General features: G+C 40.3%; 2 protein-coding genes, 1 non-coding gene and 2 pseudogenes across 5 annotated transcripts; 3 read left to right on the forward strand and 2 right to left on the reverse strand.

Moving 5' to 3' along the window:
* The first annotated feature begins 4,854 nt into the window (after nt 1-4,854).
* LOC149747974 (cytochrome c oxidase subunit FA4 pseudogene) lies at nt 4,855-9,770 on the forward strand (annotated as a pseudogene).
* A 2,052-nt stretch (nt 9,771-11,822) lies between these two features.
* DENND5B (DENN domain containing 5B) lies at nt 11,823-223,838 on the reverse strand. 3 transcript variants are annotated; one of them, XM_089920466.1, is made up of 24 exons: nt 223,329-223,838; nt 124,292-124,357; nt 121,310-121,419; nt 113,085-113,751; nt 88,307-88,494; nt 81,791-82,327; nt 78,880-79,111; nt 76,395-76,481; nt 74,334-74,484; nt 64,268-64,361; nt 63,345-63,455; nt 59,674-59,805; nt 58,243-58,395; nt 57,287-57,365; nt 50,399-50,480; nt 34,880-35,008; nt 32,935-33,056; nt 30,101-30,246; nt 28,122-28,240; nt 27,095-27,282; nt 23,271-23,353; nt 22,931-23,057; nt 20,530-20,704; nt 11,823-18,965 (listed from the first exon to the last, which is right to left on the reverse strand). In XM_089920466.1, the coding sequence occupies exons 1-24, from the start codon at nt 223,453-223,455 to the stop codon at nt 18,782-18,784; spliced, it is 4,089 nt and encodes a 1,362-aa protein (XP_089776592.1). In that variant the 5' UTR covers nt 223,456-223,838; the 3' UTR covers nt 11,823-18,781. The 3 variants fall into 3 exon arrangements, with proteins under 3 accessions (XP_089776592.1, XP_089776591.1, XP_022433608.2); XM_089920465.1 differs by lacking the exon at nt 76,395-76,481 and having other exon boundaries at nt 11,824-18,965; nt 223,329-223,835; XM_022577900.3 differs by lacking the exons at nt 63,345-63,455; nt 76,395-76,481 and having other exon boundaries at nt 11,825-18,965; nt 223,329-223,833.
* On the reverse strand, nt 35,015-46,378 carry LOC111176888 (glucose-6-phosphate 1-dehydrogenase pseudogene; annotated as a pseudogene).
* Nucleotides 168,828-170,715, forward strand: LOC111176887 (RNA-binding protein 25-like). Its single transcript, XM_030761880.2, has 2 exons — nt 168,828-169,883; nt 170,089-170,715. The coding sequence occupies exons 1-2, from the start codon at nt 169,094-169,096 to the stop codon at nt 170,376-170,378; spliced, it is 1,080 nt and encodes a 359-aa protein (XP_030617740.2). The 5' UTR covers nt 168,828-169,093; the 3' UTR covers nt 170,379-170,715.
* Nucleotides 215,784-215,890, forward strand: LOC115802875 (U6 spliceosomal RNA). Its single transcript, XR_004023454.1, has one exon. It is a non-coding gene; the product is annotated as a U6 spliceosomal RNA (small nuclear RNA).
* Nucleotides 223,839-269,341: the final 45,503 nt, after the last annotated feature.

A 269,341-nucleotide genomic window follows, 5' to 3' on the forward strand; every position in this document is an offset into this window, starting at 1 on the left:
GTTTTTGACTAAACCTAGGTTTACCACACTATGGTAATTTTTCACATTGTTGAGAGAAAGTTGAATTGTTACAGTGAATTTTCTGTGGATATAGAAGCTTCTACAGTTGATTTAAATATCTAAAACTCTCAACACAGTGTGTCTTCTGATCACGCATGAAGTCAGGCACTGGCACACACTAGACCATGAAGTGGACTGACTTGAAAAGACTACTGACTTGCTATCTTACCCCCTGTGTCTACTCCGGGCAATAAAAAGAAAGTTGGATGCATTTAATTTTTGAAGTCATGTGTTTATTGATCTGGCAAGTGAGTCTATATACCTGCTGCTGATGGCAGAGTGTAGGCAGTGTGCGAGCCACTGTGTTTTGTGTGCTCTGAGTGATGTGGGCACTTCCCTTTCACCTGTGATGGGGCCAAAGCAGAGGCACAGAGGCCTGAATACAAACACGAAAAACACCTTACCACCTGGGAGTCTGCGGCAAGTTCAGGCACATCCTTTCCTCAGGCATTTGAGCAGCTGTTTCTACAGCATTGCCCCGAACGGCAGATGGAAGAGTCAGATTAAAAACCAGTGAAACAGTGGTCCCCTAACCTCTTAACCTTCTCCGACTCCATCTCCTGACAAAAAACCAAACAAAAAACCTAAAGAGACACTTTGTCGGCTAGACATCAACCATCTTCTTTAGCTTTATATATTTCCAAGGAAAAATTACAAGGATTGTTAAAGTCATTTTAAAACACACAAGAAGCAACTGTTGAACACTTACTACTACAATGCCATGCATTGTCATATTCGTGGTTTTTTTAAATTAATCTCAGAACGGGGTAAACAGCTTATTAGTCGACCACCCCCGCCAGAGGATGAGGCCTATAGGTGGCCGGTAACACGAGCAGGGTAAATATCATGAATGGCAGAACTCAGATTTGAAAGCAGATCTGCGCCTTCAAACCCATGTCCTTCCCATGATCACACTACCACACACCTAGAGCAGAATCTTCTTAGCCACAGACAGCAGCTAGCAGGAAGCCACTGCAGGAGGAAGGGCCCAGGGGAGAACTGCTGGGAGTGTCCAGTGGGGCAGGGGACAGAAGCACACGCCACGCGTGCAGTGTTATTTAGAAGCTTTCGTTCTTAAGTAGACAGAGGTGTGTTCATACCCAGGCATGTCTCTCAAACATTCATTCATCCACCTTGGGCTCAGTAGGGATGCTGGCAGATTGGCAGCACGGGTTCGTGGTACAGCCAGCACAGGGTAACAGGGGGGCCCCCCCGGGAAGACAATCTAGCCAAGGGCGGGAGCCCAAAGGACAGTGTGATACCTGCGCCGAGGCGGGTGCTGGGCTCCAGGAACCGTATTGAGAGCTCAGGGTTAGGTCTGAGATAGTGAGTGACCCGTGGGTTGGATCACCAGAAAATGAAAGCAGCAGGAGTACTTTGGGCTAGTGGGTTTTTTGTTTCGTTTTGTTTTGTTTCGCTTTTTGCAGGGACTCCCCACGACGTGCTGGAACAAACAGTGTGACAGTTGGGTTGGCTGGAGGAACTGGGCGGCTCTCCCCGCCCCCACCTGCCATTCAGAAACCCCAAGTGTAGCCTGAGGGTGTGTGTGAAGAAGCAAGAAATGACTCCACTCTCCCCGCGAGGAGAGGGCAGTGCACCCACAGCGGCCGGGTGTGTGCGCCCGGGGTCAGCGCGGGGGGTGGCGGGGGCGGCAGGCTTGGCTCTGGCTGCCTGAGCTTCTTGGAGCTGCAGCTCTGCTTGGGGGCGACTGCTGCCATACTGTAGGTATTCAAAGGTGTGGCCAGAGCAGGGCGGGATTCAGTCTTGAGAAGGTGAAAGGGACTTTTTCTTTCTTTCTTTTTTTTAAATAAATTTATTTATTTTTGGCTGCGTTGGGTCTTCATTACTGCGCGCGGACTTTCTCTAGTTGCGGTGAGCAGGGGCTACTCTTCGTTGTGGTGCGCTGGCTTCTCATTGCAGTGGCTTCTCTTGTTGCGGAGCACGGGCTCCAGACCCGCAGGCTCAGTAGTTGTGGCGCACAGGCTTAGTTGCTCTGCGGCATGTGGGATCTTCCTGGACCAGGGCTCGAACCCGGGTCCCCTGCGCTGGCAGGTGGATTCTTAACCACTGCGCCACCAGGGAAGTCCCTGGGTTTTTTCTTTCTTTTCCCCAAAGAGCCTGCAGTCTGGAGGCAGAGATCTGGACAAATCCCTAATTCTACTACTAAGGGCTAAGCACTGAGCATGACTGGTGGAAATCGGAAGTCAGGAGGACCCTGAAGTTGGTGTGGAGGAGGGGCAGGGCTCCAGAGGTGGTGCTGGTTATCTATTTCTGCGTAACAAATTAACAAAAAGGTGGAGCTGCTTAAACCAACAGACGGTGATTATCTCAGTTTCTTTGGGTCAGAAATCAAGGTGTGGCTTAGCTGGGCGCCTCCAGGCTGAAGGGCTTTTATGGGGTGGCAGATTTGCCACTAGCCGAGGCTGCGCTCCCATCTGAACGCTCAACTCTGGTGGAGGACCTGGTTCCGAGCTCGCTCCTGCGGTTGCTGACAGGAGTCAGTTCCTCACAGGCTGCTGGCTGGAGGCCTCCCCTCTGTTCCTGGTCACGTGGCACCATCCCCGGGCGTTCACAACAGGGGAGCTGGCTTCCTGCAGGGCAGGTGAGTGGGGGGAGGGCCCCCAGAAAGGAGCCACAGTCTTTGCGGAGCTGATGTCACTCCTGCCGTACTCTTTCTGTTCTCCAGAATCACATCAGGAAACACACTCAAGGGCATGATCCCAGGAGGCGGGGATCAGCGGGGCCATCTTAAAGGGGAGGGGGGGGAGGGAGTGTCTGGCGGGTTGGGCTGCGGCTGTAACTCTGTGGCTGTGCAGAGAGCGGCTCCCGTGGGTGGAGACGCGTGCTAGAGAGACCAGTAGGGCCCAGAGGGCGTAAGACCTTTTTAACCCAGATTTGTGAAGGTGGACTTTACCCTGGAGGGATGGAGAGCTTCAAGCTGGAGGCTAAAAGTTAAGATCTGACCTTAGAAAGATGATTGTGCTGTGGGGAGAACGGATTGGAGGGAGTAAGAGAGAAAGAGGAAGGCCATTGGGGGATTTTGAACTAAGGTAATGACTGAAGGAGTCTAGAGATACGAAGGAGTTGGACTGACGGTCGCCACCTTCTAGAACACAAGTTCAGCAGAGTCTCTGGTATCCCCAAACTTCTGGCTTGAATAACTTGGGAGAGCCTTTCTCTGAGATATGAAACACAGAGGACAAACATGGCTAGGAACTCAATATTTGAGAAATAGTGGGTCTGAGGTGCTTCGTGGGACATCCGAGAGTAGATGCTCTGCAGGCAGTTGAAATGAGGGCATCTGCAGAGATTCCCACAGAAATAGAGATGCAGATTAGAGAACAGTAAGCACCCAGGCGCCGATCGTGAGAGTGGATAGTAGGGCCACCAGAGCTTCCAGGACACCCTGAGCAGCAACAGTGCTTTGAAAGACAGTACAAGAAGAGAGGCCAATTGTCATGCACGAAAGAAAGCCCAAAATATGCTGCCAGGGAGGAAAACCAGGAGTCACGGGAACCAGAGAGAACACGGGGTAGTAAGAGTGTCAAGTAAGGACTGCAGAGCCCAGTGAGCTGAAGCCTGGAGCAGGTGGGGAGAGAGGTGAAAAGGAATGTTTTCCAGAAATGCAAAGTATTATTTAATATTTTAGAAGTTAAAGCTGCCATTTCCAAATTCCATTAAAAGACAAACAAAATAGATAAGCATTTAGACATCAGTTCCCCAAAGTTGCTCTTTGTAGCGGCAACTTGAAAAAAATCACCCAGGAGGCTTTTCAAAAATACCAGTTCCAGGGTATGTCCCAACCCTATAAAATTAGTCTCCCAAAAGGGAGGCAGGGGCAACTGAAATTTTTTAAAAAGCAGCTAAGTGATTTTTGAAGTGTGACAGGCTTTGAAATCACTTACTTAAACCTCTAAGAACTGCTGGTTCGTATTTGGCTTAAGCCCTTTCAGAAGAATTAAAGTGACAGAAAAACTCGGTTTGCTGAGCTGTGAGAGGCTGATTTTTAAATTTAAGGCTTTAATAGGAAACGTAAAGCAATCAAGAAAATAAACTCCCCCACAAAGTTAAAAAACAACAACTAAAAAACACATCTTGTATGTTTATTATCAAGAAAATGCTAATGACGGCAATTAGGACTATAAATTTAGTTGAGAGTAAATGAGAGCTAGGTTAGTAAATAAAGCTGTCTGTAAACATTTCTAAAATAGTTATCCTCCTTGGTGTGCTTTGTAAAAGAACCCAGGGGATACCTGAAGAGTTGGGGACCAGTTCCTGGCTCTGACTGAGTGGGAAGTCCTCATTGTTTCATAAACCAAGAAAAGCCCCCGAGCTCACCGTTGCCTCTTCTCTGGGAAAAGCCCGAAGCTCTCTTCTCAGCACTCCTGGAGCAGCCTGGGCTGCACCGCGGCCTCCACTTCCTTACTGCCTTCCTTTGCCCCTTGGCAGTTTACCTGGGAGCCCCAAAAGTCCTTTAAAAGTCCTTTCCGGGTCCTCGGGGACCCCTGGCCTTGTAAGCTCCACAACCAAACAGCAGTCTGTCACATACAAAGTCTCCAGAGTCCCCCTCGGGCCCCTCCAGGCTGGCAGCGGACCCCCAGGGACTTACCTCCCTTCCTCTGGAAATATGTTTCAAAGTTCACCGCTCGCCCCTCCCCTTTCTCCAGGACTTTAAGTTGAGATAGTTTTCCCATTTCTACTTTCTCTTGCTGTCCTTAATGAAAAACCTTATACTGGTTTTTCATTTGTTTTATACCATTAACTCCTCATCAGGAAATGAAAGTAACAAACAGAGGGAGGCTAGTAAATCACAGCTCTCCCTCCCTGGTTCACGGGAAGCCTCTCTATAAAGGCTCAGATGTTTACATCTTCAGGACAAATTGCTCCAAACAATAGGTGCCCTTAGGTTTCCCCTCACTGGGCAGAATGTGCCTAATTTCACTGGTCTCCTACCCCACACAGGATTTCTCTGGGCCCCTTAGAATGTTTCTTTAAAATTAGTTGAATCTCAAACTTATCAGTCCACAAAGAAATGCAAATAAAATATTATTTTTGTTCTATCAAGATGGCAAAAAAATGAAGTTTGATAATACCCAGTTTGAGCCAGCGTGCTGGGAAGCTGACTCATTCTTGCACCGCTGGAGGGGTTCAGAATCGAGAGCCTTAAATGTGGGCGTACCCTTCACAGTAATCCCACTTTTAGGAAAATATCCTAAGGAAATAATCAAGAGATGCAGTCAAGGATTTAGGAACAAAGAATATGCATGGCAAAGCCATAATTGAGAAAAACCGGAAAGGACTTACGTGCCTCCCGGGTGGGGCTATTTCCACAAATCCTCCTGCATCTCTATGGTGGATGGGGCGCATCCAGCCATGCGGTCGTCCAGGTGGCAAATGTTTATTCGGTACCTACTTTGCATTAGGCACTTGCCTGGGTAAACAAAACAGGAAAGTTCCTAGCCGCCCCCGCCGGAAGATGCACTCACTAAAATTCATAATCTCGTAAAACAAGTCTAAGATCGTTCACATTATGCTTTTTGAGGGGAAGCAGGTTACACACTCTATCACCCCCCACTCTCTCATCCCCTGCCATAAGCGGTTACCAAATCCGAATATTTTTTCCTTCAGTGGCTCTCCCTAGACGACCTCTTCATTCCTTTTCAAAAACAGATCCTAAGGCTCGGAGGTAACCTGATAATAGCGGAAAGAACACCCACATGGAAGTCTTCCGATTGGTTTCTAATTCCAGGAAGTTGCCGACTTTGGGCAAATCACATCACCTCTGGACTGTTTCTAATCAGAATAAAGAAAGAAAGGGCTGGACCCATCTTTCAGGTTCTCTGAGTCCAATAATTTCTGACTCTGTGACAGAAACATCCGTAGATGAGGGAGTCTTACACCGCGGCTAGAGGGAGGGGAAGGTGGTGAACCCCTTGAGGATCTGCGCATCTCTGTCTGGGGAGTTCCAGGACAGAGAAAAGGCAAGGGGCCATGTAGCTAGAAGGAGGGCAACAGTACAGAAGCTGACGGGCCTGTGGCTGGTGGGGAGGCCGGGCAGTGGCACAGGCTCAGCCCCAGGCCAGCTCCCTACACGCTGCCCTCCTTCCCCTGGGCCGACTCCAGGCCCACGGCGTTGGTAAGCAGGCAACGCCCTTCTTTCGAGTTGTTATTTCATAGTAATAAATAACAGCTAATAATTATTGGGTGCTTCCAGGTGCAAAACGGTGTGTAGTCGATTTAGTTACCTCACAACAAAAGTATGAGGTTCATGCTGCTGTTCCTGTTCTTAGCGCAAAACACAGGCTTAGGAAGGTTACAGAACTTAACAGGAAGTCGCTCGGCTAGTCGCCAGGTCCAGGGCTCTTCACCTGCATACAGGCCAGTCTTCCTCTTTTCCTGAAAAGGCAGTGGGACAGTTTCCCATTTTACCCCCTCTATCCTGCTGCAGAAGACAGGAACTCGGGTCATTATGGTGGTAAGGGTTTATTAATTACCAACTGGGAGACTGAAATAAATAAACGGGGTTGCCGAAGTTTACGGATGGTCTTAGAATCTACTGGGGCCTCCTGTTTCCATTTAGAGCCCCCTTCCTTCAGCCCTCGTCCTCCACAGTGCCCTTCCCTGTCAGGTCAGGGTGAAGGGTCAGCTCTGAAGGGGCAGTCAGGAAGGAACAATCGTCGTCCTTTCCTCAAAGGGAGAGAGAAATTTGCTACTCGGAGCTCAGATCTTGACACCCAGTTTGGACTTTGATCCTTGCAGCTAAGATCTGCTCTGAGAAATTTCCTGGGGCCTGTTGAGGTTTACTGCTACAAAGCAATAAGGAGTTTCGACATTAAGGTCTACTTAATTCAGGAATCTAAAAAGGCGGTTTAGTGTCAGGGTCCAATGAGCTCCTTGAAATTGTACAGGTGTGTATGTGCACAGGTGCGTTTTTCTGGGGAGAGTGTTCACAGCTCTCCTTGGATTCTCAGAAGGGCTTACAGCTGCCCATAGGTTAAGAATTCCAAGTGACAAGCGGGTGTTGCTAAGGTGGGGGGACAGTGGGCAAATCTGGTGGGAGTGGAAAAGGGAGAAGGGAAGGTGGGGGAGGGGTGTTCAGGTAAGACTTCACAAAGAGGCAGGATTCTGGGATTGGGGGCTGGGGGAGCTAACATTTCTTGTGCTCTTACTGTGTGCCAGGCATTGTTCTAGACTAAAATTTACAAGGATTAGTTCATTCTTATAACAACCTTATGAGGTAAATAAGATTATTGTTCTGGCTTTGTAGATTCATTCATTTAATAAATATTTACTGAGCAGTATGTATCAGGCACTGTTCCCAGAGCTGGGGCTACAGCAGTTAACAAAACAGTCAAAAATGCCTCCTTTGTGGAGCTTACATTCCTGTGGGGAGACAGATGAGGAAACCAGGTTCCCAGAGACTTAAGTGACAAAACAAGGGTCTTCAGATAGTTAAGCAGTAGAGATTTGAACCCAGGCAGTATGGCAACAGAAGCTGTTTTTTGTTTTTTTTTTAAAGGAATGTATAATAACCTTAAACAATTGAAAACTTAAGTTTTCTGTGCAACAAAAAATACCAAAAATTAAAAGGAAAGAGAAAATATTGATATCGTATAGAGCAAAGAATAGCTCAAAATGATTTTTTTTTTTTGGTTTCTGCTTTATAACAAAGTGAATCAGTTATACATATACGTATGTTCCCATATCCCCTCCCTCTTGCGTCTCCCTCCCTCCCACCCTCCCTATCCCACCCATCCAGGTGGTCACAAAGCACCGAGCTGATCTCCCTGTGCTATGCGGCTGGTTCCCACTATCAAAAATGTTTTTAAACTATAAATCAAAGCCAAAACAGACATTAAAAATGAATGGGCAAAGATTACTAAACTAACTCAGAAGAGGAAATATACATGATCAGTAATGTTAAATACTGGCTTCCTGAATTAACATGGAAACATTCTGTTTATTGCTTGCACAGTAAGGAAGAGCTTTCCCTTGACAGTCTTAGTAACCTGTCAGAGGGCAAAGGGCGGGGCCTGGATATTTACTAAGGTTTTGGAGACTGGTCTAAGGCAGACCTTTGCATGGGGAAAGGGGGCTTGGTTAGGTTTGGGTAGGACCATGATCTAATAGTTTGGGATTAACTGACACAGCCATGCAAGGGTTTTAAGGAAAGGAGTTTAAAGAATCACAACAGCATGCCAGGTAGAAACCTAGAAGCAAAAATGCAAGTTGGCTTTCTTTGAAGGAGTGTATAACTGTGACTGCAGTCGTGTGCCTGCAGTTCTTCATGCTAGGCACTTGTTGGGTTTATCTAGATTTACCTGACCTGCTTCCGATCTTTAGCATAGATGTCTTTAGTGCTTGTGGATAAACAGGTGATGGTACACCTGTTTAGAAGCCCATAGAATGAGGTAGAAGGGAATGATTGGTAAATCAAGTTATTGGGTTTTCCCTTTTTTTAAACCCCATTTTAATTACAGTGTGTGTATTCTCAACTTTTCAGTTAGATTTTTAAAAATCCTTGAGGTGTTATTGACATTCAACACATTTCACTTACTTAAACTATGCAATTTTAAGTTTTGACATGAGTATGTACTCGTGAAATTATCACCACAATTAAAATTATGAATATACCTGTTACTTCCGAAGCTTCCTTGGGCCTCTGTCAAACTCCCCTCAGCCCCCATTTCCAAGCAGCAACTGATCTGTCATCTGTCACTATAGATTATTTGCATTTTTGCTTTGATTTTATACAAATGGAACCCTATAGTATGCATTCATTTTTTGCCTGGCTGTCTTTACTCAGAATAATTGTTTTTAGATGCATTTATGTTGCTTCATATATTAATAGCTTACTCTTTTTTATTGCTGAATAGTATTCCATTGTATGGATATATTACAAATTATTATCCACTCATCTGTCTGTCGATGCCAATTGGGTTGATTCCAGTTTTTGGCTATTACAAATAAAACTGTGATTAACATTCATGTGTAAGTATTTGTGTAGACATATACATATGCTTTTATTTCCCTTCAGTATTTAATTACCTAAAGAATGGCTGGATCATGTGGTAGGTATATGTCAAAGTTATTATTATTTTTTGGCCACAGCTTGCAGGATCTTACTTCCCCAACCAGGGATTGAACCTGTACCCCCTGCAGTGGAAGTGCGGAATTAACCACTGGACCGCCAGAGAAGTCCCACAAAGAGTGTACATTTGGGCAGAGACTACTTAGTCTGGGGCCTGGCAGATTTGTTCTCGTCTCCTTTCAGGCCAAAGGCCTTTGCCACAAATATGTTCCACTAGATCCTTGGTTAGGCCAAGAAGCATACAAGCTTGATTTCTTTCTTTGTATTTATTGGAGCCGGAGGTACTGGAGCAGCACTGTATGTCTTGTATCTGGCATTGCTCAGTCATTTGGAACAGAAGGAATATCCCAGAACCCAGAAGAAATTGAATCCCAGTGATCAATATATGTTCTACTCAGTGAATGTGGATTACAGCAAACTGAAGAAAGAAGGTCCAGACTTCTAAATGAAATGTTTGACTATAAAGCTGCTTAGAATGAAGGTGTTCCAGAAGTTATCTGTAAAATTTTCTAATTAACCAGGAAATATTTCCCCTCTACATACATGAAATCACGTTGGTGTATTGTGTTGGCATTTACACTGATTAATAAATGTCTGAAACTTGAAAAAACAAAAGCATACATACATTCTTTTTTTTTTTTTTTTTTTTTTTTTTTTTTTTTTTTTTTTTTTGCGGTACGCGGGCCTCTCACTGTTGTGGCCTCTCCCGTTGCGGAGCACAGGCTCCGGACGCGCAGGCTCAGCGGCCATGGCTCACGGGCCCAGCCGCTCCGCGGCATGTGGGATATTCCTGGACCGGGACACGAACCCGTGTCCCCTGCATCGGCAGGCGGACTCTCAACCACTGTGCCACCAGAGAAGCCCCTTAATTTTTGTTAAGTCTAATTTATCAATTTTTAAAATATTTATTATTATTTTTTAATTTTTGGCTGCATTGGGTCTTATTTGCAGCACACGGGATCTTCATTGTGGCATGCTGGATCTTTCCTTGTGGCGCTTGGGCTTCTCTGTATTTGTGGTGCACAGACTTTTCTCTAGTTGTGGCCTATAGGTTTTCTCTCTCTAGTTGTGATGCGCGGGCTCCAGAGCGTGTGGGCTCTGTAGTTTGTGGCACGTGGGCTCTCTAGCTGAGGCACACGGGCTCAGTAGTTGTGGCGGGTGGGCTTAGTTGCCCTGCAGCATGTGGGATCTTAGTTCCCCGACCAGGGATTGAACCGGCGTCCCCTGCATTGAAAGGCAGATTCTTTACCACTGGACCGCCAGGGAAGTCTCGATCAATGTTTTTTAAGGACTGTATCTTTTTTCATATCTAAGAAATCTTTGCCTAACCCAAGGTCATTCACCATGTGTTTTCTTTCGAAGTTTTTAAATTTTAGGATTTTCATTTATATCTATGATCCATTTTGAGTTGATTTTTGTATATGGTGGGAGGTGTGGATCAAACTTCATTTCTTTTACATGTAGCTATTCAATTGTTCCAGGACCATTCACTGAAAAGACTATCCTCTTTGTCACTTAATAACCCTTGAACTTTGTTGAGCAATTGACCATATATGTTTGGGTCTATTACCATACTCTTTGTTCTGTTCAATTGACCTATTTGTCTGACTTTACCTCAATTTCCCCACACTGTATTTATTAATCACTGTAGCTTTAGTGTAAGTACTGAAATCAGGTAATATAAGTCCTCCGAGTTTGTTTATCTTTTTCCAAGTTATTTAGGCTCTTCTAGGGCTTTTGCATTTCTACATTAATTTTAGGATCAATTTGTTAAGTTCTACGAAAAAGGCTGCTGGGAGTTTGAATGGGATTGCATTGACTCTATAGATCAATTTGGGGAGAACTGACATCTTAATAATATTGAATCTTCTGACCTAGGACCACACTATATTTCTCCATGTATTTAGGACTTCTTTAGTTTCCCTCAGTAGTTTTCAGTGAGCAAGTCTTACACATTTTTTGTCAAACTTATCCCCAAGTATTTCAGATTTGCACTGCAATGCTATTGCATATAGAAATACACCTGATTTTTGTAGATTGACTCTATATCCTGCAACCTTGATAAGCTCACTTATTAGCATCAGTAACTTTTTAGTAAATTCCATAGGATTTTCTACATGGACCATCATGTCATCTGTGAATACAGTTTTACTTTCTTTTCAAACTTTACGCCTTTTTTTTCTTGTCTTATTGCACTGACTAGAAACTATAGTACAATGTTGAACAGAAGTATTAAGAGTGGATATCCATGCCTTGTTCTTGATCTTATGGGGGAAGCACTCAGCATTTCCCCATAAAGGATGATGTTAGCTGTAGGTTTTTTGCAGATGACTTTCAGTATTTTCTGATCCATGAACACAGTATATCTGAGGTGAGGAAGTCCACTGAGTTTTTGGGGTTTTTTTTCTAAACCATGAATGAACATTAGAATTTGTCAAAAATTTTTTGTGTATATAAATATATAAATTTATATATAAATTGTTTTTATTTTTTAATCTGTAACTGTGGTGAATTATATTCCTTGACTGAATGCTAAACCAACCTTGCTCTCCTTGATAGACCCCAATTAGTCATGACATATCATTTTTATCACTGGATTTGAATTACTAACACTTTGTTAAGAATTTTTACATCTACATTCATGAGAGTTCTTGGTCTGTATTTTTCTTTTCTTGTAATTTCTTTGTCTGATATAGGTATCAGGGTAATGCTGGCTCATGGGATGAGTTGGGAAGTATTACCTTGTTGTGGGCTGAATTGTGTCCTCTCAGAATTCATATGTTGAAGTCCTAACCCCCAGTACCTCAGAATGTGACTGTATTTGGAGGTAGGGTATTTAAAGAGCTAAGTTAAAAAGAAGTCATTAGGGTTGGCCCTCATCCAATATGACTGGTGTCCTTGTAAGAAGAAGAAATTAGGACCCAGACATGCACTGAGAGAAGACCATATAAAGACAGAGGTAAGACGACCATCTATAAGCCAAGGGAAAGGCCTCAGAAGAAACAAATCCAGCTGACACCTTCATCTCAGACTTCTAGCCTTCAGAATAGTGAGAAAATAGCTTTCTGTGGTTTAAGCCAACCAGTCTTTGTTACAGCAGCTCTAGCAAACTAACACATACCTCATCCATTTTCTGGAAGACTTTGGTTAGAATTTTCATTATTTCTTCCTTAAATTTTTGATAGAATTCACCAGTGGATGGCTTCCCTGGCACCCTCTCCAGTGGTTTCCCAGCAAGTTCTGGGCTATGCCACCTCTCCATGGATGTCTCCCTGGTGCCTGACAGCAGATTCCAAACAAGTGGCACTGGTGCAGCATCTCAGTAAACTTCTTTACCATCCAGTGGGCCATGGCTGTGTCCTCTTAATATTAAAAGTCTGACTCTCAGCCTAAGGGGGAGGGGGCTTTCTTAGGTTTGCCTTGCCTCAGCCCTACGGTTAGTGGCTGCTTCCTATATATGCTATTCTTGTATTCTTTAGAGTTCTTTTCATTGCTTAATAGCAAATAGTCCATAATTCCAACTTCTTATTACAGTAGTCTGTGATGGTTAATTTTATGTGTCAACTTGGCTGGGCCATGGAGCCCAGATATTTATCAAACATTATTCTGGATGTTTCTGTGAAGGTGTTTTTTGGATAAGACGAACATTTACATTGGTGGACTTTGAGTAAACCAGATTACCCTCCATAATGTATCCTATCAGTTGAAGGCCTTAATAGAGCAAGAAGGCATTCTGCCAGTCAAACCTCTTTGAACTCGAACTACAACTCTTTCCCTGGGTCTCCAGCCCACCAGCCTACCCTGCAGATTTTGGATTCACCAAGGCTCTACAATTGTGTGAGCCAATTCCTTAAAATAAATCTCTCTATATATACATATACATATACATACACACACACATCCTGTTGGTTCTGTTTCTCTGGAGAATTCTAACATAGTTCTATACATTAAACTACCCCTCTTCAAATTGCTGTGTGATTTCTGTTTCTTGATTTGGACCCCGACAAACACACCATTACTTTCCCCTGAACTCCGAATCCATATGTGCAACTGTCTATCAGCATCTTTACTTGGATGTCTATCAGGCATGCCAAACTTACTGCCAAAAGTAAGCTCTTGATGTTCCTCCTGTAAACTTGTTTCTCTTATGCTTTTTCCAATTTCTGCTAAAGACAACTCCATTTTCAGTGAGGCTTTCCCTAGCTAACCCATTTACAATTGCAGTCCATCTCTAAGCAGTCCCAACTATACTTTCGATTCTTCTTCTTTGCTTGTTGTTATTATCTAACTACTATATGTATTACCTATTTGTCATGTTTATTGTGTAACTCCTCCATTAGAATATAAATTCCATGATAGCAGGAATTTGATGTATGTGTATGTTTAAACTGCTCTATGTCCTTAACCTAAAGTAATGCTTAACATATAGTGGGTAATCAATGAATCTCTGCCTTTCATTTTTGCTATGGACTAAAAATCTAGTTATTTTTGAGTGTTTTGTTTAAATACTACCCTTTCCCAAGTTCATAAATACATTCTACATTTTCTTCAAAAATTTTTGTTTTGCCTTTTACATTTAGGTTGTTAAGCCAAGAATTAATTGATCTTTCTGTATGGTGTGAGGTAGAGTTCTTTTTTTTTTTAACCCCTTTTAGATAACCAGTTGCCCAGCAGGCTATATTTCTACTACATAATGGTTTTATGTAGTTTTTTCTCTCATAATGGTTTTATCCCTCTACTTTCTGGAGTCACTTGCCCTGTGAACTGCTCAGTATTAAGGTTCTATAAAAATGAAGCAAAACAAAGTATCAACCCCACAGTTTTATTTGTAAAGAATGAAGCATGAAAAGTCATATTTAAATGTACTCCAAAACCTGAAAAACCCACATCAGTTTCTCTGATACATATGTTAAAGTGCTTGATATCACAATACTCTTTAAATTTTAAAGTATGCTCAGATGAGAAAAAAAATCCAGTTCTGATGCATTTTGTTAACAATACAAAGAAAACAATATAATTTAAATGCAGAAATGCTCATTAAAAAAAAAGATACACAGGGTACATTTATACATGGTTCAAGTGTAACATAGAGAATTCTTTTTATAAGTTTAACACCCTCATTTGATTGACAACAGGAACTCTTACCATACCTCTCTACTTTTAATAAGATCTGTCTGGTGTTTGGAATAAAGGCTGGGCCACATGTAAATACATTTAGGTAACTGGGTCAAGCGTGATTCCCTCCCACATAACCCAAGGATACCCTGGATTCCTTCAAATGAGGAGACTGTTTTTGACGATTTTTTTTCACTCTGGTATTAACTGCTCAATGTGATAACTTTCTGGAGCCAATCTTTATTTTGTCCTTGAGAGGACAATCATGTCTAGTAAGATCTGATAGGATGAGGTTATCCTTGGATTACTCTGATCTCACTCCATCGGTACCCTCTTCAAAAAGCTTGGAAATCAGTTTGATTCAAGAGATTTATAAATGTATTTTAACAGGAATAAGAGACCTAGTAGCTTATTATTTGTTTCTGCCTCCTTTTACACTAAAAGGTAATGTAACAAATACTTATATAAGAAACATGGACTTCAAATGACACGGATGACTTGGAAATAGGATTGATTCACTTTACAAAAGTAGAGATGATCTCAAGACTCCATTCTCAATCAGTGAAGGTGTGTTAATACTGAAATGTAAATAGCTACGGTTCAGATTGTCCTTTCGAATGGTGAAAAAGATAGACTAGTTTCTGTAAACCTCACAGAGAAAATACTCACAGTTCTCAAAATGAAAAACTACTGAAAAAATAATAATTCTTAGCAGAAAGAAGCTATTTCATCATTAAGAGTTACACTTCCAATGCTGTCAAATAAATATTTCCCTGGGGAATCTGAGGTCCTTGTCTGTTGCCTCACGTTTCAAAATATCTCAGAGGTGTCAACATTTACTACACATGAACTGTTATGTATAGCCTCTATCCCTCTTTTACTTACATTTACATACTACAGTGCTTTATTGCCAAAAAAAGGAAATATGAGCAATTCAGTATTTCCCCTGTATCATTCATATAGTGTGACAGAAGTTCATTAAAATGATTTCTTAAAAAACCATGTTAAAGTAAATACCATAGTGTTATAAAAGGTACAAAATGTGTGAAATATTTAAAATAAATTTTAGAGGGAAATCATAAACTTTTGCAAGCTTTAGGTTCTTCTATCAAATTCTTGCCCCCAGTGGGAAAGAGGATGGATAAGATTGGGAGGCCTTCCTTTTGTTCTCAGCAGCCCATTTTTCTCCACTGAGAACCCTACTTTATACTACTCCACACTGAGCCTCAGTCATTTTTAAGGCGCTGGTAAGCCCCCAGACAGGGCACAGCTTCAGGGTCTCACACGTAATACCAATGTCGGTGTAATGCTACTATGTCACCAAGGTTGATATTAGGAGTTTCAGGACATTTGAAAAACACTTGGAAGATAAATGTTTCAAGAGATAATATTTTTGGCAAGTTAATTTTAAAACAATTTCTTCTTAACCTATTATTATGTGAAAATACTAATTATGATTCCAGGCATTACTTTTAATTTATTTTGAGAAAAAAAAGTCAATTACAAAATTGATTTTTATGTACTTTAACTTTGAAGTGTGATGACAAAGCAATATACTAGTTTAAAGTATTAACAGGAAAAAAAAATAAAGTGTTAACAGAGCAGAAAGTATACCTCTGAATGACCTTCAGAAGTTAGCTTAGAAGGCTATGTACATTTATTCTAAGGATTCTGCTACTGTCCCGCTCAAAATATTTTGATATTGGCTCAAAGATAGTTATAAGCCATGTAAGAACTAAGTCTTATTTCTTTAGAATTGTGTTTCTTATGTGACCCCAAACTTTGCTTAAGTATCCTTTTCATTCATCAACTTGTAACCTAAGGACTTTTTGTTGTTTCAAATTTTAAATTTCTTTTGAAAGGCCACCATTTCCCATCACTGGCAGTATTCAAAAGAATGGGCTGTAGGTCATTCAGGCAGCTCATAAGGAGGTCCCCCAGGTGTCTGGAGCACTGGCTTTATCACTGGCATACATATATGGACTCCCAAGGTGACCACTCTAAAGGGCCTAGCATTCTAGAGGATGTGTCAGTTCTGGTGTGATTCCTTCTTTTGAAATTGGTCATCTCACTACTATAGTCAGACAATAGAAAGTGGGATGAAACTTTAGGTATAACTCTTTTGGGAGGTATTAATTTTTAAAGTATTGGTATTATTCACAGGCCCAAAATCCAATTTTGCTCCTAGTTTTTTTTGGCTGCGCTGTGAGGCTTGTGAGATCTTAGTTCCCTGACCAGGGATCAAACCCGGGCCCTTGGCAGTGAGAGTCCTAACCACTGGACCGCCAGAGAATTCCTGCTCCTACTTTTTAAAATAGGTGTAATTCTCTATAACTTAAGGACAATTTGTTAAAATGAATATTAATCCCTGTGCTACCTGTATAGGTGGATGAATAAACAACCAAGGGTAGAAAGACTATTAATATGAATGCCTTGGAGGCCAGTCTCATGCAGCCTGGTGTAATAAAAAACATGAATTCTAGACCCTGTGTTGTCATAGGTGTGCGGGTAAGTATTTAATCTCTCTGACCCTTAAGTGTTCCCATCTGTAAAATGAGAAGGCTAGACTAGATGACTCAATTCTAGCCTGCTAACCTAAGCCATCTCTCTGTTTGCCCAGAATGTGTCAGAAGCATGGCCTTTGGAAAAGGTAACAATGACAAAATCCGGAATTGGATCACGCTATGGTTTCTCATCACTGAAACAGTAAGTGCCTAGTGTGAAACAGGTTCTGGATGTCTCCCATAACAGACTTTCCATGTCCCTGCAACAGCCACACCACTGTGGACAAACTTCAGCTGTAGGCAAACAAATTTCTGGTCTACCCAGGTCACCCAGAACCATCTTCTTAAACCCTTTCCATGGGTTTCTAAATGCTGCCTTCCACTCTCCCTACCCTCCTCAAGTACTCAGTCACGTATTAAAAGGGCGTGTGCCTTGGCTGAATATAGTGTTTGATAAAGGGAGTGAGGCACTTGTTTCATTAGTTTCTTCTTCCAGGAAAAAAAAGGTAAACAACGCTATTGGCTAAAGCCTGGACCCTCAGATTACACAAGGGTCCTGAGAGGCCATGGCTTTGCTTCTCAGCCACAACTGGGAACAAAATCTGGAGCTCTGCTGAGGCAATTTCCCTGCTAACAACATGCAAATGCCTAATTAGACTTAAAGGACTGACCGTAAGATGAAGACTTAAGGTAACGAGCTAATACCAAATTTATTTAACTTCCTTAAAAAATACCAAACTGGAAAGTTACAATGTTTGGTCTCCTAAAATTGTTGCCTCTTGTTTCGCTTCCATTTTGTCAGTACTGGCCTGTACCTTCTCTGGGCCAGTTGTTTTACATTTTCACCCCTGCTTACAAAAGAACATAAAGCTTGCCCTGAAACACCCAGAAAGGGTTCATTCTTTCTCTCTTCTTCTGTTATTTGCATTATCATGGTCAACAAATACTTTCACAAAAACATTCCAAGCCACACAGGGCCCTCCTCCTTCTTAAACATTCTTTCCATTTCCTGAGGGGGGATGTGCACCGGGAGAGGGGAGGGGGGTGATTGGAACCAAACAAAGACCATGTTTGTGTTTATCTTTAAGAGGTAAGGACCACTGCAGGGTTGAGATGGCCAAATTAAAAGTACAGAATCAAATTGCTGTTTGCAGTTCTTAAGACCATGAGGCCAACACTGAAATTCACATCTCCCCAAAGTACCTCAAATAACAAGAATAAAAATGCCAAGAATGAAGTTAGTCTAGGCTAATCTTTCCAAAGTGTAAAGAAGTTATAATCCCACAAGTTAACACACTTCTCAGGGCTTTGTGTGTTCTCTTTCCAGTTTAGCCAAGCTCCTGGAGTACAGTATTTAAAATATTTGAATCATATCTTGTGCTGACGGAAAAAATTTTTCCAAAAGACTGGAAAAGTGGCTCAATTCAAACGTATGAAACATGTGAAACTTAAAAGCTGTAAGTGAGGGCTACTATCCCCTACAGTAGGTAAAGCTGTTTACATTCACAATACAAAGGATCAGACACCAGGATGACTGGTTACGACATAACAATGCATTCTGAGTTCCTTTGTGATACCGGGAGGAAAAAAAAAGTCCCACTGGGTTGCACTGTATTTACATGTTTACTGGCTTCTTCCTGACTAGCACCACTCTTTCTCCTCCCCCCACCCCCCACCTCCCAATACTTTTAAACTACTTATTTTAAGTCACAGGAATATTCAATCTAAGAAAAGTTATCTTATTAGAGTAATATAATTTCTCAAAGAAGAGAGCATATTTACACACATCTAACACATGAAAATACTCTATTTTATACTAAATTCCAGGTTCAAATGAACTACAATACAGCACTTTACCTTGTCTGTAGTGTCAGCATTGTTCAAATTGGGGGATACGGTGTGTTGCCCCCTGCAGTGACTCACTACCTCATCAGACAAGTCCAAATCAGTCCCGTCATTGGGGAAGGTTCAGGAACAAGGGGTCTGGACTGAGAGTTTCTAGCTAGTTGGGTTACACATCCACTCCTTTGATGAGTGAGCCTTCTAAGACTATAGTGAAGTCCTGGATGGTCTGCAGAATGCGGATGAGGGAGTTGACGGTCATGCGATCTCGCAGGAGGGCACTCTCCTCATACATTCGGGTGATGGCAGGACACTCAGCTAACAGCGGAATCCACTGTGGGAGCAGGCGATCCCTACAGACCCAAAGAGAAACAAGTCCTGAGCACTGCTGCCCTCGCTGGAGAACAAGGCACACACTGGAGCTTTTGACGACGGGAAGGTATGGGTGTGGGACTGGATGGGGAAAAATCTAGCCAAGCTCTGAGGTCACCAAAGACAAAACCAAAGTCAACTAGCTGGATAATGACTGGTTAAAAAGATAAGGTAATGAGACAGTGTAAGCTAAACAGGAAACCCATCAGGTTCTAAAAGTGGGTCTGCACAAGTTGGCCATAAGGACTTAGATGTATTAAAGAAATTCTCTATTCTGATTCTACCATTTTAAAAAAAGGCAGAATGCCATTTTGTATTCTTTTTTTACAGGGATGTTAATCAGACATCTGTGGCAAGGCATGCCAAAGTATATTGACCTTTTGTGAAGAAAGTTTCCATTTAATTGTAGGGACTAGCGCTTTTTTTTTTTTAATTTACACAACATTACAAGGTAAGGAACAAAATCAAAGCAGAAAAACATGAAGTAGATTTTATAAACCAAAAGAGGGGTTGCGCTGGTCTAATAAATCAGAACAGTAAAGAGATAAAAGGAGATAAGGATCATACTCAAAAGGAACTTTAAAAAACACAGCTGAAATTGGGCAGCTTTTATCAAGAAGAAATACAGAACTTAGCTCAGTAAACCAGTTGTTTCAGGAGGACAGAATCTCAATCTTCAGTGTTTCCTGATTAAACCGACATGAGCTATCTGTCACTAAGTAGCTAAGACATCCTCACTGAGCACCTCTCGCTAAGCCTTCATGACAAGGCAGCTAGGCCATCCTGCACCTCTTGCTGGGGCTTCTAGGGGTTTAGAAGAAAACAAACATTGCACAGATAAAAAATCTTCTAAAGAGCTATGTGGTTCATTTCTTACAATTCTGAGAGCCGTTTTAAAATTAATGGAGTGTACAGCTCCTATGCGTCATTTAAAAAAAAGGAAGGGGTAGGAAATTGTCTTAAGGAGAAGACTTTCCATAGTAAGAATTACTTAGATAGTAAGAATTCCACAATGTATTAAAATTAAAGCAACATGGTAGCATATACACACTATACAAGCTCTATACAGGAAATATATATGTGTGAATGTGCTGGTGTGTCTAATTATCTACCAATCTACCTATTACTTATCCACCCACCTCTGGTGCAGTACTGTGTAACGGTTCAGAGCTTTGGGCTCTGGAGTGCGACTAGGTGTAAATCTTGGCTCTGCTTCTTTCTAGCTGTGTGATCTTGGGAAAGTTTGTTAACTTACCCGTGCCTCTTCTACTTTCTATTTTCTCATCTGTACAGTGGGGATATCGCTTGCTACTTCATGCAGTGGTGGTGGTAAAGTGACAGGAGGGTTAAATAAGATAATGTACGTGAAGTACTGAACATACTGCCCAACACATAGCAAGCATCCAATAAACAGGAGTCTCATAAAATTTGGTACAAAAGAAACCCACGGGAGAGCTTTGGAAGGGGCATGATCTGGTATAATCTTTTCTAAATTCTTGCTCAGCATGTGACAAAGACAGGGAAAGTCAAGAACTGGCTTAATACCGTGTTCCAAGGCAAACTAAAATCTGGAATTTGCCGTCCTTCCCAATGTTCCTGGGTGCAGTATTAATAGCATTTACATAGTGGCAGAAGGTTTTGCAGGATGATTTCTGAATGAGGACATCATCTTCATTGTCTAGAATCTGGTCAGTTGTTTCAAAATAGGCAACTGCTCTCTCTGGAGAAGGAAGTCAGAGTCATATCACAATACACATAATACTTCAAATAAAAAAAGATGAATCACTTGGTTTATTCTGGAAATACTAATGACACATTGCATTATAGCCAGTCTTAAAACCAAAACCATTACTTTATCCTGGTTTCACAATAAATTCTAGAGGCCCATGTTTCATGGTAGAACAATATGCTCCCAGGAGTTTATTTTCTAATCTAGACTGCATTCCAGACGGTTGGAAAGTTTACTCTCTTTAGAATACCTTCAAGAAATGGCAGTTGACAGCAAAGAAAAAAAACCCCATGAACTTGTCTGTTAAGACTGGAGCCTTCTAAGAGTAAGTAGCAAAGACATGGTAGCCATTGAGGTGGCGCCCTTTGCTCTAGTTATAGAATGGCTGGCTAACACTGTGCAACAAAATCCTTGAAATGGAACTGCTTCAGTAAATCTGAAGAAGAGGGACTTCCCTGGTGGTGCAGTGGTTAAGAATCCGCCTGCCAATGCAGGGGACACGGGTTCAAGCCCTGGTCCGGGAAGATCCCACATGCCATGGAGCAACTAAGCCCGGGCACCGCAACTACTGGGCCTGCGCTCTAGAACCCGTGAGCCACAACTACTGAGCCCGCGTGCTACAACTACTGAAGCCCGTGCACCTAGAGCCCGTGCTCCACAACAAAGAGAAGCCACGGCAATGAGAAGCCCGCGAACCGCAACGAAGAGTGGCCCCCGTGTGCCACAACTAGAGAAAGTCTGTGTGCAGCAACAAAGACCCAACACAGCCAAAAATAAATAAATTTATTAAAAAAAAAAATCTGAGGAAGAGTTATGTATATACATATCAGAAGCAGGAGCAGTAAGAGTCTATGCATTCCAAAAGAAAAAAAAACAGGGCTTCCCTGGTGGCCCAGTGGCTGAGAGTCTGCCTGCCGATGCAGGGGACGCGGGTTCGTGCCTCGGTCTGGGAGGATCCCGCATGCCGCGGAGCGGCTGGGCTGTGAGCCGTGGCCGTTGAGCCTGCTCGTCCGGAGCCTGTACTCCACAACAGGAGAGGCCACAACAGTAAGAGGCCCACATACCGCAAAAAAAAAAAAAAAGAAAAGAAAAAAACCCAACCCACTCTAGGGGGCCTAGCTCTGTCAACTTTCCTTTCTTTGTCTAAAAGTTATTGGATAAAATCAACTACTTCATCCAGGCCTTATTTACAAACATGAAATGATTAATTTCCCTGTGAAAGAAACTGGGAATTGTAGAAGAAGCTGCATAGCAAAATAAAGAATACAAAGTTTAGCGAGCTAGAGCAGTACATTCCAGTAGAACTTTCCATGATGATGAAAATATTCTACATCTGCAAGGTCCAATTCTACAGCCACTAGTAGGGCTGGTGTGACTGAGGGAGTGAATTTTAAACTTAATTTAAATTAAGCCAATTTAAATAGCCACATGTGACTACTGGTTACCATACTGGACAGCACAGAACTAGAGTGATCCTTTTAAAACATAGATTATATCATGTCACTCCTTAGCTCCAGGCCTTCCAAGGACTTCCCATACCATTCAGTATAAAGAACAAAGTGCTTCCAGAGGCCTAGAAGGCCCTTCACAACCGGCTCTGGCAGTAAACACCCTCTCCTCCAAATCCCAGCCCCTCTCCCTCACTCCGCTCCGGTCCCACCGACATGCCTGCTGCTCCATGCAAGGCCAAGCACAGCCCCACCCTGCTCTGCTGGGGTGCTTCTTTCAGCCTCCAGTGCCCTCTTCCCCGTATTCACAAGGCTCACTTCCCTGAAGTCTTTGCTTAATGTTACCTTGTCAACAAAGTCTATAAGCACCCCCATTAAAAGAGTGCCCCCACTCCATTTCCTTTCACCTTGCTCTATTTTTTTCCGGATCAACGATGACCTTCCAATATATCAGATGAATTGCATATCTGTTATGTTTTTGTGTATTGTTTGCCCCTACCAGATTATAAATTTGTCAACCATAGGAATTTCTGTGTTTTGTTTACTTTTATCTTTATGTATATCTTGAGCATCTAGAATACTGTTTAGAATATTGTGGACATTTATATATATTTGTTGACTGAATGAAAAGCACAGATACTGCTTATTTGATATTTACTTTTAAAAACATACACCCTTATCACTAACTTATTCACTCCAATCCCTGAGTTTGAGTTTTCTAAGAAACATTTTGATGACCTTATAACAACACACACCAGCTTTAATTTACCTATGAAGTCCCAGATGAAGACGTTCTTGTGAAAGATGCGAGCAGATTTGAAGCCATGGTGGAAAACTTGCTCAAGTGCTGCAACTAAGCCACTCTCTCCACACAGCAACACAGTGAGGCTTCCTCTCTGTGGAGCGCAACACACAGTGCCGGACAATAAGCTCTTGCTCGATGTTTAGGAAAAACACTAGAGGAACAAGTGCTGAGAGTAGCAATGAAGCATTTTTTGCAGCTATTAGAAAGCTTACAAATTAAAATTAAAGTACCTTTTATTGCCTTATGTATCATGTATAAAGCAGCTTTAAAATCCTACCATATTAAGTTTTATAGCCCATCATACCTCTTTTTCAGGTTTGTGAAAATGTTTCACAATATTGTTCACAGCTTCTCCAATTCCTTCTTGGATCTGTCCAGCATTGGGTTCTAAAAAATAATCAATAATGGCTGAATTCTCATGCAAGGGAAATAAACCAAAGTACTACAGGACATCAACTGTGCCTGCCTGTGGTGGAAACACTTCACCAGAGCAGGCTGGCTTGTCAGGGTTCCGTGAAACTTGCCTTGGCCAGTTTGGCCAAGGGAGAGGCATATTGGCACAATGGAGTAGAAACCAAGAGACCCCCAAGATTCAAATCCCAGCCTTACCACTTGCAATCCATAACCTTGGTCAAATTATCTAACTTCCTCTGAGTTTGGGCTTCTTCAATCTATAACAGGGAAAACACACACCTCTAGGGTCACAGGGAAAAGTGAATGAGATATTATGTGTAAGTCATCTGGCATGGTGCCTGTCACAAAGTGCTACTAGTCCTCAGATCTAAGGAGAGAGGTGGGAAAGACCCACAGCGTCATTCCTCAGGTACCTCTTATCCCACCTACCTCCGAGTCCTTAGTAGGCACAGACTAAGGCTTCTGGAGCTCTGAATGTCTAATTTGGATCGTGTGCTTTGCTGTTGTCTTAAAAGTAAAGGGTATATGTTTAAAGATGCCAGGTACATGGGGACACCCTGCCTCGAAGCCCAGAACTGTTTCTTTCTGGCCACTTAGTCCATCTGGGCACTGCTTCATTCTCTCAGCCAGTACTTGCTTACCTAGGCCCCCTTCCTGAGGGAGAGCTTGGTGGGTTTCTTGAATGGAATCTAAAGCACCTTTGCCTCCCAAACCCCAAGAATGACTAAAAAAAAAAAAAAAAGGAGAAAAAGACGGAAAAGAAAGAAAGGTGGTAAACAGGTTTCATCCATGGATAGAAGTAAGTAACAAGAGAAAAATTAAATAATTGGTCTTTTCTTGTAGTGATTAACTCTTAAATCAAACTCACATATCACACTATAAATGACATGCTATACAGTCTAGAATTTAAGAATCTTTAAATTCATACTGCTGGAGGATTTCTTGCATAAGACATTTTCCAGGTAAGACTCAAGTAAGTTTTCTCTATACCAATGCAAAAAAGTTGTTAAAATGGAAACCTCTTATAATTGAAGGACTGATACTGTGTCATCTCCAGCTCCTAGTAATCTTTTTACTTGTACCTTTCTCTTTTAAACATGAAGATCTATGTTGAAAGCTTTTATTCATTTCGAATGAACCCTGTGCTGATCAGCATTACTTTGAAACCAATTTAAAATGTTTAGTTCTCTAAATATCACCTTGCACACACTGTGAAAAAAACACCACGGTACCCATCTCTGAGTTTCACATTATTTAAAATTTTCTGCTTAATGAGAAAGAAAATATGACTGGAAGCGGGGGATAAGGCCTCTCAAGACATTAATACCCCATAAAATTGGACTGATTCACAAGTTGTAATAATTTGGAAGGACTGAACTGAAATCCACTTTTTAATTTTAAATCAGCATAGCTGAGGTATTACATACAATAAATTCACCAATTTTAAGTGTGTAATTTGATGAGTTTTGACAGATGTATAGACATATAACCATCACCACAAACATAATATAGAAAATTTCCATCAACCCAAAAAGTTCCCCCATTCCCCTTTTCAGTCAATCCCCTTCCCCAGCTCATAACCCCTGTCAACTGCTGATCTGTTTTTCATCGTTATTATATTGGCTTTTCCAGAATTTAATACAAATGGAATCATATAGTGTCTGGTCCTTTGTGTCTGGTTTCTCTCACCTGGCATAATAGTTTTGATTCATCCGTGATGCTAGATATATCCACAGTATTGCTGAATAGTATCCCATTGACTAGATCTACCACTATTTGCTTCTCCACTCACCAGCTGGTGGACACTGGGGTTGCTTCCATTTTGGCTATTATGAATAAAGCTGCTAGCAGCATTTGAGTACAAGTCTTGGTGTAGATATATGTATTTATTTCTTTGGGGTATATATCTAGAGTGGGACTGCTGGGTCAAGTGTATGGTTAGTATGTGTATATCTTTAAAAGAAATTGCCAAATGGTTTTTCCTTTTGCATTCCCACTGGCAATATATGAGTATTCCACTGTTCTCTACCCTTATTTTAGCTATTCTAGTGTGTGTGTGTGTTAAGTTTACTTCTGAAGGCAGAGAAGAATTATGAATACAGGGAATCATTTGAGAAAGAATAATTTTACATTTTAGACTGTATCATTCTAATAGCTAATACATTACTACGTACTAAGAAATGGATATGGAATAATAATAGCTAAGGAAACTGCTCTGTTAGTTAACTAAGGACCTCTTAGGTACCTCTTATTCTACTCATGGTTACTGTCTATAAACTGAAATAAAACCACTTCACTGATAAACTTCTGTGATTTTTCACTAAATCATACTGCCTCTTTATTAGTTTTCTGTGGTTCTGGTACTAGGTTACCACAAATTTGGTAACGTAAAAAAGCAGAAATTTATTCTCCCACAATTCCAAAGGCAAAAGTCAGAAATCAGTATCACCAGGCAGAAGCCAAGGTGTGGACAGGGCTGCACTTCCTCTGGAGGCTCAGTGGAAGAAGCTGCTCCTTGCCTCTTCAAGCTCTGGTGGCTCTGGCATTCCTTGGCTTGTGGCCGCATCACTTCAATTTCTGCCTCCATCTTTCTATTGTCTTCTCCTCTGTGTGTGTCTAATTTCCTTTTGCCTCCCTCTTATAAGAACACATGTGATTGCATTTAGGGCCTACCTGGATAATCCAGGATAATCTCCCCATCTCAAGTTCCTTAACTTAATTATATTTGCCAAGACCCTTTTTCTAAATAAAGTAACATTTACAGATCCCAGGGATTAAAATCTGATACCCCTGGGAGACATTATTCAGCCTATTAAAGACCACATTAGTATATATTAGAAGTTTATTGTACTATTCAAAATGGCATATGAACATAGTATCCTATCCACAGAATTCACTTTTTTATAGTATTTTGTTTTATCACTTCTACAGGAAGTTGGGGGTGGGGTAGGGAGAGGAATTTTTAGAATTCCTCTTAGAAAAAGGGGCTTTGGATAACTAGATGTAGGAGTACTGTAACATGTAACTGTCCTTATTCCTCCTTTAAGTTTCAGGCAAGATATTATTTCTTCATACTTCCAAAGCTTAATTAAAACATAAGCAGGCAGTTTTTGTTGGATTTTAGCATCTAAATTCTTCAGGGGCTTTTAACTATTTGTTAATGTCCTGCTTTATTTTTCCTTTTTTCTCTCCCCATTCTTTTTTTTTTTTTTAATTATTTTATTTTATTGGCCACGTTGGGTCTTTGTTGCTGCGCGTGGGCTTTCTCTACTTGTGGTGAGTGGGGGCTACTCTTCGTTGCAGTGCGCAGGCTTCTCGTTGTGGTGGCTTCTCTTGTTGCAGAGCACGGGCTTCAGCAGTTGTGGTGCATGGGCTCCAGTAGTTGTGGCACGCGGGCTCAGTAGTTGTGGCTTGCAGGCTCTAGAGCGTAGGCTAGGTAGCTGTGGCGCACGGTCTTAGTTGCTCTGCGGCATGTGGGATCTTCCCTAGCCAGGGCTCAAACCCGTGTCCCCTGCATTGGCAGGTGGATTCTTAACCACTGCGCCCCCAGGGAAGCCCTCTCTCCCCACTCTGAAAGCCTTTCTCTCAAATTAATTTTCCTCAGCTTTTTTCTTTTCAATCTCCTTACCGTAATTCATTAATACAACAGTTTTCTATGAAATGGCTACATGATGCCTGCAACATGACACACTGGAAAATAAAAAAACTATTTACTGGTAGTTTTTCCTGTCAGTGAAGTGATGCTTAGTCTCCTGGCCATGGTGGGTGATTTCTGCTGGGGTGGAGTCCGACACTGCTTCACTAGATCCTCATCTGCTGCTGATGTCATCAATTCTCCAATGAGAATTCTCTCCAGGCTTCCATCATCAATGCCTTTCCCCAGCCACCGCCCGCATGGGAACCTGGTAGGACAGAAACAAACTTCAGGATCACCAATATCTTACTAGCTTTAATTAGAATTTTTAAATGGCACCATGGGTGAAGCCCATCATTTTAGTGCCTGTGGGTTACTTTTTTCATTATGAAAAATTTCAAACACATAAAAAAGTAGAAAAGATAAGAGACACCCATATTCTTATGACTTAAACATAACATTTTGCCATATGCTTCATTTTTATTTTTTGTTAAAAGTATTTTAAAGTAAATTACAAACAAAAGGACATTTTACTCCCAAGCACTTTAGTATGAGTCTCTGAAAACTAAAGATATTCTTTCTTATATAAAGAGAATAAATTGTTATCATCAAATTAAAATAATTCTTTAATATTTTCTCATACCTCGTCTGTATTAAAATTCTGGGGTTAGTTTCAACAACAATATCTTCAAACTAGATGCTAATGTGGGAGTTAAGTCACAGGAGAAAAGAGGAGAATGTTCTCAAAGAAGAGTGCTGGCTCTGCCCAGGAGCATCCGAAAGAGCCCTTTCCTCTTACTGACATTATTTTAAGCTTCTTTTTTGTTTCCTTTTTTTTATCAGACTTCCACCAATCATTTTCAACATTTGTGGACTAAGCATTAGCAGCAAACACAATCAGTTTCTTAAAAGTATTTTGGGGACAATTTTGTATTTGGAACAAAATAACACAATTTTGTTATGACATAAACAGAAACAAAACAACCCAAAAAACTAAACTAAAATTCAGAAGGCAGCGGGAAAGCTTTGGAATGAAAATAATTCTCAAACCTTTTCTTGTCTAAAGAGTCTTAAAAGAAGTGTGAGCTCCCAAGGACATTTACTTACCTGTATGTATGTCCTGTGATTTCGTTTCTGACCATGACACAATCCACTAGCCATTTGGCTAACAGTCCTGAGTTATCGTGACCAATCTGAACAGTAGTCAGCTTCCCCAGGTTCTGGCACTGCAGGGACAGGACCACAGGTTACTCAGTACCTGATCCCTTCCTGCTACCTCTCAGCTTTAGCAGTGGTGCCATGGTTCCATCCAATTTAACGACTGCGGAGGACCCACTCTGCACAATGTGTTCTGCTGTGCACTAGAGAAAAATATTCACACCTAGTAGATCCCTTCTAATGAGACAGGAGACATAGGAACATTAACTATATCGAATGAGAGGGACTGCGCAATGCCCTAGAGTAGAGATGTAAACAGGTACTTGAAGAACACTGGGGAAAGAACGATGATTTCTAATTGGAGAACCCAGAAACATTGCAGAGTCAGTGATTTGTGCCTATGAAGGATGAGAAGACTCTCAAGAAGTGGGAAAAGGATGCTGTTTAGATTTAGTTGCAGACAGGTCAGAGAAACAATTATAGATACAAAAAATCACCAACATGACTAGTTTTCTGCTTCTAATAAAATACTAAGGCAGAACTGACTTCAAACCTCACCTAGAAGTCTTTGAAGCTGTTGTTAAAAAGAAAAAAAAACCCCAAAAAAAAACATAGTTATCAGTGTCCTTCCTGACCCATCGTGGACAAGTACAAAAGAAAGCGATGATAATAGGAGTGGTGAAAATAAATGTCAACTAAATTCTGACTTTTAAATTCTGATAAAAGATCATAGACCCCAGACATAGACCCGAGATCTGGGGTCTACCCCAGACATAGACCCCAGATCATAGACATCAGAACTATGAGTTCTCAAAGCCCTTGACGTCTTTGAATCACAGCGATCTAGGTGAGGGAGGATGGCATCTTGAATTAGTTGTGGCAGCAGAGATGGAAAGAAGTAGGCAGATGTGAGAGTCTAGAAACAGCAATGATGGGACTTACAATGCAGTTTATGTTCCGTACTTGGTAGTCGAAGAAAAGCCAAGGATTTTAATCTTTTATATACAGATGGCTGTGACCCCACTAGATAGATAGTGTCAAAATTAGCTCTTGGGCAGTGTTATGACTCTGAGTGGAAGCTGCTATACCTAGACTCCAAGGAACATGAGAACAGGACATTTCAGTTAGCACCATTTCCCTCCTGAAGCAAGAACAGCTGTTTGTCTTCTTCCTGCATGTCAGGATCAACCAGCATGTGGGCTCAAAAGTATGGAAATACGTCACCAGGTAAGACCTGAAAACTGACTACCATAGTGAAAGGTATATTTTTGCAAAATCACTTTATAAATATCACCACGTGGTCTAAAAACCAAAAGCATGGATAGCAGTTCCCCTGTCCCTTTGTCTAGGTTCAGGCAGGGTGAATTTACAGTTTGGAAGAGAACCACTGTGAGGAAAGCATTACTTGAATGTTCTCTACTTGCCAGGGTTCCGTGCTAGGCACTGGGAATTATGGAATAGGACCTGGCAAAGCCCCAAAGTGCACCATTATGAGTGGAAAAATAGAGCTTAACAATTAAAATAACAATAAAAATACAAAAATTCACGTGTTCAAGACAACTTTAGGTATATAGTCCACAAAATGATCCTGCATGCTTAATTACTCCTTTATATTATTTGACTCAAGGAAAAATGAAAAAGTGAAACTGGCATCGTTGTGTAGAACTATGTATGACACTTTGTGCTAAGAAAGGTATTAGCTGGGCTTCCCTGGTGGCGCAGTGGTTGAGAGTCCGCCTGCCAATGCAGGGGACACGGGTTCGTGCCCCAGTCCGGGAAGATCCCACATGCCGCGGAGCAGCTGGGCCCGTGAGCCATGGCCGCTGAGCCTGCGCGTCCGGAGCCTGTGCTCTGTAACGGGAGAGGCCACAACAGTGAGAGGCCTGCATACCGCAAAAAAAAAAAAGAAAGGTATTAGCTGAACTTACTTCAAAGGTCATTTCGAGGAGATTTTTGGGAATCTGCATTACTCCCGTGTCTCCTAGTTCTCCTGATACACAGATCCAAGGGTTTGATGTGATGATCGCATTGCTCAGCTTTTTGATGGGAATGATCACTGACCTATACGGAATCACTGAAAGAAAAATGCTGAAATTAATACAGAATTACAATAAAATTCTCCTGATAACAAAACAAATATACATTAAGAACTCGGCTGGCTTTCACAGATAATTTGCTTTTTAATGATCTATCAAGATGTACTTAAACAAAAAGATAGATCATAACCTCCCCCAGTCTAGAAAGATGAGGTCTGGTTTATAAGCCAAAAGTCCCAATATTTGTGGTTTCCACACATATACATCACCATGTGTACATGACATGCTTATCATCACCACTACATTTATAAACAATGTCAGGCATTATTAGCACCAGAATCTCTGAGGACATAAACAGTGACTGTGCTATATAGTGTTTTCATTGTTTTAATGTTTTTTATTAATTTTGTCCCAGAATCGAGTATAAATGAGCACGGTTACTGGTATGGTTTCATATAAAAAAAGGTGGTAGGTGACTTCTTGGATAGCATCCTCTTGTTGCTGATTTTCTTGGCCAACCCTTAAAAGCACTGCACTTCAGAACTTTCCCATCCCAGTTTTACAGTCCAATATGCAAAGCCAAGAATAATAAACAACAGCACCTCCATTCTGGACATAATATGAAGTCTATAAACTACAACTTGGAAAGGTGACTCATGTACAAGAGGTGCCCCAGGGAAAGAATCAGGATATGGAAAGGGATCTGTAAGAAATCTTTCGCCTCTGAAGGCTCTTCAAAAGGCACACCACTAGATGTCACTGTCCTATCACCATCCTTTGCTCAAATGTGGAAACCACCCAGGCATTACACATACCTCCATTTCCTTTAAAAAATGGGGATGGCTCAAACACATTAGCATATTTTTATCCCTCAGAGCCATACTTTTTTTTTGTTTTTAAAGCAGCGTAGAATCAATATTTTGGTTGGTATTCTCAGGATTTCTGTTCATTCAGCCACAAGAGAGCTAATAGAAAGCCCTCCTTGAAAGAACTACACGTAGAATTAAAAACATTTACTGGACAAGAGGCTCAGATACAGCCTCACAATAGGAGCTCATGCTTCAATGTGCTCTTAGATGAGCAAAATGAATGGGATAAATGGTTCATTTCCCTAACTTTACATAGACGACTTTCTGTTGGGTGAATAACCTCCCTTTCTGTCCTTTTATTTTGGCTGAAGGAAAGGAAAATGTCAGAGGGAAGGCCATACTTTCATGGTTTAGTAATCATGAGACTCAAATGATTTTTGAAACCGAAAGCAGAAGAGGTTAGTGCAAGATGTTATTTTAGGCCCCAGAAGCTACTTTCATTTCTTTCACTGACAAGATTAGAAAAGCTACCGAAAAAGGCCTGTTTAAGGTCAGCAGTTCTGTGGCTGCAAAGGGCTCACAGATGCACAACAATGATTTCATAAAGTAGAAAAAGAGCAATATTATTAAACTCAGAATATTTATTTCCTGAAGTATTTCGATTCCTCTAACTGAAAGAGTTCCTCAGATGAAGAGAAATCTGCATATATGGGGAGGAACTTAGGATCCTAACTCTTCTCTTTCAAAACTGTACATAACACCTTAGTTTCTAGTAAACTAATAGTAGCTTAAAAGATAATACAGGTTGTCCCAATAACCATTCCAACTCCATTTTCCCCTTGTCTGCCTCTACCAGAGACTTCGAAGGCCAAAACCTACACAACTGTGCCCAGTGAAATATTGGTGATATTTATTGAGATTTCTTAGAAAACTACGTTTTTCTAGCACAGATTCTAACCCCTCTTCCTTGGCACTCCTTCCCTCTTTGGGCTGGAGGGTAGACTGAGAACAGCCATCGCTGGAGGCGATTAGCACGCACTGATAACTGTCAAAGAGCCTGGGTCCGTGATAGCACTGTGGACTGCCTACCCCAAGACTTATCACTGTGTAAGAAAATTAAAACAACCGATTTCTTTAAACCACTATTTTCCAAGTTTCTGATACTTGCAGCTGAATAAAACTGCTGATACAAGTAAAAATTCTCCAAAGTAGGGAAGGGGACGCACTGCAACAGAATAAATGCTGTAATTCAATTTATCAAAAACACATCTCCAATCATCATTTCCTCCCTCTATAGACCTACAACACCCAGCAAGATCCTGAAGTCTTTCTGAATCTTCAAAGTTTAATGATGTTCAGTTATATAAGTTTATTATCATATACTGATTCTTTGAATTTATGTGTTTCAGGTAAGATATTGGAATATTTGTTTAATAAAACATTTTTCTTTACATCCATCCCAGTTCCTACTGCAGACTGGGTTTCCTGGGAAGCAGACTCTGAGTCAGAAATTAGCATGCAGAATGTGAGGAAGAAAGCAGGATGGGCTGAGGCAGAAACTGAGCTCTGATGCTGTGAGTGCTCAGCTGGTCCCACAGTGAGTTCTGGGACAGCCCATGGATCAGGCAGGGATGCTGGCCAGCTCTGGTAGGAGGGATAGCTTCAGGTAAGGTAGTTTTCTTTGGTGAGACACTCCCCACAGGAGCTGACAGCTGAGGGTGGTCTTCCAGCAGCATCTCCGGCTGCTGGGGCACAACCTTCATTCATAAATGGAGATGGGGTAGGGCGGGGGTGGTGGTGGATGTCACAGTGTGTGACTCACTGTACTGTGATATGTCTCGTTTTAAAAACTATAAACCCTTATTCCATTAGTCATCTGAGCAACTCTTCACTTAACAGTCAATTCTCCAGACTTACTGATAGTGGTGAACACACTGGTGAAGCAGAAATAGTCCACAGCATTGAGGGAAAGAAGATGGTAAAGAAACTGCTCTCTTTCTTCTTCACAACGTAGAAAAGCATAACGTTTATAAAGCTTCCTAGGAAAGGGTAAGACAAGCACAAAATAATAGTATAGTATATTTTTCATTCTGTCTTCCACTAAAAATAAACATTTCCACTTAGACAAACTATGGGTAGAAACTTTAATCTAGAAAGAACAGACAATTCACAAAAATGAACACATATACAGTTAATAACAAATTTAAATCTATTTAGTAATTAAAGAAATAACCTGCCATGAATCCATTTTGTGTCTCAAAGTAATAAAGATTTAAAAGTGATGACCACTGCTGATGGGGGGTGGGGGGTGGCAGTGAATAATAAAAAGTGGAACTGAAAATTTCAGAAAAGCAATTTGTTGGTAATAATTATTTTGAACCAGTCATATTCTTTGACTCATTAATTTTACTTTAAGGGCTCAGTCCTAGGGATATAATATGAAATGTGGGCAAAGATTTACTCACAAATGTCCACTTGAATATTATTTGTAAAAGTAAAAATATATCATTGTATACCCATTAAAAATAAAGTTTAGGAAGAATTTTAACAAAAACAAAACTACTACTCCCAAAAATAATAAATAACTTTTTATTAAGCACTTACATTTAAGCATTTTCCAAGTATTTTAAAATTATTAATATGTTTAATTCTCGTGACCACGAGAGGTAAGTCTATTAGCATTCTCCTTTTATAGATGAGGAAAACAGAGATACAGTGAAGTTAAGTATCTTGTCTAAGGCTATTCAAATAGTGCATAGTAAAGGTAGTATTTGAACACAGGCATTCAGATTTCAGAGGCTAAATCCTTACGATATAGAAAATGTTATGGTATAATATTAAGCCAAAAAAAGATGATGCTGAATTGCAAATATAGTATAATCTTAACTAAGAGAACATGTACAGAAGTACAGAAGAAAACATGTGAAATACTTAGTAGTCACCTTTATGTAGTAAGATTTTAAATGATTATCATTTTCTTCTTGTACTTTGGCCACAAAGGGCAAGTGACTTATGGGTGGGGATAAGGTGTGGGGAGAGTAATCAGTTTTAAGAGAACAAGGTCAGGTTCACAGACTGTACTTCACATCACGCACTCTTTATCAAACCTATTCTTTGGACATTAAGACTCATCCTAAAAAAAAAAAAAAAAAAAAAGACTCATCCTAAAATGCTCCAGAGAGTAACTTAACCCAACAGTGATATGTACAAATGCAAAATCACAAAAAGAATTGGGTTTTGGTGGCATTCCAACACTGTCACGTTTGAGGTCTCTGTTGAATTCTTTGCATACCTTTGGTCTAGAGAGCTCAAAGTCCTCAACCTTCAAATTAGTTCTACTATACATATTAGCTGGATGGCGCATTTCATCCAAGGTTTCTTGATGGGGTAAAGGGAAACTATCAAAACAGTTAACAATTAACTAATATGCACTTGACTGGTTTCCTGGCTCTAAACTACTAAATGTAAGTATTAGCAAGACTCTCAGAGAAGCCCTTTCCTGTGGACCTTTTTATTTTTTTACCACTCCTGGTTTTGTTGTGACCTTTACAATATGATATATGGTTTACATAAATTCCACCCATCTTTTGGATGTTACTCTCAGCTGTGGGACTATTAGCTTTTGTTCTGAACAGAGTAGCACAATCTGCCCCTTGGCTCTGAAATCTGTACCCTCCCAGATATAATCAAATAGGAGGTCATGACACAGAGTTTCTGAAGCATGTGCCTGTTAGAAAGGAAGAGTTCATGTGCAGAGGAGTCAGCAACTCAGGCTGAAGAAACCAGCGTGTCAGCCTATGCAATGTATGTTGTAAGCACACAGGTCACAGAAACAGAAATGCCTCAAGAGGCCATCTCTTACTTTGTGAGCAGTTGGTTAGAGAGCAACTGCTTGAGATGCTGGGACAAGAGCTTCTTTTCTAGAGACAATCTTATCCATGCTCGAGCTCGTCCGACATCAGTCTTGATCTCACTCATGTTTTGAATATGCCTAAAGAATAGTAAAACAGCAAAGATGTAAATCCTAAGGCTAACCTTGAACTGGAAAAGAAATGAAGAGTTACAGCACCTTGCACAGAAAAGTTATTTTGTACTTAGAGGAAGCAACAGGCAACACACAATTTATGTTGATTAAACTTCAAGTGTTCCACCTGAATCACGAAATTAGTCCAACATCAGAATTACCATTACAACACGAGCACACAGGCAATATCCTAAGATACAGCATTTAACACTCATTCACACTTTCAGGTTTTATTTATTCTTGTTTCAGGCTCATAGATACCTATAAACGGGCACTTGCTTATTCCTGACACTCAGAAAAATAAAAGCAATAAAACAGGCTGAATATTCAAGTTCTTATTCAGAATAATTGTTCTACAGTTGAAGTATCTGCTACAACTTTAATCCACTGAATCGTTTTTCAAATTGCCCTGACAACATATGGAAAATATGAAATCGCATTTTCTATGGCATTAGAATACAAGCTGTACTATACTAATAAATTCAAAATTCTTAAAAATTTGAGAGACTTAGGAAATTGTGTGGCCACAAACAAACAGTGTGGTCAACCCCCAAATGAATGTTACATATATGTATATATTAGTATTCTGTGTAGAAATTGATGCCATACCTAGCAGGACTGAATTTATCTAATGATTCTCCTCCTAAGGAGAAAGAAGGATTGAGCAGAAAGGACAAGCCTAAGGGACAGGATAATTATAGAACCACTACAATGACTCACTGAAAAGTCTTTGTGATTGTGACCCACCAACCCTTCCTTTGATTTTTTTTTTTTTTAATGTACAGAATGACTCATCTCAGCTGTAATAAATATTGCAACAAACCCTTTTCTCTGATGATTCCAAGCATTCAGAGTAAGGAATATCCTCCCAGTAAAACACGCACATTCTCTTTTCCCCCCTAGTTTTATTGAGGTATAACTGATACACGGCACTGTATAAGTTTAAGGTGTACAACATAATGATTTGACTTATACAGATCATGAGGCCTATCACTTCCCTTCCCTGTGGCTCCTAACTCCAGGCCTCTGGAAGAAGCCAGGATAGATGAAGAGCCACTCTCCTTCCTTCCACTGGGGCTCAGTCTTGTGGACAGAAGCTGGCTCAGTGGTGGCTGGGGATGGTCACAGCACGACTCTCCAAGGCTTGGTGGTTGAGGAATGTAGCTGGGCCCAAGGCAGCAGTGGCACAGGGTGGCCTAGGCCCGGGGCTGGTAATGTGAGGCTGACGTTTATGGTCCCGAAGTCCTCCTGAAGTGGGGTCAGACAGTGGGAAGGACAGAGAGACAGGGCCAAGGTGGGTGGGAGTGGGGACCAGGTGCTCAGGGCTCAGAGCTTGTGGGAGTTCACCCCTTGTAGGTCCCCTTGTATGGGAAGCCCACTCTCTTCATCAGCTCATTTGCCTCTGTGGGGCCTCAGCTGCTGTAGATGTAGGGGATGGGCTGGGGCTACTCCCATTCGATCTGGCGCAGCAGTGGTGTGAAGATGCACCAGGCCTGCTGGAGCTCATCACTGCACATAAAGTGCGTCTGGCTCCCAAAGAAGATGTCCAGGATGAGGCGCTCATATGCATCTGGGAGCTTCACGTTCTTGTATCTGCTGCCATAGGTCAGGTTCAGCATCGACTCCTCATGGTTGAAGAACATGCTGGGCTTCTTGGTCATCATCTTGGTGTACATGGCCTCGTTGGGCTGCACGCGGATCGCCAGCTTGCTGTGCTTGCACTGCTGCTGGAAGATGTCACCGGCCACGTCTCGGAACTGCAGAGGCACCTCAGCTTTGTGCTCATTCAGGGCTTTGCTGTAGCGCAAGATGAAGGGCACCTGTCCCACCTCTCGTTCCCCACATAGAGGATGACAGCTGCAAAGGTGGCGGTGGTGGAGCCGCAGGGCACCATGGGGTCGTCCAGGTACGCTTTGGTGGCCTCACCTTCTCCGTTGGGGTTCCCCACGTACTGGCCCAGGACCACATTGCTCGCCTGCACCTCTGAGATACATTTCAACATCCTGACCTCTCATCACGGACGTCATCTGAGTCGGTGGAGACGGGCTTCTCCATGGTCACCAGACACACCATCTGCAGGATCTGACTTTCCATCACATCTCAGAGGATCCCAAAGTCATTGAAGTAGCCCCAGCAGCCCTCAGTGCCAAAGGACTCCTTGAAGGTGAGAATGACGTAGGACATGTTGTCACAGTTCCAGATGGGGCCGAAGATCCTGTTGGCAAACCTCAGAACCATGAGGTTCTGGGCCATCTCCTTGCCCATGTAGTGGTCGATGCGGCAGATTTGGTCCTCGTGAAACAGGGAGGAAATGTGGTTGGAACTCTGCAGGTTCCTCCCAAAGGGCTTCTCCATAATGATACAGTTCCAGCCTATCTGGCTCATGCAGGTCTTGTGGATGTTCTTGGTGACAGCCTCATAGGCTTTGCGGGGAAAGGCCAGGCAGAAGAGGCGGTTGGCTTACGTACCCTGGTGGAGGGTGTTCATGTGGCTGTTGAGGCGCTCATAGGAGGCTGCATCATCATAATGGCCAGTCACATAGGAGTTGCCGGCAAAGAACTCCTCCAGCTTGGGCTTCTCCTCTGGGGTAGCTTTGATGAATAGCTCGCTCCACTTGCGTGTATTGGCCACTGTGAGGTGGGAGAGGGCGTAGCCCATGATGAAGGTATCTTCTGGCAGAAGGCCACCCCAGAACAGCCACCAGATGGTGGCGTAGATCTTCCTCTTGGCCAGGTTGCTGGATGCGCCCATGATGATGAAGATATGTGTATCAAACTGGTGGAAGGAATCACTTTGGTACAGCTCTTCCCATAGTATCCCACACACCTGGGTCTGGTTCAGAGCCACCTGCTCTGCCATGATGCTCTCTGTGCTGGTTGCCGGGCTGCGGGTCACCTGTGGTCCCCAGCACTGCTGTTCCATGTCCTGGATGCCTCGTGAGTGCCCGTACATCTCCATACTGTTCACGCAGGTCCACATCCCCGACCCACCCTGCCCCCGCAATTTGGCTTTCTCGCCAGCCCTGGGCAGAAGGGCTCCACTTCTGCAGTGTGGTCATGCCCCTCGACCCCATTTGTAGGCAGGCCTTCTGCAGCCCCACCCCCTCACCTCCTCGCCCCCTGGCCATTGGTCACCTGCTCAGGTCAAACCAGCCCCATTAGGCAGCCTCGTTGTGGCTCCTCCCCCAGCAGGGGCAGGGTGGCTCGTCTGGCTGCTCGGGCTTCCCGTCTGGGGCAGCCTCCCTTGCGTCTGATCAAACACTCTCGATAAAATGTAAAGCATTATCACATCACACAAGTGAGGCTTAAAGAGATGGCTTAAAAACAAGTCAGAATGAGGAAATAAAAGAAAATTCTGTTGCCGTTTTGTTAACCAACCTCACCTCTAAGAATATTTTTCAGAAATTATGACAGACAATTTATCTTTAAAGGGCTAATACCATTACACACGGTCGTGAACGGAGAAAGCTGGTGTCAGGCAAGTTCCGCTTAGACCCTGGTTCTGGTGGTGGCGGCAGTGGTGGGATGACCCACACGGGCACCTCCAAAATGAGCCTAGGAAACAGCACTGGCTGTTCCTCAACTACTGACATTGCCCAAATGATGACACAGTTGACTAAAAGCAACAAGGGGGAAATGCTCAGGTATTTACCACTTAAAGTTCCACAGTATGTACAAGGTCCCCCCATGAGTGCAGTGCCAGGTTAGAGCTCACATGATCCAGGAATACCAAGTTGATCAAAGTGTATCCACCAGAAATGAATCTATATGAGGTTTGGTAAGTACGTATGTTGTATAATCTTTCCCTAAGTGTTCTTCCTACTCTAAAACAGTAAAGTCTACTGAAATTAGTTTCATGCTGGTCGTAAGTATCTGGAGACATGACAGGTGAAGAATGTCAAAATGGGAAATAAGTATTTGAAAAACAATGTTATGTTAAAGGAAAATGGGAAGGATTGGAATACATAAAGTGAAACCTCTTTTATTTAGGTGGCTATCAGCACTCCCATCATAAAAATGTTTGCACTAATTTTTGTTTATTTGTTTTTTTGTGTGTTCTTTTTGGCAGGAAGCATGGGAATCAGAAGATGAGGCCACCAGATTCTTCTCCTCAAGCCCCTTGTTCACTGGCACCAGGGAAATTACTCTGCCTAAAATATTGCCTCCTAATGTAATTCCTTTGTCCCAGAATATTCAAAAGCTCACGGGATATAGCCTGAACTGCTCAGGCCTGCATTCAAGGCCCATTACCCCTTGGCCTCAACATATTTTCCTATTAAAAAATTCTATTCCAAGCAGTTAACTTATAAGACTCTGTATTTTATTACCTGAAGTACTTATTCTCTTCTAGCTTCCTTATTTGATTCTATTCATGTTTGAAATCCCAGCTCCTAGAAAGTTTTCCTTGACCATGACAGCCTTCAATGACCTCTCTAATTTACGGAATTCTATAGTCTGATTTGCATTTATTGTGCATTACTACTTTTATCATTTTTTCTTGGTATACATTTTTCTCAGCTTGACAAAAGCTCCCTGAGAATGAGGAGCCCAATACTTCTTACTAGCCTTGAATCCTTCTTTGCTCCCTCTAGGGCCTAGTGTATATAAAATGCTAAAAAAATTCTGTTGCTTTGTAAATCTATATCTAATTTTATCCTTTAAAACAATTTTATGTGTTGTGTTATTCAACTTTAAATCTATTAAAATTTTTTCTGTGTAGTTATACCATTTGAATCTTTTTTTTTTCAGTACGCGGGCCTCTCACTGTTGTGGCCTCTCCCATTGCGGAGCACAGGCTCCGGACGCACAGGCTCAGCGGCCATGGCTCACGGGCCCAGCTGCTCCGCGGCATGTGGGATCCTCCTGGACCAGGGCACGAACCCACGTCCCCTGCATCGGCAGGTGGACTCTCAACCACTGCACCACCAGGGAAGCCCCCATTTGAATCTTTTTAATTGGAATAATTTATTATAGGTAATTACAATGATACTCAGCATAGTATTATACAAGTATTACTTCTAAAATAGATCCTGGGGACTTCCCTGGTGGCACAGTGGTTGGGAGTCCACCTGCCGATGCAGGGGACACGGGTTTGATCCCTGGTCTGGGAGGATCCCACATGCCGTGGAGCAGCTGGGCCCGTGTGCCACAACTACTGAGCCTGTACTCTACAGCCCACAAGCCACAACTACTGAGGCCACGTGCCACAACTACTGAGCCCATGCGCCTCAACTATTGAGGCGCACGTACTCTAGGGCCCGCATGCTGCAACTACTGAGCCCGCATGCTGCAACTACTGAAGCCCGTGTGCTTAGAGCCCATGCTCCGCAATAAGAGAAGCCACTGCAATGAGAAGTCCACGCACTGCAATGAAGAGTACACCCCACTCGGTGCAACTAGAGAAAGCCCGTGCACAGCAACGAAGACCCAATGCAGCCAAAAATAAAAATTAAAATAAAATAGATCCTGTTAATTCACAGAAAAGCAAACATGGTGTGGTTTAAATAGCTTATTTATTTGATTTGTTTCCAACCCTGGTACAAAGCTTTCTAGTTTTTATGTATTCTGCCTTATCTGATTGTCACAATAACTAGTGAGAGGGAGACCATCATTATTTCACTTCAAAAATGAGTAAACTGAGATTCATCAAGACTAAGTGACCCACCCAAGGTCACAGAAATAGTACATATTCTAGAGATGCCACCCATTTTTTACCAATCATTTCTTCCTGGTACTCACATTCTTGGAGTAGCTCTCCTTCTACAGACCCAGAAGAACCAGAAGCAACAACTTCAGGTACCACCATGACGATGCTCCTTATCCTTCAGCTAGAACTGAATGGATAAGCAGCATCTGCCTGATCTAAGCTGAGCCAATCAGATTTTCTCTCAGAAACTGGAAATTAGTACACTGAAAAACCAAGTTCGTTTTTGTTGAATGCTTAAATAAGGGATGTTAAGGCCAGGGCTTGGGAGAGCATGTTCACAGTAAAGCAGAAAAGGAGGGAAAGGGACAGAGGGGAGAAGAAGCAGCAGAAATGGAGGGAAAAGCAGGGACAATTTGCTTCTTCTGAGATGGAGAGTAACCTTGGACAAAACTGTTTCCAATCCAGCCACAGTTCTTGTGCTTGGATTCTGGAAAATACCCTCATGTATCTCCCATAAATCCTCCTTTCTGCTGAAGCTAGTTTGAACGGGCTTCTGTTCCCTAAAACTGAATGATTCCTGAGAGTGGCAGCAACTAAATTTGAATCCACATTTCCTGAGTCCAAAACTGGTGCTTATTTCACTGTATCACCAATGAAACACAATAATATTTATTAGAGAGATTAAGGAATTAGCCAATTTTAGTGTGAGCCCACATTCTGTATAGTCATAAAAATTCCTCAAATATTCCTTCTGAGGGTAACAAAATCAATCGTGACTATTTAACTTTAGTGTAGAATAAAGCCAGATGCTCACAGCTCATATGCAGACATTAGTTATAAAAAGATAAAGTGAGTAGCCAATTTACCCTCAAGTAATTTATTCCCATCGTAAACCAGATATTTCTAGGGTTTACTCAGATATCCTGTTCATTTGTTTACATATTCAGAATATCTATACTTGGATTATAGTACTCACAATCTCCTCAATCATGTAATGTTCTACTATGCCCCTCATTATTAATTGCATTTTGTCATTAAGAATAAAAGTTGGGGAACTTCTCTGGTGGCGCAGTGGTTAGCAATCCGCCTGCCAATTCTGGGGACACGGGTTCGAACCCTGGTCTGGGAAGATCCCACATGCCGCGGAACAACTAAGCCTGTGTGCCACAACTACTGAGCCTGCACTCTAGAGCCCGAGAGCCACAACTACTGAGCCCGTGTGCCTAGAACCTGTGCTCCGCAACAAGAGAAGCCACTGCAATGAGAAGCCCGCACACCGCAATGAAGAGTAGCCCCTGCTCACGGCAACTAGAGAAAGCCCGTGCTAGTTTGAATGGCTAGATGATATATGCACAGCTACTCTGGAAAGAAATTGGTAATAATGGTAACGGCATGGTAATACTCCTCTTTTATAAGTAGACAACGACTTGTACAATTATTAATATTTACTGTCCCAAGCCTTTCTCTTTGGAAGAAAAGAATCATTCTATAACTGACAGTATGGTGATACTTGGCATCTATGAAGGTCCTGGGGAGTTGTCAGAGATAACAGGGGATAGCCTGTAGACATGTCTGGACTCATGCCAGCTGCTAAGCAATCTGGTACCAAGACACTTGACAACTATGAGGACTCAAAGTCTCTACACTGCCAGTGGCTTTGCTTCAAGAGAGAAATGTGGGAAACAGGAGGTACTGTCAGGGAATGTGCCCCACAGAATGTGTGAACTCAGATATCTTTGCTACCTAATCTTTAAAAAACAAGTTTTTAAGTGCCCATAGTGAAAGAAACAGAAGTTTAGAAATATTACTTGGGTGTTTCTCTTTAAGGAAAAGCATCTACATCAACTATCACGCTAGCAACTAGGGATTACAATGAAGTACTTGCCAAGAACTTGGAAACAGAAATAAGCCCGTGCACTGAGAGTTAAAGTAAACGTATCAAGAATAAGAACAACAATACATATAAAGTTATCTTAAAGAGGCAGAATGAAGCAGAGAAAAGGGAGAGAGAACCACAGGCAGTGTTTCTGCAGGGCCTTTCTGAGATGACATCAGTCCCCTTAGTATGAGGATCAATGGCATGGAGCTGGGTGATCAGGCATCCATATCTCTGCTCCTGAGGACAGCAAGTAGACTTCTGATTTTGATCTAGCTTCCAGGCAGAGCCTATCTTTATCAATGAAAGAATATCCAGTCCTGGGGCTTCCCTGGTGGCGCAGTGGTTGAGAGTCCGCCTGCTGATGCAGGGGACACGGGTTCATGCCCCGGTCCGGGAAGATCCCACATGCTGTGGAGCGGCTGGGCCCGTGAGCCATGGCCTCTGAGCCTGCACGTCCGGAGCCTATGCTCCACAATGGGAGAGGCCACAACAGTGAGAGGCCCGCGTACCGCAAAAAAAAAAAAAAAAAGAATATCAAGTCCTCTGGTTAAGGAAATAATAAATTGGTTTAACTGGCTTCCTGTGACCATGCCCTTACCTGGTCATAGATGACTAGACAAGAGTGGACAGATGACCCAAGTTCAGCCTATTATTATTATTATTATTTTTTGTATGATCAAGCAATTCCATTTTTGGGTACACACCCAAAAGAACTAAAAGCAGGAACTCAAACACATATTTGTACACTCACATTCATAGCAGCACTATTCAAAACAGCCAAAAGGTGGAAACAACCCAAATGCCCATCGATGAATGAGTGGAATAACAAAATGTGGTATATACATACACCGGAATACTATTCAGCCTAAAAAAGTAAGGAAGTTCTGATACATGCTGTAACACGGATGAACCACAAAAATACTATGCTAAGTGAAACGAACTAGACACAAAAAGCATGATTCCACTTATATGAGGTACCTAGAATAGTCAAATTCACAGTGACAGGAAATAGAACAGTGGTTACCAGGGGCTTGAGGAGCTATTGTTTAATGGGTACAGAGTTTCAGTTTACAATGACAATAAGTTCTGGAGATGGACAGAGGTAACGGTTGTACTACTGCAAATGTACTTAATGCCACTGACTATACACATAAAAATGGTTAAAATGGTAAATTTTATGAGATATATATTTTACCCCATTTTTTTAAAAAGCCATAGAAAAATGTTAGTGGTAGAATCTAGGTTGTGGGTATATGGATGCATTCATTATAAAATCTTTTGACTTGGCTGTATATTTAAAATTTTTAATAATAAAATCTTAGGGAAAAACCCTAGGAAGTCAGCTTGTCTTTTCTCGGCAATGCCTTTCTACCATACTAGACACCTTTTGAAAGCAATCAACCAGTTAAGTTTTATTAAAAGTATCTATCATTTGGCTAAAACATCACTTTAGGGTACCCAGGGGTCTTTTTCAGGCAAAGTCTGAAAATTAAAAGCCAAAGTAACCCTTAAGCGAGAAGTCATAGGAAATCAACTTTTTGTTGAGTATCCTGAACAAATATAGACTATTCAAGGTTATACTAAATTATATTTAGGGTGATGTGCACCCATACACTACTGCCAACTTGTTTGTGCCTAGTCACACCTGGCATTTTTTCTGATGACAAGGCAAAGGCTGAGGACTTGAATCTAGTTAGAAAGAGACATGAACTGTGTCAGGAAACCTTAATTCTAGTTCCATTTCTGCTGTTAGTTGGCTATATATATGGTCTTAGACTTTATCTGCCTGCGCCTGAGTTTCCACATATATAAAAGGAAGAAGCTAAGCAATATGACTTCTCAAGTTTCTTCTATATTCTAAATTTTAAATTGATTAGTAAAAAGTACCTCAGCAATCACCACCTTTCTAAATCTTCAAAACTGTAACCAATGTAATTCAGTAACAGTTTGGCTATAAGGAGATATATATATATATATATATGTGTGTATATATATACACATGTATATACGTTAAACACACACACACACACATACACGTGAACACACACACACATTCTCTTACCCACACTCAAAGAGATTAAAATATGGCAAATCCTTCATCTAACAAATATTAATTGAGCACCAATTATGTGCCACTCTGTTAACACTAACTTGCAATTCAACAGTTTCCCATGTCAGATAGATTCTCTTCTCTCATGAAGTTCATAAGTAGCATTAGAAAAACAAACAAGCAAATAAGTGCTATTATGCAAAGAATTAAAATAAGGGAATTTGAGAGCCTGCATGCAGCAACTAAGGAGACTATGAGCTACAACTAAGGAGCCTGACTGCCACAACTAAGGAGCCCGGCTGCTGCAACTAAGACCCAGCGCAACCAAATAAATAAATAAATATTTTTTTAAAAAATAGGGGAATTTGAAAGAGAGTGACTGGATTGCTGCTGTAGACCAGGTGGTCAGGGATGGCTAGTGGGAGGAAGTGACATTTGAACCAAGAGGCAAATGACAAGAAGGGCCTTAGCTGTGGAGATTCTATGGGGGTAGGACTCAGGGAAAAGCTATCAGGTGAAGGGAACGGGTAAAGAAGGCCCCAGGGCAGGAAACAAGTTTGGCATGCTGGAGGAAATAAAGAAGAGAGAGTGATAGGAAATAATACTGCAGTCAGACAGGCGTCAGATCAAGTAGGGCCCTGCCAGTCAGGGTAAGTGATTTGCACTTTATTCTAGGATCACCATATTAGCAGTGAGGAGGATGAATTACAGTAGGGCAAGCACTGAAATATGCGGACCATGATGTAATCCAGGAGAGAAATTTTAGGGGCTTAGACTAGAGAGGTGACAGCTCACTGATCTAACATTCAAAGGAAGAGGTGAGCAGCAGTTGTACCAAGAATTATACCCCTGGATAATAAGCTATCTACTCCTGGGACTTCCCTGGTGGTCCAGTGGCTAAGACTCTGTGCTCCCAATGCAGGGGGCCCGGGTTCAATCCTTGGTCAGGGAACTAGATCCCACATGCCAGAACTAAGCCTTTGCATGCCACAACTAAAAATCCCATGTGCTGCAACTAAAGATCCCACATGACACAACGAAGATCACTGGTGCCTCAACTAAGACCTGACACAGCCAAAAAAATTTTAAAAACAACAGGGACTTCCCTGGTGGCGCAGTGGTTAAGAATCTGCCTGCCAACGCAGGGGACGTGGGTTTGAGCCCTGGTCCAGGAAGATCCCACATGCTGCGGAGCAACTAAGCCCGTGTGCCACAACTACTGAGCCTGCGCTCTAGACCCTGCAAGCCACAACTACTGAGCCCGCATGTCACAACTACTGAAGCCCACATGCCTAGAGCCTGTGCTCCACAACAAGAGAAGCCACCGCAACGAGAAGCTCGCGCATTGCAACGAAGAGGAGCCCCCGCTCGCCGCAACTAGAGAAAGCCCGTGCGCAGCAACGAAGACCCAACGCAGCCCAAAACAAATAAATTAATTAAAATAAATAAATTAAAAAAAAAAAAACAACCGCCAGAAAACAGTATTAAAAAAAAATAAGCTATCTACTCCATAGCTATAATAATAACAGCCCTTAGACATTTACTTTGTACCAGGCCTGGTTTAAAAAAAAAAATACGCAGGCTTCCCTGGTGGCGCAGTGGTTGAGAATCTGCCTGCCAATGCAGGGGACACGGGTTCGAGTCCTGGTTTGGGAAGATCCCACATGCCGCGGAGCAACTAGGCCCGTGAGCCACAACTACTGAGCCTGCGCGTCTGGAGCCTGTGCTCTGCAACAAGAGAGGCCACGACAGTAAGAGGCCCGCGCACCGTGATTAAGAGCGGCCCCCGCTCGCTGCAACTAGTGAAAGCCCTCGCACAGAAACGAAGACCCAACACACCCAAAAGTAAATAAATAAATAAATAAATTTACTAACAAACAAACCAAAAAAAAACGCAAACACACACACATTTTTTGGAAATAATTTGATTTACAAAAATGTTCTAAAAGTAGTACACCGTATGCTAACACATATATATGGAATCTAAGAAAAAAAACCAAAAGGTCATAAAGAACCTAGGGGTAAGACAGGAATAAAGACACAGACCTGCTGAGAGAACGGACTTGAGGATATGGGGAGGGGGAAGGGTAAGCTGTGACAAAGTGAGAGAGTGGCATGGACATATATACACTACCAAACGTAAAATAGATAGCTAGTGGGAAGCAGCTGCATAGCACAGGGAGATCAGCTCGGTGCTTTGTGACCACCTAGAGGGGTGGGATAGGGAGGGTGGGAGGGAGGGAGACGCAAGAGGGAAGAGATATGGGAACATATGTATATGTGTAACTGATTCACTTTGTTATAAAGCAGAAACTAACACACCACTGTAAAGCAATTATACTCCAATAAAGATGTTAAAAATAATAATAAAAAAAATTAAAATAAAAGTAGTACAGAGTTCCTGTATACACAGCTTCCCTTAATGTTGACATCTTACATAACCAAACTAAGACATTCACATTGGTACAACACTATTAATTGAACTACAGACTGATTTCACCAGTTTTTCCACTTATGTTCTTTTTCTGTTCTAGGATCTAATCCAGCAACCCTATTGCACTTGGTTGTCACCTCCTTAGTCTCCTCCAATCCATGATATTTCCTCAGCCTTTTCATGTCTTTATGACTTTGATACTTTTGAAAAGTACTAGTCAACTATTTGTAGAATGACCCCCAATTTGGATTTTTCTCATGTTTTCTCATAGTTATATTGAGTTTATGCATTTATGGTAGGAACACTGCAGAAGTGATGTTCTCTTCTTGGTGTATCATATCGGGGGTACATTACTAGTTTTGTCTTATTACTAGTGATGTTAACCTTGATCACTTGCTTAAAGAGATGTCTGCTGGGTTTCTCCACTGTGAACTTACTATTTTCTCCTCTGCAATTAATAAATTCCTGGGGGAGGATACTTTGAGACTATGCAGATATTCTGGTTTCACCTTAGACCCTTCAACCAGTAATTTTTTTACTTCATTCTTCTACGTTTATTAATTGGAATGCTTCTGTAAAAAAGAGCTGTCCCATTGCTTTCATCTATTTATTCAATTAGAATAGGCTCTTGGATATTTATTTTATGGGTTATGCTCTATTACTACTGTTATCTATTTTGTTGCTCAAATTGTTTCAGCTTTGGCCATTTGGAGCTCTTTCAGCCTGGCTCCTATGTCTTTTTTTTTTTTTTCTATTTTTTGGCCATGCCATGTGGCATGCGGGACCTTAGTTTCCAGACCAGGCATCGAACCCACTCCCCCTGCAATGGAAGCTCAGTGTCTTAACCACTAGACTGCCAGGGATGTCCCTCCTATGTCTTTATTACCTGATCCTATACTTTCTGAGCACTTCCTTACTTTCTGGCCTTACCAAAGATGCACTGAGTTCATCCTATATTTTCCCTTCTTTAGTCCTGGAATCAACCACTTCTCTAGAAAGCCATGGTTCCTTTCATTGGAGAATGGTATCTGGAAACCAATATGTGGGCACTAGTTGTGCTCATTGTTACTAGGGTATTACTACTTTGAGGCCCTCTCAGTGGAAAGAGCTTGGAATTATACCAGCTGATTGCCAACGGTAGGAAACTGGGAGAGATGTTGATGTGAAAGGAGTGATGGAACTGTTCTGTATCATGATTGTGTGTTTATGAAAACATATAGAACTATACACCAAAAGAGGATGAATTTTACTGTATATAAATTTAACCAAAACCCAAAACAAAAACCACTAGGATGTGGAGGGAACCTCAAACGGAATACAGGCTAACAAATAACCCTAACACTATTACAAATGAATACTACAACCACACTGAAGGGACTGGAGAAAAAAAGAACTAAACTAAGTTTTGGAAAATAGTATTTTGACTGGATACTGAAAGGCTAATGACAAAGAAAACTGGAGCTGTGCACAGCACTGAGCTTAGCTAGTAACCTTGCTCCTTACAGGGGCTGGGGTAGCAATTCCGAAAATACAGGTTGCACAAATAAGTGAATATGTTGCAGATAACGAGAGCCAGGTGTCTCATAGTTGGAGAAAAAAATTACGAATAAGGGAGAAGGCTAGAATGGTCCCTGTGGTACTGAACTGGAATCAGAGATATCATTATGAATTTATGGTCTTAAAAAAATTAACTGTGTGTATGTGTGTGTAAAAATACATATACACACTTATAAATAAATATAGAAACAGAAATAAATATAGATGTATGTGTATGCGTGAGTTCATAAACATAGATTTATTTCCAGGCCTATTTTGAGTGCTTTACACTTATTAACTCACTGAATATTTACACCAAAATTTTAAGAGAAACACTATTATTTTACAGGTGAGATAACTGGGAATATAAGGAACTACCCTTGGCTACGGAGCCTAGTGAGTGGCAGAGCTAAAATAGCAACCTTTATAGGCTGGTTCCATAGCCTGAGGTCTTAACCAGCACGCTAGACTGCCTCTTATAAAGTGAAGGGAGTTTACTGAAGCCGGACATCCCTCCCCACAAAAAACCAACAACATGAAGCAGATAAAAGTAAATAAGCAGGAAACTGGAAGGAGCGGGGCAGCCTTATGTGACGTCACCATCTCCTAATTAGGTTTCAGAAGTTTGGCCCTGAGGTCACCACTGCAAAGCTTTTGACAATCATCCCCTTAAAGTGATGGCTACTGTGAAATCACTGCAGAACAGATGTGGTTTTATGCTTCCATTAAGAGAGCTGGAGTGCATTTTCCCCTCAAAGTTACAACTATTCATCTCATGCTGACCATCAAAAGGAATCATAAGCTACATGAGGACAACTACATTTCATCTATCAAGGAATAAGGGCATTTAAGACACAAACATAGGAATTGATTCAGATAACAAAATCCAACATTTACTGAACTCTCAGGATGACCCGAGTACTTCTTGAAACTTTTTAGTGTAATGGACTAACTAGTTTAATTCTTATGAGCTAGATAACTGTTCTTATCTCTATTTGAGAGAAGGAAAAACTGAGGCAAAGAGAAGTTGCAAAAAGTGCCTAGGATCACACAGCTAGTGTGAAGCCAGGATGTGTCACCGCTGTACTATGATGCCACTCATAAAAGTTATGCTTTTCACTTGTAAGCCTCTGACAAATCAAATAAACATCGACAGTTAACATTAAAGCACACCACAAAAGAACAATTTCAAGCGTTATAAATGTTATAACGTTCACTTTAGACCCACATATTTTAAAAGCTGACTAAAATGTACCCAAAATGTTTAAAAGAAAAAAGCCTCTGCCTTCCTCATTCAATAAATCTATTTTAGGTATGTTGATGCCTTCTAATGATTTCTAAAGCCAGTAACTGCATATGATAATTCTCAGATTTGCATTTGCTTCAAAGAAAATCTACCTGTCAGCAATTTTTCTGCTAAGTAACCTGTCATTATTTGCAGATTTTTTGGTTTATATTTGGGGGCAGAAGGAATTCAAGGAGATTAAAAAAAAAAAAAGAACCAGAGAAATTGTAAAATAATTTACAATTTAAAATAGGGCGATTTTAAAATTTTTAATTTAAATTTACAATTTAAATTTACAATTTAAAATAGGGCTATTTAAAAACTCAAAAAAGTTGCATTTTGCCTTTGGATTTAATGTCAGGAAAACACATAATAGTATAAAAGTAAATATAAAATAAGATTATAAAAAAGGTTTTCTTCGGAATACATAAGCAAAAAATACCATAGCCACAGTTATTTGAGCAATTTAAATGAAAGCCATAAATATTTCAAAGTTATCACCATATGCTAGCACATATATCAAATACCTCATGTCTTGGATAAGAGAGACCCTGAGTGTTGGCAACATAACTCCTGAGTCAGATTTTCTTCTTTCTGGTCCAAGGGCAACTATGTAGAAAAATATCAGCAAAGTATTAGAAAAATAACAGTAAAGACTTAAAAAAACTACATGGTTCACATTCCATAAATAAATACTTTGAAATTATTTTGATGTGAACAAATTTTAAAGACAACAGAAAAGCTCAAATTTGTTTACCTGAATGTTCCTACTTTATTAATACAGTAAACTAGTTATTTTCTTTCTAGTTAATATGGGGCTGTATTTGAAAATTTTAAATGAATAATAAAAGCCCACTTAGCAAATAAGACAATGTGTGCACATTTTGGCCAGAAGGGCCAGTCACTTTCTAAAGTTATCATTCTAATAGGTCCAAATAATTACAGGAAAGTAATGTCTGTAAATTAACCTACTAAGTACGTGAACTATCTCTGGGCTTGTGAACTACAATCATACAAGTCCCCTTTTGAAAGAGGGTTTAAAAAGAAAAACCTAAGAGTTTGGATTCTTTAGTCTGATATAAGTTTCTACTTCAAAGTTCAGAATCCAAACTACAGTATGTTTATCATGCAAAGTGAGTAATCTTAATGGACAGTTAGAAGCATAATGTCTATGAGCCATTCTCCTATGAAGTCTGAAGAGCTAACATTTATAAAAGGAAAGATTATTCTCTTATATAGCAATGGCTAAACAATCAATTATTGGTTAATATGTTGTAGTTGGAGTGCTCAATCTCACTTTAAATGAGATGCTGTGGAGTTTTGTCCCCTTTCTTTATTTCCATTTTCCCACCTGTAAATGAAAAGTAAATTGCAACATCACACTTGGCAAATGCATTGATAAAATCAGAATTTAGAATGTGGGTTTTCGTTGTATATTAAACTTGCATTTTCTCTGTTTTTAGATCCATTCTACTTCAGGGGGCTAGAATACAATATCAGAACACATAAATATACATGAAGCTGGCACTGAAGGAAGATAGGGAACATTTTGGTGGATTAGGATCTGCAAGTTTTTGGCACTTGGTGAAAGAAGCTGGGCTGATACTTGGCAGGTATAAATGAGCACTGATGGGGTTGCCAAGACAAAGAGAATGCGGCCAGACCAACCCAAAGGCAGTCCTTTTGAGGGCCTTCCCTACCAAGCAGGTAACAAATAGGGCATTTGTCTTGGCAGTTTGGGGAGGGAGTTTTCAATGGGTCACTGAAAACACTGGTTCATCTCACCGAAGACACTGTTCCAGAGACTTGCAGGGAATGTGCTGGTTGTCTTCCTGTCTGAGACTATCATCACTTAAGTGTGCTAATTAATGAAAGCACATTCCTCTTTTGGGGGAGAAAGTGAAATACCTCAGAGAATGCCTCTACACTCCAGATGATTAGACAGCATGAAAGATGGCCACACACGTAATAAGAAATGGGTTGAGGGACTTTCCTGGTGGGGCAGTGGTTAAGAATCCGCCTGCCAATGCAGGGGACACGGGTACGATCCCTGGTCCGGAAAGATCTCACATGCTGCAGAGCAATTAAGCCTGTGCGCCACAACTAGTGAGCTTGCGCTCTAGGGCCCGTGAGCCACAATTGCTGAGCCCATGTGCCCACAACAACTGAAGCCCGCACACCTAGAGCCTGTGCTCCACAACAAGAGAAGCCACAGCAATGAGAAGCGCACACACAGCAATGAAGAGTAGAGAAAGCCCGCGCATAGCAACGATGACCCAACAGACCAAAAACAGATAAATAAATGAATTAATTTTAAAAAAATGAAATGGGTTGAGAAGAGAAAAAGAAAAGATCATGAGGCAGGAGAAAGGAGCTGAGACCATAATCTGACAACTTGGCCAGAAGAAGACGTGACAATACAAGGAATCATGCCTCAGGGAGCAGAGAACAGGTGAGAGACTTAATAAAAGAGGAGTCTGACATTTAAAGAAGCAGTAGCAACCACAATGAGAGCATTCACAGGCCTAACCATGTTCTGGGAATCCTGTTTTGGAATCCTGTATTCTAGCCACCCTTCACTGATCAATATTCCTTAAACATGTGATATACTTTTTCATGTCTCCATGCAATTCGTTAAAGTCTCTGGTTCATCCTTTAGTGATTCTGTATCTTTCTCCTTGTTTATAGCCTATGTATCACTTCAGATTGAGAGCAGTATAGCTTAATGGTTAAGAACATGGCTTTCTCAAGCCCTACAGAGAACTTAATAGCTCGCTGACCTTGGGTTGGTCGTTTAACCCCTCTATGGTCTGTTTCTTCATCTGCAAATTGGGGACAGTCACAACACCTACCATATTCAAATAGATGTAAAGCACTTATAATAGTGCCTGGCATAAAGTAAGTTCTCAAAAAAAAAAAAAAAAAAAAAAAAAAGGAAAGAAATTTAGCTTTAATTTTGCCTCTGTGTGAAATCTTTCCTGAATATTCTCTTTCCCCTAGGAACACTGTTGGATAAGTCATTCCCTCTCTCTCATGGGACTTGTAAAACTGAACCTCTATCACAAACTTACCACAATTTAACACTTCTGTTACTCCTATTAAATTATACGCCTCTTGAGGCTTGGTCATATCCTATTCTGAGAATATCCAGAGGGCCCCTCAAAATGCACAGCAAATACTCACTGAGGAAGATGAGATTATTTAGGGCCAGATGGCAGAACCTTAAATGACAAGTTAGAAATTTACAGAAATCCTAGGGAGGGGAAAGAAATTTTGAAAAGAAATGATATGCTTCTCAGTGCTTTTTAGTTAGTTAACTAGAGTGATAGTGTGATGGTATAAGGGCTATAAGGGAGATGAGCTAGAAGTTGTTCCAAAGGCCAGCCTGTGGATGAACTAAGACAGTGTCAGCCAATGAGAACGAAGAGGAGAAATATGCAGTGGACTTAAATGACTGGATTAAGGGTAAGCAGGACTCAAGAGTCACAAACAATATTAAGTATGAATATAAACTGTATTAATATATACTACCCCATAGTTAAAACTTTCCTTAAAATTTTTTAACCTTAATTTCGCAAATGAAGAAACTGAGGCTCAAAGAGGTTAAGAAACCTGCCCAATCATATCCATTAATTAAAAGGGGCAGAGTGTTCTGATGTCATGTCCAGTGGGCTGTTACATTAAGGATAACTTTCTGGCTTATAGTTTTACTGACAAGAGGGTGCTGATGTCATTAAGTGAAATGGAGAAAAGAAGGGAGAAAGCCTGACTGGGACAGGAGGGAGAGGTGCTAAGATAATGAGTTTGTTTCAGGATGTGTTGAGTTTGAGGTCCCAGTGGGCTACGGACGTCTAGGAACTAGGGATGGAGATAGAGATTTATGAAAAATCTGCTAATGGCATAGTTGGATGATAACATCGGATTAACTGTCAACAAAAAAATGCTGAAGTCCTAATGCCCAGTACCTCTACCATAAATGCCTGTTGTTTAAGCCACCCAGTTTATGGTCCTGTATAATGGTAGCCCCAGGAAATTAATACAGTATTTTATTAGTAACTTTGGAGGAAAGTTTAGAAGCCTGTGAACAAAAATGCAGATTAGGAATACAGGAGTAAGGCCATACTTTTTATCTAGAGATCTAAAATCTAAGAAGTTTCCAAGAAGTCTACTCTAGCCAGAAGAGAAATTTATGAACTATTTAAAAATGTGTATTTCTATTAGTGTGTGTGTGTGTATATATATATATATATATATATATTTTTTTTTTTTTTTTTTTTGCCACACTGCATGACTTGCAGGATCTCAGTTCCCCAACCAGGGATTGAACCTGGGCCACAGCAGGGAAAGCCCTGAATCCTAACCATTAGGCCACCAGGGAACTCTCTCTATTAGTATTTCTTAATTCACTATACTCAAATGCAATAGGCTACTTTCTCCTTCAATATAAACACTCATGGATTTAATACCTAGCCATAGGAATTCCTTTGTATTCTGCCTGAATCAATGTTACTGCATAGACAGCAAGTTTGTAGAGTGCAGATTGCATATATTATTTTTATAGAGCCATTTATAGTCTACAGGCAGGTAAGTAACTAAAGAAAACTTTGATGAAGATAAAGACGTTTAAAGAGTGACTCCAAATTCTTGGCTAGATCCAGAATAACTGTTTAAAATGGTATTTCCACTCCCTTCTGCACCCTACCCCACCCCCTATGTCTAAGCTGGTCAACATTCTTAAGGGTAGAAACTTTGGGGTGATATGTCAACAACAGTCCTCTTTCTAGAATCAATTGCATTCTGAGATCTTTTCTCTAAAATAGGACTTTTAACTACTAGGTACAGTGACTTGGTCAAAATTTGACTAGGTCAAAATTAAGACAGTTTTAAAAGACATGGAGGAAACTTAAATGTATATTACTAAGTGAAAGAAGCCAATCTGAAAAGGCCTCATACTATATGACTTCAACTATATGACATTCTGGATAAGGCAAGACTATGGAGACAGTTAAAAAGATCAGTGGTTGACAGGGGTTAGAGGAGAGGGAGGGATAAATAGGAGGAACACACCATTATTAGGACAGTGAAGGTACTCTATATGATACCACAATGGTAGGTCCATGTCATTAACATGTATTTGTCTAAACCCACAGTCTGCACAACACACCAAGACTGAATCCTAATGTAAATAAACTATGGGCTTAGGGTGACTATATGTCAATGTATGTTCATCAACTGTAAGCAACGTACTAGTCTGGTGGAGGATGATGATAATGAGGGAGGCTATGCATGTGTAGGGGCAGAGGCTACAGGGGAAATCTCTGAACCATCTCTTGAATATTGCCATGAATCTAAAACTGCTATAAAAATAAAATCTATTAAAAAAATTTCAAGACAGTCTACCCTGCTATGGTCCTCTTACCAAGACAGATCTTTTCCATTCTTCTGCAACCCTTAAAATGTCTGATTCCTGTTTAGTGCTGCTTCTGAAAGAATAGTAATGATCTATCACCTAATCTCATCCTGGCTCGATGCTAATAAGAGCTGTCTTCAAACCCACTGTGAATCTCTAAGGACTTGGAGGATCTTTCCTTAATATGAAGATGCAGACTGTTTACTGCCATTAATTAGGAAGCTAAGTAGTTGGCAAACAAAAAGTATTTTGGGGGGAAAAAACCAAATACCCAGATTTAAAATCATTAAAGTCAGTAACTGCTAATTTCTAAATAATTAGAACACACTGTTTCTCAACAATGAATGATTTTTCTTTTAAACTGATTTTTTCAAATACATTTCACACTGTCATCTTTTTAAGTCCTAACTTTGTGGGCTGAATTATCAGAAGTGTTAGAGCAATATTTATCAAACCCACCCCTTCAAACAGACAATAAATTTGATTTCAAAAGCTACACAGCTTACATTAATCCTACTTAGGATCAGTACAATATTTAGCTTATGTTCGTTCTTAGATCTCCAGCCCTTCATTGACACCTGGCAGTGCAGCACAGGGACTGCATGAGGCTTTGACACATTCCATATTTCTGAGCCTTGACTTCAGAGTTTTACTGGTGTCATTACTGACTGACTGAAAGGCCCTGCAAACAGCTGAGTCTCTGGTCTCTAGCTCAACCACCCACAATTTGACCATTCAAAGCCATGAACTTGCTGGTGTTGCCTGGTAGCTGCTCACTTTAACAGCTGGACATTCTCACATGCCTGTTCAGCACAAGAGTCAAATGCTTCCACCTCCCTGCTTAACTGAGCTTGGCTTTGCAACATTTCATCCTACAAATGGTTATTTCTTCCTAGGAATTTATTTATTCTAATTAGGGTAAACTACCTTGGTTATGGCCTTACATCTGAACAGCTAAATCTTCTATGAACGTGGGTAAACATCAGAGATCGTTTCAGGGAATATGCCAATGCACTTTTACTTTGTCAATAGAAAAATGGACAACGGAGATAGATGGACACTAAAGAACGCTTTTAAACTCAATCTAAATCTTTATAAATACAGTTACATCCCGGGACATCAGAACCTTGACATTCTGTTTAGAGGGGCTCCAGGGCAATGTAGTAACAAAGTCATATTCCTAGCTGTTTTATTGGATACATTGAAAAACTAGGTTTCCAACAATAAACACCACATTTAGGTAGTACTGCCCTCTAGGGGCAGTGAGGGGAATGGAAATAGGGTGGTTCAATCATATTTGCAATGCTTTATTTCTTATGCTGGTGGTTGGCTTATGAGTTTTTAAAAAAATAAAACTTTTTTTTTCACATTTTTCTATGTCTAAAGTAATCAATAATTTTACAAAATGTTCCCAAATAGCTGACTCAGTATAAAACATTTTACTTCTACTGGCTTTCCACTGTTACTTCTACTTTTTGTGAAATAGATGGTTATTTTACCATTATTAGCTAATGACTCATGATACTGTAACATGAGATGTCTTGTTAAAAACTGAAGAAGAAATCTGATTTCTGAATAGTTTTGAAACATATATACATGTTTTCTCCTCTGAAAGATTATTAACGATGTGAATAAACTTTTATTTAAGGAAAAAACCAGTACACACCGCACCCTAATACTGCTGAGAGTAAGGTATACTACTTGTATGATCTATGATTACAACTCATTAGACGTTTTCAAATGTTTCCTGATTGGATCAACACTACAGCCTTGGCATGGCTAATATTATTTTCCCTATCTTGTGGATGAGGAAGCTGAAGATCAGAAAGGTCAAGGGACTTTTCCCAGGTCTCATAGCTAGTACGTAATATTGCTCCTTCTACTTTACCCCAAGATGGGATGAGCGTCAGCTTGAGAGAGGTGGAGACAAAGCCATAGGTGCTGATTTTTCACATGGTTCACTGCTGCCAGTGCTGTAGAAACAATCAAGCCAATGAATTCTCACCTGGTGATTCTGCAAGGTGCTCTTGTTTCTCTTCTCTGTCCTGAAACTGAATTAAATGTGACCACAAAGCTGACTTCCCCTGAAAGTACAAGGCATATAAAGTTTTTCATTTTATAAGAAATGATTCATCAAAAAATAACTTATCAAAACTATTCACACTGAAATGCCTATTTTTTGAAGCTGGGAGGCCCAAGCTCATCCATTCCTAGCTGTGTGACATTCTGAGCACCCCACTCTATGTGTAGTGAGGGTCGTCCTTTGCCTCACTGACAAGACTGGCAACAGCCTGGGGAAGGGCAGCTAAGCAAAGGGCAGAAGTGCAGGCAAGGAAATTCCCAACTTCAGCTCAGTTGTTACTTAGTTGTATGTAACTAGGGCTGTCTACACTGGCCACACAAGCAAGCACAGAATTAAAGGCTCCAGCAGCACAGAATGTACTTCTGTATGCAAAATATGTTTGGATGTATGCAGTAGCAATGAGGGAAGAAAACTGGGGCAAGAAGAGAAAGAGAAGAGGGGACAAAGAGAGGAAGATGAACAGAAAAAAAAAAAAAAAACAGAAAGGGAAATGAGGGACAAAAGCAAATAAATCATCTATGTTTCTGCCTTGAATAACCAGATAACTTAAAATGGCAAAGAACTGTTAATTCTGGCGAATAGATTTTTTTCTTGGACAGCGATGAAAGCAGATACTTAATGGAATCTACAGGGGATACAGCCTCCACAGTGAATGTGTTGTTTTATCTTTTCCTGTTTACCAGAAAAGAGCCCCAAACTGCCTGCTAATCATGGGTTATATTTTCTTTTTCTGGAATTAAAATGCCTGTGGCGTATTTCTAGTCATCCTGTGACAAAGGGACATAACCTTGAATTTTTATAATATCTTTTTCTTTTTGTTACTTTTCTTAACAGAGCTCCTAACTTGCCCTGTCACCAGGGCCTCCTGAGACTGTTACCTGCTTGACCTGCAAGCCATGGCTCCATATCCTTTCCAGCAGGTCACAGAGGCTGGCGATCAGGGTGTTCTCCTCCAAGCCGGTTATGTTTGCTTCCCCATGGCCCAGTTCCACTGCTTCGTGTCCCATCTTTTCCACCAACATGCGTTTTGTCTGAAAACATCACATGTGGTCACAAGTGTTAACCCCAGCAGTGAGCCCAAAAGCCATCAAGTCAATTCCTGGATCAGGAGATCTGGGTTCCCCTTCATTATACTTCTAACTGCAGATTTTGAATCACCTTGGGAAAAGTGTCTTAATCTCTGTGGTCAACTAACAAGTAATATTATGTATACTTTTACTATTTTGTCAGAGAAATAGTCACTAAAGAGAGACTCTGATGCTATTTTAAAGTATCCTCACGTAAATGCTTATGTACAACAATTTTCAGATTACTTACTTGAATAACATTGGGGGATTACACCAGGCCTAGAAAATATACTATAGAATCTGAAACCCCAACCTGCCACAACTCACACCTCATCTTAGCATACTAAAGATATTCACACTTAGTTTTGATTGCATTTAGGCGAAAACCACAATACAAACAGGCAGCTCTAAATTTTTTCAGAGCTGTCTAATTTGTGAGTGAAGCAGACCTCTTTTTTTCCTTCCTCTTTTTCTCTTTCATCTCTTCTCTGCTATGAGTATGTACCAGAAAATGGAAAGGAAATGGAAGTCAGTTTCAAGTAAGTTAAGTTACAGCAGACTTAGCTGCCCTCATAAAATGTAAAGTGAGAGAGAATCTAGTTCCTCTAGGCAAGGACCTTGTCTGTGTGATTCAGCATTGTAAGCTGATGCTAAAATACTGCATTTACTGAATACAGAGAAGGTACTCAAGAAATGACTGTCAAATAAATGAATGAAGTTATTGGCTAAAATGATGTTCTGAGTTTTGTCAATTTGTATTGCTACCTCTGATAAACACAGATGTCTGAGAGGAGACTCATGTGTAATATACACAAACCTACAACACAGCTAAGGTCTTCTTTATGGATATACACACACACATATGAGCACAGATAAGGTTCTACACAGGTGCACACAGAGACACGTATAAACACATACAAAAAAATGTGTTGCCTTTCACATAAGATGACGACATCCCTGACACAACTTCTGACTGGCTTAATATCTGTCATGTTGGAGAGGAAGACAGCAATGGCTGAAAGGTGAGAAAAACCATGCAGGGCTCCCATGTCACTGATTCTGTGGGTAACAGAACCCATGGAGGTTCATGCCCTCAGTAAAGAGCACATGAGGTTTATGCCCCAGTAAAAGTGTCCTTCTAGGGAAGCTACAGGCTCAAGTGGGGGTTGGCTCAGCTCATCTTAGCTTCATACATGGATTGAACATGAATGTACACTGTCCTGCACAGTGAGTAATACATACCTTCATTCTACATTCTTTTAATAAGCCTTCTACAAATTTCCAGTTGGTTTGTGCAATCACTGCAGGAGAGAGGTCTGACAATTTGGGTTGCCTCAGGTTTTTTCCTAAACTTCGTGCCTCTTGCATGTATTTCTAAAAATTAAAGAGTATTTTTAATGCATAAACATCAGATATTCTTCTGACCTACTTAACCTTACAAACAAGTGCGGGAACAACAAGATGCAAAAAAAGGCCATAAGTGTATACGTGCAACAGCAGTTCAAGGTTTAGCACACTGAAAGGCAGAAGGTATTCCTACCCCCTCTACTGTTAGTCCCGTGAAAAGGAGAGTGACAGAAGCCACACCAAGTAAAAACTCATTCAAAATGAGATGGAGTTTCATCTAGTTCAGTCTTTTTATTGGGAATACCCAGGGGTGTGATTAGTCAGGATCATGGCTGGGATGGAAAAATTTGCATGTCTGAATAACAAATCCAAGGCTCTCCAGGAACCCAGTGATTCTCAGATCACTGGTTTCCTCCACCCATCTCCCCACAAAACGAGCCTTGACATGCTTCTAACCTCTTGGGCAGTGCTGTCCAACCCAACCCTTTGCTCTAATCAAGTCACAACAGTAAAATCAGGAGCTCTGGAAAATGGTTGCAACCAATTTTATGACCTCAGGCATATCTGCTTATTCATAAAATGGGCATAAAACAAGCCCACCTGCCTCACAGAAAGCTATGAGATCACTCTGAAAAGTATGTGCTCCAAATGCAGGAGGAGGCCTCTTGTTTCCAAGACATTTTGCTACATCCCTCCTTTGCCTTGTTCCACAGTCAAAAGAAAGCAGAAATATCATTTTAGGAGACATCGATGGCTCAGAGAGGACCACAGAAACTCAGACCACTGCTCTTGAGCTTTGATTAGTGAACTTCCAGGAAAAAAAAAAAAAAAAAATCACTACACGTAATTAGCGCAGGACAGCTGTTGTCTCTCTTCTTTCTGTGGTACCTGCAAAAGCTCATCAGATACCTTATGTTTGTCAGGACCACAGGGCAGAATCTCCAAAAAGTCTAAGTGTCTTCTTAGGTCCATATTTAGAGAATAATTGCTCTAAATTATACAGTAAAACCAGCAGTTTATTGGAGAGAGAGAGATTGCAAGCCAGCACATCCTCCCACAGATACATATGTGAAGTCTATCTTTTCTATCTTAAGGGGAAATTTGATATTATAAGAAAAAGATGTGTAAAATCCTTTGCATTCTTTAAATAAAAGAGAGTTTGCACATTTAATACATTCCCCCTTGGAAGAAAAATAACCTGCTAAATCTAGTACAATTCGTTAAAAATCTCATCAACCAGGGATTCAACGAATCCATTTACCTTCTACTTCTACCAGCCCTCCTGACGAAAGGCAGCATTAACAAAATAATCTCTTTTCCAGTGTAATTATTTTAAGAACAGATTAAAAACTGAAATGAACTCTGCAAGAATTTAGTTTCTATAGCAGCTGTGTATACTTCTTTCCACTTCAAATCTTTTTTAGAGGGTCAAAGAAAGAGGAAAAATTGACAATGAGAGTCAATTATCACCACTAGTGAAATCAACTGTAACAAGGTCTAGCAAAACATCCTGAAGGTTAATGTTCACATAAATAAAATCAGGAAATGAAAAGTTTCAGAAAAACAAACCTGAGATATAAGACAGGGATCATATATGAGATTATAATACCTGCATTTCCTATTATTTCAGGTTGTACTAATGTTAACTGGAATATTACAAATTAGAGATAAATAATTGGTAAAAACAAATGTTAACTGTTAAATGTTAAAAGAGTTCTGTTTTTCCCCCAGCCTCAATTCCTCCGTCTTTAGGACTTGTGCAAATGCAGAGAGACCCACTACAACACTCAATTCTCAAGAAGGCTTAAGTATTAAACTTGGCTTAGGAAGAAATACACTGGCTACAAGGAAAGAAGTGAGGTACATGGTCAGGCAAGAGGCTAGGAAGAAGCCACAGGCATTTTTCTTTTCTCTGAAAAATATGCATAATTAGATTTTTTAAAGTCAGTAATTGGATTAAAAATTAAGCACTGTTTAAAGTTAATGTTCTATTTTATAAATGACAGCAAGCTAGAATGGGGCTGTCCTTTAGTGGCCATATTCACCAATCACCCTGCACATACAGGGCAGATGTAGTATTAGCCAACAGTGAATTCCACAGGGCCACGTGCAAACTCTCCTTCTGAGCACCTTTGCTGAAGCCACAAAATAAGCAACATTCCACAGACATGCACAGAATGGATACAGGGGTGGCTCAAGGCCCTTCCTCACAGCAAGCAGTGAGGCTGCCCCTGTATACTACAAAAATAGAGCAGTGCCTTTACAGTAAACAAGTGATGATAAGAATGTAATTTTCTTTGGGGTCGCTGGAAGAAAAGGTGTATTTTAAGATAAAAAACTGAGAAGAAATCTTTCACAAGGACTGGTTTTATAATAAAGTCGATTTCCCTACAGAGGGAAGTCACCCCAGGTTTCTTCTGAGATTTTTACTATGCTCTTCGTCGTTTTTGCCTAAGCCAAAAGCAAATCAGTAGGAGCTACCTATGAAAATATATCCTATTATTCAGTAAACACTGAAATAACTGCTCTTTAGTACAGGCTTTCCCTGAATTTTCTAATAAACACACTGTGCCTCTAACCAGCATGGAGCTTGTGAAGAGCAGACCACTGTAAAGTTAAGTAAATTTATATTAATATGTCGTTACGGGAAAAAATACAACCAGGAGTCCTAAGTAACTCTGGCCCTCAGGTGAGTAGCTGTTCAGTGCAACTCAGTGTGCAGGGTTACTGGGAAGAGCACTGGCTTGGAGTAAGGAGGCCTGGCCTGTGGGCCTAGGCCTGACTTTGTGTGTCCATTTGACTTTAGGCAAGCCTCTCAGGCTTCAGTTAAATCATGTCAAGTTGGACGAAGTTACCTCAAATGTTCCTCTTAGCACTAAGATTCTATATTGATGATCTGATTTTCTGACCATATAAAATACAGACGAGGAATAAGGAAGGTAAATTAAAACACTGTGGAGGGGCTTCCCTGGTGGCTCAGTGGTTAAGAGTCCACCTGCCGATGCAGGGGACATGGGTTTGAGCCCCGGTCCGGGAAGATTCCACATGCCGCGGAGCGGCTGGGCCCGTGAGCCATGGCCGCTGAACCTGTGCTCCGCAATGGGAGAGGCCACAACAGTGAGAGGCCCGTGTACCGCAAAAACAACAACAACAACAACAAAAAAACACTGTGGAGATAAAACTCGGCAAAAGAAAAGCTGTTTGAAAATGAATCACTTCTGCACTTTTGCAAAATGCTTAAATAAAATTTGAATATTTAATGTACTTCCCCTTTGGAAGAAAAACAATTGTGTTAAATCTAGTCCCCCCTTTCCCCCTCAAAAACACCACTGACAGGGAATTCAAATAATCAGTTTTATCTGCCAATGGTATAGAATTACTCTTGTTAGCGCACACCACCATGAAAAGGTACCAATCACAAAAGGAAGTGGAGAGCTAACAGTTCACGTCACAAGGTGATGTGAGGCATTCTAGAGCTATGTGCACTCATACACGTGGATGATTCGAGGAACACCAAAGACAAGGTTCAGGAACATCTGCAAAGCACTTTCAGGCATAGAACATACCAGGCAGCACTCAGAGAAGGATTTTTTAGGAAGCCGTGCAGGAGGAGGTGGACCCTGATCCCACTCCCAGAATGCCATGGAGTTCTGACAGACCACAAGTTCCCCGGAAGGCTAAGAGGATGGAGAAGTGCCAATGACAGAAAAGCAAAAAAAGAAAAGGACAGGGAGAAAGAGACAGCAAAACAAGCATGCATATGATAAAGTCACAGCAGAAGGGAAGGGAGAGAAGAAATACAGCAGCACAAAAGAAAAGCAGTAGACAGGCTATGCGTCAGTTCTTAAGAAAATGTTTAAAATCATATATATATACATGAACACATACTTGGAATGCTGTTTTCTGCTTTATTTCTACCCATCTGAGTTTAGAAAATAGTTAACGGATCTTCTGACTGCATTTTCTTTTGATCACAAGAAAAAATAAAAACTTACTTATCATTATTCAAATGTGTAATTACCGTTTTGTTTTCAAGTAGTACAAATAAAGCATAAGGATCTCAATTTAAAATAATTTTAAAACACTCCTAAAAATGGTGTCAGCAAGCCAAGGACAAAGCACAGGCAAATGTATCTTTACTTACTAAGTTTAAATTATGCTTGAAACTTAGAAAGTCTATGCTTCTTATAGCTTTTTTTCCCTGTGGGAGACACACTGACCAAAAATGTATCCTAAGCTTAGCCTTTACTTGATGTGGTACACAGGGCGACTTGTTTTACAGTCTTATTTTAGATGTATTAAAATTACAAAAAATGGAAAAAAAGGTGCTTTCAGCTATGTCAGTATAAAAGGATTACTATTTTAAAACATAATTGAACCGATTCTTTTAGAAGAACACAAAAGAACCTACACAATGACACCTGCTGGGCTAAGTAAGCCTAGTTCACAGCTCTTGCATCAAGGCATCCCGGGAGGGCAGCCCACATACCTCCCTCAAGTCGTTGTCCAGCCCAACGTGCTCGGAATGTTGGCGAAGGCGGTCTTTCCGGCGCTGTGCAGTGGCACTCCGACTTACCCAGCGACTGAAAGAACAGAAGGGGTAGGTTAAAAGAAACAACCCAACAAAAAAAAATGTGATCACTTGTCTTTAAAATAGAAAGAATGTACTGTTCAAAACCAAAGACCAACAATACTTATTTTTCAATCAATTCTTTTTAAAAATATATAGCAGCTTTATTGAGATGTAATTTAGATACATACAATTCACCCATTTAAAGTATCCAATTCAATGGTTTTTAGTATATTCATAGAGATATGCAATCATCACCACAATCAATGCTTTGTTGAAACCAAGGTTAAAAAATGCACAGTAGCTGTAATGATCTTCTCTTTTCCACCTTATCTGCCCAACAGAACCCCAAACCTGGATAGGGACTACCCTCTCACTTCCTTTTAAAATATCCATGCAAATTAGCTATTGATCTCCCTCATGACTACCATGAATCGCTTTACCTGCCCTTTATCAACGTTCCCCCGCTCCCCATTCCCAAACCTCTCACTTTATCCTCAAGTGCCTCCACTCAACTGATGACCCAGCCTTGCCTCCCTCTTCCTACTCTCTACTTCAATGATGCACACACGCAAACCCCTCATCTTTCTTCTAATCCCAAAGTATAATGTATATTGGCCACAACTATTGCTTCCACCAGGATCCCTGACCAGTTCTCTCTTGCCTTCTCCACTCTGCTCCATTAGAAACCTCCTGTGCCATATCTCCAATTTTTCTCTCTCAACTGAGTATTGCCCTTCAGATTACAAGTATGCTGGTCTCTTTCGACATTCGATAGTTACATTTAAATCTGTTTCTTCACTCTTCTCATGTAAACATTCTTAAGAAAAGTTTAGATGTAAGGCCTCTACTTATTTATCTTTGGATATTTTGTTCATCTCAAATCAGCTTCTTCCCCTGAAAATGCTCTTGAAGCCATTTATAGCCCTCACTGCCAATCCAATGGCTATTCTTCAATTCTTAGCTTAAACTCTCTGCTGATCACCCTTGCTACCTTAAAACTCCAGTTGTCTTCAACTACTTCAGTGCTTCCAATGGGATAAGCTCTCTCACCTTTGAGCCTTTGAAGATGAAGTTTTCTCCCAACTTCTATTCATCTCTCAGACAGCTTTAGATGCTACACAGGAAGTCTTCTATGGTTCTTCCAAATCTAAATTAGCTACCCCTCTTATACTCTACAATTGTAGCATTTATCACAGTGTGTTATAATTACTTATCTCTATTTTCTATACAATCCTCTCTACTATAAACGCTTGAAGGGTTGGTATCATGTCTTTCAGCCATTTTATTTGCAGAGTCAACTACATCACCTGCCCCTTCTATAAATATACCCTAAATAAATGTAATCAGAGACACAGTCTAATATTTAGGTTTATAGACGTTCATCACAGCATATATGCAATAACCAATTCTGTGTTTCCATTATTCTAAGATTCACATTTTGGCTTTTAAATGTTCCTGAAACTAGGATGAATCTTCTATTTCATATACATGTTTAAAGTATAATTTTTCCAAAAAGCTTTTGAATTAATAGAAGATCTTACAACCAACAGTTACTTAGAATCAAGTAAATGTGCTCAAAGCAACCCAAATGTTCAACAGTAGGAGGTGCTATATAATGAAACATCATATAGTCATTTAAAAAAATTAAGTTACTAGGAATATCAATAATATGGGAGAGTACTCATGATACAATAATGAATGAAAAAGCAGGATACAACACTGTGTAAGCATTTTCTACTTCTGTAAAAAACAAAACAAAGTAAGTATGGACATGCACACATATCAGGATCCATGCAATGGAAGGGCATAAAACCAAATGTTAACATCTCATGGTGATGGCATTATAGGTGGTTTTATTTTTATTTACAATTAATTTTTTATTGAGGTATAGTTGATATACAATATTATACAAGTTTCAGGTATACAACAAAGTGATTCACAATTTTTATTTTTTTTTTAGTTAAAAAATTTTATTTAGTTAGTTTTATTTGCATCAGGTCTTAGTTGTGGCATGTGGGATCTTTCGTTGTGGCATGTGTGCTTCTCTCTAGTTGTGGCGCACGGGCTTAGTTGCCCTGCGGCACATGGGATCTTAGTTCCCTGACCAGGGATTGAACCAGTGTCCCCTGAATTGGAAGGCAGATTCTTAGCCACTGGACCACCAGGGAAGTCCCAAAGTGAGTCACAATTTTTAAAGGTCATATTCCATTTACAGTTATTATAAAATATTGGCTAAATTTCCTGTGTTGTACAGTATTATCCTTGTAGCACATTTATTTTGTGCATAGTAGTTTGTACTTCTTAATTCCCTCCTCCTATCTTGTCCCTCCCTGCTTTGCTCTCCCCACTGGTAACCACTAGTTTGTTCTCTGTATCTGTGAATCTGTTTTGTTATGTTCACTAATTTGTTTTATTTTTTAGATTCCACATATAAGTGATATCATTATTTGTCTTTCTCTGACTTATTTCACTTAGCATAATACCCTCCATGTCCATCCATGCTGTTGCAAATTGCAAATTTTCATTCTTTTTTTTTGCGGTATGCGGGCCTCTCACTGTTGTGGTCTCTCCCGCCACGGAGCACAGGCTCCAGACGCGCAGGCTCAGTGGCCATGGCTCACGGGCCCAGCCGCTCCGTGGCATGTGGGATCTTCCCAGACCGGGGCACGACCCCGTGTCCCCTGCATCGGCAGGCGGACTCTCAACCACTGCGCCACCAGGGAAGCCCTTTCATTCTTTTTTATGGCTGAGTAATATTCCATTGTGTGTATATGTGTGTGTGTGTGTGTACACACACACACACATCACATCTTCTGTATCCATTCATCTGTTGATGGACACTTAGGTTGCTTTCATATCTTGGCAATTATAAATAATGCTGCTATGAACATTTATTTATTTTTATAGTTGCGTGCCACAACTAGAGAGAAGCATGCACGCCACAACAAAAGATCCCGCGTGCCACAACTAAGACCCGATGCAAACAAAAATAAATAAATTGGGGTGCATGTATCTTTTTGAATTAGTGTTTTCTGTTTTTTCAGGTAAATACCCAGAAGTGGAAATGCTATAAAATATAGCAATAGAACTATAAAATAGTTCTATTTTTAGTTTTTTAAGAAACCTCCATACTGTTTTCCTTAGTGACCTCACTGATTACGTTCCCACCAATAGTGCACGAGGGTTCCATTTTCTTCACATCCTCACCAACATTTGTTATTTGTGGTCCTCTTGATAACAGCCATTTTGACAGGTGTGAACTGATACCTCTCTGGTTTTAATTTGCACTTCTTTGATGATTAATGATGTTGAGCATCTTTCCTGTGCCTGTTGGCCATCTGTGTATGTCTTCTTTGGAAAAATGTCTATTGAGGTCTTCTGCCCATTTTTTAATTGGGTTGTTTGTTTTTTTGATGTTGAGTTGCATGAGCTGTTTATTTATGTTGGATATTAATTCCTTATTGGTCATATCATTTGCAAATATTTTCTCCCATTCAGTAGGTTGTATTTTGGTTTTGTTGATGGTTTCCTTTGCTATGCAAAAGTTTTTAAGTTTAATTAGGTCTTATTTATTTATTTTTGCTTTTATTTCCTTTGCTTTAGGAGACAGATCTAAAAAATATTGCTACTATTTATGTCAAAGAGTGCTCTGCCTATGTTTTCTTCATATATCAAACTATTTAAAAAGATTTCTCAGGTCTTGACTTATCATCCCCATGACTGTATTCATTGTACTGCTCTAGAAATATTTACTCTTGAGTATATCCCTGACAGCACAGAGCTATACATGAGTTAAGAAATGAATTTATACTTTCGCCATTCAGCGAAAGTCATATTGCATTACTGACAATTCACAATTTAAAATTTTCTTATTAATGAAGTATCCAATTTACAAAAAGCTTAAAATGAGAATGCTGCTTCTTTTGTTGCTTTTTAAATAATTTATGCATGGCTTTGGTTTCAAACTGACGAATCATCTCGTTTCAGTCTGCTATTTAGAGGAACACTGAATAATTATTATAAAAATGGTAGCAAAGGAAGGTAACCCCTCTTAAAATAGTGTTTGTTTGTTTGTTTTTAAAGAATAGGTTTATAGCAGGAAAAGAAAGGTACAAATATCTAGTGACAGATCTTTGAAGTAGAATCCTTGGAAATGTCCCTAAAGCAAAAGATCAATAAAAGATTGTAAACAGGATACAAAGAGAATTGGGTGACTGAAAAGGAAGATCCAGAAAAAAAGCATATCAAGACACTGACAAAGATTCTCTGCTTGACCAAACTTTAGTCAGACTCCTAACCTTTCCTAAGCCCATCTGTGCACTTCTTTGTAAAATTCAGTTTTAGCAAGAACCTAGCGAAGTCAGTTTAGCAGAAACCATCACCCCTCTCATTATATGATCATTCTGGATATCTGATCAGGTTCTGAATTCTCCACCATCCCCCAGGTGATGTTTAATCACCTAGGCCTGCCTTCCACAAGAATCCTGTTAGGTCAGTTTAGTCAGAATCCCCCATACCCATGATGTTTCCTCTTAGTAATTTTCTATCCGCTGACCTCCACTCTGCTCCTTGGTGATAAATTCCCACTTGTCCATGCAGTATTCAGAGAAGCCTCTAATCTCCCTCTCCACTGCAAGACCCCATCGCGGTGGTCCCTACACCTTGAATAAAGGTGCCCCTCCGCCTTGAATAAAGTCTGTCTTACCATCTTCAACAAGTGTCATGAATATTTTTTTAACAGCTCTGAAGCAAAATATAAATACCAGCAGATGAACTTATATAATAAATAAAGAGGAAGAGTAAAATATAAGTAATACAATGTACAAAGACCTGGAGGCCTTGGAAACAGCCTTGTAACAAAAAACAGTCCATGTAAGATAGTAAAATTTGTTCAGGGATTTAAAAAATTAGGGTTACTGGGCAAGGTGGTTCAAATAAATAGTAAAAATATGAAATAGATTATAAACACCAGCTAATAAACTTATATAATGAATAAAGGAAGGAGCAGAATACACATGGATGAACATTTCTCCTGGCAGGCAAAGTGGAAAAGCACAGAAGATAAGGATAAATATTAATTTACAGGATATATCTAGCATCTCACTCTGTGAGACAAAACGCCCAGTTTAATTTTATTTTCAAAACAGGGAAATGAGCATCTACTTAAGAAAATTACTATGAAGTCCACATATTCCTGGTCTTGTTAAGTAATTAATTTATTCTTTGCATTATTAAACCTCATTTCTAAGCATAATTTTACCAAAGATGACCACATTTGCTGAAATGCTAAAGACTGCTCATTTGCTTTTGCTTTGTAAGTAGTGTATGAAATTCTTACAGTTGATCAACCATTTGTACAGGCACGGTTATAAATCCCTTTACCCTGTAATTAGTGCTGACATGTATTCTCTTTCAGACTACAATCTAGCTGAAAATGTAATGCTTGGGGCTCTGTGTGGAAATGGGGAGATTATATATAAGATTAAAAGCAATAAAATATGGCATTTGAAAATTGAAATCTTCCCTTCTAAGCACTCCTTACTTCCTTTCCCTTCCTTTATTTTTCGTCACAAACCTTATCGCTTTCTGACAGGTTACTTATTTTACATATTAAGTTTTTTTGTTTGCATCCTCATGTTGAAAGCAGGGATTTTTGTTATTTTGTTCACTGCTAAACTCCCAATGAACAGGACAGTGTCTCACATATAGTAGGGGATCCCATAAATATTTGCCAAATGAATGAATGAGCACTCTAATGCTATCAAAAGGAAATAAAAACCATTTAAATTAATAGTCTACTCATATCAAATTGATTCAAAAAATTAGGATAATTTATAAACATAAGAAAAAAATGAATAAACTGATGACTAGTCATTCACTTCTGAAAAATAGAACATTGTATCCAGTACAATCATCTGTAAAGTCTGAATCCCCATAATGGTCAACATCTCTTAGCACATTTTAAGTTCAGTGTTTATAAAAGCAGGGATAGCTCTTCAGAAGGTGAAACCCTGTAAATTAACTAAGGTAAGTAAGGTAAAATTTTCAGTCATTAGCTATTTACTTCCATCTTGTAAGCAGCATATTAAATTCTCTCTACAGCCTTCCTACCCAAGACTTTAGCATAAACGCTTGCGTTTCTACAGGAGGGGCCACCTTTCTAGTGAATCATCCTCCTTTACTGTCTTCATTAAAGTTCAAACAACCTATTTAAATAAGAGTTCAATCAAATAAAGCTTTTTAAAAATCCATAATTCTTTCACTTTACTGCATAGTGATCCTTTTCCAAATATGTAAAAGAATGCTGGTTGTGAAGATTTTCCAGATCTTTCCACAGTTTTTATGAATGAGACACCATAAACATGGTGCCAGGAATAAGGAGACCTGGGTTCTAATCCTAACCCTGCCATTAACCCAAAAGTGTGCTCTTACCAACATATAACGATGACACTACTTCGGGGTTAGGCTATTTGATCTCAATCTTTTCTTCATGAAGCAAGATGGCGCCTGAGAATGTATCTTGCTTCCCAAATTATTACCCTATCTTCTTTTGGGTTCACCCCTTTTTCTTTTTCTTTTCTTTTTTTTCCGGTATGCGGGCCTCTCACTGTTGTGGCCTCTCCCGTTGCGGAGCACAGGCTCCGGACGCGCAGGCTCAGCGGCCATGGCTCACGGGCCTTGCCGCTCCGCGGAATGTGGGATCCTGCCGGACCGGGGCACAAACCCGTGTCCCCTGCATCGGCAGGCGGACTCTCAACCACTGAGCCACCAGGGAAGCCCCGGGTCCACCCCTCTTAACAGAGCCCAGTGTGAGGTAGAAGCGAGGCATCTGAGGGCTCTTTCATTCTGAAAGACCATTAGGCTGGTATGACAGGCTGTTGCTAAACTCCCTTATGTTCAATATTTTAGGCTATTCAAAATTTCTTGGGGGCTACCAAAGCAAAACATCCAACTCCAGAAGTAACAAAAGGCACACGTCACCTTTATATTAGAGTAACAGAGCCAGGCAGTATACGTAGTACAATGGTTAAGTGCTTGGGCCCCTGAATCAGCAGACCTAGGTTTGAATCCTAGTTTCACCACTTCCTACTATGTGATCTTGAAGCAAGTTGTTGACTGTCTCTGAGCCTCAATCATAAAATGGGTAAAGCAATATAGGCTTTATATGTAGGGATATGCTTATAATAAGGATCAATGAGCTAATGTACTTAATGCAGTCAGAAGAGACGCTAGTGCAGACTGGCTTAATAATATTAGCTATTATCAGCAGCATCTCCACAACCAACACTCTCTTGGAATAGAGAAGGCTCCACTGGCAGGGAAGATAATGCTTTCTGAAAGCAGAAAAAATGGGTTACAAGGAAGGATAATTACTTTAAGTGAAGCAGTGATGAAAATTTCCAAATTTTTTGACTGAGATCTCAAAAGGGGCGGATACTTATAATGACACATACAAGCATACCTCATTTTATTGCACTTCAAAGATACTGCATTTTTTACAGATTGAAAGTTTGTGGCAACCCTGTGTTGTCAGATGATGGCTAGCGTTTTTTAGCAATAAAGTATTTTAAGATATGTATATGTAAAAAAAATAGACATAATGTTATTCTGCACTTAATAGACAACAGCATAGCGTAAACATAACTTTTATATGCACCGGGAAACCAAAAACTTCCTGCTTGATTGCGATATTCACTTTACTGTGGTGGTCTGGAATCAAAACCATAATATCTCTGAGGTATGCCAGTACTACACTCTGAAAGCAAAGGAAACAGCAATGTATATAGTACTGTAACTGTTTTCCTTAATTCATACATACACACCATCTTTTTTCCTTTGATGTGTTTGCTATCACTGTAGTTTTCTCACGTGTAGACCTAAATGAATCAGTAATTTTGACACATTTCAGAAACACATTTAAAGGAACACCTTTAGCTGGGAAAATGGTAAGGGTTTCATTCCTTCAGGTTATTAAAAATAGAACAGTAACTATACAAACACAAGATATACAAATATTACCACATATATATGCAGCCCAAGAAACTCCAAGTAGCACAATACTTAGTATAGTGTTTAATAAATTAAACCAAGCATTACCATCACATATGATAAAGATAATTTACTAAGTTTTCTTTTTTCCTGACAAATAAAATCATGACAATCATCACGGGAAATAAAGAGGTTAAGTACCAAAACTTCTCCAACATGTAGCTCAGCAGATCATATGTTAGACAGAAACATCATACTTTAAAGCCATCTTTCAAGAACTTGCATATTATTATTTAGATTGCGCCATTTAGGTTAAAAGGCATAATTCCACCTGTCTTATTCCCCTCACTGATTCTCTACTTGCTTTCTGACAATTCTGGTGGCTCAACGCCACTTCCATTTTATACACCCAATCTCTACCACAGTCTTCTATCTCATTTGTTGGCCACTGCCTGGCTCCTCCCTTTCCTTCTCTAAGCCTCTTTAATAAAATCACAGATGTTATAGAATGCTATTAAATGAGAAAAGGGGCAAGTGATTCCAAGTTGTCCAAGGATCCTAAGCTGGTTAGTGGTCAGGAATGAACTAAATTCCAGAACTGCTGATTTCCAATTCAAACACTTCTTTCCAACTTACCATATTCCCCATTAATACTCTCCTTTGAGTTCTTTTCTTGTAAAATCCTTCTTTATTACATTCTTGTGTTCAGCTAAAATCAAGAATTCCCCTAAATCCAAATAACTTCTCAATTCTAACCATATTCAGATATTTTCTGAGTGAAATCATCTACCATAAAAAATGATATGGCTTACCTTTATTTTTGGTTGTTTTGTAATTTCTGCACTTGATACTTAAAAGTACAAAATGGTGTCATGGGTTGAATTGTGTCTCCCTAAAAGATAAGCTGAAGTCTTTTTTTAAGAATTAATTAATTAATTTATTTATTTATTTTGGCTGCGTTGGGTCTTCATTCCTGCGCACGGGCTTTCTCTAGTTGCGGCGAGAGGGAGCTACTCTTCATTGCGGTGTGTGGGCTTCTCATTGTGGTGGTTTCTCTTGTTGCGGAGCACGGGCTCTAGGCACACGGGCTTCAGCAGCTGTGGCACGTGGGCTCAGTAGTTGTGGCTCATGAGCTCTAGAGCACAGGCTCCGTAGTTCTGGCGCATGGGCTTAGTTGCTCCGCGGCATGTGGGATCTTCCCGGACCAGGGCTTGAACCAGTGTCCACTGCATTGGCAGGCGGATTCTTAACCACTGAGCCACCAGGGAAGCCCCAAGATATGCTGAAGTCTTAATCCCAACACCTGTGGATATCACCTTATTTGGAAAGAGGATCTTTGCACATGTAATCAAGTTAAGATGAGGGCATTTAGGGTGGGCCCTAATCCAACATAACTGTTGTCCTTACAAGAGGAGAACAGACACAGAGGGATGGTAGCCTTGTGAAGAGGAGGCAGAGACTGAGTTATGCTCCTGTAAGCCAAACAATGCCTGGGACTACCAGAAGTGGGAAGGGGCAAGGAAGGGTCCTTTCCTACAGGCCTTGGAGGCAGCATGGCGCTGCCAATACCTTGATTTTGGACTTCTAGCTTCCAGAACTATGAAAGAATAAATTTCTCTCGTTTTAAGCGACCAAGTTTATAGTACTTTGTTACAGCAGTCCTAGGAAACTAATACAGACAGTGAAGGCATAACTTTTCTAATTCCATTAGACAGTATTAGCATTATATTTAAAACACAGTCATTTAAAATGAAACTATTCCTAAGTGCACATCACTTCAACAAGAGAAAAAGATCTAGTCTTTGGATTTTCTTACATGATGGAATTAAAAGTCAAATACTCACTGAGTGTCAATTCATATTTCAAGCAGATTAATTTGGTCTTTGAAAAAGTAATGACTGATAAAATGTTTAACAGTTAAGCATTCCCCATTAGAGCACTGCGCCCTTCATTCACTCCTTCAACCAACTACTCAAGTGAAGAACATGCTTACTTGTTATTAGCTGGTCCTGTTGCCAAGACATCAGACTGTAACTTTGGAAAGAAGCCTTGCTCATATTTGCCTTGACCAATTTTCATATCAAGTAGATGTGGGTGGATTGCAGTGTGATCCATTTTCATCAGTCGCTGCTCAATTGACTGCGCTATAAATTAAATTCATAACATATTAGAGACATCTCATTGGCTAAACCTTAAAAATAATGCTTCCTCCATTCATGCAGTGACAAGAAACTCAACCTTTCTGATAGTCTGAAATAGATTTTTACAAAAGCTCTTCAGAAATCAGTATAATGTTAAGTATAAAAAGGTTAGTTTTAAGTAAATACTAGATAATTCATTTTCATACTATTTTCTGCATTTGTCAAAAGCAGGGCAGCGGGGTTAAAAAATAAAATCTATAATTTAGTATTGAAACAGTTTCCCTTAAGTGGGAAATTCAATATTCTTAATGAAAATATGGTTCTAAGTACAACATTAAAGAAAATGATGGCAAATAAAATATTTTCCTTGAGCTGAAAGACAAAGGGAAGAAAAAAGCAAGCACTGTAGCCTTATGTTACTTTATTTCTTTGTGCAAAGATCCATTAAATATTCATGCTTCTCCATTTGTAAAAACAAGAAACTGTGTAAAGTTTATCACCTCACTTTTAGCAACACATTCTCATTAGTAGGAGTCATTTAGGAGTGTTTATTAGATCAAAAGGCATAATGCAGAGAAAAATAAAATAAGCAGGCATTTAGAAAATGTCCAGGGATAAGAAGTGCCTTTTGAAGAATAAAATAGGCCAGAGTTAAAAAATAGGAATTACTCAACATTTCTATTTTAAAACCACATAAAGTTGAGAGATGTTTCAAAGGCCCAGGAAACAGTGAACTATTTCTCTGGTAAAAAATCTGATCTTAAATGCCTTTATCAACTGAATTTTCAAGAAAAAATATAATACTTGTGAAGCAAGATTAGGTCTCCCATCCCTTGACTAGAGATTACTGCAAGGAGAACAAGCAGTAAGTGTGGTTGTGTGATAAACAGAATACACCATGGGAACCGCCAATCTTGGGATTTGAGAGAAGTAAACAGGTATTTTTACAAATATTTCATAGAATCAGTTTATTTTGCCCCACTCAATACCAGCAGATTGAGTATTGCTGGTTCTTCCCCATATATACTCTAGAAAAATTTCTGTTTTGGATGGGGAGGGGTCTGTCCATGACACATTTCACTCTTGTCAAATGGAGCTGCTTAAGACCATCTTATGTGAGATCAATGCCTCCCAGCCAGCTGTTTGCATTTGCAACATCAAGGAATGTGTGCAGAAGGCATTATTACCCTAAACTTCAAAATGTTAGATATCTTTTTTAAGCTTCCCTAATTTTTCTTTATAACTCATATGAATTTATCCACAACTTTTTGAATTTCATTTTATTTTTAATGTGTAACTTGTAACTTCTTGTGAAACATAGTCCATATGTTCTAGGCTGGGCAAAAGGATGTCATGTTTTAATGTGAAATGATATTTAATTTTCAATGATGCCCCCTGACTCTCCACAACCGTATCTATACTCTTAATGCTTCCTAATATTTATAAAACACAATTAACAGATGGTTAGAGAAATAATGCTTAGATTCATGGCATGGAATTCTCTGAAGTCCCTGACAATTTTATGTTCCATGAAATACTACAGAATTCCATCTCTGCCAAAAAGTGCTTCTGTTCTCACAAAAGGAAAAAAGGAAAAGTAGCTTTAGTTTTTCCACTGGATTTAAAATGACAGAAAAAAATCCATCTGATATTGAGTTATTCTCCTGTAGTTCGGAAGCTCTGTAAAAACAAAAATCATGATTCACAATGAATTACTCTAGGGTTTATAAGATTGCCATAGGGAGCAAAACACAATGCTACTTTTCAGTGATTGTATCATCAGTGAATACTGAACATTCAGAAATTATTAAATGCCTGCTTTGAGAGATCATGGGGCTGTTGTTAGACTTTCAAGGGTTTGTGCCAAAACTCATTTTCTGTGATCAGTAAGGAATAAGAAAACTCTGCGTTACTAGCAACTTGGTGTCTTTCTGCACAGAAATCATGAGGTTCTGGTGCCACAATATCAGCAGCAGATAGCCTCTGCCTAAAGAGTTCACCTGCAAATCAAAATTCTTTTTAGTTAGAGGCAAAACAGAAACAAAAGCAACACAACAAAGGATAGAAAAAAAAAACAAGATACACAATAAAATCCAATGTCAACCAAAAAATCCTAGTTTCTGTTGTGGGTGAGGGTGGGGAGGAGACAATTTTACCTGATAAAAGAAATAACTGCACCATCTGTGAGACATAGTTACAGCTGACTGCCTCCTTTTACTTTTTTTAAAAATAAATTTATTTATTCATTTTTATTTTTATCTTTGGCTGCGTTGGGTCTTCGTTGCTGCGCCCGGGCTTTCTCTAGTTGCAGCGAGTGGGGGCTACTCTTCATTATGGTGCACGGGCTTCTCATTGCAGTGGCTTCTCTTGTTGTGGAGCATGGGCTCTAGGCATGTGGGCTTCAGTAGTTGTGGCACGTGGGCTTCAGTAGTTGTGGCACACGGGCTCAGTAGTTGTGGCTCACGGCCTCTAGAGCGCAGGCTCAGTAGTTGTGGTGCACAGGCTTAGTTGCTCCGTGGCATGTGGGATCTTCCTGGACCAGGGTTCAAACCCGTGTCCCCTGCATTGGCAGGTGGATTCTTAACTACTGCGCCACAAGGGAAGCCCTCCTTTTACTTTTTAAGAAAGTCTTTGATAAATTAAGTTCCTGGGAGACTATTCCTAATTTAGCCTAATCTCTTTTTCATATATATTAAACCTGTAATGGTACATTTTTGTTGTTGTTGTTCTTAAAGCTCTTTTAATATAAAAGCAGTAAAGAAGTATTTTGGGTACATATTGTCTGTTTGTCAATGCTTTTTTAATAGCATCATAAAATAAAAGGACTTCATATATAAGCTACAATGGTACATTTTCAACAGTTTATATAATTTCTGCAATGACAGTAGGAGTATAAAACTCTGAGAGGCTGATAGAAAATCTATTTTAATTGAAAAGATTTTCTAGAAGCACACAAATATAGCAATCAGCACTTAACTTCATTTAAAAAATTCTGTCAGGAAGGGAAGAATAAAATTTGCTCAACAAGGCATTACACTATTTACATGGCTATTAAAGCACTGAAAGTCATACTATTCTCTGAATAGGCATAGACAATTTCATTCACTCTACTCCCTCAACTTCTAGAAACACAGAAACAACTGTCACTTCCTAAAGGGGCTCCAAGGATCTATCCTCATAAGTGGGATACAACAGAATGATGTTTCAGCGAGTCATCAGAAACCTCTAAGGCTACACAAGAGACATCATTTATATACTTCTTTCCTTAAAATATGCTACAACTACAGCATCACCACTCCTGTAACTTTGATCTATTTAAAATAAAGTGAGAAAGGCAAGCAACAGAGGCAGAGCAGAGAAAATTCACATTTGCTGCCCCTTTTTGCTCCAGAAAAAAAAAATTGCTCTCAAATAACTTCTACACGAAGGGGAAGAAATAAAAGGAAGGGGCACTCAAGTGATAGATATCACTTTATTTGGCAAAGAAAGAGTTAGGAACCAGGTATAAATGTATAAAGTTGTGTGGAGTGGTACATTTTACATGTTCATTTATTGAATGAACAGCTAATGTGGTAGTGAGACTCCAGGGGCTAGAATCAGTCAAACTCTGGTCCAAATCAGGGCTCTACCAACCACAAGCTATGCAATCACAGCAAGTTACTTAACCTCTCAGTTTTCTCAACTGTAAGATGACGACAGCAATAAAACAGACAATAAAATGTGTCTATACCCCCTCATTATTAAGATCAAATGTCAAAATGCATGTAAAACAGCTGGTATTATGTCCCTCACACAGTATGTACTCAGTAAACACTATTAATATGATTATTTATTTAACGGACTATATCACACTGTCAGACAAGATTGGCCAAGACTCATAATTCTCTGAGAGGAAAAACTAATGTTAGGGTTGGGAACCTCTAATTTGAATACAAGAATCTAGAGATTTAATTTCAGTAAATGAAGCTATCTTAATTAATGGCACCACTAAAGTAAATATACTGTTTTAGTTATGTAAATTAGGCAGCAACTCAAATTTACTATTTCAAATTAATACTTATCTTTCCTTGGGTGAAGACAGAATAGGTAAAAAGCAAAAAGGCAAAATAAGCAGCAAGACAAATTAACAGTTTCACAGCAACCTTATAGTTGTATTCCATTCAATTTGCTATTGTTTTTCATCTTCTGAGGGAAGAGGAATGTCAAGCAGGAACAGGACAGACATTAGCTCACAAAACAGAAGGAAACAAAACGATAGAAAGCATCTCTTGATACAGTACAAGGGTTAACCAAGAAGTCTAAAATTGAAAATTAATTCTGTAGTTTATAAGGCCAACGATGTGTAAAAAGATATGATCGTGGATTTTAAGTTAATTTTAAAAGGCATAACAAATGTACCTGCTTCTTTTAAAGTGCTGCATTTCTGATATATAGATGTCCTCAAGGTGGGTGCCCTTACATTATACAGTCTTATCTTCTCAATCCGAGAGTCAAAGACTCGAAGCAAAGGATCTTTCTCTTCCCACTGAGACATAATTTTATTATCAATAAAGGTGGCAAACATCTGTGTTTCAATGAAGCGTGAAAGAAATGGCAGGTAAGGTTCAGGCTGGTCAGACAGAAAGGAAGCCTGTAATGAGATAATTAGGCAATTATTAGTGCAAAGAGACCATCTCAATACTACATGATAAAACCAAAAATTATCTGTTGCTAAGATCATTCCTTTTCACAATCTTATAACACACAAAACTGATGCTTGAAATTTAAAAATCCTTAAAACTCCACTTTCTCTTCCTATCTTCTAAAGTCATAGAATTTAGGTCACTTAGTTCTTCAGCACTGATCCCACCTTTCAAAATTGATTTACGTTCTGGTCCTCATGACCATTATGCAGAAAAAAGGACATCATTAATGAAAGATGGTGGATCAGTTGCTACATGATCATCAATCATTCTCTTCACTTACCATTAAATTTGACCCCTTTCCCCAGTGAGCTGTAATTTCTTCTGCTCTCTATTCCTAGCCTGTGTCAAATACCTCCAAGTCATAAGGCATCGAGGTGATTAACTGATACAATAATAAGATATACATAAGCAATAATAACCTTAAAAAATCCAACAACGTGGAATTTGTGCTTATGGGTAAAATCTTTGGTTCAGGGGGATGTTTTCCTAGGCCCCCCCCAGTTAAAAACTGATGGATGAGTATTAGTTAAAGATCAAACTCCATCCAGACCTGTGCTGAAAGAATAGTTTGGGCCTTAACAACTAAAAAAAGCACTGCCTGAAAAACCATCCAAAGCAAGCCAAGCCTTTGGAAAACATGTACAACCAGCCACATGTTCCTGTTACCAGCCTTTCTGCTTGCATGGAATGGTTCAGTAAATTGTAATCAGTTTCTAATTCAAAGGGTTCATTTTTTTCCTTTGGCTCTTCAGGTCCATGTGTGTAGAGGAATTCCAGCCACAATTTGACACTAGCTAAAATTTGGAAGTGGATTACTATTTCAGCTGCGGGGTTACTTTTGCTTTTCATTCTTTTGATTAGGTGCAATGTGGCAAAAGCCAGAAGGGGAAAGGTGGAAGGATAAGTTCTGACCTAAGGTTACTCTCCTTAATACTCACTAGCTTCCTCCTAGCACATTTATTTAGGAAATAAATTCTGAAATTTAGGATAGCTTTGAAAAACTTCCTTACAGAAATCCACTTATTCAATTTAAGTGCCTCCATAGTTCAGATGTAGTTACACAAATCCAAATAACCAAAGAAAGGTTCACAGTCATCTCCAGAAATAGTTCACCTCTTCAAAAGATATTTTACAAATAAATATCAATTTTACTTTTCACAGAGCAAAACAGCCTTTTTTCCTAAATGGACCAAATGTCTGGCTTTTGATATTCAGATCCTTGTGGGCTACATCACTTAAGGCAGCAAAGACTTGGCTTGCAGGACTACTATGTGATAGTCCTGTAAATTTTCCTAGTGAAAATGAGATGATTACAAGCCTTCTGGAATCCAACATGAAACTTTCATTTCTCTAGGGGTTATATAAAAAGAATTCCATTTATAGTTTGAAGCTACATAAAGATTAAGAAGGAAGAAAGTACCAGTGCTCGATTTAGATAAGAATTTGAATTGCTCCAAGGATAAATCATGAGTATACACAGATTAGTTCCAAGCTGGCTAGGAAAAAATGTGGAAAAATGGTTAAGCTTAATGAGAATGGAAACTAAGAGCAAGAATACATTTGGAGAGGTGAAAGCTTCTTAATTTATTAAAGAAGTTTTCTCAAACATAAAGTGCATCAGAAATTAACTGTTAAATGTGGTTTATATAACTCATCTAAAAAAATCTGATGAAATCAGAAAATAATCTTTTATACCACCCACCTTTACAAAATTTTTTATTAATTCTTATTTGTCAGATGCTCCAAGATTGTAGATTAGCCTCTTAGAACATATTAGCCCCTTTGAGAGGTCTTTCATGATACAAAGGTACTATTTAGCAAAAAGCCATAATTCATTCTAATGGCAATATCATGCCTTGGCAATCACAGAGGCAAGGGACTGAACTATACCCTAGTGACCTGAAAGAGTTAATGCACACCCCTAAGTGCTTTTGTCTGGAAGAAAAAAAAAAATTGGTGGATATGTCCAGAAAAACCGGCAGAAGAATACTCTATAGTAAACCTTAGAAAGAAGCTTCAATTTCAGCAGGACAATCAAAAGTTAGTGTCGTTTTCTGTCTTCCCTTTCCAAAATCTTAGGAACAGAGGGTTAAAGTCATAAAAACTCATTTTTCTCATAAAACCTCCCTTTTTCTCTCTTTTGATCCTAAGATGAGATAAAAATTTACCTTCTGAAAGTAAACTGTTACCTTTACATGGGCAAGTCGTGACTTCATTGCAGGATGAAGACAAAATATAAGAATAAGGATTTATTAGAAAAGGAATAGGCCTCATTTAACTAGACTTGATCCTAAAATATGAGTAAATAAAATGCGTACAAGGTGAGACAGTATTAACAGATTTGAAAAACATGGAATTTAAGTTTCATTTCAAACATCTTTAAAGTATAGAAAAGTTAAAAATAAGGTTAAAGGCAATTAAATACATAATTCAATGAGCAGCTTAATGAGCTAGTTGATTTATACTTTCCAGTGAAATTATTTTATATAGTATAAAATACTGGTAAAAAAGAGTTCTTAAAGGGAAAGGAGAGGCAGAAAAATCTGTATTTTAAGAAAGTTAACAAAATCAGTAATGTATAGCCCACTAAAAACCATGAAAAGGGAAACTCTGCTTCTTTTTACTTTGTCAAAGTTCTGCATCTGTTCCCGGTTGGTCAGCCAAGATTCCATGTCCTGGGCAGTCTGAATCACAAACGCTTCATAATCTGCAAACATCTGTGTAAAGCGGTTAGCAAAGACCTCTCGGAGCTGTACGTTGAGCTGGTAGTCCCTTAGTTCTGCCTCTTCACACTGCAGTTTTAAATCTTTTTCTTTTTCACTCAAAGAGGCAGAGAGGTCCATTTTTTCCATGGTCACACCAGTCCGCTTGGCTAGAGCCTGGAGGCGGGCTATGGTTTCGTTACCCTTCAGTAACTCATACATGCTAATGTTATTAGCAGAGACGTTGCCATTCTTCTTGTCATTGACCAAGTCTTTCAGAACCAGATTCTTTAGCTTGGTGGCACTCTCACTACAACGTAGGCTGCCCTCAGGAGGGATCCCAAATTGAAGAAGAATTTCAGAGAGTTCCTGGATAAAATCTACTTTATTGGGGAACTGTGGAAATTCTTCAGGCAACTCAATAAAATGGTTGTCAATATCCACAAAACACAAATTAGCCTGAAAGAGGAAAAAGAAATACAAAGGTTTTTAAATTGGAGATTGGGATTGACATATACACACTATTATACATAAAAGATAACTAATAACAACCTGCTGTATAGCACAGGGAACTCTATTTGGTGCTCTGTAATGACCTATATGGAAATGGAGTCTAGAGGAGACTGGATATATGTATATGTATGGCTGATTCACTTTGCTGTACAGCAGAAACTAACACAACATTGTAAGTCGACTATACTTCAATTAAAAAATTAATTTAAAAAACTTTTACTTAATAAAATGATAAAGTATCAATTAAAAAATACAAAGGTTTTATAGTAATTTTATGTTCTAAAATATTCTTGCCAACTATTATAAACAAAATCAACTATTATAAAGAAAAGGTTGCACTGCCTTTTATGTTAACCTTCTCAGAGTTAAGAATATTTTATTCTTTAAAAATAAATCTCTGTTGCCAGCATTTTTCCCTATGTGAGGGAATATATAAGTATATATTTAATACATATGAATCATTTCCCCTGGGTCTCATCAGTTTATTATAATCTGGATATAACTCTGTAATGCATGGCATCGAACGGACTTTCCTTAGACAGGTAAAAGCACGCAGACTCATAGTACCTTACAAATTAGGCACTGGGGAAAATAAAATGCTTACTGAGCTTGAACTTTCTATGCCATTCCACTGCTCTAACACCGTTTATAATGTAGAATTAGCAATAACTGCTAAAATTTAGCAGCTGTAGTACCCCAAAATGGAATGAAACTGGCAAAGAGCAATCCAGTCCACAGAAAACCCACAAATTTTCACTTTATCTAAAATTAGCTTCAACCTCTTACATGGCAAAACCATTTCAGAAGCCACTGGACGAAGAGCAGGAGGCAGAGAGCAGTGGAGGCAAGTGCCTAGAGAAAGGTAAGTGACCAACCCTTGGGTAACTCAGACTTGACTTGAACATTTTTGAGTTGAGGAAAAGAGGAGACAGAAATAAGAGGAAATGTTTTTTGAGTTTGTTTACACTTTGGATTTTGAATTAAAAGACTTTTAAATATCTTTCAGATATAGAAAATTCAAGGGGCTAAGTACCTGCCTAAAATTTGCATTGTCCCTCAGGTACTTGATGACAGTATATACAAAAACAGTATTTTACCTTTACTGTCCATACCCTCTTGATCAGAACAAGGTTGTCAGAGTAAAGGAAAACTAAGCTCCTAAACTGGGGAGGAGGAGGGGGGCAAGGTAGTCCATCACATAAAACTGATCCTGACTGGATTAGTAGCTGGACACAAGGCATGGGGTGAAGTCAATAAACAGAATAGGAAGCCTCACCTCATGCTTCCCCATCTCCCCGCCCCTCAACAATGCCCCCAGGTCAGCAAGGAGAGAATTCATACTGTCTTCTGATCCTGAATGCCAAGGTAAGATGAAAAGAGGAGAGCAAACAATTAGGCTTCTGTTATTCTCTCCTTTTTTTTGAATGTCAAATTAAAAAAAAATAATTAATTAGTTTTTGGCTGCATTGGGTCTTCATTGCGGCGCCCAGGCTTTCTCTAGTTGCGGTGAGTGGGCGGGCTACTCTTCATTGCAGTGTGCGGGCTTCTCACTGTGGTGGCTTCTCTTGTTGTGGAGCACGGGCTCTAGGCGTGCGGGCTTCAGTAGTTGTGGCTTACGGGCTCTAGAGCACAGGCTCAGTAGTTGTGGTGCATGGGCTCTGTAGTTGTGGCATACGGGGGCTTAGTTGCCCTGCGGCATGTGGGATCTTCCTGGACTAGGGCTTGAACCTGTGTCCCCTGCAATGGCAGGCAGATTCCTAACCACTGCGCCACCAGGGAAGTCCCTGTTATTTCTGTTTGATCCTTGTTCTTCATATTAGATACTGATGAGCAAGAAGTATAGCAAAATTCCAAATTAAGATTGATAAAAACTCAAGATTTTCCACCATCCAAAAACGAATCAACAGTGATTCTTCAAGCCTAAAATAACCTTTGAATCCAACCCTTTAATTCTGCAGATGAAGAAACTGAGGCCCAAGAAGGTAGGTGACTTCCTGACACCTGTTCCAGGTACGCACCCTCAAACAGCCTGGTAGCTTAAGGGATTTTTTTCTTCTCCATTATGCCTCATCTCCAATGTCAACAGTTTTCTCTAAATAAAGTAAAAGCTGAAGTCACATCTTACTGAAGACAGTAGTGCTGTTACAGCTTTATTTAAATCCACATCTTTATATATGTTTCTACAGTCTCTAGAAAGTAGGATATACTGTAAGTCTTAAAGGGAGAAACTAGGTCACCATAATTCAAATGGATGATTCAATGTCTTTAAAAACAGAAGAAAAAATTCACTAACTTGCTAATCTAAATGTTAACCAGCAACCTCTCACCACTTACATTTTGTACTGTATCCTTCATTAATGCCTTCCTGCTATCCTTTTCTATACCTCTCCTTCCCCTGTGAAAAGAGAAAAATGATACATTTGGGGAAATTTTAAAGCTTGTTATGCTCATGTAATCACTGCTGAGCCAAAAATGTGTGGCAAGGTGGATGTTCCAGCACCACAGCTACGGGCCTGTCTTCATGTTCCCGCGAGTCTCTCTCACCCTCCTATGCTGACTTACAGGAGCCTGAATTGGGGCTTTGATTATTACAAAGTAGAAATAGGGAATGTAAACTTGTGTTATAAAAATTTATTGAAGAAAAACCAAAAAGCCCTTTTTCTAAAACAGATAAGAACTCCATACAATAGAGTATTCTAAGTCAGTTTCTCACTTTTAATACCATTAAATTAAAAAATAATTTAAGAACTCAAGAATAACAAATATACTCAACATCTCAATCTTATGATGTTTTAGAACTATTTCTTTTTAAAAAATACTTAATTATTTATTTGGCTGCACCGGGTCTTAGTTGCGGCCCGCGGAATCCTCGCTGCCTCGTGCGGGAACTTCGTTGTGACATGCAGGCGCTTTTAGTTGTGGCATGCATGTGGGATCTAGTTCCCCCACCAGGGATTGAACCCAGGCTCCCTGCATTGGGAGCACGGAGTCTTAACCACTGGACCAACAGGGAAGTCCCTAGAACTAAATATTTCTCTATTTTTACTGATTAACACTGCCCAGAAGCCTTCATATGTAATTACTTCCAATTAAAAACAACAAACATTCCCTCAAAAGTAGGCAACAAAGACTTGAAGCTTAATGATCTCTTCTGCCATGAAGGCTTCCCATGTTCCTATCCTAAAGGCATCTTGATTTCCTCTGTATATATTCTTAGTTCTTTCATTCCTCTTATTCGTTTGTTTTTAGCCTGTGTTATTGATATTTGTAAATGTCTTACTTTGGAAATCAGAAATCACCTCTTAAAGGTGACATTTTTCTCCAGATGTCTCCCAGTATATTGTACACTAGTAGTGTATGATACAACTGTTTGATGAATGAATGAATAAGGCTTAAGGACATTGTCATTTTGTGGAACCTTAAAAAATATAGGCAAGAGGAAGAAGTATCCAGGGATGTGAGTCCAGGACAGCCCTCTTCATGTTTGGTAAGAGTCCTGGTTTCTCAATAGCTGAAGTTAAGCTGGTATAAGGGTAAGCCAGAGGGGCACATTTAACATTTTCATAAAATTTTAGGGCAAGATATAACAAAAAGAAAGTAGCAAAGTAATGCTGCTTCAGTTTTTCCCTAGATTTTTTTGTCTACCGTTCACTGTAAAGATGAGCAAGAATGGTAGAAAATGAGGTACAGTCTATGCAACTAATCCCCAGTGCCACATCCTTCCACCATCACTCTCCCCCGCTCCCCCGACCAAAACAATATAACAAATCGCTACCTGTGCCTGTCATTTTGGAATCATGGGGCAAGTGAGTGGGTAGTTAATTATAAGTCTATGTAGTTACATTAGTTAGTTAACAACTAAAATCATGTCTTCTTAAAATAATCATTTTGTAAACTTATTTTCACAACTATTCTAAGAAGCCCTCTCACTATTTTTAGCTATTAGTATATTTTACAGTTTTCAAGGCAAGGGAGGGTATTACCAGTCACTTTTTTAAAAAGACTATTTTTATACCCACTTCCTCCTCCAAATTCTGCGGAGTACATTCTTTCATCTCATTGTAAAATGAAACCAGAGCAAAGTGATATGCTATTAGCCTTATAAAACAGTAATGCACTAATGAATACTTTCTATACAGAAGCAGTGTTATTTTCACAGCTGATTCAGGTTATTTCTTATTATTCTACTCTATGAATACATGAGTATGTATATTTATTAAATAGTGTTGGTTTAGTGAATGAAAAATTAGAAAATCACGGACATTACTGTAACAGCTTTCAGAATTTTTAAGTTTGTTCATTTTTAGAGTCAGAGTATACACACAGGCATAGAGACAGAAAGATTTCCTGACAAATACATCAAGGTGGCATTTAAAATTTCTCAACAATTATTACTCATGGGAAAATGGAAAGATAATATTTATGTGTCTAAAAATATACCATTTAATTAACATGCAAAGAGACCAAATACTCAACAAGCAGCTAAAACATGTCACTGTTTAAGTCTTTAAAACAAAATGCATGGGCTTCCCTGGTGGCGCAGTGGTTGAGTCTGCCTGCCGATGCAGGGGACGCGGGTTCGTGCCCCGGTCCGGGAGGATCCCACGTGCCGCGGAGCGGCTGGGCCCATGGGCCATGGCCGCTGAGCCTGCGCTCCGAGCAGGAGAGGCCACAGCAGTGAGAGGCCCGCGTACCGAAAAAAAAAAAAAAAAAGAAAACAAAATGCATTTGGCTAGTCTATTTCTTTTTCCTTAAAAATTTAAAGGACTTACTTCTTTGAACCAACAAGATACTTGGATTAATTTAATAAAAGAGAAAATGAGAGTTCAGGTATTAGAAAAAAGAGGTATAAGAGAGAGGGAGAAGCAGAGAACGTGCACAAGCTCAAAGAAGAGCAGAACAGTTTGCATGTGTATTTTATATGATCTGAATCAAGCTATTTTGCCCGGAACAAAAATGTTAATGTCAGTGGAGACACTCATTAGAATAAAGTAAGCAGTGGATGATTACAGGAATCATTACTGGGTATAACGTCCATGGCTTAGTGTGTTATTTTAAATTCATTTATTAAAATGGGTAATAACAAAAAAGAGTGAAGCACAGCATGAAAGATTTTATTAAGAAAGGTGCTAATTAAATAGCGAATAGTATAATGTAATTAACCATTTTATGTTTTCTAATAGGCCATGGCACTCTCATCAATATTTCAATTCAAAGTCTTTACATTTCAATTCTGAGTACCATGAACAACAGCTAAAAATTAGATTCAAAATGCTTTCAAGAATTCCTGTTTATTTTCTTCTGAAACAACATTTGAAAATATAGCACACAGAAAGCACAGTAATCTCAAGGTAGACTAAAAGCTAAGGGTTAGAATTTTTATCTCAACCAGAGAGCTAAGCTAACATTTAGAAAAAGCTGATAACTGGCCTTACGTCTGAAAACAGACTACTAAAGTATTTAATATTTCCATGATCCCTAGCTTGCTGAAAGATGTTACTTTTTGTTTGGTAGAGGTCAAGAATCAAATTCACCTCAATTAATACAATAATTTAAAGGATGTTAAAATTGGGCTGTACCACTTAAAAACAAAATTTATAACAGGAATAGGGAAAAAGAAATAAAATGTTATTAAAATAATAAAGCTCCTAGATAATACTACTACTGCTCCATCTTCACAAATTTGCAGCTGTGAAAATTTGCCACTGTCCTGTTTTGATCCATGTTTAATTAATGACTATGTCATATAATAACCATCAGGAATCAGGATCTGCATTCTATGGCTGAGCCTCTGCCCTAGACCTACTTGGAAGATGCAGAATAGCCAGAGACTCAGTTCAGACAAAGACAGTGCTATCTAACAAAAGTGGGCTTGACCTAAATCAACAAACAGCAAGTGCTTCATCGTTCACTGTAAGTTTTTACCTCTTGAGGAAGTTCTAGCTTAGAACGGTCAGTTCCTTCTTTTGACTGAAGGCCCATCAGATAAGGGACAGGAGCATCAAGAAAATGTAGCAGAGAAGCAGGGAGGATGGGCACATAAACATGCTGCCACTGAAATGGGAACAGAAGTGCGGTGATGCCTTCCGCCACAGTCATCAGGCGTTGATAATCTGTACAGAACAGCAACAACAAAAATGGAGGGGAAGATTACAAGTCAAAACATAATCACTGCATTAAGCTTGAAAATATGAATTTCCAGAAAAAATTCGTGTGCTAATAAATAAGTAAAATGTTTCTTCATGACCATGCAGAAAAGAGGTCAGCTCTATTCCACCATAATTAAAGAGTTAAATGGTTTCACTGAATGGTTTTAAGGGGGTATGAGTAGGTGGGAAACATCATTAAGCTTTTTGCTTCTGAAAACACTGGTATGTGTATTGACATTCCCTCAAAATGCACAGCAAATAAGAACTAATAAAATTGCTCTTGGCACTTCTCCCATTGAAAATGTGTAAGAATATTGCTACTGATCACTTTTTATATGCATGTATATCTGTGCAATCCTCAATTCAGAGGCTCTGTTTTTCTTGTATAAATGATCATGGCTATAGCCTATAGTTATCCTTATTATATTTATTTTAGCCTTCATTTTGTGGGTACAAGAAGTCAACAGATATATGCATTCATAGTCACACTTCCTACATTAACCTCCAACTCAAATCTAGGGACAAAGTGAAAGCTACCAGAAAATTAGAGGTTGGTTTTTTTGTTGTGCTTTGTTTACATGAACTAATTTATCAAAACTAAAAACTGTCCACAGTATTAAAGTGCCTTCTCACCCCACCCCCAGTTTTATTGAAATATAATTGACATATAACATTTGGTGTACAACATGATGATTTGATATAAACAGCAAAATAAATTACCACAATAAGTTTAGTTAACATTCATCAACTCACATAGCTACAAATAAAGTGCCCTCTAAAACCACTCGGCCATGGATGCTATACATACATATGTCTATATCCCTATTTAAACCTTCAGAGGTAGACGTGTTTCAGAATTCAGATGTTCTCTTTTTTAATTTAGAAAGGTAATATTGTGCATACCACACATACTTGAAATATCCAGGGCAGCACCCTATAATCAAATACATTAATGTTTCTGAAGCAAACTATATGAGTCCCAGTATACTCAAAGAACTTAAATAGGGTCACTTTGGTTCAGATCTGATTTTGCCGATAAATGAGTTTCTAAAAAAAGTTTGGTTTTCAGAATGGATACTGTGGAATTGTAATAATTCTCTCACAGAATTTATTGTGCACAAATACAGTAAAATCTGGGGGAGTAAGACTCTGGGGAAGTCTTTTTAAAAAGGTTAAGGGAAATGATCCAATGCTACTTGGTTCATGTCAAACTCAAAGAACACCCAACCACGCAAAAGCAGGATGTTTTCCATTAAAATTTTTTCTTGTGTTGTTGTATAATCTGTAACTGACTATCTTTAATAGTTTACAATGGGATTTTGGTCATGAATCATCAGCTATCCATAGCCTACATGTATTTAAAATTTTCCTTATTTGATTCATTATAAAATTTTAGGTGAAAACCTGTTTACAGGAATACTTCTAAAAAACAAATAGCAGGGCTTCCCTGGTGGCGCAGTGGTTGAGAGTCCGCCTGCCGATGCAGGGGACACAGGTTCGTGCCCTGGTTCGGGAGGATCCCACATGCCGCGGAGCGGCTGGACCCGTGAGCCATGGCCGCTGAGCCTGCGCGTCCGGAGCCTGTGCCCCGCAACGGGAGAGGCCACAACAGTGAGAGACCCGCGTACCGCAAAAAAAAAACCCCAAATACCAGGCAGCTTGAGGGAAGAGGGTGTTTGGTATTTTGTGGGTTGCACAGTGACCTTGCTTGGAGTGGATAGTCCCGTGAGACCGTTTATGCTCTACAGAGCAACATGGCTCAGCTATGAGCATCCAATCAGTCTACAGTGACAGGGAGGCTGAGCTGAGAGCTAGATCAGTTCCTGGGTGTCAGGGGCTTTTTAATTTCTTTCTCAATTAAAAGCCAGACACAGGTGAAAGGTTCAGGGTTTTAAACAGTCAGATCCTGTGCCAGTTATCTATTGATCTATTTACTGAGCTCCAAATCACTCCATAGGTGGTCTATGAAAATGGACTGGACCGTAAGCATGTTCTCTTTTATAGTGAACACACCGGAAAACTTTGCCAGAGAGGACAGCGGAGAGACACTGCAGGAGGAAGCGCTTCTCCTCCCTGGTTTTGGAGTGTAGTGGGCAAGGTGCAGTGTTTTGTGTGTTCTTGCTCCTTCTGCATGGCTGATCACTGGTGTGGATATGTGAGGACATCTGGTGTCCCACTTCCCCGGCCACACGCCCAGAGTGGGCAGCCTCAGTGACTGGGCCCTCCTAATGCGGATACGGCACACTCATATCTCACACAGCCACCTGGCACCCTGACAACTTCTGTGTGCCTGCTCACCAGCCACAGCTCACTTGGACCTGGGAGGTTTGTCTTGTCTTCTGCTTGCCTGGTGACTGAGGATCAGCTCTGGCCCAGGCAACCCACTGACCTCCACCATCCAATGAGCTGCCACCACACTTTCTTCAGTGAGATATGAACCTCAGCCTTGGGAAGTGGGTCCCCTTCCAAGTTTGTCCTTCCTAGGGTACCCTTTAGAGTTTTCTTCATGTCTTTATAGTTTCCTATTATAGTTTAACAATTCTTCTTATTACATTCCTCTATTTAAATTACTGTGTGGTTTAATCTGTCTCGTGATTGGACCTATCCTGAAAGGCAGAGGGTTTTAAGCCGTCATATCAAATCTCTAGCAGCTTGGCTACTTTATTTGCTGTTGATGGAAAATGTTCAATCTCAAAGGAAACACAGATTCTTTAAGGAATGGAAACCAGCATCTTGGGCTATTTTCTTGCTTTGATTATGGTAAACTTTCACTTGGGAAGTGAAAATAAATTATATGTTTTCCCCTCTTCTAGTACACATGAAAGACTGATACACATGGTTTATTTTTCCTTCACCACAATTCCACCAACTTGTGGGTGTTCTATGTCTATTCTTTTTTCCAGTTCTGCTTTCTCAAGATTGGTTTAAATGCCATACACATTTTAATAATGCAGTTATTTATCAGCAACAAGACAATTCTTTTTAACTGAATCAAGAAATAAAAGGTAGTTTTCTTCTTTAAGCATGTTTTTAAAAATTTAAATAATTTGGAAAATTATTTTTTCTTTGATACTCAAAGTGAGGAATGTGTAATAAGTTTCCACATTTAAGACATGCCTCAGCATGGCGTATGAGGCTCTTCATAACTTGGCCCTTTCCTGCCTCATTTCTTACCACCACATATACAGTCAAATTATCTGCTTAAAATTCATTTACTGAACATGAAATATTTTCACAGGTCCCTGTGCCTCTGTATACCCCTTCCCTCTGCCCAGAATGTCTCTTCCCCTTGCAGTACCTGGCTAAGTTCCACTTTTTCCTTAGGTAATGGTTCCTTTGGAAAGCATTCCCTGAATACTTCTTATCGTCACGAGAGTCCCTTCCACATGCTTCCACAGTACCCCACCTCTATTTCCATCACACTAATTATTCCTCTCACTAAAACTATTAAAATTCAATTATAATTATCTGTTCATATATCTCTCCACTCTTCCCTGCTAACCTTCACCTGCTGGAGAGCAATGACTATATTTTTAATCTCAGAATTTCTAGCACTTGGTACGGGACCTACTACATAGTGAGTGATCAATGAATGTGTACTAAGAAATTAATATGTTAACATCTAGGACATGTAAAATGAAATAAAACTATTGGACATTATGCTTGCCTATGTTATACAATAAAACATACTGCCAAAAATTTGCCTAGCAGTGGCACAGGCAAAGACTCTGAGATGGCCTGGCCTCCACTGTCTCATCCCCGGGTCTCGGCCCCTGTCCACCAGCATCACTGTGGAGAATAAGGTCAGCCCCGAGGGGACAGTCCAGCGGCCTGGGGCTGGAGCTGAGGTTGGGGGCACAGGACCCATGTTGCAGGCTGAGGAGATGGCTGAGTGACACAGAGCAGGTGCAGCGCTGGCTGGTGGTGCAATGCCCCATGAAAAGGCCATGGTTATCGGGGTTTACATACTGTGAAGCACTGCCAGTGGAGGTGTGAGGATGGTGGTGTACAGCACACCTCTGGTGAACATCCTGATGCAGCTGAAAGATTATACATTTACTAACCCAAGGCAGTGACTGGTTACTAACTGAGCCAGGCTGGCTTTGAGGGCTTGGACCCATGCATAATTCAGCTTATCTTCCTAGTTCACAAAGATATCACAAAAGGCAGAATACAAATTCAAATGAACATAAAAAAAATATCACCCTCGATGATGGCTGAAAAGTGAGCTACATTTTGCTTTAATCAGATTGACAAAGATTAAAAAGAAAATCACAGCAAAGGTGTGGAGAAAAGGGTATTCTCATACATTGCCTTATAAAGGCAGCATAAATTGCTAGAGCTTTGTACTTGGAAATATCTATCAAAAGCTTAAAAAATATACAGATCATCTGACCCAGCAATTCTAGTAATTTATCACATAAATATACAAAAACATATGTACATGGACGCTATGTATAAAGTGTCATTTATAACAATAAACTATTTATAATACCCTAAGTGACTAACAAAAGGGTTAGATTTATGGCCAGTTATATAATGAAATATACTGAAGCTATTAAAAGTATATCTATATTATCAACACAGAAAACCAAAGTGTGTTTGGCAGCAGCAGGAAGCAGCTAAGTACTAAAAACCTGCTGAAACTCCACTGCTGGGTATATGCCCAGAAGAACTGAAAGCAGAGTGCTGAAGATATATTTGTACATCTGTGTTTATAGTACCATTATTCGCAGTAGCCAAAAGATGGAAACTATCCAGGCATCCATCAATGGATGAATGGATAAACAAAATGTGGTATATACATACAATGGAAAGTTATTCAGCCTTAAAAAGGGAGGAAATCCTGACATATGCTACAACATGGATGAACCTTAAGGACATTATGTTAAGTGAAATAAGCCAGTCAAAGAAAGACAAATATTGTATAATTCCACTTACATGAGGTATCTAAAGTAGTCAATTCATACAAACAAATGAAGAATGGTGGTTGTCAGGAAGGGGCTAAGAGGAGTGCAAAATGCAGAGTTATTGTTTAATGGGTATAGAGTTTCAGCTTTGCAAGATGAAAAAAGCTCTGGAGATTGGTTGCACAACAATGTGAATATACTTAATGCTACTGAACTTTTCACTAAGCAATAGTTAAGATGATAAATTTATGGGTTTTTTTTCTTATCACAATTTTTAAAACTTGCTGAATATAATCTATATGGAAATAATCTGTGGGAAGTAGAATACCCCCAAAATGGATCTATGAGAATAAACAATTTGAATCTGACTTGAAAAGGATTTATTTGATATGAGATGACTTTTTAAAAAAGTATACATATGTTTCAAAGTCAAATAGGCTTGCAAAATAGGCAATGAACTATATATTAATTGAGAATTGTTTTCTAAATTAAAAGGTCTTGTTTAATTCATAATTTTAAATAAAATATCGCTTCCTATATATATATCTATACATTCATAAAAATATAATTTTCTAACACTCATGAGGATATGTGAAAAGTAGTATCTTATTGCTTCAATGAAGGTTAAAACAAAAATAAAGTATTTATGCACATACTATGTACTTAAATTATTTAACGTAGGTTAAATATAATTGGTAATTGTTGGTAAAAGACAAAAAAGATCTGGATTATTTTCCTATTTTACATTACTAATAGTTACATTAATATGCCTAGCAGTTGTTACATTCTGTAATAACTGTCACAATCAATCTGTTCATTTTAATTTTAGTTCAGTGATCTTTTTTAAACATTTCTATTTACGGCAATGTCGTAGACTAGGACTCCAAAACTAGTCTACAAATGGTAAATAAAGTAGCTATATAACACCCAATACATGACTATGAATTTGCCAAAAAAAATAAGGGAAGTTGGGGCTTCCCTGGTGGCGCAGCGGTTAAGAATCTGCCTGCCAATGCAGGGGACATGGGTTCGAGCCCTGGTCTGGGAAGATCCCACATGCCGTGTAGCAACTAAGCCTGTGCGCCACAACTACTGAGCCTGCGTTCTAGAGCCTGCGAGCCACAACTGCTGAATCCCGCATGCCTAGAGCCTGTGCTCCACAGTAAGAGAAGGCACCACAATGAGAAGCCCGTGCACCGCAACGAAGAGTAGCCCCCACTCGCCGCAACTACAGAAAGCCCGTGCGCAGCAATGAAGACCCAATGCAGTTAAAAATAAATAAATAAAATAAATAAATTTTAAAAAATAAAAATAAGGGAAGTCATTGGAGGCTGGGAACAAAATGTGAGCAAGAGTCCAGTGTGGTAAAACGCAAACGTCTGGCTATCTTTGGAGTGTTTACTGATCTAAGGTGGTCTAGAACTTCGGTTTTACTTCTGTGCATGTTGAGGGACAAAGTCCAAGAAGGGCTGGAATTAAGATGGTAGATCCTCTTGCAAAAAGCTAGACCTAAAAGGGCAAAAACCTGTAGAAAGGAAAAAACACAACCAAAATCTGTATTGCCAAGGAAAGTAGTCTGTCCTGGCCCTGGCCGAGGCCCAGGGAGGAAGGGGGAAAAAAGCCTCCCTGTGAATTCCTACCTACTGGCTAGTTTTCAAGGATGTTTGGGGGCTCTCATGTTATCTGTATGGCCCAAAGAAAGACTAAGAGTGAGAATTTTAACTTAAAGTAAACCTGTGTTGCCAGTGAATTCAGGTGCCTGGTGAAAGAAAATACAAACCCTTCCTGGAGGAATAAACCCTCAATCCTCAACTCATGAGATATTGAACTTACCTGAGAAGGAATATAAAATGTGTATGTTTAATATGTTTAAGGAAATTAAAGGAAGAATTAGGAGTAAGACTATTTATAGGACCACTGAAATTAAAATGTCAAAGGAAGGGTTAACTATGGATTAAACATGGATAAAAAGAGAATTTATAAGGTGGGAGATAAATCAACCAGAATACAGCACAGAGACGAAGAGACAGAAAAAGAGGTTGAGAGATATGGAAGACTGAGCAAGACAGAGTAACATGTTTAATTAAAGTTCAGGAGGAGAAAAAAGAAAAAAGACAGATGCAAGTAAAATTTAGAAAGATGGTTAAGAATTTTCCAACACGTGAAAAATATTAACCCTAGAATTCAGGAAACACAATGAATCACAAGCAGGACAAATAAAGAAACCCTCATTTAGATAATCACGGTCAAAATACAGGACACCAAAGACAAACAGAAAATCATATATATAGCCAGAATGAAAATAGATTTCTGGCCAAGGAATGACAATTAGAGTGATTGTGATAAATGACTTCTCAATGGCTACAATGGAAACCAAAAGACAGTAGAATATAATGTGCAAAGAGGGAGAGGAAAAACAAATTTTCAACACAGAATTCAATATCCAATGAAACCATTTTTCAAAAACAAGGACAAATTTAAAACACTGTCAGCTGAACGAAATCTAATAGAGAATGCCACCTCATTTAAGGAGCTTGTAAGGATACACTTTAGGAATAAGGAGACTAATCCCAGAAGAAATACCTAAGATACAAAATCGAATGTGAATCTTTTTAAAATGGCAATTATGAGTAATTTTAAGCAAAATCAAATACATAAAATATACCTAATTTGAGGAATTATCAAAATTTTGAACAACTATAACAAGTAAGCCATGATGGGGGTGATAGGAGTCAAAGCATTTTTAGAGTATCTGTATTTTAAAGATTCCGATTAACATAACACTGAGTGTTCATGTTAAAATCTCAAAGTTTGCCATTAATAAAGAGAAACAGAGCATATAACACCTACAATAATTAAATTAAAAAAAAACTGCAATGAGAAAAAACGTTTCAATTATTTCAAAAGAAGGCAAAAAAGAAAAAAAAAAGAGGGAGAAAGGCAAATGGTCAAAATAAATGAAAATTTAAAAATTCTTAGAACTGAATAATGAAAATACCAGATACTAAGACTTGTGGGATGCAACTAACGTAACACTCAAATACTTAAGATGCTAATACTGGGGGTGGGATGGGTCCAAAGGAAGTAAAAAACAAAACCAGAAATTAATAAAACAGAAAACAAAGATAATAAAGAGAGTACAAACAAAGGTAAAAGTTAGTTCTTTAAAAAGACTAACATAGTGGGGGACCTTCAAGATGGAGGAGGAGTAAGACGCGGAGATCACCTTCCTCTCCACAAATACATCAGAAATACACCTACATGTGGAACAACTCCTACAGAACACCTACTGAACGCTGGCGGAAGACCTCAGACCTCCCAAAAGGCAAGAAACTCCGCACATACCTGGGTAGGGCAAAAGAAAAAACAGAGACAAAAGAATAGGGACGGAACCTGCACCAGTGGGAGGGAGCTGTGAAGGAGGAAAGGTTTCCACACACTAGGAAGCCCCTTCGCGAGATGGGGGTGGGGTGGGCAGTTGGGGGGAAGCTTCGGAACCACAGAAGAGAGCACAGCAACAGGGTGCAGAGGGCAAAGCAGAGAGATTGCCGCACAGAGGATCGGTGCCGACCAGCACTCACCAGCCTGAGACACTTGTCTGCTCACCCACCAGGACAGGTGGGCGTTGGGGGCTGAGGCTCGGGCTTTGGAGGTCAGATCGCAGGGAGAGGACTGGGGTTGGCTGCATGAACACAGCCTGAAGGGGGCTAGTGCACCACAGCTAGCCAGGAGGGAATCCGGGAAAAAGTCTGGACCTGCTGAAGAGGCAAGAGACCATTGTTTCGGGGTGCACTAGGAAAGGGGATTCCTTCCCTGTGTGCCCATAGAAGGCAGAGAACTGCCTAAGCAAGCTCCAGAGAAGGGCGCAAGCTGCAGCTATCAGTTCAGACCCAAAGACGGGCATGAAATGCTAATGCTGCTGCCGCTGCCACCAAGAATCCTGTGTGCAAGGACAGGTCACTACCCACAACCCCTCCCAACCCCCGCCCTGGAGCCTGTGCAGCACACCACTGTCAGGGTCCCGAGATTTAGGGACAACTTGCCCAGGAGAATACACAGAGTGCCTCAGGCTGTTGCAATGTCATGCCAGCCTCTGCCACCACAGGCCACCCCGCATTCCAATTATGACTACCGTACCTCTCCCTCTCCCCGGCCTGCGATGGCAAGAGAGCCCTAGTCAGCTGCTGCTTTAACCCCCTCCAGTCTGGGAGGGAACAGACGCCTGAGGGCGACCTACATGCAGAGGTGGGGCCAAAACCAAAGCTGAAACCCAGGAGCCATGCAAATAAAGAAGAGAAAGGGAAATTTCTCCGTGCAGCCTCAGAAGCAGCGGATGAAATCCCCACAATCAACTTGAAGAACCCTGCATCTGTGGAATACCTGAATAGACAACAAATGTTCCCAAAATTGAGGCGGTAGATTCTGGGAGCAACTGTAGACTTGGGGTTTGCTGTCTGCGACTGATTTGTTTCTGATTTTTATGTTTATCTTAGTTTAATTTTTAGTGCTTGTTATCATTGGTGGATTTATTGGTTTGGTTGCTCTCTTCTTCTTTTATTTAAATTTTTTTTATTTTATTATTTTTTCTTCTTTTAATTTTTCTTTTTATTTTAAAAAAATTTTTTTTTTTTCTTTTCTTCCTTTTCTTCTGAGCCGTGTGCTGACAGGGTCTTGGTGCTCCGGCTGGGTGTCGGACATGAGCCTCCGAGGTGGGAGAGCCAAGTTCAGGACATTGGACCACCACAGACCTCGTGGCCCCACGTATTATCAATCGGCGAGAGCTCTCCCAGAGATCTCTGGCTCAACACTAAGACCCAGCTCAACCCAATGACCAGTGCTGGACGCCCCATGCCAAACAACTAGCAAGACAGGAACACAACCCCACCCATTAGCAGAGAGGCTGCCTAAAATAATACTAAGTTCACAGACACCCCAAAACATACCACTGGATGCAGCCCTGCCCATCAGAAAGATAAGATCCAGTCCCACCCACCAGAACACAGGCACCAGTCTCCTCCACCAGGAAGCCTACACAAGCCACTGAACCAACCTCACCCACTGGGGGCAGACAAGAAAAACAATGGGAACTAAGAACACACAGCCTGCAAAAAGGAGACCCCAAACACAGTAAGTTAAACAAAATGAGAAGACAGAGAAATATGCAGAGATGAAGGAGAAAGGTAAAAACCCACCAGACCAAACAAATGAAGAGGAAATAGGCAGTCTACCTGAAAAAGAATTCAGAGTAATGATAGTAAAGATGATCCAAAATCTTGGAAATAGAATGGAGAAAATACAAGAAACATTTAACAAGGACCTAGAAGAACTAAAGAGCAAACAAACAATGATGACAACACAATAAATGAAATTAAAAGTTCTCTAGAAGGAATCAATAGCAGAATAACTGAGGCAGAAGAACAGATAAGTGACCTGGAAGATAAAATAGTGGAAATAACTGTCACAGAGCAGAATAAAGAAAAAGGAATGAAAAGGCTTGAGGACAGTCTCAGAGACTTCTGGGACAACATTAAACGCACCAACATTCGAATTATAGGGGTCCTAGAAGAAGAAGAGAAAAAAAAAGGGTGTGACAAAATATTTGAAGAGACTATAGTTGAAAACTTGCCTAACATGGGAAGGAAATTGTAAGTCAAATCCAGGAAGTGCAGAGAGTCCCATACAGGATAAATCCAAGGAGAAACACGTCAAGACACATATTAATGAAACTATCAAAAATTAAATACAAAGAAAAAATATTAAAAGCAGCAAGGGAAAAGCAACAAATAACATACAAGGGAACCCTCATAAGATTAACAGCTGATCTTTCAGCAGAAACTCTGCAAGCCAGAAGGCAGTGGTAGGATACATTTAAAGTGATGAAAGGGAAAAACCTACAACCAAGATTACTCTACCCAGCAAGGATCTCATTCAGATTCAACGGAAAATTAAAACCTTTCCAGACAAGCAAGAGTTAAGAGAATTCAGCACCACCAAACCAGCTTTACAACAAATGCTAAAGGAACTTCTCTAGGCAGGAAACACAAGAGAAGGAAAAGACCTACAAAAACAAACCCAAAACAATTAAGAAAATGGTAATAGGAACATACATATCGACAATTACCTTAAATGTAAATGGATTAAATGCTCCAACCAAAAGACAAAGACTGGCTGAACGGATACAAAAACAAGACCCATATATATGCTGTCTACAAGAGGCCCACTTCAGACCTAGGGACACATACAGACTAAAAGTGAGCGGATGGAAAAAGATATTCCATGCAAATGGAAATCAAAAGAAAGCTGGAGTAGCAATTCTCATATCAGACAAAATAGACTTTATTTTTTATTTTCTTATTTTTAAAATTTATTTATAATTTATTTACTTTTGGCTTCATTGGGTCTTTGTTGCTGCTGCACATGGGCTTTCTTTAGTTGCCGCAAGTGGGGGCTACACATTGTTGAGGCAGACGAGCTTCTCTTTGAGGTGGCCTCTACTGTTGTGGAGCATGGGCTCTAGGCATGTGGGCTTCAGTAGTTGTGGCACACAGGCTCAGTAGTTGTGGCTCACAGGCTCTAGATCACTGGCTCAGTAGTTGTAGGCGCACTGGCTTAGTTGCTCTGCAGCATGTGGGATCTTCCCGGACCAGGGCTTGAACCCGTATTCCCTGCACTGGCAGGCGGATTCTTAACCACTGTGCTACCAGGGAAGTCCCAAACTAGACTTTAAAATAAAGACTACTACAAGACACAGAGAAGGACACCACTTAATGATCAAGGGATCAATCCAAGAAGAAGATATAACAATTGTAAATATTTATGCCCCCAACATAGGAGCACCTCAACACATAAGGCAAAGGCTAACAGCCATCAAAGGGGAAACCGACAGTAACACAATCATAGTAGGGGGCTTTAACACCCACTTTCACCAATGGACAGATCATCCAAAATGAAAATAAATGAGGAAACACAAGCTTTAAATGACACATTAAACAAGATGGACATACATGATATTTATAGGACACTCCATCCAAAAACAAAAGAATACACTTTCTTCTCAAGTGCTCATGGAACATTCTCCAGGATAGATCATATCTTGGGTCACAAATCAAGCCTCGGTAAATTTAAGAAAATTGAAATCATATTACGTATCTTCTGACCAAAATGCTATGAGACTAGATATCAATTACAGGAAAAAGACTAAAAAATACAAACACATGGAGGCTAAACAATACACTACTAAAAAACCAAGAGATCACTGAAGAAATCAAAGAGGAAATCAAAAAGTACCTAGAAACAAATGACAATGAAAACGTGACGACCCAAAACCTATGGGATGCAGCAAAAGCAGTTCTAAGAGGGAAGTTTATAGCAATACAATCCTATCTCAAGAAACTAGAAACATCTCAAATAAACAACCTAACCTTACACCTAAAGTAATCAGAGAAAGAAGAACAAAAAAACCCCAACGTTAGAAGAAGGAAAGAAATCATAAAGAACAGGTCCGAAATAAATGAAAAAGAAATGAAGGAAACAATAGCAAAGGTCACTTAAACCAAAAGCTGGCTCTTTGAGAAGATAAACAAAATTGATAAACTATTAGCCAGACTCATCAAGAAAAAAAGGGAGAAGACTTAAATCAACAGAATTAGAAATGAAAAAGGAGAAGTAACAACTGACACTGCAGAAATACAAAGGATCATGAGAGATTACTACAAGCAACTCTATGCCAATAAAATGGACAACCTGGAAGAAATGGACAAATTCTTAGAAAAGCACAACTTTCCTTCTTCCAGGAAGAAATAGAAAATATGAACAGACCCATCATAAGCAATGAAATTGAAACTGTGATTAAAAATTTTCCAACAAACAAAAACCCAGGACCAGATGGCTTCACAGGTGAATTCTATCAAACATTTAGAGAAGAGCTAACACCTATCCTTCTCAAACCCTTCCAAAATATAGCAGAGGGAGGAACACTCCCAAACTCATTCTATGAGGCCACCATCACCCTGATACCAAAATGACACAAAGATGTCACAAAAAAACTACATGACAATATCACTGATGAACACAGACGCAAAAATCCTCAACAAAATACTAGCAAACAGAATCCAACAGCACATTAAAAGGATCATGCACCATGATCAAGTGGGGTTTATCCCAGGAATGCAAGGATACTTCACATACGCAAATCAATCAATGTGATACCCCATATTAACAAATTGAAGGAGAAAAACCATATGATCATCTCAATAGATGCAGAAAAAGCTTTTGACAAAATTCAACACCAATTTATTATAAAAACTCTCCAGAAAGTAGGCATAGAGGGAACTTACCTCAACATAATAAAGGCCATATATGACAAACCCACAGCCATCATTGTTCTCAGTGGTGAAAAACTGAAACCATTTCCTCTAAGATAAGGAACAAGACAAGGTTGCCCACTCTCATCACTATTATTCAACAGAGTTTTGAAAGTTTTAGCCATGGCAATCAGAGAAGAAAAAGAAATAAAAGGAATCCAAATCAGAAAAGAAGAAGTAAAACTCTCACTGTTTGCAGATGACATGATACTATACATAGAGAATCCTAAAGATGCCACCAGAAAACTACTAGAGCTAATCAATGAATTTGGTAAAGTAGCAGGATACAAAATTAATGCACAGAAATCTCATGCATTCCTATACACTAATGATGAAAAATCTCTAAGAGAAATTAAGGAAACACTCACATTTACCACTGCAACAAAAAGAATAAAATACCTAGGAATAAACCTACCTAAGGAGACAAAAGACCTGTATGCAGAAAACTATAAGACACTGATGAAGAAATTAAAGACAACACAAACAGATGGAGTGATATACCATGTTCTTGGACTGGAAGAATCAACATTGTGAAAATGACTACACTACCCAAAGCAATCTACAGATTCAATGCAATCCCTATCAAACTACCAAAGACATTTTTCACAGAACTATAACAAAAAATTTCACAGTGTGTTTGGGAACACAAATGACCCCGAATAGCCAAAAAAATCTTGAGAAATAAAAATGCCGCTGGAGGAATCTGGCTCCCTGACTTCAGACTATACTACAAAGCTACAGTAATAAAGACAGTATGGTACTGCAACAAAAACAGAAATATAGATCAATGGAACAGGATAGAAAGCCCAGAGTTAAACCCACGCACCTATGGTCACCTTATCTCTGATAAAGGAGGCAAGAATATACAATGGAGAAAAGACAGCCTCTTCAATAAGTGGTGCTGGGAAAACTGAACAGCTACATGTAAAAGAATGAAATTAGAACAGTTTCTAACACCATATACAAAAATAAACTCAAAATGGATTAAAGACCTAAATGTAAGGCCAGACACTTAGAGGAAACTCTAAGAGGAAAACTCTTAGAGGAAAACATAAGCAGAACACTCTATGACATAAATCACAGCAAGATCCTTTTTGACCTACCTCCTAGAGAAATGGAAATAAAAATAAACAAATGGAACCTAATGAAACTTAAAAGTTTTTGTACAGCAAAGAAAACCATAAACAACACGAAAAGACAACCCTCAGAAAGGAGAAAAAATTTGCAAACGAAGCAACTGACAAAGGACTAATCTCCAAAATATACAAGTAGCTCATGCAGTTCAATATCAAAAAAACAAACAATCCAATCCAAAATTGGGCAGAAGACCTAAATAGACATTTCTCCAAAGAAGATATACAGACTGCCAACAAACACATGAAAGGATGCTCAACATCACTAATCATTAGAGAAATGCAAATCAAAACCACAGTGTATCACCTCACACCAGTCAGAATGGCCATCATCAAAAACTCTACAAACAGTAAATGCTGGAGAGCATGTGGAGAAAAGGGAACCCTCCTGCACTGTTGGTGGGAATGTAAATTGATACAGCCACTATGGAGAACAGTATGGAGGTTCCTTAACAAACTAAAAATAGAACTACCATATGACCTGGCAATACCACTACTGGGCATATACCCTGAGAAAACCATGATTCAAAAAGAGTCATATACCACATTGTTCACTGCAGCACTATTTACAACAGCCAGGACATGGAAGCAACTTAAGTGTCCATTCACAGATGAACAGAGAAAGAAGATGTGGCACATATATACAATGGAATATTACTCAGTCATAAAAAGAAACGAAATTGAGTTATTTGTAGTGAGGTGGATGGACCTAGAGTCTGTCATACAGAGTGAAGTGAATCAGAAAGAGAAAAACAAATACCGTATGCTAACACATATATACGGATCCCATATATATGGACCACCTAGAGGGGTAGGATAGGTAGGGTGGGAAGGAGACGCAAGAGGGAGGGGATATGGGGATAGATGTATATGTATAGCTGATTCGCTTTGTTATACGGCAGAAACTAACACAACATTGTAAAGCAGTTATACTCCAATAAAGATGTTTAAAAAAAAAAAAGAGTAACATAATTGACACACTTTATGGAAAAACAACCAAGGGAAAAAGAGAGAAGGCATAAATAAATAGTATTAGGGATGAAAAGGGGGACAAAACAGACACAGAAGATATTAAGAAGATAAATATTAAGACTTTATGTCAATAAACTGAAAGCTAAGAAAATTATTCCTAGAGAAAATAGAAATGAACAAAAATTGATTCAAGAAGAAACAGAGGCGCTTCTAGGTTGGTGAACACACTGAGGTGCCAGGAGGATGATGTGCCTGAGGGGCACGGAAGCTCTGTGTCCTTCCCCCCCATACCTTCTGCTATACATGTCTTCCATTTGGGTGTTCCAGCTTCCCCTCATGAATCTTAGCAGATGCTAATAAAAACATTATATTAATTTAAAAGAAAATGTGGAGAGGCAGAGGAAAGAGTCAAGGGACTTGTCCCAGCATGGTGGAAATTTTTAAACAATTATTAAGAAACTGAGTGAATAAAGCAAATGTTGATAGAAGTGGGAAAGAGGAAAAAGAAAGAAGGGTGTCAAGAAACTCATCCCAGAAGGATGGAAATCTGTGGATGGTTATTAAGAAATGGGACAAATGCAGGGGACACGGATTCAAGCCCTGGTCCGGGAAGATCTCACATGCCGTGGAGCAACTAAGCCTGTGCGCCACAACTAGTGAGCCTGAGCTCTAGAGCCCGTGAGCCACAACTACTGAGCCTGCGTGCCACAACTACTGAAGCCCATGTGCCTAGAGCCCGTGCTCCGCAACGAGAAGCCACTGCAATGAGAAGCCCGCGCACTGCAACAAAGAGTAGCCCACACTCACCGCAACTAGAGAAAGCCCGTGCAGTAACGAAGACCCAACGCGGTCAAAAATGAAGGAAGGAAGGGAGGGAGGGAGGGAGGGAGGGATGGGAGGGAAGGAGGAAGGAAGAAATATATAAATAAAATTTTAAAAATCTTAAAAATAAAAAGATTTAAAAAAAGGAAATGCGATGAATAAAATGGACATTGACATTGATGGGGTTGAAATAAAGGTCTTAATACAGTACTATCTGAGACTGGTGGATCAAAGGGACCCCTGCTGGACCCCCTACATTAAAGGGCTCTAAGCAAGTTGAGTTTGTTTACCCTAGTTTGGAGAAATGTAAGACACGGGGAAAGCAATGATTATAATGAGAAACCAGACCTGACATCACCTGGGGCAACAGTCAGGCAGATTAATTTTGGCTCAAACCCCCTGCTGGCTAAAACGGTCAGGAGTGGAGAAGTTTCTAGGAGTCCTTTACTGGGATGGGACCTCATGCACTGTGATACCAAAACCCTTTGGTGAAGTCTTAACGCAGGCTACAATTAGATTGAGAGAATATGAAAAAAGTTAAGGTTGACTGATTAAGGTGGAAGTTTGGGTGAAAACTGGAATGTTTAAACAGGCTTACCTGAATGGTTTATGGGAATGGATACTATGTCTAAATGGGGAACACCTCCCCCTAAAGTAAAACAGATGGCATGTCAATCGCTCTCCAATCCAAGCAATATTAATTAGACATCATGCTAAATGGGAATAAGACTGCCGGAGCCCACACAGTGTTATAGACAAGAAGCTGGAGCCTGGCAGACAAACTCTGTACAGGAGCCCTACATAGAGCACAGGCTGCGGCTTACGGCAAAAGCCTGTGAGCACCTCCCAGTGACAACTACTGGGATGACGAACTGGAGCATTTCCATTTGAGAGGCAATTACTAGCCTGCTATTGAACGTTAGTCTAAACTGCCCCTATGACTGAAAGACAAAATAATCTTGAAACCCAAAATACCCATGATGTCTTGGGTAATGTCAGAAAAACACTCTAATGAGGAAGGCAGTGCACAGAAGAGTTCCATAATTAAATGGAGATTGTTTATAGAGGATCTTGTTATGAGGAGAAGGTAAGGAGGAGATACAATGAGGAGCCTCTTTTCCCAGAGGACTGACTCTGGAACTGAGTGAGGAGGTGCCAGATTCTGTTGTCACTTGGACAGTATAAATACCTCTCAACTGACCAACAAAGAGCTGCTTGGTTTATGTATGACAGTTCCAAGGTGAATGGCCACCACTCTGATCAAAGAAGGTAAACACAGATGGGCTCAGTGGGCTGACTTACACGCTGTTTTCCTAGCAGTAATGGAAGAACTGAACAATGGTAAAGCCCATATGCTTGGGTTTTTACTGACTCATGGGCAACAGAAAACTGGACTATTAAAAGGATGCCTGTAAAAGGTGCAGCCATATGGAAATCCCTCTGGGAATTTATGGGCCACTTTAAAGTAGGACATGTTAACGCCCATCAGAAGAACCCACTTTCAGGTTTGGGAGGTGATGTAACCACCAAGTGGACCTTTTGGTACACTCCCTTCAAGTGGCCACCTGGGGGACTGCAGCAATGCAGAGATGGGCTGAATCTAGACATAATCCTCTTATACCCTCTGAGGCACAAATTGCCAACAAGAACTGTTTTGTCTGCCAACAGGAGAGACAGAGGATGCAGATGGCTGTGGGGAAGACTCCCCGGGGGGGGAAGGCCCTACTACACATAGCCAGCAAGCAGACTACACTGGATTAATGCCAGCAGCCCTGGTTGGGGGGGCTATAAATGGGTCCTACCAGGAATAGACACTTCAGACTGGGCTTTGCATATGAGGCAGTAGATGCTTAAAATACTATTAGAGGATTGGAACAGAAGATACTCTACCAATGTGGGCCGCCAAGTTACACATCTTCAGGCTATGGGACACAACACGCTTCACAGCACACAGTGTCCAACAGTGGGTGAAAAGATACCACATCAAATGGATATATGATGTTGCTTATCACCCTCACAGTAATGGTTTACTTGAGAATTAGAACAGGCAGTTGAAACATCTGCTGTCTAAAATGTGTGAGATAAAAGCATAAAGGGCTAACTCTCATGTGTTCACAAGTGTGTGCTCACATTCAACATAAGGGGGCCTAAGGGAGAGTCCCCACTAGATAGATACCTCTGTTCTTCTGGTGGATCTGGGGAAAAGGGGATAGAGATGGATGCTGGTATGACTACAATTCTTCCTAAGGGGTAAGGATGCTGGTATGACAATATACTTTTTATTTTCTTCCCCACATCATCTCAGCTTTGTTTTTCCTACCTGAGGCAGGACCAGGACTACAGCTACAAGTGCCAGAAGCAGGGATGAAACTCTATTTTTAAACCTTCATGTCAGAATTCCTAAGAGCCTGCTGGGGTGGGCTGTGCCTTCACCCCATCTGGCAAAATGGGGGTTAACAGTGAATGCAGCTGTAATGTCTGGAGGTAAAAACAGCCCACTAGTTCTGTACCTATGTAACCTTACCCTAATATGAATGGTAGTGAACTGAGGCAGAGGTACTTGCTAGACTACTACTCTTGCCTGCAATCTAAACCAGCGCTGTGGCCGAACCTAACGTCCCTTCCAAAGGTGGAAAAGTTTGGGTACAAATGGAAAGAAGGAGGAATAGTAGTTAAGGGTAAAGGAGTAAATAAATGAGTTATGGTAGGTAATAAGAGAAATCCAATATTACATTAACACCCTGAAAGAGGTTCGGGGCAAGAGATGACATTGTCTCTTAGCTCAATTATACCGGATGCCTTGAAAGGGGGAAGCCATATATTGCTGCAGTTGGAACCTGAGAAGATGTATTGTACTGGAACCCTGCAAACCTCAGTGGCCTTGCTCTGGGAGACATTTTCATGCAGTAGGATGATATACTGAACTAAGCAGTAATGCCAAAGGGACAGGTACTATGCCAGCATCTTAACAGTGAAGCATTAAAAGCATTCTTTTTAACATCAGGAAAAAGACAAGGATGCCTATTATTATCAATTCCATTCTATACTGTACTGAAAAGTCTAGTTAGTACTACAAGGCAAGCAAAAGAAATAAAGGTGACAAAGACTGGAAAAGAAGAAATAAAACCATCATTATTTGCACATTATCACCTACTTTACTATTATAAAACTACCTAAAGACATTAAAGAAAGCCCTTATAAATGGAGAGATACATCATTTTCATGGAGGGGAGACTCAACATTCTAAATACGTTAATTGTCTCAAAACTACATTCAATGAAATTTCAGTAAAAAGAAGGTGGTGAAGAGAACTGTCCTATAAGATACCAAAACTTACTTTAAAGCTATAGTAATTACAACAGCGTGATTTACTACAGGGACAGAAAAATTGGCAGAATAAACTGAATGCCCAGAAATACATAGAGGAACTTCACATACAGGAACTTATACATGACTGAAGTGGCACTGCAGATCAGAGGGAGGAAGAATGGTCTATCTAATAACTAGTATAGAATAACTAATTACAGATATTTCTAAAATATTAAATTTGATCTCTTCCTCGTAACATAAGTAAAAATCAATTTCTTAGAGATGCTAAATATAACTTAAAAACATTTAGGAAAAAAATGTAGACTATTTTTACAAACTCAGAATAGAGAAGGATTTCTTAAATAGAACAGAAAGTTAAGTCATAGGAAAGATTTGTAAATGAGAATTTATGATTAAGAGTATCTTAATTCATCAAAAGATCCCTAAAAGAAAATTAACAGCCACAAACTGGAAGGAGACATGTGCTTCTCATATAACTGACCAAGGATTAGCTTCTTGAATATATAATGAAAACTTATTAAGAAAAATGTCTTAATATTAAGTTTTTGTTTATCACAAAGTAAAACTAGTATTATAAAAATATTGGCCAAAGCTGTTAAAATTCTAATGCTTTTTGGATACAGGTCATGGGAACCCAGTTTCTGCCATCAAAATATCAAGTTTGATTTTATGATTTATCAACTCCATAACCAATAAGATATAATGTTTAGTTGAGCATGACTAGCAATTTGTGTTTACAAGGCTCCCAACTTCTTCAAGAAAACTTCAAGCAGCTTCTACTTTCTGACAAGGTTAATTCATGTACAACTTACAAAGGGAGGGGAAGGGAGAGGAGTACTGTGAAGGCTCCCAGGCAGGCAGTGCAGTGTGGGCTGTGGGTAACTGCTTATTTCCATTGTGAAGAGTCAAAGAAGGTAATAAGCAAGGATCCAAAAATGTTCCTGGGACCTTAATTATTGGTATCAAAAGTTAGACCCTGGTGTTTAAATTCCCCTTTTATTCCTCCACTATTCCTCTGAAAAGATGATCAGACTCAAATCTTCCCACTCTCTTGCTCCAAGTATTTCTAGGCTGCAGAAGAAAAGTACTCTTTTCTGATCTGGGGTTCTAGAAAAGAGCCTTTACCTCTTGGGTTCATTCCCTGCTTAAAATTTCTAGCCAGTTACCACTGCAAAGTGACTGTGATGTACACACTCTCTAAATAACAGACTGGATAGATTTTTTTTTAATTTATTTATTTTTATTTATTTATCTTTGGCTGCATTAGGTCTTCGTTGCTGTGTGTGGACTTTCTCTAGTTCTGGTGATCGAGGGCTACTCTTCATTGCGGTGTGCAGGCTTCTCACTGCGGTGGCCCTCTCTTGTTGCGGAGCACAGGATCTAGGCACGCGGGCTTCAGTAGTTGTGGCACACGGGCTTAGCTGCTCTGCGGCAAGTGGGATTTTCCCGGACCAGGGCTCGAACGCGTGTCCCCTGCATTGGCAGGTGGATTCTTAACCACTGCGTCACTGGAGAAGTCCCCAGACTGGATAGATTTAAATGGGCTGTGGGGGACTTCCCTGGTGGTCCAGTGGTAAAGAATCCGCCTTCCAATGCAGGGGGGACTCAGGTTCGATTCATGCTGCAGGGCAACTGAGCCCGCACACCACAACTACTGAGCCCGGGCGCCTCAACTAGAGAGCCGCGTGCTGCAAACTACAGAGCCCATGCACCACAACTACAGAGCCTACGCACCCTGAAGCCCACATGCCACAACTAGAGAGAGAAAAACCGCATGCCACAACTAGAAAGAAGCCCACGTGCCGCAACTAGAGAGGAGCCCATGTGCCGCAACGAAGATCTCACATGCTGCAACTAAGACCAACGCAGCCAACAAACAAATAAACAAACAGGGCCCAGGAATGTGTGCAGCAGCATTTTTTAAAAAATAAAGAAAAAAAAGGGCTGTGGATAAGAATTTCAAATCAGTCTAGAAGGACATTTTCATCACTGAAATCCATCTACTTTTATTCTTTTTGGGTTTTCATGGTAATTGTTCAAGACTTGCAATGTTTTTACATTTTATGGCATTAGTGAACAAGAAATGAAGTGTCAGGTGTTATTAAAACCCCTTAACACAGTCAGGAGAAATGAAGAATGGCACCAGAGTACAAATCAACATAACAACTCTTAATTCATTCCCTTCTTTCTCTAATGGGAGAGACACTTGCCATTGTTAAAATTTGCATTTACACAGATAATCTACAATTATTTAACATGGTACCTTTACAAAAGACCCTCAGAGGTGAGTTTATAATTTTAAAATAAATACTGAGACAGATAAGGAAAGGTTAAGTGCAGTGTCCAATACAGCTAACATATGGGTAAGTGTTCTGGATAAAGACCGATCCAAGCCCATTCTCAGCTCCACCACCTAATAGCTGTGTGATCTTGGGTAAGTTACTAAGCTTCCCTGAGCGTCAATTTCCTCCTTCATAAAAGCATGTGCAGTACTAACTCATTGTTGAAAGGATTAAATGCAGGGGGCAAAAAGACCAAAATGTACAAGGCACTTTAATAGTACAATTCCTAATATAGAGTGATTTCTGTGAATGATTAGAAAATTACTTTATGAGCCTTCTTTTTGTATGACACTTTAAAAATATATGTATGATGAGAGTTCTACAATCTCAAGATTCACTCTTGTGTTCAGCATAAAAGACCAAGTTACCAAAAAATACTCATTTGAGTACAAAAACATGCTCATAAATATTCAGTCTTCTTAATTTGAAACTGAAATTAATACGTAGATATTAATTAACTATAACTTTTCAACAGACTCCATAAACTAAATGCGACAAGCTAATCAAGCTGAGCAGAAAGATGAGAGCTCAAGACAGACCACAAGCACAGAGACATAAAGTGCTATTTAAAACAGGAAGTGTGATAACTAAGGGCTTTTTTCTTTAAGAAGCATGACATTCAGTATAAGAGAACATTTATTAAGTTCTCAACCCTGAAACAAATGCCTTGACTATTTAATTTAACAAAGTTATACTTTGAATGCAATAATATGTCAGATCCTCACAACTTAAGATGTGCATAATTTTATAGAGGATTATGTAGGACTAATAAAACTGATATTACAACAACATTGGCTATCATTTAGTCAGCACAGGTTTCTTACTTTCTCACAATATATCAGTGAGAGAAGAAGGAAAAAACCTGTTATCCCCATAAAGATGAACTGATTGACACTCGGGAAGATTATGTAACTTGTCCAAGGTTACAGATAGTAAGTGACAGAACAGAGATTTGAACCCATGATTGTTATCACTTCAAAAACCAATATTCTTTCTGCCCCAAATTGCTTCTCTAGGCAGAACATTAGGAAACGGAACTAAATGACTGGGAAGAACTCTTGAAAATCTAGGATTTAAATTCTTTTTACTAATAAGCTAATATACCTGAGGGTATTAAGCTTCAAGCCCCTGCCCCAACAAGCAACTCTCCAACCCCTATCCCCTTCAGGGCAAAAAACAAGACAGGAAGATGCAGAAAAGAAGAAAGAATTACTTAACATTAAATCTTTCAGATACAAAAGGGTGATCTGCGGTAATGACCAGCACTAAGAAAGTGAGAGCATGAGGACAGGAAAGAATTTAGATTAGTCATTAGAGAAGAACTTCCTGACAACAAAAATTGAGTCACTGGAACACATTATCAGAGAACATTATGTAGGATAAACTGAAGAAAATACAACCTCATGAAGGGCTGTCAACACACAAACAGTGTCAACATACACACAAGATGGGGAAGTACAAATATAGCCTACTTGGCTCAGCCTCATTTATAATTTAAAATAGAAAAGAAAAAAAGGAAACTGGTAAAATAAGCTTGAGAGCAACAGTCAGGAGACTGCACTACAATTCCGTCAGCCTAAGTACAAGTTAGCAAAATGCTAACCCAATATTTGTGCCACATTTTTCAAAAGACCCATCAAGGCACAGGTACCGTTTTATATTTTCCTTCAATTCACTATCCATTAAAACACAGCATCTCGGGCTTCCCTGGTGGCACAGTGGTTGAGAGTCCGCCTGCCGATGCAGGGGACACAGGTTCGTGCCCCGGTCCGGGAAGATCCCACATGCCACAGAGCGGCTAGGCCCGTGAGCCATGGCCGCTGAGCCTGCGCGTCCGGAGCCTGTGCTCTGCAACGGGAGAGGCCACAACAGTGAGAGGCCCGCGTACCGCAAAAAAACAAAAACAAACAAACAAAAAACCCCCACAGCATCTCTATTTCCTCTGCAAATTCATGTTCAGACTAGAACTAGTGCTCTAGTCTAGGCTCAAAGTTAGTCATCACAGATGCACTGGTAAAATAAAACCCAAATTCTGCTAGTTTTGTAAGTATGTTTTGGGAGAATTTTGAATGAAAAATATCACAAAGATAACTTCCTTTGGGATTAAAAACAAAACAAAAACCCCCCAAATAATTTTGGTGGAATTATTAGACCTAGGAGAATCGTGTCTGTTCCACACGCCTGTACCCCTTTCTCTCACTACAGGAAATCAACCCATCCAAAGTTGATCGCCTTAGGAAACCGCAGAGTCAACGATTTCATTTATCCCTTTCCAATGTCAGCTGAGTCTTGATGTGAACTTTTACCAACCTGTAAAAAAATGAGAAGTCTACATGTTCCCGGTAGTAAGAGGATTCTCTTACTTTCATTATAAAAAGAAATATGTTTCTTTTATGATGATTATGTTATTATCAGGGAAAAAAAGGGCTACTTCCATTAAAAAACAAATACACTCAAGTCAGCCAAGTTAATGCTTTTATATTCCTTCCCTTTTTTTCTCTACAGCCACTGCCATCCAAAAGAGAAGTAACCTCTCAGCCTCTGGTCCTACCTAAAACCCTCTCCTTTCCACGAGACAGAAGAGACTTCGGACCATTAATTATTTGGTTCTAATAATATACCCCAGTAGTTGAGAGCATAAGTACTTGCTTTTGGGAGACCTAAAAGCTAGGGCAGACCTACCTTGTGAGTAGAGAAGGATCTGCATCTCTAAAAGAACACAGGTAAACACCTGTACCAAGTTCTCCAGGCCCAGGAGCTCGAAGACCTCTCGGAGCGGGTAATCGGAGAGAGGAAGTTCACTGGGGCCTGGCCTCTGACAGATGACGGGTTCATAAACACCATAAAATTTCAGTGATCTCCCTGGAGGAGGAAGGGGTACCTCATAGAGAATATTATGGATGTAGCTCTCAAGCGGCAAGGGTGGTGGCTGCTGTGAGGTAACTGCCTTGTAAAGCTGAATAAGGAATTTCTTGCAGGCCTGCATGAAAGGCAGTGGTGTGATCAAACATATACTTTTTGAAACATACAGGGTGTCTCTGCTGATGTCATAAGAGTTGTATCGCTGGAGTTTCAAAAGGGAAGTTGTATCTCCCTCGTCAATACTGCTTGCCAGTGAGTCCATGCTGCAGGAGGATGAAGCGTACAAGCTGCTGTAATGCTCTGCGTTGTGCATCTGGTAGAGCGTCTGCATTGCTGTGCAGATTTGCTTACTTGTAACTTCTTCATAAAAAGTGAGAACAAAACCGTAGGTACGAGAACCATCTTCCCGGGTAATTATAAATGAGTGGAACTGAGGGTCTTTATTGTCAGTTTGTGTTCTGAAAGATAGCCCTTTAGGCATGCACAACTGTGGAGGAAGGAGAAGAAAAGCATCAGAAGGCAGTACACAAACAACTTCAAACCAGAAAAAAATGTTTGTGAAGCTCCATCTGAGCTTGTGACCTTCATTAAGTCATGTAACTTCTCTGAGCCTCGGTTTCTTTATCTACAACATTTGCTGCATCAGTGACTTGAAGACAAAATATGCAAGGGCACTTCACAAATATTTAGTATTTAAGGACTATTTTTAGAGTAATGTTGATAATGTTTCAGAGGAATACACAGACAGGTGAAGGCTCATTTGATAAATGGAAAAAAAGTTAAACATAGAATAATAAAAACAACAGTATCATTTTTGTATCATTTTGAACAATATTATCCTTAGGAAAATAAACTTTGAAAATTAAATGATTTTTTATTTACTGAAGCAGAAGGGCAGAAACAAGACATTTTAGATTATTTCCAGCAGAGATCATGTCCCAGGTCTTGGGAACTACCCAGGATTGAGTCAAACTTGGGAATAAAATTACATGAGGAATTAAAGATGCTATATTTAAGATACTTACAAAGCACAAGAAAATAAAATCAAGTCTTTAAAACATTTTAAACAAATTACAGAAAATGTGAAATACACTAAGGAAAACAGGACTTGTAATTCAACTATCCGAAAATAATGATCATTATTAACTTTTCTATTATTCCTTTCTACTTTTGTATTACAATATACTTTCTGCATAGAAATAATTTTACCATACATTATGACATTTTTTTTTCAGATTTAATAGTCGATCTGGTGTAAAATTTAGAAGTTCTCCAAATCCCCACATTACCAAAAAGATGTAATTCACTTAAGAGTTACATGTCCTTCATCCAAACTGTGAACAAACACTTATTAAGTGCCTTTCTGAGCTAGGCCCTGTGATGGTGATACAATGGTGAGAAAGACACAGTTCCTGCTCCTCTGAAGCTTCCAGTCCAGTAAGGAGGACAGATGATTAAAGAATTATTAAAAAAAAATTATAAAGTATTGGAAGTGCTACGATAGGGTAAATATAGGCTGCTAGGAAAAAACACAGCAGGAGGACAAAAATGAGAAAAGCCACCAGGGGAAAAAATGAAGGAAGCCCAAGCGGAGACCTGAGGATAAGTATAGGTGTGTATAGGTGTTAGTGAGATGAAGAGAAGGCAGAGAGGGCACATGCAAAAGCCCAGAAGACAGAATGTGAGGTTCTGGGGAACTGAAACCTGCTCTTTAGCTCACCTACTCTGCTGGGGGCCTTCAGACAATCCCAGTCCTTGGCCTGGAACCACCCTAACTCACATCCAGGAGAGCAAAGGGGCTACCCTGCCAAACCCTACTCAAACTGCAGATCTGTAAGCAAAACAATGATTTTGTTGTTTTAAATCAAGAGACTACAGCCCTGAGGTCAAATCCAATCTGCCACTTGTTTTTGAAAATAAAATTTTATTGGAACACAATCACACTCCTCCATTTAAGCACTGTCTACACAGCTGCTTTTGCACTACAACAGCAGAGCTGAATAACTGCAACAGAGACTGCATGGCCCACAACGCTCAACTATTTACTATCTGGCCCTTTGTGGAAAAACAAACCCTGCCAGCCTATGTTTTAAGCCACTTAAGTAACATTGGGATGGTTTGTTATAGAGCTATATATACCCAAAACACTCCCTTACTTCCTGTAAGTCTCCATATAAATACTACCTTAAAGAGGACTTCCTTTATCTTTCCATAAAAAATAGTGTTTTCATCCTATAAATGCCGTTAAAATGTCACTTCTCCTCTAAAAAGTCTTTGTTGAATGAAGCAGTTAAAATCTTGCACCATAGTATACATATGTACATTGTATAATGACACACAGTAGTTTCTCAAATTTTGTTTCATCTCTAGATTGAAAACTACTCAAGGACTCGTAATAGCCTTAACGATTCAAGAGTACCACACATGGAACAATACACTATTTGGGGCCGTAATAAATGGTGACTGATAAAAAAGCAAAAATTGTGAAGCTCAGCCTAAGTATCCCAGTGAAAATGTCTTTATATTTCATATCACTGAATATAAGAAGTAGAAAGAGCTATGGCAGCTTTACTTAATTATTATTATATATGTATGTTGACAAAAATTAAATTACTGTGTACATTTGGGCAAAATAAGATATAGATTTAGGTAAAACACATGAATACCTCGATCTGTTAGGGGGAAATTTTGCTTATTCCTAATCTTGGGAATAAAAGGCCATGGCAGAATATTTTCATAAAGAGGCCTTCATAATTAAAGCTGCTTTCACCATAACAAGTCAATGAGATCTTCTACTGATTATGAATGAAAACTCATCTGACACATTTACTATAGTCAATAAAGATTGTAGGAAGGATGACCTGAATCAGTCTTGCTCCAGGCTAAGCTCAAAACTGCAATAGCATAGTGCATGGCACACAGAAGTATTTGTTGACTGACTGAATGAATAAATGAATGAACAAGAAAACAATCAAAAACAACAGCTCGGGGTACAGGATCAGATTTAGTTCATCTCTTCATTCAATCTGTAGTTCTCTTTTTACATCAAATAGGCACACAGAAACACAGTGATCTCCAAAGTCAACATAAAGACTTCATTTAATTGACAGGGTTTCCTGACATCATAAACCACAAAATTCCAGCTCAAACTGTTTTTGATCAGCTGCCAAATATTCTCTTAAGGATTTGTAGTTTTCGTCAGCATGCATTCAAACATCTACAGGAAAAGCCTGCCAAAAGTTGTGCTCAAAATGAAGAATGACTTTCTATGTTACAGATAACAGATGTAAGAATTATTAAATTCTCTTCCTACATATCAACAAAACTAAGAATTATTTTTCTAATCTCAGAACCATAAATTGGAAAATGCTATTGCTTTTTCATTTTTAAAAGTGAGAATCATATGATTTGTCAAGTTTATTTTTCGTAATCCTAAACTGTAAGTCAAGATTTGCTCACCATGGCATTCAACAACGTCTTTTAGCCCCTGATATTGCTGTCTACCAACAATATCCCTCCCCACCCTACTCTCCCACAACAACTAAAAATTTAGAGTTGTCACTGCTGACCAGATTGTCGCTGGCAATCAGAAATTGGGCTCACAATGCTGTGTACCTCTCCTGGTTTGAGTGACCAAATGTCCTTATCATCTCTCTGGACTCTTTTAGGCAGTGTGGCTAGAATTTTAACAATTCTTTTTTCCATTTTCTATAGTTCTATTAATCCCACTCCTTCTCTCTTACTATACAAATAAAACTCTCAATGAGTCAGCTTGTCCTTCCTTTCTTGCTTCCTTCTTTCCCTCTTTCCTTTCTTCATTTAATAAACATTTATTTTATGTCATGTATTGCATTAGATCTTGATAACTCAAAACACAAATATGAAAATCATCCCTTACTTCTGGGAGCTTCTAGCCTAATAGGAAAGAAAGACATATAAACCAGCAGTTACAAAATAATGTAACCAATACTGCTACAGAGTGTGTTCAAAGTATTATGGGAATAGAGAAGACAGAGCACCTAACCATTCCTACTTAAGAGATGGTTTTGCAGTGGAGGTGACACCTGAACAAAGACAGGGAATGGAAGTACTGTAAGCAAGCATATAGACCTTCATTTATTCAATGATTAGAACCTCTACTATGTGCAAAGCTAGGGATATAGTAATGAATAAAAGAGAGTGTTCCTGTCCTAATGGTACTTACTTTATAGCAGGAGACAGGGAGTAGACAACCAGCTACATAATTAATTAATTGCAACTGTAACAGTGCTACAAAAAGGTACAAGGTGCCAAGAGAACCTAAGGGGACCTGGCTGAATGCTGGAAGGGTGATGGAAGGTGGTGGTTAGAGATGGCTTCTCTGAGGAAATCATGTTTAAAATGAAATCTGAAGGGTCAATACGAAGAATTCACTAGGGGAAGGAGAAGTGGAAGAGCCTTCCAAAGAGAGGTGAAAGCAGAAGCAGAAGCTGTAGTGTGAAGAACAGAAAGGACAGGGGCAGGAGGCCAGTTAGACAGCTATTGCAGGAATCCAGGTAAGAGAGCTTGCTGGTTTGGACTAAGGCGGGTATGTAGAAGCACAGAGAAGTAGATGATAACTGATTGCATATGGGAGAGGGTGAGAAAGTGGGAACTTTCATGCATGATGCTAGATTTTTGGCTTAGGCACCTAGGTAGATGGTTGTACCATTCACTGACCAAGATTGGTGGGAAGACTGTGAATTCAGTTTTGGGCATGCTGAGTTTGAGATGCCGGTGAAATATTCTAGCTGCGATGTTAAGAAAACAAGTGGGCTCCCCCAGTAATGGCTGGGTTAAAGCCCCCATTCCTTTGATTTTATTGTGAGACATGAACTTAAAGCTGGGTCAAAATGAGGGCTTACTTTCATTCCAATGTCAGATCTATTAATGTAACTAAGGGTTATCCATTTCAAATTCAAGTGCTTCCTGAGTCTGTCAAAAGTATATAGTGCTAAAAAAAAAAAAAAAAAAAAAAAAAAGTATATAGTGCTCTTTTTCCTTGCATTTTGCAAGACGAATCTCTAAATAGGTATTTTCCAGCCAACCCTTTACCCTTTACTCTTCCCTCATCATTCCACTCCACCCTTCTTTGTGATCAAATAGTAAATTGTAAACTTAGAGCATTACAGATTATAAAGAGCTATATAATAGTCATTACTCTTTAGTTACCTGAAATATCATATATCAGATGTTTCATTTAGGCCATATATACAAAAAAGAATCTTTATATTTCGCAAAACTTGCTTAAAAAAGTATTAACCATATTTTCTTCCCAACAATTCCTAGTTTCTCTACATTCTTAAGGATAAGCTCCATCTAATTAGAACATTACATAGACAGTCATGGATGCCAATATGCAGATTTCCTTAAAGAGATCTGAAATGGGGGCGGTGGGGTGTGGGGGGAAGACAGGGGAACTTCAGCTCCATTTGCAATGTTTTGTTTCATTTAAGAGGAAAGGTATGACTCTGAAGCAAATCTGTCAAACGTTGACATGTTAGTTCTGGGTGATGGGTATGTGACTTGTTTTGTTCTCTCTGTTTCATGATACTTCCATTTTTTTTCCCCACAAAAATCTGGGAATCCACAACCAAAAGAAAATAAAAGCAATTAATTCAGAAGCAATTTCAAATGTCACATAACTATTTTCTGTTATATATGCACTGCACTCTTATACATGGAATTTTTTTTTATTTAACAAGTTTCATTGCTTTGGAGTACTTAATTTGTATGAAATTAATGACCCTTATCCAAAGCTCCACTTTGTTAGCAGAATGAGTGATATTACAGAAGGCAATAATTTATTGGAGTGGGGTTTTGCTAAAGGCAAGAACAAAGCTTTATACCTTTAGGTAGGAATAAATTATAGCTTCATACAAATGTACTTACTAATAAATCAAAGAGGAAATTAAGGGAAGTAAATCTATGACCCAAATGCAGACTAGTTTAATGGGATGCTTTTCAGAGATTTTCAAGGAGTACCAGCAAATCCCTTTAGATTTGCAGCAATAAACAAAATGTTGTATGGTGCTTAAGCGTCGAAACACAAGCCTACGTGTCTATTCTTCAGAGGGAAATGTTTTCTGCTTACGTAAAATAACTCAGAGAGAAGAGGTAAAGAAAATATCAAAGACAGATCAAGGAAGCTGATAATTGCTTTAGAGATGAATGTTATGCAGATAGAGGTAAAGGCTAACACAGATATCTCACTGTTAATCCATCCAAATGATTAAAAGTAATAAAACACATCAAGTGTGGCATTTTGTTCCAAATGACTGTGGATTCATATTGTAGTAAGAAACTAGTTTTGGACACCATTCTGATTTCTCACAGAATAATTTATACTTTGAAATATATTACTAATTTAAGAAGATTAAGTGTTGTAATCTATTTACATTCTTATCCATTTTTCCACTGCTTCATGTAGGCACTCTTTTCTTTAATATCTTTCCATTAATTTGCTGGCATAAGCAGCTGATAAATTATTTTCTGTCATTGCTGTTTGCTCACTATTTTAATCAGAAGCTTGTCTGTGCTCCTCCAAGTCTCATAAATATAACTAACAGTTGTGTCCTCTTAATACCTATAGCACTGTCTTCACCAAAGATGAGGCTACGCCCCACAGTAACAACTTCCAGCAAAATGGCAACTCATTATTTTGGTACAGGGTAACAGTCAAGAGAAATAAGTACACTGTGCTCTGTAAAGAATCAAAGTCAAACTGCCAAGTGCCTTAGGCATCTGTCCTTAGAAAAAGTACCATGCTATTCCATCCTTGGAGTAAGTCCAGACTGGAATGGGTTTACTGTGATAAGAGAAATACTGAAAAGGATCCAATGTGACCCATATCATTTTGGGGCATGTCAAAACCAAGTTACATAGCTTTTCTTTGGGGGAGGCAGCATGCAGGTGGGAAAAAAGTGAGCTAGAGAGTAAAAATGATCTGGATTTAACCTCTGAGACTCCCTGTATAACTCTGGGCAAGTAAACGTAACCCCTGTAAAATATGAGTAAGAATCCTCACTGGGTACATGTAAGCATGTATGTGAAAGTAACATTCATGAGGTATCTAGCGGGCATCTACTACTAAATATTCATTTTCTTCCCTTACAATATCACATCATAATGGGGTCTTTTGGCTCCACCTTCAAAATACTCAAAAAGAACCACAACTATGTGTCTCACTCTACCTTCCTTTTTTTCTTTTCTGGCCGCGCCGCATGGCATGCGGGATCTTAGTTCCCCGACCAGGGATGGAACCCACGCCCCCTGCAGTGTAAGTGTGGAGTCTTAACCACTGGACCGCCAGGGAAGTCCCTGTCCACTTTTAATCACTTCTGTGCCTATCGTGCCTGATCTCTGATTTACTCACTTTGGGGGCCCCTGATTTTTATAATCACAGAGATCATGGAGGAACAAAATATCATGCAGGCCTCTAAGAAGGACCCTTCCTAAATGACCTGAAAATTATGACCTACTGTATTTTTAAGAACCTCTAAAGGGACTTACAATCACCACTGGTAACTCATTACATTAATTTAAATTCCTTATAAACAAATTCCTACTAATGTCTAAATGATGCATTGAAGTTCCTTTCCTACCTTACTTTGTGAATATGATAAATTAAAGACCCATCATACAACATTCCTTGAAATATGAAAACTGTAATCATGCTCCTTCCATCAGGCTCCACTTCAGGCCAAGAAAATGATATCACTGTTACCAAAGTGTCTATGTATTACGTAATACAAATTCACCACACAGCTTAATAGCCGGAAAAGAAAATGGGCTTTGAGGGTCTGTTATATACACTTATTAGCTATGGTGACCTTAGGCAAGTTACTTAACCTCTCTGAGCTTCATTTTCTACATCTGTAAAATGAGGATACTATATCTTAAAGAGTTTTTTATTTAAAGGGTTAAATTAAATGAAATAATGTAGACATTCAAAATATAGTCACTATTGTCATCTTAAAATAAAAAGAAGGCTGAAGAGGAAAAAAAAAAAAAAACCAAACACATACCATGTTTACTGCATCTTGATCGAAAGGGTTCCATTCTATATTCTGAGGATAGTGAGCCAGAACTTTGGATTTGAATGTTCTTCTCAAAGGACTCTGGTCAAAATTTTCACCTACAACAGATAATTAGTAATTAGTTAATATCTAGAATTTTTTCAAAAGCATGTCATATTTTTATTTTGTATATATACTGACTGATAATGTTGAAATCTGATTCAATTTCTACCTCTAATAGTCTCAGTTGTAAATTTTTCAATGGACAACTGAAAAGGAACTGTTAATAAGAGATCTGCATTTAAAAGTTCAGAATCTGAATTTTAAAATCCTGGCTACACAACTGATACTAAAAATCAAGACATGCTAAAATAATCCTTGCTGTAACCTAATTACTGTCCTCATTTCAACATGTGGTGACCAAAAAAAAAAAAAAATCTATTTGGAAACATTTAACTCACTAAAGAAACATCTCAAATTAAGCTAATTATACTTCTTAAGATCCTGAAATTTTGTACATGGATAGACTTAATGCTGCAGTGCCCAAAGGAGGCAACTTTGCTTGAGTTCCCACAAAAATCTCTAGTAAATTTGACTGCATCTCCATGCTTTTACAAGTAACATTATTAACAGAATCAGAAACATCATTACTGAGTTGTCTGGTTTAGCAGACAGAACACATTAAGCACACTAACCTCTGAAAAGAAACAAGCTATTCTAAGCCAATTTTATCACCTGTTAAAATTCTGGAAAGGTAAAAAGACTATCCTTTGATTATTATATATAAGAAAATTCAGTAATAATTGTTAGCTCAGTTCTTTATGTCCTTGACTAAATTAACACCCATGGGACCTGTTACCTCCAAATGCCTTACTTTCACAAAATATTTTAATATGGATGGATCTCAAATTCTCAGTGTCAGAAAGTTGAGATTAAGGAATTAGAAGACCTTGGGAGCAATACCATTCTGTCTCCTGTGTTCTTTCTGCTTGTTGAGTTCTAAGTAAGTACAAAACACAAGCTGATGTATCAAAAGATAAATGCCACCTACCAGTATCTGTACAAATAAAAATATCATAAAGCAATTCATGAGTCATATTTGGACACCTAGTTAGACTCAGTTTCCAACTCTGGTAAAAATATAAAAGACATATACTAAAACACCTTTCAGTGCAAAAGTTTTCAGATCACAGAAGGAGGGAAGAGCTACACTATAAAATCTTGTTGGAGACTGCAGTATAAAATACACAGGAGCGTTTTTGAATAAAGGCACATAATTTAAATAGATTTACTGCAACAACTAACCGTTTACTTCTAATTTAAGCCCTTGGCTAATGATCATTTTCCTTTGGATTCCTCTTACTTATTTAGGCAAGCACTTCATCTCTATGTCTTTCTACCTCATATTTCCATCTTCTAAGAGATAGAGAGCTTTCACTTCTAGAAGAGAAATTGTCAAATGCATCCCTAAGGAAAGTTTATCAATTTCTGCACCATGCCTCTAGGGTATGGGAAAGTCAATGGAAAATGTGAAACCATCCATGGGTCACTACTCTGAAGAAAGGAGTGAGGGCTCACGGTTGATTTCAGAAAGGGTAAATGGTACCTTTAAGCTGGTACTAGATTTTCATGCAAATGCTAAGAATTTTTAGATTATTTACTTCTTCATTAAAAAAAGAAAGGTTACTTTTCACTTCAAGTCAGAGAAAAAGAAAAACAAAAATTCTCTCCTGGTTCTAAGGTTTATGCTGCTGACTGTGCTAGTGACACAGCAACGGGATATCCTCAGATAATACCCAGCCATCAAGAAACCCTCTCCTTCGCCCACCCTCAAATACCAAAAATGCTTATTTTATCATTCACAAATGTAAATAAAATATGAAATACCGCAGGAGCAGAAGAAACAGCATATAATGCAGGATATAACTCCTTGCAACTTACCTTTTAATGAATTCCTGCCTCAGTTTGGTTAAAATAGTAACATTATCTTCATTCATATATCAAGTTACTAATGCGTCAGGAAATAAATCAGAAAAGTCATGATACTGCCATTTTCAATATAATTGTCCTGTTAAGGAAGGAACACCACACCCTCTTGAAGCACAATGAATCAACCAGAAGAGAAAGAAGGAAAACCACCTCCAAGAGAAAGAAGGAAAACCACCTCCAGGGAAGAAGAATTTCACAAAAACAAAAACCCACGAAACAGAAATACAAATCTAACAAAAGAAAAACAGAACCACCACCATCACTTCTTATGAGACTGCTTTAGAAGGGGGTAAGATCATTGCTATATACACAGCTGTCTTGGCAAATATTATTTTGAAGAAAATTTGGGGAAAATCTGAGTGATAATTCTGATAACACTGTTAAGGATTCAGAAGTGAGTAAATGCAGCTATTCCTACTAGTACCAGTCAAAGAAGAGAATCTTGGAGATGCCTTTTGGAGGTGTGAGACAGAGCAACAACCTAACCTTTGCACTTTGAACACATAAACCTCTAACAGAATTTATTGCTAGAACTTAGCAGGAAAAATGGATCAGTCTAAGAATTTGGATTCCCAGGAAATGGAAATTACATAAGTATGCTTTACTTAACTTAAAATCCACCTTTTAAACATTATCCTGAAATAAACAAGGATTATAAATTTGTGCAAATATTAATATCTCCCACGACAACTACAAGTGGACTTAATTTCAAGTAATATTGCCAAGTAAACTCCTAGTGACCTTAAGCTACAATGAAGACTTTTCTCCTAAGAAAATAGGACATATCTGCCAAGAGAGCTTAAACGCTAATGAATAAATAATTTCTTCAAGGCTTGAAGCAAATGAGGTCTTTACAAAAATTAAGATGCAAATGAAAGAACAGAAATACAAAATAATACCTTTTTTTTGCCTAAACAAAAGTGAATAAAGAAGCAATTTGATGGGCTTGGGATGAATTAAAATAATAATTTCTAACACCTCAACTTTTATTTTTATTTTTACCTGAAGTCGTATTTGCAGCACCTTGGCTCTTGCCATGACGATCTGCTTCTAGCCATTGGTACAAAACTACATAATGTAACAGAAACAAAAAAGCTTTATGAACAAAGAAACACAAACAAAAAAGCAAAAATGACTGTGAAGAATGGAAAATGAGAATTAAAAAATTAAACAAAAGCAATTAAACATGAGACATTAACATCAACGGAACACAGCTTAACACTAATAGTACGTAGCTTATAAGCTATTAGTAATAAGAAAGGAAAGAAAATAGGTAATTGTATTTTAATGTAATAAGCGAAATGCTATTGAAACATCTGTAACAGTTATTCATATGGGAAAAAGTACACACTTTTCTTAATGCTAATTTAAAGAGAAATATCAGGAGAAAGCTAATGTTTCTATAGTCAGATATAATAAAATATGATAGTAAGACTAAATGACCAACTATGGAAATTGCACCCCAATTTCTGCAAACCTATCAGAATGGCTGAAGTCCAAAAAACTGACTATACCAAATGCTGACAAGTATGCAAAGAGACAGAACTCTCGTAAATTGGTGGTGGTAATGCAAAAAGGTACAGCCACTTAGGAAAGACAGTTTGCAGTTTCTTACAAGGCTAAACATAGTCCTACTATATGATCCTATAACCCCAGCCTAATCAGTAGAGAAACATAATACAAATTTCAAGAGGAGCAACCTACAATATACCTGACAAATACTTGTCAAAACTGTCAAGGTCATCAAAAACAAGTAAGGTCTGAGAAACTGTCATAGCCGAGAGGAGCCTAAGGAGACAAGACAACTGAATGTAATATGGTATACTGGATGGGTTCCTCCAACAGAAAAAGGACATTAAGTAAACAAAAGGAAATCTGAATGGAGTACAGACTTTAGTTAACAATAATGTATCATATTGATCCATTAACTGCAACACAAGCATCATACTACCCTAGGATGTTAATGACAGGGAAAACTGTGCATGGAGGGAGGTGTGGTGGGGTGTATATGGGAATTCTCTTATTACCTTCTCCATTTTTCTGTAAATCTAAAACTGTTCTAAAAATCAAGTCTGTTTTTAAAAATTACATTCCAATATTTAATGTAAGGACAAAAACATATATTATATCCAATCTTATAAGTAGTCTACCTTTTGTAAAGGCTAACACAGATATCTTACTGTTAATCCATCCAAATGATTAAAAGTAATAAAACACATCAAGTGTGGCATTTTGTTCCAAATGACTGTGGATTCATATTGTAGTAAGAAACTAGTTTTGGACACCATTCTGATTTCTCACAGAATAATTTATACTTTGAAATATATTACTAATTTAAGAAGATTAAGTGTTGTAATCTATTTACATTCTTATCCATTTTTCCACTGCTTCATGTAGGCACTCTTTTCTTTAATATCTTTCCATTAATTTGCTGGCATAAGCAGCTGATAAATTATTTTCTGTCATTGCTGTTTGCTCACTATTTTAATCAGAAGCTTGTCTGTGCTCCTCCAAGTCTCATAAATATAACTAACAGTTGTGTCCTCTTAATACCTATAGCACTGTCTTCACCAAAGATGAGGCTACGCCCCACAGTAACAACTTCCAGCAAAAAGGCAACTCTCATTATTTTGGTACAGGGTAACAGTTAAGAGAAATAAGCTATGCAAACACAAGCTCAAGTTTGCTCGCTACAGAGATTCCATTAGTCAACTATCCTCTTATGTACCACTGACTAAGAAGTATCAACTCTTGGGGAAAATTTACTACAATGAGGACACAGGGTATTAAAAAATTCACACTAGAGCTCTGTAACTTAGAAGCTTTGAAGGGTGTGTAAACTTCTGTATGTCTTAGAGATGTCAGAGTCTTTCCTTTAAAGAGCCAAATAATGATGACTGTAGGGTCCGAATAGCCGGGGAACCTTCCTATCCACATCTCAAAGGGCTGAACGATCCCAAGAGAGTAGCACAGGCTAAGCTTCTACTTTGGGATGCTATTTATCTATCCACAGATATTGTGAGAGTTCTAGATCCCAAACAAGGTTTGCAGAAATTTTCTATGCTCTCCCTCCACAAAACAACAATAACAGGGCTGGGAAAGCTACCTATGGAACTCCTGAACTGAAGGAATAAAGGAACTGACTCATTATAAATGGCTAAGGGCACCCTGAAATCACGACGGAAGTTATTTGGATCTTTAGGGACAGCCAGAACTGTGAACTGACATCCATCTATCATCAGGGATAGATGACCCAAAATAGACCTCTGAACAGCCCCCCAAAATACACCCAGTGTGCAAAGCCCTTGGTTGAGGGTGCCCCAGTGGGCACACAAGTCAGTGCACTCCTCCAGGTTACTGCATACTCCTGGGAGGCAATATTGTTACAACTGGGACTAACACGAAAGAAGTGGAGAAGCAGACCTCATTCATTGAATATATACTACAAGCGTTTCCTCTTTCTGGGTCAGGGGAATAACAACTACTAATTAGAGTAGTAGCAGGGTAGGGTAGTATTAGATTACTTACTCCAAGTGACACAAATATCTCCCCATTTAGAAAAGCAAGCATAAATTTTACAAATGACGCTGAATATCCCTCTTACAGAAATGAGACACAAAGTAGGGAAACTAATCCATTCAATGGTCTGATAATTCTACATAGCTCTTATCTAAAGCCTATCCTGCCCTGTTTAAGGTGTAAACTCTTGGCTGTGTTCAGAGTATCACTGCCATTATATTTACCAATTACTTCATATAGCCTTTGTTTCTGGTTTTACTGGACAAAAAGAAAAAATATGAAAGCTATTCCAGATAATTTTACTCTGGCCAGTTATACAGAGAATGGTACATAAGCAAAAATAATTTTAACAGATTTGAGATTCAATTATTTTATTACTGCCTCCAGATTACAAAAATCCAATTAACTATGGCCTAAATAATTCAGAGAATTTCCAGTGAAATAAGTGCATCTGCTTCACGCAAAGCTATAATGTGAACCACCATTAGACCAAATTTGGATTTCAAAGTCTACTTTATAGCACATATATTTAAAAAGATAATGTATAACTATAAAAGAAATGTAACTAGGGAATTCCCTGGCGGTCCAGTGGCTTGTGCTCCGGGCTGTCACTGCCGAGGGCCTGGGTTCGATCCCTGGTCAGGGAACTGAGATCCCACAAGCCACATCACGTGGCCAAAAAAAAAAAAGAAATGTAACTAATATTTTTACTTAACATACTAGAATGTATATGGGCAGGTCTAGAAGGACTGAGATCTAAAACTTTCTTAACTCTCATAAAGTTTCTGAAATATGTCATATTACAAAGAATCTAATCCTCTTCTTGCTTTGTAGATGATGTTAGAATACCAAAAATACACCTCTTCTCCCTGTGGCTGGGAGCACGAGATCTGGCCTTTTGGTAGCTCCATGCTTCCTCTCAATTGGCACTGGGAGTCAGGGACCCTGTCCCCAGCTCCAAGTCACTGGTGAGGATCTCTATAGTCTGTGCATGAGGTTGCAAGTAGAGGGATATCTGTGAGCCTTGAAGCTATTTCTCAGGCTGAGACACCCTGTTACATATTTCTTCACTCATCTCCTCTCTTCCCACTCCTAGGGCCCCAGTGAGTTCCCTCCCTTGTTGTCCATTTCCACCACAGTCTATTTCTGAACAGGGTATTTCTCCACAAAACAAGGCCAAGTCTCCCAATACTTCCCTATGCTCCTGTCCCTGAGGGATATCACTGAAGCCTAGATGCTTTAAAGAAAGTTTGCTGATAGGAATAATGAAAACAGAAGGGAAGTTGAAACAGGTAATCTCTTCTGCCCTGTCCCTTTTTCACTGTGTTCCTTTTCTCTCTAAAGGTAAAGTTAAAACACACACACACACACACACACACACACACACACGGACAGAATAGTCACAGTCAGTAATTTTTCCTCAGTATTTTGATAAACGTGAGAGGAGGAAATGGAGATACTATGGAAGCTGCCTAAGAAGTCCATGCTGAGGCAAAGAAAAAGGGATGATATGGTGGTGAGGTAACTCTTCTCCTTCCCATGTCTAACCCTACAGGTCTCCAAATGTCTATCTCCAAAGACCCAGCCTGAACAGGAGTTGGGAGAGGGAATACTAGGCAGCAATGGGTCCTACAAGAGACTGACCAGGGAAAGAGAAATGGGGGTGGGTGAGGAGAGGTGGGCACCTTCACGGTGGTAACTAAAATAAAGGGGCACTCCTTTCACAGAAAGACATTTCCCGCACATGTGCTGTCTCTACACCACAGTAAGCTGTCCCCTTCAAAGCACATGCCCCAGGAGGCTGCATATTCACCATTCATTCTGATAATTCTCCAACTATTTAGACATCTCTGAGCAGGTGACGTATAAGCAGAGACCTGATGAAGTAGTAGCCGTCACATAGTTAACACACAGAGCTTACTATAGGCAGGTGTTATTCTAAGTGCTCTACATATATTAACCCATTTCATCAGCATAATTACACTATGAAGTAGGTCCCATTATTGTTCTCATTTTACAGATGTAGAAAATGAGGCACAAAAAGGTTAAATAACTTGCTCAGGTCAGATAACGAGGAAATTCAAACCTAAGCAGTCTGACTCCAGAGTCTGTGCTCTTAATTCTATGTACGAGGTCATCTCAGGAAAAGTATTTCAGGCAAGGGAAATAGCAAGTGGACAGTCCCTGCGGTACAAGTGAGCTTGTCCCAGCTGAGATGCAGCAAGACCAGGACACCGATGCATCTGAGTGAGGTGGTGGAAAATGAAGTCAGAGAGATAGCCAGGAGCCAGATAAAACAGGACCTTGTAGGCTGTGGTGTGGACTTTTGATTTTATACTAAGTACCATGGAAAGTAACTGGAGTGTCTTAAACAGAGAAGTGACTTTGTTTTAAAAAGATCACCCTGGCAGCTGAGAGAACAGACTGTAGTGGTCAAGGGTAGATGCAAAGAGATCAGCTAGGAGCTTCTGCAACAGTCCAGGCAAGAGATGATGGCAGTACGGATTAGAGAGAGAGTGCTAGGGTGGTGAGAAGTGATAAGATTCTAAATACATTCTGAAGGCATAAAGTATTATATATGATTTGCTGATGGATTAGATGTGAGAGAAACGAATAGTCAAGAAGGATATCGTGATACCATGGATTTTGGTCTAAGCACCTGGATGAATAGGGTAGCTATTTACTGAAACAAGGAACAATGGAGAAGACGGGGATTTTACTGTGGAGAGGAGGGCTGTCAGGGAGCTGGAATGAAGAATTCAGTTTTGGATATGTTAACTCTGAGATGCCTATTAGATATCCAAGAGAAGTTTTTGAATAAGCATTTAGATATACGAATTTTTTAATTTTTTTTAAATTTGTTTATTTATTTATCTTTGGCTGTGTTGGGTCCTCATTGCCGCGCATGGTCTTTCTTTAGTTGCGATGAGCGGGGGCTACTCTTTGTTGCAGTGTGCGGGCTTCTCATTGTGGTGGCTTCTCTTGTTGCAGAGCATGGGCTCTAGGCGCGCGGGCTTCCGTAGTTGTGGTGTGTGGGCTCAGTAGTTGTGGCTCACGGGCTCTAGAGCACAGGCTCAGTAGACGTGACACACGGGCTTAGCTGCTCCGCGGCATGTGAGATCTTCCCAGACCAGGGCTTGAACCCGTATCCCCTGCATTGGCAGGCGGATTCTTAACCACTGTGCCACCAGGGGAGCCCCTAGATATACGAATTTAAATTCAGGGGACAAGTTAGAAACATAAAAAGGATGGTATTTAACATCACAGGGCTGGGTAAGATCACTTAGGAAATGACTGTAGATGAAGAGAGGAAGCCTGGGGTCAGACCTAGGGGACTCAAGCAACACTGAGAGGCTGGGAAGAGGATGAGGAACTGGCAAAAAGGTAAATGAGAAAAAGCAGTCAGTAAGGTAAGAGAAAACCAGAAGCATCATGGAAGCCAAGTTAAAGAAAATGTTTTAACAAGGACGGTGCTGACAACAGGAAGTCACTGTGACCTTGACAAAGAGATTTCTGTGTGGTGTGGGGGAGAAAACCTGTCTGGCGTTGTTCCAAGGAAGACTGCAAAGAGAGGAAGTCGAAGCAGAGAGCATAGTCAACTCTTCTGAGGAGTTCTGCTGGAAAGATGATAAAGGGATAATATTGGAGGAGAATGTGGGGTTGAGGGAAGGGTTTCAGGTTTTGTTTTGTTAAAGACAGGAGGATGTTAACTCATTCAAGCAACATTTCCAGTGTGCCTACACTATGCCAGACACAGTGACTGATGCTCTAGGCCTGATCAGGAGAGTCCAATCCTCTGAGGATCTCTCACTCTCCTACCTTGCCTTCCTAATTCTACACAGAGAGCTGGCTTGCCCATTCCATACTACATTATGGCTGATACAGGGTGTACTCCCCAGGCAACCACACTTCCTATCCCCAGCATACAGCTTACCTACTTTATCCTTGTAAGCCTTTATGAAACAGAACAGGACCCTCTGAAGCCCTCCCAGGTACAAATCCTTTCCATGTCACCCATTTCTTGTTTGCAGGAAATAGGCTTCATTCAGCCTCCTTGACCTTCCCTGAGTCCCAAAGGGCAGATTCAAACAGTTGCTTATCAGGAAAGGGAGGGAATGCAGAAACAAAGGAGGAGCAGTCAAGAAAGGGTGGTGTAGCCACAGGGCAGGGTCCTGGTTCCATCACAAGGAATATACTTAACAAAATACCTTTGAGTTCTTCTGCAGGAACTAAGGCCCCCACCCAGATGGAGGATGGTAACTTCAGGCTGAGCACAAGAGTCCTGGAACACCATCCTGTTATCTTACCATCAACCAATCAGAAGAAAGTCTGCACACAGTGGAAGAGAACAAAGACTCTGACACCCTCCTCAAATAATTCTCCCTTTAAAAATTTCATGGTAGAGCAGTCTTCGGAGTTGGTTTTCAGACATGAGTCCGCTTTCTCCCCAGGTTGCTGGCCTCCTGAATAAAGCAACCTTTCCATTCCTACCAGCACTTGTCTCTCAAGTATTGGCTTTCAAGCATCAAGCAGCCAAACCTGAGTTTGATAACATTTATACAGGACACTGAATCCACGAGGGGCTGCGCTGTTGCCACTTTATCTTTTCTCCCTCTGGCACTCCTTGAGACAGTCCCAAACCATTCTCACTTGAATAAGCCATGCCAATTATCTTAGCACCAGTGAACAGCTATTACTGATCCTGGATTTATGACAGACAGCAGGTGCTCACCAACATCCATGTTCTCCTCTCCTTCCCAATATCCTTGCATCTGGGTGGGGGCCAAAAGACTATTTCTTACCAATGAAATGGGAGCAGAAGTGATGGGTGTCACCTCCAGCTTGAGACACACAACCTGTCTTTCTTCTGCTACTCATCAGCTAAATGCAAATGGAAATGGGGCCTTAAAGACGGGAAGGCCACACATGGAAGAAACCTGGCTCATTGAATGCCTCTGCAAAACAGACCCCTTCCCACGTTGGCCTACATTAGATTAAACAGTGAATGAGAAATAAGCTTCTATTGTTTTGAGCCACTGATAGTCTAGGGCTGTTATTACAACAGTTAGCTATTTTTATATTTCTGGATTAGCTTGAATTTTAATTTGTGTTAGTTTTGACCTTCTGACTATAATCAGAAGCAATTCCTGACTATACTGCACCTCCTCTTCCTTGGTAATGCTCTACATTGCCTGCTACTGTGCTCAAATGCATGATGAGTATAGTTCTTCAAATATAGGACAGAATTTGCCCATTTTCTATGGATGCTCTCTACCTTTCATAGAAGAAGCCATATACCCACCACTAAGCTACTAATCAAGACCACAGGTTTTAACTCACGATGGGCCTATTAGCCTTTCTAAATCTACAACCTCTAAATCCAGCTGGTGATCTTGCAGATGTAGGCTGCTGGTCACAAAGGGAATCAAGCAAAAGAAGCTGGAGGGATCTCTGAAAATTCATAGACACTACTGAAAAATGTTCGTCGATAAAGAAACCTGAATTCTGGTAATCCTAAAAGTTTATTTTGATTAAGATCTTAATAAAAGTACATCAACATCCATCCAGTAAGTTGTGAATTTCTAAGAGACTCATAATATATTTCCTTCTTGATTACATCAAATTTAAAGAACCATACTTTATTTAGTTAACATTAAATATAAATACACTTCAATTACTGAAGTTTATTCACTGGGAACCAAAGGAGTACACAATACAGATATTCTGTTTCAAACTCAGCTGGAGGTACCCCAATTTAATTCTGTCCCTAACCACCTGGAGTTAGTGCAGGCATTATCCATTAGAGGGCATGGCGCCCAATAAGACTGCCCTGTTTCAGAGATTCCGCAGGCCACCTGCACTTCTCACAGACTGGCAATACATTTGGAAGTTCCCACAAACCCCTCTAGTTTGACAATTTATAACTCACAGAGCTCAGAAAAATGCTATACTTATGATTGTAATTTTATTACAAGGGATACAAATCAGAAGGGCCAGACAAATGAAGATACACACAGGTTGAGGTCTGAGAAGGACTGCAGAACTTTCATGCTCTCTCCTTGTGGAATCAGGGTGTGTTACACACCACCTCACCCCCTCAACAATGTGTTCATCAACCAGGAAGCTCCACTGAGCTTTGGTGTCTAAAGTTTGGGGCTCGACTGGGAGCCTGAACCAAGATGGCGGAGTAGAAGGACGTGCTTTCCCTCCCTCTTGTGAGAACACCAGAATCACAACTAGCTGCTGGACAGTCATCGACAGGAAGACACTGGAACTCACCAAAAAAGATACCCCACATCCAAAGACAAAGGAGAAGCCACAATGAGATGGGAGGAGGGGAGCAATCACAGCAAAATCAAATCCCATAACTGCTGGGTGGGTGACTCACAGACTGGAGAAAAATTATACCACAGAAGTCCACCCACTGGAGTGAAGGTTCTGAGCCCCACATCAGGCTTCCCAACCTGGGGGTGTGGCAACGGAAGGAGGAATTCCTAGAGAATCAGACTTTGAAGGCTACTGAGATTTGATTGCAGGACTTTGACAGGACTGGGGGAAACAGAGACTCCACTCTTGGAGGGCGCACACTAAGTAGTGTGCGCACTGGGACCCAGGGGAAGGAGCAGTGACCCCGAGGGAGACTGAACCAGACCTACCTGCTAGTGTTGGAGGGTCTACTGCGGAGGCAGGGGGTGGCTGGGGCTCACCGTGGGGACGGAGACACTGGCAGAAGAAGTTCTGAGAAGTACTCCTTGGCATGAGCCACCCAGAGTCCGCCATTAGCCCCACCAAAGAGCCCAGGTAGGTTCCAGTGTTCGGTTGCCTCAGGCCAAACAACCAACACAGAGGGAACCCAGCCCCACCCATCAGCAGTCAAGCGGATTAAAGTTTTACAGCTCTGCCCACCAGAGCAATGCCAGCTCTATCCACCACCAGTCCCTCCCATCAGAAAACCTGCACAAGCCTCGTAGATAGCCTCATCCACCAGAGGAGAGACAGCACAAGCAAGAAGAACTACAATCCTGCAGCCTGTGGGAAAAAATCACATTCACAGAAAGATAGACAAGATGAAAAGGCAGAGGGCTATGTACCAGATGAAGAAACAGGATAAAACCCCAGAAAAACAACTAAATGAAGTGGAGATACACAACCTTCCAGAAAAAGAATTCAGAATAATGATAGTGAAGATGATCCAGGACCTCGGAAAAACAATGGAGGCAAAGATCGAGAAGATGCAAGAAATGTTTAACAAAGACCTAGAAGAATTAAAGAACAAACAGAGATGAACAATACAATAACAAATGAAAACTACACTAGAAGGAATCAATAGCAGAATAAGTGAGGCACAAGAACGGATAAGTGACCTGGAATACAGAATGGTGGAATTCACTGCTGTGGAACAGAATAAAAAAAAAGAATGAAAAGAAATGAAGACAGCCTACGAGACCTCTGGGACAACATTAAACGCAACAACATTTGCATTATAGGGGTCCCAGAAGGAGAAGAGAGAGAGAAAGGACCCAAGAAAATATCTGAAGAGATTATAGTCGAAAACTTCCTTAACATGGGAAAGGAAAGAGCCACCCACGTCCAGGAAGCACAGCGAGTCCCACACAGGATAAACCCAAGGAGAAACACACTGAGACATATAGTAATCAAATTGGCAAAAGTTAAGGACAAAGAAAAATTATTGAAAGCAGCAAGGGAAAAACGACAAATAACATACAAGGGAACTCCCATAAGGTTAACAGCTGATTTCTCAGCAGAAACTCCACAAGCCAGAAGGGAGTGGCATGATATACTCAAAGTGATGAAAGGGAAGAACCTACAACCAAGATTACTCTACCCAGCAAGGATCTCATTCAGATTTGATGGAGAAATCAAAAGCTTTCCAGACAAGCAAAAGCTAAGAGAATTCAGCACCACCAAACCAGCTCTACAATAAATGCTAAAGGAACTTCTGTAAGTGGGAAACACAAGAGAAGAAAAGGACCTACAAAAACAAACCCAAAACAATTCAGAAAATGGTCATAGGAACATATACACACCAACTGTAAGGCCAACTGGCCCGAGGCAGGGGAACACAATCAGATTCACAGGCTGCATCAGACCGAAATTCTCCGGACCACCCAGTTCCAGAAACCGCCCTGGAGACATTCCGGACCACCCAGTTCCAGGAACTGACCTGGGGACTTTGAACCCAGCCCAGCCTTCCCGCCTTTCGAGGGGCGGGACTAACGGTCCCCCAGGATACCCGAAAAGACCACCAAATAAGGAATACCCTGCGCCCTCCCAGATTCACCACACCCCTTTCCCTTCTCCCCCTATAAAATCTTGCCCAACCCTCACCCGGGTGCGACTTCTCTGGCCCCTTTCTCTTGGACCAGTGAACCTCGCCCGGGAGTGCTCCCTAATAAAGCTCACTTGAAGCTTTTCTCTGTTTCCTGGTGCCGTTTGTTAAGATCCGACCTTACACCAATAACTACCTTAAACGTGAATGGATTAAGTGCTCCAACCAAAAGACACAGGCTTGCTAAATGGATACAAAAACAAGACCCATATATATGCTGTCTACAAGAGACCCACTTCAGACCTAGGGACACATACAGACTGAAAGTGAGGGGCTGGAAAAAGATATTCCATGCAAATGGAAATCGAAAGCTGGAGTAGCAATACTCATATCAGATAAAATAGACTTTAAAATAAAGAATGTTACAAGAGACAAGGAAGGATACTACATGATGATCAAGGGATCAGTCCAAGAAGAAGATATAACAATTATAAATATATATGCACCCAACATAGGAGCACCTCAATACATAAGGCAAACAGCTGTAAAAGAGGAAATCGACAGTAACACAGTAACAGTGGGGGACTTTAACACCACACTTACTCCAATGGACAGATCATCCAAAATGAAAATAAATAAGGAAACAGAAGCTTTAAATGACACAATAGACCAGAGATTTAATTTATATTTATAGGACATTCCATCCCAAAACAGCAGATTACACTTTCTTCTCAAGTGTGCACGGAACATTCTCCAGGATACATCACATCTTGGGTCACAAATCAAGCCTCAGTAAATTTAAGAAAATTGAAATCTTATCAAGCATCTTTTCTGACCACAACGCTATGAGATTAGAAATGAATTACAGGGGAAAAAACGTAAAAAACACAAACACATGGAGGCTAAACAATACGTTACTAAATAACCAAGAGATCACTGAAGAAATCAAAGAGGAAATCAAAAAACACCCAGAGACAAATGACAATGAAAACACAACGATCCAAAACCTACGTGATGCAGCAAAAGCAGTTCTAAGAGGGAAGTTTATAGCTATACAAGCCTACCTCAAGAAACAAGAAAAATCTCAAATAAACAATCTAACCTTACACCTAAAGGAACTAGAGAAAGAAGAATAAACTAAACCCAAAGTTAGCAGAAGGAAAGAAATCATAAAGATCAGAGCAGAAATAAATGAAATAGCAACAAAGAAAACAATAGCAAAGATCAATAAAACTAAAAGCTGGTTCTTTGAGAAAATAAACAAAATTGATAAACCATTAGCCAGACTCATTAAGAAAGACGGAGAGGACTCAAATCAATAAAATTAGAAAGGAAAAAGAAGTTACAACAGACACCGCAGAAATACAAAGCATCCTAAGAGACCACTACCAGCAACTCTATGCCAATAAAATAGACAACCTGGAAGAAATGGACAAATACTTAGAAAGGTATAACCTTCCAAGACTGAACCAGGAAGAAATAGAAAATATGAACAGACCAATCACAAGTAATGAAATTGAAACTGTGATTAAAAATCTTCCAACAAACAAAAGTCCACGACCAAATGGCATCACAGGTGAATTCTATCAAACATTTAGAAAAGAGCTAACACCCATCCTTCTCAAACTCTTCCAAAATATTGCAGAGGAAGGAACACTCCCAAATTCATTCTATGAGGCCACCATCACCCTGATACCCAAACCAGACAAAGATACTACAAAAGAAGAAAATTACAGATCAATATCACTCATGAATATAGATGCAAAAATCCTCAACAAAATACTAGCAAACAGAATCCAACAACACATGAAAAGGATCATACACCGTGATCAAGTGGGATTTATCCCAGGGATGCAAGGATTCTTCAATATATGCAAATCAATAAATGTGATACACCATATTAACAAAATGAAGAATAAAAACCATATGATCATCTCAATAGATGCAGAAAAAGCTTCCAACAAAATTCAACACAAATTTATGATAAAAACTATCCAGAAAGTGGGCATAGAGGGAACCTATCTCAACATAATAAAGGCTGTATATGACAAACCCACAGCAAACATCATTCTCAATGGTGAAAACCTGAAAGCATTTCCTCTAAGATCAGGAAGAAGACAAGGATGTCCAGTCTCACCACTATTATTCAACATAGTTTTGGAAGTTTTAGCCTCGGCAATCAGAGAAGAAAAAGAAATAAAAGTAATACAAATTGGAAAAGAAGAAGTAAAACTGTCACTGTTTGCAGATGACATGATACTATACATAGAGAATCCTAAAGATGCCACCAGAAAACTACTAGAGCTAATCAATGAATTTGGTAAAGTTGCAGGATACAAAATTAATGCACAGAAATCTCATGCATTCCTATACACTAATGATGAAAAATCTCTAAGAGAAATTAAGGAAACACTCGCATTTACCACTGCAACAAAAAGAATAAAATACCTAGGAATAAACCTACCTAAGGAGACAAAAGACCTGTATGCAGAAAACTATAAGACACTGATGAAGAAATTAAAGACAATACAAACAGATGGAGCGACATACCATGTTCCTGGACTGGAAGAATCAACATTGTGAAAATGACTACACTACCCAAAGCAATCTACAGATTCAATGCAATCCCCATCAAACTACCAATGACATTTTTCACAGAACCAGAACAAAAAATTTCACAGTGTGTTTGGGAACACAAATGACCCCAAATAGCCAAAAAGTCTTGAGAAAGAAAAACGCAGCTGGAGGAATCTGGCTCCCTGACTTCAGACTATACTACAAAGCTACAGTAATCAAGACAGTATGGTACTGGCACAAAAACAGAAACATGGATCAATGGAACAAGACAGAAAGCCCAGACATAAACCCACGTACCTATGGTCAACTTATCTATGACAAAGGATATACAATGGAGAAAAGACAGTCTCTTCAATAAGTGGTGCTGGGAAAACTGGACAGCTACATGTAAAAGAATGAAATTAGAACACTCCCTAACACCATACACAAAAATAAACTCAAAATGGATTAGAGACCTAAATGTAAGACCGGACACTATAAAACTCTTAGAGGAAATCATAGGAAGAACACTCTTTGACATAAATCACAGCAAGATCTTTTTTGATCCACCTCCTAGAGTAATGGAAATAAAAGAAAAAGAAACAAATGAGACCTAATGAAACTTAAAAGCTTTTGCATAGCAAAGGAAACCATAAACAAGATGAAAAGACAACTCTCAAAATGGGAGAAAATATTTGCAAACGAATCAACAAAGGATTAATCTCCAAAATATATAAACAGCTCATGAAGCTCACTATCAAAAAAACAAACAACCCAATCCAAAAATGAGCAGAAGACCTAAACAGACATTTCTCCGAAGAAGACATACAGATGGCCAAGAAGCACATGAAAAGCTGCTCAACATCACTAATTATTAGACAAATGCAAATCAAAACTACAATGAGGTATCACCTCACACCAGTTAGAATGGGCTTCATCAGAAAATCTACAAACAACAAATGCTGGAGAGGGTGTGGAGAAAAGGGAACCCTCTTGCACTGTTGGTGGGAATGTAAACTGATACAGCCACTATGGAGAACAGTATGGAGGTTCCTTAAAAAACGAAAAACAGGGGCTTCCCTGGTGGCACAGTGGTTGAGAATCTGCCTGCTAATGCAGCAGACATGGGTTCGAGCCCTAGTCTGGGGGGATCCCACATGCTACGGAGCAACTAGGCCCGTGAGCCACAAGTACTCAGCCTGCATGTCTGGAGCCTGTGCTCCCCAATAAGAGAGGCCGCGATAGTGAGAGGCCTGCACACCGCGATGAAGAGAAGCCCCCGCTTGCCACAACTAGAGAAAGTCCTTGCACAGAAACGAAGACCCAACACTGCAAAAATAAATAAATTAATTTTAAAAAAAAAGAATAAAGTCTAAAAAAAAAAAGAAACGAAAAATAGAATTACCATATGACCCAGCAATCCCACTACTGGGCATATACCAGAGAAAACCACAATTCAAAAAGACACATGCACCCCAATGTTCATTGTGGCACTATTTACAAGAGCCAGGTCATGGAAGCAACCTAGATGCCCATCAACAGATGAATGGATAAAGAAGATATGGTATATATATACAATGGAATATTACTCAGCCACAATAAGGAACGAAATTGGGTCATTTGCTGAGACATGGATGAATCTAGAGACTGTCATACAGAGTGAAGTAAGTCAGAAAGAGAAAAACAAATACCGTATATTAACACATATATGTGGAACCTAGAAAAATGGTACAGATGAACCAGTTTTCAGGGCAGAAATTGAGACACAGATGTAGAGGACAAACGTATGGACACCAAGGGGGGAAAGCCATGGTGGGGTGGGGGTGGGGGTGTGATGAATTGCTCGATTGGGATTGACATGTATACACTGATGTGTATAAAATTGATGACAAATAAGAGCCTGCTGTATTAAAAAAAAAAGAAAAAAGAAAAAAACCTGAGCCTAGGGGATTAGGGGAGGGATGGAGTGGGAGGTTGGGGTTAGCAGATGTAAGCTATTATATATGGAATGGATAAACCACAAGGTCCTACTGTAGAGCACAGGGAACTGTATTCAGTAACCTATGATAAACCATAATGCTAAAGAATATTAAAAAAAGAATGTATATATATGTATAACTGAATCACTTTGTTGTACAGCAGAAATTAACACAACATGGTATATCAACTATACTTCAATAAAAAATTAATTAGTATTAAAAAAATAAAAATAAAGTTGGGGGCTCCATTACATATGCACGACTGATAAAATCATTAACCATGTTATTGAAACTCAATCTCCAATCTCCTCCCCTCTCCTAAGTTGGTTCAATGTCCTTCTGTGACCAACCTCTACCTGAAGCTATCTAGGAGTCCCATCATTAGTTGCCTCATTAGGATAATATTCCTATTACCAGGAAATCCCCAGGGTTCTAGAAGTTCTGTGCCAGGAACTCAGGACAAAGACCAGATAAATTCTTACTAGGCACTGTGCATCCTACCACCAAGCACAGAACACAACAGTACATTATTTACTTGCAAAAATAACCTTAACAATGAAGCCAGGATCTATAGTCCTCTGCTAATGATGAAAAAACAAACCATTCTGCTCCTAATCCATGCTTGTCATACTATCCCTTTTGTAATAAAATATGAAACAAGAAAAAAGCTTTAAGAAGCCATTGAAGTAGTATAACTGACATCATGAAACTCTCTAAGAGGAAAGGGTTTATTATTATAATTATTATAAATAATATAAAAGGGTTTATTTATTATTTGTTATAAATAATAATTATAGCCAAGAAAACAAGGTTCTAGGGACTTCCCTGGTGGCCCAGTGGTTAAGAATCCGCCTGCCAATGCAGGGGACACAGGTTCGATCCCTGGTCCAGGAAGATCCCACATGCCATGGAGCAACTAAGCCTGTGTGCCACAAATACTGAGCCTGTGCTCCAGAGCCTGTGAGCCACAACTACTGAGCCCATGTGCTGCAACTACTGAAGCCAGCACGCCTAGAGCCCATGCTCCGCAACAAGAGAAGCCACCGCAATGAGAAGCCCATGCACCGCAACGAAGAGTAGCCCCCACTCGCCGCAACTAGAGAAAGCCCACGCGCAGCAACAAAGACCCAACAGCCAAAAATCAATAAAAAAATAAAATTAAAAAGAAAACAAGGTTCCAGTTCTAGTTGAATATCCTGGAGTCTAGTAGCCTAGGGCAAATCACAATTTCTTTGAGCAAAAATTTCCTCATACATAATATACAGATTATTTTATTACTATAATAACACATTATTAGTATGCAGTATTATTAGATATCTATCTTCTGTGAGAATCATTTATCCAACGTATTTCTGGGAAAGCATGTTAATGTTATTCTTCATGTTGCATTTTATCATACAAAATAAAACAAATCTTCTCCTATTGCTAAAGAACTTATTCTCTGCTAAAGAGCCTCCAAGAGAGCCACCCTTTGCCTTTAGGAACAAAAGAAAGTCACCTACCGTTAAAATATTATAGCTGACAAGTAATACTACAGAGCTAGAGTTCTGGGATGTTCAAATGGAAGCTTTTCTGCTGCTTGACTCAAAGAAGCAGCTATTTGCACAGAGCTAACGTAGGCCTTTCCCTCCACTTACATTCGTTACTTTTTGCTGCCAATACTCTCACCAAAAAAAAAAAAAAAATTATAAGGTGTTCAGACACACGTGTAACCCAGTTTAGTTTGCACAGGAATATCAATTAACTTACACAGGAATACCACTTTATTCCCCCTACCCTCTTCAAAAAAAAAAATTCCTGCATAAGAATTCAACCATGTTCTCTGAAAAAAAGAAATTATTTCTTTTGTTTCATTAGTAAAACATTTGTTTTACTAATGCTACTGCCCCATGGTGTATGAAATTATTCTAACATGAGCAAAATCACGCAAAATAAATATTAGTAACAGGATTCATTGGGAAAGAGAATCTTCCTATAAGTAGCTAGAATGGTCCATTGATGTGACAGCCTCTGAGTCTCTGTGCATCAGTGTGCACTTTCACCAAAGGCCTTCCAGGTCCTCCTCTAATATGCTGAATGTGAGATAGAACACTCAGGCTTTAAAATGAACTAACGAGACTCTAGGTTTTAAAATGGTATTAAGGTTGAGCACAGACCCAGGACATCACGGTCCACATACATGGGGAAGGAGGGGGGCATGGGGGGAACATGACCTGTAAGATGACCAAGACCTTCCCATTTCTACAAGAGACTGTGATTCCTAAAGCTACTGTCTAGCATATTAAGAAAGAAGGTCACCTTTGGTGGGGGAAAAACCACTTTTTTAAGGTTTCAAAATTAACATGAAACAAAACCCACCAAGAAGGATAAAAATGGGAGGGGGAGTAGAATTTTCCTCTTCTCTATGGGAAAAACAAACTCCTCCTTCCCCTCTCCACCAGAAAAACACAGAAGAAAGCCCTCAAGGTGATCTTTAGCTCTGAGTTTCAATTCACAATTCCTACTTCTCATCAAGAATCTCCACTCATCTCAGCAGTACCAGCAGCCTCAACTTCAACACTTTCAAAGCTAACTCCTCTTCTCCCTCAAAGATTTTCCTCTGTTAATAGTGCCATAACCCATGTAGTTATCAAATATTACTATTTACTATTCATCTCTGAAGAGAGTTAATTTAACACTAAAAATAACTCTATCAAAAAGGTATCACGGGCTTCCCTGGTGGCGCAGTGGTTAAGAATCTGCCTGCCGATGCAGGGAACATGGGTTCAAGCCCTGATGCGGGAAGATCCCACATGCCGCAGAGCCTCTAAGCCCGTGCGCCTCAACGACTGAGCCTGCACCCTTTTTTTTTTTTTTGCAGTACGCGGGCCTCTCACTGTTGTGGCCTCTCGCGTTGTGGAGCACAGGCCCCGGACGCGCAGGCTCAGCAGCCATGGCTCACGGGCCCAGCCGCTCCGCGGCATGTGGGATCCTCCCGGACCGGGACACGAACCCGTTTCCCCTGCATCGGCAGGCGTACTCTCAATCACTGCGCCACCAGGGAAGCCCTGAGCCTGCACTCTAGAGCCCACAAGCCACAACTGCTGAGCCCACGTGTGACTACTGAAGCCCGTGCACCTAGAGCCCGTGCTCCGCAACAAGAGAAGCCACTGCAATAAGAAGCCTGCGCACTGCAAGGAATAGTCCCCACTCGCCGCAACTAGAGAAAGCCCGCGCACAGCAACGAAGACCCAACGCAGCCAAATATAAAATAAATAAAATAAAATTTTAAAAATAGTTTAAAAAAAAAAAAGAAGGTATCACATCCACTACTTGTATTCTAGCACTCAGAGCACTACCTGGTATGTAGCTGGGACATCTGACTCACTGGGAGCCATTCTAGATTTAGAGTCTAGATTTCTCCCCCTTCCCTCACCTGGACCCGGCTCCTTTCCTTCCATATTCAAATAGCCATTAAATTTATAATTTATGCCTCTTTAATATCCCTCCCAATCATCCTTTCCTTTCTATTTTCACTGCCACTTTGTTAATTCTGAATCTCAAACCAGCCTCAGAATACTTAGCTTCCTAAACTTACAGTCTCCCTGCCATACATTGTACATTGTACTCCCCTTCTAATCATCTCTCTCCTCTTGTTCTCTCTCTCTCTCTCTCTCTCACTTACTCACTCACTCACTCACTCACTCAACAAATATTTATGGAGCTCTATGAGCCAAGGCACTATTCTAGCTTTGGAGATGTAACAGCACAGCAGACTGTATTTTCCAAAGATGTCCACAACAATATCTCCTGTTCTACAAGCTCTTCTGAAACTCCATTAGAAGGTGGAGTCCATGTCCCCTGCCTTTAAAGCTAGAAGGGCCTTATGACTGCCTCAAACCTAAGAGTACCAGAGAAAGGAGGCTATGGCTTCTACGGCTAAGTCATAAAAAAATGCCATGCATTTCCACCTCGTTCTCTTGGGACACATGCCCTTAAAACACAGCCACATGCTGTGAGAAGGAGAGAAACTGAGGGCCCAGCCAACAGTGAGCAACAGCCCACCAGCACTGAAGTGAGCCAACTGCAAGTGTGTCCTCTGGCCCGAGTCAGGCCACTCAGCTGATGCAGCATGGAGCACAGACAAGCGGGCCTCATGGTGGGCTGCCCAAATTGCAGATCTGTGAGCAAAATTAATGACTGTCATTTTAAGCAGACAGTTTTCAGGTGGTTTGGTTTGTTATGCAACAATAAGTAACTGGAACAAACAGTGAACAAAAAGGCAAAAAAATCCTTGTCCTCGTGGAGTTTGTATTTTAGGAGGAGATAAACAAAAATAATAAATATAAGTTATACAGTATGTTGAAAGACAAAAAAGTGCAATGGAGAGTTAAAGAAAAATAAGAGAGCAGTACAGAGCACCGGTTGCAATATTAAATAGGGAGGTCGGGTGGTCTCATTAAGATGATGTCTGAGCAGAGACTTAAAGAAGTGAATAAACCTTATCTCTCAGGAAAATCAAAGTGAACTAAGACACCAATCTCATAAGTTCAGATCCCTGTCACCCACAGTCCAGATTCCTCAGATGGCACTTGAGGACCACCGTGATCTAGACCTAGTCTACATGTGCAGCTCCGGCTTCCAAACTCCCCACTCCCAATACACCTGCACTTGAGCTCAATGACTTGCAGTTCCCTTTAAGTACCATCATCTTGTGTCCGGAATGTCTTCCCTCATATTAGTTTTCTATTGCCTCCTTAATAAATTATGACAAACATGACAACTTAAAACAATACCCACACTTATTACCAGTTTCTGTGGATCAGAAGTCTGGGCATAGTGTGGCCCAAAGGGTTCCTTTGCTCTGGGTCTCACAATACTGGAGTCGTCCTGTTGTCAGGGCTGCATTCCTTTCTGAGCTCTGGGGAAGAATCATTTCCAGCTCACCCCAGTTGTTGGCAGAGTTCAGTTCCACTCGGTTATAGGGCTAAGGTCCCCATTCCCTTACTGCCTGTCAGCTGGGCTGCCCTTAGCACCTAAGGCCTCACTCTGGTCCTTGCATTTGGCTCCTGCTGGGCTCCTACAGGTCTTTTTTTTTTTTTTTTTTTGCGGTACGCGGGCCTCTCACTGTTGTGGCCTCTCCCGTTGCAGAGCGCAGGCTCCGGACTCGCAAGCTCAGCGGCCATGGCTCACGGGCCCAGCTGCTCCGCGGCATGTGGGATCTTCCCGGACCGGGGCACAAACCCGCGTCCCCTACATCGGCAGGCGGACTCTCAACCACTGTGCCACCAGGGAAGCCCCTACAGGTCTTTAAGCACACAAAAAAGTAAAGAGTTTCTTCCATAACACAGTATAAAACTACAAATTAGAACAGATCATTTTTATGGTCCAACATCTTTTAAATTCCATGAGCTTAATTTTTAAATGAATCACTACTGTACAAACATTGTACTTAATACCTATTAGTTGATGTGTTAAAATAAAAACTCACTGATATTAAGGTTCAGAACACAGCATTTCTCTTCTTTTCTTGGTTGGCACATAACTATAATGCCCTTTTTTTTTTTTTTTTAAGGAAATAGAACTGTTTAGTTTTTGGAACTCCATTCCTGTAACTACTCTGCATATTGCTATCCACTTAACATACTGTATTAAAACTGTCCAATTCTATCTCCTCCTTTCGACTTTAATCTCTTCAACACATTATTCATCCTTACTTCCTCAACACCTACTTAATACTATGCCTGGTACATATGTTCTTTAATGTTTGTTGCATAAATGGATAAATGAATGAAAATTGTTCTCACGTCTGAATCATATACTCTAGAATTTGTAAGACTTATTTAAAGAATTGGTAGCTGTGAAAATGAGTCATTTCAAAACTTTGACTATATAAACTGAAATGTAATTTAAGTAAAGGAATAAAATTAGCCCATTTTCTTTAGAACATTTTATTTCTTTTCCAATTTGTGCTGACTTGTACATTAAAAGTTGACACCTACCTTATTTCAAACATAAGAACATAAGGATATTATTACTGTATCATATGTCCATGGTGGTATCACATAACCAGAAGTTTATTATTCTTTGCTTTGAATCCAGGACTACATGGCTAACTTTTTTTTTTCAAAGTAAACTTTAGTTTTTGGAATGGTTTTAGATTTACAGAAAAATTGGGAAGATAGTATAGAGTTCCAATATACCCTCCAACTAGTTTCCCCTCATCTGTAAACATTACATTACCATTAATGAAGCAATATTGATACATTATTATTAATTAAAGTCTATACTTTATTCATTTCCACAGTTTTTATCTAAGGTCCTTTTTTTGTTCCAGAATCCCATACACACATTACATTTAGTCATGTCTCCCTAAGCTCTTCTTGGCTGTGACGATTTCTCAGACTTTCCTTGTTTTAGATGACACTGACAGTTTTGAAGAGTACTTGTCAGGTATTCTGTAGAAAGTCCCTCAAATGGGATTTGTCTGATGTTTTCCTAATAATTAGACTGAGGTTAAGGATTTTGGGAAAAAGATCATGGAGGTAAAGTGCCGTTTTCATCACATCATATCAGGAATATACATCAACAGGACTTATCACTGTTGATGATCACCTTGATCACCGGACTGAGACAATGTTTCTCCATTGTAAAATTCCTCTATTTTCTCCATTTTCCAACTATAATCTTTAGAAGGAAATCACTATAACCAGTCCACACGTAGAGTGGAGCGTTGTGCTCCATGTCCTTGAGGGAAGAGTAGCTACATAAATTATTTGGAATTCTAGTGCAAGGGAGATGTGTCTCTCCCCTCCTTAATTTATTTGATCATTTATTTACATCTGTATGAACTCATGGATATTTTATATTTTGGGTCATAATCCAATGTACTTTTATTTTGTTGTTCACACGGCCACTGGGAACTCTCTTTCATTTGTCTCTTGGGGCCCACTGACATACTCTCATCTATGTGTTGTGTTTTGGTTTTGGTTTTGGCACTTCCTTAATTTGTGGCACTATAAGATGCTCCAGGCTCATCTTGAATACGTCCTGCTCCATTTCCAGAGTTAGCCATTTCTTCAAGGATCCCTCAATCCTTTAACTGGAGAATGGTATTACAAACAAGATCTGGGTACTAGGTGTGCTCATTTCTACTGGGTTATCACTGCTTCTAGGCCCTTCAGAAGTTAACCTGTTTTTAACTACTACTTAAATAGGAGAAGGTTTACAATACTAGTTTATAAATACATTTTTAAACTTCTTTATAACAGTATCTTATGAGGTATTTGTTCTTTGTAATATTTTCAGCAGTTGCCTAATATTTTCATATTAGGATTGCACCTTTCCCCTCCACTCTACCAGCCTACCTTTACATAGTCGTCAATTCTCAGCCTGGAGGGGCAATGGGAGATACAGTTTTTAGCATCTTTGTTGAAATCTTTGGAGAAAAGGTGCCAAGAATGTTTTTATAAACTTATTAACTGCTGATTTTATACAAATGTACAAATAGTTTTGTACAAATGTAGCTGCAAAATAGGTCAAACTCTTAATGCAAATAACTTTATCCTACCCTTCCCTCATCTGAAAAGATTTTAGGAAACTCATCCATCCCAGACGGAGACAAGAACGAGTATATTCAAGACAAGATCTGAGCATACTCAAGAACTAAGTATATCCATATTTCTGTGGAATTTTCGTATTTCTCAGAATATTTTATTTTGGATGGTCTTAAATCTTTCAAATACTAAACAATTTACGTAGTATAATATAGGAGGGCATTTTAAAGAAAAATATATATTTCCTATTCTCTAGGAGTCTCTTTTCACTATGCCCTTTCAGCAACACGTAAGGTAAATTACTTTTACAGCTTATTCATTTTATCCCATTTTCTTGCCTATACTGTACCTTCATTATTAAATTTCTCATAAACTCTATGATTCAAGTTGTCCAAACCAAAGAGTTTTATAGGACTTAACCAAGCCTGCGTGCCACAACTACTGAAGCCCACGTGCCTAGAGCCCATGCTCCGCAACAAGAGAAGCCACCACAATGAGAATCCCGTGCACTGCAACTAAGAGTAGCCCCCAGCTCTCCACAACTAGAGAAAGCCTGCACGTGCAGCAACGAAGACCCAATGCAGCCAAAACAAACAAACAAAAAAAGCTTTACAGAGGCCTTCGAGTAGTTTCTACTCTAATATCTTATTTATTCCTTAAAAAGTTTTCCCATTACATTTCAAATATCTTTACAAAGAGATTTAATCAATTTGACAAATGCAATGTCACCTTATTTTATTTTTGGCTTAATTCATAACTGTCACAAAGCTCTGCGTAATTCTTTTCACAGTTAGTAACTTTATGCATTTGTTTTACATTGCCACTTTGTGAACGTAAAATGGATCATGTAACTTCGTTTATTCACAGAATTGTCATGTTTGGTCATTTAGATGTAAACTATAAATTTTTGAAACAAGTGGGAATTTGAATATTAACTAGATAATATTTTTAAAATGATATTATTTTAAAATTTTAGGTTTGATAATTGTACTAGAGTAATGTAAAAACAAAGAGGCTTTGTTACCTGAAAATTGGGTTTGCCTCTTGGTGGGTATCAAGCCAAAAGACATAATCAGGCCAAAGATTGAGGAAAGGAAGGATTTCTTACAGCAAGTAAGGAGAACACCAGGGATCTTTCCCAAAGTACTGTCTCCTGAACAGCAAAATTGGGGAAGTTTTAAGCTAAAGATACATGCATATTTGCGAAGGGGATTGGGCAGTTTACACGTCTACAGAGTCCAAGCTTTAGCTGACTGAAGTCAGGAGGGTCAGAAAAGTTCAACATCATCATCCTTTGGGTTCCAACTGATCTGGTGGTTGAGCACTTCAGGTTAACCTATACCACTGACACAGAACTGGGAGTCTTTACAACTGATCTTTGCAACAACAGCAAAGTTACTTCTTTTGCCTGATAACAGTTTGTTTCTGCATTTTTTTGTTCCCTTAAGATCATTTCTGGGACTTCCCTGGTGGTCCAGTGGGTAAGACTCCGTGCTCCCAATGCAGAGGGCCCAGGTTCGATCCCTGGTAGGGGAACTAGATCCTGCATGCATGCCACAACTAAGAGTTCGCATGCCGCAACTAAGAAGCCCACATGCTGCAACAAAGATCACGCACGCCACAACTAAGACCTGGTGCAGCCTAAATAAATAAAGTTTTCTTTTTTTAAAAAAGATCATTTCTGAGACCTGTTCAAGGACAAGCACTGGGCCAGACTTAGATCACAAAATGGTTTAGGCCAAAATTGGCTTCCCTTATATCAAGAAAGCAATGGCTGGTTCTCTTTCTCCGGGAACCACCTATCCTAACTGCTTACAGCCTTATTTTTCAGAAATAGCTGCTGAAATATTTCAAATAAAATCACATGATGTTTGGGATTTGCTTAAAACATAATACAGGGGCATGAAGAGGAAACAATGCTGACCATGAGTTGATAATTCTTGAATCTGTATAATGGGTATATGGGGGTTCATTGTACAACTCTATCTACCTACATATGTTCAAAATTCTCCATATGAAAAGTTTTTTAAAATCATTAATGCTAAAAGAAAATAGGTCATTCATGAAAAACTTAGTAAATGTAAGGGCAGAAAGTAAATATTTCAACGTCTCTCTGAAAGATAATGACTCACTCTCCTCCTTTTGTAAGACAACCACAATGTATTATGCCTAAAAAATAAACAGTAATTCCCTAATATCAAACATCTAGCCATTATTCAAATTTCCAATTATTTCATAAATGTAATAATTATTTTTAACAGTTTGTATCAGGACCCAAATAAAGTCCATACATTGTGATTTGTTGATATGCCCTTTAAGCCTCTCTCTCTTTTTTTTTTTTTTTGCGGTATGCATGCCTCTCACCACTGTGGCTTCTCCCGCTGCAGAGCACAGGCTCTGGACGCGCGGGCTCAGCGGCCATGGCTCACAGGCCCAGCCGCTCCGTGGCATGTGGGATCCTCCCAGACCAGGGCATGAACCCGCATCCCCTGCATCGGCAGGCAGACTCCCAACCACTGCACCACCAGGAAAGCCCCCTTTAAGTCTCTTTTAATCTTAGGGTTTCTACTCCACATCTTTTTTTTCCCCTTGGGGTTTCTTTGTTGATAGAGTTTCCCACAGTTTGAATTTTGTCGACTGCATTCCCATTCCACGGTTTAACCTGGTCCTGTCTTCTAACTGGTAATCTAGAGCTGCACTGTTCAATAAAGTAGCCACTAACATGTGGCTATTTAAATTTTAATTAATTAAAAATAAATAAAATTAAAAATTCACTTCCTTAGTTGCATAAGACACATTTCTAGATGCTATCACATTGGACAGACCAAGACTCACCCAAGTCAAGGCCAGGGATTGACTCTCTCCTCTCTTGAAAAAGGCTGAGGAAAACAGAATGGAAGTAAATAGAAATAAACATTCCTCTCACACACACAGAGTTTTCTGTAATAAAGAGGGTTCAATATTCTCATAATGTGGGGAATAAATCTTAGTTTTCTGCTTCTGGAGCATAAATATAGAATGACTAAGCTATATGTGACCTTGGGTAAACTACTGATTCTGTGTTTTCCAGAAAGAAAAATGGCAATGATGAGTAAAGTTATATCATAAAAAATGTAGGGCTTCCCTGGTGGCGCAGTGGTTGAGAGTCCGCCTGCCGATGCAGGGGACACAGGTTCATGCCCTGGTCCGGGAGGATCCCACATGCCACAGAGCGGCTGGGCCTGTGAGCCATGGCCGCTGAGCCTGCGCGTCCGGAGCCTGTGCTCTGCAGCAGGAGAGGCCACAGTGGTGAGAGGCCCGCGTACCGCAAAAAAAAAAAAAAAAAAAAAAAGTAAATATTATAAAGGTTATTTTCAAAATCCTCCTCCAAACGCTAGGAAAAGTGAGCACAACAGCAAGCATGCCTAAGAGCGTTCTTTTTTTTCTTGGTAATATTTATTTATTTATGGCCGCGTTGGGTCTTAGTTGCAGCAGATGGGCTCTTTCATTGCGGTGCACGGGCTTCTCTCTAGCTGTGGCATGCGTGTTTTCTCTTCTTTAGTTGCAGCACGCAGGCTCCAGGGCACATGGGCTCTGTAGTTGTGACGCACGGGTTCCAGAGCGTGTGGGCTCTGTAGTTTGCAGCACACAGGCTCTAGGTGAGGTGCATGAGCTCAGTAGTTGTGGCATGCGGGCTTAGTTGCCCCACAGCATGTGGGATCTTAGTTCCCCGACCAGGGATCAAACCCGCATCCCCTGCACTGGACAATGGATTCTTATCCACTAGACCACCATGGAAGTCCCCCTAAGAGCATTCTTTTTTTTTTTGCGGTACGCGGGCCTCTCACTGTTGTGGACTCTCCCATTGCGCAGCACAGGCTCCGGACGTGCAGGCTCAGTGGCCATGGCTCACGGACCCAGCCGCTCCGCGGCAGGTGGGATCCTCCCAGACCAGGGCACGAACCCGTGTCCCCTGCATCGGCAGGTGGACCCTCAACCACTGTGCCACCAGGGAAGCCCCCTAAGAGCATTCTTGACTTACAAAGTTAGCTCTCCATTTGCTTGTGTCAATTTTTCATTAAAAAAACAAAACAACAACAAAAAAAACCCAAACACCAAAACTCTTCAGGAACATGAATCTCTTATTAGGTACTGATTTGTAGTTGTAAGAAATGCCCTAGAGTTACAAATGTAAGACAACATAAGCAGTATTTCCAACAAATACTGTGAAAGACAGAAAGAAAAACAATTTGTGCGTGTGTGTGTGTGTGTGAATAGAAAGTAATCCTGAATAAAAGATGATCTACACATCAATATCACCAAAAGTCCATAGTTTACAATAGGGTTCACTCTTGGTGATGTACATTCTAGGGGTTTTGAGACGTGTAATGACATGCATCCACTGTTGTAGTATGGTACAGAATAGTTCACTGCACTAAAAATCCTCTGTGTTTTGTCTGTTCGTTCCTCTCTCCTCCCTAATCCCTGACAACCACTGATCTTTTTACTGTCTCTATAGCTTAGCCCTTTCCAGAAAGTCACATAGTTGAAATCTTTTCAGGTTGGCTTCTTTCACTTAATAATAAGCATTCAAGGTTCCTCCACATCTTTGCAAAGCTTAGTAGCTCATTTCAATTTAGCTCTGAATAATATTCCATTGTATGAACATACCACAGTTTATTTATCCATTTACCTACTTAAGGACATCTTAGTTGCTTCCAAATTTTAGCAATTAAGAATAAAACTGCTGGGGCTTCCCTGGTGGCGCAGTGGTTGAGAGTCCGCCTGCTGATGCAGGGGACACGGGTTCATGCCCCGGTCCGGGGGGATCCCACATGCCGCGGAGCGGCTGGGCCCGTGAGCCATGGCCGCTGAGCCTGCGCGTCCGGAGCCTGTGCTCCACAATGGGAGAGGCCACAACAGTGAGAGGCCCGCATACCACAAAAACAAAAACAAAACAAAACAAACAAACAAAAAAAGGAATAAAACTGCTGGACTTCCCTGGTGGCTCAGTGGTTGAGAATCCACCTGCCAATTCAGGGGACATGGGTTTGAGCCCTGGTCTGGGAGGATCCCACATGCTGCAGAACAACTAAGCCCGTGTGGCCAACTATTGAGCCTGTGCTCTAGAGCCCATGAGCCACAACCACTGAGCCCTTGTGCCACAACTACTAAAGCCCATGCGCCTTTGCTCTGCAACAAGAGAAGCCACCACAATGAGAAGCCCACACACCCCAACCAAGAGTAGACCCCGCTCGCTGCAACTAGACAAAGCCCACGTGGGGCAACAAAGACCCAACACAGACAAAAATTAATTAATTAATTAATTAAAAAAGAAGGTAAAGTTAATCTTTCTTTAAAAAAAGAATAAAACTGTTAGTAAAAGAATGAAATTAGAACACTCCCTAACACCATACACAAAAATAAACTCAAAATGGATTAAAGACCTAAATGTAAGGTCAGACACTATAAAACTCTTAGAGGAAAACATAGGCAGAACACTCTATGACATAAATCACAGCAAGATCCTTTTTGACCCACCTCCTAGAGAAATGGAAATAAAACCAAAAATAAACAAATGGGACCTAATGAAACTTGAAAGCTTTTGCACAGCAAAGGAAACCATAAACAAGACAAAAAGACAACCCTTAGAATGGGAGAAAATATTTGCAAATGAAGCAACTGACAAAGGATTAATCTCCAAAATACACAAGCAGCTCATGAAGCTCACTATCAAAAAAACAAACAACCCAATCCAGAAATGGACAGAAGACCTAAGTAGACATTTCTCCAAAGAAGATAAAAAGACTGCCAACAAACACATGAAAGGATGCTCAACATCACGAATCGTTAGAGAAATGCAAATCAAACTACAGTGAGGCAACACCTCACACCAGTCAGAATGGCCATCATCAAAAAATCTACAAACAATAAATGCTGGAGAAAAGGGAACCCTCTTGCACTGTTGGTGGGAATGTAAATTGATACAGCCACTACGGAGAACAGTATGGAGGTTCCTTAAAAAACTAAAAATAGAACTACCATACTACCCAGCAATCCCACTACTGGGTATATACCCTGAGAAAAACCATAATTCAAAAAGAGTCATGTACCACAATGTTCACTGCAGCACTATTTACAATAGCCAGGACATGGAAGCAACCTAAGTGTTCATTGACAGATGAATGGATAAAGAAGATGTGGCACATATATACAATGGAATATTACTCAGCCATAGAAAGAAACAAAATTGAGTTATTTGTAGTGAGGTGGATGGACCTAGAGTCTGTCATACAGAGTGAAGTCAGTCAGAAAGAGAAAAACAAATATTGTATGCTAACACATATATATGGAAGCTGAAGAAAAAAAAAAGGTTCTGAAGAACCTAGGGGCAGGACAGGAATAAAGACACAGACGTAGAGAATGGAGTTGAGGACATGGGGAAGGGGAAGGGGAAGTTGGGACGAAGTGAGAGAGTGGCAATGACATATGTACACTACCAAATGTAAAATACATAGCTAGTGGGAAGCAGCCACATAGCACAGAGAGATCAGCTCAGGGCTTTGTGTCCACCTAGAGGGGTAGGATAGGGAGGGTGGGAGGAAGGTGCAAGAGGGAGGGGATATGGAGATATATGTATACATACAGCTGATTCACTTTGCTATACACCAAACTAACTCACCATTGTAAAGCAACTATACTCCAATAAAGACATTAAAAAAGAAAAAAAAAGAATAAAACTGCTAGAAACATCCATGTGTAAGGGTTTTTGTGCAGATATAAGCCTTCAACTCCTTTGGATAAATAACAAGGAGTGTGACTAATGAATCATATGGTAAGGTATGTTTAGTTTTGTAAGAAACTGTCACAATGACTTCTAAAGTAGCTATACCATTTTGCATTCCCACTGGCAATGAAGGAGAATTGTCAAGTGTTTACTTTCAACATTTATTAATTTATTTAGATATATTTATGTTGTCACGCTTGTCAACAGTGGCTCTGTTATCATTACAGTTACTTTTTGAGTTATTTGACACATGGCTACATTGACTATAAAGGGTTATGTATAACTTCGTTACATATGTAACTAGACAAAATTATACACTGCCTACAGAAAAACAATACTCTCTCTACTTTAATAAATAAACCAATGAGCTCTAACAATGAACCTCACATATTATTTTGAACTCTGAGAGTAACTAGGGATATGGACATCTCAGGAATGACTTTTACATAAGTAGCAGTAAAAATGATCTAATCTGTAGATTAGATAATGAGCTTTCTTAGAAGTGTCAAGAATCAGAAATTCTTACACTCACAATAGGAAGAGTTCTTAGAGATCAAACAGGGAATCACTTCCAAAGCCCTGACTGGTAATTTCTCCAGCTCAAGTAGTACAACCATTCACCCAGTGGCTGAAGGTGTATAGCTGGAATTATCCTTGACTCCTCTTTCCCTCTTATTCCCCACATCTAATCTATTGCTTCATCCTACTGATTTAACCTTCTATTTTTCTTAAATCTATCCAACTCTCTCCAACCCCACTGCCACTTCTCTAGTCCAATCCAATGTCGCCTCTCACCCGAATTATTACAAACGTCATCACTGTCCTGCTGCCAGGCTTACCACCCATCTCCCCCACTCCATAACGCAGCCCAAGAAATCTTTCTAAATATAGATCCGAGGTTACTCCCCTTCAGAACCCTTCAATAGTGCTTCATTATCCTAACTTTAAATCTCAAATTGCCTAACACTGCTTCAAAATTTTTCATAATCTGACTGCTTATATCTTAACCCTTTCTGCAAGATTTTCCATATCCTTTGTATTCTATACTCCAGCCGTGAGGAAATTACTAGCTGCTCACCATATGTACCTCGCTCCCTCAAATTAGCCAACTTTCACACATGCTGTATGTCTGCCACAAATACTTCTTCCAGTATTGCCCCCATTCCCCATCCCACCTGTAAATTCTTGGCCGCCCTTCAGATCTAAGCTTATAGTCATTTCTTCTGGAAAAGACTGCAGCTCTATGAGGGTAAGAGCTGTTCTCTACTGAATCCCCAGAGCCTACACAGTGCCTAGTATAACATGAATTCAAGGACCATTCACTAAGTAAATGAATAATTATGAACACAGGCTAGTGGAAAGAACATGGGTTGTTACTGACATTATGTAAAGATTTTTATCTTGTTTGTACAAATTTTAGAATAATAGTTTTGTAGTAGTATGAAGGTCATTTAGTAAGAATTTAAGACTTGCAATTATAATTATACCGAAATTATAAATTAAAATTATCGTTACTATCATTGTAAAAGTATTTGTTTCTTTCACAATATTATGTAGAAATAGCTGAGAAATAACTAGGGAAGCTGCATTATGGATTTTGTGCTCCTGCATGACCATTCCAGATACTTATAATTTTGCAGATATACTTGTATAGTGGATAAATTTAATTGTCATAAATGTTTGTTAAATTGTACTTCTGTGAGAGAATATAATAAGTCAAATTCTTTTAGGATGAATTTTTTCCTTCAACTTTTTTATTATAGTAAGATACACATAACATAAAATTTACCATCTTAACCATTCTTAAGTATACAATTCCGTGGTATTAAATACATTTATAATATGCAACCATCACCACCACTCATCTCTATAATTCTTCTCATCTAGTAAATTGAAACTCTATGCCCATTAAACAATAACTCCTCATTCCCTCCGCCTCCTCAGGCCCTGGCAACCACCATTCTACTATCTCTATGATTTTGATTACTCTAAGCACCTCATATGAATAGAATCATAGAGTGTCTCTCATGCCTGGCTTATTTCACTTAGTATAATGTTCTCAAAGTGTATTCATGATGCAGCATACTGAAGAATTTCTTTCCTTTTGAAAGCTGAGTTATATTCCACTGTATAGTATAAGCCAAATTTTGCTTACCCATTTATCCACTGGTGGACACCAGGCTTGCTTCCTTGTTATAGCCATTGTGAATAATGCTGTTACGAATCTGATACATATATCTCTTTGAGACTCTGGCTTTCAATTCTTCTGGGTATATACCCACAGAGGTGGAATTACTGGATTATATGATGATTCTATTTTTAATTTTTTGAGGAACTACCATACTGTTTTCCATAGCAAGTGTACCATTCTACATTCTAACCAACAGTGCACAAGGGTCCAATTTCTCTACATGCTCACCAACATTTGCTGTTTTCTGGTTTTTTGATAGCAGCCATCCTCATGGGTGAGGGGTACTTTTAGGATAAGTTTTAAAAGTCTTTCCATTTTGCATGAATGAATGAACAAAAATCCAACAAACTCAAACTTCATTCAATTACATATAAATAATCAGTAGTTTGTCATTTAGAAAAACTATGTTACATGGACATACTTTTTTCAGTAAGATTAAACTTATTTTTTCACTAGGAACACAGTATTACTGGTAGTTAATAGACTGTTCACAATTCTATATCACCAACCAACAAATATATCCAGTTCTTTCTATGAGCTTAACCAAACTTATTAGGAATACAGAAAAATTATTAGTAATGGTTCTTCCCTCAGTGCTTATAGAAGAAATTCCTGGGAAGGCAATAATTCAAGCTGGTGAAGAGAGACAATTATATCACAAAAGAGAGGCTATACAGTATATTTTTACAGAATTTAAATATATGGTCTTTTTTTTTTGGTCACACCATGTGGCTTGTGGGATCTTACTTCCCCAGCCAGGGATCAAACCCATGCCCCCTGCAATGGAAGTGCGGAGTCCTAACCAATGGACCACCGAGGAATTCCCTAAATATATGTATTAAAGCCACTCTCTCAGAAAAATAATTCTTATGCTTACGATTATTTTTCACGGATATATATAGGTGTGAAAACTAGGTGTACAGGTTATACTTACTTCCTTTGTTCCTGAACTTGCTCCTTTCGATGACAGTGACTAAAATATATCATTTATTTATATTCATTTCCTCCAATGATGTACAACATATTTTCTGTGTTAGCATATCTCACTGCATCCTACTCAACCTAAAGGAGGTTAAGTCCAAACCATGGAGAAGCTTTGGCCTGTTATTTATTTTTTCCACTTCTTCATTAATTTGATCTTTCATGATGGGTGATTTTAATCACTTTTCAGTTCTTTGGTTGCAGAAAAATACATTATTTGTATGTTCCTTCAAGACCCTTGATAAAATGACTACCATTACCCACCTGCCTACTCAAGAGCTGGCTACTGACTTGTATGTTATTTAAGTTCTCTCATTTGTCTCTTGTACTGCCCAGCTTTAAGGCTATTTCTTTTCTTTTCTTTTTTTTTAAGTATTTATTTATTTATTTGGCTGAGCCGGGTCTCAGTTGTGGCATGTGGGATCTAGTTACCCAACCAGGGGTCAAACCAGGCCCCCTGCATTGGGATCGCAGAGTCCTAGCCACTGGACCACCAGGGAAGTTCCTCTTTTCCTTTTCGTAATTAAAAAATATTTCAAACGTAGAGAAAAGTAGAACAGAAATAATGAACACCTGTGTGGGTATATTCCACCTGAATTCAACAAATGTTAACACGTTGCGGTATCTGCTTCACAATTTTTTCAAACAGAAATAAAATGTTAGAGATGGAATAAAAGTCCCCTTTGTGCCCCTCCCTGGTCCCTTTAGGCCTGGAGCTTAGAACACCAGCCTGTCCTCACTCGGCCCATCCTCTTTCAGGATGCAGCTTAAATTATAAACTACCCTACTACAGCCCACAGTGATTCCTGTTTTCCCTAAACCCAACCCACTTTATTTCCAATACAGGCAGATCTTTATTTTTTCTGTGAGTTCCCTCCAGCCTGAACTTACAATGGCCTGTGAGTAGGTAACGCCCTGACTATGCTGCTCTGTGTCTTAATTTAGTACTCCTGTTGCTTCCTCGGTCTTGAGACATAAGGTAAATTATCTCAGTGGAGGTGAAGGGCTGTGAAATGTACAGTACAGTGCTGAGTGAGAAGTACACAGTTGGTAAAAGGAAGGATCTCTCTCTAACCACACGAGCTGCAGTTTAATAGTCTATTTCATTAACGGTTATATTCAGGGGTTGGTCTATAAGAGAATTCATTTCCCTTAGGAACAGTGTTATAAGGTGGTTAAGTCTCCCTATCTCCCCAGCCCTAAACTAGCAGGGGTAAAACACCTCACGACCCAGGCCAGGAAAGGTCAGAGCGCAGAGAAGATCACGAGCTCTCAAACCCACAGCGGATGAAGGACTAGGGGGGGTGAAGCATAGAGGCCGGGAGTCAGATGAGACACTGTGTCTTTCGTCTCATACCCTCCGTATTTACCGTTTCTCCCCCCTTTCCCATCCAATACTTCTGCTCCTCAGCTAATTACTCCCCCTCTTCCCCTCAACTCGGCCCTGAATGCTAGGGTGAGAAGCCTGGGTTCCCAAGAGAGGATCTGTGGGCAGGCTCTGCACAAAAGGAAGAAGAAGGGAGCCTGGTGCACCAAAGCCTGGGAAGTCAGAGACCTCTTGGGTTCGGGGTTCTTTCCTTACATAGTTCACCTTGCTTTCTCATCTAGTCTGCAAGTCCATCAACCAGAGACTGCTCTATAAACACATAAAATCTGATTCAAATATTTTAGAAAATAACTGCAAAAATGAGTAATTCATACCATACTAGACCTGAATAATCTTTAAAAGATTATACAGTCCACCTACGCCCCTGTCCCACCTGAAGCAAGCAAATCTTTCAAGCGACTTTTAATCAGCTTTTAGTACTGTATACTACCTTACCTTTTCAACCTAATTTAAAATCACCTGAATTCCATACTCACCGCATCCTACTCAACTAGCATGGATGGTTTGCAAGTTTTTTCTTTTTTTTATCCATTTTGCTTCATGCTGTGCTAATTTAACCTCATCTTGGTAAACAAGAAAATGGTCCGCATTTGACAGACTACTTGCAGCAACTGCAGCTGGCCTGTGTGCAAACCAATTTTGTTCATTCTTCATCCTGGCAGGGAGCTCTGCCCTAGAATTGTTTTGGGACTAATCAGCATTAAACCTGTGTCAGAAAGGTTGCTGAAAGCAGCCCTAGAGCAAGGCCGCAGTAACAAGGCTGAGCAGGAAAGGGATTAGGACAAATGCAGCAGCTGTGTAAAAATCTGTGAAGAGCTCTGCTTTTAACAGAAAAACCGGGGCTCAGCTTCTCTCCTGTGCCTTGGCACTTCTGTGGAAATGACTTGGAAAGAGGTTATGGAGAGACAAGAGATGCACCAAATCCACTCTCTTTCTTCCTTTCTGGGATGATAGGTGCTTGGTGATGAGCCAGAAAATCTTACTTCAGATGGCAGCATACAGGAAAGAAATAGTAAATGCATCCTCTGCTAGTCTCTGTAGCTGAAAACACTGCATGGCTGTTCTCTGGGTATCTAGTGAGTTAGATGGCATGGTTTTCTACAGGATGAACTGAGATACAAGAAACAGGAGACATGCCTAACAAGATCCAAGGTAGATATAAAACAACTCTAACTTGGCCTAAAAACTTTAAGAATAAATTCCTCAACATCGGGCTTCCCTGGTGGCACAGTGGTTGAGAGTCCGCCTGCCGATGTAGGGGACACGGGTTCGTGCCCCGGTCTGGGAAGATCCCACATGCTGCGGAGTGGCTGGGCCCGTGAGCCATGGCCGCTGAGCCTGCGTGTCCAGAGCCTGTGCTCCGCAACGGGAGAGGCCACAACAGTGAGAGGCCTGCGTACCGCAAAAAAAAAAAAAAATTCCTCAACATCAAATGATCAAATATTGGAGTATTATTTTTTCTACTAACCTGCTGGATTCAGTCTACACCTTTCAGTGTATCACATTCATTTTGTACCAGAATATGAATGAGAATCTAGTGTACTCAGTCAATCTTTCAATCCCTTAAGCTAGATAAACACTGCTTAATAACTTCACAAATACCCACCAAAGAAGGCCACTAAGCTTCCCATCTACCACCAGATCTGTGAGGCTGGTACAGAAGCCAAAAAAGAACAGACCATTTCTGTGTGATCACAGGAATTTTTGTGTATATGGTTGCTTTTTGTGTGTCTGCTCACATAATTCTCATTAAATAACTAGGAAATCAGTAACTGCAACAGATGTGCATGTAAAGATTGAGGGTTTTTTTATAACAGCTTTACTGAGATATGTTCATAACCCTAATATTCACCCTTTTAAAGTATACAACTGAGTGGTTTGGGGTATATTCATAGAGTTGTACAACCATCACCATTATCTAATTTTAGAACATTTCATCACTTCAAAAAAACTCTGTACCCATTAGTAGACAGAGTTTTTGATACAATAGCCATCCCTGTTAGCTATGAATGTTTGTTACCTATGAGGGAATTTCTTGGCCTTTGTCAATTGGAACATGGCAAAAAAAAAAACCTCCAGAGTGTTTAGACAACACTTAAAAAGTTTCAAAAAGTGTTTTTCAAATAAACTTTTTCTCTAGTCCAGTCTTACCCATGCACCAGTTTTGGAACATATCTTGCAGAAATAATTTATTTGCAGAAGAGTGAATAAACATTACCTAACAATGGATTTAAAAATGCACTGTGACCTCACTGCAAAAGCCAGTTTCCTGCAGATACTCTGTGTTGACACTCTTATTAATAAAATTAATTAATTAATAAAAATACGGTCTTACAGAGCTTTTCAACCTTGTTTCCCAAATATATGAAAACCATTTTGCATTTCTGCAGTTTCCACACCTATTATGAGTTAAAATGAAACACTTTCTAATCAAACAGCTAGCATAAGTTAGGCAAGTAACTGAACTGAAATAAATTTAGTCAGCAATGAAAAAAATAAAAATATAATGTGAGCCATACATATAATTTAAAATTTTCTAGTAACTACATTCTTAAAATAAGAAAAATAGGAAAAATTAATTGTAATGATATATTTTACTTAACCCAATGTATTCAAAATATTGCTTTAACTTGTAATCGATATACAAAAATGTCTTACTGAGATACCAAGGCTTTGAAATCTGGTGAGTATTTTACACCTACAGCACATCTCATTTTGCAACCGTCAAGCTTCAAGTGCTCAATAGCCATGTGTGGCTAAGTGGCTCCCACACTCAGCAGCACAGCCTTAGATTACTGAAGTTAGTTTCTCTTTCAATTCATCATAAAGGAGTGCCTTAGTTTAGGTACTCATCATCTCTGGCCCAGAATATACCAGTGGACTCCTAACTGGCCTCCTTGTCAATCTGGCCTCCATATTGCTGCCAAAATGATCTTCTTAATATGCTATTATGCTAGTCTGATCATTACAATCCTCTGCATAAAATCCTTCAGTGGCCCTTTAATGCTGAATAAAAATCCAAATTCCTTCTGCCTTTACAAATATTTTCACTCAGTTTAATACTTTCTCCCCTCAATCCCTGCTAGTTTAGCAAGCATCTGCTCCTAGTTCAGTGACACAACCTCACGGAAACGTTCCCCATTTCCTGCCAGGGAACATTAGGTGCACTCCTCTAAACCCCCTTTTTCAGCATCTATCACATTGTGCAGTGGAGTCAAATTTTACAAGGGTCTGGCTCTAATGTGATCATGTAAGGCTAAAATCAGAGTCAAATTACCTCTGGAAACTTCTTAGGATACCATGGCCTTATTGGGAATTGAAATTTGCTGTACTCTGCAGTCCTAAATGCACCTTCCTCTAGCAGTAAGGCAGATCTCCATTTCACAGATGAGGGAAATATCAAATAAGTTATGGCTGGTATTAAACTTTAATTAGTAAGGTTGCTAACATTATTCTTGATGTATCCCATAATCATCAGCACTACTTTTCCAACATTTTGTTAAAAAAAAAAAATCACTGGGCTTCTACTATCTAAGGAGGTTATTTTCTCTTCAATCTTCTTGCTTCTATTCTATCCCATTCTAATCATTAAGATGGATATTGGAATGATCGATTCTTCTGGGCAGAGTACTTCTTTGTATTTCTTTTTCCTCACAGATGTCTCCTCCTTCCCCCATCCCTTCACCCCCTTTTAGGTCAAGTGAGGTGGTAGCTGTCTTGAGACTATTGTTGGTGTGTGAGGGAGAGTACAGCAAAATTTTTAAAACATCTTTAAATCTCTAATGGCTTACTACATCTGTTCAGTCCTTACCTGACCCCAGTAAAACAATGACAAAAGTATCTAAATATCTTTCCACTTTTAGGAGAAGAGGGAGCAGGGCCTGCAAGTAGCCTGCAACTTCAAGTTTACTGCAGATAGCCTTGGCCCTCAGGACAACCTGTGGGTCAGTCATTCTGAGGCATAGAAAAGGATGGGAAGAGGCTAATGAATGCCCACAATCCCTGCTCCCCGGAAAAGAGCTGTTCTCAGATCTAGAATGGGTCTGTGAAACTCCCAAGCCTTGGGATAGAGGGGACCAAGGTGGTAGATTCCCTGAGACTGCTTACCATCTTCAGAAGAGAGAAGGTAAGATAAAATTGAACTAACCTTGCAGTTTTGGAGGACTTACGAGGCTGGCAGGAGGCAAGAAGGAGATTGCTTAGGCCATGCTGCTGCTGACCAGGCGCTGGCACTTCAGTGGGAAGGCAGTGGTCCCAGCATATCTCTTAAACCATTCCACCAAAGAAGTGTTCTTTTTTTTTTTTTTTTTTTTTTTTTGCGGTACGCGGGCCTCTCACTGCTGTGGCCTCTCCCGTTGCGGAGCGCAGGCTCAGCGGCCATGGCTCACGGGCCCAGCCGCTCCGCAGCATGTGGGATCCTCCCGGACCGGGGCACGAACCCGTGTCCCCTGCATCGGCAGATGGACCCCCAACCACTGCGCCACCAGGGAAGCCCAGAAGTGTTCTTTTTGAGTTAATGTTTGGACATCTTATTAGTCTTTTTTGCCATAATTTTATTGTTCTTCATTTCCCTGACATAAACCCTTCTTTAAAAAGTATATGAGGAGACGTAAACACTGTGAATGTACTAAATGTCACTAAATTGTACACTTTTAAATGGTCAATGGTTAACTTTATGTTATGGGAATTTTACCTCAATTTTTGAAAATGAAAATCAAGTATATGATAAGAAAAATACTGCAGGATTACCAAGGCCGTCCTACTTTCCTTCACTGTGTGTATATGACACACTTGGCCCTATAATGTTGCCCAGGATTAGATCTTGAATCCTAAGACTGCTGTGATGGGCTCAGAGAGAAGAGATTATAATGTCAGAATACTTAGTGCCCAGGATGTGATTAAGCTCATTTTGTTCATCAGCAAAGTGGCATCAGAACGTTCTTTCTAGCATATTAAAGAACATGAATCCTAATTAACATCTTTAATAGCTCAGTAAGCCTCCTTGTTATATACCACTGAGCCTTTTTTCATCATCTCCAATTTTGAATCATATCTTAGAAACGTTGGTAGCAGAATATATGCAGTAAGGGATAAACAAATGCATGAAATAAAAAAAAAGAATTGGAAAGATACTTAGAAATAAATATAGGAATAACTTACAAATTATATTTTTAATGAAATCACCTTTTATTAGGAAATTCTAAACATCTACTCCACTGTAATAAAATATCACAAAAAATGGCCACCAAAAATTCTTCCCTGCCCTGTATGTGTGCATGCTGCCTCTTCTATCAAAAGAAGGGTTCTATTTTCCTCCCCTTGAATCTGGGCTGGTTCTGTGACTTGCTTTAACCAGCAGAATGTGACAGAAGTGTCGCTGTGCCAGTTCCAGGCCTAGCACTTAAGAGTCCTGACAGCTCCTGTTTTTTCTCTCTTAGAATCAAACCACCACATAAAGAGACATGGGCTAAACTACTAAATAATAATGAGAGATGACATGGAGAAGCAGGAGAGGCCCACCTGGCCACTAGCCATTTCAGCCACCTAAGTCAAGTGAGAGAAGCCATCCTGGACATCTAGCCAAATTAGCAACCCAAGTAGGCACTGGGTGAAACAGAAGACCTGCCTAGCTGACCCAGAGAATTGTGAGAAACAGTAAATAACTGCTGATTTAAGCCACTATGGAATACAGCATACACTGTTACACAGCAATAGATAACCGAAAAATCCACATACCCCCTAACCAATTTTCTTCTACAACCCTAGATTTATAATTGGAATTGAATTTCTGCCGATAATAAATTGACCTATTACTTAGATGCCCAAAGAATCTTGAAACCTCTAGATTGAATATTTTACTAATTTTCAAAACCAAAACTCCTTATATCTGACAAAGGATTCATCACCAGAATATTTAAAGAATTCCTATAATCAATAATTTTTTTAAAAAAGACAACCCATTTTTTTAAAATGGACAAAAGATCTGAACAAGAGAATAAATTTAATATATACAAAAAGCCAATAAGCCAATGAAAAGGTACTCAACATCATTAGTTGTCAGGTAAAATACAAATTAAAACCACAATGAGACACCACCTCAAACCTACTAGAATGATCAAAATTTAAAAGACTTACCATACCAATACCAAGTATTGGTGAGGATCTTGACCACTTGGAACTCATACACTGTTGGTGGGACTATAAAATGGCAAAGCCACTTTAAAAACCTGTTGGTGAGTTTTATACCTAACCCATACACCTACAATTCTACTCCTAAGAAGCATATATCCACAAAATTATTTGCACAAGACTGTCAGCTTTACTCATAATAGCAAAAAAACTGGAAACAACTCAAATGTCCACCAACAAGCAGAAGGATATACAAATTGTAGTATATTCATTCAATGGAACACAACTCAGTAGTAAAAAGCAATAAACTGCTGATGTACACAACAACATGGATGAATCTCAGTGACACTTTGTTAAGCAAAAGTAGCCCAACAAAAGATTCCAGATGATGTTTAAGAACTAACCTATGGTTCTGTCAGCGGGAACCACCATCTTCCAGTAATTAGTAAAAAATGACCAACACAAAGGGAAATGAGAGGTACCTGCTACATGTTCTCTAGGCGTTTTAGAAAACATGGAGTTGTTCCTTTGGCCACATACATGTGAATCTGTAAGAAAAGTGATACTCTAGACATGGGGTACAGTTCAAAAAGGAATACCCCACAACTGTTAATATGGCAAAACTGGAATAAGTCCATCTAAAGAAAGCAGAGGAAGTACACAGCAAGTAAGTTTTTTGGAAGTTAGACAAAGAGGAACATTATTTTTATAGCTATCTATCTAAGTTTGGAATAAATAAATGGAGCATCGTTAATTAAGCCCTGTTGACATAAGAATAAATTAACAATATAATTTAATAACCTTGACATTTGGACCAAAGTACTTTTGGCTTATAAACTTTCTGTAAAACAAGAAATAATTCCTCAAATGGGTGATTGGTTTTTTTAAGAACTCAAGAGATTTTCCAGCCTTTTAATAAATATTTATTGAATAGCTTATATGAATAAGATACTCTGCAAAGTGCTATGAAAGCAGCAAAGATTAACAAAAAAAAATCCAGACTTCTGCAGTACTATTTCATAGTAATAGCTCATAGAACTTATTCATTATAATATGAAGATTCATTATATATCATATGGAGGGGTGTAATGACTATTGCACCCATCAGATTCAACAAACGTTATGGTACTATCAGCAATCTGATGCTAGATTAATTGGCACACCATCTGTAACACTAATAAATGAAGCAGACAATTGGGGCTATTCAAAATCTATCAAGATTTCTGGATCCATCAAGATTTCTGGATTACAAGCATACCATTAAAAAAATTTTTATTGTAATAAGATACAGTATTTGCTCTCCACCAAACTTAAAAATTAAACGGGGAGATAAAAAGTCATTTATTTCTCCTTAAGACCATGAGACCTATAATAGCGTATAAGACAATAACTGATAAAGAATATAAACGTTATGGAAGACTGAAACAAGAGATTACAGGGCTTAAATTAGGATGAATTTAGTTTGTACAGATAAACCAACTGCACATTTCATACAAAAATTTATTTTTTTACACCCCTCAAATAAGTCATTAAACTTCTTTTCCAGTGACCTCATGAAATAATACATTCTATTTTTTTAAAGCCTTAATAATTAGAAAATAGTTCAACATACAATCTGCTTTCCTATAATTTATACTCTCTAGTCCCAGTTCAGTTCTCTAGAGCTACTGAGGTCCACATTCTCTTCTGTATGACTAGGCCTCAAATTTTCAAATTTGGTCGATATATTCACTAATCTCCTCTTCTAAGGAAGCACACCCTATTCATTTTATCATTCCTCAAGAAATAAAAAAGAAACATCACCATCCTAGTCTCTATTCCCTGGATTCAGTAATTAAAAAAATTAAAAACCTGAGCACCTTTGGTCTTCCAGGCATTAATACTCTATATTGTATGTACTGGAGATATAGCAGTGAATAACAAACATAGTCTCAGTCTCACTGAATTAACTTTTTAGGGGATGTGCTCAAGTTAGTCAATATGTATCTTAAAATCTATCACCCTAGTTCAAGACAACATAAATACAGTGGAACTATTCCGAACATTACATACAACTAATGCAACCTAGGAATCATACTGAACTGGTCATATTATTGAGTTATATTGAGCTTGCAGTCAATTTTTTTTTTTTAATTAATGTATTTATTTGGCCATGCCGGGTCTTTAGTTGCAGCACAAGGGATCTTTGTTGTGGTGTGCAGGATCTTTAGTTGCGGCATGCGGAATCTTAGTTGTGGCATGTGGGATCTAGTTCCTTGACCAGGGATTGAAACCAGGCCCCCTGCATTGGGAGCATGGAGTCTTAACCGCTGGACCGCCAGGAAAGTTCCAGTCAATTCTTTTTTTTTTAAAGTGAATAAGTGATTACATGCCAAGAATATACTAGGAACTATGAATGTAACAACAAGAGAGTATACCTCTGCCCTCAAAGACTATGAAATCCCATAAGGAAGACAAACAAGTAGACGATTATAAGCAGTGAATTAAGTTATAAAAGAGGTCTATATAGAGTGCTAGGAGAAAGCAGTGGAAGAGTACTTAACTTGCAATATACAGAATCAGCTGTCCTAAACAAATTTCTCCTTAACCAATAGCTTGGATTGAACTAACACTGTTTCTCCTGTAAAACATAATGGCTGATGTCCACAGTAGGCCAAAAGTGCTCATAGCCAGTAGCACTTCCACATCTTGTACTTGAATTTGTTTGCCACAGCCATTCCCAACATGTTTATCCAGTTTCACATGATACTGAATTCATAATTTAATTATTAAGTAAATTATGAAATATGATTGTGAAAAGACTCATAATTTCTATGAAAATGAAGCTGAATACGTACATAGGCAAGCTGCTAAAAAAAATAATAAGGTGGCCTGTGAGAGTAGGTGTTTTGGCACTAGTCTCCTGGCTAGCGGCGTGCAGAAATCTCGAGCTGGTGGAACCCCCTCATAACCTGGAACCCGGAAGACCGCAAAGACAGTACAATTTCCTCAGTGGCGGACCGCTGTGGTAAGAATGTCTTTCCCCCCTCATTTGAATCGCCCTCCCATGGGAATCCCAGCACTCCCACCAGGGATCCCACCCCCACAGTTTCCTGGCTTTCTACCACCTGTATCTCCAGGGACTCCAATGATTCCTGTACCAATGAGCATTATGGCTCCTGCTCCAACTGTCTTAGTGTCCATGGTTGGAAAACATTTGGGAGCACGGAAGGATCATCCAGGCTTGAAGGCTAAAGAAAATGATGAAAACTGTGGTCCCACTACTACAGTTTTCGTTGGCAACATCTCTGAAAAAGCCTCAGACATGCTTATAAGACAGCTCCTTGCTAAATGTGGCTTGGTTTTGAGCTGGAAGAGAGTACAAGGTGCATCTGGAAAACTTCAAGCCTTTGGATTCTGTGCATATAAGGAGCCTGAAGCAACCCTCCATGCACTCAGGTTATTGCATGACCTGCAGATTGGAGAGAAGAAGCTACTTGTTAAAGTTGATACAAAGACAAAGGCACAACTGGATGAATGGAAAGCAAAGAAGAAAGCTTCTAATGGGAATGCCAGGCCAGAAACCGTCACTAATGATGACAAAGAAGCCTTAGATGAAGAAACAAAGAGAAGAGATCAGATGATCAAAGGGGCCATTGAAGTTTTAATACGGGAATACTCCAGCGAGCTCAATGCCCCCTCGCAAGAATCTGACTCTCACCCCAGGAAGAAGAAGGAAAAGAAGGAGGACATTTTTTGCAGATTTCCAGTGGCCCCACTGATCCCTTATCCACTCATCACTAAGCAGGATATAAATGCTATAGAAATGGAAGAAGACAAAAGAGACCTGATATTCTGAGAGATCAGCAAATTCAGAGACACAGAAGAAACTGGAAGAAGAGAAAGGCAAAAAGGAAAAAGAAAGGAAATTGAGAAAGAACAGAGAGAAAGAGAGAGGGAGCGTGAAGGGGAACGAGAAAGGTGAGAACGGGAACGAGAAAGGGAAAGAGAACGTGAACGAGAAAAGGAGAAGGAACGGGAGCGGGAACGAGAATGGGATAGGGATCGTGACCGGACAAAAGAGAGAGATCGAGATCGGGATCGAGAGAGAGATCGGGACTGTGATCGAGAAAGGAGTTCAGACTGGAATAAGCATCGCAGTCCATCAAGAGAAAAGAGCAGAGATCGTGAAAGGGAACGGGAGAGGTAAAGAGAGAGAGAGAGAGAGAGAGAGAGAGAACGGGAACAAGAAAGAGAACAAGAGCGAGAGAGACAGCGAGAAAGGGAACGGGAGCACGAGAGAGAAAAAGACAAGAAGCGGGACCGAGAAGAGGATGAAGAAGATGCATATGAACGAAGAAAACTTGAAAGAAAGCTCCGAGAGAAAGAGGCTGCTTATCAAGAGCGCCTTAAGAATTGGAAAATCAGAGAACGAAAGAAAACCCAGGAGTATGAGAAAGAGGCTGAAAGAGAAGAAGAAAGAAGAAGAGAAATGGCAAAAGAAGCTAAACGACTGAAAGAATTCTTAGAAGATTATGATGATGATAGAGATGATCCCAAATATTACACAGGAAGCGCTCTTCAGAAAAGGTTGCGTGATAGGGAAAAGGAAATGGAAGCAGATGAACGGGATAGGAAGAGAGAGAAGGAAGAGCTAGAGGAAATCAGGCAGCGCCTTTTGGCCGAAGGGCACCCGGATCCAGATGCAGAGCTCCAGAGGATGGAACAAGAGGCTGAGAGGCACAGACAACCACAAATAAAGCAAGAACCAGAATCAGAGGAAGAAGAAGAAGAAAAGCAAGAAAAAGAAGAAAAACGAGAGGAACCCATGGAAAAGGAAGAGCCAGAGCAAAAGTCCTGTCTCAAACCAACTCTGAGGCCCATCAGTTCTGCCCCATCTGTTTCCTCTGCCAGTGGCAATGCAACTCCCAACACTCCTGGAGATGAGTCTCCCTGTGGTATTATTATTCCTTATGAAAATTCACCAGATCAACAACAACCTGAGGAGCATAGGCCAAAAATAAGACTGAGTCTTAAACTGGGTGCTTCCAATAGTCCTGGTCAGCCTAATTCTGTGAAGAGAAAGAAACTACCTGTAGATAGTGTCTTTAACAAATTTGAGAATGAAGACAGTGATGATGTACCCCGAAAAAGGAAACTGGTTCCCTTGGATTATGGTGAAGACAATAAAAATGCTGCCAAAGGCACTGTGAACACTGAAAAAAAGTGCAAACACATTAAGAGTCTCATTGAAAAAATCCCTACAGCAATGGGCTTCCCTGGTGGCGCAGTGGTTGAGAGTCCGCCTGCCGATGTGGGGGACACGGGTTCGTGCCCCGGTCTGGGCAGATCCCACGTGCCGCGGAGCGGCTGGGCCCGTGAGCCATGGCCGCTGAGCCTGCGCGTCCGGAGCCTGTGCTCCGCAACGGGAGAGGCCACAACAGTGAGAGGCCCGCGTACCGGGGGGGAAAAAAAAAATCCCTACAGCCAAACCTGAGCTCTTTGCTTATCCCCTGGACTGGTCTATTGTGGATTCTATATTGATGGAACGACAAATTAGACCATGGATTAATAAAAAAATCATAGAATACATAGGTGGAGAAGAAGCTACATTAGTTGATTTTGTTTGTTCTAAGGTTATGGCTCATAGTTCACCTCAGAGCATTTTAGATGATGTTGCCATGGTACTTGATGAAGAAGCAGAAGTTTTTATAGTCAAGATGTGGAGATTACTGATATATGAAACAGAAGCCAAGAAAATTGGTCTTGTGAAGTAAAATTCTTTTTACATTTAGAGTTCCATTTCAGACTTCTTTCCCACCCTTCAAAGAACTTTAAATTTTTTTTTTGTCTTCACAGACATTTTTGAGATCTGTAATTTTTTTTTTAATGTAGAAAATGTGAATTTTTTTGTCCTCTAATTTGTTAATGCCATGTGTACTCCCTTGGTTGTAAAGACATCTGAATCCTACCATGGTTCTCTTTATACTCACCAGGTACAGATTACTGGTATGTTTTATAAGCCGCAGCTACTGTACACAGCCTATCTGATATAATTTTGTTCTGCTGATTTGTTCCTTGTAAATATTAAAATGACTCCCCCCAAAATAATAATAATAATAATAAGCTGTCTAATTAGATACAGAAATACTAAAGAGTGGAATGGAAAAATCATAAAAATCTAGAAGGATTTTGCACTCAGATTTCTTTGAAATGGCTTTAAATTCTCACTCTACTGTAAAGAAATGGAAACTAAAAATCATAGATGATTCATTATATGCGGGCTTTATAATAAGAGACATCATAGAAAATTATAGTCAGCAGATCCTTATTCAAAGGAAAAGTCTTGGTCCTAAAACAAACATTTATGAAATACACACAGTATGTTTTAAGAGAAAATGTTTAAAATGTTCATGTAACTTTTCTTTATAGTTCATCAGTCTTTTTGATTAATTGGTACAAACGACAGTGGAAAAAACTTCAAGTGTAACAGTCCCAAAAAGAGAAACAAGCATGCCAAGAGGGATTTCAGGATGCTGCTGTGTAAGGGATGACTAAAGATTAAACTTTAGGTCTGAAAAGGTGAAAGCTGAAAGGGGCTATGACCCAAGCCAACAAAATCAGCAACAGCACGAACAAAGTAGACCTGGATTTGTTTGCCGAGCCCAGAAATGCTGGATAAAGGCAGCCTCTAACAGGCAGTTTTTTATTGGTAAAAAAATCACCCCCACTAGAAAATAAGCTCCATGAAAAGCAAGGACCTTGCCTGTTTTTGATCACTGATCTACCCCTCTTACTAAGTGAAGAAACGCCTGGAATGAAGTAAGCCCTCAATAATTCTTTATTTAAGGTTGGATGAATCAATCAAATGCACTAACCACAACACACTGACATTTACAAAAGAAGGAATATCCTTCAAATTCGAGCAATGTTAAGCTTAAGAGAAGCAGAGGACAGTGTGACTTGACTCATCAAAAAATAAACTTAAGAGACCCAAGCATCCCTAAACTTTTCCAGTGTCCTTTCTCACTCCCTTCTTCTGGAGACCCTACTCTATAGTTTTACTGATTCTTCACCATTTCTCAGGCCTTTGACCCTGTTCTGTTAGGCTGAAGTGCTCCCTTCCCTTTTCCTTTCTTTATCTATTAAAATTCTATGCCTCAAAAGAAGATCTACAAATGGCTGATAAGCACATGAAAAGATGCTCAGCAACATTAGTCATTTGGGAAATGCAAATCAAAACCACAATGCAATGCCACTTCACATTCACTAGGATTAGGCTAAAATTAAAAAAAAAAACAAACCCTAGGGAATTCCCTTGAGGCCCAGTGGTTAGGACTCCACACTCCGCACTCTCACTTCTGAAGACCCCGGTCAGTCCCTAGTCAGGGAACTAAAATCCCACAAGCCGCGTGGGGCAGCCAAAAAAAACCAAAAAAACAAAAGACAGGAACACGTGTTGGCTAGGATGTGGAGAAATTGGAATCCTCATATACTGCTGGTAGGAATGTAAAACGGTACCTTAGAAAATATTCTGACAGTTCCTCAACCCAGCAATTCCACTCCCAATTTCAATACCCAAAACTATTGAAAATATGTCCCCCCAAAACCCTGTACGTGAATATTCACAGCAGCATTATTCGTAATAGTCAAAAAGTAGAAACACTCAGATACCCATCGACTGATGAATGGAAAAATAAAATATAATACTTCCAGTACAATGGAATATTTGGCAATACAAAGGAATGAAGTACTAATATGTACCATAACATGGATGAACTTTGAAAATATTATGCTGAGATAAGTCAGACACATACTGTATGATTTCATTTATATGGATTGTGCAGAATAGGCAAATCTATAGAGACAGAAAGTAGTTGCCAGGAGCTGAAAGGAAGGAAGAACAGGGAGTCAACACAGTTATGGGGTTTCTTTTTAGGATAATGAAAATGTTCTAAAGTTGATTTATGGTTTCATAACCCTGTGAATATACTAAAAGACACTGAATTGTTTGCTTTAAATGGGATGTTTGGTATGTGTAGGGTATGTGAATTACATCTCAATTAAACTGTGTTAAAAGCTCTATGAGTACTTTAAGGGCAAGTTCAAATATGATCCTCCCCCATTTCTTACCTTTCCTAGCAAAAATTAATAATTTCCTCTACACTGTCAAAACAGTTGTTATTATAGTTTGTTAGTTATATGTTACCTATATTAGAGCACAAGCTTCTGAACAGTAAAAAACTTTTTACTCTTCTTTGCATCCACTTTCCCAAGACCTAAGGCAGTGCATTACATAGAGCAGATACTCAATGTATCTTTAGGGTACTACAGAATTAATTACCCTCAAAGAGTAACATAGGCAAATAATGAGTGAAATTAAACATATTGAGTCAAATTTACCTGTTAAAAAGTCAAAAATGGTTAAGTGTTATTCTAGGATTCATCTCTTCAAGTGATAGCATGGATGGGGTGGGAAGTTCTGATGGCAGAAGAAAATGGACTAGATAGGTATACTCTGCACCTAAACCAGAAAATACTGTCAAATCCTACGATCTTCTTGTCTGAAGTTTACCAATGCCCCACGGCTACATATTCTGGTGCTCCTGAGTTTTACCATCTTTCTTTCCCTTGAAATAGCCACTTGCTCAAATAATGCACGAGTTGCAGTGTTTTACAATAATTTATACAAGGTAGTATTCCTGGGAAAGATTTACAGTCTTTTTGAATCAGTCTCTCCACAGATTAGAGCACACTAAAGAGACACCACCAAATGCAATGTGTGGTATCCTGGATTGGGCAGAGGAACAGAAAGAGAAGAGCAGTGGAAAAATTAGTGAAATCCAAATAGAGTCTGTAGTTTAGTTAGCAGTATTATGCCATGGTTAATTTCTTAGTTTTGATAAATGTACCATGATTATGTGGAATGTTAACATCTGGAGAGGTGGATGAAAGGTATACAGGAACTCTGTAGTGTCTTAGAAACTCTTCTGCAAATCTAAAGTTATTTCAGGGACTTCCCTGGTGGCGCAGTGGTTAAGAATCCACCTGCCAATGCAAGGGACACGGGTTCAAGCCCTGGTCCAGGAAGAACCCACGTGCCGCGGAGCACCTAAGCCCATGCGCCACAACTACTGAGCCTGTGCTCTAGAGCCTGTGAGCCACAACAACTGAGCCCATGTGCCACAACTACTGAAGCCCAGGCACCTAGAGCCTGTGTTCCACAACAAGAGAAGCCACCACAATGAGAAGCTGACGCACAGCAATGAAGACCCAACACAGCCAAAAATAAATAAATATATTAAATAAATAAAGTTATTTCAAAGTAAAGTGTTTTGCTTATTATTTTTTTTTAAAGAAGACTCTCTACTGTGGAGTAACGTAAAATTAGATATACTCATCTAAAGTTCGTTCACGTTTATTCAACAAATGTTGTGCACCTGCTATGAACATAAGATCATGGGATGAATATGTGAACAAAAAACAAAGATTTCTGCCTTGTGGTGCTTGTATTTCAAGTAGGAGAAGCAGACAATAAATAATAACTTTAATAAGTAAGTTATGTGGTGTGTGAGAAGGTAATAAATGCTATGGAAAAACACAACAGTAAAGCAGTGTTGGGAGATCAGAAGTGGGGGAGGGAAGGAAAGATGGATTTTTTAAAATAGTGGTGTGGAAAGGCCTCACTGAGAAGAGGACATCTGAGCAAGACATGAGGGGGAGCAGGCCAAAGGATACCTGGAGGAAGAGCATTCCAGGCAACGGGGCAGCTAGAGCAAAGGTTCCAAGACTGGGGCGCGCCCAGCTTGTTCAGGAAGCGGCACCACAATCAGTGAGAAGGCAGCACAGAGTGAGGGGTGAGTGGGAGGGGAGAAGGTGAGGAAGGTTTCAGGAACCAGACCACAGGAGCGCTTTGGCTTTTCCTCTGAACAGAATGGGGACCACTGGAGACTGCACAGAGTACTGTGCCCCAACTTAATGTTTTAAAAGAATCACTCTGGCAGTTGTCTTGAAAATACTCTTTACTCAACATCACCTATGTGGTATTCTTAGCCTGAACCTAACCATGAGAAAACAATAAGGTAATTCCAGAATATGGGACATTCTACAAAGCAACAGGCCTGAACTCTTTAAAACAGTCAGTGTCATGAAAAACAAAAAAAAGGGTGAGGGGAACTATTTTAAATTAAAAGAGCCATAACGACCAAGCAAAATGAACCTCGACTGAAATCCTTAAAAGGGGTGTATATTCGTTTTCTATGGCTGCTATAACAATATCACAAACTGTGTGACATAAAACAGAAATGTAATGCCTCACAGCTCTGAAGGCCAGATATCAGAAATCAGTATCACTGGCTGAAAGCAAGGTGTTGGCAGGGCTGTGCTTCTTCTGGAGGCTCTAGAGGAAAATCTGCTCCTGGCTTCTGGTGGCTGCTGGCATTCCTTGGTTTGTTGGCTGTATCACTGCAATATTTACCTCTGTCTTTACATCCCTTCCTCCTGTGTATGCGTGCGTGCGTGCGTGCGTGCGTGTGTGTGTGTGTGTGTGTGTGTGTGAAATCTCTCTCTGCCTCCCTCTTATAGGGACACATGTGAAAAGCATTTAGAGTCCACCAGGATAATCCAGGATAGGATAATCTCTCCATCTCAAAATCGTGAATTTAATCACATCTGCAAAAATACTTTTTCCAAGTAAGGTAACATTTAGGTTCCAGGAATTAGGATCTGATATTTTAGAGGGCTATTATTCAGCCTACTACAGAAGGGAAAGGTATAAAAGATGTTTCTTAGACATTAGATGATACTGAATTAACATTAATTTTCTTAGATGTGATAATAGGATTGCAGTTACAGGATAATATCCTTGTTCTTAGGGGTTATATATTGAAAGAATCAGAGATGAACTTTCATAAAACGTGTAACTTTCTTTCAAATTGTATAGCAAAAACAAATACACATATAGAGAGAGAGAACACTCACTAGATAACTTACAAATGCAGCAAAATGTTAACAACAGGTGAATCTAGCAGGAAGGGTTTATGGGTTTTTATTACACTATTCTTTCAACTCTTCTATAGATTTGATATTTTTCAAAATAAGAATCTGCAGGAAAAAAAATTTTAAGTATACACTAGAGGGGGCAAAGGAAGAAGCAGAAGACTGTAGAAGCTGTAATCTAGGCAAAAGATGATAGTAACTCTAACCAGGGTGGTAGCAGTGGAGTTGGTGAGATGTGGCTGGAGTCGATATATTTTGAAGGTTGAGGCAGTAATTACTGATAGACTAAACAGAGTGTGAAGTGTGAGAGAAAGAGAGGAATCAGGAATGACTCCAAGGCTTTGAGACTGACCTACCATCAACTGAGAAGGGGAAGAATACTTTTTATAGGAAATAACAGAATTCCAGTTTTGGACATACTACTTTTGAGATACTAATTCAAAATGGAAATGTTAAGAAGGCAGTTAGATAAAAGTCTGGATTTCAGGAGAAAACTCTAAGCTAGAGATATAAATTTAACATTTAATCAGTAGAGTGCTAATATAAGATTATACTGAAGTCATGATATTGGACTAGATCACCAAAGGAGACAGTTACAGCAACCTATAAAATCACAAAGCAGTACACATCAGGGCAGAAAAGAACCAAAGAAAATTGTATAACCTCAGTCATCCTAAGATTGGATGGAGCTATCAGCATTTCTTCAAGGAAACTGATCCACTGAAGGAAGCCCAGACTACTTAAATGTCTTGAAAGATTTTCTGGTTCCCCCAAATTTTACAATATATACTGCTATATAGCATTCCAAGTCCTACAAAAAGAATTAAAACATCCATCACTCAAGAGAATACCTTTTAAAAAAACGCCCAACACAAAATGATGACAATTTTTATTAAGAATCTCTTATATTACATTTTTAAAAGACAAAGTATATACAAATATATAAAGTATATAAAACAGGGATAGCTATATTTGCCTTATCAGTAGTCATTGCTTTGAATTCTGCACCCTCCAAAAAATCCATTTAGCACAACTACCCTTCCTCTATTTTCTTTAAAAATGTTTATTTATATATTTGGTTGCACCGGGTCTTAGATACAGCAGGCAGCTCCTTAGTTGTGGCACATGGGCTTCTTAGTTGTGGCATGCCAACTCTTAGTTGCAGCATGCATGTGGGATCTAGTTCCCTGACCAGGGATTGAACCTGGGCCCCTGCATTGAGAGCGCGGAGTCTTTTATCCACTGTGCCACCAGGGAAGTCCTGCCCCTCCTCTATTTTATTATTGCTTCCAAAGAGACAATCTAGAACTTTTGTGTTATGCAAACTAAACACTATAGCACTGTAGTTCAATTTTAATGAAATTTAATACAATGAGACATTAACTAAATGGAAACAGACGAGTAACATATCTAAGGAGGAGCAACAGTTTTGGTTTTTTTCCCCCTGGTAGAAGGAACCTTGTTTTTTAATTTAATTTAATTTAATTTAATTTTGTTTTTTAACTTAGGAGGTGCAACAGTTTAAAAACAATATGTGGATTTTTGTTTCAGGATATTCGTGAAAAATCTCACACTGTATACAACATTTTGAATGTACATACATTTTTCTAGAAAGAAGGTTCAAACATTTTATTACATTTTCAATGGGATCCATGATCTCAACATAGTTTAAACTTTCAGGCTTGAAAATTAACATTGCTAGAGATCTGAAAGTCGAAGCACAAACTGAGTGTGTCAAAATTAAAAATTTATTGGATTTTAAAAATAGAATACACACTTTCACATCTTTAAAAGCAAGTACACTGATGATAAGGGAAATCTGTCAATTTCAAGTCATGTTTAGACACCATGAAAATTTTCTTATGAAAACATGCTCCAAAGAAATTCCTTAACAGAACAAGTACACTTACTTCTGAAAACTTTAAACCTTAAAGGAACAGAAGCCTAAGACCTTACATTTAAATTCCTGTTCTCAATTACCAGTGAGATTATTAGCTAATTCCCCCTGCTTCTAATAATCAGCCAAGAGTTATCTCCCATTTTACTTCAGGCATCTAAAAAAGGCTTTTAAATTAGAGAAATAGGTAAAACCGAGGAAGGTCCTCAGTAAAATGGGTAAAACATGAAAGAGAAGAAGAGGCAGAAACAGCCTTAATCATTATTTTCAACTTGGTTCAGTTTATTCAGTATTCAAAGAAATTCACACTTTCTTGTTCAAAAGTGTGTAACTACTTTTTTTTTTTTTTTTTTTTTTGCGGTATGCAGGCCTCTCACTGTTGTGGCCTCTCCCGTTGCGGAGCACAGGCTCTGGACGCGCAGGCCCAGCGGCCATGGCTCACAGGCCCAGCCGCTCAGAGGCATGGGGGATCTTCCCGGACTGGGGCACGAACCCATGTCCCCTGCATCGGCAGGCGGACTCTCAACCACTGTGCCACCAGGGAAGCCCTAAAGTGTGTAACTACTTTTAACATTAAACATAAAAGCTGACTTAAAGTCTCCTCAATTCTTTACACAATACCTAACATTTATATTCTAACTAAGTGGTAAGAATTGTTCTTAGCACTTTATTTGTATTAGCTCACTTAATCCATGTATGTGTATACATATCTTTTATTTTGTTTTGTCCTTTGCTGAGGCTTGAACTCCCTGGGCTGACAAAAAATACCTGTATCACATCCTAATTATAACCAAAGGTTCACTTTGGGGTTTGATTCAGAAGTGTGACTTCCCCAAGAAGAGCCTTCCAAGTCCTGAATCCTGGCATCAGAGCTGTCACTGGTCTGGACTAAAGGTCTAGTGTGGCTCTGTTCAACCTGGGATTACATTCTTTCCAGGATGAATATAAGAATCTCTTTCAGTTCAAAACTCAAATATCGAATGGACCCCGCAACTGCCTTGATCTCTCCAACAGAAAATGACTTCCTATGCCCATTTCCCTCACCATAATAAACAATCTAGACCTAGCCTAAAAATAAATCAAAGCAGAAAGATACTTCTAAGCTACCCATTTGGGGACCATGAAGGTCTTCACTCTGACCTGAAAGAGAATTACTTTACTCAGGTTATATTTATAAAAGACTGAATAATAATGAAAAGTGCATATTTTACAATAGTCAGTGAAAGAACAGTATAAAAGGATATATAAGGTAGGAGAAAAACTATATAAAATCACATTAAAAACAAAAAGGAAATACAATGAAATATTAACAATCGCTGTGGCTGGGGTTTACACTTCTAAAATATTTTTTTTTCTAGTTTTTGTTATTAACTTAGCATTAATTTGTGCTTTTTAAATATTTATTCTCAAATTATAAACTATATATATGACCTATAAAATAACTAATCTAGATAGTTAGCTTTATATTAGAGTATATTTGTTTATCCCATATCAAAATGTTATTTCCTAAACAGGTTGTCATCCTATAACTATTTTCTGATCATTTTCCCGAAACCTTACCAAAACAAAGCTCTCTTATAATCTTTCTCCATTTTGTTTTCAACTCCTCCCTGAAAAATACGTATTTAGTGGGAATCAAGATTTTCTGCTCAGAGTGTAAAATCACTCTAGATTTAAAAGCAACATTGGGCTTCCATGGTGGTGCAGTGGTTAAGAATCCACCTGCCAATGCAAGGGACACGAGTGTGAGTCCTGGTCCAGGAAGATCCCACAGGCCATGGAGCAACTAAGCCTGCGAGCCACAACTACTGAGCCCACGTGCCACAACTACTGAAGCCTGTGCACCTAGAGCCTGTGCTCCGCAATGAGAAGCCACCGCAATGAGAAGCCCACGCACCGCAGTGAAGAGTAGCCCCCGCTAGCCACAACTAGAGAAAGCCCACGCACAGCAACGAAGACCCAATGCAGCCAAAAATAAGTTTATTTAAAAAAAATTTTTAAACCTTGTTTATACAAAATAAATAAATAAAAATAATAAAAGCAACATTATAACCCCACATCTAAAAGCCCCTGGAATAGCAGAAAACATTGTTGAATGTGTATTTCCTGTACACTAATTTAAGTATCTTTGTCCTATTAAAAAAAATGGCGATATCTGATTGATACATTCAACAACAGCAACCAAAATCTATGTTGAGTTCACAGTTTGCAAAGTGAATTTCCAAAAATATCACATTAACACATTCAAGTTTAGTTGGCAGAGACACATCTGCAATGTTTAACAGAAACAAACAGCCTAAGATTGGCACATGGAGAATGGCAGCTCTGAGTTTATCTCCTTCCAGCAAATGTGCTTCATTAGCCATTGTGCTTTTTTCCTTCAAAGACTCTCAGGTCACTGCCACATTGCTTCCTATTAGGCAAGTTAGTACTGAGAAATGGTGCCTAAAGCTAAATAGATATAGATATGTATATATATCATCAGTCTGTGATCCTGGCAAATTCACATTTAGTTTTGTTTGTGTTTTACTTTTCTTTGTTTAAAATACATTTTCAAACTTTCACCTAAGGACAGAGAATAAGGGAAAAGTATAATTAACCGCTATGTACCCATCATCCAGCTTCAACAATTACCAATATTTTGTTATTCTTGTTTTATCTATTCCCCCCCAACTTTTTTAAGGGAGGGAGTGGAATACTTTAAAACAAATCTTGGACATGATCAGAAGAAAGTCTCTTGCTATCAAACTTAAAAGTTGTAAATACACTTGTCTTCTTTCACTTAAACCTAATAGTATTAAAAATATTTAAAATGGAAACTTCCCTGGCAGTCCAGGGGTTAAGACTCCATGCTTCCACTGCAGGGAGTGCTGGTCTGATCCCTGGTCTGGGAATTAAGATCCCACATGTGGGATGTGGTCCCACAAGGTGTGGCCAAAAAATATATTTTTTGGTGTGGCCAAAAAAATATTTATTTAAAATGTTAAGATTTTAAACAATGTCTACTACAGCTTAAGTTAGAATCGGTCTTTTGGAGCTAGAAGAAAAAGATATCATCTATTTCCTTGCTATTCAAATTGTGATATTTGGGCCAGCAGCATTGCTACTACCCAGGAGCTTGTTCAAAATGCAGAACCTCAGGCCCAGCCCAGACCTCCTGAACCAGACTCTGCCCCCCAGTGACTGACATGCTCATTCAGCTCCGCGAAGCGCGGCTGAACCAACTCTGCTCAGTTGAGAAAACTGAGGCCGAGAGAGGTCAAGTGAGTCTCCCAACAGGAGTAAAACCCAGGATATCTGACTCTGAGACCAGGTTTTTTCCTTACATGACACGCTGTCTCTCAACAAACCTGCCTCCCATCACAAGACCTGAGGCTTTCACATCCTTCTGGAAACTAATTCAATAAACAGGTAAGTGAATTTCCCATAGGATAATTTTTTTAAATTCATGAGAGCCTGATATTTTCCCAAATAATATAGCTGGAGCAGAATCTGTAAATTAATCAAACCTTTTCCTTCTCTGGGTAAAAGGATGGACCTTTCCAGCAAGAGTGCCCTCAAGGGGACCAATTTAATTAATTTATGGCTAGGTATTTTTTCAATGGTGAGTACTATAGTTTCCTTACACAGAGAATATATTACTGCGTGCAAATGAAAACTTGGGCCTTTCAGCATAGGATCAATAAGCACAGTACTGAAAGCCAAACTCATTTTCTAATTATGGCTTCAGTAAGAAAGTTCAGAAATGAGTTAAAATGTACCATCTATTCACATCAGCAGTGATAACCAAGTCTCCTTGTTACACTAAAAAGGCATTGTCTTTTTTTCTTAATTGTAAGAAAAGAAATTATAATTTTTAAAGTTGTGAATAAAACCTAAGATTTTAAAAATTATTTTAAAAGGCAAATGTTACTTTAATTATGGTACCTATGTATTTTTTTAAATTTATTTTTATTTTGGCTGCATTGGGTCTATGTTGCTGCGTGCGGGCTTTCTCTAGTTTTGGCGAGCGGGGGCTATTCTTCATTGTGGTGCGCGGGCTTCTCATTGTGGTGGCTTCTCTTGTTGCAAAGCACAGGCTCTAGGCACATAGGCTTCAGTAGTTGTGTCATGTGGGCTCAGCAGTTGTGGCTCACGGGCTCTAGAGCACAGGCTCAGTAGTTGTGGCGCAAGGAGTTAGTTGCTCCACAGCATGTTGGATCTTCCCGGACCAGGGCCCAAACCCGTGTCCCCTGCATCTTTAGGTGGATTCTTAACCACTGTACCACGAGGGAAGTCCCTATGTGTTTTTTTAGAAAAGAAATTTTTGTCACATGGGTTTCTGGAAGAGGACACTCAATTTTCAAAAGAGAACTTTACAACACCTGGAAATTCCAGAGGCTTTTGCAGGACACTAGTAAGAAAGCTATTTTCTATAGAATAAAGAGATTCTGAAATTTTCACTGGAGTGTCTTTTCTTAACAAAATAAATAATGTAGGATTTTTTTTTAAATGTCAAAACCAGTAATTTTTCTTCAAGAATACTGGTAGAGGGCTTCCCTGGTGGCGCAGTGGTTGAGAGTCCTCCTGCCGATGCAGGGGACACGGGTTCGTGCCCCGGTCCGGGAAGGTCCCACATGCCGTGGAGCGGCTGGGCCCATGAGCCATGGCCACTGAGCCTGCATATCCGAAGACTGTGCTCCGCAACTGGAGAGGCCACAACAGTGAGAGGTCCGCGTACCGCAAAAAAAAAAAAAAAAAAAAAAAAAGAATACTGGTAGAGTAAACCGGTACAGCCCTTATGGAGGGCAGTTTGGCAATATGCATTAAAAAATAAAATATATATGCCACTGGATCCAGTAGCTTCCCCCTTAGGAATATGACCTAAAGAAATAATTTAAAATGTGTGCAAAGGTTTTCCTACTAGGAAGTTTTGTGCAATACTGTTTATAAATAAAAAATTCAAAACAACCCAAGAACTTATTGGAAGACAATATGTAAATAAATAAGTGCATCATAAAGTACATGATATTCTATTCTTAAAAGGATAATGCAGCTCTACAATGAAATCACCTCCAAAATATATTATTCAGTTTGAAAAGACTAAGATAATGTTTTATATAATGAAATCATATTATGATTATGAAAATATATTAAATAAAACATTTAAGTCATATATATTAAAGTTACTATTAAATAAACAAATAAATTACTTATTATATGTTGTATCTTCACCTATAGAGAGTAGAAGTATGATGTCCAATAAAATATATCAGTAGTTACCTCTCAACAGTTGGGCTGCTGTTCATTTTTACTTCCTTTATATTTCCCTGTAGTGCTTCAATTTTCTATAAAATCATGTATAATATATTTACAATCAGTTTAAAAATACAATTATATGCATTTTTTTAAGGCAAAAAGTAGAAGTACAAATTCAAGGCTTAGAGTGAATAAGGAAGCTTAACAATGGAGAAAAAATAATAAAAGCAAAAAGCCCTCCCCACCTGCCTACTACACTTCAGGTCTTTTGGAGAATAGGGAAGAGGAGAAATGAGTAAAAGAGCTGAAGGGTGGCAACAGTGAGCAACCTGTTACACCACAGAGAAGCTCACCACTTTAACCACAGCAGAAGCATAGCGCGGGAAGGTGCTCTTAGGTCTACCCCCGCCCCCCCCGAAACAAAACCAGCCACACAGACTAGTCTCAGCAGCTCACTATCATGATAATCTAGCTTTGGCCATACTCAGACACTGAGCCCATTCTAAAGTTACATGGAAGTATATCACAAAGTTTTACTGTTATTTTCAGTAATTCCTCATAGAGGGCAGTTCTAAATTTCTTCATATATGATGTATCAATATGGGTCAAAACTTCCCTGTCCCTCCTTTTTTTCTTTTTCCTGGGCTTGGAACAAAAAGCAATTGCAATGATATCACTTCACAAAGATTACTGCAGTGAGGGGACTTCCCTGGTGGGCCAGTGGTTAAGACTCTGTGCTCCCAATGCAGGGGGCCCAGGTTCCATCCCTGGTCAGGGAACTAGATCCCACATGCATGCCGCAATTAAGAGTCCACATGCCACAACTAAAAGATCCTGCATGCCACAACGAAGATCCCACATGCCACAACTGAGACCCAGTGCAGCCAAATAAATAATTGAATAAATATTACAAAAAAGATTACCGCAGTGAAACTGAAGGAACAGCAAAATAAGAAAACCAAACCTTTGATCTATGGAGACTTATAGATGTCCAAGGTCAAACAGAAACTATTCTCTAGAACTTCTAAATTTTAGATGCAAGATCCAAATAACTCCCTACCCTAGTCTTTTAGTTTGTACCCAAGTATCACAAGCTTTTATTTTCAAGGTTTATTCTGACTTTGCAAATAAAATTGGGCATTTTACTAAAACTTCTTTGAACTCATTACTCCATGAATAAAACAAGAAAAATACCCATACTGATGTAGAGAAACACATTTTGCACAGTACTCTAAATCAACTCCCCTTTGTTTCCCTCCTGTAAAGGACTGGCTTAATTACAGTAGTAAAGCCCAAAAAACCAATCAATCTAATCAATCTAAGAATTGACTATGCATCCATTTGGCAATTGAAGGTTTATTTTAGTATTTGAAACTCTGTGGTTGTTCAAACTAGAAACCTCATGAATTTAGTTTGATATTGATTTCTATTAACAAATGCAACTGACACAATTTCATCCCTCATTAGGAGTGATTTAAGACTCTTAAATGCCAACTTAATCAGCATTGTTGAAGCATTATCTGTGTGGAGAAAAAAAGTATACTTGTCCTTCCAAATATCAGTCATTCAATCACCAGATACACCTTCATTCAGTGGTAAATACGTTATTTAGAACAGAAGTTTTAATAACAGGTGAAAAATGAAAAGCAAACTTTCTACCATCCTAGTACTGACAGACAATCCTTATTACTTAGGGAAGGGAAAATAATCAGTCTCCAGCCTATTTTAGTTGAACCCTTCCATTAGTAGAGGAAATGAACTGATGGCACATCAAGCTACTCTCCATAAATTACTTTTCCTCAACAAATTCAGAGACAAGCTCAAGAACTGGGACACAGAATGGAAGAGAGAAGAAAGAAGGACATGGTCTCCTAAGCCACATTATAGTTCAGAATCAGCTCCATTCAACTAATTGAAACTATCAGTAAGAATTTTCCATCCGCTAGATCAGCTACTTTCTATCATTCATTATGATACACTGCTTAAGCACACCAAGTTGCCAAATCACAAATATTTTGGCATTATCTCAAGCAAGGAATAAAATCACAAGAAAAAAATTTAAACCCTACTATGTGCAACAGCTAGTCATTTTCAAAATTTATAATATTAATGTATCAATTATACCAGTGAAGATATTCTGCCTATATTTTGTTTCATTGTTCAGCTTAATGAAAGTGTGATGGAAAAGTAAGCATTTATTACTATCTGTTTAGCAATTATATACTTGAAGTTCAATCAAAGATTTTAGAACATCACTGAAACAGTTAAAGGAACACAATCAAAAGATGTTAATCCACCAGGAAAAGGGTGAGCTGTATGTTCACTCTGATCTTGAGCTTACTACCAAAGGAAAAATTTTAAGAATTTTCTAAGAGAAGGAAAAAGAGGGAAAAGAAAAGAGATACTCTGAGTGCAGCCACCATCCTTTACTATCCTATCCTTTAAAAAAAATACTCTCGGGACTTCCCTGGTGGCACAGTGGTTAAGAATCTGCCTCCCATGCAGGGGACACGGGTTCGAGCCCTGGTCCAGGAAGATCCCACATGCCGCAGAGCAACTAAGCCCGTGAGTCACAACTACTGAGCCTGCGCTCTAGAGCCCGCAAGCTGCAACTACTGAGCCTGAGTGCCACAACTACTGAAGCCCACACACCTAAAGCCCGTGCTCCACAACTACTGAAGCCTGCACGCCTAGTGCCTGTGCTCCAGAACAAGAGAAGCCACCGCAATGAGAAGCCCGCGCACCGCAACGAAGAGTAGCCCCCGCTCGCCGCAACTAGAGAAAGCCTGCGCACAGCAACGAGGACCCAATGCAGCCAAAAATAAATAAATAAATAAACATTTAAAATATATATATTAAAAAAATACTCAAAATTTTTCCCTAAAAATGTTTTAAATGTGCTTACTAGATACAGTATTAATGCTAGAGTGTCCATGAGCTCTCGTTGGCCCTTTTCCTCTTCTCTACCTACAGTTCTCTCCTTGGGTAATGTTATCCAGGCTCAAGGATTTAAATACATGCATAATTTATAATTCCAGCTCAGACTTTTCTAACTTGAAACTCATACACTTAACCACATACTTGACCAAGATATCTAATAAGCATTTCAAACTCAGCATGTCCAAAAATAAATTCCTGATCTGCACTGCCACCCCTCCAACCAATGCAACCCACAGTCTTCCCCATTTAAGCTGACATCAACTCCATTTTTCAAGTTGCTCAAGTCAAAACCTTTGGAACTGTTCTTGATTCCTATCCTTCTCTCACATCCCATGATTTGGTAATGAAATCCTATTGCTTCAATCTTCCAAATATATCTAGAAACTAACCATATCTCACCATGTGTTCTGAGCTGCCACCATCTCTTGCCTAGATTACTGCAGGCTTCCTCACAGATCTTCCTGCTTCTACCCTAATACCCCTACAGTTTCATCTTTATACAGCTGCCAGAATGACCCTTTTAAAACTAAGTCAAAGGTCTCTCCTCTATTCAAACCCTGCCATGGCTCCCCATCTCTCTTAAGAGTTAAAACCAAAGCCCTTTCAATGATACAAAGCCTTTCATGATCTGACCTCATGTGCGACCCTTCTGCCCTCCCCTCCTGTTATTCTTCCCACCGTTCATTCCTCCAGGCCCCTTAAGGTTCCCTGAAGTCACAAGACAACCACCAGAACCACACTGAGGGCCTTTGCTTTTCCTGTTCTCTTAGCCTGGAAGGCATTTATCCCAAACATTCACTCGGTTAACTCCCTTACTTCCTTCAAGTCTTTGTTCAAAGATCACTTCTCAGTGAGGCCTACCCTGTCCACTCTACTTAATATAGCAGAAGGAAGGAAAGAAGGGAAGCAGGGAGGAAGAAATTCACCCTCAGTGAACTCATCTCACCTTGCAAAGACTGTGGAAGAAAGTACTAGTACTAGAGGGAGTATATTCCCATGAGAAAATGGAACAGGAGATTAGCTGGAACCCTTCATCAAGACCCTAGTCATGTTTAGAGACTTGAAGAACTCTATGTGCAAAGGACAAAGAAAAGAAGAGTTCTGCTACCAAAAAGGATCTATACACAGAGGCCCTATCTGAGTCACAAATATATATCTGGTATACACTAATGTAAGAGGCTCATGGGGAAAACAAACAAACACAATTTAAAGCATAGCAAACCATTTCCTTACCTACACATGGCAAAAGAGAAACAGCAAGGAAATATATCTCAATGCCAGGTACATGCAAATAAATTAAATAATTTCTGCTCCGTATACCTGTAACAGTTTGTCTCTTACCTGAGATGCTCAGCTTTAGAAACAAAAAACAAAACAACAAACTCATCATCATTCTGAACTCTGACTAGCCAACATCTAACTTCCTGAATTCATAGTTTCAGTTTTCAAAAAGGACACCTAAAGCTCCAATCGGTTTAGCATAACATGAAGTGCCAAACAGAAAAACTTGTCATTTCACGGACAAGTGAAAAATCAACAATTTATTCAAACATGTATTGAGTACCTAATATTTGTCAGGCCTGTGATAGGAGCTGATATGGCCTTGAGTGTAGTGACTATAGTCAAAATGAGGAACAAATATCAAACACATGAGCATTTGCTTTTATTTTAAGCATATTTATCAATTATATTGATAATGAGTATACATTCTGGCACTGTACTAGATGCTCAGGGGTTATAAAGGTGAATAATAGATTATATTTATTGTTAATTGTACGCCAGACACTGCATATTATCTCATTTATTAATCCAACAATTTTATGAGTTAAACATCCTCGTTTTAGAGATGATAAACTAAAGCTTAGAAAATTTAAGAGGCAAAATTAGCAAGTCTCAGAGCTGGGGTTTAATCTCAGGCACTTTAAACTCCAGGACTCATGTACTTAACTGTTATGCTAAACTGCTTCCCTCAAGTAGCTTCAAGTCTGGAGAGCAGAAAGATAAGCTTAGAAATAATGTTAATACATGTGGCCAGCGCCATCTCATTAGTGCCCAAAAGTCTACCTGGTAAATAAAAATGGCAAATTAAGTACCTACAGTAAAGAATTTACACATTTTATACTACAGAATTACTCCCTAAAGGACAAATTTAATTTTTTAAAATTTATTAATTTTTATTTATTTTTGGCTGTGTTGGGTCTTCGATACTGCACGCGGGCTTTCTCTAGTTGCAGCGAGCGGGGGCTACTCTTCATTGAGGTGTGCGGGCTTCTCATTGCAGTGGCTTCTATTGTTGTGGAGCATGGGCTCTAGGTGTGTGGGCTTCAGCAGCTGTGACACGTGGGCTCAGTAGTTGTGGCTCACGGAGTTAGTTGCTCCATGGCATGTGGGATCTTCCCAGAGCAAGGCTTGAACCAGTGTCCCCGGCACTGGCAGGCGGATTCTTAACTGCTGCGCCACCAGGGAAACCCAACAAATTTAATTTTAAAGAAATAAATAGCTTACAGTTGTATATGATTTACATAATGACAGCAATTTTACAAGAGAAGTAAAATGAATGAAAATAATAGATAAAAGCAACTAAGTCCTTTCTACTCTAAAAAGGCCGATCTGCAATAACTTCAATTTAATTATTTCAGTGACAAGACCTCCAATTCTGTCCAACTCATCTCTTCCTAACACATGGGAACAAAATCAGGTGACTTTAATATAGCACAAAACTGAAAGCCACTTTAAGTATTCACCTAGAAACTTTTTTTTCACAGATTCTAAATACTTATGTAGAAAAGGTTTCCTTCTGCCTCTAAGTAAAACTTCTTTTTACACGTTAGCTACACAAAGCTTCCTAAGACAGATGGGCAGCCTGCAAGGCCTTCAAATCCTTTGTTTAAAAGGTGGCAAATGGGTCCTATTGACCAATAAAACCAGCCAGGTTTCTGAGAAGCACTGACCCCAATAAAGCCATTATGTTTCTTCATCTTGCAAGACCAGAGCAGACAAAGACGCCAAAGCTAAAAGAAGAGAAACCAGAGGAAGATCAGACAAACATTAAAATCTGTATCATACAAATTTGTGACACAAACAGCCCCTACTTTTTTTTTAACACTGCCTTCACAATGTTAACCTACAAAAATGAAAAGACTGACCCCACTCTGTTTTTAAAATCTTAATCTATCACTCAACTAGGTAAAATCTCAGCAGTTGGTATGAATAAAAACTGCTAACCTCTTTAAAAATATATACAAGGGTTTTCTTCCCATGTAAAACAGGGAGCTAAGAGAATAAAGTCATATTTGACCATTGAAGACATTCCTAAATAGTGGAAAAGTTTCTTCTTAAAAAAAGAAGTAGGAAAAAAAAAAGAAGTAGGTATGTATAGAAATCCCTGAAGAAGCTATCAAAATTCTGTTAGAATAAACAAATTCAGTAAAGTTGTAGGATATGAAATAAATAACAAAAACCTGTTGCAATTCTGTACACTAATAACAAACTATCAGAGAGAGAAATAAAGAAAACAATACCGTTTACAACTGCATCGAAAAGAATAAATATTTAGGAATAAATTTAACCAAGGAAGAGAAAGACTTGGGATATCAAAAACTTCAAGACATTAATGAAAAAAAAATTTATGACACAAATAAACGGAAAAATATTCCACGCTCATGGACTGGAAGAATCAAGGTTGTTAAAATGTGATTACTACCCAATGCAATCTACAAATTCAGTGCAATCTCTATCAAAACTCCAATGACATTTTTCAAAGAAACAACAAATAATCCCAAAATTTGTAAGGAACCACAAAAAAACCTGAGAGAGAAAGAAGAAGAGAAAGAAGAAGAAAGCTGGAAAGAATCTTGAGAAAGAAGAACAAAGCGGGAGGCATCACACTCCCTGATTTCAAACTATATTACAAAGCCATAGTAATTAAAATAGTATGTGACTGGCACAAAAACAGACACATAGATCAATGAAACAGAGTACAGCATGCAGAAACAAACCCACACATAAATGGTCAACTAATTTACAACAAAGGAGCCAAGAACATACAATGGGGAAAGGACAGTCTCTTCAACAAATCATGATGGGAAAACTGGACAGCCACATGCAAAAGAATGAAATTCAACCACTATCTTACACCATACACAAAAATTAACTCAAATGGATTAAAGACTTGAATGTTAGATCTGAAACCATAAAACGCCCAAAAGAAAATACAGGCAGTAAGCTCCTTGACATAGGTCTTGGCGATGATTTTTTGAATCTTACACCAAGAGAAAAAGCAACAAAAATAAATAAGTGGGACTATATCATACTAAAAACTTCTGCACAGGAAAGGAAACCACCAACTAAATGAAAAGGCAAGCTACTGAATGGGAGAAAGTATTTGCAAATCATGTATCTGGCAAGGGGTTAATAGCCAAAATATATAAAGAACTCTTACAGTAGCCAAAAAAAAACAAAACCCCAAACAATCCAATTTAAAAATGGGGAGAAGATCTGAATTGACATTTTCCCAAAGACACACAGATGGCCAGCAGGTACATGAAAAGATGCTCAACATCATTAATCATCAGGGAAACACAAACGAAAACCACAATGGGATATCACCTCACACCTGTCAGACAGGCTATCATCAAAAAGACAAGAAATAAGGATGTAGAGAAAAGGGGAATCCTTGTGCACTGTTGGTGGGAATGTAAACTGATGCAGCCACTGTGGAAAACAGTATGGAGGTTCCTCAAAAAATTAAAAATAGGACTATCGTATGATCCAGCAATTCCACTTATGAGTATATAGTTGAAAAAAATGAAAACACTAATTCAGAAAGATACATGGACTCCAATGTTCATAGCAGCATTGTTTACAATAGGCAAGATATGGAAGCAACCTAAGTGTCCATCAACAGATGAATGGATAAAGAAGATGTCACTCACACACACACACACACACACACTATGGAATATTACTCAGCCATAAGAAAGAATGAAATCCTGCCGTTTGCAACAACAATATAGATGGACCTAGAGAGTATTATGTTTAGTGAAATAAGTCAGAGAAAGACAATCTACGTTATCTCATGTGGAAATCTAAAAACTAAAACAAATATATATAGCAAAACAGAAAGAGACAGACACAGAGAACTAACTAGCAGTTACCAGTGGGGAGAGGGGAGGGGGAGGGACAAGTTAGGGGTATGGGATTAAGAGATACAAGCTACTATGTATAAAATAGATAAACAACAAAGATATAGTGTACAGCACAGGGAAATACAGCCATTACTTAAATGGAGTATAATCTATAAAAATATTGAATCACTATGTTGTATACCTGAAATTAATATTATAAATCAACTATAATTCAATAAAGAAAGCTAATCTTAAAATATAAAAGGATTCCTTGTGCTCTCTCTTGATCTACATTCTGAATGATTTCAAGAGATCTCTAAGAAATAAGAAACATGCAAATGTCTTTTACAAACAAATTTTTTTAAGTTTACTAATCATATGCTCTTTAAATCAAAAATAAAATTTCTTTTATGAAAATGAAGGGTACTCTTTAAAGATCAAAAGAGATTCATAATTCAGACATGCTTAGAGTATCATATGTACTTTTAAGCATAATGAACTGTAGTGGTTACTTTATTCAAATCTGACATTATTTAATTTGTTTCACAGTTTATTTTTCAAGATAATTTGAGTATACACAAACTTTTCCTTGAGTGTCTATTCTTTATTGATTACATCCACAACAACAAAGAAAGAAAACAAGGGCAACCCACTGCAACTCCAGATTGGCTACCAAAACTGAGAATATGTGAGACTCTAATGGAAACAAGGCAGGGACTGTTAGAGCCCATGAATATTTCAGAAGAATAATGAAAAAGGGTGCCAGATGGGTTCGCTTGCAGCTGGCTAACTACTAAATTTCTGACCAAAGCCAAATGCTTCCTTACATAATCTATCAAGCACTTTTCAGTTCCCTTCTACTACCACCCTTTTCATTCTTTTTTTTCATTTTCCTTTTCTTTTTTAAAGAGCAATACCACCATCACTTCTCTTTCAAAGTGGGACTGTTTTTTGTTTTTAATTTTTAAAGAAAAGAAAAGAACACCTGTGTGCCCTGTACTGCTGAGGCCAAAGCATGAGTCTAGCTAGGTGTTACTGCTGAAGCAAAAATGGACAAAGGAAGTGCTACAAAAGCCTAACCACTCTTTCGTAAACAAAGTAGTTTAAAATAAACACTAACTGCCAAGGGTTATCAAACATAAGTACAAATCAACTCTGCTTAGCTGACAGAGGGGAAAGCTCATCCTTCCCAGAGCACACTGGTCCCTGCCTACCTCTCCAGACTCATCTTCCAACACTGTACCCTATATTCCAGAGACAAAAGCAGCTGAGTTCACTCAAGTTCTTTTAACAATAAAAATTGAAATTACAAATAACATGTAAGCGCCTACTATGCGCCAGGCATAGTAGGATTTGATCAACAAATCCCAAGAGGAGCTAGAGTACTATTATCATTAGGTAAAGGGAATTTAAGTAACTTGCCCAAAGCAGTCTGCTTCAGAGCCTACACTCAAACTCTGCTGCTGCCTCTCTAAAACAGCAGATCGGTATTATTTCTTTCAAATACAGATTGCTTCAAATCCTACCCACTAGTACAGCTTTGACATACTCTATTTAAAATCACTGCTGAAGGTTTTAAGTCCTAAATCAGAGATTTAAAAGCTTTAATATTGCCAAAATCATTGTGGTAGCCAGCCCGCAAGATGGCTCAATGACCCCTGCCTCCTGACATCCACAACCCTGAGGAACTCCCTCTCACAGTGAAATAGGGTTGGACTGTGGGTCGAACAGCATAAAGCAGAAATGATGGTATGCCACTTCTGAGATAAGGTTATAAAAAACCCACAGATTCCATCATGGGCCCTCTCTCCATCTGTTTGTCTGTGTCTGTCTGTATGTCTCTCTCATCATTTGCTCTGAAGGAAGCCAGCAGCCACGTAATTAGGACAAAGAGGCAGCCTACAGAGTGGCCCAAGTAGTGAGAAACAGAGGCCTGCTAACAGCCACACAAATGAGTGTAGAAGCAGATTCTTCAGCCACAGCTGGGCAGGGCCCTGGGGTGACTGCAGTCCCTGCCAACAGCTTGACTGCAACCTTATAAGAGAGAGACTCTGAGCCAGAAGCACCCAGCTAAGCTGCTCCTGGATTCCTGACCCTCAGAAAGTATGCAAGATAATACACATTTCTGTTCAGCACTAAATTTTAGGATAATTTGTTCCTTAGCAATAGTTAACTAATACAAGCAAGAGGCCCTATTGACAGCTTACTTATAACAAGATGTTAACAGAAAGGGCCTTTTATTTTACAGCTCAGGGAATATAGACAATATTTCATAATAACTATAAGTGAAGCATAATCTTTAAAAATTGTGATTCACTATGTCGTACACCTGAAAGTTATACAATATTGTAACTCAACTATATCTCAATAAAAAAAGTAGAAAAAGACCAGCAAAAAAAAATCTAAATTTCTAAACTAGAATAACATTGATGCTTTTAATAATTAGTTACATCTTGGGAATTCCCTGGTGGTCCAGTGGTTAGGACTCTGCACTTCCACTGCAGGGGGCGTGGGTTCAATCCCTGGTCGGGAAACTAAGATCCCCCATGCCACGTGGCACAGCCCAAAAAACAAAAAAAATTAGTCACATCTTTAAAATCTATGTCAATTTAACTTTCAAAATGTTAAAAAGCACACACAAGATTTACTTCTTGACTTAATTATTGCATTTGGTTAATGAAACATTTCATATTGTTTATTCATTACATAAATTGTTTGTACCTGGGACCTGAAGATTAAATAGAAAACCAAAACTCATTTCATTAAAGTGTACATAAAAGAGTACTTATCTTTAGAGAAACATTCTAAAAGATTATGGTTGAAATGACAAAATCTGGCATTTGTTTCAAAATAATTCTGTAGTGGTAGGTAGGAGTTAGGAGGGAGGAGGGTGAAGATAAAATAATAGGGCAGTAAGCTGATAATTAGTTAATGGGCACAAGTGGATCCATTATATGTATGTTTCAAACTTTCCATACTAATGAGGGTTTTTTTTGTTGTTTTTGGGGGTTTTTTTCTAAGCAGACAAAACAAAACATACTCTACACTGGCTAATTTCCTACTTTTTTTTAAAAACAAATTTATTTATTTACTTTTGGCTGTGTTGGGTCTTGGTTGCTGCACACAGGCTTCCTCTAGTTGTGGCGAGTGGGTGCTACACTTGGTTGTGGTGCGCGGGCTTCTCATTGTGGTGGCTTCTCTTGTTGTGAGCATGGGCTCTGGGCATGCAGGCTTCAGTAGTTGTGGTACATGGGCTCGGTAGTTGTGGCACGCAGGCTCTAGAGCGCAGGCTCAGTGGTTGTGGCGCACGGGCTTAGTTGCTCTGCAGCATGTGGGATCCTCCTGGACCAGGGCTCGAAACCCTGTCCCCTTCATTGTCAGGTGGATTCTTAACCACTGCGCCCCCAGGGAAGTCGCTAATTTCCTACTTAACTACCATAATCCATCAAAACTTCCACTTAACATACCAAGACTCCATGAAATCCAGGTGATGTCACATGATTTATAGAAATGTATCTTACCAAAGAAAAAGGTTAATTAAACCAAAACATGTGTTCTGTACTTCTTTAGATAATAAAGTTTGTTTGTTTGTTTTGGCCATGTGGCATGGTTTATGGGATCTCAGTTCCCCAACCAGGGATTGAACCCAGGCCCTTGGCAGTGAAAGCACCGAGTCCTAGCCACTGGACAGCCAGGGAATTCCCGATAATAAAGTTTTTTAAAATTTTTTTGAATTTATTTTATTTATTTATTTATTTTGGCTGCATCGGGTCTTAGCTGCAGCACGTGGGCTCTTCACTGTGGCACACGGGCTTCTCGCTAGTTGTGGCACTGGGCTCCAGAGCACAAGGGCTCTTTGTTGCGGCACTCAGGCTCTCTAGTTGTGGCACACGGGCTCCCGAGTGCCTGGGCTCTGTAGTTATGGTTCGCAGGCTCCAGAGCATTCAGGCTCAGTAGTTGCGGTGCACAGGCTTAGTTGCCCTGCGGCATGTGGGATCTTAGTTCCCTGACTAGGGATCGAGCCCGCGCCCTAGGCAATGAAAGCGCAGAGTCTTCACCACTTCACCACTGGACTGCCGGGGAATCCCCTGTGGCAATTTCTTAAAATAAGACAACAGTGAAGTTTGCCACATCGATTGACTCTTCCTTTCATGAACGACTTCTCTGTACCATTCAATGCTGTTTGATAGCATTTTACCCATGGTGGGAATACTTTCAAAATTGGAGTCAATTCTCTCAAACGCTGCTGCTTTATCAACTAACTCAGTTTATGTAATATTCTAACTCTTTGCTGTCATTTCAACAATCTTCACAGCATCTTCACCAGGAGTAGGTTCCATCTCCAGAAAACACTTTCTTTGCTCATCCATAAGAAGGAACTCCTCATCCATTCAAGTTTAATCGTGAGATTGCAGAAATTCAGTCACATCTTCAATCTTCTGCATTTACAACTTGGCTGACTGGTGTAAAAGGCCTAGCTTTCTGCCTGTCTCGGTTTTCAACATGCCTTAATAACTAAGCTTAATCATTTCTAACTTTTGATTTAAAGCAAGAGACATGTGACTCTTCCTTTCACTTGAACACTTAAAGGCCACTGTAGGGTTATTAACTGACCTAATTTCAATATTGCTGTGTCTCAGGAAACAGGGAGGCCTGAGGAGAGGGAGACGGGGAACAGTAGATCTGTAGAGCAGTCAGAATACACACATAGGAGGCGGAGTCAAGATGGTGGCGTGGGAAGATGCGGAGTTAGTGTCTCCCCACAACTAGGGGGCCTGCCGGCTGGTGGTGACAAACTCTAACACTCAAGGAGACGGGAGGAACCCCAAAGTGAACTGGTAGGACGTAGGGGGACTGAGAGGGGAGAAGAAGTGGAGGCCAGACAGTATCGGAGCCCCTGAGGCCAGGGAGATCAGGAGAGGCAGGCAGGAGGGGCCCTACCAGACCGGAAGAGGAGAGGAAAGAAGAGGAGGGCATGTGCCCTGCCCACTCGAGCCCAAGAAGCCTGCTGGGCTCCCAGGTGTGGGCCCCTGCGCTCTGAGACCAGGGGTAGGGGGCACGCCTGGGCCCCTTCTGTTCCTTGACCCTAAACCCCACCCCCCACGGACCCCAGGGCCTTTTCCTGCCCTGTGGGTCCTAAGCACAGGCCCTGCCCACCGCCCAAACCTCGCCCTTGCTTAGGCCCCACCCTCCATAGCCAAGGCCTTTTCCCCATCTTTTTTTTGTTTCTTTCCTTTTCCCTCCTCCTCTTTTTTACTATTGTGTTACTAATGTACCTTCCAATTGTTGATCCATCTATATTTTTATTTTTATATTCTTTCTAACATATCTGTTACTTTCCTAGTCTAATTTTATTTTTTACTTTGTTATTGTGCGCTTTTTTTTTTTTCCGCCCCACACAGCTTGCAGGATTTTGGTTCACGAGCCAGGGGTTGGGCTAAAGCTCCTGCGGTGGGAGCTCCAAAGCACTGGACTAACAGAGAACCTCAGGGAATATTCAACAGAGTGAGGTCTCAGGGAGTTCCTCATATCAGCACCAAAACCCAGCTCTACCCAATAGCCTACAAACTCCAGTGCTGGAAGCCTCAGGCCAAACAACCAGTAAGACAGGAACAAAATCCCACTCATGAAAAAAAAAAAGGGATAGCAAAAATATGTGTCACAGATGAAGGAGCAAGGTAAAAACCTACAAGACCAAATAAATGAAGAGGAAACAGGCAATCTACCTGAAAAAGAATTCAGAGTAATGATAGTAAAGATGATCCAGAATCTCAGACATAGAATGGAGGCACGGATTGAGAAAATACAAGAAATGTTTAACAAAGATCTAGAAGAACAAAAGAACAAACAAACAGAGATGAACAACACAATAACTGAAATGAAAAATACACTAGAAGGCATCAATTTACAGAATAACTGAGGCAGAAGAACGAATAACTGAGCCAGAAAACAAAATGGTGGAAATAACTGCTGAGGAATAAAGAAAAAAAGAATGAAAAGAATTGAAAACAATCTCAGAGACCTCTGGGACAACACTAAATGCATCAACATTCGAATTATAGGGGTCCCAAAAGAAGAAGAGAAAAAGAAAGGGTCTGAGAAAATATTTTCAGAGATTATAGTCAAAAACTTCCTTAACATGGGAAAGGAAAGAGCCACCCACGTCCAGGAAGCACAGCGAGTCCCACACAGGATAAACCCAAGGAGAAACACACTGAGACATATACTAATCAAATTGGCAAAAATTAGGGACAAAGAAAAATTATTGAAAGCAGCAAGGGAAAAACGACAAATAACATACAAGGGAACTCCCATAAGGTTAACAGCTGATTTTTCAGAGGAAACGCTGCAGCCCAGAAGGGAGTGGCAGGATATACTTAAAGTGATGAAAGAGTAAAACCTACAACCAAGATTACTCTACCCAGCAAGGATCTCATTCAGATTCGATGGAGAACTCAAAAGCTTTTCAGACAAGCAAAAGCTAAGAGAACTCAGCACCACCAAACCAGCTTTACAACAAATGCTAAAGAAACTTCTCTAGGTGGGAAACACAAAAGAAAAAGACCCACAAAAACAAACCCAAAATAATTAAGAAAATGGCAATAGGAACATACATATTGATAATAACCTTGAATGTAAACAGATTAAATACCCCAACCAAAAGACAGACTGGCTGAATGGATACAAAAACAAGACCCATATATATGCTGTCTACAAGAGACCCACTTCAGACCTAGGGACACATACAGACTGAAAGTGAAGGGATGGAAAAAGATATTCCATGCAAATGAAAATCAGAAGAAAGCTGGAGTAGCAATACTCGTATCAGATAAAATAGACTTTAAAATAAAGGCTGTTACAAGAGATAAGGAGGGACAAAGGATCAATCCAAGAAGAAGATATAGCAATTATAAATGATTACGCACCCAACACAGGAGCACAATACATAAGGCAAATGCTAACAACCATGAAAGGAGAGATCAACATTAACACAATAACAACCATGAAAGGAGAGATCAACAACCATGAAAGGAGAGATCAACATTAACACAATAACAGTAGAGAGGACTTTAACACTCCATTTACACCAATGAACCGATCATCCAAACAGAAAATAAATATGGAAACACAACTTTTAAATGACACAATAGATCAGATAGATTTAACTGATATTTATAGAACATTCCACCCAAAAGTGGCAGAATACACTTTCTTCTCAAGTGCACATGGAACATTCTCCAGGATAGATCACATCTTGGGTCACAAATCAAGCCTCGGAAAACTGAAATTGTATCAAGCATCTTTTCTGACCACAACGCTTTGAGATTGGAAATCAATTATAGGCAAAAAAGTGTAAAAAAACCACAAATACATGCAGGCTAAACAGTGTGCTACTAAATAAACAAGAGACCACTGAAGAAATCAAAGAAGAAATTAAAAAATACATAGAAACAAATGATAATGAAAACACAACGACCCAAAACCTATGGGACACAGCAAAAGCAGTTCTAAGAGGGAAGTTTACAGCAATTCAATCTCACCTCAAGAAACAAGAAAAATCTCAAATAAACTATCTAATCCTACACTTAAAACAACTAGAGAAAGAAGAACAAGAAAACCCAAAGTCGGTAGAAGGAAAGAAATCATAAAGATCAGAGCAGAAATAAACAGAAACGAAGAAAACAATAGCAAAGATCAATAAAACTTTGAGAAGATAAACAAAATTGATAAACCCTTAGCCAGACTCATCAAGAAAAAAAGGGACAGGATGCAAGTCAATAAAATTAGAAATGAAAAAGGAGAAATCGCAACTGCAGAAATACAAAGGATTGTAAGAGACTACTACAGACAACTATATGCCAATGAAATGGACAACCACAAAGAAATGGACAAATTCTTGGAAAGGTGCAGTTTTCCAAGACTGAACCAGGAAGAATTAGAAAATATAAACAGACCTATAACAAGTAATGAAATTGAAACCGTAATTAAAAATCTTCCGGGCTTCCCTGGTGGTACAGTGGTTGAGAGTCCACCTGCCGATGCAGGGGACACGGGTTCGTTCCCCAGTCCGGGAAGATCCCACATGCCGCGGAGCGGCTGGGCCCGTGAGCCATGGCTGCTGAGCCTGCGCGTCTGGAGCCTGTGCTCTGCAACGGGAGAGGCCACAGCAGTGAGAGGCCCACGTACCGCAAAAAAAAAAAAAAAAATCTTCCACCAAGGACTTCCCTGGTGGCACAGTGGTTAAGAATCCACCTGCCAATGCAGGGGACACAGATTCAATCCCTGGTCTGGGAAGATCCCACACGCTGCGGAGCGACTAAGCCCGTGCGCCACCACTACTGAAACCTGCACACCTAGAGCCCGTGCTCTGCAACAAGAGAAGCCACCGCAATGAGAAGCCCGCGCACCGCAACGAAGAGCAGCCCCCACTCGCCGCAACTAGAGAAAGCCTGCGCACAGCAACAAAGACCCAATGCAGCCAAAAATAAATTAAATAAAGAAATAAATTTATTAAAAAAAAAATCTTCCGACAAACAAAAGTCCAGGACCAGATGACTTCACATGCGAATTCTATCAAACATTTAGAGAAGAGCTAACACCAATCCTTCTCAAACCCTTCCAAAAAATTGCAGAGGGAGAAACACTCCCAAATTCATACTACGAAGCCACCATCACCCTGATACCAAAACCAGCCAAAGATATCACAAAAAAAGAAAATTAAAGACCAATATCACTGATGAACATAGATGCAAAAAACCTGAACAAAATACTAGCAAACAGAATCCAACAGCACATTAAAAGAATCATACACCATGATCAAGTGGGATTTATCCGAGGGATGCAAGGATTCTTCAATGTATGCAAATCAATCAATGTGATACACCATATTAATAAATTAAGGGAAAAAAACCATATGATCATCTCAATAGATGCAGAAAAAGCTTTTGACAAAATTCAACACCCATTTATGATAAAAACTCTCCAGAAAATGGGCACAGAGGGAACCTAATTCAACATAATAAAAGCCATATATGAAAACCCACAGCAAGCATCATACTAAACGGTGAAAAACTGAAAGCTTTTCCACTAAGATCAGGAACAGGACAAGGATGTCCACTCTCTCCACTCTTATTCAACATAGTTTAGGAAGTCCCAGCCACAGCAATCAGAAAAGAAAAAGAAATAAAATACAAATTGGAAAAGAAGAAGTAAAACTGTCACTGCTTACCAATGACATGACACTATACATAGAAAATCCTAAAGATGCCACCAGAAAACTACTAGAACTAATCAGTGAATGTGATAAGGTTGCAGGATACAAAATTAATGCACAGAAATCTCTGGCATTCCTATACACAAACAATGAAATATCAGAAAGAGAAATTAAGGAAACACTCCTATTTACCACTGCAACAAAAAGAATAAAATACCTAGGAATAAACCTGCCTAAGGAGGCGAAAGACTTGTACTCAGAAAACTACAAAACCCTGATGAAAGAAATCAAAGAGGACATAAACAGATGGAGAAATATACAATGTTCTTGGATTGGAAGAATCAACATTGTGAAAATGACTATACTACCCAAAGCAATCTACAGATTCAATGCAATCCCTATCATACTACCAATGGCATTCTTCACAGAATTAGGACAAAAAATTTTACAATTCGTATGGAAACACAAAAGACCCCAAATAGCCAAAGCAATCTTGAGAAAGAAAAACAGAGTTGGAGGAATCAGGCTCCTTGACTTCAAACTACACCACAAAGCTACAGTAATCAAGACAGTATGGTACTGGCACAAAAACAGAAATACAGATCAATGGTACAGGACAGAATGCCCAGAGATAAATCCACACACATATGGGCACCTGATTTATGACAAAGGAGGCAAGAATATACAGTGGAGAAAAGACAGCCTCTTCAATAAGTGGTGCTGGGAAAACTGGACAGCTACATGTAAAAGAATGAAATTAGGACACTACCTAACACCATACATAAAAATAAACTCCAAATGGATTAAAGACTTAAATTTAATATCAGACACTATAAAACTGTTAGAGGAAAACATAGGAAAAACACTCTTTGACATAAACCACAGCAACATCCTTTTTGACCCACCTCCTAGAGTAACAGAAAAACAAAAATAAACAAATGGGACTTAATAAAACTTAAAAGCTTTTGCACAGCAAAGGAAACCATAAAAAAGACAACCCTCAGAATAGGAGAAAATATTTGCAAATGAAACAACAGACAAAGGATTAATCTCCAAAATATACAAACAGCTCATGGAGCTCAATATCAAAAAAACAAACAATCCAGTTTAAAAATGGGCAGAAGACCTAAGTAGACATTTCACCAAAGAAGACATACAGATGGCCAAGAGACACATGAAAAGAGGCTCAACATCACTAACTATTAGAGAAATGCAAATCAAAACTACAATGAGGTGTCACCTCACGCCGGTCAGAATGGCCATTATCAAAAAATCTAGAAACAATAAATGCTGGAACGGGTGTGGTGAAAAGGGAACCCTCCTGCAGTGTTGGTGGGAATGTAAATTAATACAGCCACTATGGAGAACAGTATGGAGGTTCATTAAAAAACTAAAAATAGAGGTACCATATGACCCAGTAATCCCACTACTGGGCAAATACCCTGAGAAAACCATAATTCAAAAAGAGACATGTACCACAATGCTCATTGCAGCACTACTTATAATAGCCAGGACATGGAACCAACCTATATCTCCATCGAAAGATGACTGGATAAAGAAGATGTGGCACATACATACAATGGAATATTACTCAGCCATAAAAAGAAACAAAACTGAGTTATTTGTAGTGAGGTGGATGGACCTAGAGTCTGTCATACAGAGTGAAGTAAGTTAGAAAGAGAAAAACAAATAATGCATATTAAAAAAATGGTACTGATGAGCCTAGTTGCAGGGCAGGAATAAAGAGGGAGACATAGAGCATGGACTTGAGGACTTGGGGAGGGAGGGGGAAGCTGGGGCCAAGTGAGAGTAGCATGGACATATATACACTACTGAATGTAAAATAGTGGGCTGGTGGGAAGCAGCAGCTTGGTGTTTTGCGATGACCTAGGGGGGTGGGACAGGGAGGATGGGAGGGAGGCTCAAGAGGGAGGGGATATGGGGACATGTATATGCATATGGCTGATTCGCTTTGTTGTGCAACAGAAACTAACACAGTATTGTGAAGGAATTATACTCCAATAAAGATCTATTAAAAATAAAAAAAAGAATACACGCATATATTAAGTTCTATCTTATATGGGCTTGGTTCGTGGTGCCCCAAAACAATTACAATAGTAACATCAAAGATCACTTAACACAGATCACCATAACAAATATTACAGTAATAATGAAAAAGTCTGAAATATTTCGAGAATTACCAAATGTGACAAAGAGACACAAAGTGAGCAAAAGCTATTGTAAAAATGGCACTGACAGACTTGCTGGACACAAGGCAAAAACACAAAAAAGTGAAGAGCAATAAAGCAAAGCTCAATAAAAGAAGGTATGTCCGTATGTGTAGATAATCTATTCCTAAAATAGATGGGCAACCAACAAAATCTGTAATTCTCATGCATACAACAGCCCAAAGTTGGTCTTGCTTTCATTCAGAATGCGATTTAAGTTTAATGTGTTTATTATCGTTCTTTTTAAGTATAAGCGCTCTGCTTTCCAATAGATAAAACGGGTGGGCTCTTTTACCCATGAGAATAGTTAAGTTCTTCTGTAGGGAAGGGGGCCTGAATTTGGAGAAGAACCTTCCTCTGGTTCTAATTCTACAAAAGCAATGCAAACTTTGGCAAGTCATTTAACATCTCTGAACACGACTGCCAACTGCAAACTAGGGTTTGTACCTGACCTGCTATAAGCAATAAAAAATATAATTTGAGCAATACCTTTATCATTAACATTACTAAATAAAGTGAGGTAAAAAGGGCAATAACATGGGTAAGAGAAATACATCAAAGTTCGAAAGTAAGACTATACTCTGGAATTAATAAGAAACATGTCATGGAACACAGTATATCTCTAGAAGTATACACAAGAAAGTGATAACTATATGGTTGTGTCTGGGGAAAGGAAGTGGACAGCTGAGGAAAGGGGACATATTGTTTAACATAATCTTTTCGTATCTTCTGAAAATGACTCCACGTAAATGTATTACGTATTTAAAAATAATGGATAAGATTAGCTGTCATTTAAAAAAAAGGATGCAATCCTAGGAATTATCTTTTAATGTCTAAAGGAGAATTCCAGCAACATCTTAAATCTCACCAGTGTCTGAGGTTTAATCCAACCAATTATGTTAAAGAGGGTAGTAGCTGATGCTTATTGAGCAACTGTATCTCACCAGCCTCTACAGTACCCACTATACAAGCATTTTCAGCCAATTGGTATGCATAGTTCTACAGGAGTACCAGAGGACCTGAACGTTCTAGGTGGGAATGCCTAGAACCCAGTACAAGCACTTGCAGACATTCAGTACTGGTCGGGTAGTTGTCTGCTGTACAAACTCCAAAGAGTTCATGCAGCATATGGTTCACTGCCTCATAGCTGAAGAATACAGATGCATTCTAAATGCTCTACTAAAGCCTACCACAAAAACTGTGCATTTTAACTACAAACTGAAGCACTGCAGGAGAAGGGTAAATTACTTACTAATTAATGCCCAACAAATTACCCTAACTCAAAAATAAGTCTCTCAGCTTGTGTCCTGGGCAGTTTCTATATTTTTCTTAAGTATGGTATTTTTATACTTCATGTTTAAAAACAGTTTTAAATTAACATACACACATTGTTGGCTCCCTTAAAAGAAAAAGAAAGAAAAGGAGGGAGGGAGGGAGAGAAAAGGAGGAGAAAAGAGTTATATCTATAAATAGAAGTAAGTGTGACATAACATAAAGATCATGGAATTCCGGGTCTGAAGGCTTGAATTCAAGTTCTAGCTCCACTACCTGCTCACACACACATCCTTCCAAATAGTTAATCACTACTATTATAATAAGATGTGGAGAAAGTGGTTTTGGTCCACCTGCTACAAAGGAAAATAATGTCATACCAGCACCATCATTACCACAAATTCAAAACCAAACTCACCTACATCCTCTGAAATTTATTTCCTCCTGTGTTCCTTCTATGAATGACATTCTTATATCCTTGTTGCCTGGGCCCAAAGTCGAGTCATGTGCATCTCACCACCCCTTTAACCTCACATACACTAAGGCTGCCAAGTTCAATTCATCCTATGTCTACCCTGTCTCCTACATCCATCCTTGCTTCTTTGCTCCCACTGCCACTATCCTAATTCAGGCCTTTCCCCTCTAGTTTGTTTTGGAGAACAATCTCCTAATTGGCTCCCAGTTTAATTCTATTCTACACCCCTCATCCTGGAGCATGCCATTCCCTTGTTAAAAACCTCTGAGGGGCTTTTTTCTGTCTTCAGAGTCTAGCATTCAGCAAGGATGCTTTCCAGCAGCCACTCCCCCACTCTTCCATTGTGAAGCTGCCCTGTAGTTTTCATCCCAAACTGGTCTCTAAACAGTCAGTTTAACCCCATTTTCCTTGGCCACACTAATGGTTCAAGGATGGCCTTAGGGAAGTGTGACCTAAAGTGGACTGGTCATAGCAAAGACCCAGAATGGGGAGTGGAGGAGGAAAAGTTAAATCTCCTCTAGTGAAGATGTGATATGCAAATGTGAAGCCAAATGGGGACAGACGGAGCATAAAGAACTGCTGTGAGCCTGGGCGGGAGCTCTGTTTAAACTATACCTGATCACCTCCACTCAAAAAAACTGTTATGTGAACCAGCCAAATTCCTTCATTTCTTAGGTCCTGTTTGACCTATAGTCACAAGCATTCTGATAGAAAAGTCTTCTAAAAGCTGGATACAACTCATTTCCACTCCATGAAATGCTTAAAGGAGGCTAGTCTATATACCTCTTTTAAATGTGTAAGCTATACATTCAGTTCTAGAAACAAACAGTGGGAGCAGAGATCTGGGCATAAATAAACCCCCTCTTCCCCATGGTTTGCCCCTCTACTGTCTTTTGTCAATGTGCTAATATTCTCAAAAATTGGTTTAAAGAACCACTGCTAGTCTCAGAGTTTGGAGCAACTAAAATTCACCTCAATTCAGCCCTCCTAAAAAACAACTAAACAGAAACAAAAATGCAAACAATACTCTCCAGATAAGAACTCCCTCCTCCCCTCCCTCTCCCTCCCTCTCCCTCTCTCTCTGTCCTTAAAAAAATTTCCTTTGGAGGAGACATTTTGCCTCATTTACTCAAAATTTTTAGAATGCATAGTCATTACTAACAAAACTCATATTCATGGCAAGAAATTGACAGGTTTAAAGAAAATGAGAAAAACACATCTGTCCTTGTAAAGTTTTTCCAATTACAATGACAAACATGCCTTCTATGGCATCTTAAGGTCTCTCTGGTTGGTTGGTTAAACACATTAAACATATGACTAAGTGTCTTTTAGGAGGAAAGTAATTTACAGAAAGGATCTAAACCAACAGCCAAAACATTGCAAGACGATCAAAAAATTGTCCCTGTTCTTATTATTCTGCTACATAAAAAGGGAAACTGCAGGCCCTGCTCTCTGAATTCTCTGAGGCCAGTGCCAGCACTGCTCCTGAAATGTTTACACAGCCCCCACGTGGGAGACAGGAAGGGAGCTGTGAGGGACAAGTGTCAGGTCTGCTGCTGCTTCTAGACTCAGCAACCTGAGGGGAGACAACCAGATTTTCCATCAGAGGTTTCTTATGCCATCTAAACGTATTTCCATTCTGCTATGTGACTACGAATAAATTGGATTCCCAGTAAGATGGAGATCAAGACTTTATCTCATTTGTCACTGAACTGCCTCTTGCTTACCAGCTTCTCTTTCCTCTGTCTTCCCATCTCATTTGTCCACCAGTGCTTTCCTCTTTCTTTTCCACAATGAAAAAAAATTTTTAATGTATTATTTTAGTGTTAAACTCCTGAGATTCAAAGCTACTCTTTCTTTTTCCATTTCATTTTAATTACTGATCTTAGAGGATTTTGGTTTTTAAAAAATTGTGTTGTAAGTACTAAGGATTTAATTTTATCTCTCAAAGTAAACACCTGAGGTATACAACTCCATACTATTTATTCATTCACTCCTTCAACCAACAATTCTTCACAGAGATCATCACAACTGTCTTACTAAATCAATGGCCGTGACTTGGACAAAAGAAAATCTTATTGTGTTTCTCAGATTATTGCTCAGCTCATTTAACCAAAACACCTCAGTAAAATGGTCACTCTGGCTTCTAACTAGTGACCAGAAATCAGAACTTCTTTTCTTAATTTAAATTCCACCCCTTTGGGATAACAGATACTTGTGTTTTCTTAATACAATCCTCTATTCTTCAGCTTTTGAGTTGAGCATATATTATTTTTATAATTTAAAAGCCACATACTTTTTTAAAAGCACTTACTGTCTTTTATTATTTCAAGCCAATTATTTTACCTATCCTCACTTCTGGTAGGATATTCAGTAGCAGCAAAGTGCCATGTAAACAGAAGTCCAAAAGCTTCATTATTATAAAGCCTTCGGACAGTGTGTAAAACACACATTCCTCAGAAAGTCCTACTAAAATGTCCAAAACACAGCAAATGCGTAGTTTTCTGGATAAACTTGAAGATAGTATGCAAAACAATAATAAAATACATAGACAATCCACAAACCTTTATTTGTGACACTAATTTTACCCTCTTTCCAAAAACAAAACAAAAACATTAACTACAAACAAGTAGCAAAACTAAATGCGTTCATCTCCTTTTGACTGTCTCTAATTTTCTTCCTACTCACTTTTTGTCTAAAAAGTGCTTATTGAAAGATAAGCAGGTTAAAGTATTGATTCTCTCTGAAAATATTCAATTTGTTGCTCTTGCATAACACCCTATGAATACAGATTTTTAACTTCTCATACCTAAAGAAACAACGATAGGGAGCAAACAGTTGGGTTTCTCTTGGGTTCCCTTATCCTGGAAAGCTCTAATTTTAAGTCTCTCCCTAAATAAACACCTTTACTTTGTGACACTTTTCTCCAAAGAAAAAAACATATTTAGTCATATACACAGTCACAAAACTTCAGAGTTCCTATTAGAAAATATATAGATACTTTGGACAGAAAAAAACAGACTTTTTAAAGAAAAAATATTTACAAAAGTCATGCCCACAATTAAATCTGAATGTTCTCCCCAATTCTAAGAACACCTTTTAAGGAAGCTTAAAGCTTTATGTTTCTGTGTAAGGAAACCTGGGTCGACTGGTGAAAAGCTCAAAGGCCCATAATCTCACACAAAGCAGCAGGGTCAAAAGGCAGAGGTCAGGGAACAGGGGAACAGGGTGCAAAATAGTTCCCACACTTGAGAGGAGGCTGTATCTCATTATCTCTGAAGACATTCAAAAACTGTTCAGTCATGTTCACTAAAATAATACAACCATTTCCTTTAAGTCCCAAAGCAAATCTGAATTTTATGAAGGAATTCCTTATTTTTAAGAGCAAGGAATTTAAGAAGTTACTTCTTTCCCCTACACTGAAAAAAACACCAATCTCTCACACACATACATCCATGCTTCAGCTGCCCCTCAAAGACTGACTTTCAGATAAAAGCTGTCACCTGATCTATTCAACAGGGTTCACTGGGGCACGGAAATAACTACTAAATATGCATACATGTCAACAGACATTTCACAGCAAGGCCTCTGCCCTCTAATGATTCAACAAAATATGTCTACTTCTTGGCCTTATGGCCACATTCAGAAAAAGCTACATTTTTACTCCTAGTTAGAGAAGATTTCATCCCAGGGAAGAGTGAACATGATTCTGTTAAACTTTTAGCAGGTGTGACATTTGTACAGAAGACCCTGTAATGACTCCTCTAGCACAATTACTGTGGGCACTCCAGGATCTAGGGCATTTGTCTGGATATCTCTGTACCATTTCTCGCACTCTAACCACAAAATCTGTGTTCCATGTAGAAGAGAGGCTAAGAGATAGATCAATGAGATCAGGAAAAGAGGACTGGAATAACAGGTGTGGTTTTAAGTTTTTGTCTTCCATCCTCTACACACGCACACTTTAACTCTCTCTCCACCGGCCCCTTCCACCAGGGACAAGATGGTTTACAAGTGCTTCACAGTAAACGAGGCCTGTCAGTCCTTCACTGTGAGGAACACACAAGATTTTACATTCGAGCCCACAAGGCTTTCATGTATTTATTTAAAATAAAATTTAACTAGGGCTGCCAATGGAAAAATAAGCACTGCCAGACAGGAGTGAGAACAACTAAACAAAATAAACTATTTTAGCATAAACACCTCAATGGTACCAATGCTTATGGTTTAATAAACTGTGAAATCACAGTCATTGTTCTCATGAACAATGGCACAAAGTAAACGGAATCAAGTACGAAAGCTCATTTTCCTGGAGCTGAGCCAGAATATTTTGAAATTTGGACAAAAGTTCATTAAGACACACTTGAGATTGGAGATGGGGAAACATTTTTAAACAATTTGTTATCTTGTTACCCCAGCCACTTAAGTTTCCTTAAAAGTTAGGGTTAAACTTAAAGTGAAGAAAACTAACCTGGAAAGTAAAACAAAACACTGTGGTCCTAGAAGTGAATCATCCATAAGCTTTAAACCTATTAAGCAGTCCTAAATTCCTACTGCCCAAACTATTCTTATTAAAGTCTCATTCTCATGGAGTTCCAGTTGATATGCTGGTACTGATTCTTATGACAGGGAGGACTTCCATGTCAGGGAATTGTATGAGAGTACGGGATGCTCACTTCCCCCAAAACAATTCACATTTCATCTGCCTATGGGGAAACAATCTCTCCTTGTTATTTTAGTCCTGGGAGGAAACAAAATGATATATATTTAATATATAGAAAGAATATTGTTGATCTAGCAGATTGTCCCTGTTTTCCCAAAGGACTATGAGGGAAGGAAAAGGAAGGAAATTGAAGGGATACTAGAAACAGAAAGTATGGAACCTGAATAGCTGTGGGAAATAAGAAAATCCTCCCTGGACTTTCCTGGTGGCACAGTGGTTAAGAATCCACCTTCCAACGCAGGGGACACGGGTTCAAACCCTGGCCCGGGAAGATCCCACATGCTGCAGAGCAACTAAGCCCGTGCGCCACAACTACTGAACCCGTGTGCCTAGAGCCCATGTGCCTAGAGCCCGTGCTCTAACAAGAGAAGCCACCGCAATGAGAAGCCTGCATACCACAACAAAGAGTAGCTCCTGCTTACCACAACTAGAGAAAGCCCACGTGCAGCAACAAAGACCCAACACAGCCATAAATTCATTCATTCATGCATGCATTCATTCATTCATGCATTCATTAGAAAAAATTAAATTAGAAACTCCTCCCTGGGAAATCCCTGGTGATCCAGTGGTTAGGACCCGGGGCTTTCACTGCTGGGGCCCAGGTTCGATCTCTGGCCAGGGAACAAAGACCCCACGAGCCGCAGCGCAGCCCAAAAAACAAACAAACCTCCTCCCTGTTTGTGCTGGGGATGAAGGTAACTGGAGGATTCATGAGACCTCAATTTCTTCACTATGAGATGTTAATGACAGTGAAAATTTTTGCCAAAAAATTATTTCCCCTTCTCCACGTTGTTATAGAAAAAAGAAAAGAGCAGGTTGTGGTTTTAAGAGGACTAAGATGAAAATAAGGGTGATCTTTGAAGAAGGGATTAGGGGAAAAAAAAAAAAGTACAAAAGCCTGGTCTATGAGCAAACCTGTGGCATGCTGACTACTGGAAACTTAATTTAGATATCACTTCTACATGAATGTTTCCTCAAACTGTAGAATAATTTTCTGTGTTAAAATTGGGAGTGTGTTGTACTAGAAAAGAGGGAGACAGGGAAGGCAAGAAAACACGATCTTCAAAGCAGAAACCTGGATTCTCTAGGCCAGGGCAGGAGTCAATTATGCAAAACAGGTGGATTTACTTCACAAGGCCTCTGGGATACAGAAAACAAACTATTTAAAATATCTTTAAACTGGGTTTCACAGTTTAAAACCTAGAGGTCTACAAGCTGTATCTAAGGATTCAGACTACTAGTCCACAGCAGGGTTGAACTTTAAAAATTCTACAACTCTAAAATTATAATTCTACCTCATATTTTTATTGTATTCTAGAGTTTAAAAGCTCATTGCAAATCACTGTCATATTTTATAATTGAGAAAAGTATCTAGAAACAATCTAGATCAGTGTTAAGTGTTGAAAAACATACTCCCATGTGTGTCCTTGGACTATGAACAAATTTTTTAAAAAATATACAGGGAAGGGAAGCAAATAGACTACTTTTGCAATGGTATTCCTAAGAGAACATGAATATATGAAAACTATTCACAGCTCATCAATAACTAGCTTGGCAGTAGCATTAACAAGATAGATTTCCCATCATGTATGGGGCTATTCACAATTGCTGGTATGGTGCATGTAATGCCACCTCTTTCTCTTCCGAAACTCAATAAAAGCACATAGGAATGTAAGTGAGAGTGACATCATTAGAGGGAAGACCTTGAATTCATCCCACTTATTTAAAAATACATGCCATTTACAACCTCAGTGTTTCAACTATTATTAATAATTACTTGTGACCCAACTCACAACTGCCAAGCACGGTAATATGTCACCACCCAGCAGTTGAGGACAGCTGGTCTGGAAGACTTGGAGGGGCAGCAGGGCACAGTGGAAGAGGGTCACCGGGATGCAATTCCAGCTTTGGCCTTTATTGTCTCTGTGACTTTGGGCAACAACTCACCAAACCTCAGCCTCCTCGCCTGTAAAGTGATGATAGTAATACCTTCGAGTTATTGTGAGGATTAAAGACAATGTTTATAAACCAACCACAGTTCATGGCCCAATAAATGTTAACTATTTTCACAGCTTCATCATATAAAGGTGATTTCCTGGAACTACTTCTGACTTAATAGTGCTAGCACGTATCTTTGAAAGTTCATTTAAAGAAAGAGTTATTTCAAAATTAACTTTCTGTACCAGTGATGTATACAAGTTTTATACATTTTATATATAAAAAATAGATTTTTTATTTATATACATTATATATATGTATAACTTGTATACATTTTATACAAGGTAAAAGGCATTAACTTAAGAAATCCACTAATTAAAATGTCACAATATTTAATTTAGAATAAAGTTAGTAAAAATCATGGATTCTTGGGAAAGGTACAGGGATGAAGGGTAAAGCAACTGTTTCATGTTCTTCTAGGCTCATGAAGTGCTGTCTCAGCAGTGCATAAAATACTTCCATTTTTATTCCCAGAATTCTCAGTTCTTACCCTCCTCACACTAAGACATATCCTTGCATTCTGTTTGAAAAGTAATGTAGAAGACAGCCTCATACTGAAAATTTTTGGAATCTCTAGGTTATTAAATGGTGCCATCTTAAAAAGTCAAGCCTTAGGCAGAACAGAACATTATACAAGGTACGATAAAGACAGAGTAGAGTATAGGGGCTTCCCTGGTGGCGCAGTGGTTGAGGGTCCACCTGCCGATGCAGGGGACACGGGTTCGTGCCCCGGTCCGGGAAGATCCCACACGCCGCAGAGCCGCGGGGCCCGTGAGCCATGGCCGCTGGGCCTGCGCGTCCGGAGCCTGTGCTCCGCCATGGGAGAGGCCACAGCAGTGAGAGGCCCGCGTACGGCAAAAAAAAAAAAAAAGACAGAGTATAAATGGAAAAAAAATACAAAGGATTAAACTTTATAGAAGAGAACTGTCCTGGCTGATCAGGCCCAAAACTGATGTGGATGCCCACGAAGAAGGAAACTGAATGCAATTTCCTAAGGTATTCCTCTAAAGACACAACTGAAGCTACCAGTGCTCGTTTGTGCAGACACTTTCTGAAATTTCATAAACACTACCCACCATTTATGTGCTCATAATTTGGCACTAGTTCATAAATAAGTAAGACATGTTGTTTGCTTAAAAAAAAAATCAAAGCATTGCTGGTATCTGCATGCTTGCTTGCATAAAACTAGAGTTTAAAAAGAAAGTTTATTAATTTTATTTATCTATTTATCATAGCTTATTTCAAGAGGGAAGGATTAGGCTAATAAATATTATAGACATAAGAAATTTTAGTAGCTTCCCACAAAGCTGACATACACCTTTTAAAAAATTAATCATTCATCCACTCTCTTGTTCTTTTTTTAATCAATTACAAGCTTCCCATTTAAAAAAAAAACTCTAGTCCATTTTAGAGGTTAAAAAACCCACAAAAAAACCAAATATACTAACTTTTATTGTTGGTAACAAAAGGAAAAGTTCTATATTTGTCCATCTCAAGTTATCTCATTCATTTATTCAAACAATCTGAGTCCCTATAATGGGCCAGGCACTATTTTAGTCAAAGGGTATACAATACTAAACAAGAGGGACAAGGTCCTGCCCTCTAGGAGCCGACAATCTAATGGGGAAGATTGACATTAAAAAGTAAAAGCAGGGCTTCCCTGGTGGCACAGTGGTTGAGAATCCGCCTGCCAATGCAGAGGACATGGGTTCGAGCCCTGGTCCGGGAAGATCCCACATGCCGAGGAGCAACTAAGCCCGTGCACCACAACTACTGAGCCTGCGCTCTAGAGCCTGTGAGCCACAACTACTGAAGCCCATGCACCTAGAGCCCGTGCTCCACAACAACAGGGGAAGCCACCGCAATGAGAAGCCCATGCACTGCATGAAGAGTAGCCCCCGCTCGCCACAACTAGAGAAAGCCCACGTGCAGCAACAAAGACCCAATGCAGCCAAAACTAAACAAACAAATAAATAAATAAAAATAAAAAGTAAAAGCAAGCAAATGCATTCACAATATATTGTCTGGTACTAATAAGTGCTGTGGTAATAAGTGTGAGGGAAATACAGCAGGGCGACTGCAGAGTGGGGCAGGCAGGGAGAGGAAGGATACTATTTTATACAGGATGGTCTTGGAAGGCTGCTCTGAGGAGGTAACACTTGTGCAAAGACCTGAACGAGGAGAAGAAGCCACTCTTGCAAAGATGTAGGGCTGCACTGCCCAAAGGGTGGCCACCGCCCACATGTGGCTACTAAACACTTGAAATGTGCCTAGTCCAAATTGAGATGTGCTGAAAGCGTAAAATACACACTGCATTTTGAAGATTTAGTAAGAAAAAAAGAAGGTAAAATATCTCATGAATAATTTTTACATTGATTATATGTTGAAATAATCTCCTAGACATATAAATAAAATTAATATCACCTGTCTCTTTTTACCTTTCTAAATGTGGCTACTAGAAAATTTAAAACTACAAACGTGTCTCACATTATATTTACAATGGACAATGCTGGTCTAGAGGAAGAGGATCTAGTGAAAGAACAGAAGATGAACAGGCCATGAGATAAGAAGCTTGCTGGGGCTTCCCTGGTGGTGCAGTGGTTAAGAATCTGCCTGTCAATGCAGGCGACACGGGTTCGAGTCCTGGTCTGGGAAGATCCCACATGCCGCGGAGCAACTAAGCCCGTGCACCACAACTACTGAGCCTGCGCTCTCTAGAGCCCATGAGCCACAACTACTGAGCCTGCGCTCTAGAGGCCGTGCTCCGCAACAAGAGAAGCCACCACAGTGAGAAGCCCATGCACCACAACCAAAAGTAGCCCCCACCTGCCTCAACTAGAGAAAGCCCACATGCAGCAACGAAGACCCAACACAGCCAAAAATAAATAAATAAAATACATAAATTAAAATTAAAAAAAAAGAAGCTTGCTGTGTTTAAGAACCTGCAAGAAAACCAATGTAGCAGGAAAGAGTGATCCAATCTGAGAAGGTTGGAAAGGCAGACAGAAAGCAGATCATGAACAGCTTTGCCAACCAGGGTGAACAGACTGAATATTTGTGTCCCCCGCCAAAATTCCTATGGTGAAATTTAACCCCCAATGTGATGAATACCATTGGAGGTAGGGCCTTTGGGATGTACTTAGGTCATAAGAGTGGAACCTTCATGAATGGGATTCATACATATTCTTATAAGCAATATATCAGACAGCAACCTCACCCCTTTCATATAAGACAGCCATCTATGAACCACGAAGTGGGCCCTCACTAGACAGCCGATCTGCCGGCACCTTCATCTCAAGACTTCCCAACCTCCAGAACTGTGAGAAATAAATTCCTGCTGTTTATAAGCCACCCAGTATATGGTATTCTGTTATAGCAGCCTGAACAAACTAAGATACCATTAAAGAATTTGAATACAAAGGAATCTATTGAAGAATTTTAAGTGGAAAAAATTATTCTCAGATCCCACTGGCTATTTTGTGGAGAACTGGCAGTATCATCCATAATGCTAGAATATAGACTTCTAGAGATTATATAATATGGTCATTTCAAACAGGGGTCTCTGGGTTTCTAAGAGTCCATGCAGATAACAACTGAGAGCCCATGAACTGATACTAATATTTCAAAAAGCTTATTAAAAATTGCACCTTTCCTGTAAAGGGCACTGCATAGACTAACTTATTTTTTTCCATTCCTTGTGGATGAAATTATAATTACTCCATCAGTCCTCATGTGAAATATGGGGTATATTCAGTCTTCGTGTTCTATGTCATTTAGGATTAATCTTTTAAAAAACCTATACACTTAGTTTTTCATTCAAAAATAATTTCAGGCCCATAGAAGACAGGAGTGGTAAATTCAGAAGTCAATAATCTCACTTAACCCCTTCGAGACAGATAAAAACACTTGAGACAAGTCCCGCCCATCAGGAAACTTGCACAAGCCTCTTAGATAGCCTCATCCACCAGAGGGCAGACAGCAGAAGCAAGAAGAACTACAATCCTTCAGCCTGTGGAACAAAAACCACATTCACAGAAAGACAGATAAGATGAAAAGGCAGCGGGCTATGTACCAGATGAAGGAACAAGATAAAACCCCAGAAAAACAACTAAATGAAGTGGAGATAGGAAACCTTCCAGAAAAAGAATTCAGAATAATGATAGTGGAGATGATCCAGGACCTTGGCAAAAGAATGGAGGCAAAGATCGAGAAGATGCAAGAAATGTTTAACAAAGACCTAGAAAAATTAAAGAACAAACAGAGATGAACAACACAATAACTGAAATGAAAACTACACTAGAAGGAATCAATAGCAGAATAACTGAGGCAGAAGAACGGATAAGTGACCTGGAAGACAGAATGGTGGAATTCACTGCTGTGTAACAGAATAAAGAAAAAAGAATGAAAAGAAATGAAGACAGCCTAAAAGACCTCTGGGACAACATTAAACACAACAACATTCGCATTATAGGGGTTCCAGAAGGAGAAGAGAGAGGGAAAGGACCCAATAAAATATTTGAAGGGATTATAGTCGAAAACTTCCCTAACATGGGAAAGGAAAGAGCCTCCCAAGTCCAGGAAGCACAGCAAGTCCCATACAGGATAAACCCAAGGAGAAACACGCCGAGACACATAGTAATCAAATAGGCAAAAATTAAAGACTGGGAATGACATGTATACACTGATGTGTATAGAATGGATGACTAATAAGAACCTGCTGTATAAAAAAATAAATAAAATAAAATTCAAAAAAACAAAAAAACACTTGAGGCCCACAGCTGTCCTATGTAACAGGCCCAGGATGGGACTCTCAGCTTCTGACTGCGCATCCAGCTTTAACAACTGTACTGACAGCCACGCAAGCCATGGTTTCACAAGCAACCAACATTCCTCTTAAAAACTATAAACTTACCTAAGGACAAGTAATTTATGCTAAGAAAAGATAGGTATAAAACCCAGTAAGAAGAATGAAAAGGTTTAAAATTTTTTTGAAAGTGGTATTTTTATTTATGCAGTAAATGCCTTATACCTATATCTTATCTTTATAAATATACATTAATAAAAACAAAAGTAGTGCTCACTTAGGCAGCACGTACACTAAAATTGGAACAATACAGAGAAGATTAGCATGGCCCCTGCGCAAGGAGGACATGCAAAGTCGTGAAGCATTCCATATTTTGGTACAGCAGAAACTAACAGAACATTGTAATGCAATTATACTCCAATAAAGATATTTTAAAAATTTAATACCACAAAAAAAGAACAAAAGTAAATCAGATATATATTCTTTTTTTTTTTTTTTAATAAATGAATGATAGAATGCATGCAGTGCCACCTTTAAGAAGAGACAAGCCAAGTCAGGTCTTAAAGATCATAAAGACCAGTCTTCTCCCTCTTAATATCTTTCCTCTACAGAGGAGTTTAAAAAATAATCTCATTTGATTATAAGGTTATCCATGAAGAGTACTGGTAGATTTTATAATCTGTGTGATACAGTATATGTTACTAAGGAGGCAACAAATGTAGTGGTTATGAGCATGGATGGATCATGTCAGATTTTAATCCAGGTTTCTCACTTCTTATATGAAGTTAGGTAAAGTACTTAAATTCTCTAGCCTGTTTCCTCATCTGGAAAATAGAGAAAATAGTGTCACTTCCTAAGGCTGTTGTCAGGATTAAATGAGGTAATAATCATGAAGTATTATGCCAGTGCTTGGCATGTGGAAAGTACTAAATAAATGTTAGTTATTTTATTATTGCTATTTCATTGTAGATTCTTTCAGAACAGTGACTGTCACCTATATACTCCTCAACCTGGCACACTGTAAGCATTTAACATTGAATAATTAGGGGCTTCCCAGGTGGTGCAGTGGTTGAGAATCTGCCTGCCAATGCAGGGGACACGGGTTCAATCCCTGGTCCGGGAAGATCCCACATGCCATGGAGCAACTAAGCCCGTGCACCACAACTATTGAGCCTGTGCTCTAGAGCCCGTGAGCCACAACTACTGAGCCTGCGTGCCGCAACTACTGAAGCCCACACGCCTAGAGCCCATGCTCCACAAAGAGAGAAGCCACCGCAATGAGAAGCCCATGCACCGCAATGAAGAGTAGCCCCCGCTCACCACAACTAGAGAAAGCCCACGCACAGCAACGAAGGCCCAACGCAGCCGAAAATAAATAAATAAAATAAACAAATTTATTTTTAAAAAATTGAATAATTAATCCAAAGCATAATAGTAGTTATAGCTTTACCAAAAACAAAATTTAGGTCATTATTAATCAAAACTGTTAAGGATCTGGACATATAATACTTGTTTCCTAAAGTACTTTTTTTTTTTAATTGAAGTATAGTTGACTAAAGTACCTTATGTAGGAACTACCTCTACCCTCTAACAAATTTTAGAAGAAGAAAATGTTTTCTTCCATATGGAGTTCCATGGAAATTATGACTAACTTCTATTACTCCAAGAGTGTCTGTGACCAGAAGTGGAAATGCAAACAAAAGGATATACTCAGGAATTTCAGAACAGTATGTCTCAACTCCTTAGCAGTGGATATTATGTACTTGCCCTCCTCCAGCCTTCTTTTTCTCTTCCCGTCCCCTTTCTTCCCCTTTCTCTTACTATTTTCTCCTCCTCCAAAGACACTTATGCCCCTCCCTCCTCCCCTCTCCCTATCCATCTTGTCTTCTCTGGTCTTCTGAGCTCCCTATGCTGGAAGGTCCTGCACTAACCAATGCAGCAGGTGCCTGAGCCCTAGGGTTACCACAGGGACTTAGCTGCTCTCACTGCTGGGCCAATTTCACCATGAACAGTTTTATTTCCAGTGGATTTTTTTTAATTTTTTTTTTTTTAATATTTATTTATTTGGCTGTGCCAGGTCTTAGTTGCAGCACGCGGGACTTTTTAGTTGCAGCATGTGGGCTCTTAGTTGTGGCATGTAGGATCTGGTTCCCTGACCAGGGATAGAACCCAGGCCCCCTGCATTGGGAGTGCGTAGTCTTAACCACTGGACCACGAGGGAAGTCCCTCCCAGTGGATTTTTAAAATCAAGCTATCACTATACCACAGCAACCAGACCTTGAATCTTCTTTGGCCCCATTAGAATGGAACTTGATCCTTGTATTATTCCTTCCCCAGCCTCCCAGTTACCAGGTCAGACCTTCCAAACTCCCAAACATAATCTATTGCGGGCCAGGGATGTCCACAAGGCTAACAATTGAGGCACCACCAATGTAGTCAGATGAAGGAAGCTCCTACCCCACCCACGCCCGTACACCTGGGGGCAGTTTTTAAAAGACTTTAGCACAGTCTTGACTATTGACATTCAGTCTGGATTAAGGGCAATCCTGAAATGCTTGCTGAATTTGAGTAAACCTCATCTTTTTTCTGAGCTTAAATAACTATGGAGCTTTGTGTATTAGAACAAACAGGCTTGGGAATTCCGTGGCAGTCCAGTGGTTAGGACTCACTCAGCGCTCTCACTGCCGAGACCCCAGATTCCATCCCTGGTCAGGGAACTAAGATCCCACAAGCCGCGAGACAAGGCAAAAAAAACCCCCCAAAAAACAGGCTTTAGTCTGGTGCCTGCACTGGTCAAATGTGATCTCTAAGACCTTAAACTCTCAGCCTTGGTTTCTTCACTCTAAATGATGTCTAAGGTCCTTTCCAGCACTACTGTGGCATGATACTGTCAGTCTCAACTAAATTTTATATTTGAATTTAGACCATGGTCTCCACTGCCTCTAAGCTCTTCTGGAAACCAGAGCCAAGACACCAAGGCTAAAAATAAACAGCTGGAGGTACCAAGGAAGATCTCTAAACAAAGGTCTGTGGCAGTGCTCACCCATCAGACTTCCATATCTATCAGCAGTACTGAATCCAAGCTACCATGGGAAAGCTTTAAGAATATTCTGGTCACCACACAATTTGTAGACTCATGTGTAAGTCTTATTAAACACTATGTACTATGTATAAGGTACTATGAAAGAGAGAGGCAAAGGCTTTTCCTTCTTCAGGGTTCGCATATTTATGTTACTTAAATAAAGGTCTAATTACATCCTTCATTTTTCTTTCTTTTTGTTTTTTTTTTAATTAATTTATTTATTTGTCTATTTTTGGCTGCGTTGGGTCTTCGTTGCTGCTCATGGGCTTTGTCTAGTTGTGGCGAGCAGGGGCTACTCTTCGTTGCAGCGCGCAGGCTTCTCATTACGGTGGCTTCTCTTTTTGCCGAGCATGGGCTCTAGGCACACAGGCTTCAGTAGTTGTGGCTCGTGGGCTCTAGAGCACAGGCTCAGTAGTTGTGACGCATGGGCTTAGTTGCTCCGCAGCATGTGGGATCTTCCCGGATCAGGGCTCAAACCCATGTCCCCTGCACTGGCAGGCAGATTCTTAACCACTGCACCACCAGGGAAGCCCCACATCCTTCACTTTTCCATTGCCTGAAAGATCTGTGCTGTAAATCAAGCCACATAAATTCCTACAGCTAGGTATTAGAGGAAATGAGAGACATAAAAGAAAATTTCAAAATGACACCTTCTTCCCTTCACATCAACTAATTCCAGTGACTTCTATTTACAGCCCCTTTCTTCTTTATGCAATAAAGAATCAGTTTGAAACTTTTTGTTTTCTTTAACATTAAGAGAAATTTAAACATTTCTGCTTTAACATTTAAGGGACAATTTTGTTTACGGATAAAGTACATCTTGAAAACATACAGTGAGTAGGAGAAGCACAACGGCTAAGGCATGGTAGAGAAAGGACAATAGGCAATACTGCTGTAACAGTATACATATAGAGAGAGACATCTCCGTAAAATTTCTAGGTCTTCCATTTTAAAATATTTTAAATTTATATATATTTAAATTATCTTCTGCTGTTAAAAGACCTATTTGAGATGAAAGAAGTCTTTTCCATTGTTGGTAAAGCAGCACCTTACTGGAGGAGTGTCAAGGTCTCATTTCTCATAAAGTCTCAGTCTATTTAATTGTTACTTCATCATATGGTTTGTGTCCTTCATTTGATAACAATGTCCCACCACCTGCACAGTGTGAGTTCTAGGAATATGCATATGTTAAGAAAAAGTCTATAAAGCAATTGGTAGAATTTACGTTTAATAGAAGTCAATTAAGATCTTCTACAGACAGGGTGACAACTTGCTAAGAAACAGTGTGATAAAAATGGATCAGCTCCAGAAAAGTAAAATAGAAACTTAAATATCATTAACTTTGAAATTAATGCAGCAAAACAGAAACAACCTTCTGACTAATTTGCCTAACTCACTGGCCTTGTTTCCTGATCCTTAAATGTAACTCTGTGGAAACAGTTAAGAAGACTGTTAGCTGGAACATGATACTACATTCTCTTGTTTCCTCTCCTCTCACTGGTCACATTTCTTTTTTTTGGGGGGGGGGCCTCTCACTGCTGTGGCCTCTCCCGTTGTGGAGCACAGGCTCCGGACGCGCAGGCTCAGCGGCCATGGCTCACAGGCCCGGCCGCTCCGTAGTATGTGGGATCTTCGCGGACCAGGGCACGAACCCATGTCCCCTGCATCGGCAGGCGGACTCTCAACCACTGCGCCACCAGGGAAGCCCTTCACTGGTCACATTTCTTAACCTCCTTGGTTGTTTTCCCCTCATCCTTCTCACCTCTGAATGTTGGAATGTCTCCAGGACTCAATCCTCTTTTCTATCTACACCCACTCCCTGGGTGATGTCACCCAATTTCATGGCTTTCGATTCATATCTAAAAATAAATTCAGACCCCTGAAAGATGTCCTGCCTACTTGGTATCTCCATTTGAATATCTAACAGGAACCTCAAACTTAACATGTCCAAAGCTAAACTAATCTTCTCCAGCCAGCTTCTCCATCGGTCTTCCAATTTTAGTAAATAAAGGTGCTTATAACTGCTTAGGCAGAAAACCCTGGAGTCATCTCTGATCACTTCCTTTGAGTATGAATACCATACTCAATTCATCAGCAAGTCCTGCTGACTCTCCCTTCAAAATATATCCAGCTTCTAACCACTTCATGGCTACTGCCCTGGTCCAAGCCACCAACAACTCTCACCTCCAACAGTGAAAAAGAGCCTCCTAACTGGTCCATCTCTATCCTTGCCCCTGATATACTCTAGTCAACATGGCAACCGCAGCCATCTTTTCAGAAGGTACATCAGATCTCACTACACTGCTCAAAACCCAGTGAGATGGTTTTCCACCTCAGAGTAGAAGTCTGTCTATGAGGCCCTACAGAATCTCCCCTACCCCTTCTCAATGATCATATCTACTATCCTCCCTCTTACTCAGTATCAACCACACTGGCCTCCTTGCTGTTACCTGCAAAACTAGGCACCCTTCCACCTCAGGTCTTTGCACGTGCTGTTTCCTCTGCCTACAATGCTGTTCCCTGAGACAATCCACATGGCTTGCTTCCTCACCTCCTTTAGGGTTCTGTTCAAATATCACCTTATCAGTGAGACCTTCCCTAACCATCTCATTTAAAATCGTTACGACCCCACAAGTCTCACCATTCTGCTGGCACTGCCCTACCATCATTTCCCTGCTTTATTTTTCCTCATAGCACTTATTAACCTCTGACAAACTATATATTTTTATTATTTCGTCATGCTAGAATGTAAGTTCTATGATGGCAGGAATTTTTTGACCGCTTTGATTACAGCTGAGCCCAGGGCCTAGAACACAATCTACACCTAAAGGCTTTCAAAACTATTTGCTGAATGAACGAATGAAAATATTATCAGACAAAATTGTTACCTCAAAACACCAAGTATTATGAGGGGCAGAAATCTCAAACAACACCCACACTCACCCATAGTACTGCAAAAGGAGAAGCCAGTTTGTGCCTTAAAAAAAAAGCATTAAAAGTTTTTTTTACTGTTTAATTTTGTTAAAGCCATTTGCACTATGCCTGAAGAGTCCCAGGCCACACTTACAGGTGTTGTTTTAGCTTTACTAGGCATACACACTTGATGAAGAAAAAAATACAGGCTTTTTCCAGTCATCAGTCGCCACTGACAGAAGGTCTCCAGGAGCCTCAGTGCCACAAATGCTTAGGGAGATGTTTAGGGGAAAAGGGATTCTAGAAACATAAAATAATCCCTTCACCAATCCCAAAAGAGGAATCTCTCCAAATTCCTCTGCAAACATTTTTTTCTAACTCCATAACCCTTAACAAAGCCATTCTTAATATGTACATGAAATCTTAATTGAAGAAACAACATGAATATATAATTACACATAGAGAAAACCTGGTACTCCTCTCTCTTTTCAAAAAATAAAATTAAGTAAAACTAGACATAGTTTTTGTTGAAAATGTTTTGCTGTGAAACCGACTTAAGATATTCACTTAGGTTAAGAGGTCACTTGGGTATTGTATCTTAAGGCTGAACAGTTTTGTTTACTATTGTTTATTATTTAATACATTCTTCCCAGTCCGCCCCTCCAAAAAGGAAAAGAAAAATACACACTGGTGCAATCAAGAATGCTATGTCCAAAAGAAGCTGCTCTGAAAAGCTATGACCTAAGTGTTTAACACTGACACAGATAAAGTTCAAGCGGTAGATGTCACTTATCTCACCCATTAAAAAAAAAAAAAAATCCAGATTCAGATCCCAAGAAGGCAAGCAGAAAGAAACAGGCATGAAAAATGAAATCAGCCTTTTCTCCCCGGCCTCCTCCAGACACTGTGCACTCACCCCCGGCCCCTCCACCACCATCCTTTAACAGCCCCCTTTCCCAGCGTCGGTTCCCCAGCTCAGCCCTGCACTGCGCCACCAAATGAGTCAAGAGGACGGGCCAATGCCCCTCCAGGAAAACCCAGGCGGCAACACTCGGTGCACCCAACTGAGGGGAAATATCCAACTACTTAAACTCAGAACAGTATAAGCGGTGTCCACAAAGCGTCGTGCCGGGACCCGAGCGTTCAAAGATCGTCGCCAGCTCCGGTGACACTGCCAAACCGACAGGATTCCAAAAGGTGACTCGACGGTCATCGCAGAACCTGAGGCGTGAGGCGGCGCAGACCGGGAACAGTCAGGGAGGATGAAGTACAACCAGCCTCCGGCCCGGTGCTCGCCCCACGGGCCACCACCACCTGGGTGGGCGCGAACCCCGCGGCCTCCAACTCCCCTCCCCGAGGGGGCCGGGGCGCCACGTCACGTGCCGAGGCTGAAACTTCGCAGCCGGGGCGGAGGGTGGAGGGTAGGGGGCGGGAGCCGCAGGAGCACAGAGAGGCCTGGAGTTAACGCGCCCGGTGACTCACCGGCCGCCTCCGCGGGCAGCTGCGGGCGAGGGGGCCGGCGCGCCGGGCTGGGGCCGTGCCCTCGGGGCCGACCCCGACACTGCCCCCGCACCCGTTATTCCTAACCCCGCGCCCGTCAGGCAAAAGCCCGCGGCGGGCGCCCGCGGGCTCAGCAGCGCACCCTGCACGCGGAATAAATAACAATGTCATTAATCGCCGCCCGAGAGCCCGGCCAGCCAGAGAGCGGGCGCCGCCGGGAGCTGACTTTGTCTGGAGCCCGCACGCCGCCTCCCAAGCGTCCCCGCAGCACCCCCCGCGTCCCTGAAGGGACCCCCGCGCCACCGCAGCCCGGCCTTACCCGCCAGCTCGTCGGGCTCCAGGCCGCTGTCCGCGTCGATCCCGCACAGCACGAAGTAGTGCGCGAAACGGCAGGCGGCCGGGGAGGAGCCCGAGCCCGGGCCAGGCGCCGCGCCGCTCCCGCTCATCCCGGCTGCGCTGCTCCTGCTGCCGCCGCCGCCGCCTCCCGAGAGGGCTCGCGGCCGAGACTGCCGCTCGGGCTTTGGTCTCCGCGCGCCCGCCCTAGGGCGACCCGGGCGCGCCCATGGCCGCACAGCCGCCGCTCGTCACCGCAGCTTCGCTCCTCGCTCAGCACCGGGGAAGGGGCCGCGAGCTCGCGCGCAGTCAGTCCGGATCTCGGTGCGGGGTGGGGGAGGGGCGCGGGGGGGGGTGTCGCCGTGAGAGGCCCGCGCCGCCGCAGCTGCACTCGCGAGCTGGGAGCCACGGCGTCTGGCGCCCGCGGGTCAGCTGAGCCGGCGCTCGGGCTGTGGGAGCGCGGGGGCGCGGAGGACCGGCGCGTGGGGCGGGGGCGCGGAGAAGAGGGCGCGCTCGCGAGGGGCGGGAGCGCGCGTTTCGGCCGTGTGTGTGCGCGGGCGTGCAGCGGGCTCGGAGGGAGAGCCCAGGGCTGGCGGGATTCGTGCCCGCCCGCCGGCCGGGGCTGCGGCGCGGGGGCGACCCCACACACGCGGCTCCTGGCCTCCTCCTGCCCGCAAGAGGCAAAGCCGCAGAGCAGGATTATGCCTTCTAAACGGGATGCTACCTATCCTGATTTTTTAAAAAAAGAAATGCAGCTTTGGGAAAGGTTAACGGCGCTCTGAAATCATTTCCCACAACGATCTGGACCATCAACATGTTTTAAACTGTGACAAGTGCAGATTCCAATCTCATTTTAAGATCCTAGTCTTTGAATCCTTCTCCCAGCCCTCAGCCCCATTCACAAGCCATCCTTCCTCACTGAATTGGTGCCAGCTCAATGGTGAAGGGGGCAGGGGGGGAACAATACTCAATATCCACAAAGCTTTGAGACTTCTAAAAGGACTTCAATTACCAACTTCCCCTCCTCGACCCATTCCGTAATTTATCCTGACATTTTCCAGGTCAGTGTAAAGTAGCCAAGGCGCTCCAGTTCCCCAGCTCTGTACTCATTTGATATTATCAGCTCTCCCAGCAGGTACAATCGGCGGCTGATAAAGCAACAGGAATTAGACCCTGAACTTTGCTCTTCGCAAGACTATGGCTCTCTTACCCTGCCTTTTCCTCTGACTTCACATTATTCAGAACGAGCTCACCAATCAGTTCTTACTCTCTTGAAAGGTGAAAAACTGAATCCATCCCACTCCACAGTGTCATCCCTTCCACACCACTCCGTACTCTTTTCCTTCGGGATTTGGGGATAAGGGGGCGGGGCGGGGGGGCGTGTGGGTGTGCATCGTGAACACCGCTGCTAGACACAAAAGCAAACCTTCCAGTGAGGTGGACTGAGAGAACGAACCTCAATTATTTGACTGAATAATGTTCTTCCTGGAAGATATGTGTGCATGCATACCATCAATTACTGTAGCTTGTACCCTCACTTTCTCTCCAAGTTTGAAGGGTAAGAAGAATCAAAAAATCAGAATGAGCCACAGCCTGGGAAACGCACCATTAGCTCCTGTTGCACCCTGCACTTTTCCCTCAAAACGCTTATAATGACTTTTTCTGTGTCTGTCTGCTCATCTGGATTGTAAGCTCCACACAGCAGGAATCACCATCCTGCTATTATTCCTATTTCTAGTATCTATCAGAACCCTGGTCCACGTAGTCCTTCAATTTATGTTTATTGAATGAATGAAAGAAGGGTGGTTATCTAGGTAGTAACAAGTTGTTGATGCTACTAGGAAAATACAGAAACTGTAATATCTGTGACATATTTATGAACATATGCTAATTTGCTATTATACAATGATTGCTGTTTCTCATATACAGAGTACTGAAATATGTAAAACAATTTCACTAATGGTGGGGGGAGGGAATGACAGGTTGTGTATGTTTCTCCTGTCTTTGCTGGTAGATCCTTACAGATTGTTTGTTAGATTCTAAACTAATAAAACAAAGCACAATAGAAAACTAATTTACTGTTTGCACTAGCCAAGGGATATGTCACTTTTTGTTCATTTGAAAAGTAACTGACTTATGAGTTTGTAAGCCCTGCATTAATGTTTTCAAGATGAAAAAATAGAAAGAAGCCCAAACAGAATGCATTCAATTATGATATATAAATTTCATCAAAATAGACAAAATCTCTAAAATCGCCCCTAAGGCTTTCAAGAGAATTGTCACACATTACAAGATTAAACTCTAATTTGAAGATACCTGGGTATGTTCTAATTTTCACTTCAGAATGACAATGTGTAGGTATATTCTGCATTAAGCTGCAATTAAACAAAGCTGAGGGCTTCCCTGGTGGCACAGTGGTTGGGAGTCCGCCTGCCGATGCAGGGGACGCGGGTTCGTGCTCCGGTCCGGGAGGATCCCACATGCCGCGGAGCGGCTGGGCCCGTGAGCCGTGGCCGCTGGGCCTGTGCGTCCGGAGCCTGTGCCCCGCGGCGGGAGGGGCCACAGCAGTGAGGGGCCCGCGAACCAAAAAAGAAAAAAGCTGAAAGGATAACCAAGAATTAACTATATATCATTGCATACATGTTTTCCTCCAAAATAATGACATAGAAATAAATTAGCTAAGTGAACAAAAATGACTTAAATCTTACAAAATATTTAAGTTGTGTTGAGGAGGGGAGAGATCATATCCCTATTCCCATGCTAAGACAACCTCTGTCGGTACCATCCTTCATTTCCACCATGTCATCCACACATACTCACAACCAAGAGAGATGGGATTGCTAAAGTAACTATTCAGAGTCCCAGATGTTCATTGGACCACATTTTACTAGTAGTCAGAGTCACCACATGATATGCCATCAGGTTAGCCATGCTCAGTCAATTCCTCATTCCTGTGCTTCCTGCAGGCAGCAGACCCTGGCATGCTGAGCCTCTCCAAGCATAAGTGATGCCCTCCATTGGAGTTTTTACCAGAGAGTCCTTCAGAGACAGCAGATCATTGATCAAATACTTAGAGCATGGCCTTCCATTCTGCTTGTACATATGCTGCCTGACTGGGAACCTGCAATGGAGAAAACAATCCCAGCTTTAACCTCTACATAGCACAAAACATGCCAAATAATCACAATTCCAAAAAAAGATTTTCTTTTGTGAGTGACGTTTTCTTGAGTGACATTTTCTTCTGCCCGGGTTTTAGCTTTCTGGGAAAATCTTATCACAATGAAAAGTTATTTGGAAAATCAATAACCATATTCCCTCATCATTAGTTTCAGAAAAAGTGTTAGTTTATGCCAGTAAGAGTTTGGTAGCAAAACAGCCATCTCACGATTTTGCATAAATCTGTTTCTACCGTATACAATGGGTCCAAGTTTATAAAAAATCTCTTTTATGTAAGTCATTATGCTAATGCTTTGAGAATATGAAACTAAATAAGACACAATCCCTCTTCTTCAGGAGTCTAGAGTCTAGCAGGAAGGAAAATATTTTTCAAAAATAATTAAAATACCAGGCTTCCCTGGTAGCGCAGTGGTTGAGAGTCCGCCTGCCGATGCAGGGGACACGGTTCGTACCCCGGTCCGGGAAGATCCCACATGCCTCGGAGCGGCTGGGCCCGTGAGCCATGGCCGCTGAGCCTGTGCGTCCAGAGCCTGTGCTCCGCAACGGGAGAGGCCACAGCAGTGAGAGGCCCACGTACCGCAAAAAATTAATAATAATAATTAAAATACCAAAAAGAGATAATAAAAAGTAAAATGTCGTATATTCTGCAGGACAAGTTCAAAAAGTGATGTAGGATTTAGTGAGCAGAGGTCAAATCTTATTAAGGAATCCACTAGGACATCAAGAAAGTGGTAATATTTGAGGTGGCCTTATAAGAGGAATAGGAGTTCATCAGGTAGAGATGGGAAGGAAGACGTTCCAGGCACAGAAGAAATGACTGGGGTATAAAAGTGCATAGAGGACAATAGTTCAGTTGGAGACAGAGCATGAAGAGCTTTCAGTGCCAGGCAAATGGGGGTGACTCACTTTCTTAAAGTCTTGCTGATACCTGAGAGCTAGTCTTAGCTAATGATTTCTTTTAATAAATTTATTTATTTATTTATTTTTGGCTGTGTTGGGTCTTCGTTGCTGTGTGTGAGCTTTCTCTCTAGTTGCAGTGAACAGGGCCTACTCTTCATTGCGGTGCGCAGGCTTCTCTTGTTGCAGAACTCAGGATCTAGGGGCTTCAGTAGTTGTGGCTCTCGGGTTTAGCTGCTCTGCCGCATGTGGGATCTTCCCGGACCAGGGCTCGAAGCCATGTCCCCTGCATTGGCAGGTGGATTTTTAACCACTGCGCCACCAGGGAAGCCCCTAGTCTTAGCTAGTTTTGAGTGAGTTTAACACAGAATATTTGAAATCAGCTAAGCCAGCCGCCTCACTTTACAAATAAAAATGTCTAAGTTCCACAGAATTTTCGTGACTTACCCAAACACACACTGTTAGTGGCAGGACAGGAACAAAGCCTAAAAGACTGGATTGTAGGATATCTTAAGGCCCTTTCAGCTCTGATGTTGATAAGTCTATGAAATCTCCTTACTTGAGTTGACTAATCTTTCCCCTCTGTGCTGCTTATGACTTCTTTTCAGAGATCCACTTCGGAATTTGATTATTTTTTTCTTTTGAAATGAACATTTTTCAAACATACAGAAAGACTAGGATAATGAGCACATATATACCCATCACCTAGTTTTAATATGAACATTTTGCCATTTTGTTTCATCTGTTTTTTACTGAAGTATTTGAAAGTAATAAGGCATAACATTTGTCAACATTTTGAGTATGTCTGTACTATCTAAAGTTTCACATGGGGACTTCCCTGGTGACGCAGTGCTTAAGAATCCGCCTGCAAATGCAGGGGACGTGGGTTCAATCCCTGGTCCGGGAAGATCCCACATGCCGCGGAGCAATTAAACCGGAGCACCACAACTACTGAGCCTGCGCTCTAGAGCCTGCGAGTCACAACTACTGAAGACCACATGTCTAGAGCCCATGCTCCGCAACAAGAGAAGCCACCACCATGAGAAGCCCATGCACCACAACAAAGAGTAGACCCCCACTCACTACAACTAGAGAAAGCCCACGCAGAGCAATGAAGACCAACGCAGCCAAAAATAAATAAAAATTTTTTTTAAAAATCCTAATTAAAAAAAAAATAGGGAGACGCAAGAGGGAGGAGATATGGTGATATATGTATATGTATAGCCGATTCACTTCGTTATAAAGCACAAACTAACACACCATTGTAAAGCAATTATACTCCAATAAAGATGTTAAAAAAAAAAGTTTCACATGAATGTTTCCTTACTTTCTCAATGAAATCTCTAGACCTTCTTTTCTCCCTTTACTTCACATAAAATACCAAACATTAGTTCCTATTCATCATCTAGTCCTATTCTTTCTCTTTTTTCCAATAATACTATAGTAGATTTATGTGTAATTATTTTCTCAGGACTGCCTCGTTCTTCTGAGAACCCTGTTCCTTTCATTCCAACCAAATTGCTCTCTTAAGAGCTATTGATACAATGATGTGATACAACAGACACACACACACACACACAGACATCTCTCCCTCCTCTCAAAACAATTGATTGGTCTAGAAGAAGCCTTGTGGCCCAAGCTGGGCCAGTAAGCAATTTCTCATTGGTCTTGGACTTGGGACCTAGAGATTTGAGGTGGTCTCTCTGCAGGTGGCCAGCATTGTAAGCTGAGAAACTCAGGAGATACCAGTGGTCATGTTTCTGTTATGTGAAGAAAGATAATCTGCAGCAAGAGAGAAGAATGAGGATGACACTCAGGACAGAGGAGACAAATGGAGCAAGCATCCTCTAATGTTATCATGAATTTGACTTTTTTTTTGCCTAAGGTAATTTAAATTGGGATTCTGCCCCTTGCAGCCAAAAGAGCATTTATGTAAGTGTGATTTGGCCTGGAGAATATTGATAGGAAGAATTAGGCAAAACCTTCTGGCTACCCCAGGCTAAAAGGTATAAAAACCTCTCTACGCATCCACCCAACCCCAATTGAAAAGACGTGAAGAGAAGCTGTAACTCTGTATATGTTTTCAAGATTTATATAACTATAAATACATAAACCTATAAAAACTAATTGTACCTTATCTACTTCTTGAAACAATAGCAGACTATATTTAAAATATCATAAACTTATTTTTTCAATTGTTGACAGATTACATTTTGTGTTCAGAAATCTTCCCCCAAGCCAGACCCTGGCATGGCACACAGAAGGGAACATTTGAGACTGCAGAACATCTACATTTACCCTAGTATTGCTGCCCCACATAAGCTCCAGGTGGAAAGAAAATAGCTGAATCTTCAATGCTTACAACCTTTAATTAGATTAGCTCCATCCAGCAGAGAAATGAGGACCATGAATGTCAGACTTTGCTATCCATCATTCAAGAGAATAGTAAGCAAGGGGCAAAGGAGGGGCCATGAGTGTTACAGTAGTAGAAGTCCCTCCTTATGGAAAAGAGGCAAGAGGAAAGGAAGTTCCTCCCTAAGGAGTGTTTGTTTAATCAGAATCCATTCCCCTCCCTTCATTGTTTAGCCTTGATGTTGTTTGGGTGGGATTGGCCTTACTGCTAGCTCTAGGGTGAGGCTTTGTGAACCTATGTCCCTTTAAGGGTTAATGATTTGGAGATGGACAATTGTCCTAAGCTGGTCTACTTAGTGTGAGGTTCAGAACTTTCATTTGATAACCACAGGAAGGAACACCCTCTTCTCGCCTTGGATGTAAATGAGGAAGTATACAGAATTGCTGGTAGCCCTACAAGGAAAGCCAGGCCAAGGATGAAGCCAACATACAGAACAGGGCAGAGACTAGAGGAACTCTGAAAAGCAGATTATATCATGAACTCCGGATCAAATCACACGAGAAGCCAGGTCAATATCTGGATTTGTCAGTTAATGTGAGCCAATACATTCCTTTTATTGTTTCAGCTGGTTTGAGTTATTTTCTTTTACTAGCAACTAAAAGTATGCCCCCCAAATAAGGGGATTGATCTGTAAGTTCCCTCCCAGTTAAAAATAAAATTATACATATTCTAAATCTAAAAGGAAAGAATATATAATTCCATATTCTGGAAAAAGCCCCAGTGCTATCTCTTCTCAAGAGGTAACGACAATATACCACTAGAACCTCAGGCAGCTAGGGCAGGCTCCCCCTGAGAATCAGGGGCCATAGGATGAGGAAGAAATCTTAACAGTCTGCTGTAGAGGATAGCTTCCTTGGTTGGATGGGTTCCTTCTCTAAACCAAGATTGAGAATATAAGAGTAGCGATTAAAATACAGATTTTCCATCAAAATTTAGAACACTCCTGCCTTTTGTTTCATCAGTTCTGCTTCTCAGAATGTCTCCTACAAAAATACACAAGCAAAGGATATGTGTGCAGTGATATGACCTGAAACATTGTTCATGGTATTAAAAAAATGGAGACAATCTTATTTCTACCACGAGGAAATGGTTATATAAATTATGGTATATCTATGTGGCGTAATGCTAAGAAAGAAGGATGCACGGAGAGAAAAAAGGTTATCTACTATATGGTTGAATATATAAAATATATCAAATCAAGAAAGAAAAATATAGAGTATGATCCTGTGTTAAAAGTAAACTCTATACATATGCTTGTGCTTAGAAAATATGAAAAGCTTCCACTTTTTATTTTTCATATCTCAAATATGAAATTTATAAATTGTTAAAAAATTTTACAACAGGCATCTGTTGCAGTTTTGTAATTCAAAACCTTTCCTTTTTAAGTGTGTATGTGTATTTTTCTGTGAGAAAAGATTGTCAACATTGTGAATCATGATTATTTTCATAAATAACTCAAACTTGTAACTATTTTATTGACTTATTCTTAAGATCAATTTGAATGACTATAGATATATGCATATATGCATATATACACATGCATGCATAAAGGAGTATGAATGTTGACAATTCATTCATTATTCAACAATTCTTATTGAGTGCCTACTGTATGCCAGGCAGTGTTCTAGTGATATGTCAATGAGTCCTATAGATATACAGTGTTGCACATAATGAGATCCAAAATAGTCTCAAGAATATAAGTAACTATAAATGTCGAAATGTAGCAAAGTATAATGTTTATGTGTGTATAATTTTCAATCATCAAAACCATTTAATTTGGCTATTCAGTGATGAACTCGATTTCGTGTTATAAATGTGTAACCTTCTTCAGTTTCAACTATAAACCTCATAGTTGAAAGCACTGAATTGAAGAGCCAGCTAAATAAAACTACCGATCTTGATTTGGGTGTGTTTTGGATCCAACATCTTTAGACCCTTACCACATGCCAGAACTTAAACTTAAACTGAGTTCTCAGTTCCAGACTTCATATACAATTTTTCTAATACTTCCTTTAAATCACAGAAATCTCACTCATCAATTCTTTCCCACCCTGAATTCAGAGACACTTGTAATTAGTCCCACACAATTTAGTCTTGCAATATTAATTAATTCAGATATATAAATCTTTTCTTTCCAACTTGTGCAGCTGAGAGCTTATGGAGGTCAAGAACTGTTTTCTCTTTCCTCACATCCACACATCACAGTTTATTCTTTCAGAAAACTGTAAATGCATCCCTCAGCTTCCTCAACAAAGAGTGTACATTTAAACTAAAAATAGAACACAGATCCTCTGTGTTTTTCAGTCATAATCAATATGACTATTCGTGAGGCAATTATTTTAAGCTTAGCAATTTAGACATAATCCCATCATTGAATTAGGCTTGAAATCTTAGGAGGAAATTGCAGCATGTTTATTCATCTTAGTTGCTTCTAAGCAACTGTTATCCTCCAAGCTTAGAACACCCTCCATGATTTCTAGGGAGCAATTTTAGATTACATAATACTTTTTGGAATACATTCTGGAAAGTACCTATTCTGTTTAAGGAAAACTATAGCCTCTCTCTCTCTCTCTCACTTTTTTAAAAGAATTCTTCTCCTATGACTATTTCCTTGAACTTCAGACTCCAACGATAAGTAAAGGTAACAAGAAAGATGCCGGGAGAAAAGCCAATTTAATTGTGCTATCCTGAATAATTGTTTCTGACTTCCAGCTTGCCCATTGTGATTTTTTTGGCAGGAAAGAAATTAATATCAGACTCCAACAACCTTCAAACAAGTAAAAATTATAATCTGGTTGGTGCCTATTTAAAGTAACAGAATCCAAGGCAACACAAGAGGCTTAATTTTAGATATGCATGTTATTAACTAAGAGTAGGAAAGAGCATTATCTAGTAGTGAAGAACCAAGAGCATGAAACAACCATTTTAAATTTATACTCCCATTTCTTCAAGGTTAGAAATGGATAACATAACTTCAACTTTCTGTATTTAGCTGTCCTGTCCTTAAATTTAGTTAAAAGTTAAGTTTGCTTAACTTTTTATCACTTTACAAAATTGCTATCTAGGCTTATAAAACACCAAACTCCTTGTCTTAGTTCAGGCTGCAATTATCATAGGCTGGGAGGTTTAAATAATAAAAACTTATTTTTCACAGTTCTGAAGGCTGAGAAATCCATGATCAAAGTGCCAGCAGATTGGGTGTCTGGGGAGAGCCCTCTTCCTGGTTTGCAGACGGCCGTCTTCAAGTTGCGTCTTCACATGTGGCGAGGGGGTGGTGGTGGCAGGAGTATCTTATTCAGGGTGTAAAAATAATTTATAGCTAGAAATGTTAAAATATTGTGGAACCACCTTTTCAACATCGTTGGGTAAAAAGTGAGTTCTGGAGATGCCTCTAAGGCAAAATATGCCCAGATTACAATAAGGAACTAAGTTAAAACAGAATTTAAAATTTTTCACCTAAAAAAAGTAAATTACTGAAAAATGAAAAACTTGCATGGTTAACATCTGAATTTAGACACTAAAATGTCTGTCTTGTCTAGTGATGTATTACTAGGCAGTAGCTACACAAAGGTAGCAATTAATGTGACAACAGTTGAACATTAAGACCAAATTAGGGGGAATTATTTACTCTCATTGCTATAATTAGAAGTGTACAGGAGGCACCCAGAAGCTGCGATAAAGGAGATTATGGATAAATACACACTACTTTGTATATTCGTCTTGAAATGTACAATTTTACAGAATCCTTTAAAGAAAAAAGACCCTAAAGCAAGTGAAATATAGAAAACAATTCACAGTCTTGTATCCTGTGTCCTTTTTTTGAGCAGCAACACTCTCTAAACATTGGATAAATATTGAACTCTTTTCTTAAACTTTTGTCCTGGAAATTTCCAAACATACACAAAGTAGAAAGAAAGAATGGAATAATGAGTCCCCATGTATTGATTACCTGGATTCAACATTTATCGATATGTGGTCTATCTTGTTTCATTTATAACCCCACTGTCTCCTTACCCCCACTGCACTAGATTATTGGAAATCAACTGTCAGATATAATATCATCTCACCAGAAAATACTGTAGTATGTATATCTAAGAGATTGACTCTTTTTTTAAAAGCACAATCATAATGCCATTTTCAAACATAAAAAAATGAATACCTTAATACCAAATAATATACAGTAAGTAATATTAAAATTCTTACTGATAGTCACCTAGTTTAGATAATAGTAGCAATACAAAATTATTTTTCAGATTGAAGTTGCAGGAATTTGAATTTTGAGTTTAAGTATTTCCACGTATTGTTTTATTGTGTTGAAATTATGTTAAAATGAATATCTGTTATAAGTCACATTCCCATATGTGATAGGTTGGTTGGTTCGGTGGTTGATTTTATCTGAGGAGTAGAAATGAAGCAAGTTGATTATTTACAGGACAAGAAACAGAGCAAAAAGGAAACCCAACGTCTCTGCTTTCATTTTTTTTTTTTTTTTTTTTTTTGCGGTACGCGGGCTTCTCGCTGTTGTGGCCGCTCCCGTTGCGGAGCACAGGCTCCGGACGCGCAGGCTCAGCGGCCATGGCTCACGTGCCCAGCGGCTCCACGGCACGTGGGATCTTCCCGGACCGGGGCACGAACCCGTGTCCCCTGCATCTGCAGGCGGACTCTCAACCACTGCACCACGAGGAAACCCCACGTCTCTGCTTTTGAAAACAATTTCTCTGAACCCGGAATGAGAGGAGAAATATTTTAACATCCACCTTCCCAGCACCACAGCTCACTTTCAGCTGGCTTTACACTGCTATAGTTGCGCTCTTAAAATATTAAAATTCCTCTTAAAAGGTGAGAACTTACCTTAGCGCCTCCTCCTCCTCCTCCCCCAACCCGCCCACTGGCTTCTCCTGCCCTGAGTGGAGCAGGCCTAGGCTCTGGTTGGCAACTCTGCCCGCACCCTAGTGGACATGGTTGATGCCCACCTGGTCCCCCTCACCCTGTGCAATCCCACAGAAAACCTGCCGTTGCTACTCCTGGGAACTGCAGCCTCCACAGGGTACCACGCTGGTTGTTACGTATTTTAAATGTCACTTTTTACCTAAATCCCTTTATTATTTCCTCCTGTTTGGGAGTTCAGGTGAATGTAGTTTAGGGCGACTGAGATGAGCCAGGATTTCAGAGTCAGACCTGGTTCAGATCAGGATCTATCTCTTGCATTCTAGGCAAACTCTGAATTATAATGTCTTCACCTGTAAAATGGAGACAGTAATATCTAACTCATTGGATTGGAGGGAGTATTAAATGAGATCATCTTTCAATGTCCAAACATCTAAATTTCTGACGTAGAACTTGATTTTCGGTACCAGACCTCCTCCTCACACAGTTCTCCCCATTTCAGTTCATGGCATCACCATCCACATTTGCTTAGGCCCCAAACCAGAAGCCATTCTTGACTCTTTTCTTCCTCTTACTACTAACATCTAAACCCCCAGCAATGGAGTCTACCTTCAAACCACTTTGTACTATCTCCATTGCTATTATTCTAGTTCAGCAGTCCTCAACCTTTTTGGTCTCAGGGTCCCTTCACACTCTTGGAAACTAGTATTGTGGACTCCCAAGACCTTTATGTGAGTTATATTAATACGTATCATTAGTATTAGAAATCTGAGCTGAAACAATTTAAAATATTTATTTGCCCATTAAAAAATAAATCCATATCATGTTAATATAAATAATATATATATATATATATATATTTTTTTTTTTTTTTGCGGTACACGGCCCTCTCACTGTTGTGGCCTCTCCTGTTGCGGAGCACAGGCTCCAGACGCGCAGGCTCAGTGGCCATGGCTCACGGGCCCAGCGGCTCCACGGCATGTGGGATCTTCCCGGACCGGGGCACGAACCCGCGTCCCCTGCATCAGCAGGCGGACTCTCAACCTCTGCGCCACCAGGGAAGCCCCAATAATATATTTTTCTAAGTAGACATATGTCTCCACAAAATTTAGAGAGAATAGTGGCATTGCTTTACTTTTTTGCCAATCTCTTTAATGTCTGACTTAAAAAAAAAAGGTTGCATTTTCACATCTACTTCTGCATTCAATCTGCTGTAATATCACATGTCACGTACCCTCTGGAAAATTCTTTTATTAATTAATTTATTTATTTTTGGCAGCATTGGGTCTTCGTTGCTGCATGCAGGCTTTCTCTGGTTGCAGTGCACGGGCTTCTCGTTGCGGTGGCTTCTCTTGTTGCGGAGCACGGGCTCTAGGTGCACTGGCTTCAGTAGTTGTGGTGTGTGGGCTCAGTAGTTGTGGCTCAAGGGCTCTAGAACGCAGCCTCAGTAGTTGTGGCGCATGGGCTTAGTTGCTCCATGGCATGTGGGATCTTCCCGGACCAGGGATCAAACCCATGTCCCCTTCATTGGGGACTGTGCCACCAGGGAAGCCCATCGTCTGGAAAATTCTACTGTATACTCATGAAAGAAGGAGAATAAGAAAGGCAAGTAATGTCTTAGTGTTATTATGAAAGTACTTTTGACCCTGCAGACCCACTAGAATGTCTCAGAGGGATCTCCAGGTCTCCCCAGACAACACTTTTTAACATTTAAAAATATGGAGCTATACTTACCATAAACTTCACTTACCACACTTTTTAAGATCAACAGGGGATTCACTGGTCGTCCAGTGGTTGAGAATCTCGCTTCCAATGCTGGGAGCCTGGGTTCGATCCCCAGTCGGGGAACTAAGATCCTATAAGCTGTGTGGCACAGCCAAAAAGAAAAAACGAAAAGATCAACAGTTCAATAGTTTTCAGCATTTTTACAAAGTTGTGCAATAATCACCATTATCTAATTCCAGACATCTTTATCACTCCATTAGCAGTCTTTACCCATTGCCCCTCATACCAGCCCCTGATAACCACTAACCTACTTTCTTTTTCTATGGATTTACCAATTCTGGGTACTTGATAAAAGTTAAATTGAACTTTAGTTGGTCTTTTCTGTCTGGCTTCTTTTACTTAGCATAATATTTTCAAAGTTCATATGTAGCATGTATCAGTACTTCATTTGTTCATATAGCTTAATAATATTCCATTACATGGATATACTACATTTTATTTATTCATCAATTGGGTTGTTTCCACTTTTTGGCCATTATCAATAATGTTGCTATGAACATTAATGTGCAAGCTTTTGTGTGGACATGTATTTTCAGTTCTCTTGGGTATATACCAAGGAGTAGAACTGCTAGGTCATAGAGCAACTCTATGTTTAACTGTTTGAGGAAACACTAAGCTGACAAGACCACACTTTGAGAATCGCTTCCCTAGTCTGAGCTATCCTCACCTACTGCCTGGGCCATTGCCTAATTTCCCTGATCTTGCCTGGTGCCCCTACAGTTTTTACTCCACGCAGATGCCAGAGCCATCTTTTTCAGAGACCACATTAGAGAATATCACTCCATTCTGTAAAACTCTCCAATAGTTCCCCATTCTACATAGAATAAAATCCAAACTCCTCCAGGGCCCAGACATAATCTAGTCCCGGCCTACCTCTCTGACTGCATCTCCTCACCATCCCCAGAACGCGCTTCCTTCTAATCATTCAGATCTCTACCGGAAAGCAACTTCCTTAGAAGGTGTTTACTTATTTGTTTAATTGTTAATTTTCACCACTATATCCAGTTCCTAGAACTGTCACATGGTAAAGAGTCAATAAATATTTTGGAATGAGCACATTAATAAAAGGCAAAGGCATCTGGTGTTCCAGTTATCTACTGCTGCATAACAAACTATCCCCAAACTTAGTGATTTAAAACAACTGTTCAATTTGGCTAGGCTCAGCTACGTGATTTTTCTATTGATCTTGCCAGTGGTCACTTGTGTATCTGCAATCAGCTGGCATATTGACTGGGGGCTGGGCTCAGCGGGGCCTCCTTCTCCCTGGCCACACGACCTCTTCATTTGTCTCTACAACAAGGTAATTGGATTTCTTCCACGGCAGCCCAGGGCTCCCAATGGCAAAAAGTGGAAGCTACTGCCCTTTCAAGACGTAATCTTGGACCTAGCACAGCATCACTTCTGCCATATTCTATTGGTTAATAGTGTCAACAAGGCTAGCCCAGATTCAAGGGACTACATAGGGTCTTCAATACCAGGAGGAGTGTTTCATGGGGGTGGGCGGGCGAACCAGTGAAATTGACAAGCACACCGTGCAAAGGCGCCGTACATTTAACCTTTCATTATTATGACCATCTGGCAGCTGGAGAGCAAGTAAATACTGTTAAAGGGTTTGGCTGTATTGCAAATTACAGCATCTTTCCTAATGTAGAGTTGTATGAATAAGAACAAGAGAAAGCTTATGAATTATTTTGAGTACAGGAGTCTTTGCTGCAATTTGATTGAAAAGAATACACCCAGATATGGAGATATTTTATTAGATTCTTTGTAGCTTTATTTGTTAACATGGAATTCTAAGGGAGTCCTTACCCTCACCCTGCACAGTACGTAGTACAGGGCTCTGGAGTCTGGCTGCATGGGTCTGAGTCCTGGTCGGATGCTTATTGCTGGTGATCTTGCACAAGTTTCTTAACCTTTTCCAGCTTCAGTCTCCTCATCTGTGAAACAATACCTGCATTACGGGTTTTTGAGAATTAAGTTAGTTATTACCTGTAAAGTACAGGATAATGCCACATAATGGCTGGTAGATAAGCATTTGTTAAATAAAACTCCAATTTCAGGAAAAAAGAATACTGAAATGTTAATTCTAAGAATACCAGCAGTTACATTAATCAACCAGTAGATAAATTTGTTTTTTTTTTTAACTCACCAAAAGGCAATCGCCCTAAATCAAAGTAATCTAAACCCTTCCCTCCTCCAGGTTTTCTCCAGTCATTAACTATTCAAACACAACTGGTGGTCATGACCGCTAATCAGATAGCTCTTTTTTAAAATTTGTTTTTGCAATTATTTAATCAGACTTTTTTAAGACTTTGACCTTTATTGCACTTTCTTTCACCTTCCTTAATAAGTTTTAAAAGGCCTTCAAAAAAAAGACACAGTAATGACTGGCAAGTTAAACATTGGAGAGCATTGCCCATTCAAAGGTTGGATTCGGCTGTGAAGGGCTGGAGGTCGCCTGCAGCTATGACTGTCATAGTCCCAGGCGGGCTGGTTGGTCCCTAGTCTCCCAGACCCAGGTTAAATTCGGGGCCACTCCAGGAACTTCACATGCAGTTTGATTAGCATAGACTATTCCAGACTCCGCAGCCTCTTTCTTCACATACAAAACATGGAGTCCCCAGGCAAACAGGGGCCGTGAGACTGGAGGTAATCTAGGTTCTCACTAGAGCATTCTAGGATAAATTCCCACGCCAAATTACCACTGACAATCTTAGAAACCCTGGATAAGATGGAATCATTATGAAAAAGATTAAATAAAATATCATCTTATGTTTACATGTCATAGTAGCTTTTTAAAGCGTTTTCAGTCTCATATCATGAACAGCCTTAGGAACATAGCAAGGGTAATATAATAATTATTGATTCCGTGACAATCAGCATACCGAAGATGAGAGGTCATAACAGAAAGTTAATTATAAATAAGTATATCTGTGGATCCTCTGACCTGGCAGCTTATCTGAATGAATGAATTACAGGAAGAACTGTGTTCTCCCTATATCTTTCCTGCACTTCTTCAGTACATGTACCTGCCAAGTACTGAGCACTGACAATTAAAGCTTTAATTCTCTTCTTTTCTTCTCATTTTCATTTTTCATGAAGCTGTAACAATAAAGAGGAGAATGGAAGTCATGCAGAATCTTACCACCTCAAGGCAATTATTTTCATTTCTACATATTTCCTTCCAGACTTCGTCCAGATGTGTGCAGGCTTTTACATAATTATCATCATAGTGCACGTGCTTTTTTAAAAAAATTAATTATTTTATTTTTGGCTGAGTTGGGTCTTCATTGCTGCGCACGGGTTTATCTCTAGTTGTGATGAGCAGGGGCTACTCTTCTTTGCAGTGTGCGGGCTTCTCACTGTGGTGGCTTCTCTTGCTGCGGAGCACAGGCTCTAGGCACACGGGTTTCAGTAGTTGTGGCACATGGGCTCAGTAGTTGTGGCTCACGGGCTCAGTAGTTGTAGTGCACAGGCGTAGTTGTGGTGCATGGGCTTAGTTGCTCTGCGGCATGTGGGATCTTCCTGGACCAGGCCTTGAACCTGTGTCCCCTGCATTAGCAGGCGGATTCTTAACCACTGCGCCACCAGGAAGCCCCTGCACGTGCTTTTGAATGTTACATTTTCTCTTTTTATAGCAATACTTGTTCATGTTGTTTCATAATCTTCTCAATTATTATGGCTTTTTATTCCTGTTAGTTGGTGAGTGACAGTTGACTTAGTCATTTAGCCATTGGTAGACATGTAGATTGTTTCCACTGTTTTGGGGTTTTTTTCTACAAAAGTCATAATGAACCTCTGTGTTTTTATACCGTCTTTCTCATTATTTCCATGTGATACATTCCTTAGAAGATTATGGGTTGTGGCAGACTGTATGTTCTAAAGATGGCCACAAAATATCTCCCAACCCCATTGCTCTTCTGCAACGAGAACTTGACACTGTCCTTGGACCTCGACAGGCTCTGTGACTGCTTTGACCCATAGAATATGGCAATAGTGACACTGCCCCTGTTTCGGGTACAGCCCTTAATTGGCCTAGTAACATCTATTTCCTGCTTCTAATAAGTGCAACTTTCTTGAGATCACCATGCTATGAGAAGCCCAAGCCACATAAAGAAGCTCTGGGGTCTGAAGCCCCAGGTGGACAACAAGAAAAGCCCAGGAGCATCAAGACATCAGACACATGAGCAAACACGCCACCTCAGAAGTGTAGGGGCAGACCTGACGGCCCCACGTGAAGCCAGGCGGACAGACTGCCCAGGGGAGTCCTCCTCAAACTCCGTACCAGTAAAACTGCATGCAAATAAATGGTTGTATTAAGCCCTACATTTTGTGATAGTTAGCTAGTAATACGTATTTGAAACATAGGTCAAAGATTAAAAAAAATTTTCCTAAATGCTGTCAAAAGCATTTCTAACAGGATCGAAACAGTTTATACCAGAGGTCCCCAACCTTTTCGGCACCAGGAACCAGCTTCACGGAAGACAGTCTTTCCACAGACTGTGGGGGGGGGGCAGGGCATGGGGATGGTTCAGGCGGCAATGCTCCTCTGAGGCTAAGAGAGCCTCACGTCTTATTCCCCCCACTTTAAGCTCTGCTCATCTTCAAGCAAAACTAATACTTACCATTCACCTACTTTGAATTTAAACACATGAAGCTCTTTGAACTCACGTGAAGAAAGGAACCAGATAGGATGGAGTGTGTGGGGACACCTGCCCAGTACATTAAAGATAAACACATGCTTGAATCATACATTCATTCCAAAACCTATTATGTGTTAGGCATATTGATTCTGCCAGTTAGGACTGAGTATACAGTGACAGAAACTAACTCAGACTGGGCTCAGATGAATGGGAATTTATCAGCACACAGAATTGAGGACTGGTTTCAGGAAAGGCCTAACTCAGGGCTCAAACAGCATGAAGAAGAAACAGATTTCTCTGTTGGCTGACTCTTCTCTCCTCTGTGTGCTGGTTCTGTTCTCAGGCTCTGAGTCGCTGGTTGAAGCAGTAGCTCCAGCCCCACAGCCTCTTAGGTTCAAGTGCAACGAAAGGGAGAGAGATTCTTCCAGAGAGCTGCAGCACAAGTCCCGGGATTCAACGGCTGGACCATCTGGGGTCTTGCGCCCATTTCTGAACCAGTTGTGGTGGCCTGGGGATAAGGATGTATTGACTGGCTTAAGCTGGGCCCCAAGTTCTATGCCTGGTGCTGAGTCAGCATCACTGGGAGCACAGGGACTAGAAGTGGGGGAGGGGGTACTCTGCCCAAGATGTGCTACGAGCGGAGCGACACATTCTCCCCCCTTGCAGGAATTCTCTGCAGACAGTAGGGCATCACTGAGAGCAGTATTGGTTCACAACCTCATTTGACTAAATACTCAGCTCACCCCCACCCCTCTATTTAATCAATGCCTCCCTCTAAAAGTGTTATCTCTACACCCGCGGTCCACACTGCTTCAGCCTTCCTTTAATGCGCTGGATGCGAGGATATTTCTAAATGTTTGGTCACGTCTCCTTTGAGATGCCACATACTACCCTTCTCTATAGGAGGAAGCAGCCTCTAGGGGAAGGAAGGAGGCCAACAGATGAAAGGTTACTTCTTTCCTTCCACCCCTAGGAAGTTTCATAATTAGAACCTTCCTAGATGTAAAGAAAAAGGGCCAGAGCCAGCTTTCCAAAAGTGGAGGGACAGGTATTTTCCCAAAGGAGGGAGGTGGATCAGACAAGCCAGTAGTTCCCGCCAGTTACAGGATCCTCTGATTCACACCCTCTCTCAGAACAGGCAGGGCTTGGTTTTGTTTTCAAGAAGGGGAGAGGGCATTGGCTCCTGACAGGCAGGGAGCAGGGGAGACAAGTCCCTTCGGGAAAGAGGAAGGGGCGGGGCTGGGAGGGTGGCGGGACCCACTGCGCCCACTTCCCAGCTGCAAGCGTCAGGCTGCTGCTTCTCACACCCCGCTTGGATTCTGAGCATTTTCATAAATCCGCAGAATTAGCTCAGATCGTCAGCTTGTACTTGACAGCTTTATTCCTTCGGCTCTTGCAAGGCAAAGTAAATCAAAGCTTGACTGCTCAGAACTTGGCAGGAGCGTGTAATAAGGACGTTCCGCAAGGTGGGGGGGCAGGCGTGGGCAGCCTCTCAGGGTCTATCCCAGATCCAGGCTGCCTCCAGGGCACATCGCAAATTGTAGGAATTACAAGATTGCCCCTCTCCATGGTGGACTATATGAGCAGCCCTCAAGCCGTGTCAACGGAGAAGGAAAGGCTACGCAAGGAGAGGACAGAATGAGAGGGAGATTTTCCAGGTGCAGGGTGCCCTGGCTGGAAAGTCCTGACACGCCAGCCAAACGCTGGAACCCATACAGGCGAAGTGAAGAAAGCAGCACAGCTTACTTCGGGGTGGGGGTTGGGGGCAGGGCAGAGGGTGCTCTGCAGGGGGAGTGGGCGGAACAGCATTTCAGCGCTGAGACTCCCCAAAGCACCAGCAGAGAGCTGGGCCCTCAACACGGGTTCAACTAAAGCATGGTTTCAGCCTTTGTGCTGATGTTGCCTCATTTCAAGTTTTATTTCTTATTGATCCACTTGTAGGTCAGAAGCAATGCAAGAGCCACACAAGTTACACAACGCGTATGTTCTAAACAGTCCAGTTTGCCGAGGGCTTTGCAAATAAACCTGCTCTTCCCTGGCCCTTCTGCCTTACAGACCTCAGCCTCTGTGTAAGGATCCAGGATCTCTCAGGTCATATTAAAGCCCAAATTTCATCCTTTATCTGAAACACAGCACTTTGAGAAATGGGAAACATGTAATTTGCAACCTGACAACGCTGAATTTTACCTGAGCCCTGGGATCCTGGAACACGTTGGTGAGGATTAAGAAATCCCCCAACAGTCTTTGCTTAATGCCAAGACTGGTCCTTTCTCATCTGACTTAAGATGCCCCCTGTTCACCTGTGACAAGGCCAGACACAGACCCTCATGATTCCCTTTCTTTGCCTCATAAACGATTAGCTGAACTGCTTGTCCCCATTGATCAATGCAACAAAACACTGTTAACCAAACTTTGGTTAAGCTCTCTCCTTCCTCCAGGCCCTTGAACTTTGGCCCACCCTCAGCTTCTGAGAATAGGCTGACCTCAGGGTCAAAGGTTCTCTGATCTACCATCCGGCTCGTGACACTCTTTCATCCCACTTTCCTGAGCCCAGCTCTTTCCAGGCTTGTTTACTCCTCTCTATAACAGAGGAAAATTTTTTTGCCTAACTCTGAGATGTTTGCAGATCTATTGTCACAGCCCTCTCTCACAGCAGTAGTTCTCCTCACCCCTTGCAATAATTCTTTTGAATACAAGTATCTCCTTACTAAGTCTGGAATATATATGTTTTGGACAAACCAGAAATGAAAGACAACCCATCAGCTTCCTTTATGAGCATATGCTGATAGTAGAAGTTTTTTTAATAATTGTTTGATTCTTCAGTCCCCTAAATGGGTTTCCAGAGTGCACTGACCATTGTGACCTCTGACAAATAATGAATAGGGTAGATTAGTCTAAGTTAAATGCCTATCATGTGTTAGGCACTGTTGTGTTTACATATGTTATCTCATTTAATTTCCCCAGTTTCCAGAAGAGATAGGTACTAATTTTACTTTCTTTTACAAAAGAGGAAACAGGCACAGAGAAGTTAAATAACTTATCCAAGGTCACACAGCCAGTGAATGGCAGAGCTGGGATGCAAAGTCAGGTCGGTCCAAGGCCACATTTCAGGCATTTAACCATCATGCCATGGGCTTTCCTGGGGATGACTTCCTGGGATGCTCCTTCTAACAGCTGGCACCCCTGTGGATAGGAAGCATGTGAAAAAAAGAAAGAAAAAGAATCCCGACAGCTGTCAGCTGGAACCGGCTTGGCCTCCACAGCTGGGAACTGGTTTTACACCTACCAATCCTAAACCGTTTCGCAGACTAGCACTGTCTGCTGAGATCACTCTGTGGGGTGAGACAGAGACCACTCTGCAACTGTGCCTTTAGCACAAGCCAAAACAGCTGAGAGAACCACAGAAACGAGCAAACAACCACCCCCCATCCCCTTCCCCCACCCCCACCCCACCTTCCTGGTTAACATGAGCAACTACCACTTCTTTACGGGTGACAGCGTTAGCTAGATGCCGTTCCTGTCACCTCTTCGATGAAAATCATTAAGATACTCACCAAATCATTAAGATACCCCCACTTTTTTTTTTTTTGATACCTCCACTTTCTGACAGCACCCAATCCGGAGCAATCCTCACTCTGCTGAACGCTTCCCAAAATCATCTAACAGAAACCCCAATCCTATTATAAGCCCTCCCAATTCTCTCTTGTCTAGATGCGGCAGAGTTCCACGGTGTTTACAGTCGCCCTTGCTTTGTTTGACTACAGGTGGGAACCTGGCGGGCTGTGCGCCACCTGGTGGTTGTATCATGTAATCGCAGGAGCGTCTGTCTGGGAAGTTCCTCAAAGCCCACTCCCTTTCCCCTTTCTGCTTTGCAGTCCTCCTCCTTCCCTCTTCTTAACCTCTCCCCCAGCTCTCTTCCCCCATCCCCCAGTCTCCCTCTGGAAAAGGCTTTATTTCCTTTGGGATAGTGTGAATTGTTTACCATACTGAAGAGGTCTCTCTAACTTAGTTATCTTCAACTCAATTTCACCAGCTGGGGAATCGCAAGCCTCAGCCTTTACAGTCCCTGTGCTTTCTCAATACACCTGAAAAGGGAGGAAGGGGGTCAGCAGAGGCCTCTGTGGGTACAGTTAGGCTCTCCTTGTGGGAATAGGAAGTCCAGAAGCATCTCTACCACAGCTCCTCTTCCCAAAGTTTGCACCCTTGAAATGAAGGATAAAACTGTTCAATTAAATTATTCTTCTTACTAATATTCCCAAACACGAATCACAAAAAGTCACACACACACACAAACAAACTCTTGGGACTTCCCTGGTGGCGCAGTGGTTGAGAGTCCGCCTGCCGATGTAGGGGACACGGGTTCGTGCCCCGGTCCGGGAAGATCCCACATGCCGCGGAGCGGCTGGGCCCGTGAGCCATGGCCGCTGAGCCTACGCGTCCAGAGCCTGTGCTCCGCAACGGGAGAGGCCACAACAGTGAGAGGCCCGTGTACCGCAAAAAAAAAAAAAAAAAAAAAAAAAAAAAAGAATCCGCCTGCAGATGCAGGGCACATGGGTCTGAGCCCTGATCCGGGAGGATCGCACATGCCACATAGCAACTAAGCCTGTGCGCCACAACTACTGAGCCTGCGCTCTAGAGCCCATGAGCCAAAACTACTGAGCCTGCGTGCCACAACTACTGAGCCCACACGCCTAGAGCCCACGCTCTGCAACGAGAAGACACCGCAGTGAGAAGTCCACGCACCAGAACGAAGAGTAGCCCCTGCTCGCCGCAACCAGAGAAAGCCGGTGGGCAGCAACAAAAACCCAACGCAGCCATAAAAAAATAAATAAATAATTAAAAAAATAAAAACCTCTGGATTAGTGCAGAATATTGTCTCTAAATTTAAAAGTTTATTTTTGTTGTGACTTTCTTTTATTACCTATAATAAAACATGTCCTACGTAACAACCCATGGCTGTGGCGCAGATGAAATAATGACAGCAGCACATTTCTGGAACTTTTTTGGTTACATGAATATAAGATGATGATGTGGAAACTCAAATGGACATGATGATATTACTGCAGCAGGCTAAAGGCGATGACTGCTCTATATGGCAACACGGTAATGAAAATGGATGGCATCGTCACGTACTAACTTCCGTTATAATTACACCACAGGACGTTTCTTAAATTATGTGATTGGAGCACATTAATACAGTTTTCTATGACACTGCTTTACCTACTTCCTAAAGCAATCCTCTCCTATGGTAAAAATCAATGTGAATTTTTTCAAATTTGTATTTTTTCTAGATATTTTCAGGTTATTTTAGAAAACACAAAACCTGTATTACTTAATGAAATGATAGGATTTTTTAGTATATGATGTGATATTTTCTAATAGTACTGCAATGACTGACAGTTCGTGTCTATACATCACTTTTAAAGTTCCACAAATAATTCACTGAGAAATAAATTCTCATGTAAAAATTAAAATTCAGAAAAATACAGAGTAAATGTTAAAAGTCACCCATCAGTCCCAACCCCTCCCCCAAATCTCACTCCCCTTCCCTACAATAACCACTTTTACCACTTTTGTGTGCTCCCTTCCAGATCTTTTTTTTTTGCATTTACACTCACATATACGCACATATTTTGCAGATAACAATAGTAAACGTTTCTTCCATATTGATGCGTTCCAGATACACTATTTAATTCTTGTAGGGGAGGCAATATTTTACCTCTACCCTCTTAGAGTTTTCATCTGGCCATGAGAATTAAATTGACATGAGGCAGATTAACCAGAGAAAAGCATACAAATTTATTTAGTATAAGTTTTATGTGACATGGGAGCCTTCATAAGGAAATAAAGACCCCAAGCAGTGGCAAATCTAAATGCCTTTACACTAGATTGAACAATGACAGGCAATTGTGGAAAAGCAACTAAAGGAAACGGGGAAGCTAAAGAAAGCTAAGAGTTATTCTAACAAGGTCTGTTTGCAAAGAAGTCTCTTGCCCTCAACTTCCCACCCTTGATGATACGGTTGTTGGACGTCTCCCATAGGGCAGTTTATCTCCTGCTTTCAGGAAGAAAAGAGGGCCAGTCAGAGCATCTGCTGTGTATCTTTAGCTCGAAATAATCCTCAAGCCAAAGTGGCCTGTTTTGGGGTGGCATATTTGGCCACCCTTCATCTTCACAACAACCTTTGAGGCTCATGCCATTAGCTATCCATTTACAGATAAGGTGCCGGAATCACAGAGGAGGTAGCTGTTCAAGTTGCACCACTGGTGAATAATGAAGCCAGATTTTGAACTCAGGCTCTCTGGGTTCTGTCCCAAACTCTCAATCACGACCCTGTATCGCCTGCCAGTGGCAAGTTCAGTATCACCCCAGATGCTTTTCTGTCTGCTAACCACAGGAGCTGGGTGGGCTACATGCTCGTGCTATGTGGCTATTCAGTGGTGGCTGATGAGACTGCAGTGGTGGTCACGCCGGTAACATTGTGCATCTGAACCTGGGCTGCTGCAAAGCTTTGCTGTGGTCTAAACACAATAGGAACACAGTAGAAAGTGCTAGTAACTCGAAGCAACAAATGCAGTAGATCTAAGCTTTTATGCACTGTCAAAAACTAGGGTGGGTTTCTCCAAACTGCAAGATTTACTTAACTGTCTTTGTCAGTTGGGTAAAATTAAATTTGGGAATATTTCTTCAAAATCACTTTCTTGCCACATTGCTGACCCCCAGTGTGGTTCCCCAAATACTGTTCCAATTTATCAAGAGTGAAAAAGTAGGTTTTTCCTTGGATCTCATTTTACGCTGCTGTCTTTGTTTCATCTATGTAATGAAGATAATCCTGGCCCTATTCCTTCAGAAAATTGAGGATTGTATTGGAGGACATGTAAGTGAAAGCACTTTATAAGCTGCAAAGTGCTCCACATGCCTGTCTCTGACAGTGCCCCATGCCTTCCTCTCTGGGCTGTAAAAGTGGATGAATCAGCTCTTAGCATCAATCATTAAGAAACAATTAATGAAAGTGCTCAGATATGATTAATGCTTTCTAAATAACATTCAACCAACACAGACTCTACCTCCATAACCTCTTGTTACGAATATCTGGTTCAAATATTATAGTGGTAGAATGCTATTCTTCACCACTAATATAAGCACATTCCCTCCTAGGGAATATAAAGCAATGAAATAAAAACTGCATTAGGTGCCTGGCACTAGTAGGCATTCAAATATCTATTCAAAGAATAAAAAAGAAACACCGGTCCCAGTCCAGCCCTATGAAAAGCTGACCACTGAAATTTATCGCACTTTCCATATGCATCCATTTTTCTCATCTTAAGATGGAGAAAATAAAGTCTGCCATCATCTTTGTCTCTCAGAGGTGTCATGAGATTGAGGTCATATATGAAGTACAATATATAAATTTAAGCTATTGCTTTTTTCTTTTCCATTATGGTTTATTACAAGATATTGAATATAGTTTCCTGTGCTACACAGTAGGTCCTTGTTTATCTATTTTGTATATAGTAGTTTGTATCTGTTAATCCCAAACCCCTAATTTATCCCCCCTCCTTTCTCCTTTGGTAACTATAAGTTTGTTTTCTATGTCTGTGAGTCTGTTTCTGTTTTGTAAATAAGTTCATTTGTATCATATTTTAGATTCCACATATAAGTGATATCAAATGATATTTGTCTTTCTTTGACTTCATTCACTTAGTATAATAATCTTGAGGTCCATCCATGTTGCTGCAAATGGTATTATTTCATTCCTTTTTATGGCTGAGTAATATTCCATTGTATCTATGTACCACATCTTCTTTATCCATTCCTCTGTTGATGGACATTTAGGTTGCTTCCATGTCTTGGCAATTGTAAACAGTGTTGCTGTGAACACTGGGGTGCACGTACCTTTTCAAATTAGGGTTTTCTCTGAATATATGCCCAGGAGTGAGATTGCTAGATTATATAGTAGCTCTATTTTTAATTTTTTGAGGAACCTCATACTGTTCTCCATAGTGGCTGCACCAATTTACATTCCCACCAACAGCATAGGCGGGTTCCTTTTCCTAAGATATTATTTATATATGTATTTTCCATTAAGGCCCACATAGGTAAGGTGAGTTATCATCAGTGTGTTACACAGGGCATCGATGGAAATGGGAGCTGGCAGTGCTCAGGTCTTGGAGTTAAGCAGCGGGACCAAGGCCAGGTAGGCAGTAGGTAAGGCAGGGAAGTGTGTGGGGGAAGTCTGAGAAGGAACAGCTGGAGGGAAGCAGCATTCAGAGCTCAGGAGGTCTCACCAAGTGAATGGGAACTAGTCAGCGCTGGGAAGAGGGTAAAAGGCAAAGGACTCATCAAAGGTCGGCCACAGCAGGCAGGAGACTGGCAATCAGTGAGCGCGAGCTAGTCCTGGTACGGGAGTTGGTTGCACTCGCCCTGATTTACCACGTCTGCGTCAGAATTCCATTGAGCTTTGCTCCGTAAGGTTTTGCTGACACATGGGGCTGAAGGTTGAAGTCAAGAGAGAAGCGGTCACCATCCAATCAGCCCACGTTGCTTGTAGCTGTTGCCATGTTACAGGTGTGTGTTCATGGCCCCATCTGCTGCTAACAGTGAGTCATTCTTGCAAATAAAATAAATATCAATACATTTACATGCATCATATACCTTATACAAATCCTGTGAGTGGTGTTACAAAAAATAACACATTTGGGAAGCAAAACAAATGCTTAGGTTGGCAATTTCTTCACGTGATTCCGGTAGTGCTGTTAACCTTGCCGGGAGATATGACTGTTACCTTATTCAAATACTATCTACTAATGTTCACCCACGTTTATTCAGTGTTTGGATATCTGCCATAGACTGTAGTTCTCTGTAATACCACTAAACGTAATATTTATTAATTATTAAATAAATTTGTTTCCTATATCCATAATTGTGAATAAAGAGTAGGAATAATGTTGGCAGTATTTTAAGAAAAACTTATGGTCTCAGGAATTCTTGGGAATTCTGATATCTCATCCCTAAGTCCCAAAGATTAATATCTGTCAGGAATTTGGAAACATTAATGTTCTTTGTTGTGTCTGGGGTGGGATTAAGGCTTTGCAAATGTGGAAAAGCAAGACCCTACAAATGGCTGTAGGTTCTAAGTGTCACATGGTGTGAAGTCTAAAGGTGGGAATGGTAGGGTGAGGCGGAGTGTGGTCATTGTTCTTCCATCTATGGAGGGTGGCTTATAATTAGAATATTCTTCCAGGTTAAGTGAAATCTTATGTAGATTAAGATGCTTGTGTAGGTTATGTAGGTGATAAATTCACAGGGATGCAGAAGTTTTATTTAATTTCTCCCTGTTATTAGAAATTTTACAGAATCCCAGAAGGTGGGATTGAAAGGGAAAGATGAACTTGATATTTACAGAAAGGTCCTTTGTTAGAAATAAAGATTCATGATCATGGCAGAGCTGATTATATGTGTCCACCAAACCATTTCATTTTCTTTTTGAGCTCAGAGGAAGACTACATTTCCCAGCATCCCTTACATAAAACTTTCTCACGTTCTTTCAGTCTGGCTGTCTCTCCATCTGCGCTGCTGGAAGTGAAGACTCCAAGATGGCAGAAACACGTGATAGGAGAAGCGCCAATCCCTGAATTTGCTGCTTAGAGAACAGCTGTCCCGGAAAATGCTCTGACCAGGAACATCAGCATGAATGAAAAACAAATTGTTATACTGTTCAGCCACTGAGAGTTCAGGGTTTCGTTTGTTACCCGGTATAGCCTAGCCTATCTTAACACTGTGCTGTGATCTTCCTTACTCTTCACTGGAGCGAAGGAACAGCATGTGGGACGTACAGTGTGGTAAGTGACTATAAAATAAGGCACATTCATACTGTAGTATGTGCGGGACATTACAGGAAAATGCATTCCCCACATGTGGAAATGATGTGTCCCCTGAGACATCAGCAAACAAAACCCACATCTAATGGATTTGGCTACTATCAGTTGAAACAACTCAATAACTAAGAGCTCTTTCCATCAAACCGTGTGCCTCCATCAGTGCTCCTCTGCCCTACTTGTTCATTATGATGTAATAAGTTGCAGTGTATTGTTCTTTGTACCATAGTCTCTTGGGAATGTGGTAGTATAAGACTCCATCTTTGTGCCCTGCCAAAGTTCGCTTTTGGACCAGACCCTGACTGTGAGGTCCCCACCAGCTTTCTGCTTCCCCGGAAGACCTTCTTTAGCAGCCAGCAAGGCTTACCAGCCAAAACTTCTCACACAGCCCAGTTGTCTTCTAAATAGTTTAGAGTAACTTAGGCCTTAAAGTAAGCAGATTGTCAGCAATAGGAAACAGCTGAAAGGGGAAAGCATACTGGACAACATTAGTGCAAGAGAAGGGGGGCCTACAGCCATCACGCAGCAACACTAGGTGTCTTCCTGGGAGCGGAGCCCTGGGAACCGAGAGGGGCTGCATGACTGCCATTTTCTTGACTCAGGGTTTGATTTAGTCTAGAATCTGACTCCTGTCTTGACACCAATAGCACTTACACAGATAAATGTAAGTGCGACAATCTATCAAATTTAAATAAAGATCTAAGGTCAGATTCTTACTTAGATTTGGTGTTTCAGGGTTCAAAGAGATAAGATAATCTACTCCAGCAGACAAAGCTACTGGCGACTTGTCAGAACTGGAATAATTCTACAGGCTCTTGAGAGAATGGAGAAGTGAGAATCAGTTACCTTCAAGACTGCATTTAAAAGCATTTATACAAGGGATGTCAGTGACAGCAAAATCATTTGCTGAAACACATTCTGAATCTCTGGCAGTCTCTCAGTTACAAATACTAATTTGTAAAAGTCCCAACTGAATGAATGCATTAAACAGCAGTTTGTTTTTTCCTTTTTTTTTTTTTTCCCGGTAGGCGGGCCTCTCACTGTGGTGGCCTCTCCCGTTGCGGAGCACAGGTTCCAGACGCGCAGGCTCAGCGGCCATGGCTCACGGGCCCAGCCGTTCCGCGGCATGTGGGATCTTCGCGAACCGGGGCACGAACCCGTGTCCCCTAGCATCAGCAGGCGAACTCTCAACCACTACGCCACCAGGGAAGCCTTTTTTTTTTTTTCCTTCTTAAACCACACTGGAAACGCCCTCTCTCACTTACAGCTCCCCGACCAAGGCAGTTATGAATGAGCTGATGGTGCCTCCTGGTGGCCACCATGGAGAATCACCTGGCACAGGTGCTTCCTTGATTTGTACTGGCCGCCTCTTTACTCTTGTACCTATGTGCAGCATTTCTGAAAATCAAAAGTTAAAAAGTTGGATTTATGTGGTCTATATGAACTTATGTGTTATGGGAGTTTTCACTGCTAGAGAACTAAAACGGAAAATCAAATCTTTAATTTTATTTCACACTCTTCAAATATATATTTCTAATACTGGGCACATAGTCTTTAATTTTCTTCTTTTCCTTCACAGCTTGACCAGTGGACATTCAACTGAGACTTAGGAGGTGTTCCTTTGAGAACCATCTCTGTCTCAATTGTTTTCTATTAATGTGGTCTTTATTTTTTAATTTTCTCTGATTTTTTAATTAAAATAAGAGAAAACAGAGTAAGGTATTAAATCATATGGGCTAACTGCCAAAGATGACATCCTGTAAAGTTGGCTGGCAGAAACCTCAAACAAGGGCCCAACTCCAACATTTGCTGGGTACCGTTGTTTACCATGTAAAAGTGCAGGTTTGAAATGTGCAGTGGTTGAAAATCAATGACTGTTATATTTTATTTTTCTTTTTGGGGATTCTATCCTGCTTTTTTCCCCTTAAAATGGAGTTAACTGCATTCCAGACAGCTTTTTCTTCCACATGTATACATATCATTTTAAGGAAAATATTTCGTCCTCTTCTGCCTCTTTTTAATTCCAGGTACAGGTGCAAAATCACTGCTAATAGTGGTTGGGAAAAAAAGCCATATAAGTCCTGAATGAAGTAAGACTTTCTAAAAACTTAGGAGTGTCGACCTCTAAAGTCTTTCAAGTACCCAGATGTTTCTTTTCATCTTGTCAGAAATTTCCATGTTCGTTTTCATCCATTTAAAAATCTACCCTGGGGACTCCCCTGGTGGTACAGTGGATAAGACTCCATGCTCCCAATGCAGGGGGCCTGGGCTCGATCCCTGGTCAGGGAACTAGATCCCACATGCATCCTGCAACTAAGAGTTCGCATGCCACAACTAAGGAGCCCACGTGCTGCAACTAAGGAGCCCTGGAGCTGCAGCTAAGGAGCCCGCCTGCTGCAACTAAGACCTGGTACAACCAAATAAATAAATAAATATTTTTAAAAATCTACCCTGTTTTTCTTAAAGTGTCAACTTTCAAGATAAATAAAAAGCTGATTATATTTTAAATCGTTTTTTGTTTTTTCTATTATTACAATAGAACGGTTTTAAATTTGTTTTTAAACTGCAAACATGAAAGTCTTAAGTGATAGCATGGCTTAAAGAGTCTTTTGTTTGAGGGCCTGGGAACTAAACATCATCTATTACATCTATTACAATGTTTCTGTATAAAGATATACATATTCTAACTCCTGAAATAATGAACAGATGAGGACTTCCTGTGCTAATTTATAAAAATTCTAGCTGATTTGACTCATGCAGAGATATACTTATTGGTATTTTAAATAATAATAATTATTATAAATATTTATTGAATGTTTTCTGTCTTCTAGGCGCTGCTTTAAGAAACTTATAAGCATTGACTCATTTAATCCTCACCACGACCCTATGACAGTTACCTCTCGTTATCTTGTTTTATATATAGACAAGGATGCTGAAGCACAGAGAGGTTAAGTCACTTAATCAAGCTCACAGAGCTATTAAGTGGGGGAACAGTTTGCCTTTAGAGCCACTGTACTCTGCTCTTTCACAGAGTTTATTTTGTAACATAGGCAGTTAACTACTGAGATTCATATTCAAGCGCCTTGAAGGGAGGCAGCAAGCCTTACTCATTTTTGTTTCTCCCACAGCGTCCACCCCTAGCAGATTCTCAAAAGAGAGTTGTTGACAACTGAGCTAGTTGGGGATACCTCTCTCTAGTGGTTACTATTGTCCATCATACACAAGGTTTCTGTGTTCTTAATATGTCCCCGAGGGACATACTTTAGCAAATGTGAAAAACCTCAGTGCTGTAAATGTTGATTTAATCAAAAGAGCTGACGAGTAGCTTGGGGTGCTGGCCTAGGTGAGTCCCTCTAGCCTCCACAGTTGACTGGGAGGGACACAGCCCACAGCCCTTAGCAGTATGTGACCGGGTCAGGGGGCACCTTATACCCGATGCACCTTCTTTGCTCTGGTCCCACCCATTCAACCTTCATGTCTCTGTTGTAAAACCTTGGGTTCTACCTGCTGATCACTGCCAAATATGGTGAGGCCAGGACACTGTGTGTGATGTGAGCTCTTATGGAAGTCACTTAAGTAAACAGAGAGGGCATAGTTCCTGGGTTTCCCTTTTGAAGTGTTTTGCCACACAATCGGGTGGGAGTAAGGGTGGTGGGAGATGCTTCTGGATGCTGTCTCTAGTGGGTGGGGCCCGCTGTTTCCTCCCCAGCACTGGTACAGATGTTAAAGGCATTATGTGTTGAAGCCAGAAGTTGTCCAAGCAGCTTACTGACGGACAGCAATTTGGGTACAACTGGAGACTATACTGGAAGAGGCAACGAAGAGAGAAGAGAGTGCACAGGACGCGATGCAGATGAAGTCTTAAGCCAGATGGACCTGGATCAGAATCCAGGTTCTGCCACTGCCAGGCCCAGGTGAATTTATGCAAGTTACTTAAGCTCTTTGGCCTCAGTTTCCCTATGTTGTATTAAAACTGAGATTAGTAATCTAGTTCACAAGGCTGTTAGGAGAAGTAAATGAGATATTGTGAATAAAGAGCCTGCCATACAGTCACACATGATACATATTGTTTGACTTTCCCCTGAATTCCCTTTCTGTACTTCTGGCATATGAAAAAATGATGAGGTAGAAATAGGCTGAGTCCAGAAGGGGAAAATAGACTAAGCTTTCCTGGACTACGTTTTTATATGGATAAAGATTTTTACAACTGCAAATACAGGCAGCCCTTAGTACCCTTGAGATATTCGTGATATTTTCCTCTGATGTTCTTATAGCTCCTGAGGATTGCTGTGGGCTGAGGGTGAGAGACTGACTTTGAGAAATGCTGCCCATCCCCCCTCTCGGAATCAGGCAGGACTCTGGTGAGTTTCCGATGTTGCAGAGAAAACTGAACCATAGCGCGGATGATATTAAAGTTTGTTTCCATTCTAACAGTCTATGAGTCTAGAACTGAGCATCAGTTTCCTCTTATGGACAGGTTGCTGTGCAGATTAAATGAAATACTTTATGTAAAGGATGTGAAATGTAGTACTCGGGTGATACGGTCATGACTGCATCATCACTATTAACAATGGCTAATTACTGACTAGGACATCTAAATCTGTCTGCTGGAGACAGGGAAAGTTGGTGAGGATTGCCAGGCTACCTTTTAAAATGCATAATTAAAATACAGAGTAGTTTGAACTTGGTGATGAGAAAGCTTTTCTTTCACCCTCCCAACACTCCTTACTGTGTCTGCTTTGTTTTCAGAGGCTGTTAACATGCTGACAGCTACTGAACTGCTGTTTACATTTTGTTACTCCTCTGATCACACACCTACCATGACTCCCAGTTGAAATTCCTAATGGAATCCAAGCCTGGCAATTGAGCTGTCCACCAGCCGGCCCCACCCTATCTTTCTAATTTTCTCTCCCATTTCCTGGAGCCCATGAACGTCCTCTCTAGTCAGACTGGGCTCTTTATTCTCTCCAGAATGAACTTGTAAATTCTGGCCTTTCAGAAATGCTGTGCCTGAAATATCTTTCTCCTTTCTCATCAGCAAGTCTAAATCCTTAAAGGCTAAGGGACTACAGCCTGATCTTTACATGCCCAGCTCTGCCTGAGTTTGTCATCCCAGTCCTGCTGCGAATTATTTATGAGACTTCGAGCATGTGACCTACCCTCCCTGCGCCTCCATCTTTACCTGTAGAACAGAAGTCACAGGAGCGCCCACATTCTAGACCCATTTTGAAGCTTAAAAGACAATTTATGTAAAGCACTTAGAACAGTATCTAGTGGGTAGTATGTAGCCAAGAAATGTGAGCTGCCATTGCTCATGCTGCCTCCCTGGACCTGAGCCTTTTGTGATCGCCCAGTGTCACAATGACTCCTTTTTCTAAGTTCACGTATTGTCTCTGCTACTTCTTTGCCGCATATTTGTTCATTCCACAAATACTTGTTGGATGCCTACTATGTGCCACACAATGTTCTCAACGCTGAAAACAAAGCAAAGGCCTTGTTTTCATGGAGCTTGCATTCTAGTGAGGAGACGGGCAGTGACGATTAAGTAAGTGAGATGTATGGTAGGTCAGATGGTAATAAATGCGACAGAAAAAAATTAGGCGAGGGATTGGGAATGATGGTGCGGGCATGGCAGTGTTATTTTATATCGGTTGGTCAAGGGGACTCCTTGGAAAGGTCATCTGTGAGCAGAGAATGGAAGGAAGGGAGAGCTTAGATATCTGGGGAAAGAGCGAACAGCAGCTGGTGGGAGGACCAGCAAGAAGGCCAGGTGACCAAATCCTCAGAGGGCAGCGGGGAGAGGGCTGGGGATGAGAGGAGAGCTCTAGTGGGGGCCTTGAAAGCCAGTAAGGACTTTGGCTTTTCATTAGAAGAAAAGTAGTTTGTACATTTGTGGCTTTTTCCCCCTGGGTACTGTCTCTATCAATTAACTCCCATATCCTCAGCTTCTCCCTGTCTATTGTTTTTTTTACTTTTCCTCAATGTAAAACAAACTTAGGTGTAGTTATGAATTTAAGAATTTCATCCTCTGGTTTGTATCCCCTCACCTGGAGATTGCGTCCTCTCCTCACCTTCGATTTCCACAGCAAGATCCTCAAAAAGGTGTGGTCATGTGCTTCCCGTCTTCCCCATGGCTCTGCTGAAACGGCCCTGGTCAAGGTCACCATTAGACACTTTAAAACATTTATCTTCCTTGGCCTCTCTGCAGCATTTGAAACTAACTCTCCTTCCCCTTAGTTTCTAGGACACAGCTCTTTCTGACTTTCTTCCCACCTTTCTTTCTTTCCTTTTCCATCCCTGTATCAGTAGGGATGGGTTTGGCTGCTCAGTGATATCAATCAAGAATCCAGGCTCTTTCCTTTGGACATGGTTTAGTGGTACCTCCCTCTGTGGACACAAGGTGGCGCTGAAACCCCTGGTAGGTAATATTTGTACCTACCACCAGGACAGTGTCCCATACATTTCATGCCATTTTACCACTGAGGCCTTTCCTGACTTTCCATATAAAATGTTACTGTACCTCAACCCATTTTCCCTATTCCCCTTATTCTGCTTTTTCTTCTTAGGGATTATCAATAGCTGACATATGCCTTTATTTCTTTATTATCTTTCTCATCCATGAAAAAGTAGACTCCATGAGGTCAAGGATTTTCTTCTCATCTGTATCCCCACAGCCTTGGCACCTGGTAGGCAATCAGTCCCCGCTTGCTGAAGGAACCAAAGAATCTCATTTGTCAGCACTGGGTCACAAGTCCACCCTTAGACCCACATGGAAAGGGGGAGAGGATTGCCACGATTGGCTGGGACCAGCCACAAGGGAGAATGGCTACTGGGTAACCAACCAACAGAGCCATACTACCTTGGCTAGTTTTTTATTTCCCTACCTTTTCATTTAGTGTTAGCATGCCTCAGGATTCGTTCCTTGGCAGTTTTTTATTTACACCACATTCTTCTTGGGTGATTCCATCCCTTCCTTGCTGTCACAGACTGGTGCTGCCCACATATATGTTTCTAACTCAGCTTTCTCTCTGGGGCCCCAGACCTGTCCTAGGGTGACCAGCTGTCCTGCTCTGCCTGGGACTCTCTCCTGGCTTTAGCACTGTAAGTCCCATGTTCCAGGAAAGCTCTCAGTCCTGGGCACCTGGGAGGATTGATCACCTTGCAGACTGTCTACACAACATCCAAACCAGAACTCTCTTGAACTCCAGAAGTATATCAACTGCCTCTAGAGCTTCCCTTAATCCCAGAGTCCCTTACTTACCTCAAACTCAAGATGAACCCAACCAGAATTTATGTATTCCACCCCAAATCCTCTTCTTGTACTTCTCTAATTAGAGGAGTATTGCCACTAATTACATATAGTTTTTCAAGTCAGAAAGCTAGGTGTTATCATCAAAGGAAAAAGTCCACAGTGCATTTGCCTTAGTTCTCTGCAAAATTTCTAGATTTTACCAAAAATCTGAAAAGGCCCCTTAGAGTGTGGTGCTCAGGTAGAAAAACAGCTGACTGCCACATTTCTTAGTATAATGTGTCTGCATCTCTTGAATCTGTACTTCCTCTCCATTCCTGCTACAACTTTAATTAAGATCATCCTTTTTGCTGGGGACTAAGCAACTGTCATCCTGCCTGGTTTCTTTGAGTAGTCATACACCTTCCCTTTCCACAATCCATTCTGCATACCTTAAAAGTCTCATCTTAGTTCTTGATGCTTAAAATCATCAATGGTTCTCTTTCATGAGTCCTTCCCCCAACCTACCTCTTCCTCCTTGTTCCAAAAATTTCCCCCTTTACTCTCTTGATCCAGCCACACTGAACTACTTCAGTTTCCAGAACACATCCTGTACTCTCACCTCTCCATCTTTCTCCTCCTGACTCCTTTGACTTGAAGTTCCCCTTTCCCATTCCAGCCTAGTGAACTACTAGTGATCTGTCATGCTACACAGTGGTTATGAATATGGGTGGTTAAAGCTCATTATGCCTGGTTAGGGCTGCTCAGCTTTACCACTTCAGAGCTGTGTGACCTTCTTGCCAGAACTGGGAAGTTTAGCCAAGTTCTTGAACTTCACCAAAGCTCAGTTTCCTCATCTGTAACTTGGGGGTAATATTTGTACCTACCACATAGGGCTGTAGAGAGGATTAAACGAGATAGTAATCTGTTAATAATGTTAACTACTATTATACAAGAATTAATTTCGGCTTCTCTTAAAAGCATTTACTGAACCCTCTCCTTCCCCGGCCCTGAGTTTGGATTAGGAAGACCTCCTCTGAGTGCTTGCTGCACCCTATGCTCAGTGCTAGTGTTGATCAAACTATAATATAATTAGTTCTTCTACTAATTTTCTCCATGAGACAATAAGTTTCCTGAGGACCTTGACTCATTTATCATTGACTTTTAGGGACTACCTTATGGCCTGGACACAATAGGAATTCCCTTTTGCTCAATTTATCTTTCCTGTCACTTCCCTGAAGATAAGAACAGTGTTTGATACTTCTTTGTATCTTCCATAGGCCCTGGATACACTATACTCTCCACGCACGGCTTTATCTACATCTACTGTCCATTTTACTTGGTGGGAAATATGTTCCCTGACAACTCCTAAGAGTCAGTTGGTTCCAAGTCCAAATTCAGTCATTTTCTTTCTTAGGCCATCTGAATCAGGAGGCAGGGTCTCATAGTACAGACAAGCTGGTAGAACCCAACCCTCTAGAACAGAGCTGGGACCCCTCTGTGGCCTGAAGAAAAGGTGACTACCAAGAAGGTGGGTCGTGAGCTGAGGGAATTTGTCTATTTTAGAGAAATCAAGATATTTCCAGATAGAGACTTCCCTGGTGGTCCAGTGGGTAAGACTCCATGCTCCCAATGCAGGGGGCCCGGGTTCGATCCCTGGTCAGGGAACTAGATCCCACATGCGTGCTACAAATAAGAGTCCTCATGCTGCAGCTAAGAAGTCCACATGCTGCAACTAAGAGTCCGCATGCCGCAACTAAAAGCCCGCATGCCGCAACTAAGAAGCCTGTGTGCCGCAATGAAGATCCGCGTGCTGCAAAGAAGATCCAGCGTGCCACAACCAAGACCCAGTGCAGCCAAAAAAAAAAAGGTATTTCCAGATAAACAAAAACCAAGAGAATTTGTTAATAGCAGACAAATAGTAAAAGAAGTCTTTCAGGTTGAAATGAAAGGACACTAGAAATGTTTTTTGGTTTGTAACACTTTTTTCTTATCCTATCTGACTTAAAAGGCAACTACAGAAAGCAATAATTATAAATTTATGTTAATGGGCATAGAATGAAGATGTAATATGTATGGCATTAATGGCACGAAAGAGGGGGAAGAAATGAAGTTATATAAGAGCAAAGTTTTTGTATACTATTGGAATTAAGTTGGTATTAATCTGAGCTACGTTTTTATAAGTTAATGTATTAATTGTAATCCCAGAGCAACCACTAAGAAAATAACTAAAAATATATATACCAAAACAAACAACAAGGGAATTAAAATAGTACACCAGAAAAGATCTACTTACACAAAGGAAGGCAGTAATGGAAGAATAAAAGACCAAAAAAGACATGAGACATATAGAAAACAAGTAGCAAAATGGCAGAAGTAAGTCCTTCCTTATCAGTATACACTTAAATGGATTAAAACACCAATTAAAAGGCAGAGATTGGTAGAATGGATTTTTAAAAAACCATGGTCTAACTATATACTGTCCACAAGAGATTCACTTTAGATTTAAAGACATAAACAGGTTGAACATAAAAGAATGGAAAAAGATATTCCATGAAAAGAGTAAGCAAAAGAGATCTAGAGTGGCTATAACAATATTAGGTAAACAGACAATTAAGACAAAAATACTGAATGGTTATGAAAGACAAAGAAGGAAAGTATATGATGACAAAAGGGCCAATCCATTGAGAATATATTATAATTATAAACACATACACCCTAACAATGAAGCCCCAAAATACAGGAAGCAAAAATTGACAGAGCTGGAAGAAGTAGAAAATTTAGTAAGTGGAGACTTTGATAATAGCTTCAATAATAGCTAGAACAACTAGACAGAAGATCAACAAAGAAATAGAAGACAAACTACACTACAAAACCAACTAGACCTAACAGGCATCTATAGACATTACACCCAATAACAGTAGAATACACATTCTTCTCAAGTACACATGGAACATTCTCCAGGATGGACAGTATGCTGGGTGAAAAAAACTTGTCTCAATGATTTCAAAAGTACTTAAATCATACGAAGTGCGTTCTTTATAATGGAATGAAATTAAAAATCAGCAACAGATGAAACTTGGGAAATTCACAAATATGTGGAAATTAAACAACACAGAAAGAAAACTGTAAAATTCATATTTCTGCAATTTTCTCATTCTCTGAACACCAACTAGGTGCCCAGTTACTTCTATTCTGACACCATCTATTTGGAGTTAGCATCAGACCCCACAGGTCCAGGGGCTCAATCCCACAGACTGCCCTCACTGCAGACACCAGTCACAAGGACCCGGTCCTCAGGCTACCAACACTTCTGCCCAACTTGGCTGCAAAGTCAGGGGTTCCCACAATCCCTTTCTCAGTTTCAATAAACCACTACAGCTCACAGAAATCAGGAAAGGGCTTTACTTACTGTTACCCGTTTCTTACAACTCAGGAAGAGTCAAATGGAAGAATGCATAGAAGAAGGTACTGGGGAGAGAGGAAGGGCAGAACTTTCATGCCCTCTCCAGGTGAACCACCCTCCCCCAATCTCGATGTGTCCACCAACCCAGAAGATCTCTGAACCCCATCGTTTAGGGGCTTTTATGGAGGTCCCATTAGGTAGGCACGATCGACTAAATCACTGGCCATTGGTGATTGAACTCCATCTCCAGTCTGTCTTTGCTCCCGTGAGTTCTGGGGATGGGGCTGAAAGTTCCAGCCCTCTAATCATAAGGGTGGTTCCTCTGTTGACCAGCCCCCATCCTGAAGCTGTCTAAAGGTCTACCAAGGGTCTTCCCTGGTGGTCCAGTGGTTAAAACTTCATCTTCCAATGCAGGGGGTGTGGGTTGATCCCTGGTCGGGGAGCTAAGGTCCCATATGATTCGTGGTCAAAAAACCAAAACATAAAACAGAAGCAATATTGCAACAAATTCAATAAAGACTTTAAAAATGGTCCACATCAAAAAAAATCTTTAAAAAACTGCATTAAAAATAATAATATAAAATAAAGGTCTACCAAGAGTCACCTCATCAACCTAAACTCAGGGATAGGTTGAAAAGGGCTTGTTATGAGCAATGGAAGATGCTCCTATCACAGGAAATTCCAAGGGTTTTAGAAGCTTTGTGCCAGGAACTGGGGACAAAGACCACATATATATTTAAAAATATACCACAGGTCTGGGGATCCTAACAGTTAAGAGATGCAGCACATGACTAGAGCCCATTCAGTCATCAATAATTAGTCCGGTCCAGGATCCATACTGTATGAAAATGTCTCCAGGGTGAGGCCCCTCAGGTTTGCAGCCTTCCGTTCCATCTTGTCAGACTCTACAAGCAGGAGTGCTCTCAGCAATATCCGCTTTCACCCTTTTAGGCTCCTGATAAATTGAGCTAAGAGGCAATGTCATCTCTTGCTCTGAGCCTCTTTTGAGGTATTAATGTAATATTGGATCTCCCTTGTTTCATAACTCATTTGTTTGTTCCTCTACCCTCAGCTACTATTCCTCCTTCTCTCTACCTACACCCAAACTTTTCCACCTTTGGAAGGGACATTAGGTTCGGCCACAGCGCTGGTTTAGACTGCAGGCAGCAGTACTAGTCTAGCAAGCACCTCTGCCTCAGCGTACCCTGACTCACATAGGGAAGGGTTATAAGATTAGTGGGCTATTTCTAACACTAGGCAATACAGCTGCATTCACTGTTAACCCCAAGTTTTTTCAGATAGGGTGAAGGTACAACATGTACCAGGAACAAAGACCAAACACACATATCTTACTATATCAGAGTCTTCAATAAGCCTTTGTGGGAAATCTTTCATAAGACTTCAGAGGATATCTCTGGAATATAATCCATCCATCCAAACCATACTCCTGGGAAAACTGTAAAGAAGGAAAATTGAAATGAGCCAAAACCTTTATGCCCTTTTAAAACTCTACAGATGGATGTAATTCAGTCTCTTCCTCACGGGATTCTAAATGTGTTCTTACTACTCCGTCTCTGTTTTCTTGGGCTTGGGTTGAAGCCTTCTCTTATTGTAAAGTAACTGCTATGACAGTAGCAAAATTTTTTTTAGTATTTATGTTTCCCACTTGAAGAAAACTCACCTAATTTGTCTAGTGATTGAGGAACCCAATTCACTGAAATTGTAGTTAAGGAACTCTCTAGGGCCCTGTCACACGTAAGCTTTGCTGCCTTATCACCAATAGTCCTCAGAGAAAATTAAATGAATAAATGGTAATTTATGAAACTACCAGAGGAACTCTGGTTACTACAGCCAAAGGCTCTAATGGCCTTTCAGGTCACTCCAGCAGGAACTCATAGACGATCCCCACATTTGCTGCTCGCTGAATACTCCATGTGTCTGTGGATCTCACCCTCATCCTTGACTCTGTTCTTGTACAGTCCAATATGGCAAAAGGTGATAGAGGGTGAATGCAGAATATCCCAGTTTATAAAATGGGTCCAGCAGCTTTTCCAAAAGGTAAACTATAGAAACCTCTGCATGACCTTCATCCCAGAGACCTTGGCTTATTGAAAATCATACCAATACAAGACTGTCTTGAGCATCACTGGGATGTTACCAGAAACAGAAGCATCATGAAGGAGACCATCTTCCCAAGAGCCTCAGACTACACAGCAGGTGGCTATCTATGAGCAGTTTCTACCCAAGACCTGGGAATCAGGATGCAGGCATACCTGGAGTAAGTGACTGCCAAACTCTTCTTTGTCTCTTTCTCTTCCTTTGCTTGGCTATCTTTTCTCTCTCTGTTAGTTTAAACCTCTTATTGCTAAAGTGAAATTCATAAAGTTTCTTCCCTTAATCTTTGTTACTTTGGGAAAATGAGAAAGATGAGCAAAGAGAGTGTTACACAGACCCGTTAATCTAGAATCTTATTTCTCTATAGACTCAGGGGCCAGCACCTTAGGTTCTCGGTGAGGACCCTCTTCCTGTTTACACACAGCCATCTTCCTTTTTTTTTTTTTTTGGCGTTACGTGGGCCTCTTGCTGTTGTGGCCTCTCCTGTTGCGGAGCACAGGCTCCGGACGTGCAGGCTCATGAGCATCATGGCTCACGGGTCCAACCGCTCCACGGCATGTGGGATCTTCCCGGACCGGGGCACGAACCCGTGTCCCCTGCATCGGCAGGTGGACTCTCAACCACTGCGCCACTAGGGAAGCCCCTACACACAGCCATCTTCTTGTTGTATCTTCACATGGTGCTGAGCAGAAAGAGAACAAGCTCCTTCCTGTCTCTTCTTATAAGGGCACTAACCCCACCATGAGTGCTCTACCCATATGACATAATTACCTCCCAAAGGTCCCATCTCCAAATTCCATCACATTGGAGATTAGGGTTTCAAAATCTGAATTTGGGGGGATGTAAACATGCAGTCCATGACAGGCAGTATTAACAGGACTGAGAGGCACTGTTCAAGGTCTTCTGATAAATCTCATGCTAATACTTGTCTCCACAGTCATTTGCTATATTCTCCTCTGTGCAACCACTCACTTGTCAAGTGACTGGAGTTACAAAGGCAAAAGTCATGGGAAGCTTGGGTGCCTGTTCTTTGCAGAGTCTGAGATAGCAATCGTCAGGAGTAACATAGATCTGAACAAACTGAACAAACCAAGATGTGGTAAGGCCTAGATATGAGACTCAGTATCCATGTCAACCAAAATTAGGGACTGCAAGACCCTGAAAGACTAGAAAATTTCCACTGAGAACCTGGCAGGTGTTTGTCCCAATGGCTCTTCTGCCCAACCCTCTTGCACAGGACTTTAGCCCCTATCAGTTCTTTCCCAGCACTGTGAGCAAAATCCAGATGGCTAAAGATAGGGCTGCTAATCTTCAAGAACAATTCTTCTCTATTCCCAGAACGATCTGAATTTTGACAGACCCCTCTTGCTAAAGTCCCGTAAAACAGTCTACTTGGGCTTCCCTGGTGGTGCAGTGGTTGAGAGTCCGCCTGCCGATGCAGGGGACACGGGTTCGTGCCCCGGTCCGGGAAGATCCCACATGCCGCGGAGCGGCTGGGCCCGTGAGCCATGGCCGCTGAGCCTGCGCGTCCGGAGCCTGTGCTCCGCAACGGGAGAGGCCACAGCAGTGAGAGGCCTGCGTACCGCAAAAATAAATAAATAAAAATTAACAAAAAACAGTCTACTCTTTTCCCCTAAACTGACTGCTCCTCTTGAGATTTCTCATGCCAGGTATTCTCAAATAAAGGCTCATGCTTAGATTCTGTGGTTCATTTTTTTCTACATAAACAATAATTAAACTTTCCAAAATGCCTGGGGGATGCCTAGGGTCCTTTCAGAATCACCACCTGAAAGTCTGATTATGGCAAAGTTGAAGAAACAGCAGTTTATCAAGCCCTGGAAGAGATAATTCAGAAGTTAACACCAAAGCTGTCACAGGGAGGAGACCCACACGTGTATGGAGACTAACCTACTTTCTCTTTTCCCACCACAATCCATTGATCTATGCCCACAGCTGTGCTCGCTTAACAGGAACTATGGCAGACACCACATGAGCAAAACCGCAGAACCAGCCAGAGCTAGAAAGGCCCAAGATGGGGACAGTCAACTGCCCTGAACCAGCTCCAGCCTGACCATGAGGGCAGCGCCTGCACAGAAGAGCCCCAAAGTGTCTAAAAGTTGCCTTTGCCCCTTACCATGCTAGGACCTCCGCCCAAAGGTGGGACTTGCACGTTGCGAGGCACAATTAGTCCGTGTGCAAGGGAGCTCAAGGGACTGCACATGTTCCAGCTGTTTCTGGAACTCTCCGCCCCTTTCCCAGAATTCTAGTGGTGCACCCACCTCTTACCCCTTAAGTTTCCTGCTCTCCCCAACCCCCCGGCAGGGAGAAGGGGTCTTCAGAGCAGGAGCTCTCCCTTGCCCACTCCTTGATCAACGAATAGTTTCTCCTCTGCTTTGCCAAACCTGGTCTCGTCCAATTGGCGCCGTCGGCACTGGGCAAGGAAAGGACCCAGTCGGAGTCCACCCGATCCGAGACGGCCGTGACAAAGTCGAATGAATCAAAGAATGAAGAAATCCAAAAGCTGGAAAGCAGAATGGAATGGTTTATAAATTGTGTTTGAGGGCCATCGTCTGCCAAACTTTTGGGCTGCTAGTCATTTGTGTCCCTTTTAAAATAGATTCCTGGGATCCACCCCAAACCTACTAAATCAGCACCTCCAGGCGAAGACCTGAGAACTAGCATTGAATCCAGTGTCTTAGGTGGTTCTTATCATCAGGGCAGTTTGGAATACGTTGTTGTAGCACTGTGTTTGTAAACAGAACTGGCCCTTGGAGCTTTTAAAATGACAGCTCCCAGATTCCGCTCTGAATATGTGCACCTAAACTAGTAGTGAGGGATATACGTGTGTGATTTTTTTTTTTTTTGCGGTACGCGGGCCTTTCACTGTGGTGGCCTCTCCCGTTGCGGAGCACAAAGCTCCAGACGCGCAGGCTCAGCGACCATGGCTCACGGGCCCAGCCGCTCCGAGGCATGTGGGATCTTCCCGGACCGGGGCACGAACTCTCAACCACTGCGCCACCAGGGAAGCCCCACGTGTGTGATTTTAAAACTCTTCTCAGGTGGGGCTTGGCACTGCCTTCCCTGGGAACTCGACAGGAATGCAGACTCTCCAGCACCACCAGGACCTGAACCAGAATCTGACCTTTAACAAGATTCCTAGGTGACTGGTCTGCATATTAAGGTTTGAAAAGCACTGCCCTGGGTTACTTGGAGGTGCAGGTATTCTAATTCTGATTCCTAGCGCTTATGTAAGACAAGTGCAGCGCCCTCCGGAGGGGAGGCACCGAGGCACCTGTGAAGAGGAGCCCACGTGCCTTCTTGGGCTCTGGGTAATATTTCATTTGAAACAGTTTTTGCTGATGAGAAAATTGGAAACAGACAAAGGTGAAGTGATGCTGTAGAAAGAAAACTGAAGTAGGAGTAAGCAAGATTTGAGGTTCAGAGTTTAGGGGTTACAATATGACTTGAAGGAATGTTGGGGGACGTGTTTGGAAACTATTTGCAAATGTTTTCTTCTTAGGGTGTTTGCTTATTTGAGGCTACTGGGAGAAAGGGTTCATGGCCAAAGACACCCAGGCTATGCTTGGGGTTCCCCGCTGCTCTCTGGTAAACCGCGTCATCTCCCCAGATCTCCATTTTGACTTTTGTAACCAACGAACTTTGGCAAGGGACAAGTCCCTTTCACCTTTAAGATTGAGAAACTGGGAACAAGGGACTTTTTCCTGTACTGAAAATTAAAATCAAGTTTATTTTTAAAGTTTCATTTGTAATATTACCTTTATTTATAACAAAAATGACTGGCCTTAGAGTTCAACTCTCTTGTTTGCTGTCCCACAACTTTTCTGTATGATTTCATATCAGTAATATAGTTGAGGAATTTCTAGCTACTTTTTGATCTCCAGGAAGAACGAATGAACCTGTAGTTTTCTGAGTGTTTCCTCTGGGCCAATAATAAATTCTTCATATAAGTTTCATGATTCTCTAGTGAAGTAAATGTATTATGTGGAAATAAACGAAGGGCACCCAGATGAGAACGAACAGAGGCTATTTATTGGGAGTTTGCTCTAGCAAGGGAATCAGCCAGCATCTCTTACTTTGGGCAGAGACCCACAGGGGAGTGAGAGTCCCCAGGTGAGCAGTGATTGGAGATTGCTGGCACCGGAAGCAGGAGGTGGGCTGACTAGAGTAGGGCATCTTATGCTTTTGGTCTGAGGAGCATTTTGCCTTTCTCCGGTAGCTCCTGAGTTGGAAATGGGGCAAATATTAAGGAAGCTGGCAGTCATTGACCTCATCTGATCATTCTGGACTAATAGCTGCAGAGGTTGTGATTTGGCTTCTGGGACTGCTTGCTGCCAAGGTTGTGGCTCAGAGTCTATTGTCATACAGACTGGTCATTGTTCATTTGTATATTCAGTCTCTTAATATGAAACTGTTGGAAAAAAGATAGCATTTTGTTTGTTTCTAAGAATAGCTCCTGTCACAAGCCACATTTAAAATATATTTTGAAGCAGAGAAAATATAGAGCTAGTCTATCTTAGACAACTTTCGTTTTTAAAAGACATAAGAACCATGTCTATTGAAGACCAAGTTTCTTTCTTTTTTTTTTTTGTAATATAAAGCTTTTTAAATTGAAGTATAGTTGATTCACAATGCCATATTACCTTCCAGGATATAGCAAAATGGCTCAGCCATATGTATATATATGAATATATATATTGTTTTTCACAGTCTTTTATACTATAGGTTATTATAAAATATTGAATATAGTTTCCTGTGCTATACAGTAGGACCTTTTGTTTATCTATTTATATATGAAGACCAAGTTTCTGATCAAATATTACCTTAATTACCTCTCTGCAATCTGATCAGCTTGATCAGTAGGTAAGTGTGGGGTGAAAAAACAACTAAACTAATTCTGGCTAAACTAAGCCAGATCCCAGTTACTACAGTTCCTCTCTCTGTTAATGACGCATGTAGGTGAACCAGATTCCCAAAGTTAGAACTTAATTATAAGCCTTCTTATATGGTTAACTAATTCTTTAATTGATCAGCCAATTATTTAATTAAAGGATAATTATCCTCCAAAGGGCAAAATTATTACTCCCATACAGATATTATGAAACGAACATGTGTAAAATATTTTTAAAAACTCATTAATGAGGAAACTGGTGTCAAAGAAAAACCATAATGGAGGCCACAGTTTGAATATACCCTAAGCAATCACCCCTAGCCCCATAACCAAAGCTTCAACTGTCCTGATCTCCCCCAAATGCTGACTCTGACCTTAAACAAAACTTAAGCTTTCTTCACATCAGCATGCCCTTACAGCTTCCTAGCCCATCAGCTATAAACAGGTAAGCTTGTGCAATGCTACACTCCCTGCAAGAATGTAAGTTTCTATTAACCAATTGCGATAGAAAACAACATCCTTCCTTATTTAACTGAGCTGTAGCTGCTGAAAGTGAGTGTCTTATCCCTTCTGGTTTTCAAATCTCCCAGTTTGTGAAGTTTTTCTTGCTCAATAAAATATTCATATCAAGTAAAGCTCTCTGAATTTTTTTTTTTTGGCC

Source organism: Delphinapterus leucas, chromosome 11, assembly GCF_059928025.1.
Source record: "Delphinapterus leucas isolate spDelLeu-1000000601 "Yukka" chromosome 11, BTC_Dleu_Yukka2, whole genome shotgun sequence".
NCBI classification, from domain to species: domain Eukaryota; kingdom Metazoa; phylum Chordata; class Mammalia; order Artiodactyla; family Monodontidae; genus Delphinapterus; species Delphinapterus leucas.

What these genes read in the sequence shown, in the direction of transcription:
- DENND5B (XM_089920466.1), bottom strand. Translation starts at nt 223,455, where the DNA reads ATGAGCGGGAGCGGCGCGGCGCCTGGCCCGGGCTCGGGCTCCTCCCCG. An exon ending in TGGACAACGACTTGAGGGAG is followed by an intron (nt 63,456 to 64,267) that starts GTATGTGGGCTG and finishes CCATCCTCTTAG; the next exon opens with CCTTCCGGGGAACTTGTGGT. An exon ending in TCCTCGAAATGACCTTTGAA is followed by an intron (nt 28,241 to 30,100) that starts GTAAGTTCAGCT and finishes CTGTCCCTGCAG; the next exon opens with TGCCAGAACCTGGGGAAGCT.
- LOC111176887 (XM_030761880.2), top strand. Translation starts at nt 169,094, where the DNA reads ATGGCAAAAGAAGCTAAACGACTGAAAGAATTCTTAGAAGATTATGAT. An exon ending in TACAGCAATGGGCTTCCCTG is followed by an intron (nt 169,884 to 170,088) that starts GTGGCGCAGTGG and finishes AAATCCCTACAG; the next exon opens with CCAAACCTGAGCTCTTTGCT.